Source organism: Gorilla gorilla, chromosome 20, assembly GCF_029281585.2.
Source record: "Gorilla gorilla gorilla isolate KB3781 chromosome 20, NHGRI_mGorGor1-v2.1_pri, whole genome shotgun sequence".
Lineage (NCBI taxonomy): Eukaryota > Metazoa > Chordata > Mammalia > Primates > Hominidae > Gorilla > Gorilla gorilla.
The window spans coordinates 66,920,822-67,123,857 of NC_073244.2; the positions used below are offsets into that span (position 1 = coordinate 66,920,822).

General features: G+C 51.9%; 5 protein-coding genes and 1 long non-coding RNA gene across 21 annotated transcripts; 3 read left to right on the plus strand and 3 right to left on the minus strand.

Moving 5' to 3' along the window:
* Positions 1-2,825: 2,825 nt before the first annotated feature.
* On the minus strand, positions 2,826-27,463 carry NLRP7 (NLR family pyrin domain containing 7). 2 transcript variants are annotated; one of them, XM_004061450.5, is made up of 12 exons: positions 27,251-27,463; positions 27,077-27,113; positions 20,852-21,167; positions 20,354-20,428; positions 18,312-19,890; positions 17,468-17,665; positions 15,687-15,857; positions 13,905-14,075; positions 12,981-13,151; positions 9,908-10,075; positions 7,008-7,178; positions 2,826-3,185 (listed from the first exon to the last, which is right to left on the minus strand). In XM_004061450.5, the coding sequence occupies exons 1-12, from the start codon at positions 27,256-27,258 to the stop codon at positions 3,053-3,055; spliced, it is 3,198 nt and encodes a 1,065-aa protein (XP_004061498.4). In that variant the 5' UTR covers positions 27,259-27,463; the 3' UTR covers positions 2,826-3,052. The 2 variants fall into 2 exon arrangements, with proteins under 2 accessions (XP_004061498.4, XP_055226449.1); XM_055370474.2 differs by lacking the exon at positions 7,008-7,178.
* A 17,447-nt stretch (positions 27,464-44,910) lies between these two features.
* NLRP2 (NLR family pyrin domain containing 2) lies at positions 44,911-77,625 on the plus strand. 2 transcript variants are annotated; one of them, XM_019016185.4, is made up of 13 exons: positions 44,911-45,301; positions 48,864-49,162; positions 51,292-51,336; positions 54,799-54,870; positions 58,696-58,761; positions 59,241-60,807; positions 62,135-62,305; positions 63,226-63,390; positions 67,110-67,280; positions 67,590-67,760; positions 71,357-71,527; positions 74,403-74,573; positions 77,247-77,625. In XM_019016185.4, exons 2-13 carry the CDS (start codon positions 48,883-48,885, stop codon positions 77,383-77,385), a joined length of 3,189 nt encoding a protein of 1,062 aa, XP_018871730.3. In that variant the 5' UTR covers positions 44,911-45,301; positions 48,864-48,882; the 3' UTR covers positions 77,386-77,625. The 2 variants fall into 2 exon arrangements, with proteins under 2 accessions (XP_018871730.3, XP_063557726.1); XM_063701656.1 differs by lacking the exon at positions 58,696-58,761 and having other exon boundaries at positions 45,174-45,301.
* A 5,033-nt stretch (positions 77,626-82,658) lies between these two features.
* On the plus strand, positions 82,659-124,125 carry LOC129528698 (uncharacterized). 2 transcript variants are annotated; one of them, XR_010132062.1, is made up of 4 exons: positions 82,659-82,945; positions 118,564-118,649; positions 122,526-122,671; positions 123,775-124,125. It is a non-coding gene; the product is annotated as an uncharacterized lncRNA (long non-coding RNA). The 2 variants fall into 2 exon arrangements; XR_010132063.1 differs by lacking the exons at positions 122,526-122,671; positions 123,775-124,125 and having other exon boundaries at positions 82,659-82,774; positions 82,892-82,945; positions 118,564-118,642.
* Positions 90,249-139,078, minus strand: RDH13 (retinol dehydrogenase 13). 3 transcript variants are annotated; one of them, XM_055370574.2, is made up of 13 exons: positions 138,611-139,077; positions 134,832-134,950; positions 132,328-132,483; positions 124,452-124,556; positions 124,122-124,334; positions 123,161-123,262; positions 108,949-108,981; positions 108,582-108,839; positions 104,134-104,418; positions 101,776-101,829; positions 95,257-95,316; positions 92,224-92,274; positions 90,249-91,706 (listed from the first exon to the last, which is right to left on the minus strand). In XM_055370574.2, exons 1-13 carry the CDS (start codon positions 138,874-138,876, stop codon positions 91,462-91,464), a joined length of 1,947 nt encoding a protein of 648 aa, XP_055226549.1. In that variant the 5' UTR covers positions 138,877-139,077; the 3' UTR covers positions 90,249-91,461. The 3 variants fall into 3 exon arrangements, with proteins under 3 accessions (XP_055226549.1, XP_055226548.1, XP_055226550.1); XM_055370573.2 differs by having other exon boundaries at positions 90,503-91,706; positions 101,776-101,877; positions 138,611-139,078; XM_055370575.2 differs by lacking the exons at positions 90,249-91,706; positions 92,224-92,274; positions 95,257-95,316; ... (2 more) ...; positions 108,582-108,839; positions 108,949-108,981 and adding an exon at positions 119,278-121,079 and having other exon boundaries at positions 138,611-138,820.
* Positions 139,079-154,702: 15,624 nt separating this feature from the next.
* Positions 154,703-166,409, plus strand: EPS8L1 (EPS8 signaling adaptor L1). Of its 7 annotated transcripts, XM_055370566.2 has the most exons (20): positions 154,773-154,831; positions 155,560-155,613; positions 157,231-157,271; positions 157,622-157,680; positions 158,310-158,471; positions 158,749-158,898; positions 159,393-159,475; positions 159,852-160,113; positions 160,397-160,523; positions 160,718-160,806; positions 160,901-160,975; positions 161,080-161,228; positions 161,995-162,136; positions 162,233-162,261; positions 164,463-164,595; positions 164,685-164,816; positions 165,016-165,142; positions 165,338-165,512; positions 165,929-166,061; positions 166,154-166,409. In XM_055370566.2, the coding sequence occupies exons 2-20, from the start codon at positions 155,597-155,599 to the stop codon at positions 166,238-166,240; spliced, it is 2,172 nt and encodes a 723-aa protein (XP_055226541.1). In that variant the 5' UTR covers positions 154,773-154,831; positions 155,560-155,596; the 3' UTR covers positions 166,241-166,409. The 7 variants fall into 7 exon arrangements, with proteins under 7 accessions (XP_055226539.1, XP_055226536.1, XP_055226541.1 ...); XM_055370564.2 differs by lacking the exon at positions 157,622-157,680 and having other exon boundaries at positions 154,703-154,831; positions 157,236-157,271; XM_055370563.2 differs by having other exon boundaries at positions 161,995-162,261.
* Positions 166,410-170,264: 3,855 nt separating this feature from the next.
* Positions 170,265-202,682, minus strand: PPP1R12C (protein phosphatase 1 regulatory subunit 12C). 5 transcript variants are annotated; one of them, XM_055370570.2, is made up of 22 exons: positions 202,274-202,681; positions 197,597-197,727; positions 197,399-197,517; positions 188,329-188,488; positions 183,836-183,980; positions 183,669-183,743; positions 175,245-175,318; positions 175,034-175,161; positions 174,850-174,923; positions 174,428-174,586; positions 174,274-174,341; positions 173,644-173,781; positions 173,345-173,435; positions 172,505-172,585; positions 172,368-172,428; positions 172,135-172,217; positions 171,974-172,014; positions 171,794-171,896; positions 171,574-171,678; positions 171,211-171,261; positions 171,002-171,052; positions 170,265-170,910 (listed from the first exon to the last, which is right to left on the minus strand). In XM_055370570.2, the coding sequence occupies exons 1-22, from the start codon at positions 202,592-202,594 to the stop codon at positions 170,824-170,826; spliced, it is 2,346 nt and encodes a 781-aa protein (XP_055226545.1). In that variant the 5' UTR covers positions 202,595-202,681; the 3' UTR covers positions 170,265-170,823. The 5 variants fall into 5 exon arrangements, 4 of the variants coding, with proteins under 4 accessions (XP_055226545.1, XP_030863411.2, XP_055226547.1 ...); XM_031007551.3 differs by having other exon boundaries at positions 172,135-172,220; XM_055370572.2 differs by lacking the exons at positions 171,794-171,896; positions 171,974-172,014.
* Between the last annotated feature and the right edge of the window lie 354 nt (positions 202,683-203,036).

Genomic DNA, 203,036 nt, shown 5'->3' on the forward strand with positions numbered 1-203,036 from the left:
GTCAATACAGCAAGACTCCATCTCTATAAAATATTTTAAAATTAGCCAAGCATGTTTGGCATGCACCTGTAATCCCAGCTCAGGAGGCTCAGGTGGGAGGATTCCTTGAGTTTAAGGCTGCAGTGAGCTAAGATCGCACCATTGCACTCCAACCCGGCTGTGAGGAACAGAGCACCACCACCATCTTGGCTGGGCACGGTGGCTCACGCCTGTCATGCCAGCACTTTGGGAGGCCGAGGCGGGTGGCTCACCTGAGGTCAGGAGTTTGAGACTAGCCTGGCCAACATGGTGAAATCACGCCACTGCTCCCCAGCCTAGGCAACCAAGTGAGACTCTGTCCGCCCCACCACCCCACCAAAAAAAAAACTACTATCTTAAACAAAATCAAAATTTTTAAGTAGATAAAATATTTAGGGGAAAAAAACTTCAATTAAATATGCAGCAGAGTCCGACCCAGATGTTTTCACTCCCAGCCTCTACCTACTATCTTTATTTTTAGCAAATTCTACACGGGAACTTCATGTGCATGTAGAACCCTAAATGTTGACTCAGCCCTACCTCTCATCACCTGACCACTTCCTTTATTCACGCTGTCTCCACCACCCTTCCCATCGGTGGGAGCTGTATCCCGCTAAACACTGTTACCACCCACAGCCTGCATTACTACCAGCTGACTGTAACCCTAAACACCACAGTGATCTCGAGCATTTGAGAAGACTTATCTTGACAAGGGCTCACGAAAGACAGCAATGCTCAACAGCAAGATAAATGAGGGCCTTCATGGGATCATTCAGTGCTGAAGCCACTCAACCTCCAGGTTTGGGTTAGTAAAAAGAACTTTGTCAGGCCAGGCACAGTGGCTCACGCCTGTCATCCCAGCACTTTGGGAGGCCAAGGCGGGCAGATCACCTGAGGTCAGGAGTTCAAGACCAGCCTGGCTAACATGGTGAAACCTCGTCTTTACTAAAAATACAAAAATTAGCCAGGCATGGTGACGCACACCTCTAGTCTCAGCTACTCCGGAGGCTGGGACAGAAGACTCACTTGAACCCAGGAGGCAGAGGTTGTAGTGAGCCGAGATCGCACCACTGCACTCCAGCCTGGGCGACAGAGGCGAGACTCCATCTCAAAAAAAAAAAAAAAAAAGAAAACTTTGTCATACAAGCTTTCAACCTAAAGCATTAGCCATATGCCCGTGTTTTTGTGCCTGGGACCATGACAACTTTCCCCATATCAATGCTCTTTTTTTTTTTTTTCGAGACAGAGTTTTGCTCTTATTGCCCAGGCTGGAGTGCAGTGGCACAATCTCGGCTCACCGCAACCTCCGCCTCCTGGGTTCAAGCGATTCTCCTGCCTCAGCCTCCCGAGTAGCTGGGATTACAGGCATATACCACCACACCCAGCTAATTTTGTATTTTCAGTAGAGACGGGGTTTCTCCATGTTGAGGCTGGTCTCGAACTCCTGACCTCAGGTGATCCGCCCGCCTCGGCCTCCCAAAGTGCTGGGATTACAGGTGCGAGCCACAGCGCCCGGCTGCTCTTATTAAAATAGTCTCATCACCTACCGCAAGTGTGGAGAGCCAAGTGAGGAGAGGGGTCAGTCCCTTTTCGCAGCGCCTGGAAGCCAGTGCTAACATCATGGTGACAACTTTTCATTCTTAAGGAAAATTGCGGAGTGACTTCTAAGCTTTTTCTATGAATGACCAAATACAGGGTGTGGAAAAGCTGTGTTTGCCATGGCAATGGGAAGCAGAGAGAACCGGGTAGGCGAGAGACAGAGACATACACAGAGACTCCCAGAGACAGCCACACAGACTCACACAGAAACAGAGACAGACAGGCTGGGCGTGGTGGCTCACGCCTGTAACCCCACCACTCTGGGAGGCTGAGGCGGGTGGATCACCTGAGGTCAGGAGTCCGAGAACAGCCTGGCCAACATTGTGAAACCCCATCTCTAGTAAGAATACAAAAAATTAGCCAGGCATGGTGGCACAGGGCTGTAATTCCGGCTACTCGGAAGGCTGAGGCAAGAGAATCACTTGAACCTGGGAGGCGCAGGTTGCAGTGAGCTGAGATCACGCCATTGCACTCCAGCATGGGCGACAAGAGTGAAACTCCGTCTCAAAAAAAAAAAAAAAAAGAAAAAGAAAGAACAGAGAGACACATACAAAGACAGAGATAGAAACGCCCAGCGACAGAGAGACACACAGAGAAAAACAGACACAGAGACACACACATAGAAACAGACACAGAGACAGAGAAAGAGAGACAAAAAGACAGACACAGAGAAACAAAGAGAGACACATGCACACACACAGAGAGCAGGAGGCGGCCCGTGGGAGCCAAGCAGAACCAGCGTGAGGCAGGGCCATCTTCTGAATTAAAAGCAACAGTGACTGTAAGCTTGTGCTTTGTGAGTAACAGGATAGATCAGAACAGGGCTGGCTGCCCATGGCCCACGAGCTGTTTCTGGGAAGCCTCTGCAGGTGCCAGCCAGGCCCTGCGCTGCTTCCATGTCCAAAGGCACAGCTGAGAGCTGATGAGAGACCGCGGGGCCCACAGTGCCAAGCATATGAACTATCTGGCCGGTTTGTCAATGCGTGGGTTGATCACATAAGTTATGATCACATAAGTCACAAAGACACACTGATCACATAGATGCACCTGGCAGCTAGTAGACCACGTGGTGCCTGAGTTAGGGAAGAAAAGAAGAATCAACCGAATCATCCCTGAACTTCTTAGCAATTCTTCCTCCTAGACAAAGCACAGAGTACCATGTTTATTGCAGGTTTGCTCCTGAGCATGTCAATAAACGCAGCTGCAACGAGAGTGCTCTAACTTTATTATCCGTGTGAGAAAGTACATAGCGTGATGGGAAGGGGGTGCGTGACTCGTGCAGAATCTCCCAAAAACAGTGAGAAAACGAGTGTCAAATCCTACCTCTCAACATAGACTCCAGTGTTAACATGTGACCCTCTGACCTGCATTCATAAGACATCTTAGAGACCCGAATCCCGCTTCCTGCGTAATTCGTAGAGCGATCCCAGGCTGCTCAGCAAAAAAAGTCACAGCACGGAGGTGCCGTTGCCCCGGAAGCATTGCAATCAATAGTCAGCTTGGGATTCTTTTCTTTCACTTCCTCCAACAGCTTCTTGATTTCCAAATTAGTTTCATAGGTCTTCAACCTGGAGAGATCAGAGAACACAAATGTTCCCAGAGCGCCTATAGTTTCATTGTCCCAAGAAATTCATTCTCAACTACCCAGGGTGCCTGAATATCTGTTTTCAAACACTCAAAGCAGGAAACGTTTTTGGGATTTTCTGGGGGGACAGGGTCTTGCTCTGTTGCCCAGGCTGGGGTACAGTGGTACCATCTTGGCTCTCTGCAACCTCCAGCTCCCAAGTTCAAGCAATTCTCATGCCTCAGGCTCCTGAGTAACTGTGATTACAGGTGTGCACCACCACGCTTGGCTAAGTTTTGTATTTACAGTAGAGATGGGGTTTCGACATGTTAGCCAGGCTGGTCTCGAACTTCTGGCCTCAAGTGATCCATCCACCTCGGCCTCCCAAGGCCATGGGATTACAGATGTGAGCCACAGCACCCAGCCAGAAAGGTTTTCTAAAAAGAAATTTAGACCCACACAATGGGGATCCTTATAAGTCTAAGAAAAAAAAGATTATGGCCAGGCACGGTGTCTTGCACCTGTAGTCCCAGCACTTTGGGAGGCCAAGGCAGGCAGATTGCTTGAGCTCCGCAGTTCAAGGCCAGCCTGGGCAACACGGTGAAACCCTGTCTCTACCAAAAATAGAAAAAGTTAGCCAGGAATGGTGTTGCACGCCTATAGTCCCAGCTACTCGGGAGGCGGAGGCAGGAGGATCACTTGAGCCCAGGAGGCGGAGGTTGCAACGAGCTAGAGATTGCCCTACTGCACTCCAGCCTGGTAACAGAGTAAAACATGCCTTTAAAAAATAAATTTTAAAAATAGATAATCAGGCCGGTGCACGGTGGCTCACGCCTATAATTCCAGCACTTTGGGAGGCCGAGGCGGGCAGATCACCTGAGGTCAGGAATTCGAGACCAGCCTGGCCAACATAGTGAAACCCCGTCTCTACTAAAAATACAAAAATTAGCTGGGCACGGTGGCAGACAACTGTAATACCAGCTACTCAGGAGGCTGAGACAGGAGAATCGCTTTGAACCTGGGAGGCAGACGTTGCAGTGAGCCAATACCACGTCACTGTACTGCAGCCTGGGTGACAGAGCGAGACTCTGCCTCCAAATAAATAAATAAAAAATAGTGGCAAATCAAACCTTCAGTAGAACTAAGAGAATGCCAGAGTGAACCCCAGGGTTAATGATAGCAAACTTGGCTGTAACGTGGCTGCAGCATGCAAGCCTGTGTAAGTGAACGTGAGGGGTGGTGATTGTGGAGACACTGGCTTGCTATGTTGCCCAGGCTGGTCTCAAACTCCTGGCCTCAAACAATCCTCCCACCTTGGCCTCCCAAAGGAGGAACTGAGGAATGAGAAAAGAAATACGCCCAAAACATATGACACAAGAGACCACAGGGGGCTAGAGATTTGTCACCAATAGTCCTTGGTGGCATTACAGACCTCGGTCCCACCAACAAGAGAAGCATGACACTATTTAGCTCAAGTTTCATGATATACCCCTAAAACCTTAACCCATTTATGCCAGAGGTTACAATTATTTGAACTGCAGACGTGTGAAAAATCGTACCTTGAGCAGGATATAAATAACTCCCACATGCTTAGCGTTCCAATAATGGAACACTGGGCATCATGAAGCAGTTCACATGCGTATCATCTCTACAACTAAAATAACTCTTGAATAAGACAAGTGGGCTGTGCACAGTGGCTCACGCCTGCAATCCCGGTACTTTGTGAGGCCAAGACAGGAGGACGGTTTGAAGCCAGGAGTTTGAGAACGTCGGCAACACGGCCACACAGTTCAGCAGAGCAAAATGTTGTCTCAGAAAAGAAAAGAGAAAGGCAAGAAGAAACTAAAGGTAGATTACATTAAAATAAGTCATTGAGGCCAGGCGCAGTGGCTCACGCCTGTAATCCCAGCACTTTGGGAGGCCGAGGCGGGCGGATCACGAGGTCAGGAGATCGAGACCATCCTGGCTAACACGGTGAAACCCCGTCTCTACTAAAAATACAAAAAACTAGCCAGGCGTGGTGGCGGGCGCCTGTAGTCCCAGCTACTCGGGAGGCTGAGGCGGGAGAATGGCGTGAACCCGGGAGGCGGAGCTTGCAGTGAGCCGAGATCGCGCCACTGCACTCCAGCCTGGGCGACAGAGACTGGGGTATCTGTCTCAAAAAAAAGACAGATTCAAAAAAAAGACAGACTCAAAAAAAAGACAGACTCAAAAAAAGACTGTCTCAAAAAAAAGACTCCGTCTCAAAAAAATAAATAAATAAATAAAAATAAAAATAAATAAAATAAGTCATTGAAAAGATATACAGGATTCACAACTAAGGGAGCATCTGTAGGACGATCTTCTGAAAAGCTAAGACCCAGGACAGCTCTGGGAACTACCTATTTTTGGATATAATGATTAGGGGTGTGTGTGTGTGTGTGTGTGTGTGTGTGTGTGTGTGTGTGCTCATGCACACATACACACAAGCTTCCAGTCTGTACTGCAGGATGATTTAAACTCTCAGTATGCCTAGGACTAAGTGTTTTGGGGGAATGTTGGACAATATTCAATTCACAGAGCATTTTAGAGAAGTATCTAATTTTTAAATTATCTCCTAAGCTAGGAGTGTGCTATAGAAAGATGCCTTAAGTTGATCCCTACAAAGAGTACACCCACTCCCAAAAAAACTCTTCTCTGCATGGGAAATTCACCATGTGAAACAGCCATCCCAGGGCCGGGCACAGTGGCTCACGCCTGTAATCCCAGCACTTTGAGAAGCTGAGGCAGGTGGATCACCTGAGGTTGGGAGTTTGAGACCAACCTGACCAACATGGTGAAACCCCATCTCTACTAAAAACTACAAAAATTGGCCAGGTGCAGTGGCTCATGCCTGTAATCCCAGCACTTTGGGAGGCCAAGGCAAGAAGATCACCTGAGGTCAGGAGCTCGAGACCAGCCTGGCCAACATGGCAAAACCCCATCTCTACTAAAAATACAAAAATTAGCTGGGTGTGGTGGCGAGCGACTGTAATCCTAGCTACTCGGGAGGCTGAGGCAGGAGAATCACTTGAACCCAGGAGGCGGAGGTTGCACTGAGCCGCGATAGCACCACTGCACTCCAGCCTGGGCGACAGAGACTCTGTCTTTAAAAAAAAAAAAAAAAAAAAAATTAGCCAGCTGTGGTGGTGTGTACCTGTAATCCCAGCTACTCAGGAGGTTGAGGCAGGAAAATCGCTTCAACCTGTGAGAAGGAGGCGGCAGTGAGTCAAGATCGTGCCACTGCACTCCAGCCTGGGCAACAGAGTGAGACTCCATCCCAAAAAGCAAAAACCAAAAAGGCCAGGTGCAATGGCTCACCTCTGTAATCCCACCACTTTGGGAGGCCGAGGCAGGTGGCTCACCTGAGGTCAGGAGTTCAAGACTAGCCTGGCCAACATGGTAAAACCCCTCTCTACTAAAAAATTAGCCAGGCGTGGTGGCAGGCATCTGTAATTCCAGCTACTTGGGAGGCCAAGGTGGGAGAATCACTTGAACCCAGGAGGTGGAGGTTGCAGTGAGCCAAGATCGCACCACTGCACTCCAGCCTGGGCTACAAGAACAAAACTCCATCTCAAAAAAAAGAAAAAGAAAAAAAGAAAAAAATTAGCTGGACATGTTGGCATGCCTCTAGGCCCAGCTACTCAGGAGGCTGAGGCAGGAGAATTGCTTGAACCTGGGAGGCGGAGGTTGCGGTGAGCCAAGATGGTGCCACTGCACTCCAGCCTGAATGACAGAGCAAGACTCCATCTCAAAAAAACAAAACAAAACAACAACAACAAAAAAAACAAAACAAAAAAACCCATACCTGAGTGTCTTCAAGGATCCAGTTCTTTGTCTTAGAACCCCAAAGAGTTTAATTATGCCACTCTTCCACAAATGATTCTGGCCCAGGTCCAGATTTTCAAGCTTCTGATTGCTGAGGAGAGCAGATCCAAGATGCTGACAATAGAAAGGCATGAGGGAGCAGCTCCAGAGGCTGTTGAGGAAGAACATGGAAACCCACGCATTCGCTGAGCAGATAGTGGCTCACGCCTGTAATCCCAACACTTTGGGAGGCCAAGGCGGGTGGATCACTTGAGGCCAGGGGTTCGAGACCAGCCTTGCCAACACGGTCAAACCCCACCTCTACTAAAAATACAAAGATTAGGCAGGGCATGGGGACAGGCACCTGTAGCCCCAGCACCTTGGGAGGCTGAGGAGGGTGGATCACCTGAGGTCAGGAGTTCGAGACCAGCCAGGCCAACATGGCGAAACCCCATCTCTACAAAAAATTAGCCATGTATGGTGGTGTGTGCCTTTCATGCCAGCTACTTGGGAGGCTGAGGCACAAGAATCGCTTCAGCCTGGGAGGCGGAGGTTACAGTGAGCCAAGATGGTGCCACTGCACTCCAGCCTGGGCAATAGAATGAGACTCCATCTCACAAATATATAATATAAAATGAAAATACAAAAATTAGCCAGGTATGGTGGAGCCACCTATAATTCCAGCTACTCGAGAGGCAGGAGAATCGCCTGAACCAGGAGGCAGAGGTTGTAGTGAGCCAACATATCACCACTGCATTCCAGCTTGGGTGAAAGAGTGAGACTTGCTCTCAAAACAAAACAAAACAAAACAAAACAAAACAAAAAAACAAGCAGCATATTTGCTGGGGCTCCAGTAGTGAGGAAATGCAGAGGGGAGTGAGCGGAAGAAACCTTCGTCCTCATAGAGTTTTTAGTGACAGCAGACATCTCGATATGTTCTATTGAAGACAACGGATGATGGTATTAAAATAGACAGGGTAGAGGTAAGTCAAACAGAGAGGCATTGGCTAGACTTATGCTGGTCATTTAAGTTCTCTTTTGGAAAGTGATATGAGGAAAGAAACTGAAGGATGGTAGATCATGAACCAGCATGCTAACTGGGGGAAGGAATCTTGTAAATAAGATACTGAACTAGTGAGAAAGTAGAATGATTTATGGCTCATAACTTACAAGAGGATCCCCCATAAGGCCCTGTAGGCCACTGTAAAAGCCTTTGGTTTTTTGTTTTTTTTTTTAAGGCAGAGTTTCACTCTTGTTGCCAAGGCTGGAGTACAATGGCGTGATCTCGGCTCGCTGCAACCTCCGCCTCCTGGGTTCAAGCGATTTTCCTGCCCCAGCCTCCCGAGAATCTAGGATTACAGTCATAGCTGAGATTACAGGAACAAGACACCAGGTAATCCACCCCTTTATTTGCATTGAGCTTTTGAGTCTTTGGAAATAAAGGTGTCACAGTCTGACTTGAGGCTTGAAATGTTCCTTAGGGGGATGGGTTAAGAAACTTCAGGAGGCCAGGAATGGTGGCTCATGCCTGTAATCCCAGCACTTTGGGAGGTTGAGGCAGGTGGACCACTTGAGGTCAGGAGTTTGAGACCAGTCTGGCTAACATGGTGAAACCTGGTCTCTACTAAAAATACAAAAATTAGCTGGGTATGGTGGTGCACGCCTGTAATCCCAACTACTCAGCTGAATCAGGAGAATCGCTTGAACCTTGGAGGCTGAGGTTGCAGTGAGCCAAGATCGCACCACTGCACTCCAGCCTGGGTGACAGAGCGAGACTCTGTCTGAAAAAAGAAAAAAAGTACCCTGTGTTCTAGTGTTTTTTTTCTTTACAGCAAAGCTAAGTAGTAATGATGTGCAGATTCTCTTTGCATTAGGATTGCAGATTCTAGTTGGAAAATAGGTTGCATCCCAGAGATGCAACTGACAAACTTGGGGGAGAGAAGTGATGAAGAGCTCGCCATTCCACTTGTGGAGACTTTGCATTTTCTGGGGGTGGTATCCCACCTATGGTTCCCTGGGTTTATGAGGTGGGGCAGGCTCACTGCTTCCTGATTACCGGATCCCAGCAGAAGCAGCATGCTGCTGAAGTCCAGGTCACTGGGGGCCATTGTCATCTATATTTCACTTCTCCAGGCCCTCTACCTGACTTTGGACGTGCCCACCCACCTATATTCAGTTTCTGGAGGGGTTTGCTCTTAAAACTGGATCCGAAGTGATACAGTCTGAGATATTGAAAACATAGAAATTGGCCGGGCGTGGTGGCTCACGCCTGTAATCCCAGCACTTTGGAAGGCCAAGGCGGGCAGATCATGAGGTCAGGAGATCGAGACCATCCTGGCTAACACTGTGAAACCCCATCTCTACTAAAAATACAAAAAAAATTAGCCGGGCACAGTGGCGGGCGTCTGTAGTCCCAGCTACTCCGGAGGCTGAGGCAGGAGAATAGCGAGAACCCGGGAGGAAGAGGTTGCAGTGAGCCGAGATCGCGCCACTGCACTCCAGCCTGGGCAACTAGAACGAGGCTCCGTCTCAAAAAAAAAAAAATAGAAATTAAGGATTTCCAGATTTCCAAACACTTTAAAAATGAGGCCAGGCATGATGGCTCATGCCTGTAATCCTAGCACATTGGGAGGCCAAGGTGGGAGGATTCCTTGAGCACCAGAATTCAAAACCAGCCCGGAAAAGATGACGAGACCTCATCTCTACAGAAAACAGTTACCTGGCCATGGTAATACATGCCTGTAGAGCCAGCTACTCAGGAGGCTGAGGTGGGAGGACCGATCAAGCCTGGAAGACCGAAGCCGCAGTGAGCCGTAATCACCCCACTGCACTCCAGGCTGGAGGACAGAGCAAGACCCTGTCTCAAAAAAAGAAAGAAAGAAGAAAAAGAAAATCGCCTACCGTAGGTGTTTTAGGTTACAGTTTGGATTCTCTAACGCCTGACAGAGAATCCACAATCCACGAGCTATCTGGTTGATACTCAAGTCCAGGTTTGTGAGGCTGCAGGCTTCTTGGAGCGCCTCTGAGAGATATCTACAGCCAAGCTTGGTTATGCTGCATTGCTGTAACCTACAGGATAATCAAGGGAAGAGAAGCCTGTTATTCCTCTGGCTAATGCCCTGTGAAGCAGTTATTTCCAACACTATATACCTTCCACTTATATACTGGAATGCAGTGCTGCACTCTTGGCTCACTGCAACCTCTGCCTCCCAGGTTCAAGCGATTCTTCTGCCTCAGCCTCCCAAGTAGCTGGGATTATAGGTGCCTGCCACCTATATAACCAGACTTGGTGGTGCACGCCTGTAGTGCCAGCTACTCAGAAGACTGAGGCAGGAGAATCGCTTGAATCCGGGAGGCAGAGGCTGCAGTGAGCTGAGATCGCGCCACTGCACTCCAGCCCGGGCGACAGAGCAAGACTCCATCTCAAGAAAACAACAACAAAAAAGTATTTATATAAAACATAGGTGGCAGGTAGGAATTGACCCATGAACTGGAGCTATATACTTCCAGGTGGGCTTGCACATAAAAGCATGCAAATGGGCTGGGCACAGTGGCTCACACCTATAATCACAGCAGTGGGAGGCCAAGACAGGCAGATCATTTGAGGTCAGGAGTTCAAGACCAGCCTGGCCAACATGGTGAAACCCCATCTCTACTAAAAAATACAAAAATCGGGTCGGGCGCAGTGGCTCAAACCTGTAATCTCAGCACTTTGGGAGACCAAGGTGGGTGAATCACAAGATCAGGAGTTCAAGACCAGCCTGGCCAAAGTGGTGAAACCTCATCTTTACTAAATACAAAAATTAGCTGGGCACGATGGCTCACACCTGTAATCTCAGCACTTTGGGAGGCTGAGGCAGACGGATCACCTGAGGTCGGGAGTTCAAGACCAGCCTAAGCAATATGGAGAAACCCGTCTCTACTAAAAATACAAAATTAGCCGGGTGTGGTGGCACATGCCTGTAATCCCAGCTACTCAGGAGGCTGAGGCAGGAGAATCTCTTGAACTGGGGAGACGGAGGTTGCGGTGAGCAGAGATTGCACCATTGCACTCCAGCCTGGGCAAGAAGAATGAAACTCCATCTCAAAAAAAAAAAAAAATTAGCCAGGTGTGGCGGCCCATGCCTGTAATCCTAGCTACTCAGGAGGCTGAGGTAGGAGAATTACTTGAACCCAGGAAGCGGAGGTTGCAGTGAGCCAAGTTCGCACCACTGCACTCCAGCCTGGTGACAGAGAGAGATTCAGTTTAAAAAAAAAAAAAAATCATCCAAACGGCCTTCTGATTCCATCCATTTCCAGCTCTGCCTGGGACAACAGCTTAGGCTCTGGGTTCAGACCGACCCAGGACAGGATCTGAGCCCTGGGCCACTTATTTTCTGCGTGGTTAGATTATGGAAATTTCACTTTCCCTGTCATTTTATTTCATGTTTAAGTTTTGTCTTTAACTGACACATTCTACGTATATAGGGGTATAGTGTGATGTTTTGGTGCGGGTACACTTCGTATAACGATCAGGTAGGTGACTGTTTGTTTAACAATAGTTATTCTAAGCCAGGCACAGTGGCTCATGCCTGGAACGCCAGCACTTTGGGAGGCCGAGGCAGGCAGATCACCTAAGGCCAGGAGTTCAAGACCAGCCTGGCCAACATGGTGAAACCTCATCTCTACTAAAAGTGCAAAAATTAGCCAGGCATGGTGGAGGGCACCTGTAATCCCAGCTACTTGGGAGGCTGAGGCAGGAGAATCGCTTGAACCTGGGAGGCAGAGGTTGCAGTGAGCCAAGATTACACCACTGCATTCCAGTCTGGGTGACAGAGTGAGACTTCATCCAAAAAAAAAAAAATGAATCTCAGAAATGACCACTAGTTAGAATTTCTGAACAGGAATAGGTCTTCAACCCTATGCAATCTCTTGAATATTGTTCTAACCATAATTTTAATGTGAACAGGTAGCTCACGCTGGGCTTCTTTCCATATAACAAGATTCAGCCAACTACAGTTCATGGGTCAATTCCAACCTGCCACCTATGTCTTTTATAAATAAGGATTTTTGTTGAGTTTTTTTTTGTCTTTTTCTTGAGACGGAGTCTCACTCTGTCGCCCAGGCTGGAGTGCAGTGGCGCCATCTCAGCTCACTGCAGCCTCTGCCTCCAGGATTCAAGCGATTCTCCTACCTCAGCCTTCTCAGTAGCTGGTACTATAGGCACGCGCCACCAAGCCTGGTTAATTTTTGTATTTTTTAGTAGCGATGGGTTTTCACCATGTTGGCCAGGCTGGTCTCGAACCTTAGGTGATCTGCCCACCATTCACCACCTGTTCCCCAATAACCTATGGAAATAAAAGTTTAAAAAAAGGTGCCACTGGCCCTACCACATAACTCAATCTACCTCCAATAGCAGGCAGTACTATGTCATAGGAATTTGAAAGAACACACACAAAGCATCAGATCCGAGAACCAACTACTCATCTCAAATCTTCCTTCATAGCAGGAAGAGGCTCTGCTGACATGCAAATATTAACATGTTTCTACCTGTATCTGCCTGGTTTTTTTTGTTTCTTTGTTTTTTTGAGAAGGAGTCTTGTTCTGTCGCCCAGGCTGGAGTGCAGTGGTGCGATCTCGGCTCACTGCAACCTCCGCCTTCCAGGTTCACGCCATTCTCCTGTCTCATCCTCCCAAGTAGCTGGGACTACAGGCATCCGCCACCACACCTGGCTAATTTTTGATATTTTTAGTATAGACAGGGTTTCACCATGTTAACCAGGATGGTCTCCATCTCCTGACCTCATGATCCACCCGCCTCGGCCTCCCAAAGTGCTGGGATTACAGGCGTGAGCCACCGCGCCTGGCCTCTGCCTGTTCTTTAATTCTTACCAGGTTTTTAAAAGTTACATTTGAAATGAATTAACAAGTACTTTCATCTCTCTCCTGCTTGAATTCACGTGCACACACACACACACACCCAGCAGGGACTTACACCAAGGTCTGCAGTTTACAATCAGGGTAACTCAAGCCCTCACACAGAAACTTCACCCCTGTATCCCCAATGGGGTTCTTGGCCAGGCACAGGTGTGTCAGCTTCTTGCTGACAACCAAGACAGCAGCAAGGTCCTTGCAACTGGCTTCTGTAAGACGACAGTTTTCCAACCTGCAAAAATATGAAACAAATGGTAGAAGGATGAGAACATTTCCACAACTCCAACCTGCTAGGCGATGTCCACATGCTAGGGTACTCAGCTTCAGCCCTTCCTGTTCATCCCCTGCCCTCTGTCCTGTGGGAGTCATCATGGCCATAAAAGAGCAGGAAGGCAAGAAGGCCAAGATGCAGCGGTCCACCTGGAGCCATCACAGGACACAGGTGTTGTTTGTTTTTGAGACGGAGTCTCGCTCTGTCGCCCAGGCTGGAGTGCAGTGGCGCGATCTCGGCTCACTGCCAATCTCCGCCTCCCGGGTTTACACCATTCTCCTGACTCAGCCTCCTGAGTAGCTGGGACTACAGGCGCCCACCACGCCTGGATAATTTTTTGTATTTTTTAGTAGAGACGGGGTTTCACCATGTTAGCCAGGATGGTCTCGATCTCTTGACCTCGTGATCTGCCCGCGCTGGCCTCCCAACGTGCTGGAATTACAGGCATGAGCCACCACGCCCGGCCTGTTTTTGGTATTTTTAATAGAAACAGGGTTTCACCATGTTGGCCAGGTTGGTCTCGAACTCCTGAACTCAGATGATCCGCCCACCTCTCTGCTGAGATTACAGGCAGGAGCCACCGTGCCGGGCCTGAAGCAGGTGTTTATTTCAGCGAGAGGCGCCACGTGGGTGGCGCAGTAAGTCAGGTGTTACCCTTTCTCTTCTATAGCCCCAGAACTAAACCAGAGGGGCCCGTGGGAAGAGGAGACTTACGACAACATCTGCAGGAAGTGTTTTGGGCGTGTCATGGTCTTGTACAGCAACTTGGCACCCTCGTCCAGGAGCACATTGGCTGAGAGACGCAGGTGCTTCAGGGACTGGTTGGCTTTGAGGACATAGAAGAATTCAGTCCACTGCTCCGGGGTGGCACAGTGACCTCCCAACCTGTGAAAAGAGTGGGAAAAGTCATTCTTCTGGGAGGACAGAGTATACCCTATCAGCTTTTTTTTTTTTTTTTTTTTTTGAGACAGAGTTTCACTCTGTTGCCCAGTCTGGAGTGCAAAGGCGTGATCTCACCTCACTGCAGCCTCCGCCTCCCGAGTTCAAGCTATTCTCCTGCCTCAGCCTCCGAAGTAGCTGGGATTACAGGCATACGCCAATTTTTGTATTTTTAGTAGAGACGGGATTTCACCATGTTGGCCAGGCTGGTCTCAAACTCCTGACCTCAGGTGATCCACCCACCTTGGCCTCCCGAAGTGCTGGGATTACAGGCGTGAGCCACCGCGCCTGGCCCAGATCAGCTTCTTCTGCTTCACTTCCCAAGACATTATGTCTTTGGTTTATCTCATTCTACTCATGTCTTCAACCCTGGCCTGAATTATTGGAGAGATCTAATGTTGCCTCTGCTTCTTCAAGTATCCCCATGGCCATTAGAGTAACATCCAGCCACATCTCCAAGAGATTGTAATACCATTCTGTGCAATGTTTCACCAAAACGGCCTGTGTGGATGATTTTGTAGGGGAAAAAAAAATTTTTTTTTGAGACAGGATCTCGCTCTGTTGCCCAGGCTGGAGTGCAGTGGCATGATCACAGGTCACCACAACCTGTCTCCTGGGCTCAAATGATCCTCCCACCTCAGCATCCACTGTAGCTGGGACTAGAAGGGGCAAATTGATGCTTAATACTCAAAATAAAAATTTTATCCTGGCCAGGTGCAGTGGTTCATGCCTGTAATCCCAGCACTTTGGGAGGCCGAGGCAGGTGGATCACTTGAGGTCAGGAGTTCGAGACCAGCCTGGCCAACGTGGTAAAACCCCGTCTCTATTAAAAATACAAACATTTGCCAGGCGTGGTGGTGCATGCCTGTAACCCCAGCTACTCGGGAAGCTTAGGCAGGAGAACTGCTTGAACCCAGGAGGCAGAGGTTGCAGTGAACGAGATCGCACCACTGCACTCCAGCCTGGGTGACAAGAATAAAACTGTCTCAAAGAAAAAAAAAAAAAAAAAGATTCTCATTGAGTGCAGAGAAGGTTGCATGCTCCTTATGAATACCTAACTCCTGATGATCTGAGATTGATGATCCATTCTCCTCAGGCTCCCAAAGTGCTGGGATCATGCACTCCATAGGATCAGGCACCAACGATTAGCTCCTGTGCCTGATCTGAGATCGAACAGTTTCATCCCAAAACTACCCCCAAACCCCTGTCTGTGGAAAAACTGTCTTGCACAAAAGCGGCCCGCAGTGCAGAAAAGGCTGGGGGCCACTGCTCTCAATCCCAACAATTAGGCAAGGTGCAGTCAGGAACAGCATGTCCCTAAAGCTGGAACCCAGCACAGAATTCGGGGTGTTTCTTTGCATCGATAGCTGGCTATGCAACACAGAAGTCAAGCTGGCGGGGGAAAGAGGAGAGGCTGACTCCCCACACAGGCCTGTTTGAGGAATACATTCCCTGTCTGGGACGGCATCTGGAGTGGTTACCCTTTTTCCTAGATCCCCCGGCAACACGGTGCAGTGGACTCCGGGTGCTGGGGAGAGCCGTGACCGTGAGACCCACCTCAGGTACTGCAGGTTGCATTTATGATTTCTGAGCAGGTCACACAGCATCAGCATCATCGTGCGTTCCCACTCGATGTGCCCTGCCAGGGTCAGGTGCGTGAGGGTCTTCTTCCCAATGAAAGCAAGACAGAAGTCCCGGTACGCGGTGTCAGGGGTGACGTTTTTAATCCTAGGGAAAAGCAGAAGAGATTCCACTTGGAGTGATTAATCCTCACATTGTGTGGAGGCATGTATAAACAAAAAGCTGTTTCACATTTAGAAATTATTAGAAGTCCTTGGCCGGGTGCAGTAGCTCGTGTCTGTAACCCCAGCACTTTGGGAGGCTGAGGCAGGAGGATAACCTGAGGTCAGGAGTCTGAGACCAACCTGGGCAACATGGTGAAACTCCATCTCTACAAAAAATAAATTAGCTGGGGCCAAGGCAGGCAGATCGCCTGAGGTCAGGAGTTCGAGACCAGCCTGGCCAACATGGCGAAGCCCCGTCTCTACTAAAAATACAAAAATTAGCTGCACATGGAGGTGCATGCTTGTAGTCCCAGGTATTCGGGAGGCTGAGGTAGGAGAATCACTTGAATCCAGGAGGCAGAGGTTGCAGTGAGCCGAGACCGCGCCACTGCACTCCAGCCTGGGCAACAGAGCAAGACTCCGTCTCAAAAGAAAAAAAAATTTGCCGGGTGTGGTGGCTCACGCCTGTAATCCCAGCACTTTGGGAGGCCGAGGCCGAGGCGGGTGGATCACGAGGTCAGGAGATCAAGACCATCCTGGCTAACATGGTGAAACCCCGTCTCTATTAAAATTACAAAAAACTAGCCGGGCGCGGTGGCGGGCGCCTGTAGTCCCAGCTACTCGGGAGGCTGAGGCAGGAGAATGGCGTGAACCCGGGAGGCAGGGCTCGCAGTGAGCCGAGATTGCAGCACTGCATTCCAGCCTGGGGAACATAGCGAGACTGTCTCAAAAAAAAAAAAAAAAAAGTCAAGAAGCAGAGGATCAGGAAAAACAACTGAGGGGTACTAGGCTTAATACTTGAGTGACAAAATAATGTGTACAACAAACTCCTACGACGCGCGGTGACCTGTGTAACTAACCTGTACTTGTACCTACTTTTTGGTTTGTTTTGGTAACAAAACAAACCAAAAAAAAGATAGCTGGGGCCAGGCATGGTGGCTCATGCCTGTAATCCCAGCACTTTTGAAGACCGAGGCAGGCGCATCACCTTAGGTCAGGAGTTCGAGACCAGCCTGGCCGAGATGGAGAAAATTCCACCTCTACTAAAAACACAAGATTAAGTCATTGCACTCCAGCGCCTAGGTGACAGAGTGAAACTCTGTCTCAAAAAAAAATAAAAAATACAAAAGGGGCCAGGTGCAGCGGCTCACGCCTATAATCCCAGCACTTTGGAAGGCCGAGGCAGGCAAATCACCTGAGGTCAGGAGCTCGAGATCAGCCTGGGCAACACGGTGAAAACCTCTCTCTGCTAAAAGTACAAAATTAGCTGGGCAAGGTGGCACATGCCTGTAATCCCAGCTACTCGGGAGGCTGAGGCAGGAGAATTGCTTGAACCTGGGAAGTGGAGGATGCAGTGAGCTGAGATCGTGCCATTGCACTCCAGCCTGGGCAACAAGAGTAAATCTCCGTCTCACCAAAAAAAAAAAAAAAAAGACAGCTGGAAAATCCCCAAATACATGGAGATGAAACAGCACATTTCCAAATTTAAAAACAAAAGTACAAGAAGCTTAGTCATGGTTCAGGGTCTTCCTTGCAAGATGAGCTTCTGCTTACTCCACTTTCTGCAGATGACAGGTGCTACGGGTTACGTGGTCACAAAGAATCCGCACAGAAGAGTCGCTCAGGAAGCTTTGTTTCACTTCCAGAAACTTCAGGTTGCTGTTTGAGCTGAAGAGAGAGCAGAAATCCGTCCAGAGGCGAAGAGAGCGAAGATCCTGCCGAGCCCAGTTCGGAATGGTTAGGTAAGTGCACCTGCAGGAGAACACACGTTCATCTCTTAGGACTAGTACCTGCATGGTGAGTTGGGTGTCTGTAAACCACATTTCAATAGCAAAAACCACAATTACTTTTGCACCAACCTAAAACAGTGTCTATAGTAAACAATATTGCATCACATACTTTGCTACCAGTATAGATCTTAAGTTTTACAAAAAAATAAAATAATAGATAAGGCTGAGTGAGGTGGCTCACGCCTGTAATCCCAACACTTTGCTAGGCCAAAGTGGGAAGATCACTTGAGCCCAGGAGTTTAAGACCAGCCTGGGCTAGAAACTGAGACCCCCGTCTCTACAAAAAAATAAAATAATTAACCGGGCAAGGTGGTGCACGCCCGTAGTCCCAGCTACTCGGGACGCTGAGGCAGGAGAATCACTTGAACCCGGGAGGCGGAGCTTGCGGTGAGCCAAGATCGCGCCACTGCACTCCAGCCTGGGGGACAGACCGAGACTCCGTCTCAAAAAAAAAAAAGCCCCAATTCCTAATTGCCAAGTCGTGTCTCCACGTTGAACGTAAAGCTGGAAAGAAGTCCAGCCAGAGGGAAATTCTGACAGTAAGCGACAGGGCAAAGGAGACGCTGGCCTCTTCCTAGTGGAGTGTGGGATGGGAAAACAGTTCTTACCTTTCAAATTCAATGTCCAGTTCAAAATCCATGTAATTCTCCAGGAACACCCCCTTTGCTACCTGTAGTGAGAGTTTCTGCAAGTCTTGACAATGCTTCAGGCTGAAGGAACAATGCATCACTTCAGAAGTATTTGTCAGGTGAATAGAAATTTCCCTCAACGGGGCCACCACCACCTTCGCCAGCTCCTCCTCCTGAGACTCATACAGGCAGCCCAAGACCTCCTTCAGGTCGGTCACGGATAAGGGCTTATTTGCATGAAGATGTGCTTTGCATTGCAGCAATTCCTGTTTGATGTCCGGTGACATCCGGCAGCCAAAAGTGGCCTCCAACTCCTTGGCTCTCTTCTCATTAGCAAGGCCGAATAAGAAGTGTCCTACTTGAATCAGGTCGGGGTTCTTGAGTCTTTCTTCTCCGGAAAACAGCTTCTGTACGTCCCCAATGTCCCAGGCGTGGCCGTCCCTGTCCTCCTCCTCCTCCTTCTCCAGGGCGTAGAACAGGGCAGCGAAAAACTGCTGGAAGCTGAGGTGGATGAAGGAGTAGCAGCCTTTGGAGACTCTGTCCTGGCGGAGGATGTCTCCGTCCAGGAACAGACGGAGGTCGGACTCCTGCACCCCGAGCCTTTCCAGGTCCTCTCGGTGGAACACGGACATCTGCGCCCACAGGCCCTGCGCGGCCAGGAGGCTCAGCGTCCGCAGCGCGCCCCGCAGCTGTGCGCCCTGCGGGAACCGGCTGCAGAGGAAGCGCAGGAACAGCCCCGTGCGGGTGAGGCAGGTGGGGATCGGGTCCTCCCCCTTCTCCATCTGCAGCTTCAGAGTCGTGCACACGATCCAGCACACCGCGGGGGCCGAGCCCAGCTGGAACAGGGCCGCGTTGCTCCTCATCAGCTCGAAGGCACGCATGGCTTGGTCCTCGTCTCCAAAGTGCCTCAGGAAATAGGCCCTCCTGTCCTCCTCCAGGAAGCCCTCCACCCTTACGTAGATCGGCTGCTGCGCCAGGAGCTGGAGGTCCCTCAGGGCCCTGGGCCGCGTGGTGACCAGCAGGGCTGCCTGGGGTAACATCTTCCTCTTCAGCAAACTCCCCAGGAGGACGGGCACCGGCTTCTTCTTCTCCCAGTCCCCGCAGATGTCCTGGATCAGCGCCCCAGGTGGGACTTTCAGCTCATCAAGGCCATCGACCACGAACAGGATTCTCTGTGCTTGGGCTAGGATGCTTGGAATGTCATCCTGCAATTCAGGCCAGTCTTTGGAGATCAGCTCTGCAAAACTGCAGGGGCCCATGCGGCTGAGCTCCTTGCAGCTGAGGTAGAACGCGTATCTGACCGTCGGGCTGAGGTTGCAGTCTGTCCAGTCCAGCATACACTTTTTGGCCAGCGTGGTTTTCCCCACGCCCGCGGGGCCGTGCAGCACCACCGTGTAAGGTGTTAGCTTCCCGGGTGTTCTGGGATTCAAGAATGGAATGAACCGTTGGTTTCTCAGAGTGACGGCGTCATGGAAATTGTCAATGTCTCCTTGCCAAAAGGTGTTCTTCCAGACCAAAGATTGTTTCTCCATTGAATTTCTCCATCCTTCCTTTTCACCTGCAGTGACAGCCCATAGGACAGTTGAGGTTGATGATGATGCTCTTCTGAAAATTACTTAGTCAAGTACCAGAAATGAGGGCCAGGCACGGTGTCTCATGCTTGTAATCCCGGCACTTTGGGAGGCCAAGGTGGGTGGATCACTTGAGGTCAGGAGTTCAAGACCAGCCTGGCCAAGATAGTGAAACCCCATCTCTACTAAAAATACAAAATATTAGCTGGGGGTAGTGGCGGCCGCCTGTAATCCCAGCTACTCAGGAGGCTGAGGCAGAGAATTGCTTGAACCCGGGAGGCGGAGGTTGCAATGAGCAGAGACGGAGCCACTGCACTCCAGCCTGGGCTACAGAGCAAGATTCCATCTCAAAAAAAAAAAATACTAGAAATGAATAAAACCAGGAAGAAGTGATGCACCTTGCATGCTCTCAAACACCAAACTCATGACCATAGGACCGTATTTACCCACCTGGCTTTGCTAACTCCGAGTCTTCTTCTGCATCTCCCAGCTCAGGATTATCTATTTCTTGCACCTGTCCGTCCTCTGTAAAATACTTAGATGTAAGCCTGACACAGTAATTTACACTTCGTAAATCAGACATTATTGTACATAAAGTGTCAGCCAGGCATGGTGGCTCATGCCTGTAATCACGGCACTTTGGAAGGCTGAGGTGGGCAGATCACAAGGTCAGGAGATCAAGACCAGCCTGGCCAACATGGCAAAACCCCATCTCTACTAAAAATACAAAAAAAAAAAATTAGCCAGGTGTGGTGGAACACGCCTGTAATCCCAGCTACTCCAGAGGCTGAGATAGGAGAATCACTTGAACCCAGAGGCGGAGGTTGCAGTGAACCCAGATCTCACCACTGCACTCCAGCCTTACACTCTAGCCTGGGCGACAGAGAGAGACTCCATCTCAAAAAAAAAAAAAAAAAAAATGACCAGGACACCCCAGGTTGTACTTACCCATCATCTCAGCCTTTGCCATCTTACACAATTCCGTGAGATTCATCTCTTCCAAGATGTTCACAGTCGCATTCCTTATCCAATTTTCTGAGGAGGTGTTGACCAGAATTTCTGCCAGTTTCTTGCCATCAGCCTCTTCCACCTCAGACCATGGGGTCTTCTGTAGCACGTCTTCGAGGGGAAGAGCCCATAAAAGGGATTTGAAACTCTTTAATTCATCCTCGTTCAGCTGCTCCAGAAGGGTCTGCAGAGTCCACTGTAGCTGGGGCGATGTCATAGTGCTCCGAGTATGAGACCTTAGGTTAAGGCTGAAGAACTGGGGGGAAAAAAGAAAAAACAGTTCACGAGTTACCATCATTAAATGAAACCACAGTTTCCTGTGTGCCAAGAACAAGACTGTTCCTGCAGTACAGTGAGTGGTAAAATATTCCATAGACTGAATTAAGAGACTGAAAATCTGGCCCAGCACGGTGGCTCACGCCTGCAATCTCAGCACTTTGGGAGGCCGCGGTGGGCAGATCGCCTGAGGCCAGGAGTTCGAGACCAGCCTGGCTAACTTGGTAAAAAGAACGAACAAAAAGCCGGGCATGGTGGCTCACACCTGTAATCCCAGCACTTTGGGAGGCCGAGGCGGGTGGATCACGATATCAGGAGATCAAGACCATCCTGGCTAACACAGTGAAACCCCTGTCTCTACTAAAAAAATACAAAAAATTAGCCGGGCGTGGTGGCGGGCACCTGTAGTCCCAGCTACTCGGGAGGCTGAGGCAGGAGAATGGTGTGAACCTGGGAAGTGGAGCTTGCAGTGAGCAGAGATCTCACCATTGCACTCCAGCCTGGGCGACAGAGCGAGACTCCGTCTCAAAAAAAAAAGAATACAAAGAATGAAGGGTCAGTGGTATGCTAGGGCCAGCCCGTGCTGCCTAATGGGGGCTTCCTACATGTACCTATACCAACGTCCATGGGCTGTGATTTCACACTGATAGTACAAAATCACAAGGGGAGTGTTTATGCCACAGAAATCAGCAAACACGGCAGGGCGCGGTGGCTCACGCCTGTAATCCCAGCACTTTGGGAGGCCAAGGCGGGTGGATAACCTGAGGTCGGGAGCTCAAGACCAGCCTGACCAACACGGCGAAACCCCGTCTCTACTAAAAATACAGAAATTAGCCGGGTGTGGTGGCCGGTGCCTGTAATCCCGGCTACTCAGGAGGCCGAGACAGGAGAATCACTCTTGAACCTGGGAGGTGGAGGTTGCATGATCTGAGATCACGCCATTGCACTCGAGCCTCGGCAACAAGAACAAGACTCTGTCTCAAACAAACAAAAAAACAAATCAGCAAACACTACAAACCAAGACTTCCTCGCCACCAACCCTCAGAGCCACTTGTTTAACATTTCAGCCCACCACTGAATGACACATTGAAAACAAATAGCAAGAGGACAGATATAAATATAACTGTACTGGCCGGGTATGGTGGCTCAGGCCTGGAATCCCAGCACTTTGGGAGGCTGAGGCAGGTGGATCGCCTGATGTCAGGAGTTTGAGGCCCGCCTGGCCCACGTGGTGAAACCCCATCTCTACTAAAAATACAAAAGCTAGCCAGGCGTAGTGGCAGGAACCTGTAATCCCAGGTACGTGGGAGGCTGAGGCAGGATAAGCGCTTGAACCCAGGAGGCGGAGGTTGCAGTGAGCTGAGATAGCGCCATTGTACTCCAGCCTGGGCAACAAGAGCGAAACTCCATCTCAAAAAAAAAAAGAAAAAACACTTAGCCAGGCCTGGTGGAACATACCCGTAGTCCCAGATACTTGGGAGGCTGACACAGGAGGATTGTTTGAGCCTACGATTTGGAGGTTGCAGTGAGCCAGTCACTGCACTCCAGCCTGGGTGACAGAGTGAGGCCCTGTCTCAAAAGTAAGTAACTAATGGCTGGGCGCGGTGGCTCACGCCTGTAATCCCAGCACTTTGGGAGGCCGAGGCAGGCGGACCACGAGGTCAGGAGATCGAGACCATCCTGGCTAACACGGTGAAACCCCGTCTCTACTAAAAATACAAAAAATTAGCCGGGCGTGGTGGCGGGCACCTGTAGTCCCAGCTACTCGGGAGGCTGAGGCAGGAGAATGGCGGGAACCCGGGAGACGGAGCTTGCAGTGAGCCGAGATCGCGCCACCGCACTCCAGCCTGGGCGACAGAGCGAGACTCCATCTCGAAAAAAAAAAAAAAAAAAAAGAGGCAGCCTGGAAAATAAATAACAGAAAAAGTGACTTGCCAAGCCCGGGTGGTGATAGAGGTGGACAGCTTTACCCTTGGAGGGAACAGCAAATCTTTTTCCCCAGCTGTGAGGTGTGGGGAAAAGGAGGAGAGATCAGACTGTTACTGTGTCTATGTAGAAAGAAGTAGACATAAGAGACTCCATTTTGTTCTGTACTAAGAAAAATTCTTCTGCCTTGAGATGCTGTTAACCTGTAACCCTAGCCCCAACCCTGTGCTCCCAGAAACATGTGCTGTGTCACATGTGGGTTTAGGGCTATGCAGGATGTGCTTTGTTAAACAGATGCTTGAAGGCAGCATGCTTGTTAAAAGTCATCACCACTCTCTAATCTCAAGCACCCAGGGACACAATACACTGCGGAAGGCTGCAGGGACCTCTGCCTAGAAAAGCCAGGTATTGTCCAAAGTTTCTCCCAATGTGATAGCCTGAGATAAGGCCTCCTGGGAAGGGAAAGACCAGACCGTCCCCCAGCCCGACACCCGTAAAGGGTCTGTGCTGAAGGGGATTAGTATAAGAGGAAGGCCTCTTTGCAGTTAAGAGGAAGGCATCTGTCTCCTGCTCGTCCCTGGGCAATGGAATGTCTCGGTGTAAAACCCGATGGTATGTTCCATCCACCGAGACAGAAGAAAACCGCCTTAGGGCTGGAGTTAAGACATGCTGGCAGCAATACTGCTCTTTAATGCACCAGATATGTTTATGTATGTGCACATCAAGGCACAGCACATTTCCTAACCTTGTTTATGACACAGAGACATTTGTTCACATGTTTTCCTGCTGACCCTCTCCCCACTGTTACCCTATTGTCCTGCCACATCCCCGTCTCCGAGATGGTAGAGATAATGATCAATAAATACTGAAGGAACTCAGAGACCCGGCCGGCGCGGGTCTCCTGAGCCCACTTTTCTTTCTCTGTACTTTGTCTCTGTGTCTCTTTCTTTTCTCAGTCTCTCGTCCCACCCGACAAGAAACACCCACAGGTGTGGAGGGGCAGGCCACCCCTTCAGTGAGGTATAATTACATATATCCTATTTTAGGATTGAGCAGGAAGAGCATGAGAGCCCAGGAGTTCCAGACCAGCCTGGGCGACACAAGGAGACCTTGTCTCTATTTTTTAAGTATTTTTAAAGTAATATATACAACGTTTACTTGTCAAAGTGTACAGCATGGAGCGATGTTATACATACAGTGAAATGATTACCACAATCCAGCTAATTAACATATCCACTGCTTCATATAGTTGCCTTTCATTTTTGCAGTGACAACGCTTGATGTACTTAGAAAAATTCAGGGTTTTTCGGCCAGGCACGGCGGCTCACGCCTGTAATCCCAGCACTTTGGGAGGCCGAGGTGGGCAGATCACAAGGTGAGGAGCTCAAGACCATCCTGGCTAACACGGTGAAACCCCGTCTCTACTAAAAATACAAAACAAAAATTAGCCGGGCATGGTGGCGGGCACCTGTAGTCCCAGCTACTCGGGAGGCTGAGGCGGCAGAATGGCATGAACCTGGGAGGCGGAGCTTGCAGTGAGCCGAGATCGCGCCACTGCACTCCAGCCTGGGCGAGTGAGACTCCCTCTCAAAAAAAAAAAAAAGAAAAGAAAAGAAAAATTCAAGGTTTTTTTTTTTCTTTTTCAGAAAGTCTTGCTCTGTCGCCCAGGTTGGAGTGCAATGGTGCGAGGCTTACCACAACCTCCTCCTCCCGGGTTCAAGCGATTCTCCTGCCTCAGCCTCCCAAGTAGCTGGAATTACAGGTATGCACCACTACACCTAATTTTTTTTTGTATTTTTAGTACAAATGGGGTTTCACCATGTTGGCCAGGCTGGTCTTGAACTCCTGACCTCAGGTGATCTGCCCGCCTCAGCCTCCCAAAGTGCTGGGATTACAGGTATGAGCCACCAGGCCTGGCCAAGTATTTTTTTTCCCAAGTACATTTTTTTCTTTCTTTTTTTTTTTTTTGAGATGGAGTCTCCCTCTGTTGCCCAGGCTGGAGCGCAGTGGCACAATCTCGACTCACTGCAACCTCCACCTCCCAGGTTCAAGTGATTCTAGTGCCTCAGCCTCTCAAGAAGCTGGGATTACAGGCGCACCGCATCACGCCTGGCTAGTTTTTGTATTTTTAGTAGAGACAGGGTTTCTTGTTTTTTTTGGTTTTGTTTTTTGTTTTTTTGTTTTTTAGACGGAGTCTCGCTCTGTCACCCAGGCTGGAGTGCAGTGGCGCGATCTGGGCTCACTGCAAGCTCCGCCTCCCAGGTTCACGCCATTCTCCCGCCTCAGCCTCCCAAGTAGCTGGGACTACAGGAGCCTGCCACTATGCCCGGCTAATTTTTTTTGTATTTTTAGTAGAGATGGGGTTTCACCGTGTTAGCCCGGATGGTCTCGATCTCCTGACCTCGTGATCCGCCCACCTCGGCCTCCCATAGTGCTGGGATTACAGGCGTGAGCCACCGCGCTCGGCCAAGACAGGGTTTCTCTATGTTGGCCAGGCTGGCCTCGAACTCCTGACCTCAGGTGATCCACCTGCCTCAGCCTCCCAAAGTGCTGGGATCACAGGCGTGAGCAACCGCATCTGGCCATTTACATTTTTTTTTTTTTAATGCAGTATTTCACTCTGGTTGCCCAGGCTGGGGTGCAGTGGCGCAATCTCAGCTCACCGCAACCTCTGCCTCCCAGGTTCAAGTGATTCTCCTGCCTCAGCCTCCCGAGTAGCTGGGATTACAGGCATGTGCCACCACGCCCAGCTAATTTTGTATTTTTAGTTGAGATGGGGTTTCTCCATGTTGGTCAGGCTGGTCTCAAACTCCCGACCTCAGGTGATCTGAAAGTGCCGGGATTACAGGTGTGAGCCACCGCGCCCAGCTAACCTTGTATTTTTAGTTGAGATGGGGTTTCTCCATGTTGGTCAGGCTGGTCTCAAACTCCCGACCTCAGGTGATCTGAAAGTGCCGGGATTACAGGCGTGAGCCACCGCGCCCAGCCTACTTTTTTTTTTTTTAAACAGGGTCTTCATCTCATCCAGGCTGGAGTGCAGTGGCTCAATCACACCTCATTGCAGCCCCCACCTCCTGGCTCAGGTGATCCTCCCACCTCACCCCACAAGTAGCTTGGACACAGCACAAGGTCTGGCCTTCTTTGTTTTTTGAGGCGGAGTTGCACTGTCTCCGAGGCTGGAGTGCAGTGGCGCGATCTCAGCTCATTGCAACCTCCCCCCCCTAGGTTTAAGCTATTCTCCTGCCTCAACCTTCCAAGCAACTGGGATTACAGGCATGCACCACCACACCTGGCTAATTTTTGTGTTTTTAGTAGAGACAGGGTTTCACCATTTTGGGCAGGCCGGTCTCGAACTCCTGGCCTCAAGTGATCCACCCGCCTCGGCCTCCCAAAGTGTTGGGATAACAGGCATGAACCACTGTGCCTGGCCTTGTATTTTTTTGTAGTGACAGAGTTTTACCATGTTGCCCAGGCTAGTCTCAATCTCCTGAACTCCTCTAAACTATATTTGAATAGAAGTCCTTAAGACAACATTAGGCCTGGCGTGGTGGCTCACACCTGGAATCCCAGCACTTTGGGAGGCCGAGGCAGACGGATTACCTAAAGTCAGGAGTTCAAGACCAGCCTGGCCAACATGGTGAAACCCGTCTCTACTAAAAATACAAAAATTAGCTGGGCGTGGTGGCACATGCCTGTAGTCCCAGCTACTCAGGAGGCTGAGGCAGGAGAATGGCCGGTGAACCCAGGAGGCGGAGTTGGCAGTGAACCAAGATCGCGCCACTGCCCTCCAGCCTGGGCGACAGAGGGAGACTCGTCTCAAAAAAAAAAAAAAAAAAATCAAAGATCCTTCCAGCATCCTCGCACCAACCATTAAGGCTTGGGAAGGGCTATGGTGGAAACTCAACCAATAACTTCTCCCTTAAACGAGAAGACAAAGAAATCGGTGCAAGAACCAGCACTCACCTGCCTCAGGTCAGGTCTTGCTTCCAGCCTGTGTTTCCTGCAAAGGAAACGGATAAAAAGGGGAGGTCTCTGGCCCTTGGTACGCTGGGTGGAGAGACAGCTTTCCCGCCCAGGGTGGAGCCGCCCCACTGAGATTAACATTGGGTGGCTCCCAACCACTGACCTCAGGCTCACCTTGACATCACCTGGGCCCCATCCTCAGGGATTCGGCTGTAATTGGGCTTCAGTGGGCTTTGGAGAATTAGGGCTTGCTGAATCTCCCCAGGTGAGATTAATGTGCAATTCCATTCCTAGACCACCCGGGCCAGGTGTGATAGGCGACAGAACAGGAAATACACATTTTGGGTTTTGCAGGGTACGTGGCTCCCAGCTTTAAAAACTCTTGTAGAGAAAAAAAATTAAACAAAAATAAATACAAATTTAAAAAAAAGAGGATGAAAACTCCCGTGACTTCCTAAGTTACAAATACAATAAGTCTACTTTGTGGCCAACTGTGGTGCCTCCTGCCTATAAATCCCAGCAGGCTGAGAGGCCTAGGCCAGTGGATCCCTAGGGGCCAGGAGTTTGATACCAGCCTAGGCAACATAGCAAGAGGCCATCTCTTCAAAAATATTTAATAATTAGCCATGCATAGGCTGGGCGTGGTAGCTCACGCCTGTAGTCCCAGCAATTTGGGAGGCCGAGGCGGGTGGATCACCTGAGGTCAGGAGTTGGAGACCAGACTGGCCAACGTGGTGAAACTCTGTCTCTACTGAACATACAAAAAATTAGCCAGGTGTGGTGGCAGGTGCCTGTCATCCCAGCTACTCGGGAGGCTGGGACAGGACAATCACTTGAACTAGGGAGGTGGAGGGTGAGTGAGGCAAGATCACGCCATTGCACTCCAGCCTGGGTGACAAGAGCAAGACTGTCTCAAAAACAAAAACAAAAAAATTAGCCATACATGATGGGCTGCACCTGTAATCCCAGCTATTCAGGAGGCTGAGGTGGGAGGATCACCTGAGCCCAGGAGTTTGAGGCTGCAGTGAGCTGTGACTGGCCACCTCACTCCAGCCTAGGCCACAGAGTGAGACCCTGTCTCAAAAAAATAAATAGATAACTGATATTTAATTTTTTTTTTTTTTTCGGATGGAGTCTTGCTCTGTGGCCCAGGCTGGAGTGCAGTGGTGCAATCTCGGTTCTTGCAACCTCTGCCTTCCAGGTTCAAGCAATTCTGATGCCTCAGCCTCCCAAGTAGCTGGGACTGCAGGCACGTGCTACCATGCCCGACTAATTTTTTGTATTTTTAGTAGAGACAGGGTTTCACCATATTGGTCAGGCTGGTCTCAAACTCCTGATGTCAGGTGATTACAGGCATGAGCCACCGCACCTGGCCTAAAATTGTTTTTAAATAAAACAGTGTATGTTGTGGAAAGCATTCAGCACAGAATTTTGGTAGTTTAAACTGTTAATTTAATGGAAGCAAACGGTCCCACAAATGAAGATGTATATATCAGTTGCAGCATGCCATCTATGGAAATATGCACTACGGAGGCCTGGCACGGTGGCTCACGCCTGTAATCCCTGCACTTCGGAAGGCTGAGGCAGGTGGATCATCTGAGGTCAGCAGTTCGAGACCAACCTGGGCAACATGGCAAAAAACCCCTGGCTACTAAAAATTAAAAAATTAGCCAGGCATGGTGGTGTGAATCTGTAATCCCAGCTACTCAGGAGGCTGAGGCATGAGAATTGATTGAACCTGGGAGTTGGAGGTTGCAGTGAGCCGAGATTGCACCGCTGCGCTCCAGCCTGGGCGACAGAGACTCCATCTTTAAAAAAAAAAAAAAAGAAAGAAAGAAAGATGGCCAGGCGCAGTGGTTCATGAATGTAATCCCAGCACTTTGGGAGGCTGAGGCGGGAGGACTGCCTGAGTCCAGGAGTTCAAGACCAGCCTGGGCAATATGGCGAGACTCCCTCTCTGAAAAAAAAGAAAATAAAAACAATAAAAATAAATTATATTCTAGCTGACAAAAAAAGAGAGAGAGAGAGAGAGTATATTTTGTTAAAACATTTGGCCTTTAGTCCTAGAGCAGCTATGGAGAGATAAACATGAAAGAGGTATCTCTTGTTATGCATACCCAGGCCCTGCAACCACACCTGAGTTTATGTAAATGAGGTGACTTTTGGAAAGCCCCTAGATAACCCCACAAGTGCAGGGACTGGCTGCCAAAGAATGTCAGTGATTAGACATTGGGAACTTTCAGCCCCAGGCTCCAAGTGGCCTCCAGGGAGGGGAGAGGGGCTGAAGGTTGAATTGATTATGAACTGCCAGCTATGTGATCAGCATTGCCCACCTAAGGAATCCTCCATAAACCCCAAAAGAAAAGGGTTTGGGCCGGGCGTCATGTGGCTCATGCCTGTAATCCCAACACTTTGGGAGGCCTAGATGGGAGGATTGCTTGAGCCCAAGAATTCTAGGCCAGTCTGGACAAAATAGCAAGACCCCGGCTCTACAAAAAATAAAAAATTAGCCAGGCGTGGTGGAGTGCACCTGTAGACCCAGCTACTCAGGAGGCTGAGGCATGAGAATCACTTGAACGCAGGAAGCAGAGGCTGCAGTGAGCTGAGATAGCGCCACTGCACTCCAGCCTGGGTGACGGAGTGAGACTGTCTCAAAAAAAAAAAAAAACCAGGAAAGAATTCAGAAGAGCTTCCTGGTTGGTGAACCCGGGTGCATCCGTGTGCCAGGACTGTGGGGCACCCCAGGTGCACCTGCAGGGACAGAAGCTCCTGCACTTCAGACTCCTCTAAACCTCCCCCTACGCATCTCTTCCTTGGCTGTTCATTTGTATCCTTTAAAATATGAAAGGGCGGGTTGCCCCTCCACACCTGTGGGCATTTCTCGTTAGGTGGAAGGAGAGACTTGGAAAAGAAAGAGACACAGACAAAGTATAAAGAAAAAAGGAGGCCCAGGGGACCAGCGTTCAGCACACGGAGGATCCCCCGGCCTCTGAGTTTCCTTAGTATTTATTGATCATTATTGGGTGTTTCTCGGAGAGGGGGATGTGGCAGGGTCATAGGATAATAGTGGAGAGAAGGTGAGCAGGTAAACACACATGAACGAAGGTCTCTGCATCATAGACAAGGTAAAGAATTAAGTGCTGTGCTTTAGATATGCACACACATAAACATCTCAATGCCTTACGGAGCAGTATTGGTGCCCACATGTCCCACCTCCAGCCCTAAGGCGGTTTTCCCCTATCTCAGTAGATGGAATATACAATCGGGGTTTACACCCATACATTCCATTGCCCAGGGACGAGCAGGAGACAGATGCCTTCCTCTTGTCTCAACTGCAAAGAGGTGTTCCTTCCTCTTTTACTAATCCTCCTCAGCACAGACCCTTTACGGGTGTCGGGTTGGGGGACGGTCAGGTCTTTCCCTTCCCACGAGGCCATATTTCAGACTGTCACATGGGGAGAAACCTTGGACAGTACCTGGCTTTCCTAGGCAGAGGTCCCTGCGGCCTTCCGCAGTGTTTGTGTCCCTGGGTACTTGAGATTAGGGAGTGGTGATGACTCTTAAGGAGCGTGCTGCCTTCAAGCATCTGTTTAACAAAGCACATCCTGCACCGCCCTTAATCCATTTAACCCTGAGTGGACACAGCACACGTTTCAGAGAGCACGGGGTTGGGGGTAACGTCATAGATTAACAGCATCTCAAGGCAGAAGAATTTGTCTTAGTACAGAACAAAATGGAGTCTCCTATGTCTACTTCTTTCTACACAGACACAGTAACAATCTGATCTCTCTTTCTTTTCCCCACAAAAATATCCTCTGTAGACCAGGCACAGTGGCTCAGACCTGTAATCCCAGCACTCTGGGAGGCTGAGGTAGATGGATCACTTAAGGTCAGGAGTTTGAGACCAGCCCAGCCAACATGGTGAAACTGCATCTCTACAAAAATACAAAAATTAGCCGGGCATGGTAGCTCAACGCCTGTAATCCCAGCTACTCAAGAGGCTGAGGCAGAATTATTTGAACCCGGGAGGCAGAGGCAGAGGTTGCAGTGAGCCGAGATCGCACGACTGCACTCCAGCCTGGGTGCGACAGAGTGAGACTCTATCTCAAAAAACAAAAAACAAAAACAAAAACAAAACAAAAAATGAAAACCCGCATTTAGTAAAAAAAATAAAAATGTGAATCAGGCTGCACTCTGGCCCACATCCTGGCTGCTGGGCATCACGTGGCTCTAGACACTGCACTTTTGCCTCCTCATCATTGCTGTAGACAGGATTTCTGACAAGAGGGTCATTAGACGAATTTTTTTTTTTTTTTTTTTTGAGACGGAGTCTCGCTCTGTCGCCCAGGCTGGAGTGCAGTGGCGCGATCTCGGCTCACTGCAAGCTCCGCCTCCCGGGTTCAGGCCATTCTCCTGCCTCAGCCTCCCGAATAGCTGGGACTACAGGTGCCTGCAACCATGCCCGGCTAATTTTTTTGTATTTTTAGTAGAGACGGGGTTTCACTGTGTTAGTCAGGATGGTCTCGATCTCCTGACCTCGTGATCCGCCCGCCTCGGCCTCCCAAAGTGCTGGGATTACAGGCGTGAGCCACCGTGCCTGGCCCCATTAGACGAATTTGTATCTGCACGGTTCCTACAGATAAACTCTGGGACATTAGAATTATAAGGCTTTTGTTTAAGGATGGTTTCAGATGTTTTCCAGACCTTGAATTCCAGCCAAATAGCTGACACTAACCAGTTTGAAGACCCCAGCGAGGAACAGGATCAGCATGAGAACACTGCGTCTTCATGTCCCTGTCTCCGCCAGCAGTCAGCATGGCCACACTCTGGCCCACACCAAAACACTTAAAAACCCTAGCCCTGGCCGGGTGCAGAGGCTCACACCTGTAACTCCAGCACTTTGGGAGTCCAAGGCAGGTGAATCACCTGAGGTCAAGAGTTCAAGACCAGCCTGGCCAACATAGTGAAACCCCGTTTCTACTAAAAACACAAAAAATCAGTCGGGCGTGGTAGGGGGTGCCTGTAACCCCAGCTACTCAGGAGGCTGAGGCAAGAGAATTACTCGAACCTGGGAGGCGGAGGTTGCAGTGAGCAAAGATCCTGCCACAGCACTCCAGCCTGGGTGACAAAGCAAAACTCCATCTCAAAAAAAAAAAAAAACCCTAGACCCAAACTTCTGGGGGAGATGGATTGGAGGTTTCCTCCCATCTCCTCATTCCTCAGCCCTATGATTAAACTTCCTTCTCTTCTGCAACACAGTGACCCGGCAAATTGACTCACAGCGTGCATTGGGCAACGGACCTACTATCAGAGGCGTGTAACCAGGGCAACTCCATCTTGAATAGGAGCTGACTAAAATAAGGCTGAGACCTACCGGGCTGCATTCCCAGACAGTTAAGGCATTCTCCAAAAAAACACAAAAAAACAAAAATGCCAGGCACGGTGGCCCAGCACTTTGGGAGGCCGAGGCGGGTGGATTACCCGAAGTAGAGTTTGAGACCAGCCTGGCCAACACGGTGAAACCCCGTCTCTCCTGAAAATACAAAAATTAGTCAGGCGTGGTGGCTCTTGCCTGTAATCCCAGCTACTTGCGAGGCTGAGGCAGGAGAATCGCTTGAGCCGGGGAGGCGGAGGTTGCAGTAAAAAGAAAAAAAAAGCATTCTAAGTCACAGGATGAGATAAGTCAGCACAAGATACAGGTCATAAGGACCTTGCTGATAAGACAGGTCGCAATGTAGCAGGACCAGCCACAGATAAAACTCCTCAGACACCGAGTTAAAGAAGAAAGGGGTTTATTCGGCCAGGGGCATCGGCAAGACTCCCGTCTCAAGAGCCAAGATCCCCGAGTGAGCAATTCCTGTCCCTTTTAAGGGCTCACAACTCTAAGGGGGTGCGCGTGAGAGGGTCGTGATCGATTGAGCAAGCAGGGGGTACGTGACTGGGGGCTGCATGCACCGGTAATCAGATCCAAACAAAACAGGATAGGGATTTTCACAGTGCTTTTCTATACAATGTCTGTAATCTATAGATAACCGATTAGGTCAGGGGTCAGTCTTTAACTACCAGGCCCAGGGTGTGGCGCCGGGCTGTCTGCTTGTGGATTTCATTCCTGGGGCGCCAGGTTGTCTGCTTGTGGATTTCATTTCTGCCTTTTAGTTTTTACTTTTTCTTTCTTTGGAGGCGGAAATTGGGCATAAGACAATATGAGGGGTGGTCTCCTCCCTTAGCAATAAAGAATCCAGCCAGGCCGGGCGCGGTGGCTCACGCCTGTAATCCCAGCACTTTGGGGGGCCGAGGCGGGCGGATCACAAGGTCAGGAGATTGAGACCATCCTGGCTAACACGGTGAAACCCCGTCTCTACTAAAAAAAAATACAAAAAATTAGCTGGGCGTGGTGGCGGGCGCCTGTAGTCCCAGCTACTTGGGAGGCTGAGGCAGGAGAATGGCGTGAACCCGGGTGATGGAGCTTGCAGTGAGCGGAGATCGCGCCACTGCACTCCAGCCTGTGTGACAGAGCGAGACTCCGTCTCAAAAAAATAAAAAATAAATAAAAATGAATAAAGCATCCAGTCAAACTCCATCAAAACCAAGATAGTGACGAGAGTAACCTCTGGTTGTCCTCACCGCTCCACTCCCAGCAGCCCCAAGACAGTTTACAAATGCCATGGCAATGTCAGGAAGTTACCCTATGCGGTCTAAAAAGGGGAGGCATGAATAATCCACCCCTTGTTTAGCATATCCATAGAAATAACCATAAAAATGGGCAACCGGCCGGGCGCGGTGGCTCACGCCTGTAATCCCAGCACTTTGGGAGGCCGAGGCGGGTGGATCATGAGGTCAGGAGATTGAGACCATCCTGGCTAACACGGTGAAACCCCATCTCTACTAAAAAAAATACAACAAATTAGCTGGGCGCGGTGGCGGGCGCCTGTAGTCCCAGCTACTCGGGAGGCTGAGGCAGGAGAATGGCCTGAGCCCAGGAGGCGGAGCTTGCAGTGAGCCGAGATAGTGCCACTGCACTCTGGCCTGGTGAAAGAGCGAGACTCCGTCTCAAAAAAAAAAAAAAAAAAAAGGGCAACCAAGGCCGGACGTGGTGGCTTACGCCTGTAATCCCAACACTTTCGGAGGCCGAGGCGGGCATATCACCTGAGCTCAGGAGGTCGAGATCAGCCTGGCCAACATGGTGAAACCCCATCTCTTACTAAAAATACAAAAATTAGCCAGACGTGATGGCAGGCACCTGTAATCCCAGCTACTCAGGAGGCTGAGGCAGGAGAATCACTTGAACTCAAGTGATTCAAGGCAGAGGTTTCAGTGAGCCAAGATCACACCACTGCACTCCAGCCTGGGCGACAAGAGCAAAACTCCATCTCAAAAAAAATAAGGGCAACCAGCAGCCCTATGGGCTGCTCTCTATGGAGTAGCTATTCTTTTACTCCCTCACTTTCCTAATAAGCTTGCTTCCACTTTACTCCATAGTCTCGCCCTGAATTCCTTCTGGTATGAGATTCAAGAACCCACCATGCCCAGCTCGTCCTTACTTGCTTTTAAAAAATATCACTGGTGGCCGGGCGCGGTGGCTCACGCCTGCAATCCCAGCACTTTGGGAGGCCAAGGCTGGCGGATCACCTGAGGTCCGAAGTTTGAGACTAGCCTGACCAACATGGAGAAACCCCGTCTCTACTAAAATACAAAAAAATTAGCTGGGTGTGGTGGTGCGTGCCTGTAATCCCAGCTACTCAGGAGGCTGAGGCAGGAGAATCGCTTGAACCCGGGTGGCAGAGGTTGCAGTGAGCCGAGATCACGCCATTGCACTCCAGCCTGGGCAACAAGAGTGAAACTCCGTCTCAAAAATAAATAAATAAAATTATTGGAATAATTTTCTTCTTTAGGAAGAGCAGCCTTGGGCCAGGCATGGTGGCACATGCCTGGAATCCCCGAACTTTGGGAAGCCCAGGCAGGTGGATTGCTTGAGTTCAAGAGTTCCAGACCAGCCTGGACAACATGACGAAACCTCTTCTCGATCAAATATACAAAATTTCGACTGAGCACAGTGGCTGTAAGCCCAGCATGTTGGGAAGCTGAGGTGGGTGAATCATTTGAGGTCAGACCAGCCTGACTAACATGGCGAAACCCCATCTCTACAAAAAATACAAAAGTTAGCCAGGAGGTCGTGGGCACCTGTGGTCCCAGCTACTCGGGAGGCTGAGGCAGGAGAATGACGTGAACCCCGGAGTCGTAGGTTGCAGTGAGCCAAGATCGTGCCACTGCACTTCAGCCTGGACAACACAGCAAGACTGAGGTTGCAGTGAGCTGTGATCCTCAACCTCCTGGGTTCAAGGGATTGTCGAGCCTCAACCTCCCGAGTAGCTGGGATTATAGACGTTCGCTCCCATGCCTGGCTAATTTTTGTATTGCAAAAATGCACTCCAGCCTAGATGACAGGACTGCACTCCAGCCTGGATGACAGGGCAAGACTGTGCCTCAAAAATAAATAAATAAATAAATAGCCAACTGTGATGGTGCATGCCTGTAGTCCCAGCTACTCGGGAGGCCAAGGCAGGAGGATCACTTGAGACTGGGAGGTTACGGCTACAGTGAGCCGTGATCTCGCAACTGCACTCCAGCCTGGGCAACAGAGGGAGAGAAAGGAAGGAAGGAAGGAAGGAGGGAAGGAGGGAAGGAGGGAAGGGAGGGAGGGAAAGGAAGTCAGTCTTGTGGGACAAGGAAGGAAGGAAGGAAGTCAGTCAGTCTTGTGGGACTCAGCCCTGAACCTTTGGGATCTGATGCTGTCCCCAGGTAGGCAGTGTCAGAACTAAACCAAAGGAGAGGACACCCAGCTGGTCTCTGCTGGAGAACTGGTTGTTGGTGGGGAGAAACATACATTTTTGATGAAGTATTCTGTGTTGAGTGTGAAAGTAGGAAAAACAGGACCAGGCGTGGTGGCTCATGCCTGTCATCCCAGGATTTTGGGAGGCCAAGGCAGGTGGATCACTTGAGGTCAGGACTTTGAGACCACCCTGGTGAACATGGCAAAACCCCATCTCTACTAAAAAAATACAAAAATTAGCTGGGCGCGGTGGCAGGTGCCTGTAATACCAGCTACTCGGGAGGCTGAGGCAGGAGAATCACTTGAACCCGGGAGGCGGAGGTTGCAGTGAGCTGAGATTGTGCCTTTGCACTCCAGCCTGGGAGACAGAGCAAGACTCTCCCTCAAAAAAAAAAAAAAGGCCAGGCACAGTGGCTCACGCCTATAATATCAGCACTTTGGGAGGCCGAGGCAGGTGGATCACTGACACCCAACACCACGCCTTCTAATTTTTTGCATTTTTAGTAGAAACGGGCTTTCACCATGTTGGCCAGTCTTGTCTCGAACTCCTGTCCTCTGGTGATCCACCTGCCTTGGCCTCCCAAAGTGCTGGAATTACAGGCGTGAACCCAGCAACTTTTCCCCCTTTTATCATACCTTAATTTGCCTCCACCACCCCCAGAAGCTCCAAGTCTCTACGCCTTTTCATTTATGTGTGTATGTATGTATGTATGTATTTATTTATTTTATTTTGAGACAGGGTCTCCCTCTATCTCCCAGGCTGCAGTGCAGTGGCGTGATCTTGGCCCACTGCAACCTCCGCCTCCCGGGTTCAAGTAATCCTCCTGTCTCAGACTCCCGAGTAGCTGGGATTACAGGGCACACCACCACGCCCGGCTAATTTTTGTATTTTTAGTGGAGACTGGGTTTCACCCTGTTGTCCAGGCTAGTCTCAAACTCCTGACGTCAGGTGATCCACCCATTTCGGTTCCCAAACTGTTGAGATTACAGACGTGAGCCACCGGGACGGACACCCCTACTCCTTTCTTCTTCTTCTTCTTCTTTTTTTTTTTTTGAGATGGAGTCTCCCTTTGTAGCCCAGGCTGGAGTACAATGGTGCGATCTCAGCTCACTGCAGTTTCCTCCTCCCGGGTTCAAGTGATTCTCCTGCCTCAGCCTCCGAAGTAGCTGGGATTACAGGCACACACCACGACACCGGCTAATTTTTGTATTTTTAGCAGAGATGGGGTTTCACCATGTTGGCCAGGCTGGTCTCAAACTCCTGACCTCAGGTGATCCACCTACCTTGGCCTCCCAAACTGCTGGGATCACAGGCGTGAGCCACTGCACCCTACACTCTTATACTCCTTTCTGTAGCTCAGGCAGCTAGATGAGCTTCAATCATCTGGCCCTTCCTCCAGTCTCACATTTTTGTGGGACTCCTGCGCATACATAATTGAATCTGGTTTTTCTTCTGTCAAACTGTTTTGTGTCAATGTAATTCATAGCCCATCCAAAGAACCTAGGAGGGTGGAGGGAATCCATTTTCTCTCCTCCACGCTGGAGGGCCATGGAGCCCAAGAGTTCAAGACTGGCCCGGTGTACAAAGTGAGACCCAGTCTCTATTTAAAAAAGATGGGGAGGGGGCCGGGCACGGTGTCTCACGCCTGTAATTCCAGCACTTTGGGAGGCCCAGGTAGGTGGATCACCTGAGATCAGGAGTCTGAGACCAGCCTGGCCAAGGTGGTGAAACCCTGTCTTTACTAAAAATACAAAATTAGCTTGGTATGGTGGCGGGAGCCTGTAATCCCAGCTACTTGGAAGGCTAGGGCAGGAGAATCGCTTGGTTTGGGATTTTCTCCCTGAGACACTTGCTATCTCCAGGATTATGGGTCTCAGGTGAAAGAAAGACAAGAAGAGAGAGACAGAGAGAGGGACAGGGAAAGAGAATTTCAGACTTATCTAACATTGACACTTAGGAGAAGTAGGGAGAAAGAGGTGGGAAAATAAAGTGGCTAGGTAAAAAAGAACATGTCAGTAACAATAATAGCATTAACAATAACTAGTATTGCCGGGTGCGGTGGCTCACGCCTCTAATCCCAGCACTTTGGCACACCGAGGCAGGAGAATCACAAGGTCAGGAGTTCGAGACCAGCCTGGCCAACATGGTGAAACCCCCGTCTCTACTAAAAATACAAAAAGTTAGCTAGCTGGGCATAGTGGTGCATGCCTGTAATCCCAGCTACTCGGGAGGCTGAGGCAGGAGAATCGCTTGAACCCTGGAGGCAAAGGTTGCAGTGAGTCAACATCAGGCCACTGCACTCCAGCCCAAGGGACAGAGTGAGACTCTGTCTCAAATAATAATAATAACAATAATAATAATAATAACTAGTGGCCAGGCACAGTGGCTCACACCTGTAATCCCAGTGTAGCAGGACGAGCCACAGACAAAACCTCTCAGACACCGAGTTGTAGAAGGAAGGGCTTTATTCAGCTGGGAGCATCGGCAAGCTACTGTCTTAAAATCCAAGCTCCTCGAGTGCACAGTTTCTGTCCCTTTTAAGGGCTCACAACACTAAAGATTGCGCATGAAAGGGTCGTGATTGATTGAGCCATCCAGGGGATACGTAACAGGGGTTTCATGCACTGGTGGTCAGAGTGAAACAGAACAGGGCAGGGAGTTTCACAATGTTCTTCTATACAATGCCTGGAATCTATGGATGACATCAGGTTCTAAGTCATGAGTTGATTTTTATCTACTAGGTTTATGCCAGGCAGGCCCAGGCCTGGTTTCGGGTCTGGTTTTGGGTCTGGTGCCTGGTGCCAGGCTGCCTGCCTTTGGTTTCACTTCCTTGTTTTTTTCTTTTCCTTTTTTTTTTTTTTTTTTGAGACAGAATCTTGCTCTGTCGCTTAGGCTGGAGTACAGTGGCGCAATCTCGGCTCACTGCAAGCTCCGCCTCCTGGATTCAAGCAATTCTCCTGCCTCACCCTCCCGAGTAGCTGGGATTACAGGCGCCCGCCACCATGCCCAGCTAATTTTTGTATTTTTAGTAGAGACGGGGTTTCACCATGTTGGCCAGGCTGGTCTCAAACTCCTGACCTTGTGATCCACCCGCCTTGGCCTCCCAAAGTGCTGGGATTACAGGCGTGAGCCACCGCGCCCGGCCTCCTTGTTTTTTTCTTAAAACAAGTACTGAGTATAAAACAATATAAAACAATATGAGACGGTTTCTCTCGTCCCTCACCAGCACTTTGGGAGGCTGAGGCGGGTGGATCACGAGGTCAGAGTGGATCGCACTTTGGGAGGTTGAGGTGGGAGGATCCCTTGAGCCCAGGAGCTCAAGTCCAGCCTGGGCAACATAGCAAGATCCCCATTTCCAGTTTTAGTGTATGTGCTGCCAAAGCAAGTACTCTGAGACCCTGTTTCTACAAAAAATAAAAAAATTAAAATTAGTGCTTGGAAAAAAAAAATTAGTGCTTGACCAGGAGGCAAGCACACCTCCTCATCCTCTCATGGATGTCTGTCTGTAGAAAGTAAATGGAGACAGCTTCATTTTACCCAACTGCTGTGTTTTAGGTCCGCTCCTGAGCTTCTGTTGTTCCCAGCCATGCAACCCTGGGAGCCGACTCCCGGCTGCAGAGCCTTGTCAGAAGCAGGCAATGTACACAGAGACCCAGGGCCTGATTTCGACAGGCTTTCACAGACCTGGGCATTTTGTTGAATTGTTTTTGAATTGTGGTTTCTTATCAGTTCATCCGTTACTCTGTTCTGACCACGTAGTTCCTCTTTTGGATCTCCAAACCACTTAGCAGGCTCCATCTACCCGAACCGAACTCACTTACTCCAACAGAAGTCTGGTGTTTCTTGTTTTTTTTGTTTGCTTGTTTCTTTTGTTTTGTTTTTTGAGATGTTGTCTCCCTCTATCGCCCAGGCTGGAGTGCAGTGGCAAGACCTCGGCTCACTGCAACCTCTGCTTCCCGGGTTCAAGCAATTCTCCTCCCTCAGCCTCCTGAGTAGCTGGGATTACAGGCACCCACCGCCACACCCAGCTAACTTTTGTATTTTTAGTAGAGACGGGATTTCACCATGTTGGCCAGGCTGGTCTCGAGCTCCTGACCTCAAGTGATCCACCCATCTCAGCCTCCCAAAGTGCTGGGATTACAGCCTTAAGCCACCGCGCTCAACCAGAAGTCTGTTTAAATCCATCCTTCTCCCCAGCCACCCATGAGTTATGTGACCCTGGGGTTGCTACTTAACATTTCAGTCTCAATTTCCTCAATAGAACAAAAGTTAGCAAGAATAACAAAAGATAGTTTTTTTTTTTATTTTTATTTTTATTTTTTGAGATGGAGTCTTGCTCTGTCACCCAGGCTTGAGTGCAGTGGTGTGATCTTGGCTCACTGCAAGCTCCACCTCCTGGATTCATGCCATTCTCCTGCCTCAGCCTCCCAAGTAGCTGGGACTACAGGCACCCGCCACCGTGCCCAGCTAATTTTTTTTATTTTTAGTAGAGATGGGGTTTCACCATGTTAGCCAGGATGGTCTCGATCTCTTGACCTCGTGATCTGCCTGCCTCGGCCTCCCAAAGTACTGGGATTACAGGCGTGAGCCACCATGCCCAGCACAAAAGATAATTTCTTAATCCCATGCATTTGAGTCTTAAAAAATATTCTATATAATTCCAAGGTCAAAGAAGAAATAACAAAGGGTATTTTTAAAAATGCTAGAACTGAGTGGTGGTGAAATTGCTGTTGAAATGTGTTTGTTGCACTGATGGAAATTTATAAATGTAAATATTTATATTAAAATATAAAATAATGGGCCAGGCATAGTGGCTCACACCTGTAATCTCAGTACTTTGGGAGGCCAAAGCGGGAGGGCCATGGAGCCCAGGAGTTCAAGACTGGCCCAGCGTACAAAGTGAGACCCAGTCTCTAGTTAAAAAAGAGGGGGAGGGGGCCGGGCACAGTGTCTCACGCCTGTAATTCCAGCACTTTGGGAGGCCAAAGCAGGTGGATCACCCGAGGTCAGGAGTCCAAGACCAGCCCGGCCATGGTGATGAAACCCCATGTCTACTAAAAACACAAAATTAGCTTGGTATGGCAGCGGGAGCCTGTAATCCCAGCTAGGGCAGGAGAATCACTTGAACCCGGGAGGCAGAGGTTGCAGTGAGCCAAGATCATGCCACTGCACTCCAGCCTGGGCAACAACAGAGAGACCTCATCTCTAAATAAATAAATAAAAGAAAATACAAATTTTTTAAAACAGGTACTGTGGCTGGGTATGGTGGTTCACACCTGTAATCCCAGCACTTTGGGAGGCCAAAGCAGGTGGATCACCCGAGGTCAGGAGTCCAAGACCAGCCCAGCCAAGGTGGTGAAACCCCATGTCTACTAAAAATACAAAATTAGCTTGGTATGGTGGCGGGAGCCTGTAATCCCAGCTAGGGCAGGAGAATCACTTGAACCCGGGAGGCAGAGGTTGCAGTGAGCCAAGATCATGCCACTGCACTCCAGCCTGGGCAACAACCGAGAGACTTCATCTCTAAATAAATAAATAAAAGAAAATACAAATTTTTTAAAACAGGTACTGTGGCTGGGCATGGTGGTTCACACCTGTAATCCCAGCACTTTGGGAAGCCGAGGCAGGTGGATCTCAGATCAGGAGTTCAAGAAGAGCCTGGCCAACATGGTGAAAACCTATCTGTACTAAAAATTAGCCTGGCATGGTGGCAGGTGCCTGTAGGAGGCTGAGGCAAGAGAATTGCTTGAGCCCTGGAGGCAGAGGTTGCAGTGAGCCGAGACCACACCCCTGCACTCCAGCCTGGGCAACAGAGCGAGAGTCTGTCTCAAAAAGGAAACAAAAAAAAAAGTACCTCCAAATTATGGTAGGGTGTCCATATTAAGAAGGTAGAAAAAGGTAGGGGGAAGTGGCTCATGCCTGTAATCCCAGCACTTTGGGAGGCTGAGGCGGGTGGATCACCTGAGGTCAGGAGTTCAAGAACAGCCTGGCCAACAGGGTATGGTGAAACCCCGTCTCTACTAGAACTACAAAATTAGCCGGGCGTGGTGGTGCATGCCTGTAATCCCAGCTACACAGGAGTCTGAGGCAGGAGAATCACAGGAAACCGGCAGGCAGAGGTTGCAGTGAGCTGAGATCGTGCCATTGCACTCCAGCCTGGGCGACAAGAGCAAAACTCCATCTCGAAAAAAAAAAAAAAGAAAAAATGAAAAAGAATTTATTTAAATGTGCAGTCTGAAAACTGCTCCTGCACATTTTCATTCATCCTTCCTATTCCCTCCATCCCTCTTTTTTTTTTTTTTTTTTTTTTGAGACAGAGTTTCGCTCTTGTTGCCCAGGCTGGAGTGCCATGGCACGATCTCAGCTCACTGCAACCTCTGCCTCCCAGGTTCCAGCGATTTTCCTGCCTCAGCCTCCAGAATAGCTGGAATTACAGGCATCTGCCACTACGCCTGGCTAATTTTTTGTGTATTTTTAGTAGAGATGGGGTTTCACCATGTTGGTCAGGCTGATCTCGAACTCGTGACCTCAGGTGATCCACCCGCCTCGGCCTCCCAAAGTGCTGGGATTACAGGCATGAACCACCACGCCCGGCCCCTCACTTTCTTTTTTTTCTTTCTTTCTTTTTTGTTTGTTTGTTTTTGAGACAGAGTCTTGCTCTGTCACCCAGGCTGGAGTGCAGTGGCGCGATCTCAGCTCACTGCAAGCTCCGCCTCCGGAGTTCACGCCATTCTCCTGCCTCAGCCTCCTGAGTAGCTGGGATTACAGGTGCCTGCCACCACGCCCGGCTAATTTTTTGTATTTTTAGTAGAGACGGGGTTTCACCGTGTTAGCCAGAATGGTCTCAATCTCCTGACCTTGTGACCCGCCCGCCTTGGCCTCCCAAAGTGCTGGGATTCCAGGCGTGAACCACCACGCTGGGCCCCTCACTTTCTTATTCTTTCTAGGATAGGCAACTGAGCGCAGCAGTGAAGAGCTGGGCTTCCGGAAGCTGACAGGCTTTGTGATCTTCAAGACCTCAGACAGGTTTTCTAAATATGCCTTGCCTTCATTTTCTCAAGGAAAGTGAAAAATGGGTAGGATCATGGCAATCACTACTGTGTAGCAATGTTTAGAGGACATAATAAGTAAACACAGGGTCAAGCATGGTGGCTCACGCCGGAAATCCCAGCACTTTGGGAGGCCGTGGTGGGAAGATTGCTTAAGCCCATGGGGTTGAGACCAGCCTGGGCAACATAGGGAGACCTCCGTCTCTATAAAAAATACAAAAAGCTAGTCAGGCGTGATGGCGCATGCCTGTAGCCTTCAGTAAGCTATGATTGTGCCACTGCACACCAGCCTAGGCGACAGAGTGAGGCCCTGTCTCAAAAAGAAAACACGAAAAGAAATATAGATGTACATATACATATGTTGGTTCTAAAACATGAAAAAGGCTGGGCGCGGTGGTTCACGCCTGCAACCCAAGCACTTTGGGAGGCCGAGGAGGGGGGATCACGAGGTCAGGAGTTTGAGACCCGCCTGGCCAACATAGTGAAACCCCATCTCTACTAAAAATACAAAAAAAAGGCTAGGCGCAGTGGCTCATGCCTGTAATCCTAGCACTTTGGGAGGCCGAGGTGAGCAGATTACCTGAGGTTGGGAGTTCAAGACCACCCTGTCCAACATGGTGAAACCCCATCTCTACTAAAAATAAGAAAATTAGCCGGGTACAGTGGCACGCGCCTGTAATCCCAGCTATTCAGGAGGCTGAGGCAGGAGAATCGCTTGAACTCTGGAGGCGGAGGTTGCAGTGAGCCAAGATCGCACCACTGCACTCCAGCCCCGGCGACAGTGCCAGACTCAGTCTCAGAAAAAAAAAAAAAGCAAAACAAACGAAGAAACATGAAAAAAAGCTACAAAACCTAACTTTTTTCTTTTTTTTTTGAGACAGAGTCTCACTCTGTCGCCCAGGGTGGAGTGCAGTGGTGCGGTCTCGGCTCACTGCAACCTCCGCCTCCTGGGTTTAAGCAATTCTCTGCTTCAGCCTCCCAAGTAGCTGCGATTACAGGCACCGGCCACCACGCCCGACTAATTTTTTGTATTTTTAGTTGAGATGGGGTTTCACCATCTTGGCCAGGCTGGTCTTGAAGTCCTGACCTCGTGATCCACCCGCCTTGGCCTTCCAAAGTGCTGGGATTACAGGCGTGAGCCACCGCGCCCGGCCAAAACCCAACTTTTTAGTCTTATTTATATGGTTTGTTTTTTTTTTTTTGAGACGGAGCCTTGCTCTGTCGCCCAGGCTGGAGTGCAGTGGCGCGATCTCGGCTCACTGCAAGCTCTGACTCATGGGTTCACGCCATTCTCCTGCCTCAGCCTCCTGAGTAGCTGGGACTACAGGCGCCCGCCACCATGCCCGGCTAATTTTTTGTATTTTTAGTAGAGACGGGGTTTCACCGTGTTAGCCAGGATGGTCTCGATCTCCTGACCTCGTGATCCACCTGCCTCGGCCTCCCAAAGTGCTGGGATTACAGGCGTGAGCCACTGTGCCCGGCTATATGTTTACAAAATTAATACTGCCAGCCAGGCACGGTGGCTCACGCCTGTAATCCCAACACTTCAGGAGGCTGAGGCTGGCAGATCACCTGAGGTCAGGAGTTTGAGACCAGCCTGGCCAGCATGGCAAAACCCCGTCTCTACTGAAAAAAATACAAAAATTAGCCAGGCGTTGTGGCGCATGCTTGTAATCTCAGATACTCGGGAGGCTGAGGCAGGGGAATCGCTTGAAGCCGGCAGGCGGAGGCTGCGGGGAGCCGAGATCGTGCCATTGCACTCCAGCCTGGGGAACAGAGCAAGACTCCATTAAAAAAAATAAATAAATAATACTGTGAATGTGAAACTGATGAACTTGGTGCTTTTCATGCGTCTCATAGTTGACGTGTCATTGATATTTCATTTGATATACGGTTGGATTTTTATTGATAATATATCTGGGATGATGGCAGAAGGTAGCCAATCACAGCTGAGGCTTCTAAGCGGTGATTCTCAGCCTCGGCCGCAATCACAATTATCTGGGACTCTGGAAAGAACTCCAGGGTCTGGGCAGCCCCAGTGTAACCAATCAAGCAGAATCTCTGGGCGTTCGTGCTTTGAAATGAGGCTCCACGTAGGTAAGTTTAACAGGCAGTCAAGATGGAGGACCACAGGTGCAGATCGGGAAGCTCAGGTGAAGAACCGCCCCCCACCACCCCCCGCCCCCAAAAGACCTCTCAGTAATTCCGGTGGATACAGGAAGTGCTCAGCAACGATTACGCCCCGAGGGCCAATCACGGGGCTGCGGCCGAAAGAGAAGCCTTATTAGAGCCTTCTCCACCTGCAGCCCTCATCGCCGTCGGAGAGTAGGGCCAGGTGTTGGGAGGTGAGTAGCTCTCCGGCAACTCTGCAACTTCATTTCTTTATTTCCCCGTTCCACAGTTGGTAAAATTTCTCCTTTTATTTCATATATATTTTTTTTGAGATGGAGTCTCACTCTGTCGCCCAGGCTGGAGTGCGGTGGCCCGATCTCTGCTCACTGCAAGCTCCGCCTCCCGGGTTCACGCCATTCTCCTGCCTCAGCCTCCCGAGTAGCTGGGACTACAGGCGCCCGCCACCGCGCCCGGCTAATTTTTTGTATTTTTAGTAAAGACGGGGTTTCACCGTGTTGGCCAGGCTGGTCTCAGTCTCCTGACCTTGTGATCCGCCCACCTCGGCCTCCCTGTAATCTCGGTGCCGGGATTACAGGCGTGAGCCACCGCGCCCAGCCTTTTTTTTTTTTTTCTCTTTTCTCTTTTTTGAGGGTCTTACTCTGTTTCCCAGGCTGGAGCGCTGTGGCAGGATCTCGGCTCACTGAACCCTTGACCTCTCAGGCTCAAGCAGTCCTCACACCTCAGCCTCTGAAGTAGCTGGGACCGTGGGAGGGTACCACCACATCTGTTCTGGCTAATAATATTATTATTACCACTGCTTGCAGAGACTCACTAGATGTAGGGTCTTAGTATGTTGCCGAAGCTGGTCTCTAACTCCTGGGCTCAAGCGATCTTCCTGCCTCAGACTCCCAAAGTTCTGGGATTACAGGCAGGTGCCACCGCGCCCGGCCTAAATCTTTTCTTCTGTTAGAAATTCAGTGGTTCTGCCTGTCTCAGTGGCTCACGCCTGTAATCGCGGCGCTTTGGGAGGCCGAGGCGGGCGGATCACCTGAGGTCGGGAGTTCGAGACCAGCCTGACCAACATGTAGAAACCCCATCTCTACTAAAAATATAAAATTAGGTGGGCGTGGTAGCGCATGCTTGTAATCCCAGCTACTCGGGAGGCTGAGGCAGGAGAATCACTTGAACCCGGGAGGCGGAGGTTGCGGGGAGCCTAGATCATACCATTGCTGTCCAGCCTGCGCAGCAAGAGAGAAACTGTCTCAAAAAATAAAATTCGGTGGTTCTGACTTGGGAAAGAGTAGCAGATGCTTAGATCTAGAGAGACTCTAGTTTACGTTGGCTCATAAGAGGATAGTTTTGTGTGCTTTTATTTCTGTTCTCTTGGGGGATTTAGGATAGAGCTATAGAGAGCTCCAAAAAATATATATATATATTGGAACAGGTCAGATGCTGTGGTTGCTGTGTGTGGAGTCCTGGGCAGTGCTAAGGTTTTGTGTCTAATGAGTCCTCTTAACAAGAAGGTATTGTTTTTTATTCACTGAGGTGAGGGAGCCTCTTAGCATCATTCTAGTCCAGCTTCTGGACCTGAGTCTTATGCAAATACCTATGCCAGTTGCCATTCTCACGCTATTCACAGCTATCATATAGAGAGGTGTTATACCCTTTCTGTAAAGTTTTTGTTGCTACTGCTATTTTTTTTTTTTTTTTTTTTTTTTGAGACAAAGTCTAGCTCTGTTTCCCAGGCTGGAGTACAGTGGCGCTATCTCAGCTCACTGCAACCTCCATCTCCCAGGTTCAAGCAATTCTCGTGCCTCAGCCTCCTAAGTAGCTGGGACTACAGCCGCCTGTCACCAACCTGGCTAATTTTCGTATTTTTAGTCGATATAGGGTTTCACTATGTTGGCCAGGCTGGTCTCAAGCTCCAGACCTCAGGTGATCCTCCCACCTCGGACTCCCAAAGTGCTGTGATTACAGGCGTGAGCCACCGCACCCGGCCCTGTTGTTGTTTTTAAAATAGAGACAGGGTCATATGTTGCCAGGCTGGTCTGGAACTTCTGGACTGGAGTGATCACCCACCTGAGCTTCCCAAAGTGCGGGGATTACAAGCGTCAGCCACCACCCCCAGTGTTGTGTTTTTGTTTGTTTTACCAGGCTGGAGTGCAGTAGTGCGATCACAGCTCACTGCAGCCTTAACTTCCCCTGGCTCAGGTGATCCTCCCACCTCAGCCTCCTCAGTAGCTGGGACTACAGGTGCATGCCACTATGCCCAGCACAATTTTTTTTTTTTTTTTTGTATTTTTTTGTAGAGACAGGGTTTTGCCATGTTGCCCAGGCTGGTCTCAAACTCCAAGCAATCCTCACACCTTGGCTTCCCAAAGTGTCGGGGTTCCAGGTGTGAGCCATGGCCCCCCTGGCCAGCTTCAGTAAAGTAAAAGCCACACACCTGTGTCCTGAGACCAGGTTCCACCACTAAGTTATCTTCAAGCCTTTTTTTTTTTTTTTTTTGAGACAGTTTCACTCTTGTCGCCCCAGGCTGGAGTGCAGTGGCGCCATATCAGCTCACCACAACCTCTGCCTCCCACTCCCAGGTTCAAGCGATTCTCCTGCCTCAGCCTCCCAAGTAGCTGGAACTACAGGCACCTGCCACCACACCCGGCTAATTTTTTGTATTTTTAGTAGAGACGGGGTTTCACTGTGTTAGCCAGGATGGTCTCGATCTCCCGACCTCACGATCCGCCCGCCTCGGCCTCCCAAAGTGCTGGGATTGCAGGCGTGAGCCACCGTGCCTGGCTGTATGTTTGCATTTTCATATTCACCCCAGTTTTCACGAAGTTTCTTGTCTCCTGGGTGATCCACATAGCTCCCCACTTCCTTATCTGATCTATGCTTGTCCTTTCATTGTTGTGTTACTACTTTGCTATGAGAGAGTGTTTTCGCTTTATAGGTTAACTTTTAGAACCTGAGCAGCCCCTCAGGGAAAACCCTGACAGTAGCTGGTTATTTTGCAATTAGAAAAACTAGCTGGGCACTGAGGCAGGTGAATCACGAGGTCAGGAGTTCGAGACCAGCCTGGCCAACTTGGTGAAACCCCCATCTCTACTAAAAATACAAAAAATTAGCTGGGCACAGTGGTGAATGCCTGTAATCCCAGCTACTTGGGAGGCTGAGGCAGGAGAATTGCTTGAATCCGGGAGGCAGAGGTTGCAGTGAGCCGAGATTGCAGCACTGCACTCCAGCCAGGGTGACAAAGTGAGACTCCGTCTCAAAAAAAAAAAAAAAAAAAAAAAACAAAAAACAAAAAGTAGCTGAGCGTGGTGGTGGGTGCCCATAATCCCAGCTAGTCGGGAGGCTGAGGCAGGAGAATTGTTTGAACCTGGGAGGCAGAGGTTGCAGTGAGCTGAGATCGTACTACTGTACTCCAGCCTGGGCTGCAGAGTGAAACTATCTCAAAAATAAGTAAATAAAAATAAAATGAGTTGAGGTCTTGCTCTGTTGCCCAGATGGGAGTGCAGTGGCACAATCAAGGCTCACTGCAGTTTCAGTCTCCCAGGCTCAAGCAATCCTCCCACTGCAGCCTCCTGAGTAGCTGGGACTACAGGCATGTACCACCACCCACTGCTAACTTATTTTTCGTGGAGATGGAGGTCTCACTATGTTGCCCAGGCTGGGAGTTTGTTCTTGAAGAAGCAGGGTAGATGGTGAGTGTCCTTGTTCATGGCACAGCGAGGACTGGCATTTGAGACAGGAGTGCTAATCACCATCCCTCTCCATTCCTCCCTTAATTCTCATCAGAGCTCCCACGTGGGACAAGATGGTGTCTTCGGCGCAGATGGGCTTCAACCTGCAGGCTCTCCTGGAGCAGCTCAGCCAGGATGAGTTGAGCAAGTTCAAGTATCTGATCACGACCTTCTCCCTGGCACACGAGCTCCAGAAGATCCCCCACAAGGAGGTAGACAAGGCTGATGGGAAGCAACTGGTAGAAATCCTCACCAGCCATTGTGACAGCTACTGGGTGGAGATGGCGAGCCTCCAGGTCTTTGAAAAGATGCACCGAATGGATCTGTCTGAGAGAGCAAAGGATGAAGTCAGAGGTGAGCGGAAATCGGTCCACACTGTGTCCTAGGAGGAAGCAGGCGCCCTCTCCAGGACTTTAGAAATTCAGAAGGCCAGGCGCGCTGGCTCACGCCTGTCATCCCAGCACTTTGGGAGGCTGAGGCGGTTGGATCACCTGAGGGTCAGGAGTTTGAGACCAGCCTGACCAACATGGTGAAACAGCATCTCTACTAAAAATACAAAAATTAGCTGGACGTGGTGGCAGACACCTGTAATCCCAGCTACTCGGGAGGCTGAGGCAGGAGAATCACTGAAATCCAGGAGGCGGGGGTTGCTGTGAGCCGAGATCACACCATTGCACCCCAGCCTGGGCAACAAGAGCAAAATTCTGTCTCAAAAAAAAAAAAAAGAAATGGCATTGAGGCTTGGAGAGGGACTGCTTGTTCTGAACACAGGTGCTGGATCTTCATAAACCCTGGTGTCTGTCCTGGTCCTTATTTTCTACCTATTTCTATCCCTTTCAGGTATCGTACAGTTGCCTAACATATCTGTGGATTTAACCAATCCTAGATCAAAAATAATGGGGGCAAAGACAATTAGAAATAACAATACAATAAAATGCACATGAACTATGGTTATTTAACTCTTCTTGAGAGAGGATCTCACTCTGTCGCCCAGGCTGGAATTTAGCAGCACGATCTCGGCTCACTGCAACCTCCGCCTCCCGGGTTCAAGTGATTCTCCTGCCTCACCCTCCCGAGTAGCCGGGATTACAAGCATGTCCCACCACGCCTGGCTGATTTTTTTTTTTTTTTTTTTTTTTTGTATTTTAAATAGAGATGGGGTTTCACCATGTTAGCCAGGATAGTCTCGATGTCGTGACCTCATGATCTGCCCGCCTCGGCCTCCCAAAGTGTTGGGATTACAGGCGTGAGCCACCGCACCCAGCCAGCAAGTGCATTTAAAACCACTGTACTTTCTACCCCGTAACTTTTTTTTTTTACACTTTTTTTTTGTTTGTTTGAGACAAGTCTCACTCTGTCACCCAGGATGGAGTGCAGCAGCACAATCTCAGCTTATTGCAACTCCCGCCCCCTGGGTTCAAGCGATTCTCCTGCATCAGCCTCTTGAATAGCTAGGATTATACAGGCACCTGCCACTGCGCCTGGCTAAATTTTGTATTTTAATAGAGATAGGGTTTCACTATGTTGGCCAGGCTGGTCTTGAACTCCTGACCACTTGATCAACCCGCCTCAGCCTCCCAATGTGCTGGAATTACAGGTGTGAGCCACCATGCCCAGCTACACTTTTTTTTGAAACGGGGTCTCGTTTTCTTGCTCAGGCTGGAGTACAATGGGGCAATCACAGCTTACTGCAGCCTCGACCTCCCAGACTTGAGCAATCCTGCCACTATGGCCTCCCACCACACGTCGCTCATTCTTGTATTATTTTTTTTTTTTTTGTAGCGATAGGGTTTCACCATGTTGCCCAGGCTGGTCTCAAACTTCTGTGGGCTCAACCGATCCTCCTGCCTTGGCTTCCCACAGTCCTGGGATCAGAAACATAAGCCACAGTGCCTGGCCAGTGCAGCTTTATTTACAGTAACCAAGATACAGAGTCAGTCTAAGTGACCAGTGGATGAATAGAACATGTGCCCGTTGGGTACCCTGCCTACTGCCTGGGTTATGAGATTGTTGGGACCCCAAGCCTTAAAAAGGAAACATGGTAGGCCGGGCACAGTGGCTCACGCCTGTAATCCCAGCACCTTGGGAGGCCAAGGCGGGTGGATCACTTGAGGCCAGGAGTTTGAGACCAGTCAGGCCAATATGGTGAAACCCTGTCTCTACTAAAAATATAAAAAAATCAGCCGGGCGTGGTGGCACACTCCTGTAGTCCCAGCTACTTGGGAGGCTGAGGCAGGAGGATTGCTTGAACCAGAGAGGCAGAGGTTGCAGTGAGCCAAGATCGTGCCACTCCAGCCTGGGCAACAGAGTGACACTCTGTCTCAGAAAAAAAAAAAAAAAAGATGCAAGCATTTTGAACTGGAAGGAGATAAGAGAAAGGAACAAGTGATCCAGTTCTAAGTGTCATCTTTTCTTTTATGAAGGCAATAAAATCTTGAGCTTATGGTAAAATGCAAAATTTTTCCCCCCTTCTCCTTTTTCAGAAGCAGCTTTGAAATCCTTTAATAAAAGGAAGCCTCTATCATTAGGTAAGTTACCTCATTTATAACTTTTATTCTTCATGTGAGATCTGGGGACTCGGGCCTTTGTTTTAAGGCAAATGTGCTGAGCACTAAGAATGCAAAGAAATGCTGGACTTAGCATCCCTGCTCCCAGGGCGGAGCTGGTCACGCAGGTGCGTAGCAGTAAGACCTGGGAAGCTGAAACACGATCGCATTTGTTGGAAATCTATAAATACATACAAAGCGGGGAAGGGTAAGCTTGGCCTTTGAATCTGGATAGGCTAGAGACTTTTCTTTTTTGAGATGGAGGCTTGCTCTGTCACCTAGGCTGAAGTGCAGTGGTACGACCTCGGCTGACTGCAACTTCCACCTCCTGGGTTCAAGCAGTTCTCCTGCCTCAGCCTCGGGAATAGCTGGGATTACAGGTGCCTGCCACCAGGCCCGGCTAATTTTTTGTGGTTTTTGTAGAGATGGGGTTTCACCATGATGGCCAGGCTGGTCTTGAACTCCTGACCTCAAGTGATCTGCCCACCTCAGCGTCCCAAAATGCTGGGATTATAGGCATGAGCCACCACCACACCCAGCTTTTTTTTTGTTTTTTTTTTGAAACAGGGCTTCACTCTGTCACTTAGGCTGGAGTGCAGTGGTGCAATCATGGTTCACTGCAGCCTTGACCTCCCAAGCTCTGGTGATCCTCCTGCCTCAGCCTCCTGAGTAGCTGGGACCACAGGCACTTGCCACCATGCCTGGCTAATTTTTTTCACTTTTTGTAGAGACAGGGTCTTGCTATGTTGCCCAGGCTGGTCTCGAATTACTAAACTCAATCAGTCCTCCCACCTCACCCTCCCAAACTGCTGGGGTACAGGTGTGAGCCATGACACCTGGCCCTTACCAGCTACTTATATCCTGAAGATTTTTTTTTTTTTTTTTGAGACGGAGTCTCGCTCTGTTGCCCAGGCTGGAGTGCAGTGGCGCGATCCCGGCTCACTGCAAGCTCCGCCTCCCGGGTTCACACCATTCTCCTGCCTCAGCCTCCCGAGTAGCTGGGACCACAGGCGCCCGCCACCATGCCCGGCTAATTTTTTTGTGTTTTTAGTAGAGACGGGGTTTCACCGTGTTAGCCAGGATGGTCTCGATCTCCTGACCTCGTGATCCGCCCACCTCGGCCTCCCAAAGTGCTGGGATTACAGGCGTGAGCCACCGCGCCCGGCCCCTGAAGATTGTGTTTTGAGATGGGGTCTTGCTGTGTTGCTCTGGCTTGATTGCAGTGGCACAGTCATAGCTCATTGCAGCCTCAACCTTCCAGGCTCCAGAGATCCTCTTACCTCAGCCTCCCGAGTAGCTGGGACTACAGGTATGCACTGCCACGCCTGACTAATATTTGTATTTTTGGTAGGGACAGTTTCACTACGTTGCCAGATATGGTGTCAAACTCCTGGTCTCAAGTGATCCTCCCACCTTGGCCTCCCAAAGTGCTGGGATTATAGACATGATTCACCACACCTGGCCATGAAGACTCTTTTTTTTTTTTTTTTGGACAAAGTCTCACTCTGTTGCCCAGGATGGAATGCGGTGGCAGGATCTCAGCTCACTGCAACCTCTGACCTCCGCCTCCCGGTTCAAGCAATTCTCCTGCCTCAGCCTCCCGAGTAGCTGGGATTACAGGTGTCTGCCACCAAGCCCAGCTAATTTTTGTAATTTTAGTAGAGATGGGGTTTCACCATGTTGGCCAGGCTGGTCTTGAACTCCTGACCTCGTGATCCACGTGCCTCAGCCTCCCAAAGTGTTGGGATTACAGGTGTGAGTCACTGCGCCTGGTCTCATGAAGACCTTTTTTTGAGACAGAGTCTTGCTCTGTCACCCAGGCTGGAGTGCAGTGGTACAATCTCACTGCAGCCTCCACCTCTCAGGTTCAAGTGATTCTCCTGCCTTAGCCTCCCGAGTAGCTGGGATTACAGGTGTCTGCCACCAAGCCCAGCTAATTTTTGTAATTTTAGTAGAGATGGGGTTTTACCATGTTGGCCAGGCTGGTCTTGAACTCCTGACCTCATGATCCACGTGCCTCAGCCTCCCAAAGTGTTGGGATTACAGGTGTGAGTCACTGCGCCTGGTCTCATGAAGACCTTTTTTTGAGACAGAGTCTTGCTCTGTCACCCAGGCTGGAGTGCAGTGGTACAATCTCACTGCAGCCTCCGCCTCCCAGGTTCAAGTGATTCTCCTGCCTTAGCCTCCCGAGTAGCTGGGATTACAGGCGCCTACCACCATGTCTGGCTAATTTTTGTATTTTTAGTAGAGACAGGGTTTCACCATGTCGGCCAGGCTGGTCTCAAACTCCTGACCTCAAATGATCTGTCTGCCTCAGCCTCACAAAGTACTGGGATTACAGGCATGAGCCACCTCACCTGGTGGTGAAGACTCCAAAGGCTCTTCTCAGATCAGCCTTTGTCCTGAATTTCCCATGCCCGTGTCCAGTTCCCTCCCCAGCATCTTTTCAGGAGTTCCATGGACTCACCTCTTCATTATCCAGGGTTAAGCTGCAGATATTGTTATTAGGATTCCACCTTGTTCTCTTTTTTTTTTTTTTTTTGGAGACGGAGTCTCGCTTGCTCTATTGCCAGGCTGAAGTGCAGTGGAGCGATCTTGGCTCACTGCAATCTCCGCCTCCTGGGTTCAAGCAATTCCCCTGCCTCAGCCTCGCAAGTAGCTGGGACTTACAGGTAACACACCACCATGCCCAGCTAATTTTTTGTTTTAGTAGAGACGGGGCTTCACCATGTTGGCCAGGATGGTCTTGATCTCCTGACCTCATGATCCGCCTGCCTCGGCCTCCCAAAGTGTTGGGATTACAGGCTTGAGCCACCATGCCCGGCTGATTCCACCTTGTTCTTACATTCTTTCCCAGTTCATTTTAAATTTATCTACCTCATCAGAAACTAGGGGGTTAGGCCCGGCAGGCAGATCACCTGAGGTTGGGAGTTCAAGACTAGCCTGACCAACGTGGAGAAACCCTGTCTGTACTAAAAATACAAAATTAGCCAGGTATGGTGGCGCATTCCTGTAATCCCAGCTACTCGGGAGGCCGAGGCAGGGGAATCACTTGAACCCAGGAGGCGGAGGTTGCAGTGAGCCCAGATCACACCGTTGCACTCCAGCCTGGGCAACAAGAGCAAAACTACATCTCAAAAAAAAAGAAAAACTAGGCAGTTAATCTTCAAAGCCTTTCCAGTGGCCTTATGCGTGAGTTGTGTGTGTGTGTGTGTGTCTTTCACACCATGTGTTCTGAACTACTTAGGAATTCTCACCAGAAAGGCATGCAAACCTGGGATCATGGCCTAATGTAATTTCACTTTTATATCCAGTACCTTATCAACGTCCTTTTTAGTACCTAATCTAGGCTTCACTACTGAGACTCAGGGGTCGAACTTGAGCCATCTTGGAGTCCCACTGCCAGCACAGCAACAGGCCTGTAATGCCCCCCTTTTTCTCCAGGGATAACACGGAAAGAACGACCACCTCTAGACGTGGACGAAATGCTGGAGCGCTTCAAAACAGAAGCACTAGGTGGGTGTCAGGACCTCCGATGTTGGAGTCAGCTGAGGAAGCCCCCCATTCTTGCTGCTTTCTCCTGTTCCTTTGAAGAACCCCATCTCTCTCCAATCTTTTTCTCCACTATTCTTAATGTGCCCACTGTCCCCTGGAGAATGCCAACCTCCCTTCCGTAAGAATAGAGGGAAGAACTAACGTTGCAGAGAATTAGAACTCAGTTTGTAGAAAGTTAGGAGCACGGCGCAGAGAGTTTTTGTTTTTGTTTTTGTTTTGAGACAGTTTCTCTGTTGGCCAGGCTGGAATGCAATGGCGCGATCTCGGCTCACTGTAACCTCCACCTCCCAGGTTCAAGCGATTCTCCTGATTCTCCTGACTCAGCCTCCTGAGTAGCTGGGATTATAGGCACCCGCCACCACACCCAGCTAATTTTTTTTTTTTTTTTTTTTTTTTTTGAGACGAAGTCTTGTTCCTGTCACCCAGGCTGGAGTATAGGGGCACCATCCCTGTTCACTGCAACCTCCGCCTCCCAGATTCAAGTGATTGTCCTGCCTCAGCCTCCTGAGTAGCTGGGACTACAGGTGCATGCCACCACGCCCAGCTAATTTTTTTTGTATTTTTAGTAGAGACAGGTTTCACCATCTCAGTCAGGCTGGTCTCGAACTCCTGACCTCAAGAGATCTGCCCCCCCCGCCCCCAGTCTCCCAAAGTGCTGGGATTACAGGCGTGAGCCGCCGTACCTGGCCTTCTTTAAATTATTTAAAAGTTGACAGGTGGCCAGGTGTGGTGGCTCACACCTATAATCTCCCAGCACTTTGGGAGGCTGAGGCGGGTGGATCACAAGATCAAGAGATGGAGACCATCCTGGCCAACATGGCGAAACCCCAACTCTACTAAAAACACAAAAATTAGCCGGGTGTGGTGGCACCCGCCTGTAGTCCCAGCTACTCAGGAGGCTGAGGCAGGAGAATCGCTTGAACCCGGGAGGTGGAGGTTGCAGTGAGCCAAGATTGTGCCACTGCACTCCAGCCTGGCAACAGTGCAAGACTCCATCTTAAACAAACAAACAAAAAAATTGACAGGCATAAATGTATTTATGGTACATTGCTCAGACAACTTTAATATAAACAACTTACAGAGAAAATTGAGTCTTTTGGGTAGGTGACTTGCCTGAGCTGACTTTGTGATAGGTTTTTTCTGTTTTTTTTTGGTTTTTGAAATAGAGTCTCACTCTGTCACGCAGGCTGGAGTGCAGTGGCCTGATCTTGGCTCACTGCAATCTCTGCCTCCCGGGTTCAAGGGATCTTCCTGCCACAGCCTCCCCAGGTGCTGGGACTATAGGTGCCCACCACTATGCCTGGCTAACTTTTGTGTTTTTAGTACAGATGGGGTTTCACCAGGGTAGCCAGGTTGGTCTGGAACTCCTGAGCTCAAGTGATCCACCTACCTCGGTCTCCCAAAGTGCTGGGATTACAGGTGTGAACCACCGCACCTAGCCTGTGATCAGTTTCAGATCAGCCTTGCTTACTCCACCTTCCCTCGTATCTTCCTGGTAGCATTTTTGTTTTTTCTTGAGAAAGAGTTTTGCCCTTGTCGCCCAGGCTAGAGTGCAATGGTGTGATCTCGGCTCGCCACAACCTCCACCTCCCAGGTTCAAGTGATTCTGCCTCAGCCTCCCGAGTAGCTGGGATCATAGGCGCCCACCACCACATCTGGCTAATTTTTGCATTTGTTAGTTTTATTTTTAGTAGACAGGGTTTCACCATGTTGGGCAGGCTGGTCTTGAACTCCTGACCTCAGGTGATCCACCCACTTCGGCCTCCCAAAGTGCTGGGATTACAGGCATGAGCCACCGTACCTAGCCCACATTGACTTTTGATACAGCAAGTATTTCTTGCTATGGCTCTGTATAATAGAGGTGAGTAACTTGGTTGAAGGAATTGTTTGCCCTGTTCATCTCTCTAGACCCGGCCAATGTCATTCCCGGCACACAATCTTTTTTTTTCTTGAGATGGAGTCTCGCTCTGTTGCCCAGACTGGAGTGCAGTGGTGCAATCTTGGCCCACTGCAACCTCTGCTACCCAGGTTCAAGCGATTCTCCTGCCTCAGCCTCCCAAATAGCTGGGAGTACAGGTGTGTGCCACCATGCCCAGCTAATTTTTTGTATTTTAGTAGAGACAGGGTTTCACCGTGTTATTCAGGATGGTCTGGATCTCCTAACCTCGTGATCCGCCCGCCTCGGCCTCCCAAAGTGCTGGGATGACAGGTGTGAGCCACTGTGCCTGGCCTAGCACACAATCTTGACAAAGAATTTCGGTGCGACTTGGGGTACTGTGGTGCCTGCTCTATCATCATGCTTCAGCAGGAAATGTGGGTGAATAGTGCCTGGTGGCATGGCAGGTAAAGAAATGTTTTTTGTTTTTTTTTTTTTTTGAGACAGTCTTGCTCTGTCACCCAAGCTGGAGTGCAGTGGCGCGATCTTGGCTCACTGCAAGCTCCATCTCCCGGGTTCACGCCATTCTGCCTCAGCCTCCCCAGTAGCTGGGAATACAGGTGCCCGCCACACGCCCGGCTAATTTTTTGTATTTGTAGTAGAGACAGGGTTTCACCGTGTTAGCCAGGATGGTCTCGATCTCCTGACCTTATGATCCACCCGCCTTGGCCTCCCAAAGTGCTGGGATTACGGGCGTGAGCCACCGCACCCAGCCGCGGGTAAAGAAATTTATGAAGACAATCGTAGGTAAAGGAAGGCAGATTTATTGGAGAAAGTAGGAAAAGACATTGGCAGAGAGACCCATTGGCAGAGCGGGCAGGTTGTCATGAGAGTAGCTCACTGCCAGGAGACCAAAGCTTCCTGCAGATTTTATAGAATAGGGCTTGGGCTGATTGATAATGTCAACAGGGGGTTTAACTTGCAGTCTTCTTTCAGCAGAAGTGTTTGATAAACTGAGGCGTTTCATGGCAAACAGGGAGTTTGTGAGCTCTGTGTGTGATCTGGCCAGGAAGGCCAAACATCTTGGGCCGTATCTCCTGGACCATAAAAGCAGACCTGGCCCAGTGCAGTGGTTCACGCCTGTAATCCCAGCACTTTGGGAGGCTGAGGTGGGTGGATCACCTGAGGTCAGCAGTTCTAGACTGGCCTGGCCAACATGGCGAAACCCCGTCTCTACTAAAAATACAAAAATTAGCCTAGACGCAGTGGCACATGCCTGTAATTCCAGTTACTTGGGAAGCTGAGGCAGGAGAATCGCTTGAACCTGGGAGGCGGAGGTTGCAGTGAGCTGAGATTGCACCACTGCACTCCAGCCTGGGCAACAGAGTGAGACTGTCTCAAACAGACCTATAGCTGACCTGTTTCCTCTTGTTTGTATGCCCTGAACCATGGAGGAAAGCTTATTTATTTATTTTATTGAGATGGAGTCTTGCTCTGTTGCCCAGGGTGGAGTGCAGTAATGCGATCTCTTACTACAACCTCCACCTCCCAGGTTCAAGCAATTCTCGAGCCTCTTGGCCTCCCAAGTAGCTGAGATTACAGGCATGCGCCACCACGCCTGGCTAATTTTTGCATTTTTAGTAGAGATGGGGTTTCTGTGTTGGCCAGGCTGGTCTCGAACTCCTGAGCTCAAGTGATCCACTCACCTCAGCCTCCCAAAGTTCTGGGATTATAGGCATGAGCCACCACACCTGGCCGGAAAACACATTTGTAGCTTATTTGCTTTATGTGATCCCGCACCCCCCCCCCCCCCCCCCCCCACCATCAGCCTGACTCCTTTTCTCTAACTGGGACTCCACAGGAAATACACCTGATGTTGTGTCAAGCTCACATGAGTTTGTATTTTGTAGCGTTTACAGAAACGAAAGGAAATGTCATCTGCCTGGGTAAAGAAGTCTTTAAAGGAAAAAAGCCAGGTCTGTACCATATCTTCCTGCAGGGAGCTTGGGATCAGGTTTCTCTTTATAAACTTGAAGTCCTCTTAACTTTCCTATGTAACACAAAGCATTTATTTATGTATGTATGTATCGAGACGGAGTTTTGCTCTTGTTGCCCAGGCTGGAGTGCCGTGGCGTGATCTCGACTCACTGCAACCTCCGCCTCCCAGGTTCAAGCAATTCTCCTGCCTCAGCCTCACGAGTAGCTGGGATTACAGGCATGCGCCACCATGACTGGCTAATTTTTTATTTTTAGTAGAGACAAGGTTTCTTCATGTTGGTCAGGCTGGTGTTGAGCTCCCAATGTCAGGTGATCTGCCTGCCTCGGCCTCCCAAAGGGCTGGGATTACAGGCATGAGCCACTGCGCCTGGCCAACACAAGGCATTTTGTTATTTTGGTTTTCCCTATGGGTAACTGATTGCATCCTCTCTCCCTTCCCTCCTCACCAATGATAAAGACAAAGACAATAGGTGCAGGTATATGTTGAAGACGAAGTTCCGGGAGATGTGGAAGAGCTGGCCTGGAGACAGCAAAGAGGTCCAGGTTATGGCTGAGAGATACAAGATGCTGATCCCATTCAGCAACCCCAGGGTGCTTCCCGGGCCCTTCTCATACACGGTGGTGCTGTATGGTCCTGCAGGCCTTGGGAAAACCACGCTGGCCCAGAAACTAATGCTAGACTGGGCAGAGGACAACCTCATCCACAAATTCAAATATGCGTTCTACCTCAGCTGCAGGGAGCTCAGCCGCCTGGGCCCGTGCAGTTTTGCAGAGCTGGTCTTCAGGGACTGGCCTGAATTGCAGGATGACATTTCACACATCCTAGCCCAAGCACGGAAAATCTTGTTCGTGATTGATGGCTTTGATGAGCTGGGAGCCGCACCTGGGGCGCTGATTGAGGACATCTGCAGGGACTGGGAGCAGAAGAAGCCGGTGCCCGTCCTCCTGGGGAGTTTGCTGAACAGGGTGATGTTACCCAAGGCCGCCCTGCTGGTCACCACGCGGCCCAGGGCCCTGAGGGACCTCCGGATCCTGGCGGAGGAGCCGATCTACCTAAGGGTGGAGGGCTTCCTGGAGGAGGACAGGAGGGCCTATTTCCTGAGGCACTTTGGAGACGAGGACCAAGCCATGCGTGCCTTCGAGCTGATGAGGAGCAACGCGGCCCTGTTCCAGCTGGGCTCGGCCCCCGCGGTGTGCTGGATCGTGTGCACAACTCTGAAGCTGCAGATGGAGAAGGGGGAGGACCTGGTCCCCACCTGCCTCACCCGCACGGGGCTGTTCCTGCGCTTCCTCTGCAGCCGGTTCCCGCAGGGCGCACAGCTGCGGGGCGCGCTGCGGACGCTGAGCCTCCTGGCCGCGCAGGGCCTGTGGGCGCAGACGTCCGTGCTCCACCGAGAGGATCTGGAAAGGCTCGGGGTGCAGGAGTCCGACCTCTGTCTGTTCCTGGACGGAGACATCCTCCGCCAGGACACGGTCTCCAAAGGCTGCTACTCCTTCATCCACCTCAGCTTCCAGCAGTTTCTCACTGCCGTGTTCTATGCCCTGGAGAAGGAGGAGGAGGAGGATAGGGACGGCCACACCTCGGACATTGGGGACGTACAGAAGCTGCTTTCCGGAGCAGAAAGACTCAGGAACCCCGACCTGATCCAAGCAGGCTACTACTCCTTCGGCCTCGCTAACGAGAAGAGAGCCAAGGAGTTGGAGGCCACTTTTGGCTGCCGGATGTCACCGGACATCAAACAGGAATTGCTGCGATGCGACATAAGTTGTAAGGGTGGACATTCAACGGGGACAGACCTGCAGGAGCTCCTCGGCTGTCTGTACGAGTCTCAGGAGGAGGAGCTGGTGAAGGAGGTGATGGCTCAGTTCAAAGAAATATCCCTGCACTTAAATGCAGTAGACGTTGTGGCATCTTCATTCTGCGTCAAGCACTGTCGAAACCTGCAGAAAATGTCACTGCAGGTAATAAAGGAGAATCTCCCAGAGAATGTCACTGCGTCTGAATCAGACGCCGAGGTTGAGAGGTGAGAACCGTTTCACTCTACCAGTCGTTCCATCTTTAGCCTCATCCCGTGCACCCTTAGGAAGAGGCCAGAGCCTCCTATACACTGTGGCTTAGGGTCAGGAATTCCCTCTTGTTGGACTCTTTGTTTGTTTTTGTTTTGAGATGGAGTCTTGCTCTGTCGCCCAGGCTGGAGCGCAGTGGCGCGATCTTGGCTCACTGCAACCTCTGCCTCCCGGGTTCAAGTGATTCTTCTGCCTCAGCCTCCTGAGTAGCTGGGACTACAGGCGCCTGCCACCTTGCCCGGCTAATTTTTATATTTTCATTAGAGACGGGATCTCAGCATGTTGGCCAGTCTGGTCTTGAACTCCGCCTGACCTCAGGTGATCCACCTGCCTCAGCCTCCCAAAGTGGGATTACGGGCATGATTCACCATGCCCGGCCCAAATATATTTTTTTAAGACAGGGTCTTGCTGTGTTGCTCAGGCTGGAGTACAGTGGTGAAATCAGCTCACTGCAGCCTCAAACTTCTGGGTTCAAGTGATGTTCCTGAGTACCTGGGATGACAGGTATTAAGTGTGCACCATCATGCCCAGCTAACTTAAGTGGGGGTTTTTTTTGTTTTTGTTTTTTGTTTTTTTTTTTGGAAAGACAAAATCTCACTATGTTGTCCAGGCTGGTCTTGAACTCCCAAAGCACTGAGATTACAGGCATGAGTTACCACACGCCCTGCCTGAATATTTCTTATTGATATGTATAGATATGTATATTCCCAATCTTTTTTTTTTTTTTTTTTTTTTTTTTTGAGACGGAGTTTCACTCTTTTTCCCAGGTCGGAGTGAAGTGGCTCGATCTCGGCTCACTGCAACCTCCGCCCCACCAGGTTCAATGATTCTCCTGCCTCAGCCTCATGAGTAGCTGGGATTACAGCCACCCACGACCATGCCCAGCTAATTTTTGTACTTTTAGTAGAGACGGGGTTTCACTATGTTGGCCAGGCAGGTCTCGAACTCCCAACCTCAGGTGATCCACCCGCCTCAGCTTCACAAAGTGCTAGGATTATAGGCGTGAGTCACCGTGCCCGGTCTATATTCTCTATCTTTTATCAATGATGTGCTTAGCATTTTAACTTATTTTTACCTGCTATTGGATTTTTGTCTAAGAATAGGTTCTTTCTCCTCTGATGCTTCTTGGGTGTTGAGTTGTTTGATGGTGGTACTAATAAGTGATTACATGGTCCAGCTTTCAATTACACTCATTCGTCAGGGGTATATGCCCAGAGAAACCCTAAATACTTCAGCCGTGATGGACACACATTTGGTGTAACCCCCTTCTTCTCTTCCCTATAGATCCCAGGATGATGAGCACATGCTTCCTTTCTGGACGGACCTTTGTTCCATATTTGGATCAAATAAGGATCTGGTGGGTCTAGCAATCAATGATAGCTTTCTCAGTGCCTCCCTAGTAGGGATCCTGTGTGAACAAGTAGCCTCTGACACCTGTCATCTCCAGAGAGTGGTGTAAGTAGAAACTAATTCATGAACTAAAATCCTTAGGGTGTGAAAATGGCACAATGTTAACATTGGAGCAATATGCAGATTCCTGTACTAGACTCTTAAGTGCTCAAGACACGGAATTGAGAGAGTCCTGTCCTTAAATTTATTTTGTGGGATAATCGTATAAAGTAATTTCTAGGGGCTGGGCATGGTGGTTCACACTTGTAATTCCAACACTTCGGGAGGCCGAGGCAGACAGATCACTTGAGGTCAGGAGTTCGAGACCAGCCTGGCCAACATGACAAAACCCTGCCTCTACTAAAAATACAAAAATTATCCAGGCATGGTGGCAGGCACCTGTAATATCAGCTACTTGGGAGGCTGAGGCAGGAGAATTACTTGAACCCAGGAGGCGGAGGTTGCAGTGAACCGAGATCCTGCCACTGGACTCCAGTCTGAGTGACAGAGTGAGACTCCGTCTCAAAAAAAAAGAAAAAGAAAAAAAGGGCCGGGCACAATGGCTCACGCCTGTAGTCCCAGCACTTTGGGGGCCCAAGGCGGGGGGGATCACTTGAAGTCAGGAGTTCAAGACCAGCCTGGCCAAGATGGTGCAAGACCCTGTCTCTATGAAAAATACAAAAATTTGCCAGGTGTGGTGGCAGGTGCCTATAATCCCAGCTACTCCGGATGCTGAGGGTAGGAGTCACTTGAATCCGGGAGGCAGAGTTTGCTTTGCAGTGAGCCGAGATCGCGCCACTGCACTCCAGCCTGGGCAACAGAGTGAGACTCCATCTCAAAGAAAAAAAAAATCTGTAAAGATGGACAAAAATTTAAACGTGGAAAAAATAGTTCCTAAAGTTTAAATATATCGAGCCCCTGGTTTCCATTTAAGTACGATGCAGGTGTACACACTAAAGATTTCACTTTCGTTCTCTTTTCCCTAGGTTCAAAAACATTTCCCCAGCTGATGCTCATCGGAACCTCTGCCTAGCTCTTCGAGGTCACAAGACTGTAACGTATCTGACCCTTCAAGGCAATGACCAGGATGATATGTTTCCCGCATTGTGTGAGGTCTTGAGACATCCAGAATGTAACCTGCGATATCTCGGGTATATCTCTTAATCATTAAAATCCTTCATCATACAAACATAAGCTACCACAAGCTTATGTGGCAATTTTGTGTAAATAAGAAAAAGCTCGTTATTCTGACTAGAAACAGTACTAAGGGCAGATGACCCAGGATGCAGCATGGGCTGAACTTGAGTTTCTACTTGCCTTGAACAGTAAACACCCTGGACAACCATACGTGAGGACCCTGAATCCAAAGAAACTCCCAGAATCTTTATCATCTTTTTTTTTTTTTTTTTAATGGAGTCTTGCTCTGTTGCCCAGGCCAAAGTGCAATGGCACGATCTTGGCTCACTGCAACCTCTGTCTCCTGGGTTCAAGTAATTCTGCTGCCTCAGCCTCCCAAGTTGCTGGGATTACAGGCACCCGCCACCACACCCGGCTAATTTTTGTGCATTTAGTGGAGCTGGTTTCGCCACATTGCCAGGCTGGTCTCGAACTCATGACCTCAGGTGACCTGCCCCCCCTCAGGCTCCCAAAGTGCTGGGATTATAGGCGTGAGCCACCATGCCCAGCCAGAGTCCTTATGTTTTGGTTTTGGTTTTGGTTTTGGTTTTTTCTTTTTCTTTTTTCTTTTTGAGATAGAGTCTTGCTCTGTCACCCAGGCTGGAGTGCATTGGTATGATCTCAGGTCACTGCAGCCTCCACCTCCCAGGTTCAAGTGATTCTCCTGCCTCAGCCTCCTGAGTAGCTGGGATTACAGGTGCACACCACCACACCTGGTTAATTTTTGTATTATTAGTAGAGATGGAGTTTTACCACATTGGCCAGGCTGGTCTCGAACTCATGACCTCAGGTGATCCACCCCACCCCCACCCCCACCCTGCCGTCGGCCTCCCAAAGTGAGGCATGAGCCACCGTGCCCAGCCCAGAATCTTTATCTTCTATCAGAGATCATTCACTCATGGTTCATGCTTCTCCTGTATGATGATTCAGAATACCAGCTATTGACATTTTTCAAGCAAGAACCCTTCAGGAACATCAAGTTGCCCCTTTTCTGTTAGTCCTCTGGTTTGAGAGCTCTCCCCTTGGGAAGCTGTCCAGTGGCTGCCCAGGTGATGAGAACCTACATGCATCATGGGGTTCCATGAAGCCTCACTTGGCCACACTGGTGTAGTAGGTGGTCATTGGCCTCAAATTATTGCCCTGGGCCAGGCGCAGTGGCTCACGCCTGGGAGGCCAAGGTGGGTGGATCACTTGAGGTCAGGAGTTCAAGACCGGCCTGGTCAACATGGTGAAACTCTGTCTCTACTAATAATACAAAAATTAGCTGGGCATGTTGGTGCACGCCTGTAGTCCCAGCTACTCAGGAGGCTGAGGCAGGAGCATCATTTGAACCTGAGAGGCGGAGGTTGCAGTGAGCTGAGATCACACCACCGCACTCCAGTCTGGGCAACAGTGCGAGACTGTCTCAAAAAAAAAAAAAAAAATCTTGGCTGGGTGCGGTAGCTCATGCCTGTAATCCCAGCACTTTGGGAGGCCAAGGCAGGTGGATCACAAGGTCAGGAGTTCAAGACCAGCCTGGCCAACATGGTGAAACCCCATGTCTACTAAAAATACAAAAACATTAGCCGGGCTTGGTGGCGCGTGCCTGTAATCCCAGCTACTCGTGGAGGCTGATGCAAGAGAATTGCTTGAACCTAGGAGGCAGAGGTAGCAGTGAGCCAAGATCACGCCATTGCACTCCAGCCTGGGCAACAGAGCAAAACTCCATCTCGAGGACAGAAAAAAAATTGATTGCTCTGGCTCTACTGATACAATCTTAGGCTGCTTAATGGGATCTTCTCAGTTGAATAGGATGCTGTACATCTCACAGGTATTGGAAGGTTGAATGAAACCAAGCACATGCATTCAATAGTGGCTGCTGTCATTACTAACCGTTGCAATTACCCTCTTTTCTTTTTGCCTGAGAATAATGGGATGCAGGGTGAGGGGGAATATTGGGTGAATTAAAGATTTGGGTCACTAATTTCTTTCTTTTTTTCTCGAGATATAGTCTTGCTCTGTCTCCTAGGCTGGAGTGCAGTGCCACAATCTTGGTTCACTGCAACCTCTGCCTCCCGGGTTCAAGTGATTCTTCTCCGTCAACCTCCCAAGTAGCTGGGATTACAGGCACCCACCTGTATTTTTGTATTTCTAGTATTTTGTATTTCTAGTAGAGACAGGGTTACGCCATGCTGGTGGCCAGGGTGGTCTCAAACTCCTGACCTCGGGCAATCCACCACACCCAGCTAATTTTTGGTATATTTAGTAGAGCCGGGGTTTCACCGTGTTGGCTGGGCTGGTCTCAAACTCCTGACCTCAAGTGACATCCATCTTCCAAAATGCTGGGATTACAGCCATGTGCCACCACGCCCAGCTAATTCTTATATTTTTAGGAGAAATGGGGTTTCATCATGTTGTCCCGGCTGGTCTTACACTCCTGGCCTCATGATCCACCTGCCTTGGCCTGCCAAAGTCCTGGGATTACAGGCATGAGCCACACTGTGCCCAGCCACTCATTTCTTACGAATTTATTCTAACACATTTTCCGGATGAACAGAGCACCTTGAAACAGGTTTAGTGGGCTGGGTATGGTGGCTCCTGCCTGTAATCCCAGTACTTTGGGAGGCCTAGGCTGGTGTATCGCTTGAAGTCAGGAGTTTTTTGTTTTGAGACGGAGTCTTGCTCTGTCGCCCAGGCTAGACTGCAGTGGAGTGATCTCGGCTCACTGCAACCTCTGCCTCCTGGGTTCAAGTGATTCTCTTGCCTCAGCCTCCTGAGTAGCTGGGACTACAGGCACGTGTCACCACGCCCATCTAACTTTTGTATGTTTAGTAGAGCCGGGGTTTCACCATGTTGGCCAGGATGGTCTCAAACTCCTGACCTCCTGATCTGCCCACCTCGGCCTCCCAAAGTGCTGGGATTACAGGCATGAGCCATTGCCCAGGCCAAAATTAGGAGTTTGAGACCAGCCTGGCCAACATGGTAAAACCCGATCTCTACTAAAAAATACAAAAATTAGCCAGGCAAGATGGCATTTGCCTGTAATCCCAGCTACTCAGGAGGCTGAGGCGGGAGAATCTCTTGAATCCAGGAGGCAGAGGTTGCTGTGAGCTGAGATCGCGCCACTACACTCCAGCCAGGGCAACAGAGCATAAATAACTCCCTTTCAAAAAACCAAACAATGAAACATAGGTTAGCGGAGTCTGCATCCAACATTAGAGTCAGATTGACTAAGTTCTGTATTTCCAGCTGATTCCTGGGCGATGTTGGTGCCACTGGTCTGACCACCCTTTGACAACTGCTGCTCCAGATAATTCAAGTCGGGGTATAACACAACCAGTGAGATGTAAACCAAAGACGATTCCGCGGTTAGATTCTCAAGAATGACTTGTTCTGCCGGGCGCGGTGGCTCACGCCTGTCATCCCAGCACTTTGGGAGGCCGAGGTGGGCAGATCACCTGAGGTTGGGAGTTTGAGACCAGCCTGACCAACATGGAGAGACCCCCACCTCTACTGAAAATACAAAATTAGCTGGGCATGGTGGTGCATGCCTGCAGTCCCAGCTACTGGGGAGGCTGAGGTAGGAGAATCACTTGAACCCAGGAGGCAGAGGTTGCTGTGAGCCGAGATTGCGCCACCTGGGCAACAAGAGTGAGACTCAGTCTCAAAAAAAAAAAAAAAAAAAAAAAATGACGTGGTCCTGTTTCTCCCACAGGTTGGTGTCTTGTTCCGCTACCACTCAGCAGTGGGCTGATCTCTCCTTGGCCCTTGAAGTCAACCAGTCCCTGACGTGCGTAAACCTCTCCGACAATGAGCTTCTGGATGAGGGTGCTAAGTTGCTGTACACAACTTTGAGACACCCCAAGTGCTTTCTGCAGAGGTTGTCGTAAGTCTCTCCTTTCTTCCAGAGCAGCTGTGCTTTCGATCTGGGGCCACAGACGAGCAATGGTCATGCCTGACTTGGCTGTATGGAACCTCTTGCTGATGTGAACACCTGTTCCCATGTTTAGATCCAGGCCGATGGCCTGTGAATTTTGTTCTTCTCTCATTCCTATTCCTTCATAGGATCACCAGTGCATGATAGAAGGTGGGGAGTTCACAAGAAGGGGCTTTTGGATGCTGGCACTTGTGGAGCTAGCCGGGAAGGTTGAAGTTGGAAATGTCAACCGTGTTGCCATTTGTGATTCTTTTGTAGGTTGGAAAACTGTCACCTTACAGAAGCCAATTGCAAGGACCTTGCTGCTGTGTTGGTTGTCAGCCGGGAGCTGACACACCTGTGCTTGGCCAAGAACCCCATTGGGAATACAGGGGTGAAGTTTCTGTGTGAGGGCTTGAGGTACCCCGAGTGTAAACTGCAGACCTTGGTGTAAGTCCGTGCTGGCTGCCTGTGTGCGTGGGTGTATATGCACACGCCCCCCAACCTCCGGGTTTGAGTAGGGTGGTTATGAGAACACTTAATTCCTCTAAAAGTTCCAAGCATGATGCTAATGACAACTGGTAAGACCTGGGGAGATGATGGTAGGAAAAAAGTATAAGTCGTAGTAGTAGTAATATTCTATAGGGATTTGGGGAATGTAGCTGGTTTTCAGGGTTTTTTTTTTTTCCTCTTTATGTATGTATGTATGTTAGAGATGGGATCTCGCCATGTTGCCTAGGCTGGTCTCAAACTCCTGAGCTCAAGAGATCTGCCTGCCTTGGCCTCCCAAAGTGCTAGAATTACAGGCATGAGCCATGTCACCCCATGCTGTGTTTTCTCTTAATCTGTGTTCTTAGAACTATAACTGTAACATAAATTGCATGCAATTGGTTGTAAATGGAATTCATTTACTTATTTTTTAATGAATGATTTGCAAATCAGGTAGTCTTCTGGGCCAGTGTACGCTCAGACTCCCAATGGAAGCTATTGGAAGCTACATGCTCAATGTGATCCTCCTGTTAATACTAAAATCACAGGACACGTGGCCTGGCACAGTGGTTCACGCCTATAATCCCAGCACCTTGGGAGGCCGAAGCAAGGCAGATCCCTTGAGGGCAGGAGTTCAAGACCAGCCTGCCCAACATGGTGAAACATTGTCTCTCTACTAAAAATACAAAAATTAGTCACGCATGGTGGGACATGCCTGTAATCCCAGTTACTCAGGAGGCTAAGGCAGGAGAATCACTTGAACCCGGGAGGTGGAGGTTGCAGTGAGCTGAGATGGCACCACTGAAGTCCAGTCTGGCCAATAGAGCAAGACTCTCTCAAAAAAAAAAAAAATTATAGGACAAATCTTTAGAAAGGAATTGGGGCCTGGCATGGTGGCTCATGCCTGTAATCTCAGCACTTTAGGAGGCGGGCAGAACACCTGAGGTCAGGAGTTTGAGACCAGCCTGGCTGATGCAGTGAAACCCTGACTCTACTAAAAATACAAAAATTAGCTAGGCGTGGTGGTATGGTCCTGTAATCCCAGCTACTTGGGAGGCTGAGGCAGGAGAATCGCTTGAAGTCGGGAGGTTGCAGTGAGCCGAGATCGTGCCAGCCTGGGTGACAGAATGAGATTGTCTCAAAAAAAAAAAAAAAAAAAATTGTATCTGCACTGATGGTTTCTGTTCAGAGATTCGATTTTATGTTAACATCTCTGGTATTTTTTTTTTTCTTTTTAAGATGGAGTTTTACTCTTGCCCACTCTGGCAATGGCATGATCTAGGCTCACTGCAACCTCCGGCTTCAAGGAGGTTGATTGTCCTGCCTCAGCCTCCCGAGTAGCTGAGATTACAGGCACTCACCACCACGCCGGGCTAATTTTTATATTTTTAGTAGAGACGGGATTTCACCATGTTGGCCAGGCTGGTCTCGAACTGACCTCATGATCCGCCCGCCTCAGCCTCCCAAAGTGCTGGGATGACAGGCGTGAGCCACTGCGTCCAGCCATACATATCTCTGGTATTCTTTGTCACTAACATCACCTCCACCAGTTAGGAACTGTCCTCTTCCTATGAAGTAACTAATCTAGGATATGCACCTGGCATCTGAAAACTACCCACTTAAATTTAATGACATATTCAGTTCATGGCTGGAGACGATGAGTAGAAGGAAAGGATTCTTCCCACACCCACTATATCTAGGCCCTGAAACACTAAAAAAGAAGTCCCACGAGCAGTGAGATGTCACCCACTCACTAACTGTATCTTCAAATGAATGTCTAGTTTTTTTGGTTGTGTGGGGGTGTGGTGTGTGGTGTGTGTGGTATTTTTTTGGGGGGGGGGGGGGGGGTTTCTTTTTTTTTTTTTTCTGGTTTTTTTTTTTTGATAGTCTTGCTCTGTCGCCCAGGCTGGAATGCAGTGGCTCCATCTCAGCTCACTGCAACCTCCACCTCCTGAGTTCAGGTGATTCTCCTGCCTCAGCCTCCCAGGGATTAAGGTGCATGCCACCACGCCCAGCTAACTTCTGTATTTTTAGTAGAGACGAGTTTTCACCATGTTGGTCAAGCTGGTCTCGAATTCCTGACCTCAGGTGATCCACCCACCTCAGCCTCCCAAAGTGCTGGGATTACAGGTGTGAGCCACCGTGCCGGCCCCCTCAATTCAACTTTTTGATCCATGCCCCTATTTTGCTAAGTTGTCAACTTCCCTTTAGTCTTATGTGGGTTTTCCTCCATTACAGTCATGGAAGTTTCTAGAAGGCCGGATAGGGTCTTTGAGAGGCCGAGGCAGGTGGATCATGAGGTCAGGAGTTCAAGACCAGCCTGGCCAACATGGTGAAACCCTGTCTTTACTAAAAATACAAAAATTAGCCAGGCGTGGTATCGGAGCCTGTAATCCCAGCTTACTTGGGAGGGTGAGGCAGAGAATTGCTTGAACCTGGGAGTCGGAGGTTGCAGTGAGCTGAGATTGTGCCACTGTACTCCAGCCTGGGTGTCAGAGCGAGACTGTCTCAAAAAAAAAAAAAAAAAAAGTTTCTATACATTCATAAAGTTTCAAGATTTGGGGGTGTGTTTTCACTCCTCCATCATCATGGACTCCAATCTGCCATCTATTTCCAAGGCCCTTCCAGGTCCTGTGTCCCTCAGCTAGTGGTATGCTTCACTTGGGACCCAGAGATACATGGGCATTATAGTTCAAATTATAATTAAGTTTAGAACTCTATTGAGACAGAAGAAAGAAAACAGAGCTAAGGTGAAATATCTCTGATAATCTGTGTTGGTTAATATCTAGGATCCTAGTACCAGATATGTTGGAATGTGAGCTGGTGTCTTCTGCCTGTAAGACACTACCTCTCTAGCAACTGAATTTAGGAAATACAATCGTAATCCCAGCACGTTAGGGAGGCCAGGGTGGGCAGATCGTCTGAGGTCGGGAGTTCAAGACCAGCCTGGCCAACATGGGGAAACCCTGTCTCTACTAAAAATACAAAACTTAGCTGGGTGTGGTGGCACGCGCATGTGTGTACACACACACACACCCCTGTAATCCCAGCTACTCGGAAGGCTGGGGCACAAGAATCGCGTGAACCCAGGAGGCGGAGGTTGAAGTGAGCCACCGTGCCCGCTGAGAATCCTTTTTACTTCTCCAACTTCTGTTGGCCACCTGCATTCCTTGGCTTGTGGCCCTTCCTCAAGCAGAGCATCTTCAAACGTTGCCCTGGCTCCCTTATCATGTCACCTCCTGCTGGCTTTGACTCTCAGCTCCCTCTTATGAGGATCCCTGTGATTGCTGGACCTACCCAAATAAACCAGGATATAAACCATCTTAAGATGTTCAGTCACCTCTACGAGGTCCCTTTTGCTCGCAGGTGCCAAGAGTTGGGACTTGGACATCTTTAGGGGAGGCCATTCTTCTGTCCACCACACCACCCCATGATTCCATTTCCATGTCACCACTGTCTCTAAGTGTGTCTAACCCACGGCTCAAGAGTCGAAGGTGCATCACACCAGTGAGAACTCACAGGTTCGGGTTTGCTTTCTTCCTGTGGTTGATTTCTAGGCTTTGGAACTGCGACATAACTAGCGATGGCTGCTGCGATCTCGCAAAGCTTCTTCAAGAAAAATCAAGCCTATCGTGTTTGGATCTGGGGCTGAATCACATAGGAGTTAAGGGAATGAAGCTCCTGTGTGAGGCTTTGAGGAAACCACTGTGCAACTTGAGATGTCTATGGTGAGTTGAGTTATAAGTTCAACTTCCTATACTTACACCTTACTGAATCTGTGGCTAGTGTAAAATAATCAGTGAAGCCGACTTCCCAAGTTATGTAATTGAGAGGACCTTTATAGAGTCGATCGAGCATTTACTAGGATGGTTAAAGGAATGAGTTCTAGTCTATGTCTAAGTTTTTTTTTTTTTTTTTTCTTGAAGTTTTGCCCTTGTCACATAGACTGGAGTGCAGTGGCGTGATCTTGGCTCACTGCAACCTCCGCCTCCCAGGTTCAAGGAATTCTCTTGCTTCAGCTTCCCGAGTAGCTGGGATTACAGGCGCCCGCCACCATGCCCAGCTAATTCTGGTATTTTTAGTAGAGACAGGTTTTCACCATGTTGAAGGTTCATCTCAAACTCCTGACCTCAGGTGATCCGCCCATCTTGGCCTCCCAAAGTGCTGGGATTACAGGCGTGAGCCACTGCGCCCGGCCCTATGTCTAAGTTCTAGTCTGTGTCATGCAAAGAACACCTGTGAAATTTTAAGGATACAGTGCCTCAAGCCATTCAGCCAAAAGCCACTGCCCAGCACCCCACATTCAGAGAGGTGGGAATTGGGCCAGGCACAGTGGCTCACACCTGTATCCCAGCACTTTGGGAGGCCGAAGCGGGCGAATCACTTAAGATCAGGAGCTCAAGACCAGCCTGGCCAACTTGGTGAAACTCCATCTCTACCAAAAATATAAAAATTAGCCGAGCGTAGTAGTGGGTGCCTCTTTTTTTTTTTTGTGAGACAGTTTCACTCTTGTTGCCCAGGCTGTAGTGCAATGGCGCGATCTCAGCTCACTGCAACCTCCACCTCCTGGGTTCAAGTGATTCTCCTGCCTTAGCCTCCCATGTAGCTGCAAATAAACAGGCATGTGCCACCATGCCTGGCTAATTTTGTATTTTTAGTAGAGACGGGGTTTCTCCATGTTGGTCAGGCTGGTCTCGACCTCCCGACCTCAGGTGAGAGCCACCGTGCCCAGCCAGTAGGCGCCTTTAATCCCAGCTACTTGGGAGGCTGAGGCAGGAGAATCACTTGAACCCTGGAGGCGGAGGTTGCAGTGAGCTGAGATCCTGTCACTACACTCCATCCTGGGCGACAAGAGCGAGACTCCATCTCAGGAAAAAATGAAAAAAAGAGGTAGGAATTAGACATCGTGCCAGAAAATGCTGGCTCTATCAGCAGGTGAGTGGTCTCAACTTGGCTATCTTACAAATCCCTTGTGAGTTAGCTACAATCAGATGCACTTGAACCTGGAATCCTACCTGGGAGGCAATCTTAAAAGAATTTGACTCCGGATGGGCAAGGTGGCTCATGCCTGTAATCCCGGCATTTTGGGAGTCCAAGGCAGGTAGATTGCTTGAGGCCAAGAATTTAAGAACAGCCTGGCCAACACAATGAAGCCCTGTCTCTACTGAAAGTACAAAAATCAGCTGAGCGTGGCTGTGTACCTCTGCTCCCAGTTACTCGGGAGGCTGAGGTGGGAGGATCACTTGAGCCTGGGAGGAAGAAGTTACAGTGAACTGAGATCACGTCACCTCACTCCAGCCTGGGTGACAGTGAGATCCTGTCTCAAAAAAAAAAAAAAAAAAAAAAACAAAGGCGCCTTTTTAATCACTCACTGACACGTGTAGAGGAGCAAAAAGTTTGAGTTGCTGGTTGGCCCAGGAGGTCAAGGCTGCAGTGAGCCAAGATGGCGTTACCACACTCCAGCCTGGGCAACCGAGTGAGACCATGTTTCAAAAAATAAAGTGGCCGGGTGCAGTGGCTCATGCCTGTAATTCCAGCACTTTGGGAGGCCGAGGCAGGTGGATCACCTAAGATCAGGAGTTCGTAGACCAGCCTGTCTCTACTAAAGAGACAGGTGAAACCCTGTCTCTCTAAAACCACAAAAATCAGGCGGGCATGGTGGCACCTAGCTATAATCTCATCTACTTGGAGGTACGAGAACTGCTTGAATCCAGGAGGCGGAGGTTACAGTGAGCCGAGATCATGCCACAGCACTCCAGCCTTGGCAAGAGAGCAAGACTGTCTCAAAGAATAACTTCAAAGATGGAAGTTATTTAACCTCTCTGCTCAAAAGCCTCAGTGCTTCCCTATGTCAATCCAGGTAAAATCCTATATTGACGATGGCTTCAGGGTGTTCTGTGAGCTGGCCACCGCTTACCTATGACCTCATCTTGACAATCCTCCCTGTCTCACTCATGCCGGCTGCCTGGATGTTCTATTTCATGTGTCAATCACATGTATCTTCAGGGCCTCTGCACAAGCTATTTCTCTGCCTGGAGAACTCCCCACCCCCGAGCTCTATGACTCGGTCTCTTCACCCCCTCACCTCCAACCATTGTAGCCAGAACCCCCAGTTATTCCCTGTACCCCTTGCCCTTCATAACCCCTCATCGCCTCCATATTTTCCGGTTAGCAGATGAGCCCTGAGGGCGGAGACGTTTTGTTTGTTTTTTGAGACTGGAGTCTCGCTCTGTCACTCAGGCTGGAGTGCGATGGTGCGATCTCGGCTCACTGCAACCTCCGCCTCCTGGGTTCAAGCGATTCTCCTGCCCCAGCCTCCTGAGTAGCTGGGACTACAGGTGCCTGTCACCACGCCCAGCTAACTTTTGTATTTTTAGTAGAGACACGGTTTTACCATGTTAGGTTGGTCTTGAACTCCTGACCTCAGGTGATCCATCCACCTCGGCCTCCCAAAGTGCTGGGATTACAGGCGTGAACCACCGTGCCCGGCCTGAGACTTCTGTTGGTCATGCAGATCCCCAACACACGAGGGTGGGCTTGGCTTGCAGGAGGGCATCGATCAGCACTGGCTGCATTAACGTGTTGATTCCTGTGTTTCCCCAGGTTGTGGGGATGTTCCATCCCTCCGTTCAGTTGTGAAGACCTCTGCTCTGCCCTCAGCTGCAACCAGAGCCTCGTCACTCTGGACCTGGGTCAGAATCCCTTGGGGTCTAGTGGAGTGAAGATGCTGTTTGAAAGCTTGACATGTTCCAATGGCACCCTCCGGACACTCAGGTATGATCCATTTACTTCCCCATCAGGCTTTCTCCAGAGCGGTAGGTTTAGGGGAAGCATAATGACATGGACCTGCTGTACGAGACTGATCTGGTAGCTGGATTACAGGTTCCCGCCACCACACCCAGCCAATTTCTGTATTTCACTTGGAGAAACGGGGTTTCACCATGTTGGTCAGGCTGGTCTCAAACTCCTGACCTCAGGTGATCCGCCCGCCTCGGCCTCCCGAAGTGCTGGGATTACAGGCATGAGCAACCGCACCCGGCCACCTTTTTTTTTTTTTTTTTTTTCCTTTGAGGCAAGAACTCACTATGTTCCCCAGGCTGGAGTCCAGCAGCACAATGATGGCTCGCTGCAGGCTCGCTCCAGCTCCTGGGCTCAAGCAATCCTCCTGCCTCAGTTCCTGAGTAGCTAGGTTTATAAGCATGAACCATTGCACCCAGCCACGGCTGCTGTCTACCTGCTCATGAGAGCCAGTTGTCACTGGGCTGTGTTTTGTTTGTTGCATTTTGTCAGGGTTTTTGGGTTTTGTTTTGTTTTTTTTTTGTTGTTTCGTTTGTTTGTTTGTTTGTTTTTTCTGAGATGGAGTCTCACTCTGTTGCCCAGGCTGGGGTGCAGTGGTTGCTAACTGCAACCTCCACCTCCCAGGTTCCAGCTATTCTCATGCCTCAGCCTCCCAAGTAGCTGGGATTACAGGCATGCACCACCACACCTAGGTAATTTTTGTATTTTTAGTAGAGACAGGGTTTTGCCATGTTGGCCAGGGTGGTCTCAAACTCCTGACCTCGGTGATTTGCCCACCTCAGCATCCCAAAGTGCTGGGATTACAGGCATGAGCCACCGCACCCGGCCTGAGTTGTATTTTGATACCATGGCATCAAAGAACCAAGAAGCCCCTTCCTAGGAGTGTAGGAAGTTCAGAAATTCTCACAAGCAGTATACTCTACTGCTGGCTTAAAATAATCTTTATGTAGAAGAAACATAGATTACTTGTTTATTTAACATGAATCTCAGCCTAAGATACTTTGTAAGTCAAAAGACATATGGACACTAAGGGTTTTTTTAAGCTTTAAGTTTATTTATTTATTTATTTGGAGACAGAGTTTTACTCTTGTTGCCCAGCCTGGAGCGCAACGGCGCTATCTCGGCTTACTGCAACCTCCACCTCCCGGGTTCAAGAGGTTCTCCTCCCTAAGCCTCCCAAGTAGCTGGGACTACAGGCATGTGCCACCACACCTGGCTAATTCTGTATTTTTAGTAGAGACGGGGTTTCTCCATATTGGTCAGGCTGGTCTCGAACTCCTGACTTCAGGTGACCCGCCTGCCTCAGCCTCCCAAAGTGCTAAGATTACAGGCGTGAGCCGCCATGCCTGGCCTGCATCTCCTCTGTTTAACTGGTACTCTGGGGTCCACCGAGTAGAAGTTGCCAAAGTGGGTGATAGAGCGGGTAAGCAGGTATTAGAGCTATAGCCCAGCTGTACTCAGCAATTCCATTTTCTGTGTATGATAATCAACAAGCATCTCAAACTACACAATGGCTATATACCATTACAAAGTTAACCTGATGTTATGTTTTTCTCTATCATCAGATCAACATGGTTGAGAATAAGAGGAATGAAAAAAAGGATTAAAAAGAGAAATGAAAGTCTTTAATTTTACATTTTATTATTTACTTCATTTATTTTTTAGACAAAAATCTCACTCTATTGCTCAGGCTGGAGTGCAGGGACCCGATCTCAGCTCACTGTAACCTCCGCCTCCCAGGTTCAAGTGATTCTCCTGTGTCAGCCTCCTGAGTAGCTGGGATTATAGGGACGCACCATCACACCCAACTAACTTTCATATTTTTAGTAGAGATGGACTTTCACCATCTTGCCTAGGCTGGTCTCAAACTCCTGACCTCAAGTGATCTGCCCACCTCACTCTCCCAAAGTGCTGGCATTACAGGCATGACCCACCACATCTGGCCTCATTTTATATTTAAAAATAAAAAATAAGCAAATCAAGCCAGGTACAGTTTAGGCAACATGGTAAAACCCCAACTCTACTAAAAATACAAAAATTAGCTGAGCATGGTGGCAGGTGCCTGTAGTCCCAGCTACTCGGGAGGCAGAGGATAGGATGGCTTGAACCCAAGAGGCACAGGTTGCAGTGAGCCGAGATGGTACCACTGCACTCCAGCCTGGGCAACAGAGAGACTGTCTTTTTTTTTTTTTTTTTGAGATCGCCCAGGCTGGAGTACAGTGGCACGATCTCGGCTCACTGCAAGCTCCGCCTCCCAGGTTCACACCATTCTCCTGCCTCAGCCTCCTGAGTAGCTGGGACTACAGGCGTCCGCCACCACGCCCGGCTAATTTTTTGTATTTTTTTAGTAGAGACAGGGTTTCACCATGTTAGCCAGGATGGTCTCGATCTCCTGACCTCGTGATCCGCCCGCCTCAGCCTCCTAAAGTGCTGGGATTACAGGCATGAGCCATCGCGCCCCACCTGAGACTGTCTTTAAAAAAAAAAAAAAAAAAAAAATCAATGTGGAACACTCCTTTGCCACCTAGAATAATCAGGAAAGGTGACCCATGCCCTGTGCCTCCTTAAACACACTTTCAGGTACTTGGGAATTTGAAACAAATCTCCTTGATGCACAAAGTAACCTTTTCTTCCCCCATTGTACCCCAGGTTGAAAATAGATGACTTTAATGATGAACTCAATAAGCTGCTGGAAGAAATAGAAGAAAAAAACCCACAACTGATTATTGATACTGAGAAACATCATCCCTGGGAAGAAAGGCCTTCTTCTCATGACTTCATGATCTGAATCCCCCCAAGTCATTCATTCTCCATGAAGTCATCGATTTTCCAGGTGTTGGTGAACTGCCTGTGACTCCTCTCCTCCCCCGCCCCTACCCCTCAGGGATAATGAGTTCATTACTGGGCTAGATGTTTTAGCCATGATTCTGCCTCTGTTTTACACCTGCACACGTCCTTATCTTTGTTACATATGAAATATCTGTATCACGGGTATATTGAGAGAAATAAAGGTGAGAGCATTCACAAATGAAGCTGTTACTTAATAATGGGCTTTGACAAGTTAGAGAAAAGATATCTTACTGGGTAGAACCTGGGGGGTGGGGGAAGTGACAGTGTTTAAATGCATTGATTTCTATTGCCTTGTCAATCTTTGCCTTGCTTGGTATTTCCTTTCTTTTTTCTTTTTTTTTTTTTAGACTGAGTTTCACTCTGTTGCCCACGCTGGAGTACACTGGCACGATCTCAGCTTACTACAACCTCCCAGGTTCAAGCGATTCTCCTGTCTCAGCCTCCTGAGTAGCTGGGATTACAAGCATCCCCCACCACACCCGGCTAAATTTTTTTGTATTTTTAATAGAGATGAGGTTTCACCATGTTGGCCAGTCTGGTCTCAAACTCCTGACCTCAACTGATCCACCCACCTCAGCCTCCCAGAGTGCTGGGATTACAGCCATGAGCCACTGTACCTGGCTTTTTTTTTTTTTTTCTTTTTCTTTTTCCTCAAGCATGAGTGTTGCTCTGTTGCCCAGGCTGGAATACAGCAGCATGATGATAGCTCACTGCAGCCTCAAGCTCCCAGGTTCAAGCGATCCTCCAGCCTCAACCTCCTCAGTAGCTGGGACTACAGGTGCACACCACCAAACCAGGCCAATTTTTGTGGGATTTTTTTGAAGACAGGGTCTCACTATGTTGCCCAGGCTGATCTCAAACTCCCAGGCTCAAGTAATATTCCTGCCTCAGCCTCCCAAAGTGCTAGGATTACAGGTGTGAACCACTGTGCCTAGCCTGTCTTGTTACTTCTTGACCTGCATGGATCACTGCCTGCTGAGTATTACTTGCCAGAGGATTTCTCCTACCAATCTACAATATTTTAGGTGCTTCGGTGTAGCTCATATATGACCATGTCATTGCTCTGATTTTGCTTTTTAAAAATTCTAACTTAAAATAGAATCTCGGCCAGGCACGGTGGCTCACACCTGTAATCCCAGCACTTCGGGAGGCTGAGGTGGGTGGATCACGAGGTCAGGAGTTGGAGACCAACCTGGCCAACGTGGTGAAACCCCGTCTCTACTAAAAATATAAAAAAATTAGCCAGGCATGGTGGCACATGCCTGTAATCCCTGCTACTTGGGAGGCTAAGGCAGGAGAATTGCTTAAACCCAGGAGGTGGATGTTGCACTGTGCTGAAGACTGCACTACTGCATTCCAGCTTGGGCAACAGAGTGACTCCTTCTCCAAAAAAAAAAAAAAAAAAAATCTCATGGTATGCATAGTTTTTCACTATAGAGTCTCCAGTATTTCCTTGTGATACAGAATTCCAAATTCAAGAAAGCAGCAGTGCAAGCTCTACGCTGTAAAACCACAAACAAAACGAACTGTACTATAAAGACGACACTAGTTGGCAAAGTAGCTTCTCATGGGGAGACTTTGTTGCTGTCTGTGTTTACTGGATGAGCAAACAAATGGACGGTAAGGGGGAAAAAGAACAGTACAAATTTTTATTAAACACTAATCATGTTTTTTTTGTTTGTTTGTTTTGAGACAGTTTCCTCTTGTTGCCCAGGCTGGAGTGCAATGGCACGATTTTGGCTCACTGCAACCTCCGCCTCCCTGGGTTCAAGCGATTCTCTTGCCTCGACCTCCCGAGTAGCTGGGATTATAGGCATGTGCCACCAAGCCTGGCTAATTTTGTATTTTTAGCAGAGACGGGGTTTTTCCACGTTGGTCAGGCTGGTCTCGAACTCCCGACCTCAGGTGATGCACCGGCCTTGGTCTCCCAAAGTGCTGGGATTACAGGTATGAGTCACCGCACCTGGCAACATTTTTTTCTTTTCTTTTTCTTTTTCTTTTTTTTTTTTTGGTGGCAGAATCTTGCTCTTTCACCCAAGATTGGAATGCAATGGCACGATCTCGGCTCACTGCAGCCTCCACCTCCCCAGTTTAAGCAGTTCTCCCATCTCAGCCTCCCATGTAGCTGGGACCACAGGTGTGCACCACTGCACCCAGGTAATTTTTGTATTTTTGGTAGAGATAGGGTTTTGCCACATTGTCCAGACAGGTCTTGAACTCCTGAGCTCAGGTGATCTGCCCACCTTGGCCTCCCCAAATGCTGGGATTATAGGCATGAGCCACCACACCTGGTCAAAAGTAGTTTTAATATTTAAATTTAAAACTAAAAAGGTAATCTCTCTTCCTACTTTCATTTCTTCATCAGGGGCTATTGGTTTATTCCCACCGACTAGATCCAAGTTCTCTGATACTACCTTTAAACCACTCTATCACTTTCCAGTTCCACTGCATACAGTGTGGGCTTCTGAGGTTTCCTGGTTCAAGGTCTCCTTGTTCAATGGGGCATGGGTCATTCCCTGAGCATTTTTTTTTTTTTTTTTGATAGTCTCGCTCCATTGCCCGGTTTGGAGTGCAGTGGTGTGACCTCGGCGTACTGCAGCCTCTGCCTCCCAAGTTCAAGCAATTCTGCCTCAGGCTCCCGGATAATTTTTGCACTGTTAGTAGAGACAGGGTTTCACCGTGCTGGCCAGGCTGGTCTCGAACCCCTAACCTCAAGCGATCTGCCTGCCTCGGTCTCCCAAAGTGCTGGGATTACAGACATAAGCTACCGTGCCCGGCCTCCAGAGCATCTTTATTCTGTTTCAGCAGGAAGAAAAGGGGGAAGGTTGGTAAAAGAGAGGCACAAAGTTTAAAAAGGACATTGCATGAAGAAACTAAAGCTTTCTCCTTCTCCACACTATTGACATTTGGGATCGGATCACTACTCGTTTGGTCCTGTACATTTCCAGGGTGTTTGGCACCATCCCTAGCCTCTACCCCCTAGATACCAGCTCACATCCTCACCGTTAACGGTGATCAAAAATGTCTCTGGGCAGTAGAAAATATTTCCTGAAATGCAAAGTTTTCTTAGGTTGAGAACCATTGTAATCTAGCCCCATCTTTAGAGAAGAAATTGAGTAACGTCTCTACATCCATTGAGGAACTATCGACACCCCAGGGGCCCATGAAATGTAAAACTCGCACAATTAACCATCTTTCTCCAACGTGTGTATTTCATGTAGCCACACTCTCAGATGCCCACCCCCATGACCTACAAGTCCTAAACAGGGAAACCTGTGGCACATGGGTTCATGTGTGTCTGAATCTATACGTTCAGAGATGAACAAGTACTGCTCTCCCTATACCTGTGACCACTCGCCTCCACCCATCACTGAATTCTGAAAATGTGGCCTCAGGCTCACAGCAGCATTAGCACTTGCTTGCTCTGGATCTCATCACATTGATGATCAAGAACAAAGTATTCACTGGGTTCTCTGCTAAGAATACAAAAAAAACCATTCCACAATTCCACGGCCATGTTTGCACCCAGGAACCACGAGGGCTGGGTTAGCCCAGATGGTGTGCTTGGGAAATGTTCCTGGAGCAAAAAAAATAAGAGCCAGAGGTCGTGGGAGCCTGACCCCCCTCCCTCAACGCGCACACACCACTCTCTACCTCCAAGCCTCATCTTCAGGCTTCTCAAAGCTAAGGTCACTCCCATGAGCTAAGCCGCGCTTCTCTCAATCCTCAGCTCTTCCGCAAGAATAGGAAGAACTCTCTCCTGTTCAAGATCCTGTGGCTCAGCTGCAGCTCTGGACGAAAGACCCCGGTGAGGGTCTTTCTTTTCACAATCCCCAATCCCAGACCACATCCTGTGCCCCAAAACAATTTCCATGGTAACCACATCCTTCAGGAAGTGAAGTCAGGCAGGAAGTCAAGTCAGAAGACAGGGAATGGGCTGGGCATGGTGGATCGCACCTGTAATCCCAGCACTTTGGGAGGCAGAGGCAGGTGGATCACATGAGGTAAGGAGTTCGAGACCAGCCTGGCCAACATGGTGAAACCCTGTCTCTACTAAAAATACAAAAAGCCAGGCGTGGTGGTGCATGCCTGTAATCCCAGCTACTCTGGAGGCTGAGGCAGGAGAATCGCTTAAACCCGGAAGGCGGAGGTTGCAATGAGCCGAGATCGCACCACTGCACTCCAGCCTGGGGACAGAAAAAAAATGTAGCTGAGCATGGTAGTGCACGTCTGTGATCCCAGCTACTTGGGAGTCTGAGGCAGGAGAATCGCTTGAACCCAGGAGGTGGAGGTTGCAGTGAGTCAAGACTGTAATTGTCCAATGTGTTCACCTTGCCCACTGCCTAGACAGAGCTGATTCATCAAGACAGGGAATCGCAATAGAGAATAATTCATGCAGAGCTGTCTCTACGAGAGACCAGAGTTTTATTATTATTCAAATCAGTGTCTCCTGGCATTCAGGAAGAGTTTTTAAGGATAACTTGGTGGGTGGGTGGGAAGCCAGTGAGCCAGGAGTGCTGTTTGGTCAGGGATGAAATCATGGGAGCCAAAGCTATCTTCTTGCACTCAGTTCCTGAGTGGAGGCCAAAAGATAAGATGGGCCAGTTTATTGATATGGGTGGTGCCAGCTGATCCATCAAGTACAGGGTCTGCAAACTAAGCACTGATCTTAGAAGCAGTTTAGGGAAGGTCACAATCTTGTAGCCTCCAGCTGCATGACTCCTAAATCATAATTTCTAATCTCGTGGCTAATGTTCGTCCTACAGGGCCAATCTAATCCCCAGGCAACAAAGAGGTCTGCTTTGGAAAAGGGCTATCGTCCTTGTTTAAACTATAAACTAAGTTTCTCCCAAAGTTCAGCCTATGCCCAGGAATGAAAAAGACAGCTTGGAGGTTAGAAGCAAAATGGAGTCAGTTAAATCTCTTTCACTGTCTCAGTCATAATTTTGGAAAGGTGGTTTCAAGCTGGCACAACTGCACTCCACCCCAGGCGACAGAGTGAGACCCTGTCAAAAAAAAAAAAAAAAAAAAAAGAAGTGAAGTCAAGATAGGAGGTAAATTCGGAAGACAGGAAGTGGTGGTAGAAGACAAGAAGTGAAGTCACACAGGAAGCAAAGTCAGAAGACAGGAAGTGAAGTAAGACAGGAAGTGGTTGTAGAAGACAGGAAGTGAGGTCATACAGGAAGTAAAATCAGAAGACAGGAAGTGACGTCAAACCAGGACTTGCAGTCCGAGGCAGGCAAGAAGTGAAATCAGAAGACAGGAAGTGGCTGAGGGGAACGGCTTTTCTCTTTCCTGCTCAGCCCAAAGTGAACAGGTAGCATCAGGTGTGCCATTTGAGTGACTGGGCACAGCCCAGGCACCCACATCTCTCTGCAGTGCCTATTCTTGGAACACCAGAGACCTCTACACTATTTTCTGTTGCTTTTTTCCTTCATTTTCAGAGATGAGATCCTGGATTGAATGACTTGAATTACTATGGAAAGTGATTGACCAAGGTAAGTCACAACTATCTTGTTCTTTAATTTTGGTGTTGTTTGTTATGACTTGTTAGCCGTCTAGCACACACAGCTTTGCATTTCCACTCTGCATTACTTGTATTTTTATTATTTTGTAATATTTGTAATAATTTATTATAAAACTGTGTTATTTTTGGATATTTGTAAGTTAAAATGCGATTTTTTAACTCAGTGGCAGTATGCAAAGCAAGTGTTTCAGAACTCTCCCCCATCAATAAGTCTTCTCTCCTGAAAGAAACAATTTTGAGACTTCCTGTTCTTAATTCTGTTTAACAGCATACTTCTAAAAGAAAAAGTGTATACTGTTATTATTTATTGTGTTACAAAAATATACCCCCACCTTTCATGCACGTCCGTGTGGAGAGACCACCAAACAGACTTTGTGTGAGCAATAAAGCTTTTAATCACCTGGGTGCAGGTGGGCTGAGTCCGAAAAGAGAGTCAGCGAAGGGGGATAGGGGTGGGGCCGTTTTATAGAATTTGGGTAGTTAAAGGAAAATTACAGTCAAAGGGGGGTTGTTCTTTGGTGGGCAGGGGTGGGGGTCACAAGGTGCTCTGTAGGGGAGCTTTTGAGCCAGGATGAGCCAGGAGAAGGAATTTCACAAGACAATGTCATCAGTTAAGGCAGGAACAGGCCATTTTCACTTCTTTTGTGGTGGAATGTCATCAGTTAAGGCAGGAACCGGCCAGCTGGATGTGTACCTGCAGGCCACAGGGGATATGATGGCTTAGCTTGGGCTCAGATGCCTGACATTCCTGTCTTCTTATATTAATAAGAAAAATAAAATGAAATAGGGGTAAAGTGTTGGGACAGCGAAAATTTTTGGGGGATGGTATGGAGAGATAACGGGCGATGTTTCTCAGGGCTGCTTTGAGCGGGATTGGGGCGGCGTGGGAACCTAAAGTGGGAGCGATTAAGCTGAAGGAAGATTTTGTGGTAAGGGGTGATATTGTGGGGTTGTTAGAAGAAACATTTGTCATTTAGAATTATTGGTGATGGCCTGGATACAGTTTTGTATGAATTGAAAAACTAAAGGGAATAAGGAAAGGAGAAAAACAGGTATTAAAGGTCTATGAATTGGGAGGACCTAGGACATCTAATTAGGGAGTGCCTAAGGAGGTTCAGCATAGCCTTGCCAGCAAAGATTATTTATTTATTTTAAGAGTTAAGAGTGGCGGTTTGGGGATAGTACCAGGAGATACCAGCTGTGCTGGCTTGGAGAAACAGTGTAAACAAGAGCAGGGCATGTGTGAGTAGTTGAGAACGGTGAATAGGAGTATGACTAGACAGAAGATAGTAGGGATGACAAGTTTTTTGGGGCACAGTCTAAGTTGGTTTGGTGTCTGGAATGAGACTGGGGCCTAATAAAAAGGAGCGTCTATACAGGAGCTTAAATGGGCTGTACCTTGTAGCATTCTGAGGACAGGCCTGAATTCTGAGAAGCGAAAGTGGTAAAAGTATTGTCCAGTCCTTTTTAAGTTGGTGGCTGAGCTTGGTGAGGTGTGTTTTTAATAAACCATTAGTCTGTCACTGAATACTAAGAGCCTGAAAAAATGCTTGGCTGATTTGACTAATAAAGGCTGGTCTGTTATCAGACTGTATAGAGGTGGGAAGGCTGAACTGAGGAATTATGTCTGACAGAAGGGAATGACAAGGCTAAACTGAGGAATTATGTCTGACCGAAGGGAAGAAATGACTGCGGTGGCCTTCTCAGACCCTGTAGGAAAGGACTGTACTTATCCAGTGAAAGTGTCTACCTAGACTAAGAGGTATTTTAGTTATCTTACTCGGGGCATGTTGAGTAAAGCTAATTTGCCAGTCCTGGGTGGGGGCAAATCCTTGAGCTTGATGTGTAGGGAAGGGAGGGGGCCTGAATAATCCATGAGGAGTAGTAGAATAGCAGATGGAACACTGAGAAGTGATTTCTTTGAGGATAGATTTCCACGATGGAAAGGAAATGAGAGGTTCTAAGAGGCAGGCTAGTGGCTTGTACTATAGCATAGCCTGCCTTTGCTGGTGTGTGGCGATTAGGCCTGGTGGAACTGCCATCAATAAACTAAGTGTGATCAGGGTGAGAAACAGGGAAGAAGGAAATGTGGGGAAATGGGGTGAACGTCAGGTGGATCAGAGAGATACAGTCATGGGGGTCAGGTGTGGTATCTGGAATAATGTGGGAGGCCAGATTGAGGTCTGGGGCAGGAACAGTGGTAATTGTGGGACTTAACAGAGTGAGTACAGCTGAAGGAGCCGGGGAGCAGAAAGTATATGCGTCAGGTGTGAGTAAGAAAATCGATTTTGGAAATTATGAGAGCTGTAGAGAGTGAGTTGAGCATAGTTTGTGATTTTGAGGGCCTCTAAAAGTATTAAAGCAGCGGCAGCCGCTGCTCACAGACATGAGGGCTAGGCTAAAACAGTAAGGTCAAGTTGTTTGGACAGAAAGGCTACAGGGTGCGGTCCTGGCTCTTGTGTAAGAGTTCCGACCGCACTAACCATGCCTAGGAAGGAAAGGAGTTGTTTTGTAGAAGGTGCTGGGGTTTGAGAGATCAGTCGGACACGATCAGCAGGAAGAGCACGTGTGTTTTTATGAGAATTATGCCGAGATAGGTAATAGATGAGGATGAACTTTGGGCTTGACTGAAGTAATGGGGGCTGTCTGTGAAGCCTTGCAGCAGTACAGCCCAGGTAATTTGCTGAGCCTAATGGGTGTCAGGGTCAGTCCAAGTGAAAGCGAAGAGAGGCTGGGACGAGGGGTGCAGGGGAATAGTGAAAAAAGCATCTTTAAGATCGAGAACGGAATAGTGAGTTGTGGAGGAAGGTATTGAAGACAAAAGAGTGTACGGGTTTGGCACCACAGGGGGGATAGGCAAAACAATTTGGTTGACAAGGCGCAGATTCTGAACTAATCTGTAAGACTTGTCTGGTTTTTGGACAGGTAAAATGGGGGAATTGTAAGGAGAGTTTATAGGTTTTAGAAGCCCATGCTGTAGCAGGCGAGTGATAACAGGCTTTAATCCTTTTAAAGCGTGCTGTGGGATGGGATATTGGCGTTGAGCAGGGTAACGGTGATTAGGTTTTAATGGGATGGTAACGGGCATGTGATCGGTTGCCAGGGAAGGAGTAGAGATGTCCCATACTTGTGGGTTAAGGTGGGGGAATAGGAGAGGAAGACACGAAGGAGGCTTTGGGTTGAGGAGAAGGGTGGCAATGAGATGCAGCTGTAGTTCAGGAATAGTCAGGGAAGCAGATAATTTGGTTAAAATATCTCGGCCTAATAAGGGAACTGGGCAGGTGGGGATAACTAAAAAAGAGTGCATAAAAGAGTGTTGTCCAAGTTGGCACCAGAGCGGGGGAGTTTTCAGGGGTTTAGAAGCCTGGCCGTCAATACCCACAACAGTTACGGAGGCAAGGGAAACAGGCCCTTGAAAAGAAGGTAATGTGGAGTGGGTAGCCTCCGTATCGACTAAGGGGACGGACTTACCTTCCACCGTGAGAGTTACCCGAAGCTCGGCATCCGTGATGGTCTACGGAGCTTCCGAGGCGATTGGGCAGCGTCAGTCTTCAGCCGCTAAGCCGAGAAGGAGTCAGTCAGACAGCCTTGGGCCAGAGTTCCAGGGGCGCTGGGAGTGGCTGCCAGGTGAGTTGAACAGTCCAATTTCCAGTGGGGTCCCGCACAGATGGGACACAGCTTAGGAGGAATCCTGGGCTGCAGGCATTCCTTGGCCTGGTGGTCAGATTTCTGGCACTTGTAGCAAGCTCCTGGGGGAGGAGGTTCTGGAGGAACGCCTGGCCGCTGCGGTTCAGGCGTTTGGAAGTTCTTATGTGCTGGAGATGTGGCTGGGGTTTGTCTCACAGTGGAGGCAAGGAATTGCAACTTTTTTCTATTATTGTACACCCTGAAGGTGAGGTTAATTAAATCCTGTTGTGGGGTTTGAGGGCCAGAATTTAATTTTTGGAGTTTTATTTAATGTCGGGAGCAGATTGGGTAATAAAATGTATTTTGAGAATAAGACGGCCTTTTGTGGTCTAGGGCTGTAAAGTGTCTCATGGTTGCTGCCAAACGAGTCATGAACTGGGCTGGATTTTTATATTTGATGAAAAAGAGCCTAAACAGTATCTGATTTGGGATAAAGAAAAAGGAGCATTAACCTTGACTATGCCTTTAGCTCCAGCCACCTTTTTAAGAGTAAATTGGTGGGCAGGTGGAGGAGGGCTAGTCACGGAACAAAACTGTAAGCCAGACCAGGTGTGAGGAGGGGAGGTGATAAAAAGATTATAGGGTGGAGGAGTGGAGGCTGAGGAAGAATTGGGACCTAGCTCAGCCTGGGGAGGAGGGGAGAGGTCAGATGGGTCTGTAGAAAAGGAAGATTAGAAAGACTCAGCTTGGGGTTGAGACTGAGGGGACAGGCAAGAGGGAAAGAAGGAAGATTTGGGACGAGTTGCACTGGGCACAGACTAGGAAGGGACTGATGTGTAAAAGAATGCCTGGATGTCAGGCACCTCAGACCGTTTGCCCATTTTACGACAAGAATTATTTAGATCTTGCAGCATGGAAAAATTGAAAGTGCCGTTTTCTGGCTATTTGGAACTACTGTCAAGTTTGTATTGGGGTCAAGCGGCATTGCAGAAGAAAATAAGGCATTTAGGTTTTAGGTCAGGTGTGAGCTGAAGAGGTTTTAAGTTTTTGAGAACACAGGCCAAGGGAGAAGGAGGAGGAATGGAGGGTGGAAGGTTGCCCATAGTGAAGGAAGCAAGCAAGCCTAGAGAAAAGAGAGAGTAGAGACATGGAGGGAAGGGGTTTGGGGGTTCTTACCTTCCAGAAAAGCGGGAAAGGGGTTGGGGCGTGGATATAAGGGGTTGGGGCACAGAGATAAGAGGTTGGGGCATGGAAATAAGGGATTAGGGTGCAGAGATAAGAGGTTGGGGCATAGAAATAAGGGATTGGGGCGCAGAGATACGAGGTTGGGGTACTTGCCCCTCCTCTAGAAAAGCAGGACTTGCCACTAAGAGTGAAGGAGAAGGGGTTGGGGGTTTCTTGCCCCCCAGAAAGGTGGAGAAGGGGTAGAGACACGGAGAGGAGGGGTTGGGGAACTTGTCCCTTCCCCAGAAAAGTGGGACTTGCCACTAAGGGTGAAGGACCAAGGCAGGCGTCCCTGCGTGGTGTGACACCTCTGAAACATGGGTATATAATCAGAGAGGCGTCCCTGCAATGATTAAACACCAAGGGAAGGCTGCCTTCCCTAGTCCGTGACCGGCGCCGGAGTTTTGGGTCCACAGATAAAACGTGTCTCCTTTGTCTCTACCAGAAAATGAAAAGAATTGAAATTAAGAGAAGGGAGAGATTGAAGAGTGGAAAGGAGAAAGTGGTTGAGGGACAGTGAGAGAGGTTGGAGAAGAGTGTAAGAAGAGGCCACTTACCCAATTTAAACTTGGTGAGATGTTCCTTGGGCTGGTGGGTCTGAGGGCCTGAGGTCATAGGTGGATCTTTTTCACAGAGCAAAGAGCAAGACAGGGGATTGATCTCCCAAGGGAGGTCCCCCGATCCAAGTCACAGCACCAAATTTCATGTGCGTCCGTGTGAAGAGACCACCAAACAGGCTTTGTGTGAGCAATAAAGCTTTTAATCACCTGGGTGCAGGTGGGCTGAGTCCGACAAGAGAGTCAGCGAAGGGGGATAGGGGTGGGGCCGTTTTATAGGATTTGGGTAGGTAAAGGAAAATTACAGTCAAAGGGGGATTGTTCTCTGGCGGGCAGAGTGGGGGTCACAAGGTGCTCTGTAGGGGAGCTTTTGAGCCAGGATGAGCCAGGAGAAGGAATTTCACAAGACAATGTCATCAGTTAAGGCAGTAACAGGCCATTTTCACTTCTTTTGTGGTGGAATGTCATCAGTTAAGGCAGGAACCAGCCATATGGATGTGTACCTGCAGACCACAGGGGGATATGATGGCTTAGCTTGGGCTCAGAGGTCTAACAGCACCTACCTAAAAAATTCCAACAGCACTAAAAGGGTGTGTACAAAATGCAGTGGCTAACTAACCATCTCTTCCATTGCTCCGCCTAAGAGACACCCACTTTTAGCTGTTTTCTTTAGGAACTTGTTAATATTAGGTTTCTAAAAACGTGTAACCATGTGAATGAGCTTAGACTTACTGGATTCCTATTATAATAGGCGGGGACTTAGTTATTCTACAGTGTTCTTACTGTTTTTTCTCTTCCAATGTTTATGTCTGCATATCAACATTCAGTATCACTTTTTTTTTTTTTTTTTTTTGAGACAGAGTCTCGCTCTGTCACCCAGGCTGGAGTGCAGTGGTGCAATCTCAGCTCAGTGCAGCCTCCGCCTCCTGGGTTCAAGTGATTCTCCTGCCTCAGTCTCCTGAGTAGCTGGGACTACAGGTGTGTGCCACCACGACTGGCTAATTTTTGTATTTTTAGTAGAGACAGGGTTTCACCATGTTGGCTGAGCTGGTCTCGATCTCCTGACCTCATGATCTGCCCACCTCAGCCTCCCAAAGTGCTGGGATTACAGGCATGAGCCACCACGCCCGGCCAGTATCACATTTTTATACCCACAGATATTCGCAGCCGAGAATTTTCGGGTAATATAACTTGCTGCTTTTATTTTTGTTGTTGTTATTCTTCCCCTAAAGTTTATATTTGTTTTTTATTTTTATTTTCTTTTGAGGCAGGGTCTCACTCTGTCACCCAGGTTTGAGAGCAGTGGTGCAATCATGGCTCACTGCAGCCTCAACCTCCCCGGGCTCAGGTGATCCCCAACCTCAGCCTCCTGAGTACCTGAGAGTAGGCGTGTGGTACCACACCCAGCTAATTTTTTATATTTTTTGTATATGAGACAAGGTTTCACCATGTTGCCCAGGCTGGTCTCGAACTCTTAGGCTCAAGCGATCCCGCCTCAGCCTCCCAAAGTGCTGGGATTACAGGTGTGAGCCACTGTGCCTAGGCTATACTGGTCTTTTTAAAATCTACTTAGTTTACTTGATCTCTAAAATTATTTTTCCTCTGTCTTCTGATAGCATCTCAGGATGATTTTCCACTATGTTAAGACACAGAATTGACCCATTCTTACATTTGGAGGCTTCTCTAAGCAACTTTCCCGTTCCCCCTTCACCCAAGCTGTGTGCTCACTAGCCCTGATTCACAGCCGTCGTCCTGGAACTTCTTTGTGCCATCCTTCTGTCTTTTCCCAAGTGACCCACCTACCTCAGCCTCCCAAAGTGCTGGGATTACAGGCGTGAGCCACTGTGGCCAGCCATTCTTTTCCTTTTTTAAAACAATTTTTATCTTCTTTATTTTAAGTAGAGATGGGTTCTCACTATGTTGCCCAGGCTGGTCTTGAACTCCTGGGCTCAAGTGATCCTCCTGCCTTGGCCTCCCAAAGTGTTAGGATTACAGACATGATCCACTGCACTTGGCCCAGTGGTACAGTTTTACACTTATTAGATGGTCAAGAAATGCCTAAATGCTATAATAAATATAGAACTTTACCTTGAGAAGACCTAACATTTCCTTCAGAAAGTAAATATGAGAGGGGTGGAGATGGTGCATTATCTTATTTTTATTATTTTAAAAATTTATACATAATTGTACATATTTATGGGGTAGACAGCAATATTTCAGTACATGTATACAATGTGTTATGATCAAATAAGGGTAATTAACATATTCATCCCTTTATTTTTTGAGACAAGGTCAGGCTTTGTCACCCAAGCTAGAGTGCAGTGGTGTGATCTCAGCTCACTGCAACATCTGCCTCCCACACTCAAGCCATTCTCCCACCTCAGCCCCCTGAGTTGCTGGGAGTGTAGGGATGCACCACCACACCTGGCTAATTTTTGTTTTTTTTGTTTTTTTGGTAGAGATGGGGTTTCACCATGTTGCACAGGCTGATCTTCTTTTCTAATGTGAAGGGAAGCGGGCAAGGTGCTAGTTTTACACTAAGGAAAATGAATGACACACCCAAACTGCCTGCAAGGCCCGTTCTGAGAGACGAAAGGAGATTTGTTAGACCGCAGTGGAAGATGGAGTGAGGGTGAGAGTTTCTGGGGAAAACCAGACAAGAGCACAGAGGGCCAAGGGGAAGCACGGGAGGATTTTGCACAGAGGATGGAACAGAGTCAACCCTGAGAGCTGGGAACCTTAGAGATCCGTCTGGAGCCCATATTAGAGAGATTGAAGAAAGAGGCCAGTATGTGGTCCAGCCAGGGTACCATGTCATCCAGTGTGCAGGGAGGAGGATGGGGTCTCCACAGATTCCTTCCATCCCAAATGGAGGGTGCCCTCAGACAGAGAAGCAGACAGACAGACAGACACTGGCTGAACGGCTCCCTGATGGAACACCAGGAGGAGGCATCATGGCCTCGTTTCCACAGCTGTAGCCTCTGCCCTCCTGCTTCCACGCTCCACACACGCCAGTCTTTGAGTCGCCTGCCATGCCATGATCTGTCCCTTGGATACGACCGTGCCTGGGGTGCAGTGGTCATGAACATAACCCGCGGCTGTGAACATCCAGTCGGCCTCCATCCTGACCCCCGTGTGATTTCCGGGTCTGCGGGAGGGGCGGGAGGGGCGGAAGCGGTCTCTGCACAGCCCTGCCCCTGTGCCGCAGGTGCTTTCTCCGGCTGTGCCAGTCCTCTGCCAGAAACCCCGCCAGGAGTATTAGGATCACCGCCCCGAGGCATATCCGGACCAGGTTGCCCTTGGTGTAGTACTGGCGGGCAGGACCTGGAGGAAAGAGGAGAGGCAGGAGCAGGTGAAAGAGCCCACCTCCAGGACCCCCTCCAAGCCACATCTGGGCTTCTCAGAGATCCTATTATTCTCTACTAGCTAGGGGATGCCGCTCGCTTTCCTGGAGGGTCCCTCCCTTCCTGAGTAGGGGTCAGGGCCAGATGACCCCAATTCTCTAAGTAGCACCTCTCCCTCCTGTGCTCTCACAGGGCTCTGAGACAACTCCTCCCCAGACACAGATGCTGCCTCGTTATCTGATGCATTGCAAAAGAGAGGACAGTTGTAAGGGGTGGGGAAGAGATGGAATCTCTCTTTCTCTGATCCTTTTTAAAATCTCAACCTTCCCACCTGATCTTAATGCCCAATTCTGAACCCCATACGCTGATATTCTGCCTTTACTCTACACACTGGAACCCAAGATCTGAGAGCTGCAGCCCCTGTGTAGACAAAGGAGTTGGCTTTGGTGAAGAGACGGGTGAGAAGGAAGGGGGTCTGGAGAGGATGACTTACTCACCAGCTGGAAAGTCTGACTCCTTTGGACTGGCGGTGATACTCCTAGAAGTCTCTGGGAACCAAACAAAGGCTAAGTGTGAAATGAAACCATATTCCCGCCCCCTGTCACTGTGCCTACTCTGAACACACACACATGGGGAGGCACAATTCCACAGCATTTAAGAAGAGCATGGGCCGGGCACGGTGCCTCATGCCTATAATCCCAGCACTTTGGGAGGCTGAGGCAGGAGGCTGGCTTGAGTCCAGGAGTTCAAGACCAACCTGAGCAACATAGAAAAACCCTGTCTCTACAAAAAAAATACAAAAATTAGCCAGGCGTGGTGGCACGTGCCAGTAATCCCAGCTACTCAGTGGGGGCTGAGGCAGGAAGATCACCTGAGCCCTGGGAGGTTGAGGCTGCAGTGAGCCAGGATTGTACCACTGCACTCTAGCCTGGGAAACAGAGCGAGACCCTGTTCAAAAAAAAAAAAAAACAAGAACTATAGAGTCAGGCTGTCCTCCAGATTTGAACCCCGACTCTATCACCTATTAGATGTCAGTTATCTGGCAAGTGACTCCGCATCTGTGAGCCAGTTCCCCATGTGTCCAGTAAAATTAACAAGATCCCTTATAGGTTGATGTGAAAGTCAAGATGATAATAATAATTAACAAGATCCCTTATAGGTTGATGTGAAAGTCAAGATAATAATAATGGTAGAAATATAAAGCACAGTGCTTGACATATGAGCACCTCATACGTGCCAGCTTTTTTTTTTTTTTTTTGAGACAGAGTCTGGCTCTGTCTCCCAGGCTGGAGTGCAGTGGCCCGATGTCGGCTCACTTCAACCTCCACCTCCTGGGCTCAAGTGATTCTCCTGCCTCAGCCTCCCGAGTAGCTGGGACTACAGGCGTCCGCCACCACGCCCAGCTAAGTTTTGTATTTTTAGTAGAGATGGGATTTCACCATATTGGCCAGGTTGGTCTCGAACTCCTGACCTTGTGATCCGCCCGCCTAGGCCTCCCAAAGTGCTGGGATTACAAGCGTGAGCCACCGCGCCCGGCCTCCAGCTCTCTTATTCCTCAAGTATCTCCTGAGACTCGCCAGGTACTCAGCCATGTGCTGGGCCATGGGAACCCAAATATTAATAAGACATTGTCAGGCCAGGCATGACACTGGCTGAACGCCTGTAATCCCAGCACTTTGGGAGGCCGAGGTGGGCGGATCACCTGAGGTCAAGAGATCGAGACCATCCTGGCCAACATGGTGAAACCCCGTCTTTACTAAAAATACAAAAATTAGCTGGGCATGGTGGCACACACCTGTAGTCCCAGCTACTCAGGAGCTGGAGATTGCAGTGAGCTGAGATCGCAGAGTGAGCCGAAATCACAGATCACAGAGTGAGCAGAGTGAGACTCCGTCTCAAAAACAACAACAAAAAACAAAAAAACCATAAGACATTGTCTATCTGCGGTTCCCAGACTATTGGAGGAGACTAAAAAGTAAAGTGATTTTTTTTTTTTTTAAATACGGAGTCTCACTCTGTTGCCCAGGCTGGAGTGCTGTGGTGTGATCTCAGGTCACTGCAACCTCCAACTCCTGGGTTCAAGCGATTCTCCTGCCTCAGCCTCCCAAGTAGCTGGAATTACAGGTGCCCACCACCACGCCTGGCTAATTTTTGTGTTTTCAGTAGAGACGGGGTTTCAGCATGTTGGCCAGGCTGGTCTCCTGACCTCAGGTGATCCACTCACGTTGGCCTCCCAAAGTGCTGGGATTACAGACAAAGCGATAATTTTAATATACTGTAAAAATTGCTGTAATAGGCAGCCCACAAGACACTGAGCGAGAGCAGAGGAAACCATCGATCCAGCCTGGACGGTCAAGGCTTTCTTGAGGAATTGACGCCATGGGGAAATGGAAGAAAAGGCAGAGCGAGTGGGTTGGGTGCAGAGTCAGGAGAGGTTAGGAAGCCTCCAGAAGAGCTTCAAGTGACTGTGTGTGGCTGAGAACAGCATGAGAATGTGTGGAAGGTATGCAGACAAGATTGGAGGGATCAACAGGGGCTGGATAGCTAAGCTCACAGAATAGCAAGCTGAGGAATTGGAACTGCATCCTGAGGGTGATTGGGAGGTTCCAAACTGAAGACAGGGAAGGCTTCCATCACAGAACTCCCTGGGATATGCCGGGCGCGGTGGCTCATGCCTGCAATCCCAGCACTTTGGGAGGCCGAGATAGCTGGATCATGAGGTCAGGAGTTCAAGACCAGCCGGCCCAAGATGCTGAAACCCCGTCTCTACTAAAAATACAAAAATTAGCCAGGCGTGGTGGCACGCACCTATAATCCCAGCTACTCGGGAGGCTGAGGCAGGAGAATCGCTTGAACCCGGGCGGCAGAGGTTACAGTGAGCCGAGATCGCACCACTGCACTCCAGCCTGGGTGACAGAGCAAGACTCCACCTCAAAAAAATAAAAAATAAAAATAGAACTATCTGGGATCAGGTACCTCATGAAAGCCAGAGTCATGTGGGCCCAGTGGAGGTAGGTATCTAACCTATTATCAGGGAATCTATGAAGGTGTTTAGTCTGGAAGGAAATGGAGATTTTCCAGGAAGGCAAGGGGAAAGAGACTGAGGAAAGCATATCTGCAGAGGCCTGGAGCGGTTAGAAGATGTGCTATGTCCAGGCGCCTACAGTCTGTGTGCGTCCGAGCACAGGCTCTACCTGGACACAGTGGGGAGCGAGATTAAATACCTGGATCACAGCCAAGTCCAAAGCCTAGGACTTCATCCTGGGAGCAGTGCGTAGGGATGGGTGGCGGTCGTCCCGCCACAGCCTTGGCTCCGCCATCTTTGAAATGGCCCCATTACCCAAAATGCTCCTCCTTCTGAACCCCAGAGCTCCACTCTGCACCCATGCTCTAGCCTCACACCAAGGACTTTCTTGGTAAGAGACGGACAGTTCAGTGAAGTGATTAAAAGCCTACAGGCTTAGATAATGGAAGAGAGAGCTCCGTCCTCACACTCCTTTCTGCTGAGCATGAAATGCCTGGTTACTCACCAGTTGTGAAGACTTTGTTTGTGAATGAGACGGTCAGTTCAGCGGTGGCTTCTGAGAATTCTAAGAATTATAAGAAAGCAAAACAATGTTAGGTCTTCCCCGTGGTTCCCTATATCCTCTAGATATCTCCATTCCCCTTTTGAGATATCTAGGCTCCCTGAAACCCCTTTCTCTGACACACTGCACAGACACTGAAGACAGACAAATTCGAAAGGTGTAAGACTTATCTTCCATGACCGGCTTAGTAAGAAGCAGATCCGTTCAGCAATTGATAGACACTTGGTTTTTTTCCACGTTTTGCTGTTATGAATATTGCTGCTGTGAACATTGACGTACAAGTTTTTGTGTGAACGTAAGTTTTCTGTTCTCTTGGGTACACACCCAGGGGTGGTGGAATCACTGGGTCATACAGTAACTCTGTGTTTTACTTTTTGAAGAACTACCAGACTTTTTTCTTTTTTTGAGACGGAGTCTCGTTCTGTTGCCCAGGCTGGAGTGCAATGGCGCGATCTCAGCTCACTGCAACCTCCACCTCCTGGGTTCAAGAGATTCTCCTGCCTCAGCCTCCCGAGTAGCTGAGATTACAGGCGCCTGCCACCACGCCTGGCCAACTTTTTTTTTTGTACTTTAGTAGAGGCGGGGTTTCACCATGTTGGCCAGGATGGTCTCGATCTCCTGACCTCGTGATCCACCCTCCTTGGCCTCTCAAAGTGCTGGGATTACAGGCTGCGCCTGGCCACAGACTGTTTTTCAAAGCAGCTGCACCATTTTATATTCCCACCAGCAATACAAGAAGCTTCTTCCAAATCCTCACCAATACTTCTTGTCCGTTTGTTTTGTTTTAAAAATCATAGTCATCCTAGTTGGCATGGTGAATTTTATGGTATGTGAATTATATCTCAGTTTGAATAATAAGATGTGGATCCATGTCTTTGTGAGCTTAGAGGAAGAATGAGCTCGTGTCTACAGTCTGTGTGCGTCCGAGCACGGGCTCAGAACACGGGATCTCCACCTTCCAACTTAGGCCATTTTCTTTTTTTCTTTTTTTCTTTTTTTTTTTTTTTTTTTGAGACAGAGTCTTACTCTGTCGCCCAGGCTGGAGTGCCGTGGCGCAATCTCGGCTCACTGCAAGCTCCGCCTCCCGGGTTCACACCATTCTCCTGCCTCAGCCTCCCGAGTAGCTGGGACTACAGGCACCCACCACCACGCCTGGCTAATTTTTTTGTATTTTCAATAGAGATGGGGTTTCACCGTGTTAGCCAGGATGGTCTCGATCTCCTGACCTCGTGATCCACCCGCCTCAGCCTCCCAAAGTGCTGGGATTACAGGCGTGAGCCACCGCGCCCGACCAGGCCATTTTCTTAACCAGGGGCCTCCTGAGGCCACCAAAATATTCCTGAACTGCCTCAGCTGATAAATACGAAGCTCTTGTTGCAGTGGGTACTATCCTGGGAGTCTTTTTATGGTGGAACCAGCTTGGCAAAAACTAGTTTATGCTCAGCTCTCAGTGGCGTAATGAGAGTGTGGGTATTATTTGGTCTTTGTTATTTCTCTTCGTGTGAGATGCATTAATAAACCTTTTTTTTTTTTTCAATTAAAATTTCAGTTCCAGAATCCATGTGCAGGATGTGCAGGTTTGTTACATAGGTAAACGTGTGCCATGGTGGTTTGCTGCACCCATCAACCCATCACCTAGGTATTAAGCCCCACACGCATCAGCTATTTATCCTGATCCTCTCCCTCCCGCAATTCCCCCTACAGGCCCCAGTGTGTGGTGTTCCCCTCCCTGTGTCCATGTGATCTCATTGTTCAGCTGCCACTTACAAGTGAGAACATGCAGTGTTTGGTTTTCAGTTCCTGTGTTAGTTTGCTGAGGATAATGTTTTCCAGCTCCATCCATGTCCCTGCAAAGGACATGATCTCGTTCCTTTTTATGGCTGCATAGTATTCCATGGTGTATATGTACCATATTTTCTTTATCCTTTCTATCATTGATGGGCATTTGGGTTGATTCCTTGTCTTTGCTATTGTGAATAGTGCTGCAATGAACATATGTGTGCATGTATCTTTATAATACAATGATTTATATTCCTTTGGGTATATAACCAGTAATGGGATTGCTGGGTCAAATGGTATTTCTGGCCAGGCGCAGTGGCTCACACCTGTAATCCCAGCACTTTGGGAGGCCGAGGTGGGCAGATCACCTGAGGTCAGGAGCTCAAGACCACCCTGGCCAACATGGTGAAACTCCCGTCTCTATCAAAAATACAAAAATTAGCCAGGCGTTGTGGCATGCACCTGCAGTCCCAGCTACTCGGGAGGCTGAGGCAGGAGAATCGCTTGAACCCTGGAGGCAGAGGCTGCAGTGAGCTGAGATCATGCCCCTGCAATCCAGCCTTGGTGACAGAGTGAGACTCTGTTTAAAAAAAAAAAAAAGGTGACTCGGGTGCGGTGGCTCACGCCTGTAATCCCAGCACTTTGGGAGGCCGAGGCGGGTGGATCACCTGAGGTCAAAGTTTGAGACCAGCATGACCAACAAGGTAAAACCCCATCTCTACTAAAAGAAAAAAAAAAAAGCCAGGCGTGGTGGCAGGCGCCTGTAGTCCCAGTTACTTAGGAGGCTGAGACAGGATAATTGCTTGAACCCGGGAGGCGGAGGTTGCAGTGAGTCGAGATCGCACCACTGCACTCCAGCATGGGCTATTGAGCAAGACTACATCTCAAAAAAAAAAAAAAAAAAAAAAAGGAAAAAGGATTTCTGGTTCTGGGTCTTTGAGGAATCACCACACTGTCTTCCACAGTGAACTAATTTACATTCCCAACAGTGTAAAAGCATTCCTATTTCTCCACAGCCTCGCCAGCACCTGTTGTTTCTTGACTTTTTTTCTTTTTTTTTTTTTTTTTTTTTGAGACGGAGTCTTGCTCTGTCGCCCAGGCCGGAGTGCAGTGGCGCAATCTTGGCTCACCGCAACCTCCACTTCCTGGGTTCACGCCATTCTCCTGCCTCAGCCTCCTGAGTAGCTGGGACTACAGGCGCCCGCCACCACGTCCGGCTAATTTTTTGTATTTTTAGTAGAGACAGGGTTTCACCGTGTTAGCCAGGATGGTCTCGATCTCCTGACCTTGTGATCTGCCCACCTCGGCCTCCCAAAGTGCTGGGATTACCGGCGTGAGCCACTGCGCCTGGCGTTTCTTGACTTTTTAATAATCGCCATTTTGACTGGTGTGAGATGGTGTCTCAATGTGGTTTTGATTTGCATTTCTCTAATGATTGGTGATGTTGAGCTTTTTTTTGTATGTTTACTGGCTGCATAAACGTCTTCTTTTGAGAAGTGACTGTTCATGTCCTTTACCCACTTTTTAATGTTTTTTTTTCTTGTAAATTTGTTTAACTTCCTTGTAGATTCTGGATATTAGACTTTTGTGAATTGATAGATTGCAAAAATTTTCTCCCATTCTGTAGGTTGTCTGTTCACTCTGATGACAGTTTCTTTTGCTGAGCAGAAGCTCTTTAGTTTAGTTAGATCCCATTTGTCAGTTTTTGCTTTTGTTACAATTGCTTTTGACATTTTTGTCATGAACTCTTTGCCCGTGCCTATGTCCTGAATGGTATTACCTAGATTTTCTTCTAGCGTTTTTATAGTTTCAGGTTTTTCATCTAAGTCTTTCGTGCATCTTGAGTTAATTTTTGTATAAGGTGTAAGGAAAGGGTCCAGTTTCTATTTTCTGCATATGGCCAGCCAATTCTCCCAGCACCATTTATTAACCCACAGCCAATTTGATACTAAATGGGCATTTCCCTTGAAAACCAGCACAAGACAAGGATGCCCTCTTTCACCACTCCTATTCAACATAGTATTGGAAGTTCTGGCCAGGATAATCAGGCAAGAGAAAGAAATAAAGGATACTCAAATAGGAAGAGACGAAATCAAACTATCTCTGTTTGCAGATGACATGATCCTATATCTAGAAAACCCCATCATCTCAGCCCAAAAGTTTCTCAGGCTGATAAGCAACTTCAGCAAAGTCTCAGGATACAAAATCAATGTGCAAAAATCACAAGCATTCCTATACACCAACAATAGACAAGCAGAGAGCCAAATCATGAAGGAACTCCCATTCACAATTGCTACAAAGAGAATAAAATACCTAGGAATACAGCTAACAAGGAAAGTGAAGGACATCTTCAAGGAGAACTACAATTCACTGCTCAAGAAAATCAGAGCGGACACAAACAAATGGAAAAACATTCCATGCTCACGGATAGGATGAATCAATATCGTGAAAATGGTCATACTGCCCAAAGTAATTTATAGATTCATTGCTATTCCCATTGAACTATCATTGACATTCCTCACAGAATTAGAAAAAACTACTTTAAAATTCATATGGAACCAAAAAAGGGCCCATATAGCCAAGACAATACTAAGCAAAAAGAACAAAGCTGGAGGCCTCAGGCTCAGACTTCAGACTATACTACAAGGTGACAGTAACCAAAACAGCATGGTACTGGTACAAAAACAGACACATAGACCAATGGAACAGAATAGAGTTCTCAGAAATAAGACCACACATCTACAACCATCTGATCTTCAACAAACCTGACAAAAACAAGCAATGGGGAAAGGATTCCCTATTTAATACACCTTGTTTTGATTTTGATTTCAACACAGCGTGTGGTATGTGCATGCCATGTGATACAGTTTGAATATGTGTTCCCACCAAATCTCATACTGGATTATGATCCCCAGTGTTGGAAGTGGGGGCCTGGTGGGAGGTGTTTGGATCATAGGGGTGGATCCCTCATTGCTTGGTGCTTTCCTTGCAATAGTAAGTGAATTCTCACAAGATCTGGCTATTGCAAAGTGTGGCACGTCTCCCAGTCCCAACTTTCTCTCTCTCTTGCTCCTGCTCCCACCACGTGAGACAGCTACCCCCTCTTTGCCTTCTGCCATGACTGTAAGCTTCCTGAGGCCTCCCCAAAAGCAGAAGCCAGCCTTCTGCTTCCTATACGGCCTTCAGAACCATGAACCAATTAAACCTCTTTTCTTATCAATGATCCAGTCTCAGGTATTTATAGCAGCACAAAATCGGCCTAATATAGCATGAAATATTGCTCAGCAATCAAAAGGAACACATCATTGATACATACAGCAGCTTGCATGGGCCTCAGGGGCATTGCACTGAGTGACAAAAGGATATCTCAAACGGTTGCATACTGGATGATCCCATTTACATCAGATTCTAGAAATGGAAGATTATAGAGATGGAGAACAAATTAATGGATACCAGGAGTTAGGGATGGCAAGGGAAGGAGAAGGGTGTGGGTGTGAATATAAAAGGGTAGCCCAAGGGAGGCCCTTGTGAGATGGAAGAGTTCTGTACAGTGAATGCAGTGATGGTGACACGATTCTACAACTGTGACAAATTGGCATAGAACTAGACACCTACTTTATGCCAATGTCAAATTCCTGGTTTTTATGTTGTACTGTAATTATGTAAGATGTAACCATTAGGGGAAACTGGAAAAAGAGCACATGGGATTCTTCTGTTCTATCATTGTAGACTTCCTGTGACTCTAGAACCATTTCAAAAGAGAAAGTTCAAAAATTCAGTCAGAAGCACACACACACATATGCACACATGCACACACGCGCACATATGCACGCACACGCACATGCACGCACACAGTATGTGACCATCTTCCATGTCGCTGCCCACTAGGCATAATAGCCCCCACTCTGCCCTCAACCCCGCAAATCTCATCCTTATCAACCTCGGCTCTTTCCAGCATGTTTCTCCTGCCTTGGTGCTTCACTCTGAGACACAGGGAATGTTAGACACGCCCAGCCTCCAGCCTAGCGTATGATATTCTTGAAGTGCAGGCCGTAGTCTGGTACACCGTATTCAGCTGAGATGCTTTTGAAAGTGGAGGGGATAACACGCCTCACACAAAACTTACCGCAGTGGTTCTCAAAGCAGCATCCCGGAGCCATAGCATCAGCATCACCTGGGAACTTACTAGGAATGAAAATGACTGGATTCACCCCAGACCTACTGAAGCAGAAGTCCTGGGGGCTCAGAAATCTGTTCTTTAAGCCTCCAGGTGATTCTTATGCTCATGGAAGTTTGAGAACCACTGATCAATGCAATCAGTGACTCAGAAACAGAGTCCCGGACTCTACAGGTTTGTTGGTTGGTTGGTTGGTTAGTTTGTTTGTTTTTGTCGCCCATATTCAACCAGCTGGACTCCACAGTATAGCAAGCCACTCCAATTATTCTTCTGCATGTTATATGTGATAAACCATCCACCTAGAGTAGGATTGGGGGCGGCATCTTAACATCTAACTACTTAGGACACCCACCCTGTTTACAGGCAGAAGTAAAGGATTTTTAAAACAAAGCAAATGTGTGAAAGAACCAACTGAATTAAATCGAGAAGTCTAGGCAGAGAGGAGAGAGAGAAGGGGTCCGTGTACCTCGTACGCTGTGCACCAGAATGGACCCTGCAGAACCTACCTGCTACCGAGGAAGGTGGTTCTGTTGGTAACCGGCTGGGGGTCACAGAGGATCCTGGGAAATCAGAAAATGAGATAAATCTGTGCTCTGTCGCTGTGGGTCCTGAAAAATAACGAAACATCTCTGTGACTGAGTTTCCTCACCTGAAAAATGAGCCTAAAGTAGCTTACATCACTGGACCGTTGTGGATGTTAATAAGCATTTGAGCTGGGTGCAGTGCCTCATGCCTGTAATCCCAGCACTTTGGGAGGCTGAGGAGGGCAGCTCACTTGAGGTCAGGAGTTCAAGCCCAGCCTGGCCAGTATGGTGAAACCCCGTCTCCACTAAAAATACAAAAATTAGCCAGGCCTGGTGGTGTGCACCTGTAATCCCAGCTGCTGGGGAGGCTGAGACAGGAGAATCACTTGAACCTAGGAGGCAGAGGTTGCAGTGATCTGAGATCGCACCACTGCACTCCAGCCTGGGTGACGCAGTAAGACTCCATCTCAAAAAAAAAAGGCTTAGCCGGGCGTGGTGGCTCACACCTGTAATCCCAGCACTTTGAGAGGCCAAGGCAGGCAGATCACCTGAGGTCAAGAGTTCAAGACCAGCCTGGCCAACATGGTGAAACCCTATGTCTACAAAAATACAAAAATTAGCTGGGCATGATGGCAGGTGCCTGTAATCCCATCTACTCAGGAGGCTGAGGCAGGAGAATCGCTTAAACCCGGGAGGTGGAGGTTGCAGTGAACTGAGATCACTCCAGCCTGGGTGACAAAGTGAGACTCTCAAAAAAAAAAAAAAAAAAAAAAAGAAGAAGAAGAAGCATTTGTAAAGCACACCTGGCACATTCTGGGCTATTAACAAGGAAATGCATGCAGCTCCCGTCCCTCCTTTTTCAACCTCAGTTCTATTTCTTCTGGATTCCTGTGTCCTACACCTCACTGTGACCCTGGGGGCAAAACAGATTTTTCTACCAAAAACTAAATGATGTATTTTGTTTGATTTAATATGACATTGTTAAATGTACTGATCAGTGGCGTTGGGTATGTTCACATTGTGGTACAATATGTTGACCTCTAGAACTTATTTTTCTTGCAAAACTGAAATTCTGTGCCCATTAAACACTAATTCCTTCTCTCTCCTCTTTCTGGCCCTTAACAACCACCATTGTACTTTGTGTTTCTACAGTGTTGACATTAGATACCTCCTTTGAATAGAATCATACAGTAGTTGTCCTTTTGTGACTGACTGACTTAGCATAATGTCCTCAAGGTATATCCATGTTGTAGTATGTCAGAATTTCCTTCTTTTTTAAGGCTGCATAATATTCCATTGCATGTATATAACCACATTATGAGGTATACTGCTCTCTTTTGAAAGAAACCCCCTTTAAGAATGGTAGCCAAGGCCGACGCGGTGGCTCACGCCTGTAATCCCAGCACTTTGGGAGGCCGAGGCGGGCAGATCATGAGGTCAGGAGTTCAAGACCAGCCTGACCAACATAGTGAAACCCCGTCTTTACTAAAAATACAAAAATTGGCCGGGCATGGTGGCAGGCACCTGTAATTCCAGCTACTCCAGAGGCTGAGGCAGGAGAATCGCTTGAACCCGGAAGGCGGAGGTTGCAGTGAGCTGAGATCGCGCCACTGCACTCCAGCCTGGGTGACAGAGTGAGACTTAGTCAAAAAAAAAAAAAAAAACCGCCATTCTCCCAGCTGCCTGCAGCCCAGGGCTTCCTGCCCTCCCACTTCCCTCCCACCTATGGCCCCGCCCCTGCAGCCCAGGGCTTCCTGCCCTCCCACTTCCTTCCCACCTCTGGCCCCGCCCCTGCAGCCCAGGGCTTCCTGCCCTCCCACTTCCTTCCCACTTATGGCCCCGCCCCTGCAGCCCAGGGCTTCCTGCCCTCCCACTTCCTTCACACCTATGGTCCCGTCCCTGCAGCCCAGGGCTTCCTGCCCTCCCGCTTCCTTCCCACCTATGGCCCCGCCCCTGCAGCCCAGGGCTTCCTGCCCTCCCGCTTCCTTCCCACCTATGGCCCCGCCCCTGCCGTCCAGGGCTTCCTGCTCTCCCACTTCCTTCCCACCTGTGGCCCCTCCCCTGCAGCCCAGGGCTTCCTGCCCTCCCACTTCCTTCCCACCTCTGGCCCCGCCCCTGCAGCCCAGGGTTTCCTGCCCTCCCACTTCCTTCCCACCTCTGGCCCCTCCCCTGCAGCCCAGGGCTTCCTGCCCTCCCACTTCCTTCCCACCTCTGGCCCCGCCCCTGCAGCCCAGGGCTTCCTGCCCTCCCACTTCCTTCCCACCTATGGCCCCTCCCTTGGAATGGCCATCAGGACCTATAAAGGCTGAGGAAGAAAGGTTTGGTCTGCACTACCCCTACCTGTGACCACAAGCTCCAGGGGGTCGCTGGGGGCCGACCACAGGTATGGGTCCCTGCTGGAGAAGCTGTAGCATCGGTAGGTTCCGCTGTGGGCGGCGGTCACCGTGATGATGGGGAAACTAGCCCGGTACCATCTCTCGGGATTCTTGTAGGGCGCAGGGTCCCCTTCCTTGTACAGAGCAAATTGGTCAAAGCCATACCGAGTCTGACACTGTAGGGTTACGTCCCCTCCTGACGACACCGCCGGGCCGGGCTGGGCTGAGAGCGAGGGTTTGGCAAAAACTCCTGGGAGAAAAAGACAGTCTGATGTTAAAGGCAGCAGCCAGCATCTCAGCTGAGACTGGGGAGGTCCCCACACCTGCCTAAGAGCTGGGGAGCTTTTTGGCTGTATCCCTCCCAGAGAGCGCACTCCCCCACCCAAGCTCACAGAGAGGTCGAGTCACCCAGTGGTTGATGAAGGAGGCTGTGCTCACGTCCTAGTGCTTGGGTGCAAATCCTAGTTCTGCCTTCAGGGGCCTGGTGGCCCTGGAGACACATCTCCCTCTGTATCTGAGCCTCGCTGCCTTGTTCTGTTAAAATGGGGATGACTGAATGAGACGGTACACAGTAATTTGCAGAGTGCCTGTTGCCTAGGAAGCGCTGGAGTAAGTAAATAGCTTAAGCTTCTACTGTGCTGTAGGCTTGTATTGCCACATACAATTGTTACATTGTAAATGTGGCTGACAGTGCCAGCTTCCGGGTGCCTTCCAAACTCATGATGTGTATCAGTTCAGTGAATCCTCAGAGACCTATGGAGTCCTCACTCTTAATGTCCCTATTTTATAAATGAAACTAAGGCACATGGCATTAAATAATTTGTCCAACTCTAGGTAACAATACTGCAGTGTACAGCTGAAATTTGCTAAGAGGGTAGATTATAAGTGTTCTCACACACAAAAAAGTTAACTGTGTCAGGTGATGTATGTTAATTAGCTTGCTAGTGGTAACTGTCTCACAGTGGATTCGTATATCAAAACATCAACTTGTACACCTTGGATATATTCCATTTTTGTTTTTCAATTATACCTCAACAAAGCTGGACATATTTTAATTTAAAAATAAATAAAAAACTTGTCCAAGATCATAAGTGGCAGAGTTGAAATCTGCACTCACGGAGTTTGATTCCAGGGTCTCCACTCCTAAACACGAACCTACACTACTCTGATGTGAGGGTGTTGTCATAGACCGGTGTGGTGATGCATGCCTGCACACAGGAGTCAGAAAAACAAAGGTTGAGGCTGGGTGCAGCGGCTCACACCGGTCATCCCAGCACTTTGGGAGGCCAAGGTGGGAGGATCGCTTGAGCCCAGGAAGGCGAGGCTGCAGTGAGCCATGATCACTGTACACTAGCCTGGGTGACAGAGTGAGACCTTGTCTCAAAAAAAGACAGAGAAAGCAAAAGAAAGGAAGTAAGGAAGATAAAAATATAAGCTGCCTGATAATTATGGCATTCACTCAACAAGAAGAAAAAGAAAGAAGAAGGGAGGGAGGGAGGGAGGAAGGAAGGAAGGAAGGAAATATATAAGCTGCCTGATAACTGTAACATTCACTCAGCAATATTTTCTCTTAATTCTCACTTAAGCAACTATTATGTGTCTGTCTGTATTCTTTTTTTGTTGTTTCATTTGTTTTGTTTTGTTTTGAGGCGGAGTCTCTCTCTGTCGCCCAGGCTGGAGTGCAGTGGCGTGATCCCAGCTCACTGCAACCTCCACCTCCTGGGTTCAAGCGATTCTCCTGCCTCAGCCTCCCGAGTAGCTGGGACTACAGGCATGCACCACCATGCCCAGTTAATTTTGTATGTTTAGTAGAGACAGGGTTTCACCATGTTAGCCAGGCTGATCTCGAACTCCCGACCTCAGGTGATCCGCCCACCTTGGCCTCCCAAAGTGCTGGCATTACAGGCGTGAGCCACCGTGCCCGGCCAGGAATTAAAAATAGACAGCCACTACCAAGATAAATAAAGGTATACTTCACATACCAGATAGTGAGGAGGGCCACTTTGACTAGGGTGGTGGGGGATATACTTAGTGAGAAGAGAGCATTTGAGTCTGACCCCGAAAGAAGTAATGAGGCAGCCAGGCTGGTCCATTCTAGTAGCAGAGAGGAGGCCGGTGATGCTGTGGAGGGGAGTGAGGCAGGGAAGAGGGGAGGGAGGCAGGATTTACAACGCGGAATAGACCACAGTGCAGCTGGCCAGGAATTAGGGTGGCATGAGTGAGGCACTCTCCTGGGATGTAAAATTTAATTATTCCCAAACAATTAACATATTTGAAAAAATTATTGAAAATTTGAAGAGTAGGTCATTAAAACTCACATTATTCTGTTTGAATACTTTATTCCCCTGAAAGATTTATTAGAATTTTACATTCTAGGCTTTTGTGGATGCAAGCCCATCAGTGATATTTCCAAAACCTACTTCTAGAAAATAATTAACCATTTAAAAGTGCACTAACTGGGTGCACCTGTAGTCCCAGCTACTAGGGAGGACCACTTGAGCCCAGGGGTTTGAGGCTAAAGTGAGCTATGATCATGCCTGTGAATATAGCGAGTGTACTAAAGCCTGGGCAACATAGTAAGACCTCTTCTCTTCTCTCTTTTTTTTTTTTTTTTTTTTCCAAGACGGAGTCTTGCTCTGTCACCCAGGCTGGACTGCAGTGGTGCAATCTCGGCTCACTGCCTCCCAGGTTTAAGCGATTCTCCTGCCTCAACCTCCGGAGTAGCTGGGATTACAGGAGTGCACCACCGCGCCCAGCTAATTATTATTATTTTTTTTTTTTTAGTAGAGACGGGGTTTCACCATGTTGGCCAGGCTGGTCTCAAACTCCTGACCTTAAGTGATCCACCCACCTCAGCCTCCCAAAGTACTGGGATTACAGGCGTGAGCCACTGCGCCCAACCCAACCTCTTCTCTTAAAAAATAAATAAATAAATAAAAAATAAAATAAGAAATTAGAATATTTGCACCAATCAAGAGTCTAAGGAGACATAAATACTAAATGCACTGTGGAGCCCTGGACGGGGTCTGGGAACAGAAATAGGACATTAGTGGAAAGACTGGTGAAATTCAAATAGCCTGGAGTTTACTTGATATAACATAGTTGTGTCTATGGTTAGTTTTTTGTTTGTTTTTTGATACAGGGTCTCACTCTGTCACCCAGGCTGGAGTGCAGTGGCGTGATCACAGCTCCCTGCAGCCTCGGCCTCCCTGGCTCAAGCGATCCTCCTGCCTCAGCCTCCTGAGTAGCTGGGACTATAGGGGTATGCCACCATGCCCCACTAATTTTTAATTTTGTTTAAAGATGAGGTCTCACTATGTTGCCCAGGCTGGTCTTGAACTCCTGAGCTCAAGCAATCCTCCCGCCTCAGCCTCCCAAAGTGCTGGGATTACAGGTGTAAACCACTGGGACCAGTGCTACGTTTTTTTTTTTTTTGGTTGTAACAAATGTAAGATGTTAACATGAGGGGATCCTGGGTGAAATATTTCCATTAATATTATCTTTGGAACTTTTCTGTCAGTCTAAAAATTATTCCAAAACAAAGTTTTAAAAAGAATCCCAAGCCAAGCACGGTGGCCCGTGACTGTAGTCCCTGCTACTCATGAGGCTGAGGCAGGAGGATTGCTTAAGGCAAGGAGCTCCAGGCTGCAGTGAGCTATGACTGCTCCTGTGAACAGCCACTGCACTCCAGCCTGGGCAGCGTAGCAAGACCCCATCGCTAATTTTTTTAAGTGCATTAAAACACAGATAAAGGGGTGCCTGTTTTTCGTTTTGGCACAGACTCTGGTAGGACTTGGCACAGACACTGGCTGATTCTGCCTTTATTTGAAATTCTGATTTTTTTTCATCGTGGATGTTTTTGCAATTTATTTTGATTTTTTTTTAAATTGCGTGAAAATGTTATTCACAGCCAGATGCAGTGGCTCACGCCTGTAATCCCAACACTTTGGGAAGCCAAGGTGGAAGGATTGCTTGAGCCCAGGAGTTCGAGACCAGCCTGAGCAACATAGCGAGACCCTATCTCTCTCTTTTGTATTTTAATGCCTTTTGTGAAAACTGTCAAGAGACCCCATCTCTATAAAAACATAAAAAATGAGCTGGGCGTGGTGGTGCACACCTGTAATCCCAGCTACTTGGAGGGCTGAGGCAGGAGAATCGCTTGAGCCCTGGAGGTGGAGGCTGCAGTGAGCCAAGATCGCGCCACTGCACTCCACCCTGGGTGACGCAGCAAGACCCTGTGTCCAAAAAATAAAACCAAATATTATTCACATTGATCCATAAATGTTGTGGCACCACCACCCGCTAGGCCAGTGCCTCGTTTGCCTCACCCTAATCCCTGCCCTCAGTGTCCCCCATGTTTGTGTCCTGAACGGAGGACCACGCAGTCCCAGGCTCCGATCCCCCTTCCTTTACCGGTGGCAATGAGCTCCAGCTGGTCGCTGGGCAGGGACCAGAGGCTTCCGTTCTGGTAGGAGCAGCGGTAGCGTCCAGCCAGACTTCTCTTCATGGCCGGGATGAAGAGGACTGCCTGATCCTGGTACCTGCTGGAACTCAGCTTCTCCAGGCGGTACAGGTCCACGCCCGGAGGTCCCTGGCACCGGAGGGTCACTGGCTTCTCCAGGGGCACCAGGGAGCTGGGCAGAGCCTGGAGGGAGGGCTTGGGGAGCGGTCCTGGAAGAGGAGCAGGGCTGGGTCAGCCTCCCCGCAGACCCCGCCTGGGCCCCGCTGCCCCCGCGCTGGCGGATCCTGCAGGAGGGAAGGGGTCTGCGGAAGGACTCACCACTCTGCGCTGGCACACGCCCCAGACACAGCCCTGAGGAAAGAAGAAAGGGACCAGATGCCAGGACTCGCTTTTATGGACATTCCTGCCTGCTAGGTGCGGTGATCAGACATTTGCATGCATATGCTTTACTCTGTCCTATTTCTTCAAAAGACACACAGGAATGTAATTTAAGTGAGAGAAGCCAGTCAGAAAAAGCCACATAGTTTATGAGGTCATTTACATGAAATATCCAGAATAGGTAAATCTATAGGAGATGGAGAAGAAAGCAGATCCATGGCTGGGGGTGGTGGGAGAGGAGGGCAAGGCGTGGCGGCGTACTGCTATCTGTGGATTCGTTCGCGTTAGACGCGGTGGGGTCGTTCGTGTTGTGTTAGACGCGGTGGACTCGTTCATGTTAGACACGGTGGGGTCGTTCGTGTTAGACATTGCCCATTGACTTCCTCAGTGGATGTGAGGAATGGGACCTGAGACATTGCTGTTCCTTCGTTTCCGCCCTTCAGTCTCCCAATATTAAATAATATCCAAGTACGTTACAATAGTATGCAATTGTATAGACAAGTATTGTAAATACTATTGCATATTGTATATTTTATTGTCTATGTAATATATGCGATAAAACCCCACACTAATGGGATGCATTGGGCTCCAAGGATGGAGCAGGATGGAGCCTCAGCGTGTAAGTCAGGACGTCTCAGCATGTGCTGGCCATGGGTTTCCTGGTATTTACAACATTTGGTTGAATCAGTATTCCATGATTACATGATAGGATGTAATATATATAATAATCGTTTCAAATAGCCTGAAGGAGGATGGGGAAAGTTCCCAACACAGAAAGGATGCATGTTTGAGAAGATGGGTGTGCTGCTTACCCTGATCTGATCACTATGTGTATATACACATATAGCGCATATATGTAAACCTACATCTATACATACATGTGTATGTGCATATACATGTGTGTACATATATACATATGTGTGTATATGTATGTATACATATGTGTGTGTGTGTGTGTGTGTGTATACATATGTATACAAATACATGTATATAAGCGATCCCCTCCTGGAATTGCTTGAGCCCAGGAGGTCAAGTCTGCTGTGAGGTAAGATTGCACCACTGGCCGGGCGCGGTGGCTCATGCCTATAATCCCAGCACTTTGGGAGGCCAGGGTGGGCGGATCACAAGGTCAGGAGTTCGAGACCAGCCTGGTCAACATGGTGAAACACTGTCTCTACTAAAAATACAAGAAATTAGCTGGGCATGGTGGCACGTGCCTGTAATCCCAGCTACTGGGGAGGCTGAGTCAGGAGAATCGCTTGAACCCGGGAGGCGGAGGTTGCAGTGAGCCAAGATCACGCCACTAGACTCCAGCCTGGGCAACAGAGCAAGACTCCATCTCGAGGAAAAAAAAAATGATATTGCACCATTGCACTCCAGACTGACAACAGAGCAAGACCCTGTCTCAGAAAAAGAAGAGGAGAAAAAAAAGTACTAATTATCTGAAATTCCAATTTAACCAGGCATCCAGCTTTTTATCTGGTAACCCTCATTCTTACACACACGCGCACACACACACACAAAGGCGGGATAGTTGTCATTCCCACTGTAAACATAAGGAAACTGGGCAGAGGCTGAGCAACCTTGTGTAGCTCATATAGCAAGAAGTGGGTGAACCCAGATCATCTCTTGACTCTGAGCTCAGAGAGTGACAACTTGTCACCAGCTCCCCCGTAGCCACCACCCTTTGTCCACCCCAGGCTCCCTCTGCACCCCAACCCAAGCTCTGGCCGCTTCACTGTCCCCCTCCTCCTGCCGCATCACAGCCCACCTCAGCCTGTTTGTAGGTTTCCATGCGACGCTGTACCATGGCTGGGAGTCTTCCAGGCGCCGTGCTGAGCGCCTTCTGTGCATGGACTCCAAGTCGCCATAATCGTACGGGTTAGCTACCATTATCAGCCCCTCTTATACATCAGGCTAGTAAGACAGTATCTTATCCACAGTCGTACAGCTGGCAGGAGTAGATTCAAACCCTAGCAGCACCAATTCGTGGTAAAGAGTGTGGACTTGGGAACTTACAGGAGTAGAGAGCACAGTGGTGGTTACCACGGGTGGTGGGGTAAGGTTTGGGGAGATGTTGGTCAAAGGAGGACAGTTTCAGTTGGACAAGAGGAGTATGTCTTGGAGATCTACTGCACATCATGGTGACTGTAGTTAATAACAACATATTGTACACTCGCATATCACTGATAGTAGATTTTAAATGTTCTCACTGGCCAGGCGCGGTGGCTCACACCTGTAATCCCATTTTGGGAGGCCAAGGTGGGCGGATCACCTGAAGTCAGGAGTTCGAGACCAGCCTGACCAACATGGTGAAACCCTGTCTCTACTAAAAATACAAAAATTAGCAGGGCGTAGTGGCAGGAGCCTGTAATCCCAGCTACTGGGGAGGCTGAGGCAGGAGAATTGCTTGAACCTGGGAGGTGGAGGTTGCAGTGAGCCAACGTCATGCCACTGCACTCCAGTCTGGGCAACAGAGTGAGACTCCATGTCAAAAAATAAAAATAAATGAGCGTAGAATACTAAGCCATTAAAAGGAGTGAAATAATGTCTTTTGGCCAGGCACAGTGGCTCACATCTGTAATGCCAGCACTCTGGGAGGCCGAGGTGGGTGGATCACGAGGTCAAGAGATCAAGACCATCCTGCCCAACATGGTGAAACCCCATCTCTACTAAAAATACAAAAATTAGCCGGGCGTGGTGGCGGGTGCATGTAGTCCCAGCTACTCGGGAGGCTGAGGCAGGAGAATCACTTAAACCCGGGAGGTGGAGTTTGCAGTGAGCCCAGATCACACCGCTGCACTCCAGCCCCGGTGAGAGAGCGAGATTCCGTCTTTAAAAAAAAAAAAAAAAAAAAGTCTTTTGCAGCAACTTGGATGGAGCTGGAAGGCATTATTCTAAGTAAAGTAATACAGGAGTGGAAAACAAAAATCTGTATATTCTCACTTATAAGTGAGAGCTAAGCTGTGGGTATGCAGAGGCATGCAGAGTGATGTAATGGACTTCAGAGACTCAGAAGGGAAGGGCAGAAGTGGGGCAGGGATGAAAAACTACACATTAGGTACAAGGTGCACTAGTCAGGTGACAGGTACACTAAAATCTCAGAATTCACCAGAACATAATTCATCCATGTAACCAAGAACCACTTGTATCCCAAAAGCTACTGAAGCAACATTTAAGCCAGATGCAGTAACCTGTACAGGCCACACCTGTAACCCCAACACTTTGGGAGGCCGAGGTGGGTGGATCGCTTGAGCCCAGGAGTTCAAGACCAGCCTGGGCAACATAGTGAGACCCCTGTAACTAAAAAAATTACAAAAATGAGCCAGGCATGATGGTGTGCAACTGTAGTTCCAGCTACTCAGGAGGCTGATGGGGAGGCATTCGTTGAGCCTGGGAGGCTGAGGCTGCAGTGAGCCATGATCATGCCATTGCCCTCTAGCCTGGGTGACAGAAGTGAGGCCCTATCTCAAATAAAATTAAAGTTAAAACAGGCTGGGTGCGGTGGCTCACGCCTGTAATCCCAGCACTTTGGGAGGCCGAGGCGGGTGGAACCTGAAGTCAGGAGTTCGAGACCAGCCTGGCCAACATGGTGAAACCCCGCCCCTACTAAAAATACAATAATTAGCCAGACCTGGTGGCAGATACCTGTAATCCCAACTACTCGGGAGGCTGAGGCAGGAGAATCACTTGGACCCGGGAGGCAGAGTTTGCAGTGAGCTGAGATCACGCCATTGCACTCCAGCCTGAGAGACCGACTGAGCGAGACTCCATCTCAAAAAACAAACAAAAAGAAAAAAAAAAAAAGAATACATCCATGGATGGATAATGAGTGAGAGGTTGTTTATATTCACAGTTAACCCTCTCATCTCCAGTAACGCAACCATCTCCTTCCTGCTTAGCCTTTTGGAGATGCTGTCCGTTTAGTGGTCAAATTCTGAAGAAATCAGGAAATAATGCATTCGACATGCCCAGCACAAGTGAAGATCAGGCAGCAGAAATGCATTCGACCTGCCACCTATCCATCAGGAGACTATTTACTCCACTACTGCAGGGGATACTGACAAATTAAATCCATACCTAGTCCAGATATCATCAACTCCACAATTTTTTTTTTTTTTGAGACGGAGTTTCGCTCTTGTTGCCCAGGCCAGAGTGCAATGGTGTGATCTTGGCTCACCGCAACCTCCGCCTCCCAGGTTCAAGCGATTCTCCTGCCTTAGCCTCCAGAGTAGCTGGGATTACAGGCATGTGCCACTACGCCCGGCTAATTTTGTATTTTTAGTAGAGATGGGGTTTCTCCATGTTGGTCAGGCTGGTCTCAAACTCCCAACCTCAGATGGCCCACCCGCCTCGGCCTCCCAAAGTGTGTAAGCCATGGCACTCAGCCTTTTTTTTTTTTTTTTTGAGATGGAGGCTCTCTCTGTTGCCCAGGCTGGAGTGCAATGCCTGACCTCAGCTCACTGCAACTTCTGCCTCCTGGTTTCAAGCAATTCTCTCACCTCAGCCTCCCACGTAGCTGGGATTACAAGCACCCGCCATCACGCCTGGCTAATTTTTGTAGAGATGGGGTTTCACCATGTTGACCAGGCTGGTCTTGAACTCCTGACCTCAGGTGATCCACCCACCTCAGCCTCCCAAGGTTGAGATTACAGGCGTGAGCCACCGTGCCTGGCCCACATTTTTTAAAAAAGGGGCAACTGCAGTGTAGTAGAACAAAGTTGTGACCAATGCTAGGATACTCTGTTCATTTCCTGACCCAGCCATGAATACACTGGAATAACTCATGCAAAATGCCAGCTCGCTGGCCCCCCGTTTCCCCACCCAACAAATGAAGGGGCTCTCACAGGTTCCTTTGTGTCCTGAAATTCATCACCAATGCAAATTTCTTAAAAATCCTTTGTCTGGCAGTCCATGCCTGTCCTCCAGCATTTCCCAGATCAACCCTCAGGACTCACCAAGATAGAAGAGGGCGGTCGGGGATGGAGACATGGTTCCTCAGCCCTGTCCTGAGCTCTGTGGCCAGGGAGGGAAGTGGTGGGAGCCTGGGGCACAGGCTCAGGATGTGATGAGGATGAAGAATGCTCTCCTCCCTTCCTCCGCCAGCCCCGGCCTTTCCTAATTGAGACTCATCGAGCCGTAGCCGGCTCCTCAGTACAGTGACTTGCACACAAGCTCCAAGGAGCCGCGCTTATCTCCTCTGGCCAGCCTGGCGTTGCACCGTTTGTCCGCCTGCTGGGGCCTGGTCTGTGTTCCCGTGCTCCCATAAACTCCCTGATGTCACTAGGAAAATACGCATCAAAACCACAGTGAGATGACTTCACACCTTCTGGGATGGCTGTATTTTTTTTTTTTTCTTTTGAGACAAAGTCTCGCTCTTTTTGCCCAGGCTGGGGTGCAGTGGCGCCATCTCGGCTCACTACAACCTCCACCTCCCAGGTTCAAGCGATTCTCCTGCCTCAGCCTCCCAAGTGGCTGGGATTATAGGTATGTACCACCACACCGGGCTAATTTTTGTATTTTTAGTAGAGATGGGGTTTCACTGTGTTGGCCAGGCTGGTCTTGAACTCCTGACCTCAGTTGATCCGCCTGCCTCGGTCTCCCAAAGTGCTGGGATTACAGGCATGAGCCACCGCACCCGACTGGCTATAATTTTTTTTAATGGAAAATAGCAAATATTGGTGAATATGCAGAGAAATTGAACTGCGCGTGCATTGCTGGCAGGGACGTAACATGGCGCCCCTGCTGTGGAAAACAGTTCCAGCAGCTCCTCCAAAAGTTACACGTGGGATTGCCATAAAATCCAGCAATTCCACTTCTGGGTACACACCTAAAAGAACTGAAAACAGGGTCTCTAACAGATATTTGTACATAGTGTTCATAGCAGCTTTATTCACAATAGCCAAAAGGTGAAACCACCCACATGTCCATCAACAATGGATAAACAACATGTGGTATATACACACAAGGTAATATCAACCAGCCTTAACTAAAACAATAAAAATCAGCCAGGCACAGTGGCTCATGCCTGTAATCCCAGCACTTTGGGAGGCCGAGGCGGGCGGATCACCTGAGGTCAGGAGTTCGAGACCAGCCTGGTTAACATGGTGAAACCCCATCTCTACTAAAAATACAAAAATTAGCTGGGCGTTAAATTAGCCGGGCATGGTGGCGCACGCCTGTAATCCCAGCTACTTGGGAGACGGAGGCATGAGAATCGCTTGAACCTGGGAGGCGGAGATTGCGGTAAGCCGAGATCGCACCACTGCACTCCAGCCTGGGCGGCAGAGTGAGACTGTCTCAAAAATAAAAATAAGGCCGGGAGTGATGGCTCATGCCTGTAATCCTAGTACTTTAGGAGGCCAAGGCAAGCAGATTGCCTGAGCTCAGGAGTTCAAGACCAGCCTGGGCAACACAGTAAAACCCCAAAAAAATACAAAAAAAAATAGCCGGGCATGGCAGCAGGCACCTGTAGTCTCAGCTACTCTGGAGGCTGAGACAGGAGAATGGCTTGAACCCGGGACGCGGAAGTTGCGGTGAGCCGAGATCGCGCCATTGCACTCCAGCCTGGGTGACAGAGCGAGATTCTGTCTCCAAAAAATAAAAAATATTATAAAAGAATAAATTCAGATACATGCTACAAAGTGATGGACCTTGAAGACATTATGCTAAAGGAAATATTCCGGACTTGACAGATAAATACTGCATTGTGCCGCTTATCTGAGCTATCAAGAGGAGTGGAATTCATAGAGACAGGGATTAGAATGGTGGTTGCCAAGGCCTGGGAAAAGTGGGGAGTTACCATTTAATAGGGAGAGCTTAGGTGGAAGATGATGAGAAAGTCTGGGGTATCCATAGTGGTGATGGTTACACAACACTGTAAATGTATTTATATTTAATGCCATTGACTGTTTTTTGTTTTTTGGTTTTTTGAGACGGAGTCTCGCTCTGTCGCCAAGGCTGGAGTGCAGTGGCGCGATCTTGGCTCACCGCAACCTCCGCCTCCCAGGTTCAAGCGATTCTCCTGCCTCAACATCCTGAGTAGCTGGGACTACAGGTGCGTGCCACCATGCCTAGTTGATTTTTTTGTATTTTTAGTAGAGACGGGGTTTCACCGTGTTAGCCAGGATGGTCTCGATCTCCTGACCTTGTGATTTGGCCTCCCAAAGTGCTGGGAATACAGGCGTGAGCCACCGCGCCCGGCCAGTGCCGTTGACTTGCATGTGCACTTACAGGTGGTTAAAATGAGAACTATCAGGGTGTCGAGATCTGAAAACCTCCCTGCCGTCATCTTCCCTGCGTCTCTCATTCAGTGACCATGGTTGAATGCCTGCCACCTTTCAAATATTATGTCAGGCACTCAGTATTGGCAGTTTTATCCATTATAAATGCTTCAAGCTGCATAGAATTTTAAACGTTAATAGCAGTGGTTATAAATCTTTAATACATAAGCTGGCTTTAAAATTATTGGTAAAATAAGATTAGAAATGTCTTAAGAATTGTTGGCGTTTTTGTTTGCACTTATTGAACAAGTGGTTTCATGCTTATCCCTGCAGAATACTATGAGATTTGTCATAAGGGTTATAAAACTATAAACCCGGCTGGGCGTGGTGGCTCACGCCTGTAATCCCAACACTCTGGGAGGCCGAGGCAGGCGGATCACCTGAGGTCAGGAGTTTGAGACCAGCCTGACCAACATGGAGAAACGCCATCTCTACTAAAAATACAAAATTAGCCGGGCATGGTGGCGCATGCCTGTAATCCCAGATACTCAGGAGGCCGAGGCAGGAGAATCGCTTGAACCCAGGAGGCAGAAGTGGCAGTGAGCCGAGATTGCGCCACTGCACTCCAGCCTGGGCAACAAGAGTGAAACTCCATCTAAAATAAATAAAAATAAAAATAAAAGATTTGTTTTTTGTAGAGTTGGGGGGTTTCACTATGTTGCCCAGGCTGGTCTTGAACTCCTCCTGGGCTCAAGCAATCCACCGACCTCAGCCTCCCAAAGTGCTGGGATTACAAGTGTGAGCCACTGTGGCTGGCCCTATTGGGTCCTTTTTAAAAGATACATAAAAAATCAAATGCAACAGTGAAGTCAATCACCCGATGGCAGAGATTGGGGGTGCTCCTGGCATCTGGTCGGTCGAAGCCAAGGACACTGCTCAGCATTCGGCAGTGCACAGGACGCCCCGCCCAGGCGGAGAATGATCCGTGACACATGTAGGTGGGAAGGATGCACGAATGATGGCGTTTAGGAAGAATATTATCACTTCTTTCCCGTAAGAGCAACTTAGAGCAAGAAAATGGTATTCTTAGGGCCTTCTCTCTTATGAGGCTCCAAGCCAGGGTTGCCATGGCAGAAGATGCTGGGCTTGCTTTTTCCTTGAGAGAACTGTACTCAAGATGATGTAAATGTCGCCCCGGGTGCCACTTGGGTGCTTTGGAGAAGTGCTCAGACGCGACACGCCGTGATGACTCCCCAGCAGCCAGCTGGACCTGTCCTCTGGCTTGCGGTTCACAGGCTGTGTTTATCCCCCTGGTTCCGTCACAGCCACCTTGGGAAATATGTTGCCTCTGAATCACGCCAGGCAGGGTCTCACTGTGCGTGCTGCAGGGCTGGAAATCAGGGTGACACTCTGCTACAGAACAGTCTGACTAGGAAGGCAGAAAGACGCTGCCGGCTTTAGAGTTTGTCCTTTGACTTTCCTCGATATGAATGAAGATGGGGCACTTCCACACTGCACAACAGGAAAAGCCCAGAAAACTTTCTGGAGATAGCGAGGGGGTGATGCAGCGGACAGCTATGGCTGATGACCCCCCTTCACCTCTGACTCCCCCTCCCTCCCTGCTTTCTGAACGCACATCCATCACCAACCATAGGTTCCTGTTTGGGGTTTGCTGGCTGGAAAAAAAAAAAAAAAAGGAAAGCTGGCTTTCTACTAAAAACCACTTCCTTTGCTCATTTATCAAACTCAAACCCTAGGAGGGCCACATAACATCCTCCGTCCCAGGCAACAGGGTTTCTGGAGCACTCCGGTTATCAGGGACCCTGTCAGTTGCCATAGCACATGTATATGGGGCCAGCCCCTGTGCCACCGAAGAGGGGGGATGTTGAAAACATGTTACAGCCAGGAGCGGTGCCCCCTTGGTTCAAGCAGTTCTTCTGCCTCAGCCTCCCTAGTAGCTGGGATTACAGGCGTGCACCATCACGCCTGGCCACTGTTATGTAGTTTTTACCACAATTTAAAAAAGGAAAGAGTGCCTGGGTGAGTCCTACGCACCTATTCAGAGAACCAAAGGCTTTGAGGTTATCCTCGGCCCACCCATCTGATGGGAGTGTTTCTCAAACTTGCTTTTCCGTGATCTCCCAGTAAGAAATACCTACTACACACACACAGTCTCTGGTCGGCATGCTTAGGGTAGTCTTCCGATTCCCCCTCCTGGTATTCACACCCTGGAGTGGTCCACTCCTCTTGGGCTGAACCTGTAACTTGCTCCCAAGCAAGAGCACACAGCAAGCTCACGCACGTGGTTATTGGTGTGATTCTGTTTCTCCAGATTGTCTCCATTCCCGGCTCCATCACCGCCAGCCAGCGAGAGGGCAAGACAAGAGGGCTGACAAGAGGGATGCTACCATCACAGAGGTCAGTTTTGTAACCTAACCACAAGACTAACCTACTGTCACCTCTGCCCTATCCTACTGCTAGAAGCCAGTCGCTACATCTCCCCCACACTCAAAGGGAGGTGGTCGCACTGTGGGGTCCACTGGAAGTTGCCTACCAGACTCAGGTCATCCCAAACACACCCTCTAGCCATTTGGTATGGCATCGGAAAGAAAACTAAGGCCAGGTACGGTGGCTCATGCCTGTAATCCCAACAATTTGGGAGGCCATGGCGGAAGGGTCACTTGAGCCCAGGAGTTTGAGACCAGCCTGGGCAACATAGCAAGACCCCACCTCTACAAATAATTAGCCAAGTGTGGTGGCATGCACCTGTAGTCCCAGATACTCAGGAGGCTGAGGCAGGAGAATCACAGGTCGAGGTTGTAGTGAGCTGTGACGGCACTGCACTCCAGCCTTGGCAACACAGTAAGACCTTGTCTCTAAAAAGCAAAAAGGGCTGGGTGCACTGGCTCACACCTATAATCCCAGCACTTTGGGAGGCCAAGACGGGTGGATCACCTGAGGTCAGGAGTTCAAGATCAGCCTGGCCAACATGGTGATACCCTGTCTTTAATTAGCCAGGTGTGGTGGTGGGCGCCTGTAATCCCAGCTACTCGGGAGGCTGAGGCATGAGAATCGCTTGAACATGGGAGACAGAGGTTGCAGTGAGCTGAGATCATGCCATTGCACTCCAGCCTGGGCAACAGAGCAAGACTGGGTGGCTGTTCTGTGTACTGTGGGATATTGACTAGCATCCCTGGCCTCCCCAGTATCTCAAATATGAAAACCTGATTTCTATCTCGATTACTGAGCTTTTCAGTGCCTCCTTCGGTTCTGCACCTAAGCTAAGAGCCCCTTCATCTCACCCTGATCTCTATCCAGTTTCTAACACAGCAGTCTTGTAAGATGCCCGGACTTAAACGGTTATTGCCTGTGAAACAGGTGAAAGGGGCTTTCATCTCTAAAAAGTCTGAACTTTTTTTTTTTTTGAGACGGAATCTCGCTCTGTCGCCCAGGCTGGAGTGCAGTGGCATGATCTCGGCTCACTGCAAGCTCTGCCTCCCGGGTTCACACCATTCTCCTGCCTCAGCCTCCCGAGTAGCTGGGACTACAGGCGCCTGCCACCATGCCCGGCTAATTTTTTGTATTTTTTTTAGTAGAAATGGGGTTTCATTGTGTTAGCCAGGATGGTCTCGATCTCCTGACCTTGTGATCCACCGCGCCCGGCCAAGTCTGAACTTTTGCATGGCCTGTTGCCCTGGTGATAAACTGATGCCTTGTTTCCTAAAAGGAATAAAGCCATGAGTTGCCTTTGTTCAGCTCATGGGCATTCACCCATGCACAGAGGAAAAATAAAATCTACGACTCAGGTACATTTTCTTCTTTTTTTTTTCTTTTAAATGAGCAAGTTTGAGAGTCTGCGGTTTGGACTACCATGAGAATTGATAGGAAGGTGGGAGTCCCAGGCAATCCCAGGTCCTGTAGCAGCAGCTGGTGGGGTTCCCACTCCATGCCGTGCAGAGCCTGAACTCGGGATGACACCTGCACCTGCTCTCTGGCTGGGCTCTGGCACAGGAAGCCCTCAGCAAACACCCCTGGCACAGCCATGCCATAGCCAGACAACAGCTCGCCGCACCACACCATCGTGGGAGACAGCAGTTATTCTGAGCATCTTACTGCTGAAGAAACCAAGGCTCAGAGAGGACCATGCATGCACAAGGTCCCACAGGGACCCAAGAATCCACCGAGTGTCAGACAACTCGCCCATGCTCTTCACGGAGCACCTTGGAACCCTCCCGACATGACCTGCAAGTGCACGGAGCCCCTTCCTCCTCGGCCATTCCCAGTTTAGATCCCCAGGGGAAGCATCAGATGGCCCTCTCCCCTGCTGGCAGCAGAGCAGAAGGAACCAGCCAGAGCCCGGGGCAGTGCTCACCTGCAGGCCAGTCCACTGCGGCCAGCACCGCCCCCTAGAACCTACTGCGGGCATGGCGGCCGCCAGTCCTGGGTCTCCCAGCTCAGGTGGTGCCAGCACCGTCCCCTAGAGGAAGCTGCGGGCATGGCGGCCGCCAGTCCTCGGTCTCCCGGCTCAGGTAGTGCCAGGAAGCTGCGGGCATGGCGGACAGCTGTCCTCGGTCTGGAGGCGCCATCCTGGCTTTCAAATCTGCTCCAGAGGTTATCTGGGGAGGGGCTGCTCCCTCACAGAGGGAGCCTCTAAGCCCACCAGGCGGGCACTTTCAGCCCAAAGCCTCCGGGCCACCTCCTCATCCTCAGCCTCGGGGGCCGGGGCCTTCTGTTTGAGTCCATCGAAGTACTTTCCGGAAACATCCGCCAGTTCCTCCGCCACGGCCAGGTATGTGCTGGGCTGGGCGGCCAGCTCGGGGCTCTTGACCAGCAGCCAGAAGATGGGCCCTGCAATCAGCCCACAGGGCATTTAGTCCACACTCGCTCAGAGAAGGAAGGAAGCCCCGCTCCCCGGTCAGGGAGCTCCGGGTCCCTGGAGTCCCACAGAGCCCTCCTCTAGCCCTTTCCCCTTGGCGGCCTCCATCTACAGTTCCCTTCCCTGGCACTGCCCAGGCAAATCGCACCAGACCAGGGATCAGACCGAAAGCTGCCTCCCCCAAGGAGCCTTCCTGGCTTTGTCCAGGAAAATGGAAGCTCTCTTCCTCCTGGTCAGCCCCAGTCCTCACCCTACCCCATTTCTCCTTAAATAACATCTTATTAAATGCACCTGGCACAAGCCTCAGGTTAAGGATTTTTTTTTGGCCAGGCGAGGTGGCTCAGGCCTGTAATCCCAGCACTTCGGGAGGCCGAGGCGGGCGGATCACCTGGGGTCGGGAGTTCCAGACCAGCCTGGCCAACATGGTGAAACCCCATTTCTACTAAAAATACAAAAATTAACTGGGTGTGGTGGCGGGTGCCTGTAAGCCCAGCTGCTCGGGAGGCTGGGGCAGGAGAATCCCTTGAACCTGGGAGGCGGAGGTTGCAGTGAGCTAAGATCACACCATTGCACTCCAGCCTGGGTGACAATAGCAAGACTTCGTCTCAAAAAAAAAAAAGGGGGCTGGGTGTGGTGACTCACGCCTGTAATCCCAGCACTTTGGGAGGCTGAAGCAGGTGGATCACCTGAGGTCAGGAGTTCAAGACCAGCCTGGCCAACGTGTGAAACCCTGTCTCAACTAAAAATAAAAACTTAGCTGGGTGTGGTGGTGGGCGCCTGCAATCTCAGCTACTTCGGGAGGCTGAGACAGGAGAATCACTTGAACCCAGGAGGCAGAGGTTGGAGTGAGCCAAGATTGTGCCACTGCACTCCAGCCTGGGTGACAAGAGCAAAACTCCGTCTCAAAAAAAAAAAAAAAAAAAAGACATTTATTTATTGAGACCTGGTGTCTTGCTCTGTCACCCAGGCTGGAGTGCAGTGGTGCGATCTCAGTTCACTGCAACCTCTGCCTCCCAGGTTCAAGCGATTCTCCTGTCTCAGCCTCCTGAGTAGCTGGGACTTCAGGTGCACACCACCACACCTGGCTAATTTTTGTATTTTTGGTAGAGACGGGGTTTCACCATGGTGGCCAGGCTGGTCTCGAACTCCTGACCTGAGGTAATCCGCCCACCACAGCCTCCCAAAGTGCTGGGATTACAGGCGTGGCTATTAGCCTCGCCAAGTTAAGATTCTTGATGCCAACCAATCACCCACTCCATGTTTTTCAGGATTATAAACACTAGTTATAAAGCTTGAACTGCCTGGGGGTGGTGGCTCACGCCTGTAATCTCAGCACTTTGGGAGGCAGAGGCAGTTGGATCACCTGAGGTCAGGAGTTCAAGACTAGCCTGACCAATATGGTGAAACCCCACTTCTAGGTGGGCATGGTGGTGTGCACCTGTAATCCCAGCTACTTGGAGACAGGAGAATCGCTTGAACCTGGGAGGTGGAAATTGCAGTGAGCGGAGATCATGCCATTGTACTCCAGCCTGGGCGACAGAGCAAGACTTCATCTCAAAAATAAGTAAGTAAAGCTCCAACTGTTTGTTCCGCCTATTCTCTGGGCGGGGTACTGTGCTGGCCCTTTCAAGGAAGGTCTCGTCTAACCCTCCCAGTGACTGTGAGGTGAGTCCTATTAAGGCCTCCACTCTGCAGATGAAGAAACAGGCTCAGAGGGGTAACAGCTCTTCCCCAGGAGGTGCAGCTGGTTTGGGGTGAAGCTGGAGTTACCCTGAGCACAGCCTGACTCCAGGCATCAGCTCCACGGCCTCTTCCTCTGAGACACGGTTTTCTCATCCGCCAGCCGGGCTCTGCCTGCTTCCCAGGGCTGTTAGAGGCTGGCAGGCCAGGTCGATGGAGGAAAGGGACCTGTGCTCTGTGCCTCGGAAGACGTAGGTGAGGAGCAGGCATGAGGCCTCAGGGACCGTCTCTGAGGGAGGGTCCTGGGCCCTGGGCTGAGAAAGCAGGGGTGGAGGGGCTCCGCGTGGAGACCCCAGGCTGGGAGGGGACTCACCGAGTGTGGTGCTGGAGAAGGTGGAGCCATGGATGCCCGTGTGTCTGCCCAGCTCTGTCCTGGCCACACCGGGGTGCAGGGCATTGACAGTCACACCAGAGCCTGGGGAAGAAAGAGAAGACTGAAGGAGGGGTCCAGCCTCACCTGGGAGGCTGTGGCAGCCCACACCCAGCTGTGGGGCTTCCGGGCACCAGGCTGCTTCCTGCACTCAAAAACCCCATCGTCCCTCTTGCTCTGAAATCTTAGTGAAGTGGTCTTATCTTGTGGAGCGGCTCTGCCACATGGCTGCTGGGAGCCGAGCTTTCCTGGAGGGCTTGATAAACCCAGAATGCTGAGCTTACCCCGGGAGCCTGCATCGGTGGGTGGCGGTGGGACCTAAGATACTGTAACTCTGACCAGCTCGCAGTGGGGCTGGCACCGCTGGTCCACAGACCGTCTTTCAGAAGCAAAGGCCTAGCACAGATTTCTCAATCTCAGCACTATGGACGCTGTGGGTTGGGAGGAGTGAGGGGCCATCCCGTGTGCTGTAGGACATTAAGCAGCATCTGGGCCTTTACCCTCCAGATGCCCAGAGCAATCTCTCCCCAACCCAGCTGTGATCACTGTGTTTCCAGGCATTGACAACTGCGGGTCAAAACTGCCCCTGGTTGAGACTCACTGGCTGGAGCCAAAAGGCTGAGCTGCCTGCCCAACAGCAGCAGGGAAGGACATCTGATCCAGGCAGACTAGACCACCTGGGATGAACAGACAATCCTCAGAAGAACGATCGATTAGTATCAGTTAGTATCGATTAGTGATGTCTGCTTCAGGCACCAGAAGCGGGCAGCGTGGTCCACATGCTCTACTTTTGCTGACTCTGTTCTGGATCCACCGTTTGGCCTCCCATCAGCCTAGGATCATGGAAAGGCCACTCTAGGCTCAGAGTAAAGCAAGAGGGAGGCCGAGCCTAGCACCCCTGTACCTTGCAGCCGCCGGCTCAGCTCCTTGGTGAAGAGGACGATGGCCAGCTTGCTCTGGCAGTAGGCGGCTTTGGTGTTATACTTCCTCGTCTGCCAGTTCAAATCATCAAAGTCTATGTGCCCAGCAACATGGGCCAAGGACGAGAGGTTGATGATCCGCGAAGGGGCTGAGGCTTTCAGCTTGTCCAGCAGCAAGTTTGTCAAGAGAAAGTGACCTGGATTCAGGATGATGAAAAGGTCACTTTTGACTCACACCTAAAATCCCAGCACTTTGGGAGGACGACGGGGGAGGATCGCTTGAACCCACGGTGCAGCCCCTGCCCAGGCCTCACCCAGGTGGTTAACGCCAAACTGCATCTCGAAGCCGTCCTCGGTGGTCCAGTGGGGGCACCGCATCACACCCGCATTGTTGATTAGAATGTCCACTCGCTCCTCCTCTGGAAGAGAGGGGTGGAGAAGGAGACATCCCGGTGAGGACAGACCCCCCAGCCTGAGGCACCAGCAGAAACACTCCTGTGCTCCCACAACCCGTGAATGTGGCCGGAAACAGGGTCTGTGCCGAAGTGGCCACGTCAGGATGCGGTCATTAGGGTAAGCCCTAATCCAATGACTGGTGTCCTTATAGGAAGGGAAAACAGAGACAGAGACACATGGGGAGAAGGCCATGTGTGGACGGAGGCAAAGACCGGAGAGGCACAGCTCCAAGGTGAGGGTGGGCGCCCCCGCTGGAAGTGGAAGAGGCTGGGAGGATTATGGCCCGTCTCACAGGTCACAGCCACAGGGACACCGTGATTCAGACTGCCGGCTTCCGGAACCGTGAGGGAATGCACGTCTGAGGGTGTAAGCCACTGGGTTTGCAGTACATTGTTACAGCAGCCCCAGGACACTCACACGCCCTCCGCACCTCCATCTAAGCCTTGGGACTCTTTCCTGCCGGAGCCCCGAGGCCAAAAACAGGAGGTTACCGGTGGGAGCCCCGGCACCACAGGTTCGCAGGTGTGGTTTCATTCCCAAACCTGCCACCTCACAGAAGCAACCAAAGGACACACAGATGGAGATTGCAGCCTCAGTTTCCTCAGCTGTAAAACGCGCTGAACCACAGGGCCTTCCTACCTGTACCACTCAGCTCGGGTTCCATAACAAAGTGCCACAGACAGGTGGTTTAAAACCTCACAGACCTGGCCGGGCACAGTGGCTCACGCCTGTAATCCCAGCACTTTGGGAGGCCGAGGTGGGCAGATCACCTGAGGTCAGGAGTTTGAGACCAGCCTGGCCAACATGGAGAAACCGCGTCTTTACTAAAAATACAAAATTAGCCAGGCGTGGTGGCACGCACCAGTAATTCCAGCTACTCAGGAGGCTGAGGTGGGAGAATCGCTTGAAACCAGGAGGCAGAGGGTGCAGTGAGCCGAGATTGCGTCATTACACTCCATCCTGGGCAATAAGAGCGAAACTCCATCTCAAAAAAAAAAAAAAAATCACAGTCCCGGAGGCTGGAAGTCCCAGATCAAGGTGTGGGCAGGGCTGGTTCCCTCTGAGGGCCCTCAGGGAGGATCTGCTCTGGTCTCTCTCCTTGGCTCACAGGTGACCATCTCCTCTCTCCCTCTTCCCTTCCTCCTCCCTTTGGAGCTGTCTCTTTTTTTATTCTTTTATTTTTCCTTTTTTAATATATTTTTCAGACATGGTCTATGTTGCCCAGGCTGGTCTCAAACTCTTGACCTCAAGCAATCCTCCTGCTTTGGCCTCCCAGAGTGCTGCAATTTCACTGCCCCCAACGTATATTTTTTTTTTTTTGGGAGATGGAGTTTCACTCTTGTCACCCAGGCTGGAGTGCAATGGTGCCATCTTGGCTCACTGCAACCTCCGCCTCCCAGGTTCAAACAATTCTCCTGCCTCAGCCTCCCAAGTAGCTGGACTACAGGCAACAGGCATCCACCACCACACCTGGTTAATTTTTTGTATCTTTAGTAGAGACGGGGCTTCACCATGTTGGCCAGGCTAGTCTCACACTCCTGACCTCGTGATCCACCTGCCTCAGCCTCCCAAAGTGCTGGGACTGCAGGCGTGAGCCACCACACTCAGTCCACTTGGCCTATTTTTTATATTTCTTGAGACAGGGTCTCTCTCCATCTGACACCTGGGCTGGAGTACAGTGGCGCAATCACTGCTGCCTCAACCTCCCAGGCTCAAGCAGTCTTCTTGCTCAGCCTCCCAAGTAGCTGGGGCCACAGGCATGCGCCACCATGCCCAGCTAGCACGTCTGTTTCTGTGCGCAAATCTCCGCTTTTCATAAGGACACCAGTCACTGGATTAGGGCCCACCCTAATGACCTCATTTTAACTTCAGGACCTCTGTAAACACCCACCTCTAAATGAGGTCACATGCTGAGGGACGGGGGTTCAGGATCCCAACCTATCCTTGGGGGTGGAGGACACAATGGAATTCATGATGCTCCCGAAGTGGTTTTCGGCGGGGATCGTGAATTAGGTGTCCGGTGCGTAACGCAGAGAGACACCGTCTGGTTCTCTGTGTGAGAAGGAGGGTTGCAGCACACCCGTCATGAATACGAGCTCTGGAGCAGGACAGACGGGTTCAAAGCCTGGCTCCACCCCAACCAGCTGCATGATCCTGGCCAAGTCACATCGCTTCTCTGTGACTCAGTTTACTCCTTGTTAAAAAAAAAAAAAAAAAAAAAACAACATCACCTGCCTCGTACAACTGTATAGTTACCATTCGGTAAGTATCTTCTAAGCACCTATTACTGGGCACTGGAAATACAAGGTGGACAGCACAGCCGAGGCCCCGTCCGTGTGGACCGGACATTCCAGTGCAGCTGAGAGCCACTTCCACTCGTGAGAGAATCTACCCGTGACAGAGCTGCGTGGAAGCTGACAGGAGGCCCCTCTCGGGAGGTGACGCAGAAACTGGGACCAGGAAAATGAGGCAGGGCCCACGTGCGGAGACCCAGGGAAGGGGAATGCAGGCAGCAGGCGCAGCCCGGGTAAGTCCCAAAGGTGGGACAGGGAGACTCCGCTCACAGCTGGGCGCCCAGGAGTGCCGCCGGCTTCTGGTGTTTTGTTTTGTTTTCTTTTTTTTTTTGAGATGAAGTCTCACTCTGCCACCCAGGCTGGAGTGCAGTGGTGTGATCTTGGCCCATGGCCCACTGCAACCTCTACCGCCTGGGTTCAAGCGATTCTGCTGCCTGCTGCCTCAGCCTCCCGAGTACTGGGATTACAGGTGCCTGCCACCGCACCCTGCTAATTTTTGCATTTTTAGTAGAGACGGGGTTTCACCATCTTGGTCAAGCTGGTCTTGAATTCTTCACCTCGTGATCCACCCGCCTCTGCCTCCCAAAGTGCTGGGATTACAGGTGTGAGCCACCATGCCCAGCCTGTTTTTTTTTTTTTTCTTTTTATGAGAGGTAAGCTCACTCAGTGGCCCAGGCTGCAGTGGCAGGATCTCAGCTCACAGCAACCTCCGCCGCCAGGGCTCAAACAATCCTCCCACCTCAGCCTTCCACATAGCTGAACCACAGGCGCCCGACACCACAAGCAGCTACTTTTAAAATTTTTTGTAGAAATGGGGTTTGGCTGTGTTGCCTAGGCTGGTCTCGAATTTCTGAGCTCAAGCAATTCACCCACCTCAGCCTCCCAAAGTGCTGGGATTACAGGCATGGGCCACAGTGCCTGGTCTGTTGTTTTGTTTATCTGGGAACTGCCTCAACTTTTTTTTTTTTTTTTTGGACACAGGGTCTCACCCCGAGTGCAGTGGTACAATCAAAGCTCACTGCAGGCCGGGCACGGTGGCTCACATCTGTAATCCCAGCACTTTGGGAGGCCGAGGCGGGCAGATCACCTGAGGTCAACCAGCCTGACCAACATGGTGAAACCCTGTCTCTACCTAAAACAAAAAAGTAGCCGGGCATCGTGGCAGGTACCTGTAATCCCAGCTACTCAGGAGGCTGAGGCAGGAGAATTATTTGAAACCAGGAGATGGAGGTTGCAGCCTGACCAACATGAAGAAACCCCGTCTCTACTAAAAATACAAAATTAGCCGGGCGTGGTGGCGCATGCCTGTAATCCCAGCTACTCGGGAGGCTGAGGCAGGAGAATCACTTGAACCCAGGAGGTGGAGGATGCAGTGAGCCAAGATCCCGCCATTGCACCAGCCTGGGCAACAAGAGCAAAACTCCGTCTCAAAAAAAAAAAAAAAAAAAAAATCCCTCACTGCAGCCTCAACCTCCCAGGCTCAAGCAATCCTCCCACCTCCACCTCCCAAGTAGTTGGGACTACAAGTGCACACCATCATGCCTGCCTAATTGTTTTGTATTTTTTTTTTTTTTTTGAGATGGAGTCTCACTCTGTCACCCAGGCGGGAGTGCAGTGGCGCCATCTCGGCTCACTGCAAGCTCCACCTCCCGGGTTCACGCCATTCTCCTGCCTCAGCCTCCCAAGTAGCTGGGTTACAGGTGCCCCCCACCACGCCCAGCTAATTTTTTTGTATTTCTTAGTAGACAGGGGTTTCACCGTGTTGGCCAGGATGGTCTCAATCTCCTGACCTTGTGATCCACCCACCTCAGCCTCCCAAAGTGCTGGGATTACAGGCGTGAGCCAACACGCCCGCACGCCTGCCTGATTGTTTTGTATTTTTTGTAGAGATGAGGTCTTGCTATGTTGCCCAGGCTGATCTCAAACTCCCTGATAAACAAGGCTGTGGGTACCTGCTTCCTGGGGCTCTTTGCTTTGCGTTCTTTCTAGTCTGGAGCTGGGAAGAGCCACAGCTTCAGCTTTGTCAGAGTGTCATCTCACAAACTGTGATGTTCCCAAAACTTCTGTCTCCCAAAGTGCCGGGATGACAGGCATGAACCACTGCACCTGGCCTGCCCTAATGTGGTAGAATACACACCACATAAAATGGACCATTTTCGCTATTTTTAAATCCACTGATGTCTTTATTCCTGGCTGTTGATCTTAGGAAAACACCAAGAAGCTGGTACTTGATTTGCTAAAAAAGTCACAGACACAGCTTTACTTAATCCTCTAGAGAGGCCGGGTGTGGTGGCTCACACCTGTAATCCCAGCACTTTGGGAGGCCGAGGTGGCCGGATCATGAGGTCAGGAGATCGAGACCATCCTGGCTAACACGGTGAAACCCTGTATCTACTAAAAAATTAGCTGGGCGTGGTGGCGGGCGCCTGTAGTCCCCACCACTCGGGAGGCTGAGGCAGGAGAATGGCATGAACCCGGGAGGCGGAGCTTGGAGTGAGCCGAGATGTGCCACTGCACTCCAGCCTGGGCGACAAAGCAAAGCAAGATACCGTCTCAAAAAAAAAAAAAAAAAACCCTCTAGAGAATCCCAGAAAATAGAAGGAATTATTATTCCATTTCCCGGAAGAGGAACGTGTGGCTAAGAGAGGAGGCATCACCTGCCCAGGTGTGCCAGGTGTGTCCAGCCTGGGTCCTCACTGTCTCAGGGACCTCAGTGTTCCAGACACCTGTCTCCACAAGCCAGAGACAGGATCAGAGGCGCCCTGGGTGGGATTGCCTGGGACAGTGTGCATGAAGGTGACAGTGCTGTACCTGGTACACAGCAGGTGCTTAATAAATGTTCATCCACCTCTGAGACTCTGAGGCATTGCCCTCTCACTGTTCTTTGTGATCTCACCATAGTGCCTCTCACCTACCCCACAACAGTGCCGGCTCTTTCTTGATCCCCAAGGGCAAAGCAGGGGCTCAGTATGAATGAATGAATGAACCAACGAACGTGCACCTGCACCTGCCTCGCTAGGGCTGTGAGTGGCACAAGGTCAGCTCTGGTTCATCTCACACCTCCAGTACCTGGTCAGGTCTGAGATCACGTCTGCTAAATAAATGAGGTCCCACAACTCCCCCTTTCCTTGTTCATTTCCTGAGTACCCGTTTACTGAGCTGAGTGGGGCACATTGACTCTGAACAAGAAAGCTTTGGCCCTTTCAGTGCCAGACTAGAAAAGAAACAAAGCAGCTGGGCATGGTGGCTCATGACTGTAATCCCAGCACTTTGGGAGGCTCAGGCAGGCGGATCACAAGGTCAGGAATTCGAGACCAGCCTGGCCAACATAGTGAAACCCCGTCTCTACTAAAAATACAAAAATTAGCCGGGCATGTTGGCACACGCCTATAGTCTTGGGAGGCTGAGGCAGGAGAATCGCTTGAACCCAGGAGGCGGAGGCTGCAGTGAGCCAAGATCGCATCATTGCACTCCAGCCTGGGTGACAGAGCAAGACTCCATCTCAAAAAAAAAAAAGGTCTTGCTCTGTCATCCAGGTTAGAGTGCAGTGGCACAAACACGGCTCACTGCAGCCTTGAACTCCCGGGCTCAAGTGATCCTCTTGCCTCAGCCTCCTGAGTAGCTGGGACTGTAGGCACATGCCAGGATGCCCGGCTAATTTTTTTTTTTTTTAATCTTTGGTACACACAAGGTCTCACTATGTTTCCTAGGCTGGTGTCTAACTCCTGAGCTCAAGCAATCCTAAGAGAAGAGATTTTAAATGTGGTCACCACAAAAACAGGTAAGTATTTGAGGTAATGCATATGCTAATTAGCTTGATTTAGCCATTCTACAATGTATACAATGTACATCATGCTGTACATAATATATACAAGTGTACATGTCAACTAAACAATAAATAATTTTAGTGTATTCTTGAGTCTATTTAAAGATGAACAAGAATAGAAAAGCTAGAGGATGGTCCCAGTTTTACATAAAAATACATAAATACACAAACCTATTAGAAACAAGACTAGAAAGATGCATAAAAGTGATTCTCCTGGGGCTGCTGCAGATCAAAGGTGTTTAGTTCTGTCTTCTTTTTTATTGAGACAGAGTCTCACTCTGTCACCCAGGCTGGAGTGCACTGGCACAATCTCAGCTCACTGCAACCTCCGCCTCCCGGGTTCAAGCAATTCTCCTGCCTCAGCACCCTGAGTAGCTGAGATTACAGGTGTGCACCACCGTGCCTGGCTAATTTTTGTATTTTTAGTAGAGACAGGGTTTCACCATGTTGGCCAGGCTGGTCTCGAACTCCTGACCTCAAGGGATCCACCTGCCTCAGCCTCCCAAAGTGCTGGGATTACAGGCGTGAGCCACCGTGCCCAGCCAGTTCTGTCTTCTTTACACTGCAGTATTTTATAAATGTCCCATAACAAACACATATTTCTTTAACCATGGTGGGGAAGGCACTTGATCAATAAATGCTTAATAAGGTCAGGTGCGGTGGCTCACACCTGTAATCCCAGCACTGTGGGAGGCCGACCTGGGTGGATCACTTGAGCCCAGGAGTTGGAGACCAGCCTGAGCAACATGGTGAAACCCCAGCTCTAAAAACAAAACAAAACAATAAAACAATAATTAGCTGTGTGTGGTGGCGTATGCCTGTACTCCCAGCTACTTGGGAGGCTGAAGTGGGAGGATCCCTTGAGCCCAGCAGGTTGAGACTGCAGTGAGCCATGACTGCACCACACCACTGCACTCCAGGCTGGGTGACAGAGCAAGACCCTGTCTCAAAAAAAAAAGAAAAGAAAAAAGAAAATTAGCCAGGTGCGGTGGCGTGCTTCCCCAGCTACTCAGGAGTCTGAGGCAGGAGGATCACTTGAGCCCAGGAGGTCAAGGCTGCAAGGAGCTGTGTTTGCACCACTGCACTCTAGCCTGGGTGACAGAGACAGATCCTGTCTCAAACAAACTAATTATTCAGGCAGGGTGTGGTGGCTCACACCTGTAATCCCAGCACTTTGGGAGGCCGAGGGAAGCAGATCACTTGAGGTCAGGAGTTCGAGACCAGCCTGGCCAACGTGGTGAAACCCCGTCTCTACTAAAAATACAAAAAGTAGCAGGGTATGGTAGCGGGCATCTTAATCCCAGCTACTCAGGAGGCTGAGGTCCACGCTTGAACCCAGGAGGCAGAGGTTACAGTGAGCCGAGATCGCGCCATTGCACTCAGCCTGGCCGACAGAGTGAGACTCCCTCTCAAAATAATAGTAGTAATAAATAAATAAATAAAGTCGTTGCTTGCAGGCTGTACAAAAAAAGGCAGCAACTGGACTCGGCCCCTAACTCATAGTTTGCCAAAACTCTGCTCTAAAGTTTGCTTGCTGCATTCACTTCTCAGAGCCTGGCCCTGGGAGCCGCCTGTCCCAGTCCTCATCCCACATGGCCAGCCTTCTCCTCCTACCTTCAATGATCTTTGCTGCAAACTCTCGGATAGACTTGAGGGAAGCCAAGTCCAGGTGCCGGGCGTTGACGTGGTGATTGAGGGTCTCCCCGCGGATGTCCTTTGCTGCCGCCTCACACTTCTCCATGTCTCGGCAGGCCAGGATGATGTTGCCTCCTGAAAACCCAGGATGGAAAAAGATTTAAATTAATAATCCACTCCTGGGTACTGACCCCAGAGAAATGAAAACATACGTCTACACAAAAACACATCCACCAATGTTCACTGCGGCATTCTTCACAAAAGCCAAAAGGTAGAAACAACCAAATGTCCATCTGTGGATGAAGGGACAACAAAATGTGGTCCATCCATAGAGATGGAATATTAGACGGCCGTGAAAAGGAGTGAAGCACTGGCTCATGCTACAGCAAGGACGACCGTCAGAAACACTGTGCTCGGGGAAAGAAACCAGACACAAAAGACCACACAGCATACAATCCCATTTACATGAATTCTATGTATATGATTTCACACCTATGAAAGGCCCAGAACAGGCAAATCCATAGAGAAAGAAAATAGATTATTGGTTTTCTAGGGCTGGGGGTGGGGAGAGGGAATTACAGCTTGATAGTTAAAGTGAGCAAGGTTGGTTTCTAGGGTAACAGATGTTCTAAGATTGATTTTAAAGATGGTTGCATCATTCTGTGACTATACTAAACATCACTGAATTGGTCGGGCACGGTGGCTCACACCTGTAATTCCAGGACTTTGGGAGGCCAAGGCAAGAGGATTCCCCATCCTCTCCTTTTTTTTTTTTTAGATGGAGTCTCACTCTGTCACCCAGGCTGGAGTGCAGTGGCGCAATCTCGGCTCACTGCAACCTCCACCTCCTGGGTTCAAGCAATTCTCCTGCCTCAGCCTCCCGAGTAGCTGGGATTACAGGCGCCTGCCACCACAACTAGCTAATTTTTACTTTTTTTATTTTTTTTATTTTTAGTAGAGACAGGGGTTTCACCATGTTAGCCAAGCTCGTCTTGAACTTCTGACCTCAGGTGATCCACCCCGCGGCCTCCCAAAGTACTGGGATCACAAATAAGCCACAATGCCCAGCCTCCAATTTTTTTTGTTGTGGTAAAATACAAATCACTTGAAATTTATCATCTTAACCCCCTTTTCTTTTTGTTTATTAGTATTTTTTTTTTTAGTCAGTCTCACTCTGCTGCCGCGGCTGGAGTGCTGGCGCCATCATAGCTCATTCAGCCTTGAAGTCCTAGGCTCAAGTGACCTGGGACTATAGGTACCACCTGTGCCAGCATGCCTGGCTAACTCTGGTAGAGATGGGGATGTTGCTGTGGTGTCCAGGCTGGTCTGGAACCCCTGGCCTCAAGTGATCCTCCTGCCTCAGCCTCCAAAAGTGCTGGAATTATAGATGTGAGCTACCGAGACCCGCCCTCTTAGCCATTTTTAAGTGTCCAGTTCATTGGTATTAAAAACATTTATGGCTGGGCCGGGCACGGTGGCTCACACCTGTAATCCCAGCACTTTGGGAGACCAAGGCAGGTGGAACACCTGAGGTCAGGAGTTCAAGACCAGCCTGGCCAACACATTACAAACTTAGCTGGGCGTGGTGTTGCATGCCTGTAATCCCAGCTACTCGGGTGGCTGAGGCAGGAGAATCGCTTGAACCCAGGAGGCGAAGGTTGCAGTGAGCCAAGATCATGCCACTGCACTCCAGCCTGGGCGACAAGAGCAAAACTCCATCTCAAAAAAAAACAATAATAATAATTCCTAATGTTGTGCAACCATTACAACCATCCATCTCTCAAATTGTTTCATCTTCCCAAACTAAACTTCCGTTTCCATTAAACAGTAACTCCCCATTCTCCCCTCCCCTCCTGACCCCTGGCAAGCACCATTCAAACTTCTCTATGAATTTAACTGTAGGTAGCTCCTATAAGTGGAATCATACCGTATTTGCTCTTCTGTCGACTGGCTTATTTCACTTCATGGAATGTCCTCAAGGTTCATCTGTTTCAATGCCCTTTTTTTTGTTTTGCTTTGTTTTGTTTTTGAGTCTCACTCTGTCACCCAGGCTGGAGTGCAGTGGCGCCATCTCTGCTCACTGCAACCCCTGCCTCTCAGGTTCAAGCGATTCTCCTGCTTCAGCCTCCCAAGTAGCTGGGACTACAGGTGCCCACCACAACTCCTGGCTAATTTTTGTATTTTTAGTAGAGAGGGGGTTTCACCATGTTGGTTAGGCTGGTCTCGAACTCCTGACCTCGTGATCCGCCAGCTTCGGCCTCCCAAAGTGCTGAGATTACAGGCGTGCGCCACCGTGCCCGGCCAGAATGCCCTTCCTTTTTAAGGCTGAATCATATGCCCCTGTCTATAGAAGCCACATTTTGTTTCCCTGTTCATCTGTGGATGGGTGCCTGGGTTCTTTCCACCTCTGGACTGTGAATAATGCTGCAATGAGCATGGATGTGCAGATATCTCTCTGAGAGCCAAAGCAGGGGAGATTTTACCTCTCCTGGCCAGTTCCAAGGCAGTCTGCTTCCCGATGCCTGTGTTGGCGCCCGTCACGATGACCGTCTTCCCAGGGATGGTGGCCTTGCTGGGGCAAGCCCCACCGGTGACATAGTCCCTGAGGGTGAGAAGCGGCACCGTCAGTCCTGTGGGCCCACTCTCACCCCACGTGCCCCTGACTGAATGATCTCAGGCAACCCTGTCTGAGCTCACTCACATACCCCAACTGAAACACAGACATCAGCACATCACACCACGGGATCTCTGTCATGTTCTCCATAAATGGCTCCACCCCGTGTCTGGTGTGTGGAACGCCTTCAGCAAGTGACAGTCGTTATTTTATAAATGCTCACTGCATGAGATTCCCGGCCAGGTGAGGTAGCTCGCGCCTGTAATCCCAGCACTTTGGGAGGCCAAAGTTTGGTGGGGGGGGGGGGTGGCGGATCACTTGAGGTCAGGAGTTCGAGTCCAGCCTGGCAAACATGGCGAGACCCTGTCTCTACTAAAAATACAAAAATTAGCCAGGCATGTAGGGAAAAGAGAGATCAGACTGTTACTGTGTCTATATAGAAAAGAAAGACATAAGAGACTCCATTTTGAAAAAGACCTGTACTTCGAACAATTGCTTTGCTGAGATGTTGTTAATTTGTAGCTTTGACCCAGCCACTCTGACCCAATCTGGAGCTCACAAAAACCTGTGTTGTATGAAATCAAGGTTTAAGGGATCTAGGGCTGTGCAAGACGTGCCTTGTTAACACAACATTTCCAAGCAGTATACTTGGTAAAAGTCACCGCCTGTCTCGTCTCAATAAACCAGGGGCACGATGCACTGCAGAAAGCTGCAGGGACCTCTGCCCTTGAACACGGGGTATTGTCCAAGGTTTCTCCCCATGGGATAGTCTGAAATATGGCCTCGTGGGATGAGAAAGACCTGACCGTCCCCCAGCCCAACACCCGTAAAGGGTGTGCTGAGGTGGATTAGTCAAAGAGGAAGGCCTCTTGCAGTTGAGATAGAGGAAGGCCACTGTCTCCTGCCTGCCCCTGGGAACTGAATGTCTCGGTATAAAACCCGATTGTACATCTGTTCAATTCTGAGACAGGAGAAAAACCGCCCTACGGTGGGAGGCGACACATGTTTGCAGCAATGCTGCCTTGTTATTTACTCCGCTGAGATGTTTGGGTGGAGAGAAACATAAATCTGGCCTACATGCACGTCCAGGCATAGTACCTTCCCTTGAACTTAATTACGTCATAGATTCTTTTGCTCACATGTTTTTTTGTTGACCTTCTCCTTATTATCACCCTGCTGTCCTACTACATTCCTTTTTGCTGAAGTAATGAAGATAATAATCAATAAAAACTGAGGGAACTCAGAGGCCGGTGCTGGTGCCGGTCCCCTGGGCCCACTGTTGTTTCTCTATACTTTGTCTGTGTCTTATTTCTTTTCTCAGTCTCTCGTCCCACCCAACTAGAAATACCCACAGGTGTGGAGGGGCAGGCCACCCCTTCACAGGCGTGGTGGTGCACACCTGTAATCTCAGCTACTCAGGGGGCTGAGGCACGAGAATTGCTCGAACCTGGAAGGCAGAGGTTGCAGTGAGTCGAAATGGTGCCAGCCTGGGCAACAGAGTGAGACTCTGTCTCAAAAAAATTTAAATTTAAATTTAAAACACCCGCTGCACGAGATTCCCATGGCTGCTGTACGCATTACCACAGACTCAGTGGCTTAAAACCACATAAGTGCATCCTCCTCCAGTTCGGCAGGTCAAGAGTCCAAAACATGTCTCACTGGAATAAATCAAGGTATTGGCAGAGTCAGGTTCCTTCTGGAGGCTCTAGGGAAGAATCCACTTCCAGCTCCTACAGACCGCCACGTTCCTCCACTCTTGGCCCCGCCTCCATCTTCAACCTGCATCCTCACTGGAACCTCTCCTTTATTTATTTATTTACTTATTTATTTTTGAGACAGAGTCTCGCTCTGTGGCCCAGGCTGGAGTGCAGTGGCGCAATCTCAGCTCACTGTAACCTTCGCCTCACAGGTTCAAGCGATTCTCCTGCCTTAGCCTCCTGAGTGGCTGGGATTACAGGCACATGCCACCACACCTGGCTAATTTCTTTTGTATTTTTAGTAGAGACAGAGTTTTACCACGTTGGTCAGGCTGGTCTCGAACTCCTGACCTTGTGATCCGCCTGCCTTGGCCTCCCAAAGTGCTGCAATTACAGGCGTGAGCCACCACACCCGACAACCTCTCCTTCTCTCTTCCATCTCCCCTCTGAATGAGCCTCCTGCTCCCTCTTATAAGGACCCTATAAGACTACAAGGCAGGCCCGGCACAGTGCCTCACACCTGTAATCCCAGCACTTTGGGAGGCCAAGGCGGGAGGATCACTTGAGGTCAGGAGTTCGAGACCAGCCATGGCCAACATGCTGACACCCCATCTCTACTAAAAATACAAAAATTAGCAGGGCTTGGTGGTGCACGCCTGTAGAGTCAGCTACTCGGTGAGGCTGAAGTGGGAGGACCACCTGAGCCCAGGGAGGGTGAGGCTGCAGTGAGCTGTGACAGCATGACTGCACTCCAGCCTGGGTGACAGAGAGACCCTGTCTCCAAAAAAAAAAAAGACTACATGATAATCATAAGATCCTTCACTTGGCCGGGCACGGTGGCTCACGCCCGTGACCCCAGCACTTTGGGAGGCCAAGGTGGCCAGATCCCCTTTGGTCGGGAGCTCAAGACCAGCCTGACCAACATGGAGAAACCTCGTCTCTACTAAAAATACAAAATTAGACCGGCGTGGTGGCACATGCCTGTAATCCCAGCTACTCAGGAGGCTGAGGCCCGACAATCGCTTGAACCCGGGAGGTGGAGGTTGTGGTGAGCCAAGGTCGTGCCATTGCACTCCAGCCTGGGCAACAACAGCGAAACTCTGTCTCAAAAAAAAAAAAGATGCTTAACACATCAGCGAGAACCTCTGACACGTGAGGTAATGTAGTCACACCTTCCGCGGATTAGGACGTGGACCCCTCTACGGAGTCACGACTCTGCCCACCACACCCATGTCCCACAGAGGCTAACGCTGGAAACAAGATAGTGTCCAGCAACAGGAGGCTGAGCAGGTAAACAGCACTGCACCCACAGGAGAGAAGGGCACCATGCAATACAGTGGCCACCAGCCACTGAGGCTAATTTTTAAGAAAGTTTAAATTAAGTAGGCTGGGCGAGGTGGCTCACGTCTGTAATCCCAGCACTTTGGAGGCCGAGGCAGGCGGATCACCTGAGGGCAGGTGTTTGAGACCAGCCTGGCCAACATGGCAAAACCCCGTCTCTACGAAAAATACAAAAATTAGCCGGGCGTGGTGGCGCACCTGTGATCTCAGCTCCTGGGGACGCCAAGGTGGGAGGATCACCTGAGCCCAGGAGGTCAAGGCTGCAGTGAGCCAAGATCGCGCCACTGCACTCCAGCCTGGGCGACAGAGCCAGATTCTGCCTTTAAAAATAAACGAACAAATAAATAATACAAAACAACAAAATAAAGAGTTTAAAAGTCTGGAAGGAAAGCAACATTTACAAGGGCCCAGGCTCGCCCTTCCCTCCGAGTGACCTTGGGCCGGTGACCTGGCCGGCCAGAGCGCAGGTTTGCCCCACGCCGGGCGGGCACTGCGGGTCGGGAGCTACGGGGCCTGGACCGGGTGCGAGCGGCGGGGGTCTCCGCCGCCTTCCCGGCCCCTGCGCTGGGGGCCCGCCTTGACCGCGCACGCGGGGCTAGAATGCACTCACTTGAGCAGCACGGCGGCGCCTGCTACCGTGCCCAGCGCCGACAGCGGCAGCAGGTAGCGGCTCATGCCGGGCCGGGGACAGGCGTCAGGGGTCGGCGCGGAGCTTGCTGCACACCAGCCACCTGGGGAGCTCCGAAGAAGAGCGCGCGACGCAGCCACACGCGAGCGGAGGCGCAGCCGCGGCTGGGCCCGCGTCCGGAACTGGGCTGCGAGGGGCGGGGCGCGGGCGGAGGGGGCGGGGATCCTAGGGACGGGACCTATGAGCATCGGTCCTGAGCGCTGTCACAGCTGGGAGTGGTGGTTTCAGGAGCCTGTGGGCGTGGCTGCGTCCGGGGGCGGGGCCTATGGGTTGTTCCAATGACGTCACACTTGCCGCACCGTATAAGGCGCTACGCAGTTCTGGAGTGAAATAGGTTCGAATCCCACCACTGTCAATTCCAGACTGTGACCCTCTGTGTGTCTTTCAACTATATCAGCCTATTCCCTCATCTGGAAATGTGTGTTTACCTTCTTCATAGACTTTTGGGGATAATTTGAGAATTTCCATGCACAGAAACAAGGATCTAGTAGCCTGTGGGTACCCAAGCTCCTGGGGTCCTGCAGGAGAAGGCGGCTGGGGGCTTGGACTCCTGGGTCTGAGGGAGGAGGGGCTGGGGGCCTGGACTCCTGGGTCCAAGGGAGGAGGGACTGGGAGCATGGACTTCTGGGTCCGAGGGAGGAGGGGCGGGTGCCTGGACTCCTGAGTCTGAGGGAGGAGGGGCTGGGGGCCTGATTCATTCCCAAATTATCAGAATCTCATCCCCATGTCTGGCCCTGCACAGAGATATCTTCCCTGAACTCTGCCTGAACTACCTTTCTTAGATTGAGTATTGCACACACTCCTGCACTTACCTGTCCATGTTTGTCACCCCCACCAAACTGGGATGCACCTCTGGGCACCTGCTTCCCCTTGCACTGCTCACAGCGAGCGTATCTGATCACCACCTCCTACCCCTGACAGTGCCTGAGGTGCCAGGAGCAGACACCTCTGGAAACAGGGAAGAATTCAACCCAATCTAACTAGGAGTAAGTTTTCTTCCCCATCAGATGAACTGTCATCTTCTTATATGAGCCCTGCCATAATGGAGATTATACAGGCAGGAAGAGCTATTTTAAGACCTTAGTCCATGGCCGGGCACGGTGGCTCACGCCTGTAATCCCAGCACTTTGGGAGGCCGAGACGGATGGATCACGAGGTCAGGAGATCGATACCAGCCTGGCCAACATGGTGAAACCCTGTCTCTACTAAAAATACAAAAATTAGCTGGATGTGGTGGCACTCACCTGTAGTCCCAGCTACTCAGGAGGCTGAAGCAGGAGCATCACTTGAACTCGGGAGGTGGAGGTTGCAGTGAGCCGAGATTGCCCTACTGCATTCCAGCCTGGCGACAGAGTGAAATTCTGTCAAAAAAAAAAAAAAAAAAAAAAAAAAAAAACCTTAGTCCTGTAGACCTTAAGCTCTCACCATCTCAAACGTATTAAACCAGTTACACAATGCCAAATGCTGTATAAGAGGCACTTGGAGGAGTCAAATTCATAGAGACAGAAAACAGAGTGGTGGCTGCAAGGGGCTGGAGGAGATGAGATTGGGAAGTCACAGGATTTGTTTTTGTTTGTTTGTTTTGTTTTGTTTTGTTTTTTGAGAGACAGAGTCTCACTGTGTCACCCAGGCTGGAGAGCAGTGGGCGATCTCAGCTCACTGCAACCTCTGCCTCCCAGGTTCAAGCAATTCTCCTGCCTCAGCCTCCCCAGTAGCTGGGGCTACAGGCACGTGCCACCACACCCGGCTAATTTTTGTATTTTTAGTAGAGATGGGGTTTCACCATGTTGGCCAGGTTGGTCTCAAACTCCTGACCTCAGGTGATCTACCTGCCTCACCCTCCCAAAGTTCTGGGATTACAGGTGTGAGCCACCGCACCACACCAGAAGCCGTTGTTGTTGTTGTTTTTGAGACGGAGTCTTACTCTGTCGCCGAGGCTGGAGCGCAGTGGCGTGATCTTGGCTCATCGCAACCTCTGCCTCCCGAATTCAAGCCTTTCTCCTGCCTCAGCCTCCCGAGTTGCTGGGATTACAGGTGCCCGCCACCAAGCCCAGGTAATTTTTGTATTTTTAGTAGAGACGAGGTTTCACCCTGTTGGCCAGGCTGGTCTCGAGCTCCTGTCCTCAGGTGATCCACCTGCCTCGCCCACCCAAAGTGCTGGGATTACAGGCATGAGCCACCGCACCCGGCCGGGAAGCTGTTTTTTAATAGATACAGAGTTTGTTTTGCAAAATAAAAAAAGACCTGAAGGTGGACGGTGGTGATGGTTGCACAACAATATGAATATACTTAACATTACTGAATTGTACACTTAAAATGATTAAGATGGTAAATTTTACTTTATGCATATTTTACCAAACTAAAAATAAAGAAAAATTTTAGACTGGGCATGGTGGTTCATGCCTGTAATCCCAGCACTTTGGGAGGCCAAAGTGGAGAATAGTATGAGCCCAGGAGTTTGAGAGCGGCCTGGACAACACGGCAAAACCTTATCTCTACAAAAAATACAAAAATTAGCAGGTTTGGTGGCACGCATCTGCACCCTCAGCTACTTGGGAGGCTGAGGTGGGAGGTTTGCTTGAGCCCAGGAGGTCAAGGCTATGATAAGCCATGATTGCACCACTGCACCCCAGCCTGGGTGACAGAGCAAGACCCCGTCTCAAAAATAATAATAATAAATGTTTAAATTTAATAACATGGGCAATTGGTTCAGATGTTCATTTTCTCAACCTTGAAAAAAAAACAACACTGTTTTTCTCTGTCTTTTTCTCCTTTTCTGTAAACTGAAATCCTAATATCATTGACTTCCAGGACAGAGATCAGCAAACTTTTTCTACAAACAGCCAGATAGTAAATAATTTCAGCTTTGTGACCCACACAGTGGCTGTTGCACCTCCTCTGCCAGAGGAGCTGGGAAGCAGCCACAGATGATATGAAAACAAGTGAGCACAGCTGTGTTCCCATAAAACTTTATTTACAAAAATAAGCAGTGCGCCACAGTTCGCCAGCTCCTGTTTGAGAGTCTCTCTCCGATGCCCAGGCTGGAGCGCAGTGGTGCAATCTCAGCTCACTGCAACCTCTGCCTCCTGGGTTCAAGCAAGTCTCCTGCCTCAGCCTCATGAGTAGCTGGGATTACAGGCGCTCGCCGCCACACCTGGCTGATTTTTGTATTTTTAGTAGAGACGGGGTTTCGCCATGTTGGCCAGGCTGGTTTCGAACTCCAGGCCTCAGGTGATCCACCTGCCTCAGCCTCCCAAAGTGCTGGGATTACAAAGCGTGAGCCACTGCACCCAGCTATCTGTCACTGAATTTGGAAGGATGGCATGAAGTCATTCATAACAAGGACTTAATCCATAGTAAGTGCCAGAACATTGCTGGCTGTTAATATGGTTATTATAAAGAGAACAATGCATGCATATTCCTCCTCTGAGGATCTCCTACCTGATTCCCAGACACACCCAACGGAGTTAGAACATCTATTTGGACTCCAGGTGGGCTGTCCACCTCTTTACCATTTTCCTGGTTGTTAACAAGTTCCTGATCAGCATTGGGTGCTGTCCCAGGTGCTGAGAGGATTCTCCCACAATGCCCTTTGCTTTCCCCATCAGAGGGTTTAAGGCACCCAATTCTCATTCACATTCTATCTCTCCTTTCCCGTTCTTCTCTATCTCTCCTCTCTCTCTCCTTTTCTCTTCCTCTCTCCCTCTCTGTCTTCTCTCCCTCTCTCCCTCTCTCTTCCTCTCTCTTCCTCTCTTTCTCTCTCTTCCTCTGTCCTCTTTTCTCTCTCTCTCTCCCTCTCTCTTCCTTTCTCTCTCTTCCTCTGTCCTCTTTTCTCTCTCTCTCTCCCTCTCTCACATCTCTCTCTTTCTCTTCCTTTCTCTTTCCTCTCTTCCTCTCTCTCTCCCTCTCCCTCCTTCTGTCTTCCTCTCTCCCTCTCTCTTCCTCTTTTTTCTTCCTCTCTCTTCTTGTCTCTTTCTCTCCTCTCTCCCTCTTTCTGTCTTCCTCTCCCTTCCTCTTCCTCTCTCTCCTTCTTTCTTCCTCTCTCTCTTCTTGTGTGTCTCTCTCTCTGTTCTCTCTCTCCCTCTCCCCCCAACTCTCTCTCCCTACACACATCTTAAGAGGCCGCAGCAGTGTAAGGTAAGTTTAGTGACCCTGAGGCTGTGTAGAGATAAGCAAATGGGGGCAAGGAGCTCCAGTGGTCCCAGACTCCAGCCGTTTGAGTCTTTGCAGCCCAAGCACTGCCCCAGCTTCTTGACAGCCCCAGCCATCACCAAAGGGCACACAGATAAGCTGCCTCCACCAAGGCCTGTGCAGATGGTAGGTTTTTGAGTAAAATAGATCTGATCCTTGTCTGAAGCCACTGAGTTTTAGAATAATTTGTTATATGGCCATAGTAACTGGAATGATTGCTCTACGTTTATTTTATTTTATTCATCCTTGCTGCATGCAACACATGCATGGCTCAGTAACTAGAAGGAAAGAAGAGAAGAAGGGAGGGAGAGGCAGAGGGTGGACAGGAGAGGATGGTAGGAAGGAAAGAAGACAGGAAAGGAGGGTGTTGGTGGCCTTGCCTGCAAGCTGAGCAGACACCACGCAAACAGGTGACCTCCCAGTTAAGATGGAGGGGACTCAGGGCTCAGGAGGGGCAGAAGGTCCCTGTGTCGGAGAGCTGGGCAAGCTTGCTGCAGGAAATGATGGGGATCACGGCCATGTGAGCCGGCAAGATTTCCCTCAGCCGGGGAGGAGACTCTGGGCTGTGGGAACAGCTTAAGCAGAAGGCATGGGACAGGAATGCATATGAGGGATATTGTGGGAGGAGGGAGGGCTGCCTGGGCTGGCATGCAGGGTATGGGAGGGGGTGGAAGGGCTGAGGCGGGAGCCATCAGTAAAAGGACCCAGAGCGCGGCTCCAATGCCATGGTAGGAAGCTTGGCGTTGACTCAGAGGGCGCTGGGTACCGCTGAAGAGTGTTGAGCCACGGAGGGTCATGTCACGGGCAGATATATGTTTTAGAATTTCTTCTTTTCTGGCTGAGATGTAGAGTATGGACTGGAGAGAAGCACAGGGGACATAGGAAAGGTAGTTCTAGAAAGAGGGACTGTCCCACTAGGGAAAGTCAACCAACTGTTCCCCAGTATCCATTCCTCCCTTCCAGCTCATGGCACTAAAGCCACTGATTAGCTGGGTGCTATCAATCTCTCTCTCATCTCTCTCTCCCTCTTTCTCTCCCCCTCCTCTGTGTCTTTTCTCTCTCTCTCTCTCTCATCCCTCTGTCTCCCTCTTTCTCTCCCCCTCCTCTGTGTCTCCTCTCTCTCTCTCTCTCTCATCTCTCTCTCCCTCTTTCTCTCCCCCTCCTCTGTGTCTTTTCTCTCTCTCTCTCTCTCATCCCTCTGTCTCCCTCTTTCTGTCCCCCTCCTCTGTGTCTCCTCTCTCTCTCTCTCTCTCATCTCTCTGTCTCCCTCTTTCTGTCCCCCTCCTCTGTGTCTCCTCTCTCTCTCTCTCTCTCATCTCTCTGTCTCCCTCTTTCTCTCCCCCTCCTCTGTGTCTCCTCTCTCTCTCTCTCTCTCATCTCTCTCTCCCTCTTTCTCTCCCCCTCCTCTGTGTCTCCTCTCTCTCTCTCTCTCTCTCTCATCTCTCTGTCTCCCTCTTTCTCTCCCCCTCCTCTGTGTCTCCTCTCTCTCTCTCTCTCTCATCTCTCTCTCCCTCTTTCTCTCCCCCTCCTCTGTGTCTCCTCTCTCTCTCTCTCTCTCTCTCATCTCTCTGTCTCCCTCTTTCTCTCCCCCTCCTCTGTGTCTCCTCTCTCTCTCTCTCTCTCATCTCTCTCTCCCTCTTTCTCTCCCCCTCCTCTGTGTCTCCTCTCTCTCTCTCTCTCTCATCTCTCTCTCCCTCTTTCTCTCCCCCTCCTCTGTGTCTCCTCTCTCTCTCTCTCTCTCATCTCTCTCTCCCTCTTTCTCTCCCCCTCCTCTGTGTCTTTTCTCTCTCTCTCTCTCTCATCTCTCTCTCCCTCTTTCTCTCCCCCTCCTCTGTGTCTTTTCTCTCTCTCTCTCTCTCATCTCTCTGTCTCCCTCTTTCTGTCCCCCTCCTCTGTGTCTCCTCTCTCTCTCTCTCTCTCTCTCTCATCTGTCTCCCTCTTTCTGTCCCCCTCCTCTGTGTCTCCTCTCTCTCTCTCTCTCATCTCTCTGTCTCCCTCTTTCTCTCCCCCTCCTCTGTGTCTTTTCTCTCTCTCTCTCTCTCATCTCTCTGTCTCCCTCTTTCTCTCCCCCTCCTCTGTGTCTCCTCTCTCTCTCTCTCTCTCTCATCTCTCTGTCTCCCTCTTTCTCTCCCCCTCCTCTGTGTCTCCTCTCTCTCTCTCTCTCTCTCATCTCTCTGTCTCCCTCTTTCTGTCCCCCTCCTCTGTGTCTCCTCTCTCTCTCTCTCTCATCTCTCTGTCTCCCTCTTTCTCTCCCCCTCCTCTGTGTCTTTTCTCTCTCTCTCTCTCTCATCTCTCTGTCTCCCTCTTTCTCTCCCCCTCCTCTGTGTCTTTTCTCTCTCTCTCTCTCATCTCTCTGTCTCCCTCTTTCTGTCCCCCTCCTCTGTGTCTCCTCTCTCTCTCTCTCTCTCATCTCTCTGTCTCCCTCTTTCTGTCCCCCTCCTCTGTGTCTTTTCTCTCTCTCTCTCTCTCATCTCTCTCTCCCTCTTTCTCTCCCCCTCCTCTGTGTCTTTTCTCTCTCTCTCTCTCTCTCTCATCTCTCTGTCTCCCTCTTTCTGTCCCCCTCCTCTGTGTCTTTTCTCTCTCTCTCTCTCATCTCTCTGTCTCCCTCTTTCTGTCCCCCTCCTCTGTGTCTCCTCTCTCTCTCTCTCTCTCTCATCTCTCTGTCTCCCTCTTTCTCTCCCCCTCCTCTGTGTCTCCTCTCTCTTCTCTCTCATCGCTCTCCCTCTTTCTCTCCCCCTCCTGTGTCTCCTTCTCTCTCTCTTTCTCTCTCCCCATCTCTCTTTCTCTCCCCCTTCCTCTCTTTCTCCTCTCACTCTTCCTGTTTCTCTCTCTTCCTCTTTCTTCCTCTCTTTCTCCCTGTCTCTCTCTTCCTCTTTTGTCTCTCTCTCCCCCCAACTCTCTCTCCCTACACACATCTTGAGAGACCTCAGCAGTGTAAGATAAGTTTAGCTACTCCACGGCCTGGCACGGTAGCTCACGCCTTTAATCCCAGCACTTTGAGAGGCCAAGGCAGGCAGATCACTGGAGATTAGGGGTTTGAAACCAGCCTGGCCAACATGGTGAAACCCTGTCTCTACTACAAGTACCAAAAAATTAGCTGGGCATGGCGGCACGCGCCTGTAGCCCCAGCTACTCGGAAGGCTGAGGCAGGAGAATCGCTTGAGCCTGGGAGGCGGAAGTTGCAGTGAGCCGAGACCACACCTCTGCACTCCAGCCTGGGTGACAGAGTGAGATTCTGTCTCGAAAAAAGAAAGAGGAGGCCGGGCACTGTGGCTCAGGCCTGTAATCCCAGCACTTTGGGAGGCCGAGGCATGCAGATCACGAGGTCAGGAGATCGAGACCATCCTGGCTAACACAGTGAAACCCCGTCTCTATTAAAAATACAAAAAATTAGCCAGGCACGGTGGCGGGTGCCTGTAGTCCCAGCTACTCGGGAGGCTGAGGCAGGAGAATGGCGTGAATCCAGGAGGCGGAGCTTGCAGTGAGCAGAGATCGCGCCACTGCACTCCAGCCTGGGTGACAGAGCAAGACTCTGTCAAGAAAGAAAGAAAAGAAAAAAAGAAAAGAATAAAGGGAGGGAGGGAAGGGAAAGGAAGGGAGGGAAGGAAGGAAGGAAGGAAGGAAGGAAGGAAGGAAGGAAGGAAGGGAGGGGAGGGGAAGGAAGGAAGGGGAGGGGAGGGGAAGGGAAGGGAAGGAAAGGAAGGAAGGAGAAGGGAAGGGAGGGAAGGGAGGGAAGGGAGGGGGAGGGGGAAGGGGAGGGGGAGGGGAGGGGAGGGGAGGTGGAGGTGAGGGGAGAGGGAGGGGAGGGGAGGGGAGAGGGAGGGGAGGGGAGGGGAGGGGAGAGGGAGGGGAGAGGGAGGGGAGGGGAGGGGAGGGGAGGGGAGGGGAGGGGAGGGGAGGGGAGAGGAAGGGGAGGGGAGGGGGAGGGGAGGGGAGAGGAAGGGGAGGGGAGGGGAGGGGAGGGGAGGGGAGGGGAGAGGAAGGGGAGGGGAGGGGGAGGGGAGGGGAGGGGAGAGGAAGGGGAGGGGAGGGGAGAGGAAGGGGAGGGGAGGGGGAGGGGAGGGGAGGGGAGGGGGAGGGGAGGGGAGGGGAGGGGAAGGGAGGGAAGAAAGGCAGGCCCTGATGTTCAGGGAGCTGAGAGTGAAGTCACTGGCTCCAACCCAGGATCCAAACTTAAGTCTGTCTGGGGTTCTATCCCCGTCACCACCCCCCGCCCCGACCCATCCCCCAGAGACCTGGGAAGGAGCCAGGCTCCTCCGGTTTCAGGAAAGGGCTGCACAAACCGCCCCGCCACGATCCCTCCCAGAGAACAAACAGCTCCCGGCCGCCGGCAGTCTCCCTCCTCCTCCTGCCAGGCCGGTTCCCAGACCCACCCTCCCTGTGCCATAAGCGCCTCTCCCCACACCCTCACCAGGGCTGGCTGTTCTCAGAGGAACGCCCAGGAAAAACCTACCCGAACCCCTTTCAGCTGGGAAGGGGACCCGCCTGGGCTTCCTCACTGCCGATGAGACCTCCCTCGTCGTACACTTAGAGCTGCCTGTGTTTTCCTTCCTTCCTTAAGCGGGCTGGGAACTCTAGACACTCAGGGATGGGCCAGCCCATTAGAGTAAGCATTCGGCCACCTCTCGGCTGCTACGGTCACTGCTGCTGTCACCATCAACGTGACTGTCTCACACCTCACTTCCTCCGGCCAGCCACACCCCTGCAGATTTAACCCGCCAGCCTCCCTAAGGTTTCCTCTGCCTGAAATCCTCTCCGCATTCCTGGCTCATTCGCGAAATTGAGGTCAAAGCTCAGATGCCGCCTCCTTCCCTGACCACCCTACCTGAAGCAGCCGCACCTGCCTGCTCCTAGTGACTCCGTTCCTTCACCTGCTTCGTTTCCTCCACAGGGTTTACCACAATCTGAAAGTCTTATTCATGCAGGTGTCTACTTGTTTATCTCCCCACCACACCTACTAGGATGACAATATCACAAGGGCTGGGGTTTCATCTGTCTCCTCCTCCTCTGTATCTCCAGCACATAAAACATGCTTGGCACACTGTAGGTGCTTAAGTATTTGCTACTACATCACTTTGGGATTTTGCATAGGACACTCCCAATGCTTAGAATGTCAATCTTTGCTTCATTGTCCTTGGCAAACTCCTATTCATCCTTTGAAACCCCATCCATTTATCCCTTAACCAGGAAAGGCTTCTGTGCCTCATACAACCACCCATAAAGCTGGATTAGGGCTTTCTCTGGGGACACCCTTGCCCTGTGCCACATATCCCCCATGAATTGTGCACACCAGCAGGGTCTAGAGTATGGCACACATTTTATCTCAGGAGCTACTTATTGAATAAATAAATTAATTACCTTTTTGGGACAAGGTCTTGCTCTGTCACCCAGGCTGGAGTGCAGTGGTGCAATCGTGGCTCACTGTACCTTGACCTCCCAGGCTCAAGCAATCCTCCCACCTCAGCCTCCCAAGCAGCTAGGACCACAGATGCAGGCCACTATGCCTGGCTAATTTTTAAATTTTTTTTGGTAGGGATGGAATCTCCCTATGTTGCCCGGGCTGGTTTCAAACTCCTAGGCTCAAGGGATCCTCCTGCCCCCGCTTCCCAAAGTACTGGGACTATAGGTGTGAGACACCACACTCAGCCTCATTATTTAATGTGTAAGTAGCTATATCTCTCTGAGACCCAGCCCCCATCTAATTTATAACCTCCCTCCTTCTCAAGAACATGCCTCAGCTCCCATTGCCAGGGAATCTGACCTTTCTCCTTGTCATAGGATTTTTTTTTTTTTTTTTGAGTCAGAATCTCCGTCAGTCACCCAGCCTGGAGTGCATGGCGCAATGGCTCGCTGCAACCTCTGCCTCCCGGGTTCAAGTGATTCTCCTGCCTCAGTCTCCCTAGTAGCTGGGACTACAAGCGCACGCCACCACACCCAGCTACTTTTGTAGAGATGGGGTTTCACCATGTTGGCTAAGCCGGTCTCGAACTCCTGATCTCAAGTGATGGCCTCCCAAAATGCTGGGTAACAGGTGTGAGGCACCACACCCGGCTGTCATAGGAATTTGTCAGCAAATCCTACAGACTAGAGGATGTGTGTTGGGTGGTGTGGGGGTGGGGATAACGGAGGAGATGGGGGGTGAGCTCTTCAAGCCCCAGGGGAGAATTCTGTTCCGTTCCTGGGACATCCCAGGTGAGAGGGAAGAAAGGCCAGCCCCCCAAGACAGCTATCCCAGACTGGGACAGAGGCAAACCCTGACCACAGAGCCCTGTCACTCACCCAAGAACAGGTGCCAATGACAGAATAGCCAGGCCGAGGGGGGAGAGAGGTGCTTCGGTGATGGATTTCCCTGGTGACTTGCCAAGACAGGGCTTTAATGCCTCCGCTCTGGACTGGCTGAGTCAGACTGTGCAGGGGTGGACACTTTGACTGGTATTTGGGAGGCATTTGCTGTGGGTTACAGAGAGGGAGGGACCTCCTTTGCGGCCACAGAAGGAGGAAAGAGGCCCTGGGCCCTGGGACTTGGGTGGAGGCTCGGGTTTCGGTCTCACCTGCTGCTCCAGACCATGGCCTGGAGGGCCGCCTGCGCCACCCCCAAAGCAATGAGATAGCCCCTCCTCCCTCAGACCCAGGAGTCCAGGCCCCCAGCCCCTCCTCCCTCAGACCCAGGAGTCCAGGCCCCCAGCCCCTCCTCCCTCAGACCCAGGAGTCCAGGCCCCCAGCCCCTCCTCCCTCAGACCCAGGAGTCCAGGCCCCCAGCCCCTCCTCCCTCAGACCCAGGATTCCAGGCCCCCAGCCCCTCCTCCCTCAGACCCAGGAGTCCAGGCCCCCAGCCCCTCCTCCCTCAGACCCAGGAGTCCAGATCCCCGAGCCCCTCCTCCCTCAGACACAGGAGTCCAGATCCCCCAGCCCCTCCTCCCTCAGACCCAGGAGTCCAGGCCCCCAGCCCCTCCTCCCTCAGACCCAGGAGTCCAGACCCCCCAGCCCCTCCTCCCTCAGACCCAGGAGTCCAGATCCCCCAGCCCCTCCTCCCTCAGACCCAGGAGTCCAGATCCCCCAGCCCCTCCTCCCTCAGACCCAGGAGTCCAGGCCCCCAGCCCCTCCTCCCTCAGACCCAGGAGTCCAGGCCCCCAGCCCCTCCTCCCTCAGACCCAGGAGTCCAGGCCCCCAGCCCCTCCTCCCTCAGACCCAGGAGTCCAGACTCCCCAGCCCCTCCTCCCTCAGACCCAGGAGTCCAGACCCCCAGCCCCTCCTCCCTCAGACCCAAAGGCCTCGGACCCACACCGAATGCTTCTATGAGATAGTTTTCTCCACTTGTTCATGAAGAAACGAGCCCAGGCCCAGTCAGATCTGCATCTGTGTCACAGCCCAGGGCCACTGTAACCTTAGGCTACTGACTTCCCTCTCTGAGCCTCTGTTTTCTCCTGTCAATGGGGCAAGGGGTCTGCTCCTTCCCTCAAACCCCAACTCAGGTACGGTCAAGCACAGAAAATACTTGTAGCATGAATGTGATGAGAACACAGAATTGCAGAAGCCAAAGAAAGAGAAGCGTAAGGGCCCTCCTTCCACCCCTACCTCCCCCACCCACTGCTACACACACCAGGACAACCTGCTGGGTAGCCAGGAGCTCACAGCCTAGCCCCGCTGGCCACCCCTGCAGCCCCCCTCCTTCACTCAGGCAGTTGCATGGCCCAGAACACCCCTATCTTCTAGGATTGACACTGGCTGTCAAACTCATCCTTCAAGGTGATTCCTGGCCTGCCCTCCTCCTCCGGGCAGCCTGTCCTCCTCCTCCAGGCAGCCTGTCCTGACCCTCGGCAGCCTCTCCTGGCCTTGGCAGATCCCCTTATGTCCTCCCTTGCAGCATGCACGGGAAGAAAGGCCATCGTCCTCGCCGTTGCTAACACCGGCCTTGCGTTTCCTCTTTGCCAGGTACTGTATTGACAACCTCTACAACCTGACTTTATCCTCCCAATAAGCTGGGTGTGGTGGGTGGCTCATGCCTGTCATCCCAGCACTTCGGGAGGACGAGGCAGGAGTATCACATGAGCCCAGGAGTTGGAGACCAGCCTGGGCAACATAAGGAGACTCTACTATCTATCTATCTATCTATCTATCTATCTATCTATCTATCTATCTATCTATGTATATATAGTCTGAGATGGGAGGATCACCCCAGTAGGTCGAGGCTGCAGTGAGCTGTGATTATGACACTGCATTCTAGCCTGGGCCACAGAACTAGACCTTGTCTCAATTAAGAAAAAAAATGGGGATAATAGGACCCATTCCATTAGATGTGATAAGGATTATGCACACACACACACACACACACACACACACACACACACACACATTTATGATGTACTGAGAAGATATAAGCACACAATAAGTATCTCCAAAATTATCAAGTGGCAAAGCCAGGATTCAGACCCACACCTGCCCGAGGCTCTCTGCCATCAGACCACACTATATCTCTTTCTCTCTGTTCCTTCATCCCCATCAATCCAAGGCAAAAATATGCCTTCTCTGATTTCCAGCCTCACTCAGCATAGACTGTGGAGGCAACATATCTTGAATGAAGCAACAAAGCAATAATGCACATGAATGCACCAAATGCCAAAAGCTCGTTCACTCAACAAGCATCTCTCCAACACTTTCTATGTGCTAGACCCAATTCCGTGTGCTGCAGATTAAGTGGGGGACTGATCACACAAAAATCTTTGCCCTTGTGAAGTTTGCATTTTTTTTTTTTTTTTTTTTTGAGATTGAGTCTCGCTCTGTCACCCAGGCTGGAGTGCAGTGGAAAGATCTTGGCTCACTGCAATCTCCACCTCCCGGGTTCACGCCATTCTCCTGCCTCAGCCTCCGGAGTAGGTGGGACTACAGGCACCCACCACCAAGCCTGGTTAATTGTTTTGTATTTTTAGTAGAGACGGGGATTCACCATGTTAGCCAGGATGGTCTCAATCTCCTGACCTCGTGATCCACACGCCTTGGCCTCCCAAAGTGCTGGGATTACAGGCGTGAGCCACCACACCCGGCCGCATTTTTTCTTTTTTTTTAAGATGGAGTCTTACTCTGTCACCCAGGCTGGAGTGCAGTGGCACAATCATCTCGGCTCACTGCAACCTCCACCTCCCAGGTTCAAGTGACTCTCTTGCCTTGGTCTCCCAAGAAGCTGGGATTACAGGTGTGCACCACCAACTCTGGCTAATTTTTTGTATTTTTAGTAGAAATGGGGTTTTATCATGTTGGTGACATGGCGTGATCTCGGCTGACTGCAACCTCCACCTCTGGGGTTCAAGCGATTTTCTTGTCTCAGCCTCCCAAGAAGCTGGGATTACAGGTGTACACTACCACCCCCAGCTAATTTTTATATTTTCAGTAGAGACGGGGTTTCACCATGTTGGCCAGGCTGGTCTCGAACTTCCAACCTCAAGTGATCCACCCGCCTCAGCCTCCCAAAGTGCTGGGATTACAGGCATGTGCCACCGTGCCCAGCCTGTGAAGCTTGCATTCTAACGGAGGAGACACAGACAAAATGAACCAGGAACACAGTGGGTAAGAAGGTGAAAAGTTCTCCACACAAAAATGAAGTAGGGAGAGAGGAAAGAGACTACAAAGAAGTTGGGTTGCCGGGTGCAGTGGCTCACACCCATAATCCCAGCACTTTGGGAGGCCGAGGCAGGCAGATCACAAGGTCAAGAGATCGAGACCATCCTGGCCAACATGGTGAAACCCTGTCTCTACTAAAAGTACAAAATTAGCTGGGTGTGTTGGCACATGCCTGTAGTCCCAGCTACTCAGGAGGCTGAGGCAGGAGAATCACTTGAACCTGGGGGGCGGAGGTTGTGGTGAGCCAAGATTGCACCACTGCACTCCAGCCTGGGCAACAAGAGAGAAACTCTGTCTCAAAAAAAACAAAAGAAGTCGAGTAAGGGATGCCGCCATTTGAAACAGGGTGGTCACCCAGTCCTCTGAGAAGGTGACATTCAGGCAAAGACCGAAGGAGGCAAGGAAGTGAGGCATGAGGGTATCTGGTAGAAGAGCATTCCAGGCAGAGAAAACAGCAAGTGCAAAGGCCCTGAGGCAGGACCAGGTCTGGGTGTTCCAAGAGCAGCAAGGATGCCAGTGTGCTGACACACAGAAGGAAGAGATGAGATCAGAATCACGTCCCTTAAGGCCTTGCAAGATGTCAGCTCTATGGGAAGCCATAGAGGATTCTAAACAGGAATGACATGAGCCGACTTCGGGTTCTACAGGATCCCTGAACAGAGACTAGACTTAGCAGGGAGGGTAGAGCGGAGAGACTAGTTAGAAGGCTACTGCAGTGGTCCAGGAGAGGCAGCGGTGGTAGGAACCAGGTGGGAATCACTGATCACGCGAAAGGCTAAGAATGGGCAGGTCTGTCCCGTGCCCTGCTCTCTGCTTTCTGTTCTGTGCGATCCAGGTGTTGGAGTCTGACATTCTCATCATTCACTCACTGCATAGGTAATCTTGGGCAAGTTGTTTTTTGGGGTTTTGTTTTGTTTTGTTTGTTTGTTTTTTCAGACAGCGTCTCACTCTGTCACCCAGGCTGGAGTGCAGCGGCGTGATCTCAGCTCACTGCAACCTCCGCCTCCCGGGTTCAAGCGATTCTCCTGCCTCAGCCTCCTGAGTAGCTGGGATTACAGGCGCCCGCCACCACACCCAGCTAATTTTTGTATTTTTAGTAAAGACAGGGTTTCACCATGTTGGCCAGGCTGGTCTCCAACTCCTGACCTGGTGATCCGCCCGCCTCGGCCTCCCAAAGTGCTGGGATTACAGGCGTGAGCCACTGCGCCCAGCCTGTTTTTTGTTTTTTGAGATGGAGCCTCGCTCTCTTGCCTAGGCTGGAGTGCAGTGGTGCAATTATCGGCTCACCACAACCTCCGCCTCCCGGGTTCAAGTGATTCTCCTGCCTCAGCCTCCTGAGTAGCTGGGATTACAGGCGCCTGCCACCACACCTGCATAATTTTTGTGTTTTTAGTAGAGATGGGGTTTCACCATGTTGGCTGGGCTGGTCTCGAACTCCTGACCTCAGGTGATCTGCCTGCCTCGGCCTGCCAAAGCGATGGGATTACAGAGGTGAGCCATTGCACCCAAGTAAGTTTCTTAACCCTTCTCTGCCTCATTTTCTCATCTGTGAGACGAAGACAGCCTCCCACCCAGACACACTCCCCTCACGGGGCTCTGGGGAGAAATGATGTGGAAAGCTTTGCCTCTACAGCATGGAGGGAGTTCTGGAAAAGTGATTTCAGAAAGGTGTTTATGCCTGGAAAGCCTGTTCATTTTTGTGATGTCCTTGGAGCTGGGCCAGGCATTATCGAGCTAAATCTTAGCTTTTGTCAGAATGGGGGGGGTCATTGAGGGAAATTTCCAAAGGAAGGGGGAACAGGATGGGTGGGGGGGTAAGGGCATGAGCAGAGGCAGTGATCGTGGACAGGAGGTGTCCACAGAAGACGGACTGCCACTGGCCCTGGAGACAGAAGGTCAGCCCCGGGTTCAAATCCCTCCTTAACCAAGTGCTGAAATGGACCAGTTGCTCAACCTCTCTGGCCTTCAGCTTCCTCATCTGTCAAGCAGGAATCAAACCTCGAACTTCCTCCCGCTGTTAGAATTGCAAGGGAGTTTTAAAGACAGAGCTTTCAACTCTGACCTGTGAACAAGTGTGACATCAAATGTACTGTTCGTTGTTATTATTCTGTTGCTACAAGGCAGACGGTTAGTTTCCCGGCTCCCCTGCAGTCCCCCCAGCCCCTCCTAGATCTGTCTGCCAGCCCCGCCCCGGGGTCACTCCAGCCAGGCTGTGCCAGGTGAATGCTCAGGTATGCGGAGGCGGAGGTAGGACGGCCCTGGGAGGGAGCAGGAGGAGGGGCCGGCAGCCTGGAAGGGAAAGGACAGCGGAGAGCAGGGCAGAGCCTGAGCAGGCAGGTAAGGAGATCCGGGTCCGGAGAGAAGGGGGCCGGGGCTTGACCAATGGGTCTGAGGGACAGGGGGACTGGGGTCTGGACTCCTGGGTCTGAGGGAGGAGGGCCTGGGGTCCTGGACTCCTAGGTCTGAGGGAGGAGGGGCTGAGGGCCTGGATTCCTGGGTCTGAGGGAGGGGCTGGGGGCCTGGACCCCCGGGGTCCAAGGAAGGAGGGGCTGGGGGCCTGGTCTCCTGAGTCTAAGGGAGGAAGGATTGGGGGTCTGGACTCCTGGGTCTGAGGGAGGAGGGGACTGGGGTCTGGACTCCTGGGTCTAGGGAAGAGGGACTGGGGTCTGGACTTCTGGGTCTGAGGGAGGAGGGACTGGGGCCTGAACTCCTGTGTCTGAAGGAGGAGGGGCTGGGGGCCTGGACTCCTGGGTCTGAGGGAGGAAGGGCTGGGGGCCTGGACTCCTGGGTCTGAGGGAGGAGGGGCTGGGGGCCTGGACTCCTGGGTCTGAGGGAGGAGGGGCTGGGGGCCTGGACTCCTGGGTCTGAGGGAGGAGGGGACTGGGGTCTGGACTCCTGGGTCTAGGGAAGAGGGACTGGGGTCTGGACTCCTGGGTCTGAGGGAGGAGGGGCTGGGGGCCTGAACTCCTGGGTCTGAGGCCTGGATGCCTGCATTGAGGGAGGAGGCTGGGGTAGGAATTAGAGGCTCCTACTGGCCAGGCCCTCACATGTTTGCTGGCTCCCAGGGCACCTCCAGGTGGGCAGGAGCTACCACTCAGCACCATGAGCACCACCACAGGGTAAGCGCCCCCGGACCCCAGGTCCCAGCCCCAGCACACCTCCCTCCTCCCCTCGCCTCCTCTCCCACACCCGCAGATCCTGTTTGCGGCAGCCCAGACTCTGGCCCAAGCCCGGACACTCAGGAGGAAGCCAGAGCCTCTCTCCTCCCTGCCCAGCCTGAGGTTAGGGGCCCCCACTGCAGAGCAGACAGGCCTGAGCTCCAGTTCGGCCCTCACACTCAGTGCTGATGTAACCCTGGTCAGAGGACATCACCTCTTGGAGGCTCAGCCCCTCCTCTGTGACACAGGGACAATGTTGAAAAATTGGAGGGATAGTGCATTACAGGACTTGGCCGACCACCTCACTGACAGCAGGTGCTCAACTCATAGGAGCCGCTATTGCGATCGTTATGTCGTTAGTAAATATTAACCCTTTGCTAGAAAATCAGGGCTGTTTATAATGAAGACTCAAGTCCCCCAGAGTAAGCAGGGAGAAAAACAATGAGAGATGAGTCAAAATACCTGCATGGTAGGTAGTGAGCTCTGTGGCCCAGAGGTAATCAAATTGTGGTGACATCAGACTGGCAGGAGCGGGATGAGGAACAGGAGTTTGGGAAAAAGGGTTTTTCAGTTCCCCTGACGCCACCTGATCGCTGAGCTTCTGTTATGTGCATGCAAGTGGGGATTCAAGAATTCTTAGGAAAGGTAACCTTAGGAAGAAATTGAGGACGGGAGGAGACAGAGAAGGATGTGGTTGGGAAGCGCCTGGCCCATGGGAGTGGGAGGGGAAGCAGATAATTCCCTGTCTACTTCAGATACCACTAATGCTATTGTAACCATTCCCATTTATTGAGCAACTTCTGTGTGCTAAGCCCTGGCAGCATCTTAAGAATGATAATAACAGTTATTGAGGCTTCAAAATACTTCACCTGCATCATCTGACTGAATTTGCCCAACAGCCCTAACAGATGGTTACTATGTTACAGAAAGAAAAACTGAGGCAGGAGAGATTAAATCCCCTTCTGAAGTTCTATGGCAAGGAGGCAGTAGACAGAGGGTTTGAATCCCGGACTATGCCATGGTAGAGATCACACTCCCCTACCACCCAGCACCACCACCTGACCTGACCTGTCTTTTTTTTTTTTTTTTTTTTTTTTTGAGATGGGGTCTCACTCTGCTGCCAGGCTGGAGTGCAGTGGCACGATCTCGACTCACTGCAACCTCCGCCTCCCAGGTTCAAGTGATTCTCCTGCCTTAGCCTCCCACGTAGCTGGGACTACAGGCGCCCGCCACCACACCCAGCTAATTTTTGTATTTTTAGTAGAGACAGGGTTTCACCATGTTGGCCAAGATGGTCTCAATCTCTTGACTTTGTGATCCGCCCACCTCTGCCTCCCAAAGTGCTGGGATTACAGGCGTGAGCCACCGTGCCCGGCCTACCTGTCTTCTTAAAGTCCAGCTCTGGCTCTGAGCTCTCCTGCTCAATAATAATAATAATAATAATAATAATAATAATAATAATAACCCTTCCATGGCTCCCCATTACCTTCGTAATGAAGCCCTTGCTGCCCTGCTTGGCATTTCCAAAGGATCTGCCCCCAATTCCACGGTCTCTCTCATTCCTCTTCTCTTCACCAGCCCAGAAGCTGCCCCGAAGCCAAGCGCCAAGTCTATCTATGGTGAGTGGGGGGCAAGAGAGCCCCAGGCCCATAGAACTGGGTCTAAAGAAACAGGACCTGGCATCCTGGGTCTGAGGGAGGAGGGGCTGGGGGCCTGGACTCCTGGGTCTGAGGGAGGAGGGGCTGGGGGCCTGGACTCCTGGGTCTGAGGGAGGAGGAACTGGGGCCTGGACTCCTGGGTCTGAGGGAGGAGGGGCTGGGGGTCTGGACTCCCGGGTCAGAGGGAAGAGGGGCTGGGGGGCTGGACTCCTAGGTCTGAGGGAGGAGGGGCTGGGGGCCTGGACTCCTGGGTCTGATGGAGGAGGGGCTGGGCCTGGACTCCCAGGCTCATTCTCTTTCTCCCCTGACAGAGCAGAGGAAGCGTTACTCCACAGTTGTTATGGCTGATATATCCCAGTACCCAGTCAATGTGAGTCTGGGGTCTGTGTTCCCCCAGGACATCTTCTGGGGCAAAGGTGGCCTCAGGAGATAGGGCTTTTGAAAGCAGCTGGGCCCCCAAGCAGGAAGCATGTGGAAAGTCAGTTTACCCATCCATAAAATGGACCTCCGTTGCCTCACCTCAGTCATGGATATGAAGTCAGGGGCCTCAGGTCCACTAAATCTGCCAGCCTTTCCTCCGGGCCAGCTGTTGTGCTGGACAGTGGGACCACGGAGACAAATCAAGACACAGCCCTGCATGAGGAAGGGGTAGACAAGGTCCAGAGGAATCCACAGAGGTGCCTGGTGCTCTAATGGAGGTGGCAGGGGGCACAGCGGGAGACCCGAGGAGGCATTTAGGAGAGAGCTATAATCCAGACTCCTTCCCTGCCCGCAAGGAGCCTCCAGTCTGTGAGAAGCCAGACTCAGGTGCTAGTCACTCTGATGAAAGGGAAACAAAGGGCACTGGGAGGAGGAGCTGATTTGTGGAACAGGTGATCAAGGAAGGCTTCCTGGAGGAGGGGTGGTTAGTCTCAGGCTGAAAGTCTGATTATTCCGGGGGATTCTGAGCCCACCTGGCATCATCTTGGGCCTCACTGCTTTCTCCATGGTCCGTACCAGCACCTGGTGACGTTCTGCCTGGGTGAGGACGATGGCGTGCATACTGTGGAGGATGCCTCCAGGAAGCTGGCCGTCATGGATAGCCAGGGCCGAGTCTGGGCACAGGAGATGCTGCTGCGAGTGTCTCCCGACCATGTCACGCTGCTCGACCCGGCCTCCAAGGTGCCAGGGGGCACGTGGGTGGGAGGAGTGTCTGGGGCAGGGACTTCAGGGGGTCTGGGTGTGAATCTTGGCTCCTGCACGTCCTTCCTCTGGGAACTCTGGCGAGGGACCCCAGCCCCCTTCTTGAGCCTTAATAGCCTCATCTATTAAACAGGGCTGTTATCCCTAACCCCCTAACCGCGTGAGGTTGCCCTGACCTGCTGGCCCACACTCCCGTCGCCATTTAGTAGTACCATCATTTCGGGGCCTCAGTTTACCCCGCCATCCCACCCGGCAGGAGGAGCTGGAGTCGTACCCACTGGGCGCCATCGTGCGCTGTGACGCGGTGATGCCACCCGGCAGGAGCCGCTCGTTGCTGCTGCTCGTGTGCCAGGAACCTGAGCGCGCGCAGCCCGACGTGCACTTCTTCCAGGGCCTGCGCCTCGGGGTGAGCAGATGGGCTGGCTCTGGGGGTGGAGCTGGAACTGGGCGGAGCCTGGAGCCGGGGCGGAAATGGGTGGGGCCTCTAGGTGGGGCGGGGCCTGGGGCTAAGGCGGGATCAGAGCAAGGAAGGGCAGGGGACCTGGGAAGGAAGTTCTGGAAGGCAGTGGGGTTTGAGATTGGACCCAGGGTCAAGATAGAACATGAAGGTGGGATGAGGACATGAACAGAACATGGCCAAGAAGGGTCTGGGGGAGCAGCCAGGACGAGGGTGGGGGCGAGGAACCACTCGGACTGGGTCTCCATGGGCGGGGTCGTGGCTTAGGGCAGGGACAGGTGTAGGGCGAGGGGTGAGTTCGGGGCGTGGACGTGCGTGGGTTCACAGGCGTGAACGGTAGCCGCACGTGGGCTGGGACTGAGCTGAAAAATCGGCCAGGGGCGAGGCCCGGGTAGGAAGTGGGTGCGGCGTGGGGAGGCGTGGCCTGACGGTGTGATTGGCAGGCGGAGCTGATCCGAGAGGACATCCAGGGGGCTCTGCACAATTACCGCTCGGGCCGCGGGGAGCGCAGGGCGGCGGCGCTCAGGTGAGAGGGAAGAAGTTGGCAGGGTCTCTGGGAAGCCGGTTTCCCCTCCTTGTGCCTCAGTCTACAACACCAGCCTGGAACAGAACAAGAGTTTTGCATGGGGTCAAGCACACCCTAGTCGAGTCTTGTCTGTATCTCCCAGACGAGCTGACCCCTTCTCCAGAACTCTGCTTCTTTTCTCTGTTCCCTGTCCAGGCCCTCAGTTTCACTCTAGAGAGGTGCTATCCCTCCCTATATCGGATTTCTCCCTACCTCGTTGAACTTGTTCACTCCCTTTGAGCCTTTTGAGCCTGTGTGTCTCGTTCTGCGCCCTGGATTTCCCCCTCCCTGGACCCCTCAGTAGACCCAGCCTTGGTGTCCCCGTCGCCCTCCGCAGGGCAACGCAGGAGGAGTTGCAGCGCGACCGCTCACCCGCCGCTGAGACCCCGCCCCTGCAGCGCCGCCCATCAGTCCGCGCAGTGATCAGCACCGTAGAGCGGGGCGCGGGCCGCGGACGACCCCAGGCGAAGCCCATTCCCGAGGCAGAAGAGGCGCAGAGGCCTGAGCCGGTGAGGACCTCGAGCAACGCTGACTCGGCCTCCCCGGACCTGGGTCCCCGGGGTCCTGACCTGGCGGTTCTGCAGGCGGAGCGGGAAGTGGTGAGCCGCGAAGGAAGGGGCCTGGGGGCGGGGCCAGGCGACTGGAGGCGGGGCTAGGGCGTGGAAGGGCGGGGCAGGCTGCGGGACGGGAGTTCTCTGTCTGGTCAGACTTGTGCGATATGGAAGAGGGGCTGGGTCGGGGGCGGGGCTTGGTTTGGGGCGTGGCCAGGTGTTTGGGGCGTGGCCTGATCTGGGGAAGTGTATAGGTGCTCAGGTTCAGGGCTTCGACGGGGATGGTTTTGGAACTCGGGAGCCCTGAGCGTCCCCCTCCTCTGTCCCCCAGGACATCCTGAACCACGTGTTCGACGACGTAGAGAGCTTTGTATCGAGGCTGCAGAAGTCGGCGGAGGCGGCCAGGGTGCTGGAGCACCGGGAACGCGGCCGCAGGACCCGGCGCCGGGCGGCTGGGGGTAAGGGGCACCCTGGCGTGGGATCTGAACCCCCTCCCGATCTCTTCCAAATGTCCCCGCTCTCCCTAGGCTCTCCCCTCCCGCCACTTGCCAGGGCTGACCTCACCGCCATCTTAACCGGGTGTCCACCTCTCTCTCTGCCTGCCTGGTGCTGGCCCCGCGTCCCCATCGCCGCGCCCGTCTGCCCCCCTCAGAGGGCCTGCTGACGCTGCGGGCCAAGCCGCCCTCGGAGGCCGAGTACACCGACGTGCTGCAGAAGATCAAGTACGCCTTCAGCCTGCTGGTGAGGACGCGTCAGCCCCTGGGCCGGGGCGCGGGCACGGCGAACCTGTCCGGTCCCCGCACCCACGCCAACCACCTCCCTCCCCACGCCCCAGGCCCGGCTGCGCGGCAACATCGCCGACCCCTCCTCTCCGGAGCTGTTGCACTTCCTTTTCGGGCCTCTGCAGATGGTGAGACCCGCCCCAGGCCTTCGGGCCCCTCTGCAGCGGGAGGAATCGGGTTCGACTTGTAGAAGGTGTGACGGCACAGCCTGCCCCTCCTGCTCCCCTGACAGATTGTGAACACGTCGGGGGGGCCGGAGTTCGCGAGCAGTGTGCGGCGGCCGCACCTGACATCGGATGCCGTGGCGCTGCTGTGGGACAACGTCACTCCACGTGAAAACGAGCTCTGGACCTCGCTGGGGGACTCGTGGACCCGCCCCGGGTGAGGGGCGGGGCTGGGAGGCACGGGGCATGATGATTGGAGGAGCATAAGGCGCTGGGAGGTGGGTGGCATGATGATTGGAAAATAGGACTAGGAGGGTAGGGACGGGTTAGAGGCGTGGCTTAGTTGTGTTGGGGCGGGGCTTAGGACAGATGCCCAGATTCAACTGGAGGAAAGGCCAGGAATTAACGTGAAGGAAAGATTTAGGACCACCAGACCAATCGGATTGAAAGAAAAGGGGGGCTTAAAGGAACAGGAGCTACGGGGCAGGGGCGGGGCTACACGAAGGGGCGGGGCTTCTGGAAGGTTTGGTGTATAACTTTGGTGATGGGACAGAGTCTGTGCACTGCGGGCTGGGAGTTCCGCAGGGAAAGGGTCAGAACCTGAACCCGACCTTACGGAAAACTTGATTTGGAATCGGGTGAGATTTAGAGGCTGGAAAAGGCAATTTTTTTCCAGAGAGAGAGATGGATGGGGTCTCAATATTTTGCCCAGGCTGGTCTGGAACTCCTGGCCTCAAGCGATCCTCCCATCTTGGTCTCCCAAAATTCTGGGATTACAGGCGTGAGCCACCGTGCCCGGTCTAGAAATATAAATTGCTGTTGAGTTGGGCTTAGAGCTACCGGCAGGACTTGGTGAAAACTGGCGGGGCTAGAATCGTTGGGATACAGCGAGCTTTAGGGGAAAACTTAGTGAAGTTAATGCAGGAACGAAGTTGGGGGCTGTACCAGGATCCCTGAGCTCTTGGCCCTGTTCCTGGCCGCAGGCTGGAGCTGCCCCCGGAAGAGGGACCCCCATACAGACCCGAGTTCTTCAGCGGCTGGGAGCCGCCGGTCACTGACCCGCAGAGCCGCGCCTGGGAGGACCCAGTTGAGAAACAGCTACAGCACGAGCGGAGGCGCCGGCAGGTGACCCAAGCGACACAGCAGGGCCGAGGCTGGGAAGTCCGGGGGCGCGGCCGGTCCGCCTGGCCCCGCCTGACCCGACTCTCTTACTTCCTACAGCAAAGCGCCCCCCAGGTCGCTGTCAATGGGTGAGTGTCCGCCCCAGGGCAGGGCAAGGGGGTCCAGGAGGGGTGCGTCCCGGGGGCTCCCGATGCTGACTCCGCCCCCTTTTTTTCTGTGTTTTTCCTTCTGTCTTCCTGGCTCTTCTCAGGTGGGTGAGATGGTGATGGGGCGGGCCGGGGCTGGGAGAGAGGGAGGAGCAGGGAGGGAGGGGGTGGGACCCAGACTTCTGGGGCCAAGGGAGGAGGGAATGGAGACCCGGATTCCCGGGCCTAAGGGAGGAAAGGGGCTGGGAGTGGGTAAAGTCTGAGAGGTTGGATCCCTGGATCCCCAAAAGGCTGGAAGAAGGCAGTTTGTTTTCCCAGGGCCTGGGAAGCACCATGCCTGGGCTCCCTAGGAGGACAGAGCCCTGGATATTGGAGGGGAGAGGCTGGGGAATTGGACCTTTGGGTTTTGAAGAAGAGCCCAAGTCTGGTGCTTGGGATCCTGGAGACCCAGAGGAGCAGGCTTGGGACTTCAAGGGCCTGGGGGCAAGTTTCTGGGAAAGTTAGGAAGTGGTAGTATCTCTGGGCCCCCGAGAGGGGTAAAGGCTGGACGATTAAACTCTTGGTTTTCCAGAGGCTCTAATGCAATTGTCGCTGTCTAATGCAGTCGCTGCTGGGTGTCGGACTGGGTTAAAAGGTTTAAGGGTTAAAAGGATAAGATTGAAGCTTGAGACCTGGACTCCTAGGTCCCTGGGGGAGGAAAGAACATTCCAAGTCATGGTTCTACCAAGCAGTGGGAGCTCAGACTCTGGGTCCTGGGGGAGGGAAGGAGGTAGATGGACTAGAACTCTAGGGTCCTTGAGCAAATAGAGGGCAGACTGGAGGGAAGCAACGTGGGAGGAGACGAAAACAAAGCAGCGAAGCTGGAGGAGACAAAGGGGGGTCTGGGTGAGGGCCCGAGCAGAGGGTCTCAGCAGGGACAGCGTGCTGGGAGCTGCCGGCCCCACACAGGGGGTGCCGCGGCCCTGAAGACCCCCCCTCTCCCCTGCACAGGTAGGCCTGATCCAGGCTGAGGTCCCTCTTATTGGGGGTCAGAGCTGAAATCCCACCCCTGCCCCCAGCTGCCTGATATCGCAACCCCCCTCCCTGTTCACAGCTTCAAGTCACTTTCTCCGGGCCTCAAGTTCTTTTTTGCAGGGAAACTGGGAATAATGATAATCCGTTCCCGGAACAGTGAGAAGTCTGTGGTGTTGTAGGAACTAGCAGTTAAGGGCTCAAGGCTGTGACCAGGTTCAAGTTCAAGTCCAGCTGCCTGCAAACTAAGGCAGCATTATTCAGACCTGGGCTGCCCTGGTCCCAGGCTGGCGATGCCACTCTCTTACTCTGTGACCTTTACATCTCTGTGCCTCAGCTTCCTCCTCTGTGAAAATGGAGAATAGGGTCTCTGGGGGAGGAAGAAACTGGGGGAGAGAGGGGAGTCCAAATTCATGGTTCTACCAACGGTTGTCATAAAGATCAAATCAACTAATATATGTAACAGAACAGTGCCTAGCACACAGTAAGTGCTACAGAAGTGGTAGCTATTGTTTTTTGAGACAGTCTCACTCTGTCATCAGGCTGGAGTGCAGTGGTGAGATCTCAGCTCACTGCAACTTCTGCTTGCCGGGTTCAAGCGATTCTCCTGCCTCAGCCTCCAGAATAGCTGGGACTACAGGCGCGTGCCACCACGCCCAGCTAATTTGGGTATTTTTTAGTAGAGACAGGGTTTCACCATGTTGGCCAGGATGGTCTCGATCTCTTGACCTCGTGATCTGGCCGCCTCAGCCTCCCAAAGCGCTGGGATTACAGGCGTGAGCCACCGCGCCTGGCCTAGCTAGTGTTTTTATTATGCTTATGAGTTATGATATATAAGCCCAGTGCCTATTAGATGCTCAATAAATGACAGCTGTTTCTAGCTGTGTGATGTGGGCAAGTGATTTTCTCGCTCTGAGCCTCATTCTCCTCTGTAAAATGGAATCGATGGTGGGATAGTACCCACTACATATGCCTACAGCACAATGCCAAGAAACGGAGGGAGCAAAACATATTCAGTCTGTTATTCTCGTTTCAAATTTCTATTAACAGTATTAACCCGGCCCCTGCTGTGCCCCCAGCTTGGCTCTAACCCCAGCTCACACCAGCACCCTGCAGCCCAGAGCAATGGGGCTGGCTGCCTCCTTATCTCCAACCCTCCCGCTTCTCCTCAGTCACCAAGACTTGGAGCCAGAATCTGAGCCTCAGCTGGAGTCAGAGACAGCAGGAAAATGGGTCCTGTGTAATTATGACTTCCAGGCCCGCAACAGCAGTGAGCTGTCGGTCAAGCAGCGGGACGTACTGGAGGTTAGAGGAGCGGGAGGCTGAGGGGCAGGAATTAGCCAGCCCTAGCCGCAGACGCAGGCTCTGAACCCTCTGTTCTTTACCACACCCAGGTCCTGGATGACAGTCGTAAGTGGTGGAAGGTTCGGGACCCAGCGGGGCAGGAGGGATATGTGCCCTACAACATCCTGACACCCCACCCCGGACCCCGGCTGCACCACAGCCAAAGCCCTGCCCGCAGCCTGGTGAGCCAGCGCAGACGCTGGGATCTTGAGGGAGGAGAGGCTGGGACCAGATCCTGGGACCAAGGGGCGTGGGGATCAGCTGTCAAGAGTGCTGGAGCAGGTGGTGACTGGGGGTTCAGAAATGCATCTCCAGAAAGGGGAGAGGCTGGGACTCTGAGTCCTCTCCCTAACCCAGGTACTCTCCTCTCCTTCCTTTCAGAACAGCACTCCTCCTCCACCACCAGCCCCAGCCCCGGCCCCACCTCCAGCTCTGGCTCGGCCCCGCTGGGACAGGCCCCGCTGGGACAGCTGCGATAGCCTCAACGGCTTGGACCCCAGCGAGAAGGGTGAGTGGTGGGGACGCCGGCTGCGGGGAGCGGTCCTTATCCTTGCTTTCCAGGCAGGGAAACGGGGGCTCAGAAAGAGCAAAGGGACTCCCGTCCCATTCTGGGGACGCTGGAGCGCCCCCCCGCCCCGCCCTCTGGCCCCAGGACCCCTCGCCCTGAGCCCGCACTCCCTCCCTCCCGGTTTCCCGCCTGCAGAGAAATTCTCCCAGATGCTCATCGTCAACGAGGAACTGCAGGCGCGCCTGGCCCAGGGCCGCTCGGGCCCGAGCCGCGCAGTCCCAGGGCCCCGCGCCCCAGAACCGCACCTCAGCCCCGGCTCGGACGCCTCCGAGGTCCGCGCCTGGCTGCAGGCCAAGGGCTTTAGCTCCGGGTGAGTGGGGCCGGGGCCCTCTCGGCGCGGGTTGATACGGACGCTGGGAGCGGAGCGTTCCGATCGGCCGGGAGTCGGGGGGCGGCAGTCGTGGAGACCACAGGGAGCCGGGATTAGCCCGAAGTGAGGGTCTGTCTGGTAGCAACACCCAATGGCAGGCTGTGATTGCCATGTTTTTTCAGACTCCGACTGGATTCCTTAGGGAAATCCCGCACCCTTCGAAAGCAGGATGCGGCCACGCCCCCCGGGGGGGGCAACATTGTGATTGGTGGGTGGGGTTCAGGAGGTGTCGGGCCTGCCCCCGCTAGAGCTAGAATGCTGTTCTGATTGGACCATCGCCGGGTGGGCGTGACATGATTGTCCGGGCTGGGGCCTCCGCCGACCGGCCTGACCGCGCCCGGGCTGCCCTCGCTCAGGACCGTGGACGCGCTGGGTGTGCTGACCGGGGCGCAGCTTTTCTCGCTGCAGAAGGAGGAGCTGCGGGCGGTGAGCCCCGAGGAGGGGGCACGTGTGTACAGCCAGGTCACCGTGCAGCGCGCGCTGCTGGAGGTGAGCCGGACCGCTGGTCCCGGGGTCTGGGTAGGGTTGGGATGCCGAGGGCTCGGACGCCAGGACAACGCGATTTCCACCCCGCCCTCCAGGACAAAGAGAAAGTGTCAGAGCTGGAGGCAGTGATGGAGAAGCAAAAGAAGAAGGTGGAAGGCGAGGTGGAAATGGAGGTCATTTGACCTGCCAGGCGCCCTTCGCAAAGAGTGACGAGGCCCCGTGGGAGAATGGACTCTTCAGACTCTCCCCAATAGCGGAAGTCGATCTTCTGAAGGATGGCCAATCTGCTCCGGCCCTGGTCTTCCCCCCTCCCGGTGGACAGACTTAACGATCCTTGCTGCAGTCCCTCCGGAGCGGATCTGGACTGGCTGGGAGTGGGGAGGGCGTGGAGACAGTCTACGGAAAGCGCTAGCAGACCCCCGAGAGGGTGCAGTGGAGCCCTGAGCATTGTGATATGCCGCCCAGCCTATAAACAGCCTCCGTGCTTAGCAGATGGTGTGCCAACTGCTGTCCTCTACCCGGCTGCCAGGGGGCCCAGAAACCTGCCCCTCGCCCCAGTCACAGCCTCAAGGAACCTGGAAGATGTTCCACCCTCTTTGGTTTCTCTCTCTGAACCCTCCTTTCCATCCCCAGGGTCCCAAACCAGGCTCCCTCCTAGTCCAGCCTAGGCCAGCCTAGTCCAGCTTGCCCCACCTTCACGTTTCCCTGGCTCGCGGCTGCTGGGCATGAGGCTTTGTGTCTCCCTTCCCACCTCACCAACGTTCTCACTTCATTCCTTCCTGCGTCCTGGCCCTGCCCGTCTCCAAACGCTCCCAAGCGTTCAACCTCTTCAACCTCTGAGGTTTGCACCTGCTGTCTCTGCTGGCTGAAACAGCCATTCCCTGCCTGGCGAACTCCTGTTCAGCCTCCCTGGCCCAGGTCAAACACTCACTGTGGGGAAGCCTGCCCTCATCCCCGAAGCTAGTTTCCCAGCATCCACTTCTCCATTTTGTCCCCCACCTCCTGCCACGGCCCTACCAGGTAGAACTGGCTGCCTCCCAAGGATGCCACAGCTTTCTGGCCACTCTTTGTTCTGGGAGATGGCAGCCAACTGAAAACTTCCTAATCCCTCAAGAACTAGCTCCTTTTCCCTCTGGCAAGCCCTGTAACTTTCTTTTCCCCATTATCCAGGTGGCTGGCAAGGTCTGCTTTTCTCTGGATCCCACTGTTTTCCAGACTGGACATTCTCTGCCTTTGGGAAGACTGGCCCTTTCTCTTTCTCCCCTGGCTCTGCCTTCCCCAGATTACTGCGGGCCTCTGGGCCTCTGGGCCTCAAGCCTCTCCCGGAGTTGTTCCAACCTGGGCCACCAGATGGCGCCCTCCAAGATGGGAAAGGATCAGAGAGACACCGCCCCCCAACCCCCGGCCCTTGGGGCAGGCAGGAGTTCTCAGTCCCCACTTTGCCACCTCCTACCTGGTTCCTTCTGGTTCCTTCCTTCCTCTTTGGATCTCCAAGAGTCCTTCTCCTATCTGCCCCGTCCCTAGATCCTACTCACATACTTCCCTTGGCTCCCTATGGCTCACCGGATAAAACCAGGCCCCAGCTTGGCAGTCACAGGTTGCCCACTCGGCTCACCAGCTTCTCCGACCACGGGGCTCAGCTTCCCTCCTCCTGCTGCCAAGCTTGGTTCATGTGGTTGCTTCAGCCCAGAATACTCTCAGCCCCTCTACCACTTGCCCGGGGCCCCACCCCTCATTCTTAGTAGGGGAATAGGAAAGGTAGGCAATTCCCCCAAACCTCTTTGCTCCATTCCCCCCCACCCAATAAGCCCCCGTGGCTCTCGCCACCTAGGCTGCAAACTGAAATGCCTGCAGGAACCCGACAAGAGACCCAAGTGAGCCAGCCGGGCCTCAGCCCTACCCCCGTCACAGGCCAGCTTGTTTGAACATCCTGGCAGCTGTATCTTCCAATATTCTCAGAACCTGACCATCTCTCACCATCTTCACTCCCATCACCCCAGCCAAAGCCACCCTCTCTTGCTTGGATTTCACCAGTAGACCCTTAGCTGGTCTCCCCAATCCTCACCACCAACCCCCAGCCTGTTCTCCATGCCAGAGGGACCTGTTAAAACCTAAGTCAGGCCATGGCCATGCTCCAAAAGACACCCAGAGCTCCAATCTCACAGCTCAAGCCCTTCCCAGGGCCAAGTCTCCACACAGCCACCGTGACCTCTCTAGCCTCATTCCCTGCTTTCTCCACCTCCTCAGCTTCCTGCAGCACACTAGGTGCGTTCCTACCCCAGGGCCTCCACACACAGAGCTCCCATCATCCCTCAGATACCCACACAGCTCCCTCCCCAGGGCCTCCACACACAGAGCTCCCATCATCCCTCACATACCCACACAGCTCCCTCCCCAGGGCCTCCACACACAGAGCTCCCATCATCCCTCACATACCCACACAGCTCCCTCCCCAGGGCCTCCACACACGGAGCTCCCATCATCCCTCAGATACCCACACAGCTCCCTCCCCAGGGCCTCCACACACGGAGCTCCCATCATCCCTCACATACCCACACAGCTCCCTCCCCAGGGCCTCCACACACGGAGCTCCCATCATCCCTCAAATACCCACACAGCTCCCTCCCCAGGGCCTCCACACACGGAGCTCCCATCATCCCTCAAATACCCACACAGCTCCCTCCCCAGGGCCTCCACACACAGAGCTCCCATCATCCCTCAGATACCCACACAGCTCCCTCCCCAGGGCCTCCACACACAGAGCTCCCATCATCCCTCAGATACCCACACAGCTCCCTCCCCAGGGCCTCCACACACAGAGCTCCCATCATCCCTCACATACCCACACAGCTCCCTCCCCAGGGCCTCCACACACAGAGCTCCCATCATCCCTCACATACCCACACAGCTCCCTCCCCAGGGCCTCCACACACAGAGCTCCCATCATCCCTCACATACCCACACAGCTCCCTCCCCAGGGCCTCCACACACGGAGCTCCCATCATCCCTCACATACCCACACAGCTCCCTCCCCAGGGCCTCCACACACGGAGCTCCCATCATCCCTCAAATACCCACACAGCTCCCTCCCCAGGGCCTCCACACACGGAGCTCCCATCATCCCTCAGATACCCACACAGCTCCCTCCCCGCCACCTTCAAGCGTCTGCCTGCACCAGCTTTTCCGTGAGGCCTGCCTAGACCGCTCTATTCAAAACACGTGCACACACGTGCACCCACCTTCCCAAGCCCTTTCTTCTCTCCAGAGCGCCGCCACCTTGAAATACCTTTAACATCGGATGCTCCCCTCCTAAAAGTATTGGATGTTTTGCTCAGTAATTATCAGTCACACTGTACTTACTCGGTGCTGTTCTTCCTGTTGGTGTTACCCTAATTACTGAATGAATGCCTCATCTCAGAAGATGGCTCCTACTCAGCTCTAGTCAACGGTGGCTGTGCAGGACTGAAAAGTTCATATTGTCACAGATTCCTGTTCTTTCAAAAGAAGCCAAAATTCTTTTTGTTTTTTGTTTGTTTGTTTGTTTTTGAGATGGAGCCTCGCTCTGCTGCCCAGGCTGGAGTGCAGTGACTCGATCTTGGCTCACTGCAACCTCTGCCTCCCAGGTTCAAGCGATTCTCCTGCCTCAGCCTCCCAAGTAGAGTAGATGCGATTACAGGCACCTACCACCACGCCTGGCTAATTTTTGCATTTTTAGTAGAGATGGGGTTTCACCATGTTGGCCAGGCTGGTCTCGAACTCCTGACCTCAAATGATCCGCCCGCCTCGGCCTCCCAAAGTCCTGGGATTACAGGTGTGAGCCACCACACCCGGCCAAAATTCCAGATTTTTACACACAAATTTCTCCAAATGTTAAATGTTAGCAATTGAGTAAATTTGTTTCAAAGACACTGATGGCAAAACCCAAGCTCCCCAGCTCCATATCCTTGGCCCCAGAGGTCTTGTCCGCTGATGCCTCCTGCCCCATCAGCTTCCCCTCAGCCCCCCGCCTGCGATCACGCGGGCTCCGTCTTGGAGCCTTCACTCCCGCTGGGGGCTCATCCTGAAGCTCCTTCACCATACAGGTAAGCAAGCACCAGCCCATCCCCCGGCACCAACCCAAGTGGCCCAGTGGTTTGGTCACGGACACGCACGGCCCCCCAGCAGGAGCAGGAAACAGTGCCCTCCCTCTGGCTGGGAACACAGACCTTGAGTGGCAACTTCACGACTTTTATTTGTGGTGCCTGTGCTTTATCTCGAAAATACCTTCTCCCCCTGCCCCAGACAGTGGGCGGGGAGGGGGCAGCAAAAAATAGAAGACGTCCCTCCCTATTGCACATGGACCCTATATACAGGCCCACCTGGCTGAGGCTGGCGGGACTCTTGGCACATTCTTGGATCCCTGCTCAGGAGGGGAGGGGTGACGGGGTGGCATCACACGTGAGATGGGGACCTCCAGGCGGCCACTCTGGTCCTGGCTACTGATCCTTGCACTTCTTGGTCCTCAGTTCCTTCCTGGTCCCGTCTCTGGCCCTGGTCCCCTCTGGCAACGTCCCCCTGCTTGGCTCGGCCTCCCACCTCCATCCTGGTCTCGGGTGGCCCCCTCGGCTCCTGGGGACTCTGCTCCCCTCCCAGTCCGGAGGTCCCAGGGGGGCTATGGCTTCTCTGAGACTTCCCCCGGAGCCCTGTCACTCGTGTTCACACGGGGGAAGGGGTGCGTGTGGCAGAAGCAGCTGTATAAATACGGGTGCGGGAAAGTCCCTCCGGGTCACTTGGAGAGTTTGCTGATGACGCGGATCAACGCTGCATTCTCATCCTTGAGGCGCTGGTTGTCAGCGCGGAGGTCAGACAGGGCCTGGGGGACGGCAAGGGTCAGCTGGGCAGCCCTGGCGGGTTGCGCCCCCACCCACCCTCGGCCCTCTGCCCACAGCCCCCACAGCCCCCACCTTCAGCTCCTCCTCCAGCTCTGCGGCCTTGCGTTCCAGGGCCCTGCGCTCCTGGAATGAACAGGGAAAGTGCAGAAACCGAGTGAGGCTGAAGAGGGCAGGGGAAGGCCAGGGGCCAGCTGGGAAGGGCAATGTGGCTCTCTTGGTCCAAACTTAGGGATGTGAGGCTGGGGACGCCTCTGGCCCCCATCCCCACTGCCCCTACTCACGAATCTCTCCAGTTCCAGGAGGGCTGGCCTCTCAGCGAAGCGTTCTTGCCTCTGTTGAGGACACAGAAAGCACAGGGGTCAGCAGGAGAAGCCAGCACTGCTCTGAACGGTCCTAGGCTCCTGCTGGGGACCCGCCCGCCCACTAGGCAGCCCACAAGCCCCTCCCCCACGGGCCAGGCCCCGCCACCGGCAGGCCCACAGCCCCATCCCCTCGCTCAGACTCCGCCTCCGAGATCTCGGCCCCGCCCCTCAAGTGAAGCCCAGCCCCGCCGGCACCCCCAGGCCAGGCTCTACCTCCCAGCAGTCTGAGCCCCACCCAGGCGGCCCTGCCAGTTCCCGTGACCCTGGCCTCGGCGCCCTTACCTGCGTGGCCCGCTCCAGCTCCACCTTGAGCTGCGCCAGCCGCAGCGTGGTCTCGGTCAGGGCCTCGCGAAGCCGCTCGTTCTCCCTGCGCAGCTCTGCATACAGCTGGGGGTCAGGTAGAGGAGGGTCAGGTGGAGGATGGGGGCGATGCTGGGGGGCGGGGAAGCCAGGAAGCTGGGCACCCAGCAGGCAAAGCCCCGACGGAGGGGTGGGATCGCACCGTCCTAAAGCCTCCGTCTGGCTCCTCCGATTCTGGCTCAGGTTCTGGGTTGAGGTCCCGCTGCGACCGCTGCCTGCGGGCTGAGGGGCCGCCCTCCAGGGTGCTGGGGCAGGGGCGGAGCGCGCGTCAGGGGCCGGCCCGGCCCGCACGCAGACCCCACCTCTCCCACCCCGCCCCTACCTGGACTCCTGGCTGCGGTCAGCCGGCTCCGCCTCCTCCCCCTGTGGGCAGGTACACGGGGGCTCAATGGGTATGGGAGGGACTTTAGCGGGTATGGGAAGGGCTTTGCCCGCCCCCCGGCCCACCCTCTGCACCAGCTCGGCTCCACCTGAGCCCCTCACCTCCGCAGGCCCCCTCCACTCCTTTCCGACCTTGCGATGCTCCCTGGCCGCCTGCGGTCCCGGACCCTGCCCGTCGGGAGCCTCTGCTGGGGGAGGGGCAGGAATCAGCCCAGGCACCTCCAGAGCCCTCTCTGGGTGCCTGGGTCCCCGGATCAAGCCCCCAGAAAAGCAAGAAGACTATGGGAGAAACTGGATGATACCCTGGGAATGACCTCCCCGAGAGCAGACCTCACCTCTCTGGGCAGGGCTGTCAGAGTTCTCCACTCCAGGCACGCGGGGCCTTCGGGAAGGGTCCTGTCGGGAGGGGGAGGCGAGTCAGGGAACCAGGACATCCCGCACCACCCCACGCGCCCTCGCTGACCCCTCTCACCAGGCTCTGCGCCGGCTTCTCTGACTCTGGGGCCTTCCCTGCAGCCTTCTCTGCCTCCTTCAGGTCTGTCAGAGTCACACCCTGGCAGGGAAAGGGGACAGTCAGGGGACGCTGGGGTCAGGGCCCAGCCCCTCCTCCCTCAGACCCAGGAGTCCAGACCCCCCAGCCCCTCCTCCCTCAGACCCAGGAGTCCAGGCCCCAGCCCCTCCTCCCTCAGACCCAGGAGTCCAGACCCCAGCCCCTCCTCCCTCAGACGCAGGAGTCCAGACCCCAGCCCCTCCTCCCTCAGACCCAGGAGTCCAGACCCCAGCCCCTCCTCCCTCAGACGCAGGAGTCCAGACCCCAGCCCCTCCTCCCTCAGACCCAGGAATCCAGGCCCCCAGCCCCTCCTCCCTCAGACCCAGGAGTCCAGGCCCCCAGGCCCTCCTCCCTCAGACCCAGGAGTCCAGACCTCCAGCCCTTCCTCCTCCCTCAGACCCAGGAGTCCAGACCCCAGCCCCTCCTCCCTCAGACCCAGGAGTCCAGACCCCAGCCCCTCCTCCCTCAGACCCAGGAGTCCAGGCCCCCAGCCCCTCCTCCCTCAGACCCAGGAGTCCAGACCCCAGCCCCTCCTCCCTCAGACGCAGGAGTCCAGACCCCAGCCCCTCCTCCCTCAGACCCAGGAGTCCAGGCCCCCAGGCCCTCCTCCCTCAGACCCAGGAGTCCAGACCTCCAGCCCTTCCTCCTCCCTCAGACCCAGGAGTCCAGACCCCCAGCCCCTCCTCCCTCAGACCCAGGAGTCCAGACCCCCAGCCCCTCCTCCCTCAGACCCAGGAGTCCAGACCCCAGCCCACCCCACACCTGTGTGGACCTCCGAGACTGGCGCATGAGACGGGAGCGAGCTTTTCTCTGGGATTCCGACTCCTCATCCCGCACAGGCATCTGGTAGGACCTGAGGGAAGGGTCCCAACCTCAGACACGGAACCTGGGGACCCTGTCCCATTCCGTGGCTGACACCCTCCGCGGGAAGCAAGTTCTGTGGGAGGGGACTCCAACTCCCAGCAGACCTGGGGCCAGCTCTCCCTCAGGAGCCCACCCAAAGCCCCGGGACTCTCCCTGCTGGGGGTGGGGGCAGCAGCTTCCTGCCCTGGCCTCTTCACCTCCGTCGGTCCCGGGAGTCCGCTGGGGGCGCCGTGGAGGCTGTGGGGACGTTTGGCTTCGCTGGGGATTCAGGCTCCGGAATCCTGGAGGGAGGCGAGGAGTTCTCCAAGCAAGGAGGAAGCTTGGTGACCTCAGACCTGCATCAATTCATTCATTCCACAAACATTACCCAGGTGCATTGTGTGCCGGCACTGGAGATGCAGCCGTGAGCAAAAGAAACAAATTATCTGGGCCACAATAGAGTCAGAGCTGAGCAGAAATACACAAAACCCACAACAGCCATGAAAAGACCAGCACACTACCCAACCGGTCAGAAGGGTAAAGGACTCTGGACAGAAGCAGCAGTGCGAGAACTGAGAGCGGGAGGGTGTGCATGTGCAGACGGCGCCGTGGTGGCAGCAGGGTGGTCAGTGTGCGCCTCGGGGTGGGGGGAAGATAGGGGAGAAGGTGACGTTTCAACACAGACCTGAGGGAGGGAGAGAGCCCCCAGGAGGAACACAGCACAGGCTCTGGAGTGGGGGCAGGAACCAGACCCCAGGGGGTACATGGTCTCACTCAGGATCACACGGACAGGCTTGGAACCCACATCTGCCGCCCACCCCTGAGAGGCCCAGGCCCTGGGGACTCACAGGACAGAGGGCTCCGGCAGCTTCCGGGAAGGGGTCGGGGTAATTCTGGCAAGGCGGAGCTCCTTGGCCTGTGTGGAGAGGAGAAGCGGAGGAAGGGGCAGTTCCCTCGACTGGGCAGGGGCCTGGGCCTGGACCCGGCCCAACCCTCACTCACCTGAGTGGAGGTCCCTTCCAGCCAGGAGGAGGAAGCCGAGCGCTGCAGCCCAGCCCCAGGGGCTCCCCCCGCTGTCCGCCTTTCCGGGGGACCCAGGGCACCAGAACTCCCTGTCTTCAGGAGGCCAAAGCGCCTGGAGAAGGGGGCCTCTTCAGGCAGCTGGGAGAAGGAGGAGGTCTCAGTTAGGGAGAAAGGATCCCTCTTCTCAGACCTCAAGGGTTAGCCCCCAAAGGACTGCAACAAACTACAATTCCCATCAGCCCCCGGGGCAGGCACAGCCTAAAAAGGAAGCCGGTTGTCCAGGAGGACTCTGGGAACTATAGTCTTCGCCCTATCTGCCCCTGCCAGAGGTTCACAAGCTGTATGGAATCCCACCTCCGGGCCCTCCCAGCCTCACAGGACCTCTCAGGGCATCCACTCACCACGGGACTCTTAGGGCTGGGGTGCGGCGGGGAGGAGACGCCATTGAGGGTTCTGGGTTCTGCAAGGGGTGGTTCTGTGATGTGGGAACACCGGGCAGGTCACAGAAGATGCCAGTTGCCTCTAGATTCAGAGAACCCGACCCCTCCTCCCTCAGACCCAGGAGTCCAGATTCAGGCCCCTCACCGGTGGGACCTTCTTCCCCCTCATCCTCGTCCTGGATGGGGGGACCCCCAGCCCCACCCGGCCGGCGCTCCTTGGACAAGTCCTGGAGGGAAATCTTCTCGCGACTGCTCAGACGACACACAGAGCTCCTGTTGGGGAAGGAGAGGGTGCTGGGGTACAAGCCCGGGGCCTCCAGCCACCCCGCCAGCCCTGGACTCCTCCCTCCCTATACCTTCTGTGTTTGCTGCTAGAGGGCGCTTGGGGCTCCTGGCCCCGGCTCTGGGAAGCTTCTTTTTGGTTCCGAAGCTGCAAGGAGGGAAGGGGGCTGCAGGGGAGGGGTGGAGCACACGTGCCCCACAGCAACACCACCACAAACAGCTGTGCAGGAGCTCACTCCCCAGGCGGGCACCGAGGGCTCGTGGGCTTACTGGTTTTCCTACAGATGGCCACACACCTCAGGGACAGGAGGTGCCCTGCGTCCAGCAGGCGCCCGCAGCTGCCACGTGCAGGCACTGCCGTCTTGTCCTCACGGCCCCCACCCATGAGAAGCCTCCAGTCTCATCCCCAGAGGGGTCCTTCTAGCTCCCAGGGGAGACCTGCTTAGACCTCACCCCGACCCCTCAGCATACCCAGGGCACTGGTGGGCCCTCAGCTGCCCCGGCTCCTGCAGCCGGCACTCTCCTCCTCCTTCCCCACACAGTTCACCACCGTCTTCACCCCTTCCCCACACAGCTCACCACCGTCTTCACCCCTTCCCCACACAGCTCACCACCGTCTTCACCCCTTCCCCACACAGTTCACCGTCTTCACCCCTTCCCCGCACAGTTCACCGTCTTCACCCCTTCCCCACGCAGCTCACCACCGTCTTCACCCCTTCCCGCGCAGTTCACCACCGTCTTCACCCCTTCCCCACACAGTTCACCACCATCTTCACACCTTCCCCACACAGTTCACCGTCTTCACCCCTTCCCCGCGCAGTTCACCACCATCTTCACACCTTCCCCACACAGTTCACCGTCTTCACACCTTCCCCACGCAGTTCACCACCGTCTTCACCCCTTCCCCACACAGCTCACCACCGTCTTCACCCCTTCCCCGCGCAGCTCACCACCGTCTTCACCCCTTCCCCACACAGCTCACCACCGTCTTCACCCCTTCCCCACGCAGCTCACCACCGTCTTCACCCCTTCCCCACGCAGTTCACCACCGTCTTCACCCCTTCCCCACACAGTTCACCACCGTCTTCACACCTTCCCCACGCAGTTCACCACCGTCTTCACCCCTTCCCCACACAGTTCACCACCGTCTTCACCCCTTCCCCACGCAGCTCACCACCGTCTTCACCCCTTCCCCACGCAGTTCACCACCGTCTTCACCCCTTCCCCACACAGTTCACCACCGTCTTCACACCTTCCCCACACAGCTCACCACCGTCTTCACCCCTTCCCCACACAGCTCACCACCGTCTTCACACCTTCCCCACGCAGTTCACCACCGTCTTCACCCCTTCCCCACACAGTTCACCACCGTCTTCACACCTTCCCCACACAGCTCACCACCGTCTTCACACCTTCCCCACACAGTTCACCACCGTCTTCACCCCTTCCCCACACAGCTCACCACCGTCTTCACACCTTCCCCACACAGTTCACCACCGTCTTCACACCTTCCCCACACAGTTCACCACCGTCTTCACACCTTCCCCACACAGTTCACCACCGTCTTCACACCTTCCCCGCACAGTTCACCACCGTCTTCACCCCTTCCCCACGCAGTTCACCACCGTCTTCACACCTTCCCCACGCAGCTCACCACCGTCTTCACCCCTTCCCCACGCAGTTCACCACCGTCTTCACACCTTCCCCACGCAGCTCACCATCTTCACACCTTCCCCGCACAGTTCACCACCGTCTTCACACGTTCCCCACGCAGCTCACCACCGTCTTCACACCTTCCCCACGCAGCTCACCATCTTCACACCTTCCCCACACAGTTCACCATCGTCTTCACACCTTCCCCACACAGCTCACCATCTTCACACCTTCCCCACGCAGCTCACCATCTTCACACCTTCCCCACACAGTTCACCGTCTTCACACCTTCCCCGCGCAGTTCACCACCGTCTTCACACCTTCCCCACACAGTTCACCACCGTCTTCACCCCTTCCCCACACAGCTCACCATCTTCACACCTTCCCCACACAGTTCACCGTCTTCACACCTTCCCCACGCAGCTCACCGTCTTCACACCTTCCCCGCACAGCTCACCACTGTCTTCACACCTTCCCCGCGCAGTTCACCACCGTCTTCACCCCTTCCCCACACAGTTCACCACCGTCTTCACACCTTCCCCACACAGCTCACCATCTTCACACCTTCCCCACACAGTTCACCACCGTCTTCACACCTTCCCCACACAGCTCACCATCTTCACACCTTCCCCACACAGTTCACCACCGTCTTCACACCTTCCCCACGCAGTTCACCACCGTCTTCACACCTTCCCCGCACAGTTCACCACCGTCTTCACACCTTCCCCACGCAGTTCACCACGGTCTTCACACCTTCCCCACGCAGCTCACCATCTTCACACCTTCCCCGCGCAGTTCACCACCGTCTTCACACCTTCCCCACACAGTTCACCACCGTCTTCACACCTTCCCCACGCAGTTCACCACCGTCTTCACCCCTTCCCCACGCAGCTCACCATCTTCACACCTTCCCCGCGCAGCTCACCACCGTCTTCACACCTTCCCCACGCAGTTCACCACCGTCTTCACACCTTCCCCGCACAGTTCACCACCGTCTTCACACCTTCCCCACACAGTTCACCACCGTCTTCACCCCTTCCCCACACAGTTCACCATCTTCACACCTTCCCCACGCAGTTCACCACCGTCTTCACACCTTCCCCACGCAGTTCACCACCGTCTTCACACCTTCCCCACGCAGTTCACCACCGTCTTCACACCTTCCCCACGCAGTTCACCACCGTCTTCACACCTTCCCCGCACAGCTCACCACCGTCTTCACACCTTCCCCACACAGTTCACCACCGTCTTCACACCTTCCCCACACAGCTCACCACCGTCTTCACACCTTCCCCACACAGCTCACCATCTTCACACCTTCCCCACGCAGCTCACCACCGTCTTCACCCCTTCCCCACACAGTTCACCACCGTCTTCACACCTTCCCCACACAGTTCACCACCGTCTTCACACCTTCCCCACACAGCTCACCACCGTCTTCACACCTTCCCCACACAGTTCACCACCGTCTTCACACCTTCCCCACGCAGCTCACCATCTTCACACCTTCCCCACACAGTTCACCATCTTCACACCTTCCCCGCACAGTTCACCACCGTCTTCACACCTTCCCCGCGCAGTTCACCACCGTCTTCACACCTTCCCCACGCAGCTCACCATCTTCACACCTTCCCCGCACAGTTCACCACCGTCTTCACACCTTCCCCACACAGCTCACCACCGTCTTCACACCTTCCCCACACAGTTCACCACCGTCTTCACACCTTCCCCACACAGCTCACCACCGTCTTCACACCTTCCCCACACAGTTCACCACCGTCTTCACACCTTCCCCACGCAGCTCACCATCTTCACACCTTCCCCGCACAGTTCACCACCGTCTTCACACCTTCCCCACACAGTTCACCACCGTCTTCACACCTTCCCCACGCAGCTCACCATCTTCACACCTTCCCCGCACAGTTCACCACCGTCTTCACACCTTCCCCACGCAGCTCACCACCGTCTTCACACCTTCCCCACGCAGCTCACCATCTTCACACCTTCCCCACACAGTTCACCACCGTCTTCACACCTTCCCCACGCAGCTCACCACCGTCTTCACACCTTCCCCACGCAGCTCACCATCTTCACACCTTCCCCACACAGTTCACCACCGTCTTCACACCTTCCCCGCACAGCTCACCACCGTCTTCACACCTTCCCCACACAGTTCACCACCGTCTTCACCCCTTCCCCACACAGTTCACCACCGTCTTCACACCTTCCCCGCACAGCTCACCACCGTCTTCACACCTTCCCCGCGCAGTTCACCACCGTCTTCACACCTTCCCCACGCAGCTCACCATCTTCACACCTTCCCCGCACAGTTCACCACCGTCTTCACACCTTCCCCACACAGCTCACCACCGTCTTCACACCTTCCCCACACAGTTCACCACCGTCTTCACACCTTCCCCACACAGCTCACCACCGTCTTCACACCTTCCCCACACAGTTCACCACCGTCTTCACACCTTCCCCACGCAGCTCACCATCTTCACACCTTCCCCGCACAGTTCACCACCGTCTTCACACCTTCCCCACACAGTTCACCACCGTCTTCACACCTTCCCCACACAGTTCACCACCGTCTTCACACCTTCCCCACGCAGCTCACCATCTTCACACCTTCCCCGCACAGTTCACCACCGTCTTCACACCTTCCCCACGCAGCTCACCACCGTCTTCACACCTTCCCCACGCAGCTCACCATCTTCACACCTTCCCCACACAGTTCACCACCGTCTTCACACCTTCCCCACGCAGCTCACCACCGTCTTCACACCTTCCCCACGCAGCTCACCATCTTCACACCTTCCCCACACAGTTCACCACCGTCTTCACACCTTCCCCGCACAGCTCACCACCGTCTTCACACCTTCCCCGCGCAGTTCACCACCGTCTTCACCCCTTCCCCACACAGCTCACCACCGTCTTCACACCTTCCCCGCGCAGTTCACCACCGTCTTCACACCTTCCCCACGCAGTTCACCACCGTCTTCACCCCTTCCCCACACAGTTCACCACCGTCTTCACACCTTCCCCACACAGCTCACCACCGTCTTCACACCTTCCCCACGCAGCTCACCACCGTCTTCACCCCTTCCCCGCGCAGTTCACCACCGTCTTCACACCTTCCCCACACAGCTCACCACCGTCTTCACCCCTTCCCCACACAGTTCACCACCGTCTTCACACCTTCCCCACGCAGTTCACCACCGTCTTCACACCTTCCCCACACAGTTCACCACCATCTTCACACCTTCCCCACACAGCTCACCACCGTCTTCACACCTTCCCCACACAGCTCACCACCATCTTCACACCTTCCCCACACAGCTCACCACCGTCTTCACACCTTCCCCACACAGCTCACCACCATCTTCACACCTTCCCCACACAGTTCACCACCATCTTCACACCTTCCCCACACAGCTCACCACCGTCTTCACACCTTCCCCACACAGTTCACCATCTTCACACCTTCCCCACGCAGTTCACCACCGTCTTCACACCTTCCCCACACAGTTCACCACCGTCTTCACCCCTTCCCCACACAGTTCACCACCGTCTTCACACCTTCCCCACGCAGTTCACCACCGTCTTCACACCTTCCCCACACAGTTCACCACCGTCTTCACACCTTCCCCGCACAGTTCACCACCGTCTTCACCCCTTCCCCACACAGCTCACCACCGTCTTCACACCTTCCCCACGCAGCTCACCACCGTCTTCACACCTTCCCCACACAGTTCACCACCGTCTTCACACCTTCCCCGCACAGTTCACCATCTTCACACCTTCCCCACACAGTTCACCACCGTCTTCACCCCTTCCCCACACAGTTCACCACCGTCTTCACACCTTCCCCACACAGTTCACCACCGTCTTCACACCTTCCCCACACAGTTCACCATCTTCACACCTTCCCCGCACAGTTCACCACCGTCTTCACACCTTCCCCACACAGTTCACCACCGTCTTCACACCTTCCCCGCACAGTTCACCATCTTCACACCTTCCCCGCACAGTTCACCACCGTCTTCACACCTTCCCCACACAGTTCACCACCATCTTCACACCTTCCCCACGCAGCTCACCACCGTCTTCACCCCTTCCCCGCACAGCTCACCATCTTCACACCTTCCCCACGCAGCTCACCACCGTCTTCACCCCTTCCCCGCACAGCTCACCACCATCTTCACACCTTCCCCACACAGTTCACCACCGTCTTCACCCCTTCCCCGCACAGTTCACCATCTTCACACCTTCCCCACGCAGTTCACCACCGTCTTCACACCTTCCCCACACAGCTCACCACCGTCTTCACACCTTCCCCACGCAGTTCACCAGTCTTCACACCTTCCCCGCACAGCTCACCACCATCTTCACACCTTCCCCACACAGTTCACCACCGTCTTCACACCTTCCCCACGCAGTTCACCACTGTCTTCACACCTTCCCCGCACAGCTCACCACCATCTTCACACCTTCCCCACACAGCTCACCACCGTCTTCACACCTTCCCCGCACAGTTCACCACTGTCTTCACACCTTCCCCGCACAGCTCACCACCATCTTCACACCTTCCCCACACAGTTCACCACCGTCTTCACCCCTTCCCCGCACAGTTCACCATCTTCACACCTTCCCCACACAGCTCACCACCGTCTTCACACCTTCCCCACACAGCTCACCACCGTCTTCACACCTTCCCCACGCAGTTCACCAGTCTTCACACCTTCCCCGCACAGCTCACCACCATCTTCACACCTTCCCCACACAGTTCACCACCGTCTTCACACCTTCCCCACGCAGTTCACCACTGTCTTCACACCTTCCCCGCACAGCTCACCACCATCTTCACACCTTCCCCACACAGCTCACCACCGTCTTCACACCTTCCCCGCACAGTTCACCACTGTCTTCACACCTTCCCCGCACAGCTCACCACCATCTTCACACCTTCCCCACACAGTTCACCACCATCTTCACACCTTCCCCACACAGCTCACCACCGTCTTCACACCTTCCCCACGCAGTTCACCACCGTCTTCACCCCTTCCCCGCACAGCTCACCACCATCTTCACACCTTCCCCACGCAGTTCACCACCGTCTTCACACCTTCCCCACACAGCTCACCACCGTCTTCACACCTTCCCCGTGCAGCTCACCACCGTCTTCACCCCTTCCCCGCACAGCTCACCACCATCTTCACACCTTCCCCACGCAGCTCACCACCGTCTTCACCCCTTCCCCGCACAGTTCACCACCGTCTTCACACCTTCCCCACACAGCTCACCACCGTCTTCACACCTTCCCCACACAGCTCACCACCGTCTTCACCCCTTCCCCACACAGTTCACCACCGTCTTCACACCTTCCCCACGCAGCTCACCACCGTCTTCACACCTTCCCCACACAGTTCACCACCGTCTTCACCCCTTCCCCACGCAGTTCACCACCGTCTTCACCCCTTCCCCACACAGTTCACCACCGTCTTCACCCCTTCCCCGCACAGCTCACCACCGTCTTCACACCTTCCCTGCGCAGTTCACCACCGTCTTCACCCCTTCCCCACACAGTTCACCACCGTCTTCACACCTTCCCCACGCAGCTCACCACCGTCTTCACACCTTCCCCACACAGTTCACCACCATCTTCACACCTTCCCCACGCAGCTCACCACCGTCTTCACACCTTCCCCACGCAGTTCACCACCGTCTTCACACCTTCCCCACACAGTTCACCACCGTCTTCACACCTTTGTACTGGGAGGGCCCTTCATTCCTGCCCTTCTAGCAAACTCTTAGTGCTGTAGTACTCACGTCTTCCAGAAAGTGTCCCCAGATGCTCCCAGGCTGGGCTCCCCCCATATCTGGGCCCCCTGAGCTGACCCTGCCCCACCCATTAAACCCCTCATGGCCGTATCACCCTCAGGCCGGAAGCCACCATGCTCCTCGCCTGGCACTCGTGGCCCTCCTGGGTCTGCCCTGCCTTACGCTCCCCTCCCTGGGCACCTCAGGGCACCCACACTTGCCCCCCAGCCTGTATGAGATCTTCTCCTACATCCGTCAGCCTCCACTTCGCTCCTGCCAACCTTTCAAAAGAGGAAGCTGTCTCCACTCCCCTGCCCACGCACCAGAAGCTCTAGGCCTGGCCTCGGGAGCTTCCTGTCACCTCACAGAGCTCACTGAACGCTGGCATGGCTCTAGTGCTTTCCAGGGGCACGTACTCCTCCGAGCTCCTGACAGCACAATCCACGTGTCACGCATGACCCCTCATACAGGTGCGCACCATACCATTCCCATTTGACAGATAAGGAGACTGAGGCCCGGAAAGGAAAGTGGCTGGCTGAGACTCACGGCAGATCCATGGCAGAGCCGGGATTCCAACCCAGGCAGTCTGGCCAAGGCTCACGCCCTTCACTCCTTCACTCTAAGTTTTCCCAGCAAGGCTGCCCCGGGGATGGCTGGGGAACACCTTGTGGGTGACCAGCCCAGCCTGAGTCTAGGACAATCCTGCACATGGCTGCTGCCAAGGGCCACCGAGGTGATGAGGTGTGCTAAGCAACCTCATCAGGGTGTCAGACAACCCTGTCCAAATCCTTCTGCCGCCCCCGCCACCAGGCAGGCAGGAAGCTCTGCAGCCCCATCTCTGTCCTGCCCCGGCTGGGGGTCTCTCCTGAGGCTGGGGCTGGGGCTGGGTCACCAAGAGGGAAATAGCAGGTCGCTGGGGTGGTGGGTGTCAGAAGTCAGGGGGGTTCCCCCTCTGCACCCTCCTCTGAGGAGCTGAGGGGACATGGGGAGTCTGGGGTAAGCCCCTCAGCCCTGACACTCACGTCCTCCTGTTTCCGGGCCAGTTCCTCCAACAGGCTCAGTACTTCCTCATCGGCCAGGTCACAGGGACGCTGCCCCTGGGTCAGGGGAGGAGCAGGATCAGACAATGAAGGAGGTGCTGGGCCCTCCCCACGCCCTGCCCCTCACCAGCCTGGGCACTGGCCCTCACCGCGTGGGTCAGTGAGTCCATGCCCCCGCCATGCTCGGCCAGCAGGCGGCAGGCATCCTCCACGCCCCAGTGTGCCGCCGCGTGCAGGGGAGTCCAGCCGTCCCCGTCCCGGAGCTCCGGGTCGTAGCCAGCCTGAAGGAGCAACCTGGGGGCCAGGGAGGCTCAGGGTCAGAGGCCAAGGCGGGGCCCTTGGCCGAGGGCTGATTTCGGCCAGCGGTTTGGTAACGAGGTCCCAGGCCACGAGACTGAAACGTCCCTGGACAGGCTGGTAAAGAGCCACTGCCCAGCATCTGCTGCCACAAGAGGCCCCTCTGCACCAGGCCTTGTCCCTCCCCTTGGACCAGCACTTACATGTTAAACCCTGGCCCTGCAGGTGGCCTCTGGAACCTGCTCCTGGTGCTGGCAGGGGGTCACCCTGGCTGTGGGATTCCAAGGTGGCAGCAGTGGGGTGTAAGGAGGCAGCCCCGGAGGACGCAAGTGCAGGACCCTTGCCAGCCCCCATGCCTGTCAGAAGGATGCAACCCCCAAACACTACTGCTGTCTCAGGGCAGTAGTGTTCTAGGACCCGGGCTGGCTTCAAGCAGTGACTCCCAACCAGGGCAATGCTGTCCCCCAGGGGAGACCCAGCAGGTCTGCAGACGTCTTTGTTGTCATAACTTAGGGCAAGGGTTAGCAGCATTGGCTGGGTGGAGGCCAGGGAGGCTGCTCCATACCCGGCAGCGCTCAGAGCGCTCAGCAGCAGCCCCACAAGGAGAGGGACCTGACCCAACATGCTGCCAGCGCCCAGGCTGAGAAACCCTCACCCGAGACAGTGTTCTGCGAGAAAACAATAACCACCTTAAACCATTCAATCTGAGGGCAAAGGCAGGGTTACAAGTCCAAGGCCACTCTCCAAGCTCAGCTTAACGGTAGGACGTGTCTATTTTTGGAGAACTGGAATGAGTTTCTGTGTCAATGAGAAAGAGCTTCACAAAGTGGGAACAGATGGACAGCCTGGGATATTCTACAAAGAGGCCTTATAAGCACAAGTGCCTCTCTCTGGTCCCGCCCACCTTGCCCTTCACCTTTCCCACGCTTTGCCCGGAGCTCACCCTGCCCCAGCTGTGCTGGGCCCTCACTATTTCCCCAAGCGTCCGCTCACCGCTAGCCTCTGCACTTGCTGCTCTCAGCCAGGCAGTGTTCTGTGCCCTGCAGCATCTCACGCTGAGCCCCTTTTTGGCAGTCACCACCCCCTCACCCCTCTGTCTCCTGACCCCAAAGCCCCTCCTCATCACACTTGTCTTCTCCCATAACCCTATTTATATCTTAAGCCAGCAGTTCTCAACTGGGGCAATGCTGCCCCCCCAGGAGACATTTGGCCACGTCCAGAGACATTTTTGGTTCTCACAACCAGGGATGCTCCCAACATCCCATAGGTGGAGGCCAGGGAGGCTGCCCCACATCCTGTGATGCACGGGACGGCCCCGCAGCAAGAGCGATCCACCCAAAATGTCTGTCTCCCCACGAGGCTATGAGCCGCACACAGGCCCAGATCTGTCTTGTTTACCCATTTCCCTGGCACCTAACAGACTGCCTGGCACACAGCAGGGCTCAAAAATAAGCATCGAATGAGTAACATCAAATAAACATATACCTCTACTCTGCAACAAATGTTTTTTTGTTTTGGTTTGGTTTGGTTTTGACACGGAGTCTCACAGTCACCCAGGCTGGAGTGCAGTGGCACGATCTCCACTGACTGCAACCTCTGCCTCCTGGGTTCAAGCAATTCTCCTACCTCAGCCTTCCAGGTAGCTGGGATTACAGGTGCCTGCCACCATGCCCAGCTAATTTTTTGTATTTTTAATAGCGACGGGGTTTCACTGTGTTAGCCAGGCTGGTCTTGAACTCCTGACCTCATGATCCGCCTGCCTCGACCTCCCAAAGTGCTGGGATTACAGGCGTGATCCACCACGCCCAGCCTGCAACAGATCTTTGATGAGGAGAATGCTGGTTACATTATTTTAAAAATGTAGTCAGGCTAGGCACAGTGGCTCATGCCTATAATCCAGCACTCTGGGAGGCTGAGGCGGGCAGATCACTTGAGGTCAAGAGTTCGAGACCAGCCTGGCCAACGTGGCAAAACCTGTCTCTACTACAAACACAAAAATTAGCCGGGCATGGTGGAGCACACCTGTAATCACAGCTACTCAGGAGGTTGAGGCAGGAGAATTGCTTGAACCCAGGGGACAGAGGTTGCAGTGAGCTGAGACTGCGCCACTGCACTCCAGCCTGGCAACAGAGCGAGACTCCATCTTAAAAGTAAAAATAAAATAAAAAATGCAGTCAGTAGGTCTGAGTGTAAACATGTCCCCTTACAAAGGAGCAGCAATGACACTATAGTCATGAATATTTCTAAGTCCAAAGTGCTTCACTTCCACGAATATGGATTCCATTTCTCCCTTTACTAACAATACCCACACAGGCCCCCCGGCCGGACACAGGCCACCCAGCTGAAGACAAATCTACAACTGTTCCTGGCAGCGAGGAGCGGTCATGTGACTAGCGTCTGGCAAATGGGATGCTGGCGTTAAGTGGTGCCGCTTGCGGACTGCTCTCATGAAAGGAATGGATGTTTGCTCCTTTGCCCCCTTCTCTCTTCCTGCTGGCTGGGATGCAGGTGCAGTGGCAGGAGATGAAGCCGCCCCCAGGACTCAGGGGTGGAAGCCGTGGGAGGAAAAGGACACGGCCTCCAGGCCTGGGCACATCACTAGGCCCAACCATTTAGAGTTTCCAGTCCCCCTTGTCGTAAGGATCAGCTCAGGGATGGGCCCAGTCAGCAACAGAGCTGGGACTTGGCCAGACACTGAGGTCCAGGGGCTCTGCTTCAGCAGGTGCTAAGCAGAAGGGACAGCAGCCTGGAGCTGTTACAGGTGCTAAGCCGAAGGGACAGCGGCCTGGAGTGGTTACAGGTGCTAAGCAGAAGGGACAGCGGCCTGGAGCTGTTACAGGTGCTAAGCCGAAGGGACAGCGGCCTGGAGCGGTTAGAGGCATCTTATGTACCTCACCGAGAAAACCTGACTAAAAACTGTCAACATAGAGGTGAGCAGAGACAGGGAGGAATTCATGTTAACTTCATTTTTATACTAAATAATAAAGTATATGATCACACAAGAGAGAAGAGGGAACTGAAAAAAGAATGAGGAGCCTGAGGATGAGAACTGGAACCAACAACTTTAATAGAAAGGGGAAAGGCGGCCAAATAGGAACAAAATCTAAGACTGAGGTGAGGATGACAGAAAGGGAATGTGTACTATAACAATTTAAACTATATATGCACCTTGGTTGGGTGCAGTGGCTCACGCCTGTAACCCCAGCATTTTGGAAGACTGAGGCAGGCAGATTACCTGAGGTCAGGAGTTCAAGAGCAACCTGGCCAACATGGAGAAACCCCATCTCTGCTAAAAATACGAGTTAGCCAAGTGTGGTGGCGCACTCTCATAGTCACAGCTACTGGGGAGGCCGAGGCAGGAGAATTCCTTGAATCCAGGAGGTGGAGGTTGCAGTGAGCTATGATCACACCACTGCACTCCAGCCTAGGTGACAGAGCGAGACTCCGTCTCAAAAACAAACAAAAATAAACTATATATGCACCAAATAATCTAGTCTTAAAATATATACAAATTGTAACTGACAGAACTATAAGAAGAAACAAAGTCCATAATCACAGCAAGAATTTAAATGCACCTCTCATAGTAACTGACAGAATAAGCAGTGGGTGAAATATCACTAAAGATAAAGCACTACAAATAAAACAGCATGATTACAAGGTTGACCTAATAACCTACAGAGAACACTGTACCTGATGACACCATTCTTTTCCAACTTACATGTACTGGGGTATATAAGGTAAAACGATACATTTCAAAAGCTAGAATCATATGGAACCCATTCTCTGACCACAATGCAATTAAGCCAGGAAAATAGTAACAAAATGATGACTAGAAGTCCTATATATTTTGAAATTAGGCCAAGCACAGTGGCTTACACCTGTAATCCCAGCACTTTGGGAGGCTGAGGTAGGCGGATCACTTGAGCCCAGGAGTTCGAGACAAGCCTGGGCCACATGGTGAAACCCCAACTCTACAAAAATTAGCGGGGCATGGTGGTGTGCGTCTGTAGTCCCCACTATTCAGGAGGCTGAGGTAGGAGGATCACCTGAGCCTGGGGAGTTTGAGGCTGCAGTGAGCCACGACTGTGCCACTGCACTCCAGCCTGGGTGACATAGCAAGACCCTGTCTCAAAATAAATAAATAATAAAAGATTACAAATTGGGAAATATTTTACACTGAATGACAATAAAAAAAAGACTGCACATCAAAACTTGTGGGTACAGCTAAGGCTGTATTTAGAGGGAAATACATAGCCTTCGGTACATACATTTAAAAAGAAAGGGAAAGGACAAGATCCACAGGAAGGTATAAGACAGCAAGATGGAACAGACTGGCCCAACTCACCTCATCACCTCAATGTAGCCCTTGGCAGCAGCCACGTGCAGGGCAGAGGCACCTGTGCGGGGGTGCCGGGCCTCTGGCATGGCGCCCCCATTCAGCCAGCACCTCGTGTCATGAAGGAGCAATTCCTCTTCTGCCCGCTTGGCTGCCTCCACGTCCACACCTAGGAGGATAAGAGGCACGAGGTAGGACTCACACCCCGTGACCTGGAATACCCAGGGTCATACACTGGGCTGGCCAGGGTTCAGCCCAGTGACTTGCCCAGAGCTCTTCCCCCTGCTCCCCTCTGAGACTCAGGAGGCCCAGACTAGCCCAGTTGTTTCCCAACTGTACTCCATGCAGTCGTGTGTCCCACTCAGGGTCTCTGAGTCAGCGCTAAGCACTGGGAAAATGGAGATCACAGGCCTTTCCCCATTTCAACCAGAAATTCACCATATTTTTATTATTTTTAATATAAAACCATGGCCAGGTGCAGTGGCTCATGCCTGTAATCCCAGCAACTTTGAGAGGCCAAGGCAGGTGGATCACGAGCTCAGGACTTCAAGACCAGCCTGGCCAACACAGTGAAACCCCATCTCTACTAAAATTGCAAAAAAAAAAAAAATTTAGCCAGGTGTGGTGGCAGGTGGCTGTAGTCCCAGCTACTTGGGAGGCTGAGGCAGGAGAATCGCTTGAACCCGGGAGTTGGAGGTTGCAGTGAGCTGAGATCACGCCACTGCACTCCAGCCTGGGCAACACAGTGAGACTCTGTCTTAAAAAAAAAAAAAAAAAATATATATATATATATATATACACACACACACATACAAAATACACATACAAAAATGTAAATATAAAAAATATTTATATTATATATAAAACCTATATATATGCATCTCCTATATATATAACACCTATATATACACATATCCTATATATATAAAACCTATACATATATCTCTCCTATATATGTAACATATATAGACAGAAGTGGTAATGGTGATAAAATGTATGAAGATGCTGGATTAAGATTATATTGGGGGGTGGCACAACGGCTCATGCCTGTAATCCCAACACTTTGGGAGACCAAGGTGGGCAGATCACCTGAGGTCAAGAGTTCGAGACCAGCCTACCCAACGTGTTGAAACCGTGTCTCTTCTAAAAATACCAAAATTAGCTCAGCATGGTGACTTATGCCTGTAATCCCGGTTACTTGGGAGGCTGAGGCGGAAGGATCTCTTGAATCTTGGAGGCGGAAGTTGCAGTGAGATTGCACCACTGCACTCCAGCCTGGGTGATAGAGTGAGACTCCGTCTCCAAAAAAAAAAAAAAAATTATATTGGTAGTGACAGGAAAAGTTAGATGTAATTGAGCACTGGATTTGCTCAGTAAACTTTAGGCCATATATATATATATGGTCTCACTCTGTCACCCAGGCTGGAGTGCAGTGGCACGATCTTGGCTCACTGCAACTTCTGCCTCCCAGGTTCAAGCGGTTCTCCTGCCTCAGCTTCTTGAGTAGCTGGGATTACAGGCACACGCCACCACACCCAGCTAACTTTTGTATTTTTAATAGAGATAGGGTTTCATCATGTTGGTCAGGCTGGTCTTGAACTCCTGACCTCATGATCCACCCGCCTCGGCCTCCCAAAGTGCTGGAATTACAGGCAGGAGCCACCGCATCTGACCCTTTTTTTTTTTTGAGACAGGACCTCACACTGTCACCCAGGCTGGAGTACAGTGGTGCAATTATGGCTCACTGAAGCCTCAAATTCCCAGGCTCAAGGGATCCTCCTGCCTTGGCCTCCCAAAGCGCTGGGATTACCGGCATGAGCCACCACACCTGGCTGTGTCATTTCTTTAAAGGAGTCACCAACTGTTCAATCCTATTATAGCCGAATGGGTCTCAATTCAGGGAGGGGAAGGGAGGGTGACTGGCTTTTTATTCAACCACAGTCAGCGCCCTCTGCATGTCTGCTGCACATCCTTCTGCAATTTGCTTCTTGTGTTCAACATGTTGCTGAGATCTGTATCTGTAGACAGAGCCCTTGCCCAGGGGTCAGAAAGCTATAGCTTGTGCGTGTTGACCACCTGTTGTGTTTTCTTTATCTTTTGTTGTGGTGGTGGTGGTAAAATAAACAACATAAAATTTACCAACTTCCCTGTTTTAAAGTGCACAATTCAGTGGCATTTAGGATACCTCCAATATTATGCAACCATCACCACTATCTACTTCCTGAGCTTTTTCATGATCCCAAATGGATACTGTATCCAAGAAGAAGTCACTCCCAGCCAGGCACCATGGCTCATGCCTGTAATCCCAGTACTTTGGGAGGCCAAGATGGGAGATCACTTGAGCCCACTAGTTTGAGAACAGCCTGAGCAACATAGGGAGACCCTGTCTCTAGAAAAATAAAATTAGCTGGGCATGGTGGTGCACACCTATGGTCTCAGCTACTTGGGAGGCTGAGATGGGAGGATCACTTGGGCCCAGGAGGTCAAGGCTGCAGTGAGCCATTATCACTCCACCGCACTCCAGCCTGGGAGGCAGAGTGAGATCCCGTATTAAAAAAAAAAAAAAAAAGAGTCACTTCTCAGACCTCCCTCTCCGCCAGCCCCTTGCACCCAGCAATCTTTCTGTCCCTGCGGATTTGCCTATTCTGAAAGGCGATTTTTGTCAATAAACGTGGGATGGAACACAGTCATTCCCATTCATTCACACACCATCCCTGGCAGTCTCCCACTTCACAGCACTGGTGGAATAGTGGTGCCAGGCATGGTGTGTCCCACAACACCTGAAACATTCATTGTCTAGCCCTTTACAGAGAAAGTTTGCTGACCCCTGCTTAGATCACTCATTTAGAGTTTAGTGATTGATCCATCCTCTTTGGTGTGGGCTCCGACCTCTTACTACTGCAAACAATGGGCAGATGAACGTCTGCCCATGGTTGGGAAGGCCTCTCTCGGGCTGCCCAGGAGTGGAACTGCTAGAACAAGGCAAAGCTGGGGCCTTCGGCTATAATCCATGCCGACCAACCACTTCCCAAAGTAGCTGGAATCATCACCTTTCCCACCAGGCAGAAATCAGCTCCCGTGTCCGCCCTTGTCAGCACTTGGAGCTATCCAATGGTCGATTCCGCCTGCCTCCAAGGGTAACTCCCCCTCTTCCAGCTGACTTGGATGCTAGAATTCCAAGTGAGCTGGCTTCAAATGTTTCAAAAACACATCATGTCTTCTTCCCGCCAGTTCCATGCCCCTGTGCAAAGTGGCCAGGGAGGGTCCCTTCTGCGTAGGACATGGTGCTGCTGGGTGTCCCTGCAGCACAGCTGCTGCTTGGGCGTCCCTGCAGCACAGCTGCTGCTTGGGCCTACAAAAATCCATTCTCCCTTCCCCTGTGACCTCATCTTGACTTTCCTCACCCACACTTTGCCCCATATGGTTTCAGTGTGGCCGGGCCCATAGCCTGGCTCCAGGGTGCGCACATCACCAGGCCTTCCTGTCACCTTTGCAACAGTGATGGGCTCAGGAGCTGCCATCTGACCAAGGTGGCCCAGTGAGCATCACGCACAGGGCAAGAGGTGCTGTGTTTTGGCTGTGATATGGGCCTGCAGTAGGACCCATGCTGAGTGCCTCACGGAGACAACCTGCCTAAGAGTGAAGCCAACAGAGTTCAGCAGAGTGATAGACAGATGCTCTGGACTTCACTTGTGCCCCTGGATCAAACTATGCCTAAAGCCCATATGGACTTCAGCTACATAAGGCCATAGACTGCCTTTAAAAAAAGAAAATGTGACCGGGCACGGTGACTCACGCCTGTAATCCCAGCACTTTGGGGGGCCGAGACGGGTGGATCAGCTGAGGTCAGGAGTTCAAAACCAACCTGGCCAACATGGTGAAACCCCATCTCTACTAAAAATACAAAAATTAGCTGGGCATGGTGGCGGGTGCTTGTAATCCCACTTACTTGGAAGGCTGAGGCAGGAGACTCGCTTGAACCCGGGAGGCAGAGGTTGCAGTGAGTCAAGACCATGCCACTGCACTCCAGCCTGAGCAACAAGAGTGAAACTCCATTGCTGCTGTTTTTCACAACAGCAAAGACTTGGAACCAACCCGAATGTCCATCAATGATAGACTGGATTAAGAAAATGTGGCACATATACACCATGGAATACTATGCAGCCATAAAAAAGGATGAGTTCATGTCCTTTGTAGGGACATGGATGAAGCTGGAAACCATCACTCAGCAAACTATCGCAAGGACAGAAAACCAAACACTGCATGTTTTCACTCATAGGTGGGAATTGAACAATGAGAACACTTGGACACAGGAAGGGGAACATCACACACTGGGGCCTGTCGTGGGGTGGGGGGAGGGACAGCATTAGGAGATATACCTAATGTAAATGACGAGTTAATGGGTGCAGCACACCAACATGGCACATGTATACATATGTAACAAACCTGCACGTTGTACACATGTACCATAGAACTTAAAGTATAAATTAAAAAAATAAAAAATAAAAATAAAAATAAAGAAAATTCATCTCAGAGTGAAAAAAATGTGGTAAAATACACACAGTATAAAATTTACCATCTTTTTTTTTTTTTTTTTTTTTGAGATGCTGAGTCTTGCTCTGTTGCCCAGGCTGGAGTGCAGTGGTGAGATCTCAGCTCACTGCAACCTCCATCTCCTGGGTTCAAGCAATTCTCCTGCCTCAGCCTCCCGAGTAGCTGGGACTATAGGTGTACATCGCTATGCCCGGCTAACTTTTATATTTTCAGCAGAGACAGGGTTTCACCATGTTGGCCAGGCTGGTCTCAAACTCCTGACCTCAGGTGATCTGCCCACCTCGGCCTCCCAAAGTGCTGGATTACAGGCCTGAGCCACCACGCCCAGCCTAAAATTTACCATTTTAACCCCAATTCAGTGGCATTAAGTAGTCACAATTGGTTATTGTGCAACCAATCTCCAGAATTTTTTCATCTTGCAAAATTAAAATCGTGTACCCTAGGTCAGGGACAATGGCTCACACCTGCAATCCCAGCACTTTGGGAGGCCAAGGTGGGTGTGGATCACTTGAGCTCAAGAGTTCCAGACTAGCCTGGGCAACGTGGTGAAACCCCGTCTCCACAAAAAATATAAAAATCATTTTAAAAAATGTGTACCCACTAAACTACTTCCTATTCTCCCCACTCCTCCCAGTCCCTGACTACAGCCATTCTACTGTCTGTCTCCACTATTTTGACTATTCTGGGTACCTCACAGACGTGGAATCAGACAGTAATTGTCCTTCTGTGACTGGCTTATTTTCACTTTTCACTTAGCATAATGTCCTCAAGATACATCTACATTGTGTGTTTTTTGTTTTGTCTTGTTTTGTTTTTTGTTTTGAGACACAGTTTCCTCTTGTTGCTCAGGCTAGAGTGCAGTGGCATGATCTTGGCTCACCACAACCTCCACCTCCCAGGTTCGAGCGATTCTCCCGCCTCAGCCTCCTGAGCAGCTGAGGTTACAGGGATGTGCCACCACCCCCAGCTAATTTTGTATTTTTAGTAGAGACAGGGTTTCTCCATGTCGGTCAGGTTGGCCTCAAACTCCCGACCTCAGGTGATCCGCCCGCCTTGGCCTCCCTAAGTGCTGGGATGAAGACTGAATCATGTCCCACCGCATGGATGGGCCACATGTTGATTTTCCATTCATTTGATGACGGGCACTAGGTTGCTCCTACCTCTGGGCTATTGTGAACAATGCTATGAACATGGGTATATAAATTGCCTTTTCTGTTTTGGTTTATTTGGTTGAGACAGGGTCTTGCCCCCAGGCTGGAGTGACCGTGGTTCACTGCATCTTCCACCTCCCAGGCTCAAGCAATCTTCTCACCTCAGCCTACTGAGTAGCTGGGAGCGCACGTGCATTCCCACGCCTGGCTAATGTGTTTTGTTTTATAGAGATGGGTTCTCACTAGGTTTCCCAAGCTGGTCTCAAACTCCTGGGCTCAAGAGATCCTCCCATCTTGGCCTCCCAAAGTGCTGGGCTTACAGGTCTGAGCCACTGTGCCAGGCCTCAAATGGCCTTTTCCGGCCTGAGCCAGGAGGAACAGGTTTTGGTTCTTGCAAAGAGTCATGCCCGATTCGGCCCCTGAGTCGACTGGGCCAGAGGACTTCGCGGTGTTGGAGGGAGCGGTGGCTCCAGGCCACGAGGTGACTGGCTGAGCAGATCACGTGCTCTCACTGAACCCCAGACCCAGAGAGAGGAAAACAGCAAGTAAGCCAGGGACAGCGAAGGGGATGGTCGTGCCTGAGGCCGGTCTGTCTTCTCTCCCAGCCCTGCCTGTGAGTGGCTGCCAGGGCCACACTATGGCCAGAGCCAGTCTGGATGCCAGCACCTCGGGGAATTCTGCATCATGTGGGCGTGTCCTGCAGGGGGCGCAAAAGCCCCCACCCTCCTTAGAGCTGGGGTGCAGCCTGTGACCCAGGTCCTGCGCACTGCAGCCCCTCTGAGGCTCCTGTGTGGAGCCGGGTGTCACAGGCAGACGCCTTCTGATTTGGGGCCGCAGAGTCCCACCCCAAGCAGTGCGGCTGAGGGTCTTTCCAGTGGCCCCAGTGGTCTTAATTCCTGGCTGATCCTACAAGCCAATATCCCCCACCAACGTATCCCTCCCTCCCAGCCTTCTCCTCACCCCACGGGAGGGAAGAAGCATGGCCCCCTCTGAGAAGCTGATGCAAGTTATGAGCAATTTCTGCAGGAAAATACAATGTCAGAAAGTTCACAGACCCCCTGGAGGCCATTCCCAGCCTCCCTGGGGTCCAAGGGAAAAGGAGGACTGATCCGACAGAGGGAGCCTAAATCACCCAGATCTGGATCCCTAGCTGGGCCCTGAACCAGAGCGGGAGAGGCTACAAAGAATGTCAAGGACAAACGCAGGCAACAGTGTAGCATCAAGGTTGGTGCGGTGGGTGATAGTGTAGCATCGAGGTTGGTGCGGTGGGTGAGAGTGTAGCATCGAGGTTGGTGCGGTGGGTGAGAGTGTAGCACCGAGGTTGGTGCGGTGGGTGAGAGTGTAGCATCAAGGTTAGTGCAGTGGGTAAGAGTGTAGCATCAAGGTCAACACAGGGGGTAGCGTGTTGCACCCCTACTGTGGTTCTGCAGGAGGTTTTCCTTGTGGCAGGAGATACCTGCTGTGCATCAGGCGAAGATGTACAATGCCTGCAACACAGTCTCAAAATGGCCGGGCTCACGCCTGTAATCCCAGCACTTTGGGAGGCCGAGGCCAGCAGATCGCCTGAGGTCAGGAGTTGGAGACCAGCCTGGTCAACATGGTGAAACCCCATCTCTATTAAAAATGCAAAATTAGCTGGGCATGCTGGCGCATGCCTGTAATCTCAGCTACCCAGAAGCTGAGGCAGGAGAATCGCTTGAACCCAGGAGGTGGAGGTTGCAGTGAGCCGAAATCATGCCATTGCACTCCAGCCTGGGCAAAAAGTGAAACTCTGTTTCAAAAAAAAAAAAAAAAGGCTCAGGAATGGAAAGGCAGGGGTGGGGTGGTAAGAAAGGAAGGGAGAGATGGAGGGAAAAAACAGGAGGAGAAAGGATAGGAAAAAATGTGTTTATGTCTATACCTGGGAAGAGATTGCAAGGGAGGGACAGAGAGAAGGAACACAAATCTATCAAAAAGTTAAAAGCTGATGATTCTATACTGTATGATTCCCTTTGTGTGAAGTGTACAAAACAGCAAATCCACAGAGACAGAAGGCAGAGAGGGCTTCGTGGTGGGGGGGGTGGTGCATGGTTGGGGGTGATGGCTAAGCGGTTGCAGGGTTTCACTGGGGGATGATGAAAATGTTCTACAATCAATGTGGTCATGAATGCCCAACCCTGTGAATATACTAAAAAGCACTGAAGTGTGCACTTTGGGTGAATTGTAGGGTAGGTGAATTACATCTCAAAAAGCTGTCTAAAAAACAAAAACAAAAAAGAAAAAGCACTGGCGAATCTTAGTGAAAGTCATATGGGTAGTCACATGCTATTGCTTCAACTTTTCTGTAAATCTGAAGCGTTCCCAAAATAAAAAGTTGGAGGAGGAAGGAGACAGAATCCAGGCCCAGGGCTGATTTGACCCACTCCCCATTTCAACCAAAGAGGGGCTCCCGAACCTCAGATCTCCACCGCCACGTGTCCCACTAGCTAGTCCTCCCGCATGGCTCTCGTGGCCCCCTGAACCCACGCGGAATCCTATCCTTTTTCAGCCTGGCCAGCGGCCCCGTCAGGACAGCCCCGTCAGAAGTCTCGGAGGCTGTCGGTATCTCATTTCCTCGTCAGTCTCCCTTTCCTTCCACACGGTCCCCTGGAGCCTGCCGGGAACCATGCTCACACCCTTCCACCCCAACCCAGCCAGACCCTGACGACCACCCCATGAAGCGGCACCGGTGGTCCTGTTTTAGGAAATCAGGGAAGCGAGCTTCAGGGACGTGCCTGGAGTCACCAGTCACAGGCAGAGCTGGGAGGCAAGCCCAGGACTTTAGAAGACATGCTGGGGACCCAGGGATCCTGTGTGGCCATCACACACCTGCTAGAAGCAACACCCCTTCCCTAGAAAAATGAACCTGGCCAGACACAGTTTCAGGGGCTCCTGGACCCCATATGAAGGCTCCTGGGGTACCATGAGTCTCAGAGGACAGGGAGACCAGTCCCTGGCAACCCCTACATGCCCCTACTCCCCCCCCAAGTAAACGCATCCCCTCCCAGAAAGACCTGCGGCAGGGTTCCAGCAATCCTACCTAACGCACTCCTGGGTGAGTCCCTCCACCCACCCACCCCGCCCCGGCATTCCAATCCCCTCAGTTACTCAGGGGGATTGACAATCCCAGTTGGTAGGGGTTTGAGTTCTCATCCTGTGCGTCTGCTGGGCTCCAAGCAATCCTGGAGGCAGGCCCCTACACCCCCATTTCACAGGTGAGGAAACTGAGGCACAAAGAAAGACAATCCTAGGAAGCAGGGTCAGCCTCGGTGCCCAGGCCGCCTCTAAAGCTCTCAGCCTGGAGACCACGGGTGAGGAGGTGTCCCCCACCCCACACACAGCACACCAGAGCCCACCTCGGCGGGCGATCTCTGCCTTCAGCAGCCCCTCCATGGCGTCCGACTCAGCCAGGTCCAGGGGCAGGTCCCCGTCACTGTTGACGGCGGCGATGTTGGCCCCGTGGCTCAGGAGGTACCTGGGGGTGGGGGCTGGTCAGGGCTGAGGGTCCAGGCCCCCACCCCGACCAGGTCCTGCCCGGCCCTCCCTTGCCTCACCTGGCGATATCTAGGTAGCCACAGGAGGCGGCCACGTGCAGTGGCGTCCAGCCCTCGTTGTCTGCCTGGTTCACAGTGGCGCCCTGCTCCACCAAGAAGCGCACCACCTCCAGGTTCTCATCAATGCAGGCCTGGGGGTGGGAAACAGCCGTCAGCCGCACCTACCCCAGCCACGGTGTCCCAGCAAGTCGGGACTCCAGAGGGAGCCACGAAAACAGATCCAGGGACACGGTGCTAGGACAGTGGGGAAAATGACCCAACAGCCTCTGGCCACTGGCTGTTTAAGATACGCCTGGTTGCCCAGTGGTCAGGTCGGCCAGGCCTTCAGTGCTCAGTGGAAACCACAAAAGGACTCCTGGCTACCTGCAAACAGGAAGTGAACGGGGAAGCGATGGGGCTTCTCATCTGGGTGCGGGAACCCCACATGGTACTTGTTAGACACAGCAAAACCCCCGTCACCGCCCACAGGTGGCGCTTCCAGTGCTCAGACTAGGGAAGAGGTTCCAGCCCCTCCTCCTTCAGAGCCAGGAGTCCTGGCCCCCAGCCCCTCCTGCCTTAAACCCAGCCAGGTCCTTCCACGGGTCAAGCCTGGAAACCACCCCAGCAGATACTCTGCAGGAACGAAGCCATGGGCCCAGGGCTATGCAGGGTGGAGGAAGGCCACCCTGTGCTGGGACAGACTCAGGGGCCTGGGCGGGACTCCCAGAGGGGTGAGACAGCTGCACACCTGTGTGCCTGGGCCCCAGGCTGTCACACTCCAGTTCACTGAGGCCCCCTCTGCACGGGGCCCTGCGGCCAGGGGCTGACACGGGCCACCGTTTCTCATTCTTCCCTTAGGGGTCCAAAACTTGGGGGGACAAAAGCCGAAGTCCAGGGGTTCGGAGGAGGGACTTGCCCCAGGCCTTGTGGACACTGGGTGGGCTCCGGGACCTGAACTGGAGCTGAGGGAGGAGTGAAGCTAAACTCCTAGATCCACGGGATAAATTAACCCCCAAGTCCCTCACCTCTCCAAAGCTGCCCATCTGGAGGAGGCGGGAGGGAGCTACGAGGGCCAAGAGCATGAGGTCATGGAAACTCGGGCTGTGAAGGGGCCGCACGTGCCCTGGGAACGGGATGAACTCGGCTCGTTTATTTCCACCCAGTTGTCATGGCGATAGGGGAGGGGGGCAAGGAGAGCAATGGGCCTTTCCCTTTCAAGGACCTGCCCAGTACAGGCATCCCTGTGAAAGATGCCTGAGGCCTGGGCACCAGGGACTCCAGAGTCCAGGCCCAACCCCTCCCCATTCAACCCAGGAGGCCAGTCCAAGCCCCTCCCCCACTCAACCCAGGAGGCCAGGCCCCAGCCCTTCCGCCCTCAGATGAAGGAGTCCAGGCCCCCAGCCTCTCCCCATTCAGACCCAGGGGTCCAGGCCCAGCCCCTCCTCCCTAAGACCCAGAAGTCCAGGCCCCCAGCCCCTCCTCCCTCAGACCCAGGAGTCCAGGCCCCAGTCCCTCCTCCCTCGGACCCAGGAGTCCAGGCCCCCAGTCCCTCCACCCTCAGACCCAGGAGTCCAGGCCCCAGCCCCTCCTCCCTCAGACCCAGGAGTCCAGGCCCCAGCCCCTCCTCCCTCAGACTCAGGAGTCCAGGCCCCAGCCCCTCCTCCCTCGGACCCAGGAGTCCAGGCCCCCAGTCCCTCCACCCTCAGACCCAGGAGTCCAGGCCCCGGCCCCTCCTCCCTCAGACCCAGGAGCCCAGGGCCCCAGCTCTTCTCTGTTCAGCCCTAAGAATCCTGGCTCCAGCCCCTCCTACTCTAGCCACTAAGGCAATTGGGGGGCAGGAATGGGGGCAGGGTACCAGCCTCACCAAGTGGTTGATAAACCCACGTGGGGTACCCTAAGAACTTGGGAACAGCCACAGCAGGGGGGCGATGCTTGGGGACCTGCCTGGAGAAGGATGCAGGACGAGAAACACAGCCCCAGGTGGAGAAACTGGCCGGGAATCAAGAATCACCCAGAGACAGTGACCAACCGTCCCTGTTTTCCTAGGACTGAGGGTTTCAGCGCTAAAACTAGGCTGTCCTGGGCAAACAGCATAAGCTGGTCACCCCACACCCAGAACTGACCCAAACCCAGCTCCCCTGCTTGTTGGCCATGTAACCTGAGAAGGGAATCCCTCCTCTCTGAACCCCAGCCCACCCCAATCCTCCAGGCCTCCTGGTATACCCCGAAGAGTGAGTTTGCCAAGCAGTCACCCCACAGTGGGAGGAGAATCCATCCAAAAGGCAGCCTGGTAGACAGGGCTGGGGTGGCCTCTCGTGGGGTCCAGGCCAAGTAGGTGGCCTGGGGCCTCTGGGGGATGCAGGGGAAGGGGGATGCAGGGGAACGGGGATGCAGGGGAACGGGGCTCAGTCTGAAGAGCAGAGCCAGGAACCCCCGTAGGGAAGGGGCAGGAGAGCCAGGGACGAGAAAGGGGGACAGGGAAGCCTGAGCGCCTCTCCTGGGCTTGCCAAGGACTCAAACCCAGAAGCCCAGAGCAGGGCCTTAGGGAAGCGGGACCCTGCTCTCGGCGGAGGAATATGTCCCAGATAGCACTGGGGACTCTTTAAGGAAAGAAGGATGGAGAAAGAGAAAGGGGGTAGAGGCAGCCACGACCTGGTGAACACCTAGGACGCACCATTCTCACAAAGGGAGTTTTCCACACGGACATCCCCCTCCTCACCACAGCCCTGCCAGGACAGGGCTGGCTACTGGCCTTATCTCACAGGTAAAACTGACGCACGGAGGAACAATATAAATTCGGGACTAGAAAGGTGAAGAGCCAAAGTTAGAACTCAGGACCAACTTATTCTGATTTTGTTTTTCCAAACTGCTTCTCCTCTTGGGAAGTGTGAGGAAGCTGCAGCACCAGGATCAGTGAAACGCACCAGACGGCCGCGTCAGAGCAGCTCAGGTTCTGGGAGAGGGTAGCGCAGGGTGGCCACTGAGAACCGGGCAGGTCACACATCCCCCACTTCCCTCCCACCCCCTGCCAAGCTCTCCCTCCCAGGATCCTCTCTGGCTCCATCGTAAGCAAACCTTAGAGGTTCTGGCAAGGAGAGAGATGGCTTCAGGAAATGGGGGTGTGTCACCAGATAAGGAATCTGCTCAACAGGAGGTGGGGGTTAGACCCAATATCAGGAGACTAGGAAGGAGGAGGCCTAAGGATGGGGCTTTTCTGTCACCAATCCTGTCCCTAGTGGCCCCACTGTGGGGTGGAGGGGACAGATAAAAGTACCCAGAACCAGAGCCACATTAACCGGCCCTAGGAATATAAGGTGGTCCCAGCTCGGGAACACAGGATCCCTGGAGGAAGCAAACATGCTGTCCTGAAGTGGATATAGGGGCCCGGGTTGGAGGAAGAAGACTAGCTGAGCTCTGGGACCCCTGGAACATGCCATGACAGGGGGCTGGAAGAGCGAGCACAGACTAGAGAGGTAAGGGGGGTAGGGGAGCTGCCCAAATAAAAGGAGTGAGAGGTGACCCAAATCCACAGGAGAACGGGGTGTCCAGGCAAAGAAAGCAAGAGGATGGAGAGGTGGCTAAAGCCAGGGAGACGGGGTACTTTGGGGTTGTCCAGAAAAAACGGTGATGATGCAGGCCTACAAGAAGGGGAGGCGGGGACGCAAAGGAGAGACATCCGTCGGAGAAGGCCATCCTAAGAAACGAGAGATGGCACAGGCCCCAGAAGGAGAAGGAAAAGGGAACCCAGCGAGTGAAGACGGCATGGGGTTGGGTTAGAGAGGAGAGATGCCCGGAGAGGACCCAGACAAGGGGAGGATCCGCTCAGAGGACATCACGTGGTGCAGCGCCGAGAAGGAAGTGCTCCGGAAAGAGCATCCTTGGGCAGCAACACAGCAGAGAGCAAGGGGAAGAGGGAGTGGAGGAAGATGGAACCTGAAGGAGGTGGCAGGGAAGGATCTGGGCCAGCCGTAGAGGTGACCCAGGCCACAAGCTGCAGACAGAAAGCGGCACAGGCCCAGGGGAGAGAATGCAGGTCAGAGAAAGCAGGACCTGCATGGGAAGGGGAAACAGTGGGCCAGAGGCGGCGCAGAAGCCAGTAGAGCTCAAAGTGGTCCGGACTCAGGAGAGAGACGGCAGCGTTAGAGGGCAGAGTTCAGGCGGCACAGCAAGGACACTCGGGGGCGAGAGGAGGGCAGCGCAAAATGACAATGGCCAGGGCCAGGCAGATAGACCAGACTGAGCTATGGGAGCTGGCTCAGGTTCAGGAGAGGGCAGGGCAGGGAAGGAGACAAAGTCCAGGGCCGGCTGGAGAGGCTCAACATCGGAAGAGGGGAAGTCGAGGGAGGGATGGTAAGGGGGACTGCAGGGGTCAGCACAGGCTGCCAAAGCCAGGGCCGGTTAAAGCGACTCCAATGCGGAAGAGAGTAGGTCGAAGGGGAATGGTAAGGAGGCCTGGGGCAGAGTGGTCAGCACAGAGTGGCTAAGCCCAGGGCCAGTTGAAGCGGCTCCAATTCGGAAGTGGGGTGGTCGAAGGGGAATGGTAAGGGGGACTGGGACGGGGTGTCAGCATAGGGTGGCAAAGCCCAGGGCCAGGAACGACGGGGCGGATCGAGACTGGCAACGGGGAAGGAGGATGCCCCAGGTGGCGCAGCAGAGGGTGGACCTGGCCCCGGGAGACGCCGGGCGGGGGGCGCTGACCTGGTGCAGGGCGCTGATGCCGTCGGCGTTGGTGGAGTCCAGCACGGCGCGGGCGGGCGGCGGCGCGGCGGGGTCGAGCTCGGCGCCGGGGCCAGGGTCGGCGGCGCGCAGCATCAGACGCGCCTCGTCCAGGTCGCCGCCCGCACAGGCCGCCAGGAACTCGGCGGCGCGCTCGAAGCGGACGGTGCGGGCGCGGCGCTCTCCGGGGCCAGGCTCGGCGCCCGCCCGCGCCCCCCACTGCCGCAGCTGCTCCCGTCGCCGCTCCCGGGCAGCCGCCGCCGCCGCCCCCGGGCCAGCCGCCGGGCCATCCTCTCCGGACATCGCACCGCCCGCCCGCCCAGCGAGCGAGCGAGCGCCGAGCCCCAACCGCCGCCACCACCCGCCCACCCGCCCGCCCGCCCCGGGGGCCGCCGGGAACTGCCGCTGGCGCCCCACCGCCCCAGGGATCTCCCGGTCCCCGCCCGGCGTGCTGACGTCACGGCGCTGCCCCAGGGTGTGCTGGGCAGGTCGCGGGGAGCGCTGGGAAATGGAGTCCATAAACGGAAGTTGCCCCTGGCCACTTCCAGGAGTCGCTGTGCCCCGATGCACACTGGGAAGTCCGCAGCTCCGAGGCGCCCAGTGGAAATCGCCAGATGAGGGCCTCCTCCGGGGAATGCTGGGAAATGGAGTCTACAGGCCGGAGGGGTGCCCCACGGCATACTAGGAAGTGTGTAGCACCGGGTAAAGGGGATGAATAGCAGGCTGCCCCGGGGCAGTTAGGAAT

Bases quoted from the DNA above. Each gene is read 5' to 3' on its own strand.
- NLRP7 (XM_004061450.5), bottom strand. The intron at 21,168-27,076 runs GTGAGTGCTGGT...TTTTCCCCCCAG, and splicing joins CAAGACCTGACCTGAGGCAG to TTCTTCAGCCTTAACCTAAG. The intron at 14,076-15,686 runs GTGGGTCTCACG...CTCTTTTCACAG, and splicing joins TGCAACCTGCAGTACCTGAG to GTTGGGAGGTCACTGTGCCA.
- NLRP2 (XM_019016185.4), top strand. From the start codon at position 48,883: ATGGTGTCTTCGGCGCAGATGGGCTTCAACCTGCAGGCTCTCCTGGAG. The intron at 71,528-74,402 runs GTGAGTTGAGTT...GTGTTTCCCCAG, and splicing joins TGCAACTTGAGATGTCTATG to GTTGTGGGGATGTTCCATCC. The intron at 74,574-77,246 runs GTATGATCCATT...ATTGTACCCCAG, and splicing joins GGCACCCTCCGGACACTCAG to GTTGAAAATAGATGACTTTA.
- RDH13 (XM_055370573.2), bottom strand. From the start codon at position 138,876: ATGCTCATAGGTCCCGTCCCTAGGATCCCCGCCCCCTCCGCCCGCGCC. The intron at 104,419-108,581 runs GTAAAGGAAGGG...TTTTTCTCCCAG, and splicing joins GCTGGAGCTCATTGCCACCG to GAGTTTTTGCCAAACCCTCG. The intron at 95,317-101,775 runs GTAGGTTCTGCA...TATAATTCTTAG, and splicing joins ACCACCTTCCTCGGTAGCAG to AATTCTCAGAAGCCACCGCT.
- EPS8L1 (XM_055370561.2), top strand. From the start codon at position 154,718: ATGCTCAGGTATGCGGAGGCGGAGGTAGGACGGCCCTGGGAGGGAGCA. The intron at 155,614-157,235 runs GTAAGCGCCCCC...TCACCAGCCCAG, and splicing joins ACCATGAGCACCACCACAGG to AAGCTGCCCCGAAGCCAAGC. The intron at 166,062-166,153 runs GTGAGCCGGACC...CCCGCCCTCCAG, and splicing joins TGCAGCGCGCGCTGCTGGAG to GACAAAGAGAAAGTGTCAGA.
- PPP1R12C (XM_031007551.3), bottom strand. From the start codon at position 202,594: ATGTCCGGAGAGGATGGCCCGGCGGCTGGCCCGGGGGCGGCGGCGGCG. The intron at 197,728-202,273 runs GTCAGCGCCCCC...TCCCACCCCCAG, and splicing joins GCATCAGCGCCCTGCACCAG to GCCTGCATTGATGAGAACCT. The intron at 171,053-171,210 runs GTGAGTAGGGGC...TGTTCATTCCAG, and splicing joins TCCTGGAACTGGAGAGATTC to GAGCGCAGGGCCCTGGAACG.